The sequence below is a fragment of the Agelaius phoeniceus genome, chromosome 18, assembly GCF_051311805.1.
Source record: "Agelaius phoeniceus isolate bAgePho1 chromosome 18, bAgePho1.hap1, whole genome shotgun sequence".
NCBI classification, from domain to species: domain Eukaryota; kingdom Metazoa; phylum Chordata; class Aves; order Passeriformes; family Icteridae; genus Agelaius; species Agelaius phoeniceus.
In genome coordinates this window covers 746,670-963,383 of record NC_135282.1, presented here as the reverse complement: position 1 = coordinate 963,383, position 216,714 = coordinate 746,670, and the positions used below count along the sequence as shown (strand labels likewise).

Genomic DNA, 216,714 nt, shown 5'->3' with positions numbered 1-216,714 from the left:
CTTAACAGACACTTCCTCTTCAAATACTAAAGAGATCGATAAGGACTCAGAGGAATGTCACTTGCATATCTCACACCACCCCTTAGGTCCTAAAGTCCCCCTCGCCTCCGTTACTCCTAAAGCAGAGGTTACGCTGCCCACCCTAGTTCCCCCCCCCACATACTCCACCCCTGCGGGACCTGCGCTGCCCAACTCCGCGAATCCTATCTTATCTGTAACTCCACACATCCCCCCTACCCCTGGCTCGGCTTCCTCCTTGCTTCCGGTCCCGGGGGTCCCTTTTCCTGCCTCTGCCGCCCCCTCCACCCCTGCGTCGGCTCTGCCCCCCTCCGCTGCGTACCCCCCCATCCCCGCGCTGGTGTCCCCCACCGTCCCTCCCGCTGCCGCGCCCGCCGCCCCCGCTCCCCTCGCCCCGGCTCTGACCGGCCCGGCCCCTCCCGACGGCTGCCCGAGCCACACCCCTGCCGCTCCTGAGCCCGTGTCCATCCCCGCTGCCTCCCCCTGCTCCCTGCCTGCCACAGCAGAGACACCTCACACAAGCACAGTGCCACCACACCACCCCGTAACTGCGGCACCTCAGACCGGTACCACTGCCGGCTCACCCTCACTCCCCCCATGCCCGCACCCCCACCCCGCCCAGCCCCCCTGCCCCCACCATGCGTGCCCCCAACCCCCCACCCACCCTCAATGCCACCCCAATGGAATCCCAGACACCCCCCACGGTGCTACCACCCCCACCCGGTCCTGTGCGTGCTGTGCTGCCATCCCAGCTCCACTGGCGCCTCCCCCTACCCAGGTCATGCCATGTCTCCCCCCCCAGCCATTGAAACCTTTGAAAAACGCTTCTAAACGAAAAAAGCATAAGTCACGGATAGCAACCCCCCCTCAGTCCTCCTCAGAGGACCAGAGCTCTTGCAGTGAATCTGATTCTGATACGATCCACACGGATCCATGGGCTCTTATTAAAGTAGAAGCCACAAAGGCTGGGGACTGGGAGCTGGCACAGAAAATTAATGCTTTCCCAGTAGAATATAAGCAAGGACGGAATGGTGGCGAGTCCGCTATAAAGACGTGGAAAGCTAACTCGAACAAGGAACTAGTGCAATTAAGAAATATAGCCAAAGAACATGGGCGAAGCTCACATATTTTTAGAAATTTCTTAGAAGCCATGTTCTCAGCACATGTCTTACTTCCCCACGATGTAAAAAATATTTCACACTGCCTCCTGTCCCCAGCAGAATATTTGTTATGGGACAGGCATTGGAAAAGACATTTAAAAACATTATCAGATTCATATTCTGCGGATGCTACTAAGACGAATTTTACAGTAGCCCAACTAGCTGGTGAAGGTGACTTACAGAAACCAGCAGACCAATTGGAAACCTTGAATAAAGAGGCACTGCAGGACATTGCTCTCGCAGCAAAAACCTCTTTACTTCTCGTGCATGATGAGTCGACGCCAACAATGCATTTTTCTACTATTAAACAAGGGACAGATGAAAGTTTTATCAAATTTGTGGACAGACTTAGAGATGCTCTGGAGAAACAGATAGAGAGCACAGAGGCAAAGAAGGAACTCTTATGTAAACTTGCCTTGTGTAACTCTAATGAAAAATGCAAAGCCATTTTGAGGTCTCTACCCATGGATACAGACCCCACCATAGAGCAAATGCTAGAATGCTGTACACGCCACATGTCCACTGAAAATACAGTGGCCCAAGCAGTTGCTAAAGGTATTGCTGAAGGAGTTTCTGGTGCATATGCAGTAATAGCTTCTAAAGACCAAGCTAAATGCTATCACTGTGGAGATCCTGGACATTATATAAAGGACTGCCCAGAGAGATCACACCCCCGATACCACCGCAACAATTACCAAAGACCCCAGAATCAGCAGCGCTACCAGCAGCATTCGGGAAACTTCTTGCGCCGCCCGGTCGAGCCCCGGGCGCTGACAACAAATCAAAGGCCACCCAGACCCAACCACGCACCAACCCAGGAGGTTCCGGACCACAAGAAGAGGATCCAACCCACGGGGCAACCCAGATGGGAACCCGCCGTCAACTGGTAACTGCTTTGTCCATTGACTTTAATAATGAGAATGTTCACCATGTTCCCACAGGCAAATATGGGCCAAAAGGTGGTCCTTCGCACATTTTAATTATAGGTGACTCTCTTAATAGCCCAAAGGAGATCTTCGTTGTTCCAAAAGTGCTGACAGTGCAGCCAGGACAAGAGATTCTCGTCCAGGTATACTGCATAGACTCACCATTTTTTCTTTCAAAGGGAACTCCAATAGCACAAGCCTTTTTACTCCCAAAGGATCACAGGGAACAGATTCCTCTCAACCCTACAGCTATGTGGGCACAAGTTGTGGGACCATCCAAGCCTACCATCGAGTGCGGCCTCACCTGCAAAGGCGAGAAGACCCACCTACCAGGGATGCTGGACACCGGTGCTGATGTAACCATCATCGCCCGCTCAGAATGGCCAGCACACTGGGATCTACAACCTGTTGCAGGCATGATTTCAGGGATTGGTGGAGCCACAGTGTCCATGAGAAGCAAGAACAACATCCTTGTGGAAGGGCCTGAAGGCAAGCTGGCAACCATTCGTCCATTCGTGGTAAGGGCCCCCATCACCCTTTGGGGCAGAGACGTTCTATCCCAGTGGGGAGCTTCCCTCCGTATTCCCACTCAGGATTTCTAATCGGGGCCACTGAGGTAAGCGCGCTGCCAGAAACACCTCGTCTCACCTGGAAAAGTCACAAGCCACTCTGGATTGAACAGTGGCCCCTCAATAAAGCCAAACTGCGCGCCCTAAACACCCTCGTGGAAGAACAGCTCGCAAAAGGCCACATAGTAGAGTCCAATAGCCCTTGGAACTCTCCAGTCTTCGTTCTACCAAAGCCTGGGACAAACAGGTGGAGGCTCCTCCACGACCTTCGCAGAATCAACGAGGTCATCGAGGACATGGGCCCCCTCCAGCCTGGCCTACCCTCCCCATCGATGCTGCCTAGAGACTGGACACTTGCTATCATAGACATTAAGGACTGTTTCTTCAGCATTCCTCTGCACCCTGAGGATGCTCCACGGTTTGCTTTTTCCGTTCCCTCTCTTAACAAGGAGGCCCCGCTCAAAAGATATCATTGGCGTTACCTTCCTCAAGGACTAAAAAACAGCCCAACTATTTGCCAGTGGTATGTGGCTCACATTCTGTCTCCCATTCGGAAATCATTCCCCGATGCTATCATCCATCACTACATGGATGACATCCTGGTGTGTGCTTCAGACAAAGCTTACTTGGACAATACAGTTAAAAAGACTATTGAAACCATAGAAAAGGCAGGAATGGAGATTCGTGAGGACAAAATCCAGTACACCAAGCCATGGACTTACCTTGGAGTCCAGATCCGGGAAAGAACCATCGTACCTCAGCAGCTCACCATAAATGACGACCCAAAAACCCTCAGGGACTTACACAGCCTTTGCGGATCCATCAACTGGGTACGTCCACTGCTAGGAATTACAACAGAGGACCTTGCTCCATTGTTCAACCTTCTTTGTGGACCTAAGGACCTGGACTCTCCCTGCACTCTCACAGAAGAAGCCAGAAGTGCCATCACCAAAGTCCAGGAAGCCTTGTCTTCACGCAAAGCCCATCGCTTCGAGCCCAGTCTGCCTTTCAAGTTCATCATCCTGGGAAAAGCACCTCGATTCCATGGACTGATTTTCCAATGGGACTCACAGCTTCGAGACCCTTTGTTGATACTGGAATGGGTCTTTACAAATAGCCAGCCCACAAAGACACTTACCACCTACCAGGAGGTCATAGCACATTTAATAAAAAAGGCAAGGACTCGCCTTCACTCTCTTTCAGGTTGTGAGTTCGAATGCATATACTTACCAATAACTCTTACAGACTTTGAGGATTTGATCCAGACCAATGAAAGCCTCCAGTTTGCCCTGGATAGCTACACGGGCCAAATTTCAGTTAGGATCCCAAAACACAAACTTTTTAACCCTGATGTAACCTTCCATTTGATTCCAAAACAAATCCAAAGTAGAAAACCTCTCAAGGCTCTAACCCTCTTTACAGATGGCTCAGGGTCTTCCCACAAGTCGGTGGTTACATGGAGAGACCCCCAAACACAAGATTGGCACTCTGACATACAAATAGTGGAGGGATCTCCACAGATCGCAGAATTAGCAGCTGTTGTCAGAGCCTTTGAAAAGTTTAAAAACGAGCCTTTCAATCTGGTTACAGATTCAGCGTATGTCGCTGGGATAGCGATGAGAGCAGAACATGCTCTTCTCAAAGAGGTCTCTAATCCAAAGTTGTACCAACTGCTCTCTAAATTAATATACCTAATCTCCCACAGAAAGCAACCTTACCATATAATGCATGTGAGGTCACACACAGACCTCCCAGGTTTTGTTGCAGAAGGCAACAGGAAAGCGGATGCATTAGCAATGGCAGCAGAAACTGCTAATGTTCCTAACATCTTTGCCCAGGCAAAGTTGTCACACGCGTTTTTTCATCAAAATATACCTGCCCTTATGAGAATGTTTAAGCTCTCAAAGGATCAGGCAAAGGCTATCGTGGCTACATGTCCGAACTGTCAGAACTATCAGATACCATCCATGGGGTTGGGAGTCAATCCCCGAGGTCTGAATAGCTGCCAGCTGTGGCAGACAGATGTAACTCACTTCGCACCTTTTGGAAGGTCAAAATACGTGCATGTATCGGTCGACACATTTTCAGGAGCAGTATTTGCATCATCACATGCAGGAGAAAATACCATGCACACAATAAAACACTTTCTCCTCGCTTTTGCCACCCTGGGTGTACCAAAAGAGATTAAAACAGATAATGGACCAGCCTACACTTCCCGCAAGTTAAAGGAGTTCTTCAATGAATGGGGAATAGCACACAAGACCGGCATACCTGTAAACCCCACAGGACAATCCATCGTGGAAAGGACACATCAAACCCTCAAAAGAGTCCTCGATCGACAGAACAGAGACACGAGAATCACATCTCCAGTGGAAAGACTTTGCAAGGCTCTCTACGTCATCAACTTCCTGAACTGTACAGCATCAGAGCCTGACCCACCAATACTTCGCCACTTTGCAAATACCACCCAAGCAAAGCTCACTGAGAAACCACCTGTGCTCGTGAAGGACCCTGAAACACACCAAATTTCTGGGCCTCACCAGTTGATTACCTGGGGTAGAGGGTATGTGTGCGTGCTACTACCATCTGGTCCAAGGTGGTACCCAGGAAAAAACATAAAGCCATACCTAGACACTGAGAACACTACTTCTGTAAACGGGGACAAGAACGCTCCTGAGGCAAACACAAGACCACCTCAAAACCAAACCAGCTCTGCCTGGAGACGAAGACGTCGCCGAATACCCACAAACACAAGAACAGACCGCCCCATTACAAGACAGCAGACAAAACTGAAAAGCTAAGCAACAGTCTGCTGCATCAGACCATAGATAGCCTTAACACAAAAGTGTTCTCTGAACTATATGTTGTTACACTGGATTTTTTTTGTATTTAAAGAAAGAAAAGAAAAAAAAAAAAAAACAAAAAAAAAAAAAAACAACACTGTTATTCCCTCTCCCTAACTTTTAAAACCCCTTAACCCTCTACCCACTCCTCCTCCCATAGTGTAGCTTAGAAATGAAAAGAAAAAGGGGGGGAGGAGGGGAACAAGAAAAGAACAAGGCAGAAAACCCTCTCATCATAAAGATAACAAATTCTGCTTATATTCCCTATCAGAAGCCCTATTCCTGCCCAAAGATGAAAAATATCTCCGTTGCTGCTGTCCTCACTGCTGCCTGGATGTTCTTCACCGTACCGCGTGCCTTCGGCTGGATTAGCCCACAGCCCAGCCATAATGTTTGGGTAACCTTAGCAAAAACATTAAAACAGGACAACATGTGCTTGTCCATGGGAAGTATTGATAACCCACTTTCCACATGTCTAGTAGGAATTCCCTTTGTAGCAGATGACTGGCCTGTCTATAACTCAGAGATCCTCCGCACCACAGGTAAGAGACCCAATGTGGTTGATACTTGGGACGAGTGGACAAAAATTCTGCCAGATGCTCGAGAGGAACCCCAAGAATTAGATCTGTTGGGGTCCTCCAAGGCCACATACTGCGTCAAATTTTACTTTAGACGTCCAAAAAACAATTGGCCAGAAATTGACCAGAACAAAAACACATATCGAAAAGAGATATCACCAATTAACAAAGCCTATAACTCTCACGATTGGTGCAATTACACGGCTCGTGTGATTTCTGTGTCCTCTCTCCATCCCAAAGTATTACCCAAGGGAATGTTTCTCATCTGTGGTGACAGAGTATGGGCTGGGATCCCCTCCCGACTCCAGGGAGGTCCCTGTACCCTTGGAAAACTTTCTACCCTTACCCCAAACATCACCCTGTTACATAATTGGAAAAAAGAAAGCGAATCAAAACGACAAAAAAGGTCCTACACTGAATTTGATGAAAATTGCGATCCTAAATTATACGATTGGAACAAACCAAAAAAGATTGCTGTCTCCCTGTTTTTACCCTGGGTAGCTGCAGCTAAAGCCCTCGGTGAAATCAATCACCTTGGGTGCTGGCTCAGTAAACAAGCTAACGCTACATCTGCAGCCTTGAGTGATCTCTTAAAGGAAGAAGAAACCACAAGACAGGCTTCTCTCCAAAATCGAGCAGCAATCGACTTCCTGCTGCTTGCCCATGGACACGGCTGTGAAGACTTCGAAGGGATGTGCTGCTTCAACCTCTCTTCACGCTCGGAATCCATCCATGCGAACATCCAGAAACTGAAAGATCTCGTGAAGGACTTGAAAGTAGAAAGAATCCCAGACTGGGTCAATGAACTTTTCGGGCAATGGGGATTAACAGGATGGGCTGCATCCTTGGTTAAGGGAATGTTGTTGATTCTCCTTGTAGTTGTTATTGTGTTAGCTATGTTCTCGTGCCTTGTTCACTGTTTCAAGAGAACTATAACGAACGCCTTTTTTGTAAAAACAGAAAGTGGAGTTGTAGTAAACCCCATAGATTTAGGAAAAGCACCATGGAGGATATGAACAATAGGAATGCTGAAACAGCAAAAGAAAATTCCTGTTTTTCTGTCCTCCACCCCCTAACCTACCTCTGTAACCCTATAAGGCAATGTCATGTTAACCCCTTACCCATTGGTCAAGCTTGGATCCTTTCCAACCCTATAAAAGAAGCGTACTGTACCCCATTAGGGGAGAAAGAAGAAGAGCAGAGACCCTTCACGGACCTCCCCAAATAAAGCCATCTCCGTGGAACAGCCTGCGCCTTCTCCTTCTCCTCTCTCTCCGTCTGCTGCAGCCTCAAGCCCAGGGCACCACTACCTAGCAAGCAGAGCTGAAATCCTGAGAGCTTGCAATCACTGTAGAGCTGATAATCACCATGCTTGCTAGATGGTAGCCCTGCGGCCTTGGCATGAGCGAGCTAGCTTCGGGCACCCGGTCCCTACCCAGGGACTGAGCTCCTGAGCCCTAGTGCTCTGCTTTATGATAAGGCCAAATAAGAGGCTTTATTAAAACACCTCTGGGGCCTCTCTCTGCATGGGGAACACTCACAAAGGTGTGAAACACCTCTGGATTCCTCTCTCTGCACGGGGAACACTCACAAAGGTGGGGAACACTCACAAAGGTGTAAAACACCTCTGGAATCCTCTCTCTGCATGAGGAGTAAAACACCTCTGGATTCCTCTCTTCATGAAGAACAGTGATAAAGGTGTGAAACACCTCTGGATTCCTCTCTCTGCATGGGGAACCCTCACAAAGGTGTAGAACACCTCTGGATTCCTCTCTTCATGAAGAACAGTGATAAAGGTGTAGAACACCTCTGGATTCCTGTCTCTGCATGAGGAACCCTCACCCAGGAGTGGCACTGCCTTTGGGGACAGCACTGAGCACTCAGCTCATGCTGCTCCAGCTGTGCCAGGGACAGTGCCAGCACAAACCCAGGTGGGGACCAGCAGCAGGAACCTTCAGAGCTCTTACCTTGCCTGTACACACCCTGTGTGCCTCTGCTCTCATTCTGTCTGATTCTCAGCCCCCCAGGTCTGGCAGGGAGAAATCAAATGGTTGGCACTGACCCAGCCCCTCCAGCTGTGCCACCCCCAGCTCCAGGGCATCCTCCCCTCCCTGGGGACAGTCCTGACCCATCCTGCTCCATCCAGGCTCTCCCAATCCAGCTGCAATTCCCTGCCAGCTTTACTTGCAAATTCCCTCTGTGCCCAGCTCATGCTAAGAACCTTAATATTCCTGCAGATTCAGAAAGGGGATTTCCAACAAGCATTAGGAAAATTAAACTTCTCAAGAGCTGTCTCAATCTGACAAGCTATTTCTGGTCTTTAAAGGACAGTAAGTGAAAATATTAAAGTGGGGGTGGGGAAGCTGTAGTAAGCAAAGGATGAATTAGAGGCAGAAACGAGGGCAGGCAGTGCTGGATGTACCTGAGGCACCCAGATGTGAATTCAGAGCCACAGAAATACAGGAGTGTGAGTTGTTTAAGGCCTCCTGCTGCCTTGGAACAGAAAATCACCATCTCCCAGCCCTTGCTGCATCCAAAGCCAGAGCAGCTGATAGGACTGAGTGTGAGAGGCACGAATGGGTGTGAGAGGCACGAATGGGTGTGAGAGGCACGAATGGGTGTGAGAGGAGAGCATCTCCCTTGGGGACAGGGGCATCTCCCTTGGGGACAGGGGCATCTCCCTCAGGGACTGGGGCATCTCCCTTGGGGACTGGGGCATCTCCCTTGGGGACAGGGGCATCTCCCTTGGGGACTGGGGCATCTCCCTCGGGGACAGGGGCATCTCCCTTGGGGATTGGGGCATCTCCCTCAGGGACTGGGGCATCTCCCTCAGGGACTGGGGCATCTCCCTTGGGGACAGGGGCATCTCCCTCAGGGACTGGGGCATCTCCCTCAGGGACAGGGGCATCTCCCTCAGGGACAGGGGCATCTCCCTCAGGGACAGGGGCATCTCCCTTGGGGACAGGGGCATCTCCCCTGGGGATTGGGGCATCTCCCTCAGGGATTGGGGCATCTCCCTCAGGGACTGGGGCATCTCCCTTGGGGACAGGGGCATCTCCCCTGGGGATTGGGGCATCTCCTTGGGGACAGGGGCATCTCCCTCAGGGACTGGGGCATCTCCCTCGGGGACTGGGGCATCTCCCCTGGGGACTGGGGCATCTCCCTCGGGGACTGGGGCTTTGCATTCACCCAGGGCCCCTTGGGCAGCAGGCTGGGAGCTCCTGGCTAACCCAGCACCCTCCCACCAGGCCATGGGCTCTGGGCAAGGGGGACAGGGAGGGCACAGCCCAGACCTGCCAGGCTGGCCTGGGGGCTCTGGGCTCACCAGAGCTCCTGCTGGAGGTGGCACCAGTGCCCCCGGTTTGGGCTGGTCCCAGGGCTGGGCTGGGCTCACCTTCCCAGTCCCAGGGATTTCTGTGTGTCCTGCTGCTCCCTTCCCAACAGGGAGGCTACAAAATGCCCTCGGGTCCCAGCTGAGCCATCCCTGTCCCCTTTGGCTCCTTTCTGCCCCTCTCTGCTGCTCTCCCTTTGTGCCTCCCCTCCGGAGTTCCACAGCCAGGGGAGGAGAGGCTGTTTATAGCCCAGGGCACTGCAGGGGAGGCTGAGAAGCTGAGCCAGCCTCCCAAGATGTAACGCTGTGACTCTGAAGGAGGAGATGATGTTATTTTCTTTAGGAGCATCACAGTGGCAAAATGTAGCTGTTTGCACATTTCTCAGTAGCGTGGCCTGACTCTTGCTCTAAACCTGGAACTTTCCCCTGGTTTGAGGCTGATTTGTGTGGTGATGCTCAGCCTGTCTGTCTGTCCTCCCTCTTCCTTGCAGCAATCATTCCCAGCAGTCCCACAGATGATATTACAGCTGGGGTAAAGAGCAGCCCTGCAAGCAAAGCCCCTCCTCACACGTGGGAGGGGGGACACCGGCTCTGCAGAGGATGAGGGGACAAAACCATGAGAAGAGATGATTAAAATGCTATGGTTCTTCAGGGGCTGGGGTGATTGTGCAAGGACTGTGCAGTGCAATGGAAAAATCCTCCTGAGCCTGCACTTGCAGCCTGCCAAAAATGCCCCTCCAGCTGCATCAGCTGCTCTTGCAAAGACAATTCCTGAGTGCTGTGTTAAAGTCAAGGCTGTGTGGAGAGCTTGGCACAGACCTGATCGATAGACAGGATTTTCCACTGTTGCAGAATACTTTGCAGGCTGGCAGCACTTATTTAAGGCAGGAACACAAGAGGGACTGGTTTGACCTTGGTGTCCTGCTGGGCAGCACAGGAGGGAATGCCAAACTCTAAAAGCAGAGCTATTGATTAGGCCTGGGAGAGGGGAGTGATGCAAGAAAGTTGTAAAAAGTTATTCATGGCCAAGAGGAGCACAGTGATTCAGGGTTTGGCTCGATGGTAGCAGGATGGAAAATGTGTGTCCACAGCCACCAGAGAAAGATTTGCTGAGGAAATAGGGAGGCATGAGGTACAACTGAACAGGGGAGTGAGCATGGATACAGAGGAGGCTGGGCTGGACCCAGGCAGAGTGTGCTGACCCAGGCAGGGCTCAGGGAGGGTGCAAGCACAGCCCCCTTCCTTCTGTCCCTATTTCTGCTCCACTCTGCCCTTACTGAGCTCAGGGAAATGCTGCCAATGGGACTCAGTCATCTCTGCCCTCTCATATTACCAGGGCTGAGCAGTGAAGCTCCTTGGATTGCTTCTTCTGCCATTAGTGCATTAACTGACCGTAGGAAGCTCTAATTGAATTCCCAGGAACACAGGCCTGAACATGAACAAGCACGGTCCTGTTACACTTCAGAGCTGTTACACTTCAGCCTCCTGCTGCTGGAGACACTGACCTGGGCTCTGCCAGCTGCCACAGGGAGATGGAGGCACCCAGGCAGGGCCAGGCAGCGAGGACAGGCTGGGGAATCCAGGCACAGGGAGCTGGGGAATCCAGGCACAGAGAGCTGGGGAATCCAGGCACGGGGAGCTGGGGAATCCAGGCACAGAGAGCTGGGGAATCCAGGCACAGGGAGCTGGAACCCAGCATGGACAGGGCTGGGGAATCCAGGCACAGGGAGCTGGGGAATCCAGGCACGGGGAGCTGGGGAATCCAGGCACAGGGAGCTGGGGAATCCAGGCAGAGCTGGAGCAGGGTCTGTGGCTGCACAGGAGCCTGGCAGGAGCCCCCATGAGCACCCAGAGCAGTTCAGCAGGGAGCCATGGGGCTGTGCAGGCCAACGTGACACTGGTGTCCCTGCAGGCTCCCAGGGCAGGACCTGTCCTGTGCAATCCAGCAGCCACCTTGGCCATGTGGTGGGCATCTCCTAATGAGCACTGGCAGTACACACAGGCACAGGAGCACTGCTGCTTCTCCAGCCATTAATATTACATCCATGGGCTGCTTAATTTGCTGCTCCTCACGGAGCTGGAGCAGGGAGCCTGCATAATGAAGCATTTGTTGACAGAGGTCTTCATATCACATCAGCAAGAAGGGAGCAAATGATCCTGTTGCAGGCACACGTGCTTGACTCGAGTGACCTTGGCCCTTGTGATGCTGCTGAGGATGAGCAGGGCCCGGGTGCTCTGCTCTTCTCAGGCCATTAGTGCTGCCAGCCTGGAACTTCACCTGTTTCAGCTTCCAAAGAGCACATCCCTGATTGCACTGGCAGGAGCATTATTGCTGCATGAGGAAGGTGATGGGTGTTGGCAGCCAAACGCTGCTCAGAAAGGTGCTTAAGCAGATGGCTGGGTAAGGGCACAGGCAGGGCCCACCTGGGAGCTCTCAAACAGAAATGAACTGGAAGCAGAACACAAATCCTGTCCCCTCAGCACTTTACAGTGATAGCCAACCTTGGTTTAGAGCTCTCCTGTGCTCAGGGGACAGCTCAAGCTGCAGCCAGACAGGGCAGGGAGGGATGGCTGGTGCTGCATGGGGAGCTTGGGCTGGCACCTTGTACCTGTCCTGCAGGACACACCTGTGCTCAGGACACCCCTGTGCTCACACCTGTGCTCAGGACATCCCTGTGCTCACCCCTGTGCTCAGGACACACCTGTGTGCAGGACACACCTGTGCTCAGGACATCCCTGTGTGCAGGACACCCCTGTGCTCAGGACACACCTGTGTGCAGGACACCCCTGTGCTCAGGACATCCCTGTGCTCAGGGCACACCTGTGCTCACCCCTGTGCTCAGGACACACCTGTGTGCAGGACACACCTGTGCTCAGGACATCCCTGTGCTCAGGACATCCCTGTGTGCAGGACACCCCTGTGCTCAGGACATCCCTGTGCTCAGGGCACACCTGTGCTCACCCCTGTGCTCAGGACACACCTGTCCCCCCTGCCAGCCCCTGAGCTGAGCCCCTGTGCTGGGGAGGGCTGCCAGCAGGACACAGGACAGCAGGACACAGGACAGCAGGACACAGGACAGCAGGACAGCAGGACACAGGACAGCAGGACACAGGACAGCAGGACAGCTCCGAGTGCTGCTGGCACTGCTCTGCTGGCACTGATGTGCGGCTGCAGGGCTCAGGGATGGGCTCTGGCACCACAATGAACATGTAGAAATGTGTGACAGAGGTCCTGGGCTTTCAGGACTAAATAAATTCATCTCTGGGAGTTTTTTTAATGCTGGAGGCAGTTTCTAAACGCACCATTTGGCAGCGGCAGCTCCTTCCCCGAGCGAACTCCTCAGTGATGCTGGCTGGACTCTGATCAATACAGGGAGCCCAGCCAGCCTCTCTCTGTCACTCAGTGCCACGGGTGAGAGGCGCTGCCAGGCTGCGCTGCCCGGGTCCCTCAGCCCTCACCGCAGCACAACTGAGAGCTGCCAGTCCTGGAGAAACCCAGCACACACTGAGCTGAGCCAGAGCCTCTCCAGGGGGCTCGTTTCATTTACATCCCATTCATTACCGAAACGAGGTGTGAAAGTGGCTTCTAGAGCTACTTGGTGCAGGCTGCACAGAGATTTAATTCCTATTCTGGTTTTTAAAGGCAACTCCAGAGAAGTCTTGTTTCAAACCAATTATTTAGCTGCATTGCTCAGACTTTGAACTCTCTGGTGTTTAATGCAGCTGGGTCTAAACCACCATATATTTAAGACTGCTGAAGGGGAAGCTTTTAAAATGAAAGAAGAGAGTAAAGAACCAGCTTACCTGATTTATAGGACCATTGAGTTTCTGCTCCTGATTGTATTCATGCATAAAGTCTCTAAAAAGAACCAAACTGTATCAGATAAATCTTCTTTTTTTTTAAAAAAAAAACATGCCTCAATCAGTCTACTCACAGGAAGAGAGACTCAAACATGAAAATAAGAGGCAACTGCACAGAAGAAAACAATAAGGTAATTAATAACTCTCACAGGAGAGTGCTTGCTGTCAGCAGGGCTCTTTATCAGGTTCAAGAGATTGCCAGTGGGAGCCACAGCTGCAGAACGTTGTGTGTGTGCAGCACATCAACAGCAGCACTGCTGTAGTGATGGGGAATAGGATTCAGGCCCCCTGTTTGCCAGCTGGGGTCTCAGCTGATTGCCTGAAACACGGAATTCCTCCTGGGATGCTCAGGGGGCTTTGCTCGGCAGTGTGGGCTCTGTGCAGTACAGAAAGGGAATGTACACAACACCCCCTCCCAAAGATACACACATGCAGAATCCCTACAGGAACTTGATGTATTCTGCTAATTAGCAGATTAATTAGGGTGTTTGCTTGCATACAGGTGACCACAGGTCACCCTCAGATCCTGCACGGGGGGGTTTTGCCACGGATTTGCAGTGACTCTGGGCACATCACCTCACCCTGGGCTCCCCAGCTCAGTAAGGAACACACCTTGCTCAGAGCACGGCGAGGTCCATGGAAAGAGCACTATAAATAAACTGCATTATTTATAGCATTGCCCTGTGACAGTGGCCAGTTCCAGCTGCTGCACACACAGGCAGCTCTGAGCAAGCAGACAGGCACAGATCTGCTGCCAGGATCCCCAGTGCTGCAGCTGGAGGCTGTTTGTGCTCAGAGAACATCTCTGTGGTTTGTGCTACCAGAGGAACTTGCTGCGAGTGGCTCCTGTTCCCCAGAGGCAGCTGAGGCAGCAATCTGACAGAGCAGCAGTGTGATGGGGCAGGAATCTGATGGGGAAGGAATCTGATGGAGCAGCAATCTGATGGAGCAGCAGGAATCTGATGGAGCAGGGCAGCTCTGGGCAGAGCAGGGTGTCAGGCTGCTCCCAGCACTGTCTGTACCTGCTCCTCCCAGGGGAAGGCAAACCTGCACTCACACCTGGGCTCTGCTGGGCTCCAGAGACACCTGGGCACTGTCAGCCTGCCTGCCTCCCTGCAGACACCACGTCCTGATGTGCAAAAAGCACCAAGAACAGCCCCAGAGCTGGGGGCAAGGCTGGGCTGGACCCGCGGGGAGGCTGCCAGGCCGTGCTGCAGCAGCAAGGCTGCTCACCTCACCTGGGAGCTCAGCCAGGCCTTGTCTGGAGCCTGCACTGTCCTGTCCTCACACCTCACCTGCTCCTGCACTGCTGCACCTGCTCCTGCACTGCTGCACCTGGTCCTGCACTGCTGCACCCGTCCTGCCCTGGGTCATCCAAGCCTTGAGCAGAGGTGCTGTAAGAAAGCAAAGACCATCTGATCTCCAAAGTTTTGGGCACATTTGCTCTGTTTACTCACCTACTCCCTTAGAAGGTGTATAGCCAAAGGTGGATCTACCCAGAGGAGAAAAGCAGACCCTAAGCCCACAAACTCACATATTGGGCTTTCAGGCTAGAAATAAAGCACGTGGATTTATTTGCAAATAGTTCCAAATCTTGTTAGGGTGACTTGGTGCACATACATTTGTAGCATGACAGGTTGTTGGGGCTGCACGTTGTCCCCCAGCACTGCCAGTGCAATTCTGTGAGTGGATTGTGCCTCCTGCATCCATCCAAGCCCTCCTGCCTGTACTGCTGCCAGGCTTCTCAGGGCGAACCTCCTGACAGCCAAAGGAAAGAGGCGTGCCGAGTAGGGAAAAAAGATGAAGCCACTAAAATGCAAATTTTATTCACAGTTGGCATGTTTATAAATATATATATTACATTCTTACAATCTACAGTACATTCTAAATATAGAGGGATTCAATCTAAGTGTTTGTGGGAGGGCGGGTGTGTATTAAACTGAGCAACCTAGATTCAATCTTGGAAGACTTAACAAAAAGGGGGCAAGGACTGGCTCCAGAAAATAAAGGGGAGCTTGAAATATTTTTCTATATCAAATCCATTACCTGGATTTTAGTTAGTGCTTTGGCACTTTGCCACTGGCCATTGGAGGCTGCTGTTGGACCTCACAAGAAATGTCCTGGTTTGAGGCTGGAGGGCACGTCGGGTCGGAAGGGTAATCACTGAAATCCTACTGTATGTACATCCTTATCAAGAAAACAGAAGATAATCATCACCCCTGGGAGAAACAAATGTTATCTGCTGAGTTTAGCTGTGCAGGGTTCAATGTTGAGCGTGCAGCTCTCCCCTGCGACCTCCCAGCGCCCTCTAAACGTGCTGGGCTAAGGAGAGGGGGGCACAAGGAACTGAAGACCCCCAGCTCCCCCAGGGCAGGGGATGGACCCAGAGGCAGCTGCTGGCGGTGGTGGCCAGTTCAGCACACGGGGCATTGAGCCCAGGGACAGGGCCAGCTTGGGAAGGGACAGCAGGGAAGGCCAGGACAGCGTGGGACCAGCAGGGCCATGCTCGGCAGGAGCAGCCTTGGAGTGACGGGCTCAGGAGGGAAGGGAAGGGAAGGGAAGGGAAGGGAAGGGAAGGGAAGGGAAGGGAAGGGAAGGGAAGGGAAGGGAAGGGAAGGGAAGGGAAGGGAAGGGAAGGGAAGGGAAGGGAAGGGAAGGGAAGGGAAGGGAAGGGAAGGGAAGGGAAGGGAAGGGAAGGGAAGGGAAGGGAAGGGACCACAGCTCCAAGGCTGACTGATCTGGGAAGTGCCCTCAGGATACCAGATGGGGAGCTCCAGGGAAAGGGCTGAGAATACAAATCCAAAACAGGACAATCAAACAAAGCGGGCTTTTAAAAATAGCTCATTCTCTCAAACTTTCCAAAAGACCTTCCTTAGGATGAGTGATAGTCTGAGTATAGATCATATCTTCTCCTATTTTACAAATTAAGAAATACCCAAAATTGGCTGGCAAAGTTTATTACCTTGGCATCTACTTAAAAAGAGAGCTTCAGTTTGAACTGTATCTGTGTATCCATTGTCAGTGCTTGGGAGGCAAACATGCTGGTTTGTAAACAGCCCAGTTACGCCTTTATCCCCTCCAGACTCTTTGGAACTCATGACTCCTCAGCTCTGGGAGCTGCTTCGTTCACTGTTGGTTTTTGTCAGCTTTAAATGAATGTTCCTGGATGGATATTCTCTGCACGTGGCCTGAACGACATGCTCTTCTCATGGATCTATTTATTCTGAGACCAATCTTTTGCTTTTAACCAAAGCTTGCAATATCGAACAGCAGAGCTGTGTGAGCTTTGTAATATCCAAACTGCACTGGAGTTTGTTATATTTATTGATTTCCTGGGAAAGCACAGAGAATGAGACTGCATTATTTTTCTAAGTTTTTTTTTCATGTTATCGTGTATCAAAAAAACCACACACATCTCTCACTTCCATCTCTGAGCACAGAGAAGACTTGAATTTTAACAGCTGTCCAGGATCTCTGCTCTCCCAGCTGCTTTTGGGTGGCTTCTTGGGGCTCCAGTGAGTAATTATCCACCAGCTGATTCCTGCTAGAATACAACATTTTGCCCCACTACCCAAAATTAAAGGCAGAAGGTGAGTGAAAAACAAACAAACGAACAAACCAAACCAAAAGAGTCTTTTGTGTCTCATTACGCATTTTCGTGTAACCTCTCCATGTAGTTTTTAAGCTCTTTGCACTCCCCCAGGTCCATGTCCTGGCAGACCCATTTAATGTCATCCTCATTACTCATCAAGATTGAGTTGACAGTTGGGCAGCCATCGTCAGAGGAGATGGTGGTGAAGGTGGTGAATTTCACCCGTTTCCTCTTGGAGGTAGGAGAAGTGGCTGGCTCACTTTTCTGTTCTTTCCCTTCACTGAATGTGGACTCAGGAGACCTGAAGGACTGTCCATTGATGTTTTTGGTGGCAGTTGTGCTGAGGAGGTATTTGCTCTCCTCGTAGTCCGCTCCCCTGTCGATGGCTGTGATTCTCTCATCCTGCTGGGATGAGAAGTTGATGTGATTCTCCAGCAGCTCTGTCCTGTTGCTCAGCCCAACCCAGTCATGAGAGTGGCTCATGCCCTCCTGCTCCTCAAAGGGCACCTGCTTGTTCCTGTACTTGAGAGCGAAGGTGATGCAGTTGATGAGGAACACCAGGATGGCCAGGCAGAAGACGCCCAGCAGGGCGTACATGCCGATCTCCAGGTCGCTGAGGCCGCGGGGGGACGGCACCAGCTCGCTGTCCTCCGCGTCCCCAGCAGCCCTGGGCAGATCCACCTGGGCAGGGAAGCTAGTGAAGTCCAGGGGCACGTTCTGGCTGGCGTCGTCCAGGAGGCTCTCTCTGTCCTCCTTCCTGCTCAGAACGGACCTGTGGGTGGTGGTGGCCCTGCCCTGCTCGTGGCCCATGGAGGAGCTGTAGTAGTGCCCGTCCCCTCTCTCCTGCCAGGGGCTTTTCTGGCGCCGCTCGCTGCCGTGGTTCTCCAGCTGGACACCCCTGTGCTTGCTGTCACTGGCGTTGGGGTTGGCATCACCCTGCCCAAACTTGACCTTAATGCTGCCGCTTCCGACGGCCAGGATGCTCTTCCTTTTGGATTTCTGGCAGGACTCGCTGATCACCATCTCCACCTTGACCAGCGTGCCCTGGCCCTCGGTCTCAGCAGCAATCACAGGCCACTTGAATTTGGGGTCGTGGTGGATGGACACCACCTTCTCATCCAGAGAGGTGGCTGACAAGGAGAAGTCTTTGGAGTCATAAATATCCAGGGGCATGACAGATCCATCACTGAACTGGATCCAGCAGCTGATGGCTGCTTCCTGTAATACATAAAACAAACACAGACCCACTCAGAGTGATCCTCGAGGGAAATGAGCTCTGTTCTGGTCTGCTCCCACCTCCTCACAGGATCCACACACCATTAGGGATCAGAACAGAAATAAATAGGGAGAGCAGTGAAATTAATATCTTGCCAAGGCGTGAAGAGAAATACTGGGCTCAAACACTCGTTGATAATAAGATTGGTTTCCACAAAGGTGCTTAAAGGAGCTGTATCCCCTGGGCTCTGCAGAATCTACTTCAGCACCATAATAAATTGCATGTCAGGAAGCATTACCAGTGACTGAGATCATTTACTGTTGTGTATTTACATTAAAAAACCCCAACATTATTTCTAAACTGCTTAAAATACAAAGTCTCCTCTTATTACACAAAGCACATGTTAAAAGATGGCTAATACAGCAAACAGGTCCACACGTGACTCCACACCTTCACTCCTTGAATTCCTGTCTCTCAAATTAAATTAGCAGATTGTATAAGCAGAGGAAACCAATCAATTGCTTCTTTAGAAAACGGCCAGGGCAATTTTTCTGCTTGTTAGCAATTAAAAGCAAGACAATAATAAAGTTTAATCTTGTGTCACAGCAATGCAGATTGTGTACTCCAGTGTGCACGGAGGCTTTCACTGAATGCCAATGAGTCTGACCTGGGTACTAAGAACAAGCCTCATGCTGCAGCTTTCCTGGGATCCTTGACTTTTGGCTTCTAACTTGAAACATTTGAAAGTATTTTTGAATTTCAGAAAACATGTGCTCACCCATTTCTGAAAATCTGGTCCTCTAAGGACTCTCAAATGGCTATTGAAAATTGTTGTGCCACCTGAAAAACATCTTTGTATTCCTACATTGATCATTTACAGATAAAATTCTCCTGGAATCTCATTCCTGCTTCTGATGGTGTGAGCTGCCCTGGTTGGGGTATCTGCACTGGAGAATCCCCACCAGACAGACCTGGCTCCATCAGTGATTCTCCACTCTCTAAAATGAGCTTTTCTATGGCCAGAGTTGGGATCACCCTGCTGTGAGAGTCAGACTGACAGACAGACACCCAACCAACAAATCAACTTGTGAAAACCGTGAATATCAAAGTCCTGTTTCTTTAAATAAGCAGATTTTCATACAAGACAGCATTTACATTCTAACTCCACACATGTACAGAGAACAAACACATCATCCTTTAAACTGCTCACAGCACAAAGTCATTCACCTGTTCAGAGCATGGAGAACAAGCTTCCAGTCCTTTGGGATTGTAGGGTGCTGATTCTACTGGCCTGATTCTGAAATCCTCAGAGCCACAAAGCTCCCCTGCTTCAATGGGAGATTTGCTTCTGTCTCTATTTCAGGCCAGAGCCCTAAGACTTTGCTGACACTGTCATAAATCCCAGCTTTGTGTTTATTAATCTTTGGCTGTTTCTTGAAGGCTGCATAGAATTTATGACATCAACTCTCATCCTCCCACTGTGTTGCTTAAACCTGCATAATCATTTAATAATTTTGCATTGCTTTGCTTATAGGGACTGCTCTGAAAATCCTGTCCTGAGCATTGGAGGGACTCAGCTGCCTTTGAAAGCAGAGCCAGCCCTGCCAGACTGGAGGCACACAGTTTCCTCTCTGGTTTTTGTGGATCCCTGACTGCAGCCCTGCATGCAGAGAAGGATCTGTCCAGACTCCATTTCTGGGGGCTGAAATGCCTGAGCTGGGCACAGTGGGGCTGACTGGCACCAACCCTGCCCCTGGGCTGGGCACACATTGGGGCTGACTGGCACCAACCCTGCCCTGAGCTGGGCACACAGTGGGGCTGACTGGCACCAACCCCTGCCCTGGGCTGGGCACACATTGGGGCTGACTGGCACCAACCCTGCCCCTGGGCTGGGCACACAGTGGGGCTGACTGGCACCAACCCCTGCCCTGAGCTGGGCACACAGTGGGGCTGACTGGCACCAAGCCCTGGGCTGGGCACACATTGGGGCTGACTGGCACTAACCCTGTCCCTGAGCTGGGCACACAGTGGGGCTGAGTGGCACCAACCCTGCCCCTGGGCTGGGCACACATTGGGGCTGACTGGCACCAAGCCCTGTCCCTGAGCTGGGCACACATTGGGGCTGACTGGCACCAAGCCCTGCCCTGGGCTGGCCTCAGGGCACTTTGTCCAGCCCCCTGTGCCATGGATGAGCTCACTGGCCTTCCCTCCACCTGCCTGCCATCGATTCCTTCACTCCTGGAACACCACACAACTTTATCACCCTATACAGACAGCAGCTCTGCATTATTTCTCATCCTGCATCCCAAGGAAAATGAGGATTTTAATTCACTCCATGATGAATTAAAGCACCCCAGCAGTTGGCCAAACTTCAAATGGGGATGCCATTTGCCTTTAAAGCTCAGAACATGCTTAAGTGTTAAGAGCCCAGTGCATCCTTGATGAAAGTCCCAGACTGATGGATTTGGTTTGGAAAAACAAGTTTACATTTCAAATGCGTGCAGAAGCACAAGGACAAATGCCAAGCAGGGACTGATGAGGACATGGCAAAGTCCAAAAGCCCTTGGTAACTGTTGGTTCCCTAATAAAGGAACTAAGAGTAATAAGGGAAAAAATGGTTTATGAAATCATGAATCAGGAAATGAGTCAGTGATGCTGATTCATATTCTAGTAATGGATCAGAATGAAAGGGATGCTCCCTGACTTCTTAAAGTGCTCCCAGGAAGTGACTAAAGGAGGAAGAGTCTGGCACAACACGAGCACTTTCCTGTGTACAGGTGGAATGAAAGGGATGATTTGGATACCTGTGGTGGGAGGCTGAACATGGCAGGATATGCTGGGATCCAGAGGGTGCTGGATGGGACAGAAAAGGCACACATGTGTGTGTGTGTGTGTGTGTGTGTGTGTGCAAGGGCACTGTGGTGCTCAATTCTGACACATCACTGCCCGTTATTTATGGATCAGCCATGGCAGGAGGGGCTGTTAAAACACAGTGCCCTTTTTGTGCCCTCTTTGTGCTGCTGTTCAGGACCCTTGGTGGCCTTCAGGAAAGTCCCATGCACAGAATGCTTCATTAGCACACTGTGAGTACAGCCCTGCTCAGTTCCAGCAGGTGTCAGAGGCAGGGCCTCAGAGCAGCCCAGCTGGGCACAGACCTGCTTTGGGGACTGCAGCAGCTCCTGTGCCACTGCCGTGGCAAAGATGGCCCTGTTGCTGCCCGGGCTGAGCTGCAGAGAGAGGGACAGTCCTGTCACCAGCTGCACTCCCAGGTCAGTTATTGTCACCTTCTCGTCCAGGACTGTCACTGTCTTCTCAGCCAAGATGGCATCTGAAAGGGGGGACAGGATCTGGAAAGGAGAACTGCAGTTACCAACAGCCATTTTGTACAGCACCACGTGAAATAACTGCACAGGATTCATGTGACACACATCAGGGATGTTTATGGGAATGGGATTTCTCTCAGCAGACACTATTAAAATATGATTCAAAAGGGCTACTCACATTTTGTAACTCTTCTGCAATAACAGGGGCCTTCTAACACCTTTTACCTGTGCAACTGTGATCAGCTGTGCCTCTCCCCTCTGCAATGTGCCAACATCTGCTTCAGATGTGCTGTCTGTAAATGTAATTACCACATCTGCCTCACATGTAGTAACTAGCTGTAAATGTAACCTTCATGTAAAATTTAAGTATTTGATTAATCCTCATGTTTTGAGGTGGCATAAATATAATGTAGGCTGTAGATTTTTATAAAATCCACTGAATAAATGGTATTTATTTCTGTCCTGTGGAAAGGAAGGGTAATGTATTGCTACAACAACCTCTCATGGTACTGAATGCAAAATTGACAGAGAGAATTTGTTTTGGTTAAGAAAATACACAGAGAGGTCAGTGCAGTGATACATGACATCCACGGTGCTCATTAGCAGAGAGCTGGATTTAATGATCCATACAGAGCATTTCTGAAGCAGCTCACAAGAGGTATTCTTTAAATATAACTTGCTCTCAGATTTTACCCTTGGATTTTTCTTTCCACAGTTTTATGTACATTGGCTAGAGCACTGTAAATTCCAGAGCTTTAGAAATGCAGTCAGAAAATCTCTGCAGATTTTGCACAAAGTCAAAAACCTCAAATCCCATTTCTCCAGCCTTGACAACCTCGTTATCGACAGGTGTGCTGCTTGTTTTCTGCTTTGACAGCATGGGATGATAAGCATGTTTGGAGAGAGATTTTCTTCCTGTTCTAGTGTTTGTTAACACGTATTCTACTTCAGTATCACTGAAATAATCTCTCTCCCCATCTCCTTTTCCTTTTATTTTAATTAATATTTGGATTAGTATTCCAGTCTTAGTTCCTTAACCTGGATAATTTTCACTTTACCCTTTGCTCTGCAGGGCAGGCTGGGAGAACACTGAGCTGTTCCAGCAGCTCATGCCTTGTGATCAAATCTGGCTCCACGTTCAGAAGCAGCCTTAGACAAAAATAATCAGAAAAAGCCTCCCAATAGACAACCTGGATTAAATTAAATGAAACTGTGATCTACTACACTTTGGGACAGCAGATAAGGAGAGAAAACCATCTCTGCCATGTCTTCTAGTTCTTGCTCCAATTCTGTTCCATTCAGAAGCTCATGGCTCCAGTTTCTGTTGTTAATGCTGGACCACCCATGGGCAGGGAGGGGAGTTGAGGGAGGGACAGAACACACCAGTGATCTCCCTATCTGGAATGTTTAGGGGAATTAGGGCACAAACAGAGCACATCAGTGATCTCCCTACCTGGATTGTTTAGGGGAATTAAGGCAGGAACAGAGCACATCAGTGATCTCCCTACCTGGATTGTGCAGGGGAATTAAAGCATGAACAGAGCACATCAGTGATCTCCCTACCTGAATTGTGTAGGGGAATTAAGGCACAGAGCACATCAGTGATCTCCCTACCTGGATTGTGCAGGGGAATTAAAGCATGAACAGAACACACCAGTGATCTCCCTACCTGGATTGTGCAGGGGAATTAAGGCACAAACAGAGCACATCAGTGATCTCCCTACCTGGATGGTTTAGGGGAATTAAGGCAGGAACAGAGCACATCAGTGATCTCCCTACCTGGATTGTGCAGAGGAATTAAGGCACAGAACACATCAGTGATCTCCCTACCTGGATGGTTTAGGGGAATTAAGGCACAGAGCACATCAGTGATCTCCCTACCTGGATGGTTTAGGGGAATTAAGGCACAGAGCACATCAGTGATCTCCCTACCTGGATGGTTTAGGGGAATTAAGGCACAGAGCACATCAGTGATCTCCCTACCTGGATGGTTTAGGGGAATTAAGGCACAGAGCACATCAGTGATCTCCCTACCTGGATGGTTTAGGGGAATTAAGGCACAAACAGAACACATCAGTGATCTCCCTACCTGGATGGTTTAGGGGAATTAAGGCACAGAACACATCAGTGATCTCCCTACCTGGATGGTTTAGGGGAATTAAGGCACAGAACACATCAGTGATCTCCCTACCTGGATGGTTTAGGGGAATTAAGGCACAGAACACATCAGTGATCTCCCTACCTGGATGGTTTAGGGGAATTAAGGCACAAACAGAGCACATCAGTGATCTCCCTACCTGGATGGTTTAGGGGAATTAAGGCACAGAACACATCAGTGATCTCCCTACCTGGATGGTGTAGGGGAATTAAGGCACAAACAGAGCACATGAGTGATCTCCCTACCTGGATGGTTTAGGGGAATTAAGGCACAAACAGAGCACATCAGTGATCTCCCTACCTGGATGGTTTAGGGGAATTAAGGCACAGAACACACCAGTGATCTCCCTACCTGGATGGTGGTCATGCCCAGCTCCAGCCCCACCAGGACCTGTCCCTCGTGCAGCTGGGCGATCCTGGGCTCCTCCACCTGCATGAAGTCCCTGACCAGGTGGGTGATGTCCAGCTGCCAGTCTGAGCCCAGCAGGAAGCTGAGCTGGGCCCCGGGCTCGGGGGGCTCGGCCACGAACTGGGTGAGCACCCTGACCATGGCGTGCTGGTACTGCAGGGTGCAGCCCCTGCCCCTGCGCTCGTCCTCGTCCTCGTCATCGCTGTCCCGCGTGGGCCTGGGGGCAGCAAGGGGACAGGGTCAGCTGTGCTGAGAGCTGCTGCTGACCCCAGCCTGCAGCCTGCTCCTGCAGCTGCTTCCTTCAGCTTCTCCACTTTTATCCTGTTTCCCGTGTTCATAACTCAGAAACAGCACTTGAGACCATCTCTGCCTCCCAGCTTTGCCACCACACTGTCCTCCCCAAGCATCTTCCATTGTTTTCCATGTCAAGTCCTTGCTTTCAGGACCTTCACACTTCTTTTCTCTCTGGATCTTCCCATAAACATCTTGGTGTTGCCATGGAAATCTCCTCTGCACCTACACACGCGTCCCTCTCTGTACAGCACAATTTGAAATCGCATCTCCACCAAAATGTCTTTGCTCTGATGCTAACAGAAACCTGTAATAAATGGCTTCATTTGCAGGTGGGAATACCAAGCACCTCCTTTATCAACTTGTTCCTCTTGCTCTTAATAACACTGACAAGAGATGCAGCCGGTTCTGACCTGCTTCATCCACGCTGTGTCCTGTGGGCACTGACAGTGTCTGGGAGCTCTGTGTCCTGACTGTGGGGCACTGATCAGTGCCACTGCACCCCACGGGGCTGTGAAGCAGCTCTGTGCTAACTGTGACACTGGCAGTGGATCCTGTGAACAGGCTGGAGACCGGCCAGCCCTGCCAGAGCTGCCTCCTGCTGATGTCTCCTTGCTGCCTCGTGCCTGATCCTGCCTAACCTGACCAATTGGCTCTTCCTATCTCAGTCATTAGTGCTACAAAAGGTAATTGATTTCCAATCCAGGTTCATGCATCTGCAGCTTCCATTTCCCTTACAAGTCCAGAGCAGGAACCTATTGAATAAATGTCTGGTGACCTTCAAATTTACAGCAGAATTGCATTAAGGCCAAATGAGCATGTTCAGATCCAGAGGCCCTGACAGGTCCCTGGCAAGTGAACATCCTGTAATGAAACTTACCTCTTATTAGAGATGATGGGGACTCTCCAGCCCTTGATCTGATTGAGTTCTGTGTCAGAGACCTCTATCTGCAGCGGGAGACGAGGAATCCACACTGTCATCTCCAAAGGGGCACTCAGGTGCTGGTAAGTGAAATTAACCACGACATTCACTTTGCCTTTCATTTCCTTCCCGTTGACAAAGACATAGTCACACCTGTCAGAAACCTGAAAATAAAAAGGAGAAGGAAAAAAAAAATTAATGAGTCTCTTCACTAATTATAAAGTTCACCACATGCTGGGTAAGTGAGTGGGAGGAAGAGAAGGGATCTAGGTTTAAACTAGCTCCAGGTTCAGAGGACAACATGGAATAATGAGAAAGGTGCCTGGTGTGCCCTTAATAGCCTGTGTAATTCAGCATCACTTTAAGAGGCTGATTTTTCCTGCTGTAAACATTCTGGTATAATCTAAGATAAAGGAACAGCTTTTTCTTGGTCCTTAATTCCCACTCCAGAGAAGGCTCCTCTCCTCTCCCCACAGCCCAGACTGCCCAGCCCTCCTGCTCTCCCTGAGAGCCCACAGAGCCCCCTCAGCTGGGGAGGAGCAGGTGAGGGCTGCACTCAGCCCTGAGAAGGGACAATCTCTCTAATCCACCCCAGAACGGGACAGAGCTCTTCAGGAGTCCTGCCACAGGACTGAGGCCATGAGGGGGTGCTCCCAACCACAGCTCCTCCCAGGAAGGGCTCCGGGGTGCCCAGGGCACAGCTCCAGCCCTGCTGCCAGCCTGGCAGGGCTCTGCAACAGGAGCCAGCCCCGCTGTCCCTGCATTTATCACCTGCAGCTCGGGACATCAATATTGCAGAGACTTCCTAAATCTCACTCAAGCAATTTAGCAGTAACTGCGAGGATCTAGGTGAGCTGACAGGACCTGTTCATTACAGTTAGTTAAAATATATGAGTGAATGTACACGTCAAATAATTTATTAACTACCACTTTACCGTGCTGATGATCTGAAGGAATGATCTATTAGAACCCTGAGCTCTTTTCACAATCCATTACCAGCCAGACCTTCTATTCCATTCCATCAATGTATTTCATACTTCTCACTCTGCAATCTATAGTCTCGTCCTTGTCTGAGTTTAATGCCATTTTCTACTTTTCTGTTTAAATGCTGAATGAATTTAAATCACATTTAAATATCACCAGCTTTTGTAGGATAATTGTGGGATAACATTATTATCTTTAAATAACAACAACCCCCTCACAGACAGACCCATAGCACATGCATTTCCATCCTGGCCTGTCTGAGCCCAGGTGACACACCAAGAAAAGGTTATCATGGCTCTTGCAGTGCCTCCCTTCCAAGCCACCTCTGCTTTAAGGTCAAACTCTTGAGTTGCTCTTGGTTTCAGCAGCAGAGTAAGGAGTTTGTTTACAGGCAGATTTATGGGGTTTGTGTCTCAGGTGAGCCTGCTTTCAAGCTGAGCTCCTGCACTGCCATGGCAGCTGCTGGGTCCTGCACGTCCCCTGGGTGTGCCCTGCGTGTCCCCTGAGTCCCCTGCTTGTCCCCTGGTGTCCCCATGTATCCCCTGGGTGCCCTGCATGTCCCCTGGTGTCCCCTGCCCTACACTTCACCAGGGCAGCTGGGCCAGGTGTCACTGCCTGAACAGTGACTTTTGGTGGGATTTTGCTGCTGGTTTTACTGGTCTGTGAGCTTGTGAAGAGCAGCTCAGCCACAGGGGCTGGAACTCAGCACAGACTCTCCCAGGCCACAGAGACAAATGCTGAACTGTGCTGGGCAGAGATGGCAATCAGACTCTCAGGTTCTAAACTCATTAATGCTCGAGCAATAACAAGAGAGAGAAAATTTGGCAGGCAAACAGACCTGGATTCCAACTTTATGAGGGTTCACTGCACAAAGAGAGCTATAAAAAGAATCCATCCCTAAAAGACTACTGTATGAATGATTAAATAAATACCATGACCTTGTGCCTTCAAGATTATGATTTACAGAACAAACTGATGGTCAGGAAGAAGTGCCTGCACTGGGATTCCTGCTGGTGCCCGTTTCCCTGGCTGTGGGTGAAGCCAGCAGCACAATGAGCTCACTGAGGCAGCCCTCCCTGCCCAGACCAATGGGCAGCACTGCCCTGCTGCAGCTCGCATGCAGACCCAGCAGAGCAACAGCAAAACACGGGGCAAGGTCCAGAACATGCTCATAAATCAGCCAGCACAGGCAGAAGCAGGTCCCAGTGGGCAGAGAGATCAGCCAGGCCCTGCTCCTGCAGCCACATCTGAGCCTTCATCTCCAGCACGAGGGAAGGGCCAAAAACACACAGGGGGAGCAGAGAACCAAAATATCTCCTGAGATTGTGTTCTCAGAGCTGTGAACAGGGCAAGAGGGCTCTGGCCTGGCCCAGCTCAGCTCCTGGGCACATCAGGGGCGGCCTGCAGCAGCCTGGGCACACACAGCCACTCCAGAAAGCCACTGAGCACCTTGGAAATGCAGCAGAGCTCAAAGGGCCTGGGGACAGGTGGGTGATCTGTGGGGAAAGCCAATCTGTTTCCTTCCCAAAACCCAGGGACTGCCCCATCTCTCATGTCCCCTCCTCCTGCCTTTGGGTTCTGCTATCCCAGAGATGCCAACTCCAGCTTTCAGCAAAGGTGACAAGGCATCAAGAGACAAAGAGCAGATTTTCTTTTCCTGCTAATGTACTGCTGGAATAAAACTCTGTGTTGTGGCCACTGCAATCCAAGGACATTATAATGCCATTAAACCCTTCTGGTGCTGTGCTCCCTCGCTGAAGCTTTTCCAGGCTTTGTGTCACTGGAGCTTTTCACACACCTGCACTGAGCTGGCTCCATTCATTAGGGGAGACTGCACTTAGTGTTCACAAGATGCCCAGAAATTCTCTCAGTACAGGGGGCTTTCATCTCTTGAGGGACGGAGCTTTGAATGGCTTTTTGGGGCATGGACTTGGCAGGTTATAGAAGTGCTGTGGGCTTCTTTGGGCTCCTGAAGGTCCCCCTCTTGTTCTTGCACCTCAGAAGAGCTGAGGCAGCTTCCTGTGAGTGACACAGAGACCTGAGCACGAGTGCTGGCTCTGGGGGCAGAGCTCTGTCTGTCCCACACTGCCAGCACAGCACAGCCCCAGAAATGACATTTCCACGTGCCCACAGCTCAGAGTTAGCGAGGACAGCCCCATGTGCCCAGGGGCACTGGGCTCAGGGCAGTGCTGGGCACACCTGGAATATCGACTCTGCACATTTTGTGGCAGTGACTGAACTCACACCCAGTGCCAGCAGGGGATGCAGGGGCTGCTGCTGTGCCCCTCCTGCACACACAAACACAACCAGGGGCACTGCTGCTCCAAGGCAGTTCTACATTCACCTGAAAGGCCTGATTGTGCTGTTTGACAAGGGCTCACCTCTGTCCTCTGAAACTCCTCCCTTCTGAATGCTCTTGGGGTGTGATCACAAACAGAGCAATTGGTTTTTATTAATTTCCCCCCTTTTGGTTCACATTATCTGTGGCTTCCCCAGCCTGGGGAATGTGGGGAGCAGCACTGAGGCCCTGCACAAGCCCCACACAGTCCCTGCCACACCAACCTCCTGCCTCTCCCGTGAGCACTGTTCCCAGCCCTCTCCTAAAAGCATTTCCCTGCTTTTCCCTCTCCCCTGTGTGCAGGCTGTCTGTGGGACACCTGAATTTGGGCTGAGATTCCTTTGCTCCCATAAACCCAGTGGCAGCTTCTGGCTGAACAGGATGCAAAGCCCTAAAGGGAGGGAGGAAAGGGGAATGCACATCCTAACTCCCAGAGGAGGCACCCAGAACCTCACTGCCAGCTCTCAGAAATAACTGGAACAGGCTTTCCCCACCTCCTTATCATTATTAAATTCCCATGGGATAACAGCAAAGCCCTCACAGGAAACTGCTTTCCTGCTACAGTAATTCTGTTGGAACTCTTAGGAAGTCACAGCTAATAAGTCTTTTGAAAATAAAATATATCTTTGAAAATAAAATATATCTTGAGCAGTTTGGGTCAGTGCATCTCAAGGGTGGCCAGGTGGGAAGGTAAGCCTCTGGTATTTCCCATAAAAATCAGTATTTGGGAATGACTCTGTCCCATCCCTGGCCCTGTAAATGATCTTCCCCCTCGAAGGGCTCCCTGGGTATGATACACACTTCAAACACGGCCCTGCCACCCAGGCAAGCTCATGGGACCTCTTGTGATTTAGCACTGCACACATTTCCTTGGCCTAGCAGCACAAATGGGGATATTTAGTAAGGTAAGTTATGATAATGAGCCCTGCCTAAATCACTGCTGCCAGGAGAAGAATGGGGGAGGCTCTGCTAACCATTAAAAATGAATGAGCGGGGAAATAAATAAGCAAAAGCAGCTCATTTGAGCTATAAAAGACTCCAGAACACAAGCTGTGTACCAAGGTACAAAAGGATGAGGCCATTATTAGCTCTATAAGTCACTAATGAACGACTCGGGAGAGGCGGAGTCACCTTTACTGAGCCGCGCTTAACCCGGGCATGGCTGAGCCCAGCCTAAAGCAGGAGCCCCGGGGATGCTGAGCCCAGCCTAAAGCAGCAGGGCAGGAATAGCTGAGCCCAGCCTAAAGCAGGAACTCCGGGCATGGCTGAGCCCAGCCTAAAGCAGGAGCCCCGGGGATGCTGAGCCCAGCCTAAAGCGGCAGGGCAGGGATCAGAACTACGGGTATGGCTGAGCCCAGCCTAAAGCAGGAGCCCCGGGGATGCTGAGCCCAGCCCAAAGCTGCAGGGCAGGGATCAGAACTCCGGGCATGGCTGAGCCCAGCCCCAGGGATCAGGAACTCCAGGATTTTGTACCCAAACACCTCCCTCAGTTTCTAAGGGCCTTGCTTGCTGCCAGCCTTTGCACAGGGACACGATGCAAGCCCGCCCAGCCCTGCTATAAACAGATATTAGCAGAGACCCGTGCACATGAAAAATGGTTTTTACTGCCCTAATCCACCTGAAGCGTCTCGTAGAGCATATTGATTAGGAGAACTCTGATACCAAATTATTTCTAGGAAGTATTTTGGTTGCTCTGCAGCTTTGTGACAAACATCAATATATTATCCTCAGTGAACATACCCGGGTGAAGCACGCCATGGGACATGTCAGAGGACTCACAATGCTGGGCACACACCCAGCTGGAGCTGCACGTGGAACAGCTCCTTTGTGGTCTGACACAGCCTCTGCTGGGCCACTGCACCCACCTGAAAAATCCCCTCGCTAACAGCCTCTCCTCAGGAATCACCTTCTGCTTTGTAAAACCCAGACTTGGCAGATAAAGCTTCAGTGGGTTTTTCCCTTCCATGTTTCTTTTGCCTCCGTTTCCACTACTACGAACAGTCAGTTTCTGTAGCCATGGTATTTTCTGAAAAAGCCTTTGCTTTGGATTTTTCCTCCTGAGAAGCCGAGAGGCCTCAGGAACAAAATGCAAACAATGGTTATCTGCTGCTGTGGAATGCAACAGGTGCATCTGGGATTGGGCTCATGTGGTTGTTTCTGATTAATGGCCAATCACAGCCCAGCTGGCTCCGACTGTCTGTACGAGCCACAAGCCTTTGTGATCATTCTTTCTTTTTCTATTCTTAGCCAGCCTTCTGATGAAATCCTTTCTTCTATTCTTTTACTATAGTTTTAATGTAATATATATCATAAAATAATGAATCAGCCTTCTGAACCATGGAGTCAGATCCTCATCTCTCCCCTCATCCTGGGACCCCTGTGAACCACAAGTTTCTCTGTGCAGTGGATTTGCCCAGATTTCACAATTTTTTGGGGTGAGCAGAGCAGCTTCTGCCCAGCCCCTCGTGAGCACATTTTGGAGTCTGTGCACGCTCTGTGCTCAGCTGTGATTTATTCCTGCCCATGGGCTGCCTGTTGGGAGCCTGTCCCCTCTGAGCCCAGAGCATCCCCTGGTGTGTCCCTGCTGCTGTGTCCCCTCTCCCATGGCACTGCCACTCCAGATGATGAATGCTGCATTCACCAGGGCTTGCAAGACACCTACATTTGCTTTCATTTTTGGGTCACGAAATTCAGTTTCATTTCAATTTCAAATGATTAAAATTATGTAAAAATACCACAATGTCAAGGAAAAAGTTATTTTAAAATGAAAAAAATCAAAACATTTCATTTTGGAAATGTCAAAACAAGTTGTTTCCTTGACACAACAAGAACCTGGTAACATCCTTTTCTTCTTTTTTTCTTCTGTCAGAGATGAAATTCCAAGGAAATTAGCATCATTTCACGAAGCTGCTTTACAGGAGTACAAATTCTGACTGAATAAACCCTGCCAAATTTTCCCCAATAAGCCTTAATCAACTGGGGCCACAAATCAAAACAAAATCATCACGATGAAACCTGCTCAATTAAAATGCAATCTCATGGAACCCGTGCTGCCTTTGGCACAGTGAATGTGCTATTCCCATGGGCAGGAGGGGACAGAAAGGCACAGAAGCACTTTGCACAAGCCTGGCTTTAATTCCCTGCTCCCTCACACCCCTCCTAGCTGGCTGTGTGTAATTTATTGAGATCAATTCTCTGAAGGATGCTAAAGTGTTAAACTCCCGCTGAACTCCAGGGGAGTTTGGTGTTAAAGCTCTCTGAGAATCCGGCCTTTAATCTCCTTTTGATGTATGTGTACAGTCAGGCTCCTCTCCCTTGTTTTACAGGGGTTCTGCAGAGCCTGATCCGTCAGGAACAAGAAGAGCTCAGGTGCTGGAGTCACCCAGCTGCACCTTCCTGCTGATAACATTTCTGATAACATTTCTGATAACATTTCTGATAACATTTCTGGGCAGTTCTGGGCCAGCCCTTCACCTCCTGGGCTCCCGGGGCAGGGGCAGCTCTGGGGGTGCAGCTCTGTCCAGGGCACACACACACACACAGACACAATCCAGTCCTTCCCTCCTGCTGCTCCCCACTGCCCTTGCTGCCACAGCTCCCCTGATTTGCTGTTGGCTGCTCCAACTCCTGCTCCCAGCTGGCCCAGGAGGCTCCCTGGCCACCTGCTGCCCGGGATGCTCAGTGGCACTGGCACAGCTCAGTGTCTGCTCCTGGCAGTCAGGGACAGGATGGCAGCACAGGCTGGCACTGCCAGCAGCCTGCTGGGCTCAGCCCACCTCGCCCTTCACATTTGAGGAGCCACGATTGTTTGTAATGAACGTGACAACGCTTTCCTGCTCCTGTTAATGAAGTTCCATCTCCCTCTCTCTCCCTGCATCACCCACTGCAGCCATCCCAGCACAGCCAGCACCCCGAGCCTCTCATCTCTGAACTGAGAATGGCATTTCTGCAAAGCTAAAAGAGCAGGAATGACAACAGAACAAACTTTGCTTCTCACTCCTGAAAGGAAGGCTGCTCACTTGTCTCTGGGCAATAAATACCTGATGTCCAAGGAAGCAGAGCTGATGAACAGTGTGACAAACCCAATGGGCTGAACACCAAAGCCAGGCTCCAAAGGGGCCACTCAGGGTCCCAGACTGGTAAGATGCAGCCAGTGAGGCACCATGAGGACAGGAAGGTAATTAATACACAGAGCCTGGAACAGCCAGCTCCAGGGGCTGCCACCCTGTGTGTGAGCTCCTCTGCTCCTCCCCATGGACTGCAGCTCCTCCACACACCCTCTGCTCATTCTCAGTGAAATTTATGTTTGCTCTGTTAGAAAAAAATAAGATCCTCCTTTAAAGGGTTTTCATAACTTTACGGAAAATTGCTTCAAACCAAGTAAAATATAAAAATTCTTCTGCATCAACTGATGAAAAAAGAAATTACCACTCTTATTGTAGTTTTATGCATGACTGCTATTAAACTTTGGTCTGACAAACCAACAGCTGTTGGATTTCTTTGTAAAGAAAAAGAAATACAGAAACTGGCTTAAAATGCTTTTTCTTTAAGGCTGTAAGAGAAATGTAAATTCTTCCAGACCATTCTGGACTCCTAAATTAGTCAGAAAAAAGCACTGGGCTGATATATTCCCTGCCTCCTTGCATTCACTCATCTTTCATCTCCATCACTGCATTGCAGACTGGAAGCGTTGGTATTTTTTTGACAACATTCTCATTTTTCCAGCTTCCAAGAAATCTCTAGACAGGGACTGTCAGTTCTGATTATGCAGCCCGTGCTGCAGCAACAGGTGGTTAGGCAGGGCTCAGAGCAGCATTCACCCTTTGCAGAGGGATGGCAGAGCCTGGCCCAGGCCCTGCAGGGCTGCACACCTGGGCAGGCAGCAGGGGAGGGCAGGCACAGGTGGGACAGGGGGACAGGGAGACGTGACCCCTGGGCAAGGGGGCCCCCTGGCTCCCAACACACCAGCGAGGACAGGAAGGTAATTCATACACAGGGCTGTGGGCACAGGGATGCTCAGGCTGAGACATCTGGGGAGATTTACAGCTGAGCACTGAGAGCTCAGAGCTGGGGGCTGTGGAGCTGTGCCCACATAACTCAGCTGCACATCTCCCTGCAGACACCACAGCACGGGCAGAATCACCAGCCTGGGCACCTCTGTGCCATGGCAGACACAAAGCACAGCAGGGCACGGCCCCAGCCCTGCACCAATAACTGGAGTGGAGGCTCCAGGATCCAGCCTTTAGGAGAGCCAAATCCCACCCAGCAGGGGCAATGTCCCTTTGGCTCTGGAAAGCTTTGATCCTACCCCAAACAGCCTCAAACAGGAATGTCCTGAGATTTTAACTTCTGTCCAAACGGTACTGGGTCATTAATCAGTTTTAATTAGGGACAGCACTGGGGACCGATGTGGCCCAAGCCAAGCACGAGACCAGACCTCCACAGGCTTAAAGCAGATGAGAGCTGCACAGAAGTGACTGAAAAGCCCCTGCAGAGAGAAGAGAATGCCAGGATGAAAGGAGAGGAGGAGTCTGAACTGTAGTGCCCAGAGCTGCAGGCACCAACCTGAGCTGGGGAACTCTGAGCTGGCACGGAACAGAACAATGGCCAAACACTGCTGGCATCACCTGTGGAACAGAACAATGGCCAAACACTGCTGGCATCACCTGTGGAACAGAACAATGGCCAAACACTGCTGGCATCAGCTGTGGAACAGAACAATGGCCAAACACTGCTGGCATCACCTGTGGAACAGAACAATGGCCAAACACTGCTGGCATCAGCTGTGGAACAGAACAATGGCCAAACACTGCTGGCATCACCTGTGGAACTCAGACACCATCCCAGCAAGGGCACTGCCCTTCAGCCACTTCAGCACAGCCTAAAGGAGATGAAATGTCTCAGCAATGGCAGACTTCAGAGCTGCAAGGACAAAGAGATTTCCATCTTGGTAACAGGAGGACTTCAAAGAGTTAAGGATCCAGTTCTCTTTCTGCCACAGAGTTTGCCCAGGAAAAGTCTGGTTCTACTCCTCTGGCAAGTGTTCAGATATCCAACATCACAACTTAGGAAAAAAAGGAAAAATCTGTTGCAATATACATATACTCATGCACACACGGCAGGCTCTGGAAAGTTGGCCAACACTTTGAAGTGACAGGGGGAAAATAACGCAACAGCAAAGCATGAAAAATTTCTGAGAGCCCTACGCCTTTTTAAGCCAAGAATCACTTGCAGAGAAGCATAAATAAGCAGGGCTGTGCTCCAACAGCAGCCACAACACACAAGTGCCAGATGAAAGCTGCCAGCACGGACAGGCTGCAGAGCCAGAGGATGCTCCCAAGCCTCCCCTGCTGTGGAAGGGACTCCAGAGTCTGCAATGGAGTGAGAGAGAGAGAGACCCTGCACCACAGTGAGCAGGGAGGGGACACCGGGCACAGAGGGGACACCGGGCACAGAGGGGACACTGAGCAGGGAAAGGACACCCAGCAGGGAAAGGACACCGAGCAGGGAGGGGACACCGAGCACAGAGGGGACACTGAGCACAGAGGGGACACTGAGCAGGGAGGGGACACTGAGCACAGAGGGGACACTGAGCACAGAGGGGACACCGAGCACAGAGGGGACACCGGGCACAGAGGGGACACCGAGCAGGGAGAGGAGGGGACACCGGGCACAGAGGGGACACTGAGCAGGGAGAGGAGGGGACACTAAGCAGGGAGGGGACACCGAGCAGGGAGGGGACACCGAGCACAGAGGGGACACTGAGCACAGAGGGGACACCGAGCAGGGAGGGGACACCGAGCAGGGAAAGGAGGGGACACCGAGCACAGAGGGGACACCGAGAACAGAGGGGACACCGGGCACAGAGGGGACACTGAGCACAGAGGGGACACCGAGCAGGGAGGGGACACCGAGCAGGGAAAGGAGGGGACACCGAGCACAGAGGGGACACCGAGCACAGAGGGGACACCGAGCACAGAGGGGACACCGAGCAGGGAAAGGAGGGGACACCGAGCACAAAGGGGACACCGAGCACAGAGGGGACACTGAGCATGGAAAGGACACTGAGCAGGGAAAGGAGGGGACACCGAGCAGGGAGGGCATTCCTGCGCTCCCCTGAGCCACCACAGCAGCTCCCCTCCCTCTGTGCCATGTGTGGGTGCCCTGAGGGCAGGGAGGGCTCTGAGCTGTGCCACAGGGTCCCATGGCACCCCTGGGGCTCAGTGCCACCCCGTGTGCAGCCTGCCCGCCCTGGCAGCAGCTCCTCTGCCTGCCCTGCCCGTCCCTTCCCTTGGGATCCCCCGATCCCGAGGGGCTGAGCTGAGCCAGGCTGCTCCAGCCCCTCTCTGGGCACAGCAGCATCCAAAGGCCTTGCTCCCTGCCGTGAACAGGGGTCATTATTTTGACAAATTAGTTAAATCTCTCTCAGTCAGCAACGAGGACCCTGAATTATTCAACATGCATCCGTCTTCCTCCCTTACAGAAACGGCCTGTGAAGCAATAAGTGTATTTCACTTGAACCACTTGTGAAAGATGTAAGACAGGTTGGGTTCACTCCAGTGCCCCTTGAAGTCAATGCGAGCCTTTCATTTAATTTTCATTTAATTAATTTCATTAAATTTGCAGATGATGCCAAGCTGGGAGGGGTTAGAAGTTCTCTGGAGAACAAGCTTAGAATTCAAAACGATCTTTGTAGTGTGGAAAACTATCTGAAATAAATAGATGAGATTGAAGAAAGGTAAGGGCGAAGTACAAAGCTGGATAGAAACAATTAAGTGCAGGATGGGGAAGATTGGCCTGGTGACATCAGTGCAGAAAAGAATTTGAACTAGACAGGATCTGACTAAAGACTCCAGGGACCACTGAGGGCTGAGATGATAATTAACAACTGCAGTAACATTTCTAACTGCTCACACAAATGACTTTCGAGAATGTTTTCCATAGCTGGAAGTTGTCAGGATGTCGCTCTTTTAATCTCTTTTTCATGCTCTTTCAGTTGGAAAATTGCAGTGATTTTTATACCTTATAGTGAGATAAGGGATGCACAACTTTTCCTGTCTGTAGTCCATGCATGCCATCTACGAGAAATGCAGTTTTCCTGGGTAAAAAAGGACACAAGTATTTCATCTTTGTTCCTCAGATTCAATATTGATCACAGAAGCACAAGGCCCTGCTGCATGCAGTGGGAGATGTGCTTTGCACAGTACCAGAGGCAGCAGAGCACAGCCCTGTGGCATCCTCCCCTCCCAGCTGGCTGAACTTCCAGGGAGGGCAGAGCAGAGTGTGCTCAGCACCCTCCTGATCACACCAGGGCACTGGAGTTTGCCAATTTATGGGGCTGGCATGCAGGTAAACAAGTTTGCAGTGCACCAAGTAAATATTACTTCAAACTTCCTTCTTCCCTCCTTAGATGTGAGAAATTGCTAAAGATATCGTTCCCACCTGTATTTATAGCATTAGTTGTGAAGCATCCTGACGTGCAAGACAAACCACTGCCTGAAAATTTATCACACTGCATTAAATCAAGAAGATTCAAGGAAAGAACATATTAAGAAGATGGAAGAAAAGGCATCCTGTTTTCCTCAGACAGCTAAACAAAAGCCTGGTTTAGGACAGTGCAATTACTATGGATCAATAGTTTCATTTCTGTGTCTCTTTTGCAGAGTCAAGTAAAATAATAACAACAATGGTGCTGCTGATGAACATTTTATATTTGAACTACTCCCATTATCTAACAGCATTTCAGCATTTTGCAAAAAAACCTCCTGACAACACTTTGTAAAGCACATCAGAGTGAGGGCTCAGTGCTCATGACATAAATGTGTGTCCCTGTGTGCATTTTTCACAGAAACACCTATTTCTATAGCACAGACAGCATTATCCTCATTGTGGGAGTGAAGGAATTAACTGTTTACAAAGCTCTCCCATGGCCACAGAGTGCTGGGCAATGTTATCTGCAAGTGCTATCTGGGATGAGAAATGAAGTCTCATTACTGTGATGTTGGAGAATAATCAAACAAACAATGAAAACAGCTACATTTAGCATAAATAGGAAAGCCAGGCCAGAAACATCTCCTCTCACACAGTCCAGAAAAACTTATCAGCAACCCACACTTGTGGAATGGGTAGAAGTCCAGGCGAGGACTGCAGAGATGCAGTTTCTATTTCATCTCTGCCATTTGACCTCAGAGAAGGAGTTTTGTGCTCTGTTTATTCATCAGTGTTTTATTCATGGCTGCTCATGTCACAGGGCGGCTCTGACAGGCCCTGCAGCTCCTGCACCGAGGCTCAGGGCTGCTGGGAGATGCTGCAGGAGCTCCCCCAATTCAAATGTGCCCAAAGGGGCAGTGCCAGGCCTGGCCAGGGCACAGAACAGCTCAGACACAGCCCTGGGGCTCAGGGCTTGCTCTGGCACCCCAGAGCACATAGAACATGCCCAAGGCCCCTGCTCAGACACAGTCCTGGGGCTCAGGGCTTGCTCTGGCACCCCAGAGCTCTCAGAACACGCCCAAGGCCCCTGCTCAGACACAGCCCTGGGGCTCAGGGCTTGGCCTGGCACCCCAGAGCACAGAGAGCTCTCAGAATATGCCCAAGGTCCCTGCTCAGACACAGCCCTGGGGCTCAGGGCTTGGTCCGGCACCCCAGAGCTCTCAGAACACTCCCAAGGCCCCTGCTCAGACACAGCCCTGGGGCTCAGGGCTTGCTCTGGCACCCCAGAGCTCTCAGAACATGCCCAAGGCCCCTGCAGAGGACAGGAACATCAGCTTTTCTCCCAAACCAGGTAACAGAGCCCAGCTGTGCCCCAGCTGCCAGAGCAGCCCAGGGTGGCACAGCAGGGCAGGCAGAGGATCTCTGCCAACCTGAGCCCACAGCTCCTCCAAGCCTCCTTTTATTGCAAAGAAATGACAAGAGAGCACATTCAATAAAAGATTTCAGGAGCTGGTTTCAGGGAGGCTAGGGAATTGAAGGTGGAGGATAATTTGAAAGCATTTTGTAAGATTTTAGCTGCTTGTTCCCATTGACTCTGATGGGAGTCGTGCTGCTTTGATCTTTCAAATGCTTTCACACTCCTTCCATCCTGACAAGCACTCATAGCACGGATCTATTTACTGGGAAATTGAGCTGAGTCCTGAAGCTTGGTATCTGAACTATCTGCAAACAAGCAGGAGGAAAGAACAGCCAGCCTCTAAAAGAGGCTCCATCTGAACACAAAGTGCATGTTGTGCTGACACACCCTGCACATTCTGGCCTTGGCAACTGATGATGGCAATGACAAAGTCTCATGGCTGATCAATCCCCAGGGGTGGACGAGGGCTGTCTGCCTCAGGAGGATGCTCTGGACTCCCTAAGATTGTTCAGATGTTTTTTTTCAGAAGCAGGGGTGATCCCCAGCATGGAAAGCAGAGAAAAGCTGATTACAGGATGTGCAGAGCTCTTCCCCAGACTCCTCTCTGCTGTCCCACCCAACCTCTCTGTGTGGATGTGCAAAATCCAAAATCCAGTGGACTGAGGTACAGAGGGCAAGAACAGGGTCCTTCATCCTTTTCTTGCCATTGGTTTGGAAGGCAGGATTCCATACAAAGGAAGGAGAAGGAAATGGAGATGTGATATTTGCAAGAGAACTACGACTGCTGCAAATCTCAGTGTGGAGATATTCATCCCTTCAGGACAAAGCTGCAGTTCCAACTTGCTGGCTTCCAAACCCCAAAAGAGTTGTTCTATCCCCTCAGATGTGGAGAGGAGGTTCCAGAGGAGGATCCCCCTGGATCTCTGAGCCTTTCCCTCAGCCAGGGGCAGGCAGGGGGGTTTCCATCCCTCTGCAGGTGGAGCTGGGTGGGTTTCACTCCTCAAGGCTTTCACCAGCTGAGCACAGACCCTCGGGGGAGCCACCACACACAGGATCTGAGGTTCTCCTTCCTCCTGCCAGGCCACAAAGCCACCAGAGAACAGCCTGGACACCCACCCACCACCAGGGCTCCCTGCAGGCCCCACTGCTGCCTGCCAAGGAATGTCCCTGTGGAGGCTCCTTGGAAACAGCAATTCCCATTCCCAGAACTCCTTGTAAAATTTCTGACTAAATTGATGAGAAAAGGTAATTTCCTTAATACAGCAGCTGTGCCCTGCAGAAGCAAGCTCCCTGGCAATACATTATTCCTCACACAATTTCAAAGTTTATCTACCTTAAGCAAATCTGGCTGTTTCAGCTAAAAGTTGTGCAGCCTTAGGCATTCTTTACCACATGAGCAGATGATCTTTTTAACACCTCGAGTTCCTGAGTTTCATCATTCACTAAATCAATCTCCCTTTCATGATTTGTATTTATACCAATGCCCAATTCTATTACAACTCCCTCTTATGCTTTCTCAATTTCCTCTATTATTCTTTTTTAGGTCTATAATATAATTTCAGTGCCTTACTCAGATGCTGTCACTTCGTATTTACGAACTGAAACTTGGATGTGCATTATTACTTTATTTTTATGAAAATCCATGATAACTAATGCAGTGATTCAATTTCTACTGAGAGGCTTAATGTTTGGTTTCCTATCTGGCCTCCAACCTTCATTCCTCCAAACAAACTTTTACATCTCTATTTACATATTGGGATCATTAAGGTTCTTTTCATCTCCCTGTCTCAATGGCTTCCGAAGCTACAATGGATTTAGGCAGGAGTTTAATTAGGAACTGCTCTTTTCTGTATTTCAGGCTACATTGCACGTGAAAGGGTAAAATATGCCTCTAACAAATGGAAAGCCCCAGGAGCCCCAGGCTAGGTAGGTTTCAGTGGAGCAGAGCATTCCTAAGTGGGAGATCCTGGAGCTGGGTCTGTTCCACGGGAGGCTGGCACTCATTTGATACCTGTGCAAGAAAATCCTGCCCCTGCAGTTGGCCTCTGTTCTGCCCTGACACCCATGGACACAGTCAGGTTCCTTTCAGCAAGGCTTTTCCTTGTTTTCTTCCTTCAGCACATGGAATATGTCAGAGCTCCACCTCAGAGACTCTGCTCGGGCTGGCCCTGCTCTGCCCACCCCATCCTGCTCTGAAGGCCCAGGAGCCACAGGAGCTGCTCCAGGTCCCTGCCCTGGTCACTGCAGGGGCAGCTCCTGAGCACAGGGCCAGGCTGGGCTCAGGGAAACCCAGCTCCAGGGAAGCCTGGCTCAGGGGTGGCCTCATTCTGCTGCTGGGGCTAAGAGCACCAGAACCCAGGGCAGCTGCAGTGCCCTCAGGTCTGCCAGCACACACTGGCCAGACTGGGACTGGCTGCAGGACACGCTGGCCCCACCAGCCTGGACCAGGCTCTTCCCTCACTGCTGCCTGTGCTGCTCAGGGAAGGAATCCTCCCTCAGACAATGACACACCAGGACCACCCCATTCCTTTCCCTTTTCAGAAATGTCTTTCCTGCAGTTTTCGTGTGTTGAGCACACCTTATGATATTCAGTGTCTCGTTTTATCCACTCAACAGCAACAAAACAACCAAGCAGCCTGTGAAGGAAATCCTGTCAGCACTGAGCCTTGCTGGAGATCAGATGATAGCTGTGAGCTCAGGAGCTGCAGAGTCCAGGAGGAGGTTGTTAACCACACTGCACCCAGCTCAGAGAAAGGATCGGGGAATGTGCCCAGCCCAGTCTGCTCAGGGAGCTCCAGGTGAGATCAGGCACACACATTGTTCAACCTGGGAACAAAGGGCACCATTTGCAGCAGAGCCACTTGTCAAGGTGTCTTCAGAAATCAGCAGAGTGCAGGCACTGCCCTGCCAGAGAGGCTGTGCTGCTCCTCTGCAGCCCCTGTGAACTCCTGGGATGGGATTCTGAGCCCTGGGGAAACGCTGCCTTTCAAGATCTGGTACAGGCCTGAAGCTCAGCTCAGCATCACCAGAGAGTGTGGAGAGCTCTCAAGGAACACGGGCAGACACGGTGGGGGCACTGAACGAGTGCAATTGGCTGTGGCTGCTGCTGGCTCCCAGCTGAGCAGAGCCAGCAGAGCCCTGCTTAGACACAAACAGTCCAGGCAGGAACTCCTCTCCTCATCCCATAAGGGCACAGCAATCCCATTAACCACACCGGGTTACACTGGGATTTGCAGTGGCAGCAATGAGATCCAGTCATTAACACAAGTTGTATGTGTGGGTGCATGTGAGACTGACTTCTTTTACTGACAGCCAAGTGCAATTAGTATAATGCTCACAGACAATGCATAAAATATCATTTAGTACCATCCGCTGTGCCTCTAGAAGGCTCCTCACCAGGGCCAAGGATACTTCCCTTCATCACTGAAGTTTCACTTCTCCCTCTCTGCCTCTCAGTGGAATGAAATGGAGCATGTAATGGAACGTCACATTCACAGATTCCATTCTGCTAGCAGCTCCAGGTCTCACAAAGTCTCAAACACTGCAGCAGCTTTTCACACGCTCACAAATGCTCCAAGAAATTGCTGAGAGCACTCAAATCCCCAAGTCTAAAGAAGATGCCCTAAATTTACTCAAACAAAACCCCTTTACAGCTACAAAACAATTACCTGCTTGCAAATAATCACATTATTTTAATAGTTATTATAAGGAACAGATTATTTAAGTTGGGAGAAAATATCAGCTTTGTATAATACCCACCTGCTCTAAATACACAGTTACACTTTTAGTTAAAATTGAAGAGCCATTAAAGCCACTTTTTGTAGGTGCTTAGGTTTCTAATTTGCAATTAAATTAATTGGATTTGAATGCCTAAATTGATTCAGAAATCAGGCTTGTCATCCAACGACCAGTTCAACAGGATGCTGCAAACCAAGGCTGAAACAGGAGAGCTGTCCAGCGTTTCTGTGGGCAGCTGATGGGGAAACCAAGGGCTCTGGAGTGTCCCACAAAGAAATCCAGCCCCAGGTCACACAGGTAAAGCACAGGGAGAAGTGCTACACACAATCATCTCTGCTAACAAACTGCACCCAGGGAGCTCCTGGCACCTCCAGCACTTCTCAGATGTGTTTGACTGGTTTACTTCCTTTTCTCTTGAAATCCTTAAGTACTGCATAATTGTTTATATAACTGCAAAGAGAAAAAGTGCATGGGTAACCAAAAGTCACCATCCTAAAAGAAATGCAAAATGGTCCAGACAGTGAATAAAAGAGAAGAAACCTTCAGTCAACTGACCTGCACAGAGTCTGTTACATAAGAAATCTGAAAATATTTCTAAATCCTTCCTTACTCAGCCACTGATGTTTTATCATGACAGAATTTGTGATGGGCTGTGATTAAGTGAAATCGAACAGGAGATTTCTAGAGAGCCTGTGCTCTGTCCTAGTTAGGGTTATGGATGTTATTAACAGCCCTAATGAGGATGCTCATACGTTACATTTTACATCCCAAAGCACTCTTGGGGGATTTAGCATTAATGCTCCTTGTCTGCCAGGGTAATTCAGCCCCATGACACCTTTTGTGTGTCTGCTGAGACAGCTCAGATCAACCAGGCCCACAATGGCCCAGCTGAATGCCAGAGCCCACACTGTCACCCTTCAGTGCAGCACCTCAGAAACCACCCAGGACATCCAATTGTTGTGCACTCTTATTAAGGAGAAATGAAAATCAAGTGTCACAGGCTGTGTGCAGGCTGAGCCCTTATTAGAACTGCAACGCCTAAAATCCCATCCCAGCTTGAACCATTAGAGCATGATTCCTTCCTTCCTTCATTAGAGCAAAGGCAGGGCAGGACAGCATGAAAAATTCAGGTTCATTACAGCCTATCAACCCCAGCCTCCCCTTCTCCTGCCCAGATAAATGTCCAGAATCACCCAGCTGCCTTGGGGAGCCCTGGGAACCCTGCAAGGATCCCATAGCCGATCTTCAGGGCACCCCAGCTCTGACCAGCATTTCTCTCTAACTCCAGAAGATGAGCCTCACCCTCAGCAAACACTGACACAGTCCTTGGAATTGAGCACATCTGAATCAGCTGAAAAGATGTCACGTGTGTTTCTAGTTGTAAAGATGTCACATGTGTTTCTAGTTGTAAAGATGTCACATGTATTTTTATTTTAGCAACACCAACCCCTTCCACTCGTATTTTTTCCCATGAAGCACAAAACCCCAGATTCCTGGGTATCTTCTGGAGAATTCTGAAGAAGCCTCAACTCAGAAATTATTTGTGTTTTTTTTTTCTCCATTACAGAGAAGTTTTTTTATCTTATAAGCTCATAGCCTTTCAAAAACATAAAGGAGGTGCAGGCAACAGTGACTGTGGCAGCCCCACTGGGGTTTTCAGCACGGATGATTATGATTACAAAAAGGCAAACAACACCACAGAAACCTCGTTCCTTCCCAAGGCTCACATCAGAATGATGAATTGGCAGAATATGAAAGAGACAAATCCAGTAACTCCAACAGCTTTAGGTGAGTTCCAGACAATTCCTGGGAGGTGCAAGGCTGTTGTATTGGTTCCACATTCAGAATTCATCTTTGCCACGTCTGTTTTTCATACCAGGGAGAGATTAAAATTGTGCCTTCTCCCTTCATAAGCAACACCAGCAGCACATGAACTGAACTCTACAGTTCTTATTACAACTCTTCGTTTTGACAGTGCATTTTTCTGTGTCCTGTATTCCTAGAGCAGGGCACAAAAAGCATTTTCATTTTTAAAGCTGCTCCATCCTAAGGTGAAAAGGTCAGATGGATTCTGATGTCAGGAATATTGAAACTGAGTTGAAATGACAGGACATGATTTCATCATTTTCTATCAAAATGAAATGTTTAGACATTGCAGAAAATAAAAACATACATTTGCTGACTTAAATCAAGGTTGTTTCCAAGATGGATCAAAGTTTTTTGGGGCTGGAATAAGGCAGTTCAGCTGGCGAGAGAAATCCCTTTCTATTATGGAAAATCATGGCACAACCTGGATCTTCACTGCAGATCTCTCAAGGCACAGGGAGCCCTGGGGTGACTCGTGCAGCCCTGCCTGGAGGGTTCTGTGTGTCAGTGCCCCCATGGGAGCCTGCCCTGGCCCTTTCCAGCTGGACACTGAGACCTCAGTGACCCAGCACCATCCAGAGCTCTGAGAGCTGCAGCACTGCAGCTGCCAGGTGAGCCAGGAGCACAGAGCATCCCGACTCCATTCTCTGCTCCCTTTGATCTTTTACTCTGTCACACCAGTGACTTTAGAAGAGCTCAACTTCTCCCTGAAGTGCACCAGAGTCAGGGAGAAAAGGAACAGCTGTTAAAAGTTTCATGCTTTAAAACACTGTCTGCTTCAGGCTACTTCACAGGCTCTGACACTTCAGCTTCTGTAAAGTCTGTCACATGGTTAAAAGATGTTATTTTGCCACTGATAAAGCCACACTAAGTGTTAGTGAAAGATTTATTAGCCTGCAGTAATATTTTACAAATTGCCAAGTGTGCTGCTCTCCCCTCTAATACGCTCCAAAGTGTCAGAGCAGAGCAGCTGCCAACCCTTCCCTGGACCAGAGATGAGTGCCCACGATGGAGCTGTGGCTGCAGCAGCGTCCTGGGGAGCAGGGGGGACCAGCATCCCTGCACAGCACAGCCAGGGACAGCCAGGGACACCAGAGCCTGCAGAGGGCCAGCACAGAGCCAGGCCAGCCCCACACAGGCTGCACAGCGCTGGGGAAGCTGGCCCAGGGAGAGAAATACAGCTTGGGTACAGGAAAAGGTGATTTAAAGGGTGAAAAGAACTGGAATGGTGGAGTCCCCATCCCTGGGGGTGTTTAACAAAGCCTGGATGTGGCACTGGGGGCCAGGGTTTGGCTGAGGTGCTGGGGCTGGGCTGGACTCAATGGTCTTGAAAGGTCTCTTCCAACCTGGGGATTCTGTGATTCTGTGAATTCTGATTGTGTGATTGTGTGATTGTGTGTGATTGTGTGTGATTGTGTGTGATTGTGTGTGATTCAGTGTGATTCAGTGTGATTCAGTGTGATTCAGTGTGATTCTGTGATTGTGTGTGATTGTGTGTGACTGTGTGTGATTGCGTGTGATTGCGTGTGATTGCGTGTGATTGTGTGATTGATTGTGTGTGATTGCGTGTGATTCTGTGATTGTGTGTGATTCTGTGATTGTGTGTGATTGTGTGTGATTCAGTGTGATTGCATGTGATTGTGATTGTGTGTGATTGTGTGTGATTGTGTGTGATTCAGTGTGATTCTGTGATTGTGTGTGATTGCGTGTGATTGCGTGTGATTGCATGCGATTATGTGTGATTCTGTGATTGTGTGTGATTGTGATTGCGTGTGATTCTGTGATTGCGTGTGATTGTGCGTGATTCAGTGTTTCAGTGATTCTGGGAGAGGGAAATCCCAGGGAAGGCCGCTCTGGGCACCCTGCAGGGCTCTGGGGTAGTGCCCAGGCTGTGCCAAGGATCCCAGCAGCCACACCGAGCCCTTCCAGCCCCTGGGCCCAGCAGCTCCCTGCCCCAGGCAAAGCCCAGCCTGCAGGGGGAAATCAAATCCATCAGTGCAGGGGGAAATCAAATCCATCAGTGCAGGGGGAAATCCATCAGCTGCAGGGCTTCTGCACGCAGCGTTGGGTGACGCCGATTTCAAAAGGAGCCCTCTAGGAAATGCACAGCACAGCCCAAAAAAGGGGCACAGCAGCTGAATCCTGCTCCCAGGGCTGCCTCCAGCACTGGGTGACTTCTGGCAACTTTCAGGTGTCTGATCAAACAAAATGAACAAAAAGCAGTTTTCGTTTCAGGGTAACCAAATGCAGATTTTCCGTTAACTCGTCGAACTGAAAAGCCAGAGCACTGGAAAGTGTTGCTTTGGAAACTTCCAGGCTTTGTTGAGCCTTCAAGAAAATGGGCATTTGGAAACAAAAATGTCTTTTCAAAATGAAAGATTAAAAGAAGCTGATATTTCTTCTCTCCTTATTCTTGATTAAAATCATCTTGAGAGTTTATTCTTTACTAAAAACTCAGCAAAAATAAAAGTCTGCTCAAAAATCTCTCTTTTTTCCCATTAGTTCAGTAGGAGTTTTACTATCCACAAATGGTCAGTACTTGACAGCACTCTGAAATTCACACCTTAGCTTTTCTGTGTCTCAGTCCTCATTAGTGAAACACAGTCTATAACACACCTCCATTTTTGATTATTCTGTCAGGCTGGACCAAGTAATTTCTGACAATCATTTGTCAACAAAAATATTGTTTCAGTGGACTAAATTCTGCTCTGACATATTCAACCAGGTTCAGGTCGGTGCAGTTTGGCACAAAAAGAGTCAGTGCAGAGTTTGGACAGCTCTTTAAAGTTCTTTGAAGTTTCAGATGAAAGAAGTGAGTAATAAATGTGGACCCTGAAACGAAAAGAAGAATGAGGTACCCTCGTTCTGCAAGGAAAATGAGCTTAACCTCATCATTAATCAACACCAAAAAACCAGGAATAAAAGCTAAGCCACGAAGACATAATCAATCTGTTAGATGCTACTTGACAGCTGCATTGAAAAACAGCAACAGTAAAGACCCAAAGAAATGTAATCTTAATCTTTATATTTCAATGGGCATCTTAAGCAGGTTTTTCTTCCATTTTCTATTCCCCACTCTGCTGCCCAGAGAACAGGAACTCTAATTACTGCTGCATGCTGAAGGCTGGCCAGTAATTATATATCTTTATCTTCATTAGGTGCCTGGGAACAAGGCTCGCTCTGAACCCGAGCAGGTAAACTGCAAACTCCAGACACATTTTCAATGAAGACTCCCTTTGAACTGGGGCCTCATTTCAGCAGTGCAGAATGCTCTGTGCTGCTGAGGAGGGGTGCACAGTGCCCTGATCCCTGCTGTGGGCCAGGCTGGCACTGACACACTGCTCACGGGCTGGGGACGGGAATGCACCGCACACCAGCACTGCCTGGGACACTCAGGTGCCTACGGCAACCGCTCAAACACCACAAAGCAACACTGGTGGTTTACCTCCTCCAAATTATGTGTTTGCTTTAAAATCTGCTTTTTCCAATTCACTAAGAAAATGAAATAGAAGATGAGTGAGTTAGTAAGGACTTGGTCCATTAACTCCCACAACATAAGGACAAATAATTTCCTTCTGTTTCCAAATCTAAATTAAGTCCAACAATTTGCTATATTTGGCAGATTTACCAGATCCAAAAAGGCTTCACAGAAGAGGAAAAAACCCCAAACCCCAAAGGTTCCTAATAATACAGCCAGAAAGACACATTTAATCAGAAAATACCAACATGGTGGCTAATCAGGTAAACAGGAACACTGAGAAGATTCTAAAAGGGAAGCATAACAAATACTAAACTTTGAAATTGCTGGGGTTCATCTCATGTATAAGAAATTACCATGACAAAATTATTTAAAACAAGTCCAATGCACATAGAAATTGCAATTTTTTTTTTGTCAGAAGAGATAGCTCAGGACAAACCATGTACACCACTGGGAATTCCATTTCCTCCATTAGGAGGGGGCCTGGAGGGTTTGTGATTGCTTTGGGACATGCTGGTTATAAAAATAATATAAAATAATTCAATATTAACTTTCCTTAGCAGCTGCAACTCTTGTTTCCTCTTTCTGAGTGACAGCCACAGAGAGTTTGTGAGAAGATCAAAGCTGCTGCAGACAGGGCACCTTTTGTGTCACCTCTGGAACCCTCTGTGCCTTATCTGCCCCCATCACTGCCCCTGCTCCTTCCTCTTCACCACTCGCCAAGCAGACAGAGGAGTGCAGGACTGATTCTTCACAGGATTCCAGTGGCAATGCTGGCACTTGCTGCAAGCCTCCAAGAAGCTGGGATTGCCCCGAGGCTCCAGTGTGACCCCCCCAGTTCAGCCCAAAAGGAGCCCCAGGGGCTCCTGTGAGCTCTGCCCTGGCTCTGGCCATAAAGCAGCCCTGAGGCACCCCAAGGAGCAGCAGCACTGCCAGGGCTCTGCACCCACAGCCCACGGCTGCAGAGGCACGGGGACAGTCAGCCCTGGAAATGCTCCCCAGGCGGGGGTGTCACACATGGAAAATTGGGATTTGGTGTTGGGTTTGTTGCTTCACTGGAGCGAGCCACACAGCAATAACAGCGATAATAAATCTTGGTGTTCCAGCAGCAGAGCAGTCAGAAAATGAAAGGACTTGTTCCATTAGAGAACAGCACTGCTCTGCAGGGCCTCTGCCTCCCTGGAAGGAGCAGCCTGATCCTACCTTAATGACGTCTTCATCTGATGAGCTGCACTCCACAGAGTCCACAAGATCTGTCACAGTCCCATCATCTTCCACAGAAACCACCTTGACAGGGACAGCCACTGTTTTCCCAGTGAGAATGGCTGTGTTCAGGATCTCTGCTTCCTGAGAGAAAAGAAAACAAAAGGCCACTTAGTATATTTTATATATATATAGTGCTATGAATTGATTAGCAGCACCTGCATTCAGCCTCAATTCCTCATGGCCATGGCAAGGACTGTTCCCAGGGCAGCCAGCAGGACAGGCAGATTTCCTCCCTGCAGCCCTGACCACGGCTCCAGCTGTGACTCAGGGCTGCTGAGATGTCTGTGGCGCCCTAATTTCTGTCCTGCCCTAACTTCTGTCTCATCAATGTTCCCTGAGGGCCAGAGCAGCCAGCACCTGGAGTAACCCTGCCCCAAAGGGACAAACACACCTGGATGTGGCAGCAGGGACACCTCCAGCCTGAGCTCATCTTGATTATCACTTAAAAATGTCTCAAGCCTTGCTGCTTTTCCCCTTTTCTGGAAGGTTTCCCACAAACACGGGCACTCTGTGCTGGGAGTGCCCCTCTCTCTGCCTGCACACCCAGGCTGGCACATGGGCACAGCTCAGGGCAGGGCTGAGCTGCCCTTGGGGATGGAATCGTGGCCAGGCCAGAACCCAGAGCCTGTGGAGCCACTGCCTCTTCTGGCAGGCACCCTGGCATCCCTGCCCTGCCTCCAGGGGAACCAGAGGCAGACTCAGGTCCTGGGTGACTGTGCCCCACAGGACAGTGTGGGATCACACCCTCCTCAGCTTTCTGGGGTGTACCCTGGCTCCTGCTGGGCAAGCACCTCCCCACAGCTCTTCCTTTACCTGTTAGAGAGGTTTGTGCAAACCCAGCCCCTTCAGACAGAGGGGAGATGCTGGGAGGGTCTGGGCTCACCAAACAAAACCAGCTCAGTGGTGACCAGTGCCTGTTGCAAAGCACATTCCTCCCGTTTGATTTACAGTTCTTATTTAAAAGTGCTGAGTTCTGGTTACCTGAGGAGCATCAGACCAACCAGCTCTCTGTCACCTGGGTGTCACCTGTGTCACAGACTGGCTGATCTGTGCCAGGGCACTCTGAGCACAAACTGCTGCCCAAGTCCTCCCACCCCTAACTGCAGCATCCTGCTCATTTCTGGAAGGGTCTCTGGGCCTTTCAGAGCTGTGCCTGTGAAACTGGGACCATCCTGTAGAACAAGAGGCTCTTGATTTCAGCTGGCTCTTGTGCAATAAAGGCTCCCAAAGCCCCCCAGGTGCTAAATTCTCATTATCTAAATAGCTCCCACTCTGAGCTCTGAGACTGACCTGATTTTACTCCTGGAAGACAAGAGTGGGGATTGGAACCCAGCTACCAGAAGATGATGACTGCTCCTACTGCCTCTTGGGCTAAAGGGGAGAAGCTGGGATTTTTCTCCTCTAAAGTATTCACATCAAAAAGACCTTTTCCTCTTACTTAAAGAAACAGACACACTTTATTCACACTCAAAGCAATATTTAAAGAAAGAAAAACCCCTCCTGGTCACTTGATAGCTGCTTTGCTAAGGTTGCCCCATCCTCACTGTGATCTTTAGGGAAGGGAGAAAGAGGATTTCACAAAAAGAGAACTTGAGAAGAAAATCCTCCCCCTCCCTCAGCACAAAAGCCCTTCAGATATTTTTAAATTGCAATCCATCCAAGGGTGAGAATTTCTGCCTGCACACTCAGGTCTGTGGCTCTCAGTGCAGATTGCACTGCTCAGGCACTGAGTTCTCAGGTCTGCAATGAACTTTCCAGGTTCTGTGGCTTTTCCCATGTCTGGGCTCTGCACCCAGGTTCCCCAGCACCTTCTGCTGCTGCCATGGGCTCTGCAGAGCTGCAGGCAGGGGCAGCTGGCAGCACAAGCACCGTTAGCAGGTGCTGGGTCACAGCAGCAGGGGCAGGCCCTGCTCTCAGCACTGGGGCACCAACCTCATTTCTCTGGGGCTGCTGGAGGCCACAGCACCTGAGAGCTGCTGCTCACACCTTGTGCTGAGCTGCCAGCAGCTGCTCCCCCGGGCAGCCACAGCTCCTGCCTCCCCTGCATCCATTAGTGTGACCCTCACAATTATTTCATAAAGCACAGGGAGCTCTAATAACCGAGCCTTTGAAGCAGCGTGATTAATGAGCTCTGCTTACCAAGGGCAAATGGAATTTCCCCTGGTAGGAGCCACTAACTGAGAACGAGCCTCAGAAGCTCCATGAATTTCTTCTGAGTCTCTGAGTTTTGCAGGGCTGCCTTTGGATGCTCTGAACACAGAGAGCATCCCAGGGGCAGGGATGGCTGCTGCTACTGCCCTGCCCTGCTCACTGCCCTGCCCTGCCCTGCTCACTGCCCTGCTCACTGCCCTGCCCTGGCTGGCACCTGCTGCTACTGCCCTGCCCTGCTCACTGCCCTGCTCACTGCCCTGCCCTGGCTGGCACCTGCTGCTACTGCCCTGCCCTGCTCACTGCCCTGCTCACTGCCCTGCCCACTGCCCTGCTCACTGCCCTGCTCACTGCCCTGCAGCACCTCTGAGCCAGGAGCTGCTGCCCAGAGCCCCTGGGGAGGCTGCACCTGGCAGCGCTGTGCCAGCCCAGCTGGCACTAGATGGCATTGGGTGACACTAGAGCGGCATTGGGTGACACTAGAGCAGCACTGGGTGGCTCTGGGCTGGCACTGGGTGACACTGGGCTGGCACTGACACTAGTCTGACTCTGGGCTGTCCTGCCCTGCAGTCACTGAGCTGGCACTGAGTGGCTCTGGGTGACACTGGGTGGCTCTGGGTGACACTGGGTGGCTCTGGGTGACACTGGGCTGTCCTGCCCTGCAGTCACTGAGCTGGGTGCTCTGCCTGCAGACATTTCTCTCCTCCCCAGGGAAGGACTCGAGGATGGCTTCTCCAGGCACTGCTTTGCATCCCCCAGGCACAGCAACACCAGCACTGACCCCAGCTCACCATGGAGGGCACAGGGAAATACCAACATTTACCCAGCTCACCATGGAGGGCACAGGGAAATACCAACATTTACCCAGCTCACCATGGAGGGCACAGAGCAACACCAACACCAGCACTGACCCCAGCTCACCATGGAGGGCACAGGGAAATACCAACATTTACCCAGCTCACCCTGCAGGGTACAGGGAAATAAATGCCCCTGCAGGCCCCTGTTGAACAGCCAGGAAGGGCTGGACATCCCCTGCTGAAGGCTTGTGAAAACTGCTTCATTCTGAGGAAACAAACACGATACTTACTCAGCCACACTGAGATTTATAGTTCAGAGCCTCAGCATGTAAAAGCTATAAATCTAAATAGTTACTAATTTATAACTGTTGCTTTTTGCTGCTTGAGTGGAAAAGGAATCTCCTGAAGAAATATGATGTTCTTTATCTATAACTAACCCAGATTACAGGAGATAAGGTGTCAGGGCACCTCGGGATGGGAATAGTTACACCTTTGCAAAGCTACAGCCACAGCCTCACTGGTAAAAGTTGATTCCCTCAGCAGCTATTAAAAAGGTGCTGAACTTTCTCTAACTATTAACACAGCATAGCTCTATAATTCACTTACACCGAGCCCCTCCAATAATAAAATGAAATAATCAGAGAAAAACATGTCTCTGCATGTAATAGAAATGGAAGACCAGGTAATCTTTATTCTGAAATTGCTACCACGGTAAATAAACAGTAATACTTTAAAGAAGATGCCAGAGTGAGTGTTCTTTGCTTACTGAAGAGATTCATATTAAATAACTGAGCATATTAAGCCCTCCAGCAGAAACATATTCAGAAGATGTACACAGTGAGCATCAATTTAAGTTGAAATGCAGAAGTGAATACCTATTAGGTTTTTTCAATTTTAATAGGTAGCTTGCCTGAAATTTAATTTCCCTTCAGACATCTTTTGCCTTATCTTTCCTGGGGTGAAAAAAAGGACTTTACAATATCTTTATAAATCTTTCCCAGTGTCTGTTTCTGTTGTCTGTGTATACAGTTTGTGTGTGTATGTATATATATATATATATATATATATATATAACTTTTGAAAGAAATCAGTGCACGACTGGCTCATGCTTAGCTTTGGTCCAGCTGCACCTGAGCTCCCCTCCCAGCCTGGGACTCGAGGGGCTCCTTTCTGCCTCTCCCTGGCAGTTTGCTCTGGGCTGGCTGGAAATGCTCATCAGCCCCTGCACTGCATCCTGGCCAGCCACACTGAGCCCTGGGCTTACCCCACTGCCTTCATCACCCATACATGCACTGCTGCCTCTCTCTTGCAGTGAAGTGCATCCTGCCACCACCACACTCACAGCCTCCAGCAGGAGAAGGGCTTGTCCTGCTGCCAGCCACAGGGAAAAGGAGCTTAAAAACTGCCCAGGACACTGTGACTCCTGCTCTGGAGGCACAGCAGCTCTCCAGAGACATTCCTCATTAGAGCAGTGCAATGTATCTGCAGGCTAAAAATCTCATTTCCAAACTCAAGGATGCTCCTCTCGGGTTCCAGTATGTACTTTGGCCCCTGGGTTATGTACAGAGTGCAATCAGGGAGAGAATAACCTGACCCCTGAAACCTCCTGCAGTCCAGAGCAGGCACAGACGAGACTGAATAGCTGCCTGAAAATCCCTCCCCTCTGACATTCCTTAAGTTCTCCACTTTCAATGTATTTTCTATTCATCAGCATGTAGAGCACTAATCCAGGGTCCCACCTTGAATCTTTTCACTATTTAGGTACAAAGACCTGGATTTGCCTCCTGCTCAACCAGCAGCCATCTTGCCCATATCAGAGGATCCATGCTTCAGTCGTGCATAACTAATTTCAAATCTTATTTAGCATCAAGTCTCAGAATTAAGCAGCTAAGTGACAGCTGTTTAATTAACTCCTTAAGCTGATTAGAAAGCATTACAGAAATCCCCCCAAGGAAGAGTTTATAACTGTCAAGAGAGCCTAAGGCCATGTTAATGCTTCTGTTTAAATTTAGTAAGCTTCTAAACCAATAAAGTCTAAATGCTTGACATTCTCATGGATGTGGTCAAACTCAGCTTTTTCCCCCTGTTCCACTGCAAGGGTAGGAAACAAAACCAGCGAGAGAGAAGGGATTTGAGGAGTCAGGAGGCAGCAGCTGAAGAGAAAAGCAGGAGCTGCTGAGGGTGGTGGCACCAACCCTCCCTGAGCCAGGATTAGCCCTGAGCTGGAGCAGAGCTGAGCTTGCACCTGAAATGCAGAGTCATCTCCCAGCCCCTGGCTGCAAGGAAAAAGGGTTTCTTCATCGCCTCTTAAACCCTAAATCCACCTTTAATGATGAGATTATGGCAGCTGAAGTGCAAGTTTTAGAAGCAGCTGGTGGGGCTAGATACAAGGTGGTGCAGAGAAACCAAAATTGCTCCAAAGCAGATTTCCTCGCCTGTAGTGCATTATTGTCAGCTCTGAGCTGGCAAACAGCTTGAAATATAGAAAATATAATTCTGATTTCCTTATTTCCCCTGTTGTTTCCAGATTCTTTAGGATGCCCTGGTAAAATTATTGAAAAATCAGCTGCAGTTCTTCTGTGTCCCAGGGAATAAAGGAGCAGTGGCCAGAAATAACCCAAATTAATTTGTGAGACCGTTAATATAAACAGAAGAGTTCAAAGTACAAGCTGAAATACTGCAAGTATGAGAAATCATGGTGAAAGCTGAATGAGAAAATGTGAAAAGACTGACATGAACTCCAAGGTTAAATGTTTGGTTTAATGTGGGCACCTTTCATCATGCAGAATGAAATCTGAACTCCCTGGGAATGCGAGAGAGGAGGGGAATATAAGCAAATTAATCACATTTCATTCAAGCACTTGCTGCTTAATCAGTTCCCCTTTTTCCTGCTGCAGGCAGGAGAGCTCCAGGGGCAGATGTGCTGACACAGGGCAGAAAGGAGCAGCCCAGGAGCCCAAATGCAGCTTTGGACAGATCTGCCTGCTGCTCCCACACAGCTGCTAGAGAGGGCAAAAGGGATTCTTTGAATGGCAGAATGTGATTGCAAACCATTGCTTAGAAAGGAGTGGGTGGCAGAATCAATACTAGGATGTATTTTTCACTCTTTCTCCCTCAGCCTGTGATTCCTGGGATAATTTTGACTCCATGTGATGGGGGTGGCACCTTCAGCCACGCTGTCACTCCTCCTCACTGGGGCAGAATCACTGGAGGGAGCAGATGGGGAAAGGACGAGTGGTGAAACAAAAGCCCAGACACACACCAAGCCCAGCAACCACAATTTTCCAGTTAAAAAACAGAGAACAGCCAATGGCTGGATTGTGCTGTAGGGAAAAAGCAACATGGCACAATCACAGAGCCTGTCTGCCCCTCCTACTGTCACACACAAGGCACCAGGAAAAATACCTAATTATATTTAATCTCAGACTTAACTTTTGCAAAGCCTTCCAGCTATTCTATATTCTTATTAAGGAACTTTCATCTGGCTGTAGATGGAATCTATCCCTGAGGCTGGAGGAGGGGTGGGGAAGAAAAGCTCAAGATGTCCCACAGTGCTGAGAGCAGCAAAGAGGGACAAGGAGCAAAAGGAGAGGCAGGGGGGACAAGGGAACAGGGGGATCAGTAGAAGATGACCAGCAGTGAGGGGTTTGTCATTCCACAGCCTGTGATGCTCAGGAAAAAGCTCAAGAAGGCCAGAAATGCATCGCAGCAGGCAGAGGCAGGTGCTGCTGTAGTGCCCCATGGAGCAGGCTGGTAATTCCCTTGTTTCCCAGGGTGTGCAGCAAAGACAGGCAATGTGGACACTGCCTGTGATTGCAGGATGCAATTCCACAGCTCTGAGTGATGAAAAGAGCCAGGAAATAAATCATCTCACTCCCAGGGAGAGAAAACCACATCTGCCTGGTGTGTCCCTTCTCCTTACCTCTGCCTGCCTCGCTGGCCCAGCTGCAGTGGTTCTAAACAGGGATTTTGGGTTTGGTTTGTGTCTGTGCAGCGTCCAGCCCCGCTCAGACCCAGGTCTGGAGCAGCCAAGAGCAGGAACAGCTCCCTGGCAGGTCCAACAAGGCAAACACAACAAATGCAGAGTGCTGGGGGCTCCCTGCTCCTGCCAGCTCTGCTGCTGGGACAGAGGCACCCCAGGGCTCCCACAGGGACTGAGCAGAAGGGAATGTTCAGCCTGGGCTTTCTGTGTCTCTGGGGGCAGACTGGGGAGGGCATGAGCTGCTGGGACAGGCTGGGACAGCCCAGCAAAGGCACCAGGCTGCACTGGGTCTGAGTCTGTCACCCTGACAGCTGGGGAGCCAAACCCTCCATGGAGGTCACTTCTCCTGGCTCTAGAGGCAGGGTCGATTCAATTGCCTCAGGTTTAAGAGGACAAAGTCCCTTTGATGTGTAGCACTCAGGAGCTGTGCTAGCATCCTCCTGGGGAGCTGTCCTTTGCTGTTTGGGTGGTTTGCAGTGCTAACTAGGCTGCCACCATCCCAGGGAGCTGTCATGCACCTTCCCTGCTTATCAAAGTCTCACCCAGGCAGCCTCAGAGCTGTCAGGCTGTGGTTCTTCAGAGGAATTGCTAATTAATTCACAGGCCCCAAAGTGTAACTCCACAAAGCTGTGTGTGCATACTTGATTTCAGTCTCTAGACAGGCTGCTGTAGCTGCTCATCAGCACAGCTTGCTCTTGAAAGGAAAAACAAACAAACAAACAAACAAACGTGTTTGTTTGGGGAGGATTTCTTCTTGGCTCTGCCCCAGCAGGCGGCCAGGCATCCCCAGAGCAGGGACAGGCTTGGGGACCCTCAGAGCAGCAGAGCTGGGAACCTGCCCCAGGGGACAGGAGATCCCTGAGCCTGCTGCCACTCAGGGCTGGGGACCCTGGCAGGGCCACGCTGTGCCCAATGAGCCAAAGGGAATCAGAGTTTCACACATGGGGTCACTGTCCCTGTGCCAGCAGGAGGGGTCAGTGTCCCTGTGCCAGCAGGGTCAGTGTCCCTGTGCCAGCAGGGTCAGTGTCCCTGTGGCAGCAGGAGGGGTCAGTGTCCCTGTGCCAGTGGTGTCACTGTCCCTGTGCCAGCAGTGTCCCTGTGCCAGCAGGGTCAGTGTCCCTGTGCCAGCAGCAAGGGTCACTGTCCCTGTGCCAGTGGTGTCACTGTCCCTGTGCCAGCAGTGTCCCTGTCCCTGTGCCAGCAGGAAGGGTCACTGTCCCTGTGCCAGCGGTGTCAGTGTCCCTGTGCCAGCAGCAAGGGTCACTGTCCCTGTGCCAGCAGCAAGGGTCAGTGTCCCTGTGCCAGCAGGGTCAGTGGTCAGTGTCCCTGTGCCAGCAGGGTCAGTGGTCACTGTCCCAGTGCCAGCAGCAAGGGTCACTGTCCCAGTGCCAGCAGGAAGGATCAGTGTCCCTGTGCCAGCAGCAAGGGTCAGTGTCCCTGTGCCAGCAGGAAGGGTCACTGTCCCAGTGCCAGCAGGGTCAGTGTCCCTGTGCCAGCAGCAAGGGTCACTGTCCCTGTGCCAGCAGGGTCACTGTCCCAGTGCCAGCAGGAGGCTCCTGCAGAGGCTCGGTGCTGCAGGGGTTTTGGAGCTGCAGAGGGTGGACTATAGGACAGGATGTTGGGATTTCCAGCACCCATCATTACAGGATGCTCCACATCTCCAGCAGACCCGTTTTTCTCCCCTCCCATCTCCCACAGCTTTGCTTTAACTCTCTGGGGTTAAGCAAGACCCATTGGTAAAGCTGGCAAATGAAGGTGCACCCAGAACCAGAGAGGTGAAAGAGCCCTCTCAGATCAAGAAATGGATTTATCAGCACATTTATCCACTCTGAGCTGATTCTCCCAGGCTTTTAGCAGTTCTGCTGCTGCTTTTGCAGCTTTCCAGAGGGGAAGCTGAGAGGCAGGGAGGTCAGGAGCTGCCCAAGCTCCAGTGGCAAAGCCAGGGGCCGTGCCTGCAGCTCTGCCATCCCCTGCTGCACGGGGAAATCCTGACAGCAGCAGTGACCAGGGACCAAATGGGGTGGAGAGACAGGAGAAAATGATGCAGTGACCAGAGGAAACAGAAGCTTTGCAGGGATGGAATCTGCCCCAGTGTGGCAATCACTGTAAACTCCCTTGGCAGAGCCACAGAGCAAGGACCAAAGCAGTTTTTCACTTTTCTAAAGAGAAGAAGAAGGTTATAAGGAGCAGAGAACTCGTGTTCTGCAGGTCACTGTGCAGAGGAGAAGTGACCAAACTGCCTGCTCCAAAACTCCCTTCCAGACTGGCCTGGCAGTTTGAGTAGCACATTCACATTTAGGAATGTCAGGCAAGAAGCAGCCTGAGCTAAATTGGGACCATCACAGGGCCTTGGAAAGCCGCCTGCAACCCAACAATTCATTCATGAGCAGGCTCAGGGCAGAGCAGGGGGCAGCCTGCAGCCAGCGGGCTCTGCTGCCTTCCTAATTAGCTCCTCAGCTGAGCTTTAAACAGAAACACAAAAATAAACAAAGGGGACATTCAGAAAAAGATGCTGTTCCAGCTCCCATATGGCAAATGGGGCCAAAGTCTGCTCTGAGACATGTGACCATGCCCTTGGTGAGGACACCACGGTGGCCAGCACAGAATCTGGGTCACAGCACGTCCTCAGCACAAGCCCATGGCACTGAGGGGACAAGGACACCGACCCTGCCTGCAGCCTGGTGCTGAGAGGGGCACTCACACCCTGTTTCTAGGCACAAACCCCATTTACCCCCGTGCACTTTGTTTCTAACACTGCCAGCCCTGCAGCTGAGGAGCCAAACCTTCAGCTCTTTGCACTTGGTCTTGGGAAGAAAATGATTATTCTTATGTTTTTTTAATAGAACACAACAACCAAAGATTTACTTCCAACAATCTCCCTCGTTACAAATTCTGTGCCCACAGTGGTGGTTTTGTGACCTTAGTGGCACTACTCACTTAGAACTCCTCTGTGATCAGGCAGTGACAACTGCCAGGATGTGAATGGGAGCAACTCTGCTGATTTCACACCCATGCCAAGGAGGTGACCTGGACATTTACCTCCTGCCACAGATAAAGGCCGTGGTAAAGGGCAGTATCAGAATCTGAATGAAGATAAAACATTTCTAGGTCTAGAAGTAGGCTGAGAAAGAAAGCAGTGAGCCTGCAAGCTCTGCTTTGATCATTTAGCCCTTACAGATTTGTGACAAATTGCTTTTTCTGCATGAATCTGAACTGATACAGATTTACATGAGTAGTTAAAAAGTAATACCAATTGGGAAATAACATCCCTAACAGCACCACAGAAAAGCAATAAACTTAAGCAGCAGTTAGACAGACAGAAGAATGCTTTACAATAGGAAAAAAACATTAATAACAGAGAAAAAGAGAGGTCAGACACTTGTAAAGCTGGTTGTGGCAGGCTGAAAGCAGGGAATCCAAAAAGCCATTAGAAAAAAGACATGAAGAATCATGTAATAATATCCTGGGGAACATGCCTGCTTCAGATTCACTGCCTTTAAGACCATATTGCATATCCTGTGACTCTTGTTTAACATCTAATCCTTCCAGAAGGATTGGTAGAGACCTTGTGTTGGTATCAGCCCAATGTCCTCAAGGAAATAAATCTGGACCTGACGTCAAATTACATATTTTGTACCCAGGACATCTGAAGAACTTTCCTAATCTGGTGTACACAGAGATCTGCACCTGACAATTCTTTTGGGGTTAGTGCAGGAGTAACAGCTTCATTTTTCAGCAGTTTTCAGGCTCAAAACAAAGACTGTGCTTTTGCAAATAATGCAGCTGCATCAGGAAATCCATGGCTGCAGAAAGCAGGGATGTTCCTATGCAATTTGAAGGGAAATCAAACTAATTACTGGAAGAAAACTGGATCAACCCCTGGATCACAACCATGCTGAGCTGCACAGCTCCCTTTGCTCTCACACCATTCCTTTGCTCCCAGCCACTGCTGCAGAAATGGAGCAGAGCAAGCCCTGGCCTCAGCCGAGGGATTCTCAACAGTACACCTCTCTATTTACTGGAACTGCACTGTAAAAGAAGAATTAAAGCTTCTTCCCATTGGATTGCTCCTCTCCTGTCCTGCTTTGGGGACCCTGTTTGCAGAGAGACTTGAAGAATTGTGCTGGTTAATGGAATGGATTTTGGCATTAGTGGAAAATATAAGCCCTCAATATCAAATATTAAATTATTCCTGATTAATTCTTTTATGGGCTCAGACTTGCAACTGATTTAATACTCCTGGATAATTACTTCTGTTATAACTGTGCCTTTGATTTTTAATTAACCATACAAAGTTTCTCATTCAAATCTAATATTACCTTTGTTAACAATGTCAAGTCTCTGTTTAGAGATTCTGCTCACATTAAACTGTATGCTGAGAAATTAAAATCTGCTTTTCCTCAACTGTGTGAACAGATTCCGTGCCAGGCTTATTTATCCTACATAATTATCTAGGAAAATGTTGTTTCTGGTATCCTGAGCACTGCTGTCTGCCTTTCTGTGAGCAGCACTGCTCTGTGCCCCTCATGCCAGCTCACACAGGAGCCCAGACTGGAGGGGATCTGAAGGGGCCTCAGACCAGCCCCTGCCATGGCCAGGGACACCTTCCACAGTCCCAGCTTGCACAGAAAGTCAGAGCACAGCATTTTCAAACCTGTGTGCCTTTACTCACCTAAATTCCTCTTTACAGGTGTAATTAAGTGAATTTAGTCCATTAAAGTTCAATAAAAGTGAGCTGCCTGGGAACTGCCTGCTGAGCAACCTCAGTGATCGGGCTCCTTGAAATTCAGAGTCTGGATCTGAGTTTGGGTGTCACACTTGAACCATTCACATCAGAACCTGGTCCTTGCTTTGAAAATGCCAGGGTTTCTGCTTTAACTCCCTGGAATTAGATTCACATTTACCCATGGAGAGAGGTCTGTGTCAGCCTCTCAAAGGTGCTGGCAGGTCCCACACCTGCTTGGACTCAGAGACACAGCCCCTGGTCGTGTATGGCTTAATGGAAATGACTGGTAAAGCTCCCTATAATCAAATTAAATGCTTTGCTTTTTCACTATCTAACATTTGTACAAAGGGTATTCTTAGAATATTGGGCACTCTCCTGTTTGACCTGCTAGCAAAATGCAACTGTGCAGAGCAAATCACCCGAGTGCAGCCTCATCCCTGTGTGTGCTGGAGCAGCTCTCCTTCATTTGGAGCTTTTCCATCCTGATTGTTCAGCCCTGCAGAGGAGCAGCCTTACACTGAAGGCTTTTTGCCCTTCTTATGTTAAATAACTTTGCTTTTCGGGAGGACAAATTCAGACTGTTGTAACCCAAGTCATGTCCTGGCATTTTTCAGTCTATTTTGCTGTTTGTGACCCCTGCCCTCGCAGAGATGAGGTTCAGAACAAGTTTAAGGAATTGGGCAGCAATTACCAAGTGTGGGACCAAAGGACTCAGAGGAAGGAGAGCTGACCTCAACACTGACTCCTCTCCAGCCACAAACACCCTGAAAGGGCTGGAGAACACTTCTGAGCTCTGACTAAGCTCCTCTGGGCTTAGGAAGGATCATAATCCCCCAGCCTGCAGGGCATGGGGCAACTGTAATGCAACTCACTCACCACTGTGATGGGCACATAGAAAAAATATAAATATATATATATCATGTATTAAAAACTCGGTATGGGAGTGCTGCTGATTGTCAATTCTCACAAATGCTAAAGGATTTCTGAGAACCTACAAAGATCTGGCAAAATTTTTAGATCTTTTAAAGCTTTCAACTATTTTCCATTAGGATTCTCAGAGGAGTTCAACTGAGGATCAGAAGCTTTGCAGAGAAACATGAAAAATGCAAACACAGGAATGATGTGCTGCTGCTCCACCTCCCCTGGCTGGCACCCCAAGGACTGAGATCAGGAACATCAGGGCTCAGGCTGTGCCCTGACTCTGCCCAGCCACTGAGTTACACCTGCCTGCATGCCAGACCAAAGGCTGCTATAGCTCATTCCATGGGTAAAACCAAGAAAATGGAGTCTAAGAAAATAATTATGTTGTGCTTGAGGAAATATGGAAATGACCACGAGCTGCTGCATTTAACAGACTTCTTGAAATTAAATTATTTGTATTCAAATATGTGCAAAACCAATGATCATTTTTGGTTTTGATCAGCTCAAACTGTTCTTTGGGGAAATTAATTTGATGCTCTGGATATAAACTCTTTTTCAAAATGCTCACCATGAAGCCATGTTTTCCTCCTTAGCACCAAAGCAATTTTCAAAGCATTCCCATTGATAACACAAACCAACCAGAGGAACCATTTCAGGAGGAGGACCAGAAATTGCAATCGGAGAAGTAACACTTAAAGCACAGTTTAATCCATATTCATCCCAGGCCACAGGTGGTGGTGAGCAGCAGCAATAAGAACAGGTGAGCAGCAAGAACAGGAACAGGCAGTTCTGGCTGCTGAGGCTGCAGGTGGGTACAGCACAGCTTCACCCCAGGGTCTGCTCAGGAACCCACCCTGGCCACAGCAATGCAGAGAGAGGTGTCAGCATCTGCCATCAACTGACACCATCCACCCCTAATTAAACAGCAGAGCTCCCCTGAGGAACCAGCCAGGCTGCCACGTGCTGCCCTTGTGCTGCTGCCCTGCAGCCCTGGGCTCTGCTCTGAGGGAACAGCACTGGGCAGTCTGTGCTGGGGCAGGTGAGATGGATCAGCCTGAACTCTGCTCTGAGGGAACAGCACTGGGCAGTCTGTGCTGGGGCAGCTGGGATGGATCAGCCTGAACTCTGCTCTGAGGGAACAGCACTCCTGGGCAGTCTATGTTGGGGCAGGTGAGATGGATCAGCCTGAACTCTGCTCTGAGGGAACAGCACTCCTGGACAGTCTATGTTGGGGCAGGTGAGATGGATCAGCCTGAACTCTGCTCTGAGGGAACAGCACTCCTGGACAGTCTCTGCTGGGGCAGGTGAGATGGATCAGCCTGAACTCTGCTCTGAGTGAGGAGCACTCCTGGGCAGTCCCTGCCAGGGCAGCTGAGCTGGTTTCTCTCAGAGGGAAGGGCACTCCTGGGCAGTCCCTGCCGGGGCAGCTGAGCTGGTTTCTCTCAGAGGGAAGGGCACTCCTGGGCAGTCCCTGCCAGGGCAGCTGAGCTGGTTTCTCTCAGAGGGAAGGGCACTCCTGGGCAGTCTGTGCCAGGGCAGCTGAGCTGGTTTCTCTCAGAGTGAGGAGCACTCCTGAGCAGTCCCTGCCGGGGCAGCTGAGCTGGTTTCTCTCAGAGTGAGGAGCACTCCTGGGCAGTCCCTGCCAGGGCAGCTGAGCTGTTTCTCTCAGAGTGAGGAGCACTCCTGGGCAGTCCCTGCCAGGGCAGCTGAGCTGGTTTCTCTCAGAGTGAGGAGCACTCCTGGGCAGTCTGTGCTGGGATGGCTGAGCTGGTTTCTCTCAGAGTGAGGAGCACTCCTGGGCAGTCCCTGCCGGGGCAGCTGAGCTGGTTTCTCTCAGAGGGAAGGGCACTCCTGGGCAGTCTGTGCCAGGGCAGCTGAGCTGGTTTCTCTCAGAGTGAGGAGCACTCCTGAGCAGTCCCTGCCGGGGCAGCTGAGCTGTTTCTCTCAGAGTGAGGAGCACTCCTGGGCAGTCCCTGCCGGGGCAGCTGAGCTGGTTTCTCTGAGGGAAGGGCACTCCTGGGCAGTCCCTGCCGGGGCAGCTGAGCTGAGCTGAGCTCTGAGCCCCAGGCAGATGGGATGGAGGGAGGCTCCTGCCCAGGCTGCTCTGAACCCTCAGCTCTGGGAGCTGAGCTGCTCTCAGGTGCCAGCAGCTCGTGGCTCCTCCACAGAGGCTCCAGCCGAGGGCTCTCAGGGGCTGATCCAGGGCCCTGCAGGGAAAAGGGGCCAGGCCACGTCCTGTCCCTGTCTGATCTTCAGAAAAGCACAGAGTGGAACCTGAGCTTCTGCTTTCCCCACCTAGCACAGAACTTCATTTCCTTCCCAGCTGGTCTCTAATGTCCAGAATTATCAGTATGAATATCCTCATTCATTTTCTTTCAATTCCTTCTGTAATTGCTTGGGGATATTAACTGCTGCCAATATTGGGGTCATTATTAACCCCAGGCAAAATATGCATTGGAAGCCCACAAACCTTGCTTCTTGCCTTGTTACCATAGTTACACCTGACCAAGAGGTGACACCTGAACTCTGTCTTCAGGCTCTAAGTAAGTGAGGAAGAACCAAAGAATCTCAGAAAATGAACTGACAGTGTTTGAAGAAGAAAAGGTCAAGCACACTCATGGGAAAATCTTAAAAATTTAAGCTCACACTATTAATTTCTATAAACAACTTGTTATCACCCTGCCTACACGGATCTGATGAGATTATTCTTGCCAGCTCTTGATCATGATACTGTGCAACTGCATATTGAAAAGCTCTGCCTTTGATCACAGGGAGCACAGCCATTACAGAGAATGTACACACTGCACGCCTACTAATCTTATTCTGATTTTTCCTGGGAAATGAGCAGCTCTGAAACATGCATCTCAAATCAGGAAACTTCCATGATCACAGAACAAGCAGAAAGCAGGCATTAATTGATTTTAAATCTGACAAAATGATTAATACCAATGCTTCCTCCCCCAGATTTCTCCATCTGTCAAAATCTTACAGCAATTCCAGCAGGTACAGAGGTGTAACTGCTGGGCCTGAGCACAAAGTTCCTGCTCAGAGTTCCATGAGCACTGCAGTGAGCAGTGCTGTGCTAATGCCCACCAGGGGTGTTTGACTCGTGTGCCCAAACCTCCTCCTCCTCTGTGAGGGAAGGGACTGATGGGCACAGCTTGCTCTGCCAACCCACGGCTCCTGAAGAACAAACAATGGGATTTTCACTGCAATGACACTGAGCCCCGGGGATGTGTTTTGGTGACAGAACACACCGCAGCCGTGTTGGGAGTTTTTACAGCTGCTGGAGAAGGTGCTGAGCCTGGCAGAGGCTTTTCCCCCGTGTTGCACAGCTGAGTTAAAGCAGTGTCAAGTGCAGCACGTCAAAGGCAGGGCTTAGATCAGCCTGAGCCCAGCAGTGTCTGTCACACAGCCTGCACTCTCCTTGAGGTGTGACATATGTCACTTCACCATTGTCACAGAGTGTTTCATGCTAGGCTAGACGTGAAGTTTTGGAAAATAATAAAAGCAACTTTGCAATCATACATGCCATGTCAGATTTATTCCTGGCATGCAGGAGATGGCCAGCCTCTGAAAGAAAGACTCAAAAAGCCATTGTGCAGGAGATGGACACACCTGGCTTATTCTGTGCTTGAAGGGAAGTTTGTTGTTCTTTGGGGGGTTTGTTTTAATTAAAGCTAAATAAAACCAAATAATGTACCAGAAAGTCATCAATCTTTTCACCTAATGTCACCCTTCCTTTTGATGCTCAAAATTTCTTTGACTTCTTTCCTCCACACAAACCACGCTCCCGGGTGTCTGAGTGTATCTCAGCCTCTTGGTTTAGAATTTTAGCATTCAAAAAGCTGAGCAGGAGGAAGTTTCTCCAGTCCCAGATAAATCAGGCTGGCAGCCATATGGCCCCAGTAATTTCAGAGTTCTCCCTGTGCACTGCAGGATGTCAGACCTGCACCCTACAAAGTTTGTAAATCCTACAAAGTTTGCATTCTGCACAGATCCATGTTCCAGATCTTTTACAACATCCTGTGGGGCAAACGTGGGTGCCATGAATCTGAGAAGGCAACCTGTCAATCCAGAGCCAGCGTGCTCATTTTCCTGAACAGCTTTCAAGGACATTTACCATAAATCTGTGGAAGGAGAGCTACTTACAGGTCTGGGATTTATAGAAAGTGCTGCCTCTTTGTGCTCTGTCTTCTGTCAATAGCATTAAGATTTGCAGTTTGCACTGAATTATCCAATGACCTAAATCCTAGCAAGCTATCAAAATCTGTTTCCCAGATAAAGTCGTGCTGGAGTTTGATACATTTATCAGTGCCAGACACACAGCACCGCTTACAAGCACGGCAATTTCTCAAGTCTTCTTCAGCAGCACACAAAAGGGAGGTACAAATGAATTACAACCTCATCACTCCGAGAGTTTAAAACAATTATCACCCATTGGAAACAAAGTAATACAATTCCTGCCTCCTGATTTCACACAGGCTCCTGCTCTAATGAGGCACTGTTTATTTACCTCATGTAAAGCATCCAAGTCTTCTGCTGACAGCTCCAGAATGCTTTATTGTTCTTCCATTATGCTAAACACTTGGGCTGGATCGTGCCTCGTTATACAGAATAAAATCCAGCCGCAGGCAGCTGAGCAGGACCCGGCGTGGGAGAGGCGGGGGCTTTGCTGGGTGTCAGCACAGCCCTGGGGGGACAGGGACCCGCAGCTCCAGGGTGTGACACGGACATTGCCTGGCTGCACTCCCTCCCCTCCAGCACCACAGCGATCTGCTGGAGCGGCAGCAAGCAGCACGACGAATTTCAAATGTGCACCAGTTCTGAGATGTACACCAGTTTAGAAATGTGCACCGATTTAGAAATGTACACCAATTCTGAGATGTACACCAATTTTGGGATGTACACCAATTTAGAAATGCACACCAGTTTAGAAATGTACACCAATTTTGAGATGTACACCAGTTTAGAAATGTACACCAATTTAGAAATGTGCACCAGTTTTGAGATGTACACCAATTTTGGGATGTACACCAATTTAGAAATGTACACCAATTTAGAAATGTACACCAGTTTTGAGATGCACACCAATTTTGGGATGTACACCAGTTTTGAGATGCACACCAATTTTGGGATGCACACCAGTTTTGGGATGTACACCAGTTTTGGGATGTACACCAGTTTTGAGATGCACACCAATTTTGGGATGTACACCAATTTAGAAATGTACACCAGTTTAGAAATGTACACCAATTTTGAGATGTACACCAGTTTAGAAATGTACACCAATTTAGAAATGTACACCAGTTTTGGGATGTACACCAGTTTTGGGATGTACACCAGTTTTGAGATGCACACCAGTTTTGAGATGCACACCAATTTTGGGATGTACACCAATTTTGGGATGTACACCAATTTTGAGATGCACACCAGTTTTGGGATGCACACCAATTTTGAGATGCACACCAATTTTGGGATGTACACCAGTTTTGAGATGCACACCAATTTTGGGATGCACACCAGTTTTGAGATGCACACCAATTTTGGGATGTACACAGCTCCTTTCAAACCTCAAGTGTTCCCAGATTGCAGTGCAGGTCTCAGAGGGCATTTCCAGGGGAGGTCCCACCAGCCAGGAGTTCCTGGCCAGGCTGCCTTGCCAGAACAAGGACCATAAATACAAGTGTCATAAGTACAACAAATGGCTGGTGCACAGAGAATTTCCCATCCCCTCCTCTCCCATGGGATCAGCTTTGCTGTCAGTTGTTCCCCAAACTGGCAGAGGAGCAGTGAGGGTCACTGCAGGGACAAAGAGCAGCTGCCACCCTGCAGAATGGGCTCCCCCAAACCCACACCCATGTCCTGTGAGAGCAGGCACAGCCACTGCTGCCAGCCAGGACAGTGACAGGGCCCTGTTGGCAGCCATGGGAGCACACAAACACAAATGGCTCAGCACACAGGAAGAAGGAGAACCCAAAACGAGAAGGACACATCCCTACGGGGATAGCAGGGGCCCCTGGGGTGTTTCTGTCCTCCTGGCCAAACGCAGTGTGGATTATCAGGGGCTCACAGAGCACAGCCAGAGCCCTCAGCAGACACAGCCTGAGAGAGCCAGCCCAGCCCAGCCCAGCCCAGCCCAGCCCAGCCCAGCCCAGCTCCTCTCAGGGGCTCTGAGACCTGCACTGAGGCTCTGGGCACTCCTAAGGCTTTCACACAGATCAAAGAGCAAAGCTCCAGGACATAAAAATATCCCTCTCATCCAATACCAACAGATCTGCTTTCACCGAGGGAAGGACTGTCCTCGGGAGCAAAAGGAACAGCTTTCAGTGGAAAAATCCTACACTGAGAATTTAAGTTTTTTAAGAGCCTGTGAGAGATTTTGAACAGCTTTTGGAGCTTTCTAAACTCTGCAGTCTGCCTTAAGCTAGGTTTATGTTGCATAAACACTTGCTTTCAGATTTATTATTATTATGAAAGATACAACAGGAGCATAATAAATGATTGTGGTATTAAAGCACATTTTACAGCATCATCTTGAGTGCTGTTTGCTTTAATGCTCTGCTTACATGACATGGAGGGATTTACTCTGAAACTGCATTAGGGTGGAAGGATAGAACTCCATAGTACAGCCCTTACATTTCTTTCTCTTTTCTCTGAACAATTCTTAATTATCCCCAGCCCTGTAAAGAAGGAGAACCCTCCCAGCTCCTGTGGCAGCACACCTCAAACAGTGCTGAGATGGATCCCTCCTGGCTCTGGCTGCCAGGTAATGCAGGAATTGGGTTTTGCATTCAAGCTGCAGATTAAATGAGCTGTCTAAAACCACTGTGACCCTGCATGTTTACTGGAAAAAAAAATTTAAAACTTCAGCTTGAAGGACTGCTTGAAAATAATTAATCTTCTCAAAAGTACTAGGCAGAATTTTGGTGTCCAAAGGTAATACATTTCTTTGGATTCCTATTCTCTCCTGGATTTTGTTTTTTGTTCTTTCCTACTAGGAAAGTAAAATGCCATTTTCTAGGAATACTATTCTGAAATTATGCAAGATACCCATGATGTACACGAATAATTCACACCATCAGATAACACAAAGACTGAGGCTATGCAGCTTTTGTAACAAATGAGTTTTGGCTCCCAGTTAGTAAATGTTGCTACAGACTCCCTGTTTCCCTCTGCTCCTCCCCATAGTTAATCTACCCCTGATTGCTGTAATGGTCCCTATAGACAGACAAATTGTTTGGGTTAACTTAAAGCATTTACATTAGTTTTTCGTTTGTGACTGTTTCAATTAGCAACGTCATCTATTTCTGAAAGCTTTTTACTTTTAAATAATTAGGGTTTACCCAAGAGGTTAGCACAAAAGAAATATTTGAAATGCTAATCCACCACCTCAGACAAAACTGCTCCAGCAAATTTAAAATCCTGTTGCTTCTTAAATATATTGTAAAATACAATAGTGTCCACAGCATACTGATAACCCCTGAGCAGCACAAAGGAAGGGGCCAGTGCATTCCATGAGCTGGGTACGAAATGGAAATGCTGACAGACCTGAAACGAGCTGAGATGGGGCTCAGGGATTTAATGAGCACAATAAGGGGCAGGTGGGCTGAGGGCTCCTGCCAGGATCAGATCCTGGCACAAAACCTGCCCTTTGAAGCTGCTTCTTAACATAATCTGTACACAGGACCAGGCTGGGAATTACAACAGAAAGTGTCTTTTCATGTTCCCTTTGTCAGCCAGGCCTTTTACAGCCTTGTCACTAACACACACACACGGATATATATTTATATTTAATGCCAGAGCAATTGGATTTCTTCTGGAACATATTCCTTTTCTAACTACATTCAAATCCAGAAAAGAGGAAGAAATCTGTTGCTTTGGTGCAAACCACGTCTGATCTCTGGATTTAGTGCTTATGCTCTTTCTCTTCCTATATTTGATGCACTTGGACCCAAATCATTAAAACACATGCTCAGCCTAAAGAGCTAAAAATGCTGCAAATGTGCAGAAATGAGGCAGCTGTGCTAAAGCTTCATCCTGTGCCATGTACCTGGTGGCTCCCGTGCCCTTTGCCAAAATGCAATTAACAGGTTCCAGTTCCTGGCTCACTGACTGGGATGGCAGCAAGGCTCTGGGTTCCTCCCCACAGCTCCCAAAAAGCCACCAGGACGTGCAGGTGCCACTTGGAGAGGCTGGGCAGGGAGGCAGGTGCAGGCACAGCAGTGCCTGGGAAGCTTTCCTGGCACACACTGAGAGCAGCCAGGGAGATTTCATCTCCTGCACTGCCCTGGCCCTGCAGAGCACAGGGCTGGGGCCCTGTCCTGCACCTGGGAACAGGCAGAGAAGGAAAAGTGTATCAATCATGGCTAGTTTTTGCATCCAGGATGTATTTGTGATTGTTACTGGTTTTCTTGCCCTAGAGACAGGTGATGGATGGAGAACTACTCCTGAACTCAAAGACATGCTGGGAGTTCACTCTGAATACTGCTATTGCCCTTATCCTGCACAATCTGATGCAACCTCTGCTCCTGGGTACCTAAAAGATGGCAAAGCCCCAAAATGCCTTTTCTGCATGGGGCAAGAGTCACTGCTTTGGGGGTGCTCTGTGCAGAGCCAGCCCTGGGCAAGGTGAGCTCTCAGGACACTGCCTGCCCTCCTCCCAGGTAGAACTGCTGAGCTTTCCACTGTGGAAATGTCCAGCCCCTTCTAAGGACATGTTTTGCTCCAACAGTCTGTTCTGTCACAACACAGAGCTGTGTGAGTTTATCTCCCTCTGCACCCCTGGCCTGCCTTCATCACATCCCTCTTATTTCACAGTGCTCCACACAGAGGCTGCTGCTGTAAAAAGGTGCTCCCAATAGAGAGCAAAGCAAAACTATAATCACAACACAGTCTCTCCTCACCACTGGGGTTATTATTGTTTCAATTTTGCAGGTGCTGAATGCCTGTCCGTGGGGGATGCATAAGCACTGGAAAACAAGAGCAGCACACTTGACTTCCACACACATTTGAGAGTCAGGTTGCTGCTTTTGCAACCAGAACAAAACATCAGCCATCGAGGAGCCACTTTGGGAGAGAGGGAGATTTCAGGGGTCTGCTGGGCCCCTCTGGTTTGGGAGAGGGCTCTTGGGCTGGGTTCACCGAGGGAAGGAGAGGCTCCAGCTCTCCCTGTGCAGCACTGGTGGTGATGAACAGCCCAGCACCGGCTCAGGGGAGCTGCACTGGGCAGCAGCAGCAGCAGCAGCAGCAGCAGCAGAGCAATTGCCAGGAGGAGTCTGGGGCAGTGATTCAGGAGAGAGGAGCTCTGCATTTACAGCATCCCCCAGAGCAGGGAATGAGGCTCAGCCAAACAAAAGCAGGAACGGGGGTGGTGTTGAGGGGCTCAGAGAGGACCACAAGCAGGAGCTTTGGGATTCAAGTGGGCAAAGGAAAATACAAACTAAACATGGAGAAATGTCTCCTAACAAAGAGCTGACTGTAAAATGCCAGTGAGAGCGCAAACCTCCCCATGGTCTCACTCATGTCAGCATGGAGCAGATGTTTAAAAACACACAGAATACAAAAAATCACTGGAGGCTCTGACCACAGCCTGCTTTTCTGAAGTGGTTTTCCTTACAGGCTTCTAAGACACTGAAATATGCCCCAAAATGTATTGTTAAACATTCTGCATTGTGCTACAGGGATGCAACACGTGTCAGCAATATTCCTCAGGCCTGGAAACTGAACCACAACCACACAGCTTCAGCCCTTGAAGACAAGCTGATGGGAAGAAATCCCACCCAAAGAAGGTTTTCTGGCTGTTCAGGTGTGCAAATCGTGGTGGGCTCAGAGCAGCAGCTGGCTGGGAGCTGCTCCTGCACCCTGCCCTTCCCACCAGGGGCACCCCATGTACCAGGCACCCCACTGCAGGACTTCCTAAAGGCATGTCAGAGTTATCTGCTGCCCTCAGATCGTTTCACTGGATTTCAAGTTAAGTATTTTAATCTATCTGGAATTAATTTTCTTGGTGTTAAAGTGCAAACTGGGCTAATAAAAGTGACACATTGACTTTTTCCAGAGAATGATGTTCAGCTTACGCAGAATGGCAGCATAAATGAAAATTAGCCCCAAGACAATGTTAATTACATTTTATCCATTAGTAGGAGGGTAATTGAGCCACTCATTTGCACTGCAAAGAAAACCCTTCTGGCTTCATAAAGGGAAACTATGTGTTTAATGTGCAAATTAAAGTCTAACAATGGAAAAATCCGCAATAGAAAGAGAACCCAAATGCAGGTAATGTATATCTATATTATATTGCAGTGACCATCTTGGACATAATCTGTGTTATTGCCCTCTTGCTGAGCTGAGAGAGACTTCAAAGTGCACAACAGAACCCAGTTATCTGAAGAATCAGCCAGGAGCTACTGACATGAACATGAAACATCCTGAAAGTCTTGACTGAACCCAGCAAACTCCCTGCATGCTGCTGACAGTGCTATTAGAACTAATACTACTCATAAATAACAGCTGCAGAAAATGGTTCTTGCTGATCTAAAATCTTCCCACTCATTTCTATTAGATCTGTACATGGCTGAAGAAATGGCATTTGGTTATCTTAGACAGAAAATCCCCCCAGAAGGCGTCTGGGTAGGTCTGAGCAATCCCTGGAAACCAGGGAGCACATTGTTCTTCAGGACCTCTATCATCATGTGCTCTGACATCTGTGGCAGTTGCATTCATAATTTGAGCTTTGGGAAACAGAGGATACAATAACAGAAGTGTATTTTGCTCTCTGGACTGCTGGAAACACCTTGCTGTTTATCTGTATTCCATGATATCCTATTGCCTTTGGACCTTCCATGGCTAAATGGCAAGATTTTCAGTTCTGGATATTAAACTGCTATAGAAAATTCTTATTCCTGTTACCTACAGGCTCTAGCTCCTTTTCTGCATGCCTGCTATCTACCTTGGACCTCACTCCATTGAGAGGAACCATTTCTGCCTAGGATTCTCTAAGAGAAGAGCTTTGGAGCTGCTGGAGTTGGGCAAGATGCAGGAAAGTTGGAGTAACTGTGGAGGAGAGGTGCAGATGGAGCTGTCACAGGCTGGTGCAGGCACTGCAGTTTATCCAGCTGCAATCACTGGAGGTGCAGATGAAGCTGTCACAGGCTGGTGAAGTCTATCCAGCTGTCACAAGCACTGCAGTTTATCCAGCTGCAGTCACTGGGGGTGCAGATGGAGCTATCACAGACTGGTGGAGTCTATCCAGCTATCACAGGCTCTGCAGTTTATCCAGCTGCAATCACTGGAGGTGCAGATGGAGCTGTCACAGGCTGGTGAAGTCTATCCAGCTATCACAGGCTCTGCAGTTTATCCAGCTGCAGTCACTGGGGGTGCAGATGAAGCTATCACAGGCTCTGCAGTTTATCCAGCTGCAATCTCTCCCTCTCAGGGAACACAGAACTCACCAGCCACAGGGTTTCAGTGCCACCAAGCACAGCACACCACGATATTCTCTGACCCACCCCCTTGGCACAGTCTGGGCCTTGCTGGGAGATGCTGGGCACAGTGTGTGACAAACCAGCTGCTCAAGGGGCCCACAGTCACTTTGTCACCTCCCTGTCCTGTCCCCAGGGTCAGTAAATGAGGGAGTGCCCCAGACCGGGGCTGCTGAAAGCTGCTTGTGCAAAACCAGCACAAGGAAACCCCACCAGAACCAAACCATCATTTTCATCAGCAAATCAAGTGCAGGTGGAACAAGATTTAGTTGCAGATAATATTATGGATTATCTGCCCACTGGGCTCAGTGGAATCCAGATCAGACCCTTGAACTTCCTGACCCCAGGAGCAGCATCTGGGCAGTTACAGTGAATTCAGAATTCCTGCTTCTACTAAAGCCAAAAATACATTCCCTTACTCAAAAATATTAATTTAAAAATCAACCTTTATCATAATATTACCATGAGCATTGAAAAGGATTATCTTATTACAAAAATGAAATTACTTAAATTTACCCTCATTATTGTTTCCCAGGGAAAAAAGGCTTTTTTTATTTCATTGTGGATGAAGCTGCTATTTGCATTTAAATGAAGACATCTGAAGAAGAGGAGCTAGAAAGTTAGGGTTTTTTTTTTTCTTTGAGAATGGGATTTCATGTCAGTATTCTATAATGCAAACCCAACTCCACTTTCTGCTTCATTAAATAGTCTGTCACAAGCTGCTTTCCAAAAAACTGTCATGGAGAGTGAGATACTCTGATTATTCCCAGCAGAGGCTTTGTAATGATGGCAGTGTTGGTATCCCCTGAATACCTGACTTCAGCAAACAAATGAGCTGTTTCCATACTGGCTGTACAGCATGGATTTTTTTAATTGACTCATCATAATTGACACACTTAAACAATCTTCTTTCTCAATGCTCTGATAGAAAGAGCCTGTATCAATGGGACTTGGCTTCCATTGCAACATGAACACTCTGCAAAGCAGGTGGACACAGAAATACTCATTCCATGCCAAAGGTATTGCTCAGGAAAGCAGGCAGAACACCCAGCTCTGCATCACCCCTAAGGCTGAGCACAGAAATCACACCTGCACTGCATCTGCTTGGTAACTGGAAACACACCTGAAAATCCACAGTTTTAGGAAAATGAGGAGATAGTCTACAAATCAATAGCAATATCCACAAGCTGAGGTGTTCAGCTTGCCCCTTTGCTGAGGCAGGAGCAGTAAAACCCCATCTCCTGAGGCTGTATCAAAGCCTGCCCTGTGAGCAGAGAATCTGCATTAACAACAAAGCCCCAGCCCTGCTCTGCTGAGCAGTTACACACACAGCCACCAAGGCAGAGCTCATATGTGCACATGGATGAGGTTCTCTTCATTCCCTTTTCTCTAAATAAACCTGCATTTAACTAATAGCTGACAAATGCCTTTTTTTCCCTGGCCCTCCCTTTCCCCTCCTCACGCTCCCTTTCCCCTTTAGATGTGATTCAGAAGGAAATCTTTCACAAACCAAGGCTGCATTAAAGGTTTTTTACTTTGCAGACATCCAGGAAAATATTAAATCCTACTGGTTTTAGGCCTAGAAATAGTAAATAAACCAGCAAATATCCAGACACCTTTGAAACTCAGTTCATGTTTTCCTATGGAAAGCCTCCAGCCAGAAACAATACAAATGACACTCCCACATGAACAACAATAACAACTTCAATCCTTTAAAATCACCTTGCTATCACCTGATGATCTTTTCATACACTTCTGCACTGATATCCAGGGCAGAAGTAGGGCATCAACCTCTCCACATGAACACTTGTGGAACAGGAGTGATTCTGTCTCGAGTGCCTCCAAAAGGGAGCTGCTGGTGTGCTGGGAGCCTGCTCAGGAAGAACAAGCAATGAGCCTGTGACTCAGGGCTCTTGCACTCTTACCTTTATTAATAAGCTTATTTTCCTTTCTTTCCAGTGGATTCTGAAAATCAATCCTTTTGTCAACTGCCCTGTAACCAGTGTACATGAGGGCAGCTGCAGGTAATTTCTGCAGCCATAAAGAAGTGTGGTCACATATTCCTGTGCTCCTCTTCTGCCAGAAATAATTCCATGGACTTCTCCAACAAATATGAACTGTTTATGCAAGCAAGGTGGGAAAGGTTCACTTTGCCTTTCCCTCCTGAGTTCCAGCCAAAAGGCAGAGAATGGATGTGGAAAGAGAATCAGACAGACCTAAAAGAAACAACAAACCCAAAGCTGCTCCTTGGCCACAGAGAGATCAGTCTTTCTCTAAATCAAACCAATCAGAGCCCATTAACAGAGCGTTCTCTCACTGCCTTCATGCCTCACTGACAGGTAAAATGCTCCCTTCAGGAGCAGCTGGACTAACTCTTGTTTCCCACAGGGGTTTTCACAGGTTGACATTTGAAGTTATTTGTCAAATGCCTGCAGTGAAACATCAAACTGCAGCCCAGAGCAAAACTGCTGCTGTGACCCCTCCCGTGGCTTTGGGGGTCACCAGCCTGGTCCAACCAAGGCCCAGATGTTCCCCAGAATCACAGAAAACTCCTTCCATCCACCAACAGAGCAAGCAGACATTCTGGAAGTGATGTTTGGCCCTGATAGGAAAGGGGAATGTGGAACTCACTGCAGGCCCTCCCGCAGTGGGGTTTGGAGGGAGGGGGACCAGTCCCAGGCTGGGCTCTTGCATGGCTAGGAAATAAATTTCCCATTAGTCTGTAAGTACTCTCAGCACTTACACACTGCTCTCCAGTGCTTCTTAGCGTAAAGACTTTTAAAACCAGGAAATAAGTTGAATGTTTTCTTCCAGCTATTTGTCCATGAAGCAACTCTTGATTGGATCCATTTAAGATAAAAAAGAAAGACTGAGAGGAGATAAGAGTCCAGTGGCAGGTATTTCTAAATGTCACCCTGCTAGCAGAACACACTGCAGCTGCTGCTGCACTCCCAGCCTCCTTTTCCCTCCTCCCACCCCACGTCCTCCCTGTGCACCAATCAGCACTGCTAAAGCCTGTTACAAATGCACATTTTCCAGTGCAAATAGTGACTCTTGGAAGGGCATGGCTGGGCATCCTCTCCTGTGCCAGGGATGTGCAAAGCACAGAAGGGTTGCCAGGAAGATGTTCACAGGTGGAGGCACAGCCTGAAGCGTGATCCAGTTCCAGCCAGGGGAAGGCTGGGTGAACTTCCCAGCAGAGGGCACTGGGAAGACAGGTATGAAGGTGAGATAATCGGTGGCTTCCGTTCATCAGAGCATCCAAATTCTCCTTCCATTCTCAGCCTTTGGGAAATCTCTGCTGGAGGGGCTCAAACCGTTTGACAAAGGTTATTTGAGTAAAGCCTGTGCTGCTCCAGAAGAGAGGAGCCAGCTCCCAGAGTGCCCTGGCACACTCAGGATGTGTGTACAGGGGGTGGATGTACAGGGATGGATGTACAGGGGGTCAGCTGGGCTTGGAAATCCCTGTGCTGGGCCAGAACCACTCAGGCACATGCAGAGAGGCAGCAGAGAGCAGGAATACAAGAACCTTCTTCTGAGTCTGTACCTAATGTTCCCAAGATGTGCTTCCCTATCAGTGCCTTTCTCTGCCTTGGTTTCAGTTATGTAATTGGTCTGTCCAGAACCTGTGACAACCAAAGTGTCAGGTGGTTTCTCAGAGGCAGCAAATGCTTCTTTGACACCATTAAATCCCCACTTGCAACCTGGGTTTGAAATGCCACAGCATTGCTGTGACTACATATCAATACCCTGGGAGTTCTAAGAATAAATTTGTTGTTACTCCAAGACTGCCCAGAGTGGGGGTGAGGATGTGGAGACCTGCACAAGAGCCTTCAGCCACACACCCTGCTCAGCAGCATGAAAAGCTACAGAGAGACCCCAGCAGAGCTCTGTGTTTGTACAGCCCAGCTGCCTCCTCAGCTGGGGAACAGCACAAGCAGCTTCACCTGGGTAATCTACAGCCTACAGGCACCAGCAGCCCCACACATGTACCACAATGTGCATTACTGATAGCTTGGATGGTTGCTAAGTCCTTTTTTCCCCACAAGATTCATGTTTGCTAACTGCTTGCAGGCAGCAGCAATTCTTGCAATTAAGATGTGGATAACAAAGTTCTTTCAGGAAGGAGAACCAAACCATTATTAAAAGGTCACTGAAGTTTAAAGTGCCTCCTTGCTGGCCACTCCAGAAAGCAACAAGAAATTGTGTGAATCTGGAAAGGACAGCAAGAGAAACCAAGCACAGGAGCAGAGCTCTGCCAAGGGGGGGACCTGGTTCTTGAGGCCCCTGGCTCCCAGCAGGGACAGGTGGCCAGCCCAGGTGCAGGGGTGGCACTGCCAGCTGTGGAGGGCACACAGGACCCTGGGGCAGAGAACACAGGACCCTGGGGCAGAGAACACCACGGGGTGCAGAACACACTGAGAACACAGAGAGAACACAGAGAACACAGAGAACACAGAGAGAACACTGAGAGAACATAGAGAGAACACACAGAGAACATAGAGAGAACACAGAGAGAACATAGAGAACACAGAGAGAACACAGAGAGAACATAGAGAGAACACAGAGAGAACACAGAGAGAACACAGAGAGAACACAGAGAACACAGAGAGAACACAGAGAACACTGAGAGAACACAGAGAACACAGAGAGAACATAGAGAACACAGGACCCTGGGGCAGAGAACACCACGGGGTGCAGAACACACTGAGAACACAGAGAACACAGAGAGAACACAGAGAGAACACAGAGAACACACTGAGAACACAGAGAACACAGAGAACACACAGAGAACACAGAGAGAACACAGAACACAGGACCCTGGGGCAGAGAGCACCACAGGGTGCAGAACAGAGAGAGAACACAGAGAGAACACAGAGAGAACACAGGACCCTGGTGCAGAGCACACCATGGGGTGCAGAACAGAGAGAGAACACAGAGACAACACAGAGAACACAGAGAACACAGAGAGAACACACAGAGCACACAGGACTCTGGGGCAGAGCACACCACGGGGTGCAGAACACCGAGAGAACACACAGAGAACACAGAGAACACAGAGAGAACACACAGAGAACACACTGAGAGAACACAGAACACAGGACCCTGGGGCAGAGCACACCACGGGGTGCAGAAGGACCTGGCTGTGAGGCTGGGCAGTGCCCAGAGGGGATGGCCAGGGATGCAATCAGCTCAGCTCCCAAGGTCAGATGCTGCCTTCTGCTTCATTCAGCCTCTGCCTGGGACAGGGCAGGGAAGGTGAGAGAGCTCCAGAGAGGAAGCTCAGCCCCCCTGATAAATGGCAAAGGCAGCAAAACCAATTGCTGTTCTTCCTTTACTAGAGAATTTTCTGAGTTTCTCCACAGACTGTGTTCTTCACTGATATCCCCAGGCAATGTTATCAGGAGAAACAGAAAAGCACATCCTCTCACCTCAATTTCTGTAGTCTCTTGGACTATGAGAAACCATTAGAAACAAGGACAAGGCAGTAAAACCTTCCTCCTCAATCTCCTAAGAGATCCCTGACAATGCTTCCTCCTAGACTGTTAATCTGGATTATTGGGATGTGTGGAAATCAAAGGAAAATATTTTGAGCAGGAAGTTCCCAATCTTTTCTAGTCATTAACCAAGTTCTTTATGATTTTCAGTCCCAAATATGCACAAACCCTCCCTATCCCTGAGATTGAACCTTATTCTCAGCTCTGGGATGCCTGAAATGAGAATTCTGATCCAGAACCACTGCCTTCCTCTGCTTCAGGTAATTAACTGGGCTGAGTTTACCCTGGAAGAAGAATCGCTTCCTCCACCTGGAATCCCTTTCTCTTTCCACCTCTTTCTCTTTTGAAGCAGAAATGCCACCAGAAGAGGCGAGGGTGGCAGATGCTCCCCTGAAGAGTGAGGTCCCTGTCCCTGTCCCTGTCCCTGTCCCTGTCCCTGTCCCTGTCCCTGCCCAGCCAGGCCAGCAGCAGGGCACAGAGCAGCTCTGGGGCTGCCAGCCCCTCTGAGCACAGGCATTTCCAACAGCAGGCACAGAAAGCTGCCATGGCAGACACTGAGGGGCAGCTGAACTACTGCCAGCTACTGAAGGCTTTGGCTTTTGCCCCCCTCGTGTGAGTTATTGCCCAGAATCCTGTCCAGCAGTCTCATAATCACAGAGCCCTGGCTGCTGCTTCCAGCCCCTTGCAAACTGAGCATCTCCCATGCCTGCTCCTGTCTGACTGTCAGCATCACTGTGCAGCCCAAAGCAGACCCTGCTGCTGTGGCCACTGCACACCAGCCACATCTAAAGCAGCCTCTCCTCACAGGGTCTAACAGGGCTCTGGACACAGAGGGAAGGGAAAGCACAGCAAGGCAAGGACCCATCTTCAAACCCACAGAACAGTCCACTCCTGTTTGTTCTGGCCAAACACCAACACCCCTCTCTCATTCTTTATATCCTTCCCACTTCAATATGGAAAAGGGAAACCTGAAATGAAGATAACTGGAACTGGACTTTGCCTGCTCCTGAAGACTTTCCCCCCATGCTGTAAAAGCTGAGAGACACAGCTCAGAATCACTTCAGAAAGCCAAGTCTGAAACATTTAAGTTTTTCACAATAAGAAATTCATAACTCATTTGACAGAGCACAGAACAGAAAACACATCCTATAAATAAACCTATAAACCTAACCTTATAACCTAAACATAACCTGTAAAATCTGACTCTGGCTGTTCCAGCATCTGCCCAACCAAGCCCCCAGAGCAGGAGAGCTGTGGTTCCTTGGATGCCAGCTGCAGCACAGATCTGTTCTTTTCTGCTCCTCTTTAGGACTAAATTAGATGTATACTTTTACATATTTTTACATATGTTCAGCTTTTTTCCTCTCTGTTTTAAATGTTGAAATGCTTTGTTTTCCCCTCATGTCTAAGCTTTTCACTTTTTTTAGTGGTTCCTGTTATCACCTTATCAGCAAAGAGCTATATACATATATTAGATTGCACCCACTTCTGACAAGGAAACTTAATTCCATTTTCTGACATGTTTTTAAGATCAAAGAGAAAATACACATGTGAAAACAACACACCTTCATTTCACTGAAACAGGGAGAATTATTTTTAAATTCAAAGCTGGTTTGCCTCACAAATACTACAACCAGAATTTGGAATTTTTACCCTGAATTACAATGGAAAGTCTCATTACTATAGTGCATAGTCTTTCTTTATCGAACTATTAGGTTTCATATTTCTATATAACATAACAATTACTGGGTTTTACAGCCAGTTGGAACATTTGGAAGTCCAGCAAGTTATTTTGAAACTTTCAGGACTGATTTTCAGGCCAGGTGTGGAGTGGTTTCAATATTGATGTTCCCTCTGTTTGGAGCTGATGGGTGGAGGAAATAGAAGTTTAGCATTGCAGGCAAAGTCACTTTGAACTGTAACTGCTGTGTCTCCAGGGGAGTAATTTTGCAGAATCCCACTCCAGGGTAGTGATTCTGTTATTTTATGATAGAACTACTAGTAAGTGGTATGAAAAAGAACCAGACTTTTTAAATTTAACATTTACATTTCTTATATGCCTATAATTTAGTCTCTTTAAATGTCAAGCTTTTCTAAATGAGCACTTCCCACATTTTGAGGTTGTTGGGTTTTTTGGTATTCTCCTCACAATTAGAAATGACATCAGGGATTATAAAACAACATTAGGTATTCCAAAATCTCAGCTGCACAGATTTCCTGTTTCACTCTTTCCTCCTCCCTTCTCTGAAGGTCACAATGGAAGTGAAACAGATGTGCTGTTACAAAATCTATCTTCTCTGCATTCAGGAAACGTTAAATTCTGAGATCTTCACCCTGGGTGCTTCGGGTCCACGTCCTCTCCCTCTGGGCACATCTCTGTCATTTCTACTGCTCCTTCTGCAAGGGGAGCAGCACCAGGCTCTGGAGGGCCTGTGCTTGTGCTGCTGCTCTGAGAACACCTCTGAGAACACCTGGGAGCACCTAAAACACCCTGTGCACACCCTCAATTCCTGTGCTTGTGCTGCTGCTCCTGAACTCACCTGGGAGCCCCTAAAACACCCTGTGCACACCCTCAATTCCTGTGCTCAGCCTGAACTCCTGTGCTCTGTGCACACTCTGAATTCCTGTGCTTGTGCTGCTGCTCCTGAACACACCTGGGAGCCCTGAAAACACCCTGTGCTCAGTGCTCAGCCTGAATTCCTGTGCTCTGTGCACACCCTGAACTCCTGCTCAGTCCACTGGCCCTTGTCCTCTGACTGCCATCCTGCCTCTGAGAACACCTCACAAAGGAAAAGGAACTCTTAAAACCGCTGGCTTGAAGAAGGATGGAAAAGTCAGGGAATAATTCTCTTAATTGACCACTCTTCTTACTACTTGTAATCTAGAGGAAATCTAATTAATTCTACATGAAGAACCACTATTCTGTGGTGAAGTGTAATTCCTGATCTCTGGGGCTTCAGCTTACCAGTTGTCAAATTATCCAATTACACACTTGTTAAAATCCATTTTGGGGAGATTTTCATGGCTCATAAATAAATAATTTCAAAACCTTAAAACCCCAGGAGGAAAAAAAAAAAGAAAAGAAAGAGAGGAAAAAAAAAAAAAAAAGAGAGAGAAGCCCCCAGCCCCCAAATTAGGAAGAACATCTAAAAATGATGTCAAGAAAGATCCCAGCCTGGTCTGGTCTGCTCCAGCAGCACCACAGAGGTGATGATGTATTTCAGCAGGGAAAAATGCTCTGCTTCTCCTCAGCAATGCTGAGTTCAAATCACTAATCTGGAGGGAAGCAATTAAGGCAGCATCCCCTCATTGTGCCAAAAGGGAACAATCTGTCCATAAGCACGCAGTGAAGGGCTGGGGGCCAAGGGAGAGCAGAGCCCAGCCAAGGACAGCGCAGCTCTGCAGCCAGCCCAGGGCCACCAGGCTGGGGACAAATGGCCTGAGAGACAGGTGGGCTGGGGCTGAGCCCCACAGCTGGAGCCCACAGCTGGAATCCCACAGCTGGAATCCACAGCAGCTCCCACAGCTGGAACCCAAAGCTGGAACCCACAGCTGGATCCCTGCTGCTCCCCACAGCTGGAACCCACAGCTGGAACCCACAGCTGGATCCCTGCTGCTCCCCACAGCTGGAACCCACAGCTGGAACCCACAGCTGGATCCCTGCTGCTCCCCACAGCTGCCCCCCACAGCTGGAGCACTTTTCTACTCAAAATGAGGTCCCGTTCAGCTGGCTGAAATTGGCTCCACAAAAAATTATCAAATTACAAAATAATTACAAGACCATCGTTCTGAAAACTCAATTCACCACCAAATTATTTCTGTTTTAAACTCAGAACATTTGTAATAACAGTGGTTTTACAGCAGTGTGAAAACAGGCCAGCACTTCTACATCTTGTGTCCAAAGGAGGGACAGGCTCTGGTGAAACCTGCTCTAAATTCACATCTCTGTCTTTTCCTGGTCCTTCTACATTTCACAGCTCCAGAGCAACACAGAGATTGTCAGGGTGAAGGATTGGGCTTGTCTCAAACCCTGTTCAGTCTAATCAAGGAAAACACATGTAACTCACACTTCAGAAAGAGCAGCTCTTATGCAAAGCTATTTTTCTTAGGCTGTAATTCCTAAGGAAAATACCCTTGTGCTTGTTCCTGCCTCTCTGGGAGCCCCATTCCCAGGGCCCACATCAAAGTGGGGCTGTCAGCAGCTGTGCCAGCAGCAGCCCCAGCCCTCATCACTCACTGCCCTCTGACAGGGCCAGGCTGCTGCTGTTCCAGGTGATCACAGCATTACTCAGCCCCACTGCAGCTCCAGGGACAAACCTGACATTTCCAACCTCCTGTCCTCAGCAACAACTTCATCAGGATCCCTTTCCATCACCTGTGCTGAGGGTGGCAGAGGAAGGACTGGGCTGAAGGAGATGTGCCCCATGGCTGTCACTGCCTGAGGGTGTGGGGAGCCTGAGGGAGTGTGGGGCTGCAGGAGCAGTGATTCCTCCAGTGCACGCTCCACACATCAGCACCAGGCCTGGCTGTGCAGGGAGAGAGCTGCTGCCTGATCTTTCAGATGCTGAGGAGCCCAGGGTGGTCATTAATCTGCAGGGAGACACCCAAAGAAGGTGGCATTTGTTGGACTGGAGATGGGTGTGCTCCACTGCCAAGTGCCTGCATTCCTCATTCCACCCTGCACACCAACCAAAGCCAGGGCTGGTGGGCACAGCTGGCCCTGCCACAGCAAGGCCAGGCTTTGGGGAACAGCAGCCAGAGCAGGAGCTGAACCCCAAACCAAGCCTCATTTCAGATAGCTCCACCTGGAAATGAGCCCTGAGATCAGCCCCACTGCAGGGAAAATGAGCCCTGAAATCAGCCCCATTGCAGGGAAAGGAGCCCTGAAATCAGCCCCATTGCAGGGAAAATGAGCCCTGAAATCAGCCCCATTGCAAAGAAAAGGAGCCCTGAAATCAGCCCCACTGCAGGAAAATGAACCCTGAAATCAGCCCCACTGCAGGGAAAATGAACCCTGAAATCAGCCCCACTGCAGGAAAATGAACCCTGAAATCAGCCCCATTGCAGGGAAATGAACCCTGAGATCAGCCCCACTGCAGGGAAATGAGCCCTGAAATCAGCCCCACTGCAGGAAAATGAACCCTGAAATCAGCCCCACTGCAGGGAAAATGAACCCTGAAATCAGCCCCACTGCAGGGAAAATGAACCCTGAAATCAGCCCCATTGCAGGGAAAGGAGCCCTGAAATCAGCCCCATTGCAGGGAAAGGAACCCTGAAATCAGCCCCATTGCAGGGAAAGGAGCCCTGAAATCAGCTCCATTGCAGGGAAAGGAACCCTGAAATCAGCCCCACTGCAGGAAAATGAGCCCTGAAATCAGCCCCACTGCAGGGATGCTCATTGTTGAACACAGTCTGCAGAGCTGCCACACCCCAGGGCACTGCCCAGGGCCTGGCCCATCACTGGGGCACAGAGAGGTGCCAGGGCCACAAGCTCAAAAAGCCTGAATATTTAACATCTACATACAGGAAAAATGTCCTGTGGTTTCAGATCTGTGGTTCAGTTAATTCCTGAAGCACCACAGACTGTCCCATGTTAATGAAACACTTTCCCCCATCAGCTGCACGGGCTGACTGCAGTTACCAGGATGTGAAACAGAACCTGATCTGCCTCCCACACTGCACAGAGGTTGATGAACAAGCCCTGCAGTACAAAGTCCTTGCAGGGGAAGGTGCCTGAGCATGAGAACCAATCCATTAGGGAGGTTTCTGGATCAGGCAAAGCTGGGAGGGCCACAGCCAGTGAGACAATCTGTTCCTCTGGACTGCCACAGAAATATTCCAGAGCTGGACTGATCCAATAGCCCAGAAATAACCCAGGAAAATCTGTGGTTTTACTGCTGTCAGTAATGACCCTGGAACAGACCACTGCTCAAATTTGCAGGCAGTATCAGTTGGGAGGGCATTGTCAGTACACAAGCTTGAACTATTAAACAGAAGCTAGAGATGAACCCAAGGATTCAGAAAACAGAAATGGAATGAAATGCTGCCACAGTGAGAAGTTCCATCATGGGGACTGACAGGCAGAATTTCAGCCATCAGGGGAGAGCTCTCCAGTCTGGAAGAAGAGAGCAGCAGAAAGATCTGGATGTGACTGAGCCACAGGACAACCATTGCAGAGAAGAGCCATGACCAACCCTCCAAAACCCCAGGAAACAGAACCAAACCCTGGCATGCATCTTCTGAGACAGAACAAAACATTTCCAGGACACAAACACTTGGACAACAACGGCAGGAGACACTGTCTGGTATTCTGACATCATCTGGGATGCCTGTTTCCAAGAAAGGCGACTCTAAACCAGAACTGGTGGTGCTGAGCTGGTCTGGGAGAATTGCAAGTCTTGCATTACTGGGAGAATGGCAAGTCTGGTTTATGGGGTGAAATCTGAAGTCCTTGACCTGTCTTATTTCAGGAAGCAATAGAATATATCTCTGAAAAGAAAATGGTTGCTGGCAATATCACAGTGATCCAACGGTTCCTCCCTTTCTTAGGAGTAGATTTCATCTGTGATTCACTAATCATTTTGATTTAAAAAGGCTCCTTTTCAGCACTGGGTAACATTTTAATTAAATATTTGAAAACTTGCCGAATACTGTAATTGCAATTTAAAAGCTATGAATTAGGAAGGTAAAAGCTTTTATCTACTCTCTAGACATCTCTTTCTTTTTCATAAAGCTGTCAGTGAAGTCTTTAGGAATACTCCCTCATTGAATTTGAGTAGGACAGAGGGTTTGGCTGACAGATCCTGCACTGCTCAGCTGCCAGGCAGAGCTCAGGCTGCTCCCAGCCCAGCAGATCCCCCAAATCAATCTGTTCCTCCACATCCCTGCCAAGGGGAGACTCAGCTTCCAGAAGAGCTCAGATTTCACCCCAAAGCACCCTGACTGTCAGCTCTGAGGGTGGGAGGAGGAGGAGGCTGAGCAGCCCCAGAATCCCACTGCAGCAGCCCACTGGGAGCTGGGGTGGCCAAGCCTGAGTGCAGCCCCAGTGTCCAGCAGAACGTGAGCAGCACTAGTGACCAATGAGATGGGTCAGGTACATGCATTTATAGGGGCATGAATACCCTGGCTATTTATGGAATCCATCAGAGCCAGCACTGCCATGACAGCTGATCCCTGCAATTATTAGAAATAACTGTAGTACAAATAAAGTTTCCTTTATAATTAATAGTCTCTTTACTGCCACCACTGATTTTATTTATTTACCTGGTCTGCTTATCCAACTTCTCAAGCTGATGGTAAGTAGAACAGTTTACTTGCTGTTAACATATTCATTAAAGGTTTAAAAAGAACATCAGGAGCAGGTTGAAACAATGGCATACATGAAATTACATGTTCTGCTATAAAGACCAGTAAAAAAACAACTCAAATTATTCCTGTCTCCAAAAGCAGCGAAATAACATAATACATTATTTTCATTGTGCTTCTTTATAAATGGAAGAGGAGAAATTATTTTTAAATTTCACTTTAATTTGCAAATGCCAAGCCGGCTTTGCAAGGAGCACAGGGAAAACTGAAGTATCAAACTAATCAAAGTTGGACACCCAAAGGGCTGCACATGAATCACCATTTCCTCAGCACAAAGAGAAGCAGGACAAAGATCTGGAGGTTGGAATCCCCTGAGCTCCTTCCCTGGCACTCCAGTGCAGAGCAGGTTTTCCATTCCCAGCCTGTCAGGGATCCAGGCACTGCTGCCATTTGTCTTTGCCCCTCTCCTCCCCACCATGCCCACACCTGGTGCCTTGCAAATGCCACCTCCCGACAGCTTTACAGGCTGCGTGTGACCTTTGAGCACACGGCTCTGGGCTGCTGCAAAATGGGCTTTTCTTCATCCTTAATGGAAATTAGGAGACTGAGCTGATTTGTAGCAGCTGCCAGCAGCAGCTATTTTTGTTCTCAGAGCTATATTTTGCCACTATATCACCTGACAATAAAGCACTCACGGCTCGTGGGCACACCTGAGGAGAACTCTGCTTTCCTGCCACCACTGGGACCACTGGGGAGCAAACCTTTTATCTTTTCAATTATGTATGGAGAGAACAGAAACCCCAGCATCTCCCATGACGTCAGTGATGGTTCCACAGCCCTAAGCTCACCCAGAACTGGTGTGGCTGCACGGCAGGGCCCAGCTCACAGCAGAGCTGCCCAGGGTGTTCTGTGGGAGCCCCTTCCCTCAGCACAGCAGCAGAGGCTCCCAGGGCCCAGCAGGAAGATGCAGCCGTGCAAAGGGTGACACAGCTCTCATCTGGGAGCCAGCCCCAGCCAGCAGGGAGAAAATGTGGGCTTGGTATATAAAGAACCCCAGCACCTGAGTGGTTCAGAAGTTGGTAAATACAAATAACAAGAGCAGCCAGTTCTGGGAGTCTCAAAGTGCAGAGAACACCTCCAGTCTTCAGTAATGGCACAATTAACTTGCTATCACCAGGCAAATATCCAGGTTACATTTTTTTAAATGCTTTGAGATTGATTTTTGTTTTTCTTTCAGCACTAAATAATAATGTGTCAATATTTTCTAACAGGTTGCCTAAGAACAGAAATGAGGCACAGCCAGAGCTTACACAAGTGTGCTTCATCTCCAACAACACAGAAATGTGAGAGGGACAGAAGAGGAAATGCACAAATTTCAGACTGTACTTGAAACTTGGGTACCTAACAGGCATTTTTTAGGTAAAAACAAGGCTGAAGGATCAGGCCATTTTCAAGTCCTCTGGTTTGGACTGTGACCATGGGGTACCTGCTTGATTGCACCTCTGTAGAACAGACAGCTGGCTACATGCTGTATTTTGTGCTCCCCACTAATTCAAATTAATCAGAGCTCATGCCACTCCTTTGATTTCTTTTCTCACTCTCAAACGGACATGGAGTCAGTTCTCAGGATGTGGCAATCCTGTCTCTCAGGATTACTGTGTCCCAGGCCAAGGTAAGAGCACTCTTGGCTCAGAGATGCCCCACGATGGAGGAGTGCCTGAGCACACCTTGTGCTGCACCCACAGCAGCTCTGAGCAGGGCAATGCCATCAGCTCACTCAGCTCCTGCCCTCCAAAATCCTTCTGAGCAGGGCAATGCCATCATCAGCTCAGCTCCTGCCCCCCAAAACCTTCTGAGCAGGGCAATGCCATCATCAGCTCAGCTCCTGCCCCCCAAATCCTTCTGAACAGGGCAATGCCATCATCAGCTCAGCTCCTGCCCCCTAAAACCTTCTGAGCAGGGCAATGCCATCATCAGCTCAGCTCCTGCCCCCCAAAATCCTTCTGAGCAGGGCAATGCCATCATCAGCTCAGCCTCTGCCCCCCAAAATCCTTCTGAGCAGGGCAATGCCATCATCAGCTCAGCTCCTGCCCCCCAAAATCCTTCTGAGCAGGGCAATGCCATCATCAGCTCAGCTCCTGCACCCCAAAATCCTTCTGAGCAGGGCAATGCCATCATCAGCTCAGCCTCTGCCCCCCAAATCCTTCTGAGCAGGGCAATGCCATCATCAGCTCAGCTCCTGCCCCCCAAATCCTTCTGAGCAGGGCAATGCCATCATCAGCTCAGCCTCTGCCCCCCAAATCCTTCTGAGCAGGGCAATGCCATCATCAGCTCAGCCTCTGCCCCCCAAATCCTTCTGAGCAGGGCAATGCCATCATCAGCTCAGCCTCTGCCCCCCAAAATCCTTCTGAGCAGGGCAATGCCATCATCAGCTCAGCCTCTGCCCCCCAAATCCTTCTGAGCAGGGCAATGCCATCAGCTCAGCTCCTGCCCCCAAAACCTTCTGAGCAGGGCAATGCCATCAGCTCAGCCTCTGCCCCCAGACCCACAGCACCAGCCCAGGCAGGAGCTGCCTCCCAAGGGAGCTGTGCTGTCCCCTCCCAAGGCAGATCTGGCTCCCCAGGTGCTCCCCCTGTCCCTCCCTGGGTGCTGAAGCCCTGCAGAAGCCAAACAGTTCCTTACCATAGCCAAAGGGAGAACTCCTACCAGGTCCTTCTGGCTCACGTAGATCTTGGAGATGCCCAGGTCTGATGTGGTGTCTCCAGGATATTCCACCTGCCAGGTGATGAGCTGGGTCTCAGGCAGGTCAGTCAGCTCTTCAATTTCAAAATCAATCTGCATGATTTCAGAGGCAGGGCCCTCCGCACTGCAGGAAAAAGGAATGAAATGTTCACTCACATCACTGATAAGCCAGGAATATAATTGCTTTTATATTAATAATACCTTGGATTAAGGCTCCTTCAAAGAGAGGATTTGGTGGGATGATGGATTTAACAATGAATTAATAATTTGCACTTGTCTTAAGATTTCAGGTTATTTCCCAGCAATTCAAGTGGCTCAGTAACACTTTGTGGCTGGATCACTGTGCACTGCTCCATTCCACAGGGGGAGAAACACAACCAGATCAGAGGCAAACAGAGGCTGGAAGAACAGCCCAAAGTGATCCCAGACCCCCCTTCAGTGAGCACATTGCACTTCCTCCCTGCTAAAGCAGCACGTGAACAAACATAAAGGGAATCCTTCCTCAAAGGGGAAACCACTGCACCAAAAGTATTTTCTGTTTATTGAAAATACAGTCATAGAAGAAAGGTCAAAGCTCGGGATGGGGTCCATGAACAAGGGCAGCAGGGAGCAGAGGGCTGCAAAACTCTGAATTAATTTCTGGCTATACTGCTGCCTTGCTGTGAGTGTCAGTGGGAAGCTCCTTTTGTCCTTTGCTAAACCAGGAATTACAGATAATGGAGCTTGTTGTGAGAGAGTTACAGAACTGGGTTGTTTAACATCAGCCAGTCCTGCCAGGATCCCTGAGTGCAAAGCCCCAGAGAAGAGCAAAGCCCTGCTGGGTGTGGCATGGTGGGGGCACGGGGGGCTTTGGGAGCTGCCCTTCCCTGGGTTCCACGTTTGTCTCAGAGGATTCCATACTCTGGGAGCTGCCCTTCCTTGGGTTCCAGGTTTGTCTCAGAGGATTCCATACTTTGGGAGCTGCCCTTCCTTGGGTTCCAGGTTTGTCTCAGAGGATTCCATACTCTGGGAGCTGCCCTTCCTTGGGTTCCAGGTTTGTCTCAGAGGATTCCATACTTTGGGAGCTCTCCCTCCTTGGGTTCCAGGTTTGTCTCAGAGGATTCCATACTCTGGGAGCTCTCCTTCCTTGGGTTCCAGGTTTGTCTCAGAGGATTCCATACTTTGGGAGCTGCCCTTCCTTGGGTTCCAGGTTTGTCTCAGAGGATTCCATACTTTGCTCTCCTTCCCTGGGTACCAGGTTTGTCTCAGAGGATTCCATACTTTGGGAGCTGCCCTTCCTTGGGTTCCAGGTTTGTCTCAGAGGATTCCATACTTTGGGAGCTGCCCTTCCTTGGGTTCCAGGTTTGTCTCAGAGGATTCCATACTTTGCTCTCCTTCCCTGGGTTCCAGGTTTGTCTCAGAGGATTCCATACTCTGGGAGCTCTCCCTCCCTGGGTTCCAGGATTGTCTCAGAGGATTCCATACTCTGGGAGCTCTCCTTCCTTGGGTTCCAGGTTTGTCTCAGAGGATTCCATACTTTGGGAGCTCTCCTTCCCTGGGTTCCAGGTTTGTCTCAGAGGACTCCATACAGCAGAAATGCAAAGAGGGAAGATTGGAAAGGGAATTGATGCAATTCCTGTAAAGTTTGTTATAAAACCAGCTACTGCATGGAAAGGCAGTGAAGATTGCATTGTTGAGGCGAGCTCCTTAGGCCAGTGGCATTGAGAGAGACAAGAAAAAACTCAATTTCCTGTAAAGCTGCAGAGCAATGTGGGATTTCTTAGCAGTGCACAAATCCAGGGGACACTGAGAATGGTTTTACTCCTGAAGTACTGAATGCTGAATGCTTCAGTGTCTGTGTGGAGGGGAAAGAGCAGAATTTCCTTCTGTGGGATAATCCTCAAGGAGAGGCAGACTGGCACAGCACTGAGGTGTCACAAGGCATTTCTGCTGGAGAGTGAGTGCAACCAGGACAAAAGGAACATTTCAGCAACTGATTAGAGAATCCCAAAATGCACCCAAACCCCAGCAGGCCTCCCAGCTGATGTGGGAAAAGAGCAGAAAATAAGGATACACTTTTATGAAAACCATTTATGACAACAGCCCCAGATTGGGACTATTCCCAAGATCCTCAGAGATTTCCACTGTGCTGACTGAATTCAGAGCTCCATGCAATGCCTCTTGAAGAGGCTGCTCTGATCATCTTTAAGGTTTGTATTTCAGTGGATGCACTGTGTCCTTTCTCTCCTGGATGGAATTTAAAGTGAGCCAAAATGGAACACATTGTGTTCAATTTCTCATTTCTTCATGTCATGGAAAAAAGAGCAGGATTTCTAAACTAGCCCTGAATGCAGTCTCATTTCATGCTGCTCTAGGTGGGATCAGAAGATGCTTTCTGCAGCTGTGACCACTGAATCTCAGTTACCTGAACTGTGTGAGCAGGGATGGGCAGTGCATGGCAGTCCCTGGCAAAGAGCCTGGTTTGTGCAGGGTGTCCCACCCAGTTCTGTGCCTGAGGAGCTCATGGAGTGCTCAATGTCCTCTGCTGCCTCTGGCTCTGAGAGGGGCTGTGCCCGAGCCCCTTGGCTGTGGCCGTGCCCACAGGGGTCCCAGGGTAAGGGGAGAGACGAGGAGCTGACTCCATGGTTCACAAGGCTGATTGATTATTTCATGATATGTATTATATTAAAACTATAGTAAAGAATAGAAGAAAGGATTTCATCAGAAGGCTGGCTAAGAATAGAAAAACAAGAATGATAACAAAGGTTTGTGTGTTGGACAGAGTGTCCGAGCCAGCTGGGCTGTGATTGATTGGTCATTAATTAGAAACAACCACATGAGCCCAATCCCAGATGCACCTGTTGCATTACACAGCAGCAGAGAACCATTGGTTGCATTTTGTTCCTGAGGCCTCTCAGCTTCTCAGGAGGAAAGATCCTAAGGAAAGGATTGTTCAGAAAATATCATGGCTACACCTGGCCACAGCTCTCAGGTCAAGGATGCCACGCTGCCCTCACCAGCTGTGCTCCCTGTGCTCCTTGTGCTCCCTGTGCTTCCTGCACTCCCTGTGCTCCCTGTGCTCCCTGTGCTCCTTGTGCTCCCTGTGCTCCCTGTGCACCTCCCAGCACAACCCTGCCATGTTCCCACCACAAACTGAACCCAGCTCCAGCCCTGGCTGCAGCAGGCTGGGAGGGACAGGAGCAGCCTGAGGCCATGGATATGCAAACCAGGATGTGCCACAGCAAAGTGAACACAGAGCCTGGGGCAGAGCAGAGCAGAGCAAAGGGAATTGTATTCTCCTCCAGCCCCACAAACGTGCACAGCACATCTCCTGCAGGGCACCACAGCAGTCTGTGGCCTGAAACACTGCACAGCCAGGGCAAGGGGCCACAGCAGAGCTCAGCACAGGGAGAAATGTTCCCTGGGATAACTGGGAAAACTTCCAGCAGAGAGAAGGGTGGCAGCAGCACAGCTGACCCCAGCAGGCCTGAAGGGGTTTGTGAAAACCATTACAGGGGAGAGAAAATTAAACTGAAAATTATTTTCTCATAGAAAGAGGGGATGAGATGATTTATGCACCACAAAGTGGAAAAAAGGTGACATTTCAGACAGAAGTTAATTTTTTGGGTAAAAGTAAGGTCATGTGCTGTGTTGGAATTCAGGCAAAACCCCCAAGTTTCCATCCCTGTGTGGGAGGAAACAACATCAACCCACAGCAGATGCAGGAGAAATGCCTAAAAAGCCAAAGCACTGCCACGCTGGAACAAAGCTCTGTATTTTTTAAAAAACATTTCATTTCTGATACAGATTCTGTTAAAATGAAAAAAGAAACCTTTTCCTGTGGCATTTCCCCCAGAATGTAAACAATTTCACTAAAAGGATTTCACAAACCTTCTCTGCTCCTCTCTGCTGGAATTTTAAGCCATTACTCCTGATACCATCACTGAACAGGACTTGTTTCCTAACTAAGAATGAGGAGGTGGAAAGGAAATCAAAGGATCAGTACAGAATCAGCCCTTGCTTCAGAATATTTGCTTTTTGGTACCTCCTTCTCTTCTCTCCCCAGCCCTGGAGCTCCCCTGGAGCTCCTGGGCATTGCATTTCCCCTCCCTAGAGCAGCAGATCCCCAGTGCCAAAGTCTTTAAATAAAGTGGATTTTATCCATATTTTTGCAGTGCTCCTGGGAACATGCAGCCCAGTAACAAACTGTCTTCACACCTAAACAGATTTTGGGTGGGGGAAAAAAGGAGGAGAAAACCAGAAGATATTAAGAGAAAAGAAATCACTGAGTGAAAAATCTCCTGTACCAGAAGGAATACATTTTTATATATATATCCCATCTATATTTAAAGTAGCCAGGAGAGAATCCCGATAATCTTATAGTTTATTTTCACCAAGAAAAGATTGTCTGTCTAGTCTTTGCTGAATTCTTAAAAAATATCCCCAGCTCTGGTCTCAGGAGAGAGAATCCTTTTATTTGTGAGGGTTTTTTGTTTGTTTTAAGAAGCCTCTGCATCTGAGTCAAACTGTTGTGGCAGGAGGGACATTTGCATTCGTGTCCACATTTGCTGGGGAGCCAGAGATCACATCTCTGCTGAATAAACAGGCACTCGTGCTGCACTGAACCCTCTGCTGTCCTGACAGCCCCTGTGCTGCGGCTCCTGCGGGCACCAGCGGCGAGGGCTGGGACAGGAACCCACAGACCCTGGAACAGGAACCCACAGACACCGGAACAGGAACCCCCAGACCCTGGAACAGGAACCCACAGACCCTGGAACAGGAACCCACAGACCCTGGAACAGGAACCCACAGACCCTGGAACAGGAACCCACAGACCCTGGAACAGGAACCCGCAGACCCTGGAACAGGAACCCACCCGGGGCTGCTGTGCAAACAGGAGTCAGGGCAGCCCTGCGACCCTGCCTGAGCACAGGGAGAGCCCTCGGGGCATCTCCCACGGGCCTCTCCAAATTTTGGGGGACGGAGCCTCCTTCTTATCCCAATTTTATCCCAGCCACATTTCCCTCTCTCTTTCCCCACTGCCTGAGGTGCTTGAGAGGTGCAGACCTCCCAAAACTCCTAATGCCCCTTTTCATGCATGACCCCCTTTTCCTCTCCTTGTGCCAGTCAGTGATTTTCCTATGGAATCTGTGCTTCTTCCAGTGTTTCTCATCTCTGTGTATCCAACTTCCCCTCTCAGCAGACCCAGAGCTGTTTGTAAAGACAAACCTCTCTCATTCCCTTCACCCATCAGGGAATCCTTCCCCTGTCTCTTGTGTCTCTCAGTGCCAGTTCTGTCAACCAGCAGACCCAGATTTGTTTGCAAGGACAAATCCCTGACTCCTCCAGGACCCCTCTGGGGCAGCTTCTCTGGGTCCTTCTGCCTCTCCCAGGTACCACAAGGTAAAACCCCCACAATACTCTTACAGACAGACATTCCTTATTTAATGAATCCAATCCAATCGACTTCTCCCTCTGCTTTCCAAGCTGCAGTGCAATCATGAATATTTTTCAGCTTGTTTTTGGAGAAAGCTTTTAAGCCTGCAATAACAACTGCAGGTTTTCCGTGGACTATTTGGTCCCTAGAACTGGTACTTAAGGTAAAAAACCAAATGCTGCAGGAAGTGCCCCAAAGCAGGAGTTAAAACAAGCAAGGCAGCACCTGCCAGCACTGAGGGGCTGGCTCAGCTCCAGAATGGGAGCTCAGCTCACCCAGCCAGGGCTGGGATCTGCCTGGCCAGGCCAGCAGGGCCCCCAGCCCTCCCTGGCACTCACAAGGAACACGTCAGAGCTCACCCAAAAAGCTGGAATTCCATTAACCCAAGCCCAGAGCGTGGAGCAGCACTGCCCCACGTGCTGTCAGCACACTGACAGCTCATCCTCCATACATCCACAAATAACACAAACTAAAATATCTCAGACAAGAAGGTGAGACCTGGGGCTCAGCCCATCCCAAGGTCAGAGAGGGCACTCTAAACCCAAGGTCTGTAGAACCTGGAGCACTGTGCTACAGCAAAGATCATTACTCACCACTGAGGTATCAGGAGAAGGTGGTACAGACAGCACTACATTAAAATTTAACTTTACTCAGTGTCATCTTACTATTAAAAATTCAGCATAGGTAGACTGAAAAGTCATTTTTCTGTGGGAATCACCATATGAAGTGAACCAACTAGCAAGAAAAATCACCAAAAAATGAGTCTGCTAATCATGTAATGGAGTGATTTTTAAAAATCGATCCATCTCTCTGGAGCTTGACATCAGTAGTGTTGGTTGAGAAATATTTGCTGAATTATTTATTTGACTTTTATTTTTTTGCTATTGTCAAATAAATTATTCACTACATGATTTTCCAGCTGTTGATAGCACTTTTCCCAAATAACTCAATTCAGAAGTGAGCAAAAATTAGCAAAGCTCTTAATATAATATCAATTTAAAACATAATTACCCAGCGAGCCAGCAGTTCAGTTCAGAACCAGGGTTCTGAGCATCCCCTGGCGTGGCAAACACAGAGCTCATTTCCCACATGGTGCCAAGGAAGGGTAAATCATGCTGACTTTATTCCATCTGATACTCACTCAATAAATGATCCCCAGCAGTCAGGGACTCCAGGTCCCTCTGCAGCAGCCCCACACGAGCAGCACAGCCCCAGCTCCTGTGCAGGAGGCAGAGCTGAAGGCTACAAACATGGTTTTACTGACAGTGCAAAGTCCAGTAAAACCCTGCAAATACCCTCAATCCAGCTCTCTCCACCTGCTGCTTTACTGTCCTCGTACAAAAATAACAATAAATGGGGGATAACTCACTTGCAAGTGTGGTAGAACTGCAGAGGAGGGGAGCACGGAGCCGCGAGTGCTCCCAGTTCCCTGGGGAAGGGTCTGCAGGAGCCAGCCCAGGCTCACATGCTCCAGGTAACCAGGGAATGGGGTCATGGCTGGCTGAACCAGGGGGACATTGGAAAAAGGAACCACAGCTGCCGTGCTTTGGGCAGGAAAGCCAGGTATGAAGGCTGCAGCCAGGAACAGCTCAGCACAGGGGCAGGGAGGTGTCTGCCAGTGAGAATCCACAGCACACCCCAGACCCGAGCCTCTGATCAGTGACACTCCTGAGCATTCCTAAATAGAGCAGGAAAAGCCAGGTATGAAGGCTGCAGCCAGGACCAGCTCAGCACAGGGGCAGGGAGCTGTCTGCCAGTGAGAATCATCCACAGCACACCCCAGACCTGAGCCTCTGATCAGTGACACTCCTGAGCATTCCTAAATAGAGCTTTCCATCTTGCATTCACGTGCAATTTGGCAGCCTGCTAACACCCTCACAGCCTCCTGGAAATGAAGGAACCTTTTCTGAATGGCAGGAGTTGCACAAACCCTGCACTGCTCGGGGGAACCAGACCCAGGATCTTCATGCCAAAACCCTCCAGAGGCAGCACTGCCATTATTTACTGTTGGATTTACTGTTGAGTAACCCCAGCACACCAAACTGGGATCAAGCACTGTGCTCAGCACAATTCACTCCTCATCCTACAAACATTTATCCACCTAAAAGCCCCTCTCACACAGGACCAGCAAATTTACACTTGTGCATTAATATGTGTGGGGTTAGACTTTGGAATTCAGAATGGTTTTGAAACTATGCCCCCCACTAATTTTTAAAAAATCTAATTGTGGCATTGAATCCAGAGGGGCAGATCTGGTGCTTTAGCATTTAGCTGCAGCTCTCCATGGTGAGATCTGTAACACATTTTTTTATGCTTTGTTTATTAGTGTCCACACTGGTTCCACAAATGCAATTATATATAAAAGCAGCATTACATTCCACAAGACTCAAGCTTTCAATATATTTCAAAATTAGTGACTTATTTGGAGATACCTGCCAAGGCACATCCAATATATGAGATTAGTACCCTCAGCTACAGGAATTTCCTCTGCTGTGAACTATTCAGCAAGTATTTCTGCTGAACTCATACATCTTCCAGAACTGCAAAGTCCTTTTCAATTAAAATAAAAATTTCTAGAAAGACTTTTCTTTACACAATTGTTCAGTGTTTGCCAAGCCTAGAATTAAAAGAGGAAATACTTTCCACCTTTCTCAATATTAAAACAGAAGTTTCCAGAATCCTGTTTTTTATTTTTAAGCAATAATATGAAAAATAAACTGAAGAGAGAAGATACACCTTGCCTCCCTCCAAACCCAGCTTTCTGGAAGAGCTTTAGGCTGAAATAGATTTTAAATCGCAGAATTACAGGGCAATCGTGGTTGGGAGAGATCTTTGAAATCCACCTGGTCTAGCACCTTTCTCAAGGTAGATTATTTCTCAGTAAATTGTTCTGTCTGTACCAATCAGGACAAGACCCTGTCCCTGCTCCAGCTGTGGTACATTTTCTAGAGCAGATGTTTCCCCTCCACACACCTTGGGATGATGTGACAGCCACGAGGAAATCATTCAGACAGGATGGTGGGACAGGTCTGCAGCCAGTCCCAGGGCCTGTCAAACCCAATCCCTGCTTTTGATCTACTGGTGACATTACAGACTGGGTGAGTTCCAAAGCTCCAGAAGCCCTGTTGTTATCAGCATGAGCTGCTGCAGTCAATCCCTTGGGGCTTTGCTGGTGCACCTGCAGCTCCCTGGAGCCCGAGGCTGTGCAGGGCCTGAGCTCAGGTGCATTGGACACAAGGGTCTGGGAATCCTTGGGTGCGCTCTCAGGAGCGATGGGAAGAATAAAAACAATAAAAATATAACACAATAATAGCAGTGGCAGGTGATGATTGCAGTTACACCGCAGGGAATTACCCCGGGGGAGGTGCCCAGAGACAGCAAAGCCCCCAGGGCAGGGAGCAGTGCAGGAATCGGTGCAGGAATCAGTGCAGGAATCAGCAGCACTGGTTTGTGTCCCTGGCTGTCCCTGCTGGGGTCTGTGCCCCTGGGGGTCCCAGTCCCACTCTCGGGTGGCTCTGTGTCCCCCAGCAGCAGCAGCAGCAGCAGCCCAGTGTCACTGCAGCCAGCGGTGCAGGAGCTGCAGCAGCAAACCCCAAGGGCAGAGACCCCTGTGGCAGGCAGATCCTCCCCTGCAGAAGGAATCCAAGGCTGCAGAAAGCAGAGCTGCACCCTGAGCTGGGCTGCTCCCTGCCAGGACACCACCACACCAAATCATCTCTCCATAAACTCACCCAGCTCCATCTAACAGCACTTAGGGATTTGAAATGCCTATTCCCTGAAAGGCTTCAGCAGAAGCTGATTATTCTAATGGCTGAAGCAGCCAGAGGAGCCACCCTGGCTGGAGCTGAAGTCAGAATTCCAGGAGCCCATCCCACTCCAGACATGCCAGGGATAATGGCCAGTGCAGCTCCTCCTCCTGCCAGGGCTCTCAGTGAAACACGGAGCTTCTGGAACGTGCCATGGCTGGTAACAGCTCCCTCCTCCAGAGTTATTCCTTCCCAGTTTCTGTGTCCTCAAATCACCTGCAGCCAAACAGCTGTAAACAAACCCATTACTGCAGATAGACTTAAATGGACTTTGAATATTCCCTGATCTAAGGAGGCAGATGAGAATGGTGGGCTCCCACCACCTCACCTCAATGCACTCTGGCAGAACGGGGCTGCACTTGTTTGTCATTTCCAAAAGGAAATCACTCTTTCAGTAAAAATAACAACATGATCAGACTAATAACTAGAGAAGTGGAGGAGACGGGAAAACAGCCATGGCATGAAATGCTCCCTGGAATCCCCAGGAATGTGCCCCTGAGAATAGGAAATGTCCCCTAGCCGGGGAGAGGAGCCTGTGCTGTCAGCTGAGGAGGCCAGAACACATCACCCAACCTTCCTTGCATGGCACAGTTCAGCTGCTGGAATTGGGGCTGCACTCTCAGCTCAGCCTGCAGGGACTCACCTGGAGCTCAACAGCAGATTCACTGCTGAGCTTCAGCACAGCCCTGCTCCCACCTGGGGAACCTCAGCCTGAACTCAGAAACCTTTGCCACTGACTGTGGAAAGACGCACATCCAGCCCTTGAAAAAGACACATTGATTTTATTGAGCTGGAGGCAGGGGAAGAGACACCCTAATTGTTATAATTATGAATTCAGTAATGTTAGTAATCATTAACAGCTTCAACAGGTTCATCAATCATTCATGTAAGGGGGAGAAGCAGTAAGTGAAGATCAATGTCTGCTCCAGTAACATGTCACAGCACACACCTAAACACTGCACTGCTTCAACTACTCTTATTTAGTTTTCACTCTTACTGCTACTGCCCCAGACTTTCTTAGGCCAATTATGAGTCTTTAATGACTTAATTGAATGTAAACTCTCTTTCTTTGCAAGGCTAACATGTAACCTTTGCAAATATAGACACTGCTCTTCCTTCCCTGCAATGAAAATCCTCGAGGGGGTATGAGCTGGGACACAAAATCACCAAAAATGTGGGCTTAGAGTATCTGCTCCAAGCGAGCAACATGGAAAATTTGGATGGGGAACTTACTCCAAACCTCCACACTACCAAGGTTCTTGGAATTTGTGTGGAGAAATCCAATGGGCAGCTGTTATGGGTATTAAAAGCAGCCAAACGATGTGAGGAATTAAAACACAGCCCTGCCAGAATTATCACTACAGTCTGTGAATATAAATGGGTTTTTGGGCATGGTTTTCCATTTGCTTTGCTCAAGCTGCTTGACTTTAGTTCTGCTGTCATTGCACAGCAGGATAAGGTACAAACAAGAGCCATGAGGACTGCAGGAAATGGGCAGGGTTTTTAGAAAAACGGTAGAAGAAATAATCTGCCAGATTTCCAGAGGGCCTGAATGAGCAGTACTTAAAGGAACATCAAGTAGAGCAGGAGGTAGGTTGGAGATTTTTCTAAAAAAAATCAGTAGGTGAGGCTTAAAAGGCACAAGAAGCAGAAAGTGCTCACTTTCCACAAATATTTCAAGGATTTATCTGTCAAGGGGAGAAAATTGCTAGAGCAGATAGGCAGGAGAGTATAATTAGAAACAACAGGAAACATGGAGCAAATTCAAAGCAAAAGGACAGTGGAAGAGCCTCAGAAAGAACTGGAAAACACAATATCTGGGAAGGTTTAAAAGTAGAGAGGATAAAATGCTTAGAAAGAAATCATTTCTGCAGTGGCATAGATGGCTATAACAAGCTGGTTGGGGAGTTGTTTTTCTTCTTCCAAGCTCCTTAATAAAGAGAGGATTATGCAATCAGTCCATCTGAGTCCTTGTCATTCCCCCCAGTACATTAGACCCATTTCAACAAAATTAGAGAGAAGAGCAGAGGTGAAGAATGATGAAATCTTGGAAGCAGAAGGGAGGGAGCGCTGCCTGTGTGAGGAGGGATGCAGGGCACACCCTGAGTGCCCCATTCCTGAGCAGCACAGGCAGAGGGGCCCCACTGCTCCCATCTCACGGCTCGCTGCCCTTCCTCGGATCCCAGCTCCTCACTGGCCCTGCTCAGAGCAGCTCTGCCACTCCCTGGGACTCATCTCCTCAGCCAGGCTCATGGGGAGTGCTCTGCCAAACAGCCACGAACCTCAATGGCCTGCTGAGCTGGGCTCTCGTTTATCAGCAAAATCTGCACTTCAGCTCAGTAAATTCACCCATTTTATACTGACAGAATGACTCCTGCCCCTTGCCCAGCGCTGCATGGAAATGACCCTGCAGTCTCAGAATGGAGAGCACGGCCTGGCTCCTGCTCCCAGACAGGCTGGCAGCACCAGGGGCACAGCAAAGGCACCACCAGCACCACGCTGCACTCAGCAACAAATGGCATCTGTGCTCACTGCTCACTGCTCACACAGAGCACACCCCGTGTCTGGAGGGCTGCCTCTGACTGAGCACAGCTAATGGAAATTTAAAATGCAATACGGGTGTTTTCTGTATCAGAGCATCCTAGGACACACAATGAACAGCAGAAACTCCAAAACTGAAGCAAGGTGAAGGAATAACTCTTTTTTCATGGTAAAAACATGCAGTAACATGAATGAATCAAACTTCTCTTGGACAATTCCAAAAGAAAAGCGCTACAAAATATGTCTCTATCTCTTATTTCTGTGCTTAATAATTTACAACTCTCACTCTTTGTTCATAAAAGAAACATTGTGTTCTGCAGAATTTGCGGAGATGTAAAACAAGAGGCAACAAAATCATTTGAATTACTGTTGCAGACTTTTCCAGTGCTTAGGAGCAAAATAATCTAAAACATGAAACAGCCAAGGATTGGTGCCAGAGTTTTTACATGAATGTGAGAAGTGGGCAGATGAATTGTGTGGAGAAAAGATGAGGTAGAAACAACTTGGAAGCTGTTTGTGTAAGAAAGAGAAATGTAGAGCATTGGAGCAGGGAGTGGCTCCAGAGCAGACTTTTCTCCCGTAGGTACAAAGAAAGTGACACCTCCATCAGTCCTGATGAGGGTAAATCATAAATTACAGGGGGCTCCTACTTCCAGAAGGTCCCATGCTGCAAGCATGATCATCCTTTGCTCTTCTCATCTCTCTCATAAAATGCAATCACAGGTGGCAGAAACTTGCACTGCTCTGACAGCACTGTGGGAGCTGCAGGTGAAATCCAGGGGCAGAACTGGACTGAATTCAGGGACACCCTGGCACTGGGTCCACTTCCAAGCAGGAATACAACAGGAGCAGCCACACAGCCATGACAAATTGCAGCTGACGTGGAACACTGAGCTGGGAGCACAGGAGACGTCTGCCTGTGTCACTGCTCTGCTGAGTGACCCCGTGCCAGCCACGTCCCCACTCACCCCTGCACATCTCTGACATCCTCAATATGATTCAGGGCTCCACATCTGTCACTGGAGGCCAAAAGGAAGAGTTCAGGGCTAAATTAAGATTTTCAAAGGAACAGATCCTGACCACTGAGATCCTCCAAGACCAGAACCGCCTCCTTTGACACGGAGGGATCAGCCAGGTGTGCAGCACACCCAGCAGGAATGCCCTGAGCAATGGCCAGGGACCTGTACCCCACCTTCAGGTACCTGTACCCCACCTTCCTGACCTCCAGGGCTGCTCATGGCAGTGCCCAGTCCAAGGGTCAGACTGCAGAGCTCTTTTCCAGCTGGATCACTCCACTCCACTGCATTTAAATCTGCACTAGGCCACTGCAACCTTTGCCTCCTTGACACTCTAAACTACAGATATGAACTCCTCCATCAGTTTGTTTTGAAGCCCCTCAGCTCTGGGGACTCTTGGGGTGGTAGTGCTGGTCTGCACCAGGGCACTGACATTCCACAAGGTCCAGAGGGAAAGAGAAGTGAAGAAAAACAAAAGCAGTAGCTGATAATGCAGTTTTTTATATGAGCAGAGATCCAAGTCCTGGTTAAATTAGGAAAAGCTCAGTGGTGCATGTATTACAACTGGATTAGGTGAGAAGCAGGAACTGGGAGCATCAGCCACACCAGCTCCCCCTGAAACTCCAACAGAGTGAATTTTTAGCTGTGCTTTGCACTCCTGGACAACACAAAGCCCCAGAGCTGTGAATGCTGCTGGTTTTTATGAATGTATATATATCTATCATTTTGATGTGACTGGAGCAACCCAGTGAGGAGTGTGAGGCAAGTGGACGTCCTTGCCCTGTTCAGCAAGCCCCCATCAGTCAGGGAGCTGCTGCTAATGCACAGTGACACCCACAGAGCAGCAGAGAGCTTCCAGAGCAGCAGCTCTGCTCTGCCAGCACAGCCCAGGACACTGCGTTCAGGCACAGCACAGCTCTCAGGCTGACAATGCAACCCCTCTTTGCAACTGAAATATTTATTCAGGCACAATTACCATCAAAGATTCATATTTAAATAAAGGGTAATTTGTTTTTGTTATTACTTCTATTTCTTTTTAAACAACAGTTAGGATTATGAACTGAATTAGATTATTTATTCCTGAAGTGGCTCTTTAACATTCTGCATTTATTAATACCAGTGTGAAATGCTCAGCCATTGATCAAACTCTTTTCCAGAGGGATGGTTTGGGAGGAAAAAAAAACCAAAAACCAAAAAAAACCCAACAAACCAGCCCCTGAGCTCTGGATTTTACAGCCATTACTGTCAATTATCCACTCCACTGTGGGAGCAGAGATTTCATCCATGCCAGCTGCAGCCTCATCCCTGAATGCTGCAGAGGCAGTTCTGCTTTCAAACACTGAAGGGGGCACAGAGACAGAGGGGGGAAAACCAAGCTAGCCATAGAGCAGAGATGCTACCCACACGTCTGGAGACCTTGGCACAGGAGGAGAACTCTTTACTTGAATATATTTTGGTAGTTGTAATAATATAACCCTGACACTGGGGTGGCTCTGGATCTCCTCAGAGATCCTCAGCCCTTTCTGGAGATGCAGCTCCAGGCATTGCACCCACCAAAGGCTGAGAACACACACACACACACAGAGACACACACACACACACACAGACACAGACACACACACAGACACACACACAGACACACACACACACAGACACACACAGATACACACACACACACACACACAGACACACACACACACACACACACACCAGTGCAGGGCCTGGAGCAGGGGATTTCAGGGCCCTGCAGCAGAGCAGGTGCTGCCCCTGCCCTGGGACTGCAGCCCAGCTCTGCACCCTCTGACCCCAGGTCCTTGGGCTCCCAGACACAAAACTCAGCATCACAGCTGCAATTACTCCCCTCTCTGTCCTCTGTCCTTATCCTCCTGTGGTCATTAACTATTTAATTATACAGCACTTCAAACAGGCAAAGCCATGGCTGCAGCTTGCCTGAAGTCAGGAGGGGCCATGGAGATGAGCAGAGACATTCTGGCAAAAAGCTGAATAAAACTGAGGTGACTTAGGTCTAACATTATCCTTTCCCCTGCCACTAACTCTTCTCTCCTTTCCAGATGTCTTTTCTATCAGCAAGAGTTCTAAGTTTTTCTCCAAGAGGAAGAATGGATAATCAGAAACCCCCTTGGAGCCCCTGACCTCTGGTAAATCCAGTCAGCACTGGATAATCTTGATTTTAAATGAACATAAATAAATTACTTGGTAAATAAATATTGCTTTGATATGTTGACAAAGTGGATTATTAAAAGAAGGAAAAAGAAACATGGGATGATGCAAAGCCCACAATGCAGCTGGAAGTGTTGGTGTTTGGGCACAGATTTTAGGCAATGGCAACACCAGCTCCAGCAGGTTCCCCTGCTGCTGTGTTCAGCAGGAGCACAGAAAAAGGAGGTTAAGATACACAACCTGAGCTGAGTGCCTGCCTGACCTCCAGAGGGCAATTCCACAACCTTTCACACTTCCAATTTTAAAGAGTAACTTGCTTTAATTTGAGTCTGGTACAGTGAGAGATGAAACTGTTGAACAAGTGTCAGACAACTATCACTTTTCTATGGGGAAAAAGGAAATAAAACAGCATTAGGGAGCCAAACATTTAGAACAAGATACTGTTTTTAAATGTTTGGGTGAAATATTGCAAGGGTCAGCATGATTATTACAGGATTTTCAGTTTGCATCTGTGTCTTTTGGGTTCTGAACATCAGCCCTGGCCATGTTTTCAGCCTGGTCACCAGGGGCAGCTCCTGCCCCAGGCCTTCCAGCTGCTGGCCCTCCTCAGAGCTGATCTGGAGTAGCATTGCTGAGTTTCTGTTCTTTGCTCATTTTACAGAAAGCAGCAACCATTGCTCAAAAGCCAAAAAATGCCCTGGATTTTTCTGGAATGGTAAAAGGTCAGCCCTAGCCTGAGATGCCAGAAGAAACAACCCATTCAGAGGTGCAGATGAGAAGGAAATTGATCTAAAAGAGGGATAAATGGTGTCTCAGAACTGCGATAGCTGTGGTGGAGCTGAGCCAGCAGTCCTGGCCGATGAGGGTCCGAGATGCTGAGCAGGGCAGGAGGGCACCAGGGGGTTCCCTGGCCCTGGAGTGCAGCAGCACAGAGTGCCCGTGGTGGAAAAGCTGCTCAGGGACACACACACTGTCACTGTGTGAGCATTGCCAGTGCCACATGTGCCATGGCACTGAGAGCAGGGCACGCAGCTTTCATCAATCTCCTGGTGCCCTGCGCACCCCAAATATTTATCCTGACAAAACACAACCCATCTCCAAGTCATTTGTGCTGCAGGGCCTGGTGGAGCTACAGCACAAAGCAGGCTGATCCCAGAGCTCTAATCTGTACTGACCTTCTCTGTCTGCAGGGAAACCTTCTCAGAAACCTTCTCCCATTAGGACTTGCCTTGTATAAATAAAATCTGTACCAGTCCTGCCCTTTCCCACTGTTCAGCTGTCTGTCTAAATTTCACTCTGTGACATTCTTATGCAATATTTTTAAATCACCTAAGATATTACAGGTACCTCAAGAAGGAAATAATAATATCTGGAGTTTATTGTAAAGTATGACCTTAAGGTGAAACGTCATCATCTCATTATGCAGCTGCTGAAAGCACCAGAGGCACACTGAAGTTTAAATAAATTATGGCTTTCACATATGAACACACACACATCCTTGACTTCACTTTTTGATATAATTCAATGCTAAGGACTACTGTGGAATTTATTAACATTCTTGCCTTTACTTTTCTATTTTTCTCTTGTAAATGACACCAATCCTAAACTCATTCAAGTGTAAGAAATGTTATTTTGCTTCGGTTGAGTTTTGTGTGCTCTCAGCTTCTCAAGAGCTATTGCAAAATTCTTGGAGGTTTTTTATCTCCTTCTGAGCTGCTGGAACAGCTGAGAGTTAAATCCGAATGCCCTGAAAACATTGCCTGTGGGTTCTGCTGCAGGCCTTGGAGACCCCCTTGGTGTTTGTGTGGTCTCTCCCTGTACCCAATACTTTGCTGTCGACTCACAAAAAATTGGAGAAGGAAAAAAAAAAAGCCTTACAAATTATAGGAAATGTATATCCTACGTGTTGCTAGGAGGGAATGTCAAGGGAGAAAAATAAACGCTTGCTGACAATTGCCAGTCACTTTGTGGCAGCAGCTAAACAACACAAGAGCTCTGAGCCTTCCCTCCCTGAGCAGCAGGAGGGGATCAGGGCACAGCAGCCACGCTCTGACACTGGGACCCTGCTGGGCTCTGCAGCAGGAGCTGCCCCATCCCAGGGCTGGCCAGGCCTAAACCCAGCTCCCTGTGCCCCTTCAGGGCTGGCCAGGCCTAAACCCAGCTCCCTGTGCCCCTTCAGGGCTGGCCAGGCCTGAACCCAGCTCCCTGTGCCCCTTCAGGGCTGGCCAGGCCTGAACCCAGCTCCCTGTGCCCCTTCAGGGCTGGCCAGGCCTAAACCCAGCTCCCTGTGCCCCTTCAGGGCTGGCCAGGCCTAAACCCAGCTCCCTGTGCCCCTTCAGGGCTGGCCAGGCCTAAACCCAGCTCCCTGTGCCCCTTCAGCCTGGCCAGGCCTAAACCCAGCTCCCTGTGCCCATCCCAGGGCTGGCCAGGCCTAAACCCAGCTCCCTGTGCCCCTTCAGGGCTGGCCAGGCCTAAACCCAGCTCCCTGTGCCCCTCCCAGGGCTGGCCAGGCCTAAACCCAGCTCCCTGTGCCCCTTCAGGGCTGGCCAGGCCTAAACCCAGCTCCCTGTGCCCCTTCAGGGCTGGCCAGGCCTAAACCCAGCTCCCTGTGCCCCTTCAGGGCTGGCCAGGCCTAAACCCAGCTCCCTGTGCCCCTCCCAGGGCTGGCCAGGCCTAAACCCAGCTCCCTGTGCCCCTTCAGGGCTGGCCAGGCCTAAACCCAGCTCCCTGTGCCCCTTCAGGGCTGGCCAGGCCTAAACCCAGCTCCCTGTGCCCCATCCCAGGGCTGGCCAGGCCTAAACCCAGCTCCCTGTGCCCCATCCCAGGGCTGGCCAGGCCTAAACCCAGCTCCCTGTGCCCCTTCAGGGCTGGCCAGGCCTAAACCCAGCTCCCTGTGCCCCATCCCAGGGCTGGCCAGGCCTAAACCCAGCTCCCTGTGCCCCATCCCAGGGCTGGCCAGGCCTAAACCCAGCTCCCTGTGCCCCTTCAGGGCTGGCCAGGCCTAAACCCAGCTGCCTGCCCATGCCAGGGGCATTCTGAGCACACGGGGCTGCCCTGCAGCTCGAATCAATGACATGATTTCAGCTCAGATCACTGAAATTTCCACTGAAATGATTTCAGCTCAGATCACTGAAATTTCCACTGAAATGATTTCAGCTCAGATCACTGAAATTACCACTGAAATGATTTCAGCCCAGATCACTGACATGATCCCCACCAGCCCCTTTTCTCCCTTTTCCTGAGAGTTCCTGTGATTCTTCAGAGCTGTGCCAGCCCTACTGAGAGCACCACAACTGCAGGCTGGGAATAAACACTGGGGAGAGGGAGAATACTGACAACTTCTAGAAATGGTTATCTCATCAACTAAATGAGATTCATATTTGGTTGCTAAAAGCCAAGTTATATCTTTTTCTTCTTTAAGTATTTGCACATACAGAAAAAATTCACTGATAAGTACAATTGTTTAAAAGAAATGGTTTGTTTTTCTTGAACTGATTGAAAACATATTCTTAAATATTGCTTAATACTTCAGCACAGCAGATAGAAATGAGCATGCCTGCAGGATGCCACGGAATAAAAATGCACAGATGAGGCTGCAAAAATAGCAAATAGCCATGAAATGCATGAATCAGTGATGACTTTGTGAAATTCCACCATCTGAGGTGAATATTTTGCTCTGCAGACAAGGATTGCAAACTGCTGCAAAAAGTCTTTGAAAGCACTGCAATATATATGTCAAAAAATAAATTACCCTGAAGTTTGCTGCCCTGCCCTCTTTTAAAGAATTACATAAATCAGCAAATTCCTCACTTCCACTGAAATGCTAATTAAAATAAAGGAAGGAGAACATTATCATTTTCAGTGGAAAACTTGCCCTGGCCTTGGAGAGTTGCAATATTTCAGAGAACACAGCGGCAGTGCATGCTGGAATCCACCAAGGCAGTAAAACAGGGAGTGAGAGCTGTCCCTAACAGGAAGGCTCTGCAGCCTCAGCACTGTCCCCACCAGGGAGCTCCCTCCTGTGCCCTGGGCAGGATCTGCTTTCAGCACTGGAAGGGTTCTGGCAGCCCTTTCCAGGTTTTACAGCCATTCCTGTGCAGATGCCAGGGTGATGCCCCAAGAGCCAGGACAGCAATGCCCAGGGCAGAGCCTGGTCCCCTCCCTGCTGAGCCCACTCCAGCTTTGAGGCAAAGCCTGGCTCTGAGCAAAGACACCAGTGCACTTGGCTTAGGGCTGGGAAGGCTGATGAGCAATGAAGGGCTGGAAATGCCTCGGGACTGCTCTGGAGGACTGAAATCTCTCCCTGGGTTATCTGGCAGAGATGTCCCTTATGTCACTGCCAGAATGCCCCCATCACCTTTCCCTTCCCCGACCCACTTTGCATTCCTCTGGTTCATCTTTGACTCTCACAATTCAGTTTATTCCTGTCTATCACCACATTCATTTGCAAAAATCTGCAAGATGTCAGAAGTCAAGGAAATGTAAAAACGTGAACTCAAAGGACAGGGAGGAAATCGATGCCTCTGTGTCAAAAGTCAACTTGCCTATTTCAGAAAGCACTCTGCTGGATTTTATACTTGAAAGAAGCCGTGGCTCTTGCTCAGATCTGGACTCAGATCTCCTGATATCTCGAGTGCTGAAACAGCACAAAATTGACAGTGTGGAACATGAGCAGCAGCACTCCTGCTCCAGGCTCAGGCACCTGTTGGGAGCACGGCAGAGCCCCAGCCTGGAGAGCCCTCAGCTCCTGCTACAGAAAAGCTGCTTCTCTGAAATCCCTCTTTAGAGCAAGGCCAAGTGCTGAACATGAAAGGGTAGGGAAAATCAGCCCAGACATATATATATATTTTTTTTTTATATATATTTTTTTTTTTTCTTTTTTCCAAGGCTGTATTTCCATAGAATGCTTGCAGCCACAGCAGCTGCACGGGCTGTGTTTGCTCACACAGCACCCACTGGGTGACCAAAGGGGTATTTTATATTCCACAGACCAGGGACAGGTTGTAAATCACAGGTGTGCTGCAGCAGCTGGCGTGTATTTGAACTCACAGCCAGAAGATGGTTGATCAAACATAAAGGCAATGTGTAAAGCCTAAAATCAGTTTGAGGATGTGCCATAACAACTGCTGGAAAAGCAGAATCAGGCATTCTGGCAAACTAGGAATAAATAACTGCTGAACACCATTAGCTCAATACCATGGGCACTTGTAAGGAGCTTCAGCCCCAGCTGGCTAAAAAAGCTAAACAGAAGAAGCAGTTGTGCTTCTACCAAGACTTCTTTAAGTTGTACTGTACCCATTTAATGAAGCATGAATTTTAATTTAGTCTGACACTTGCATGTAGTTTTAGATGAGATTTTTGCATCTTTTTTGCACACCCATTTTCCAAGCTAGGAACGTGTTGGAGGGTGCTAAACTGCACATTAAAGATGCCTTTTCCATGTAAACTGTCACAGCACGTGTGCAGAAGTTCCTGTGAAGGAAGATAACATTAGCACAGAAAACATCTCCTCAGGGATGCAAAGATAATTTAAATAAAAGATTTTCCAGTTCTTTAAGGTTTACTGATACAGGCATTTGCCACAAAGTTCATATCTGAGTGGTAAGATTTACACGGTTACTTCTGTCTGCTGCACACAGGTGAGGCAGATAAATCTTGGTGCAGGACAGAGTATTTGGACAATACAAGTGTGTTATGGAGCTATCCAGAATGACTGAAGTGTTCTTTGATCACAAATATACAGCAGCAGTGGCAGCCAGGGGCTAGCCTGAAAGCAGCAAGTGTCATGTGGGAGACAGACTTGTGGAGAATTCAAAGCTATTTTCCACATTCCCTGGCTTCCTTCAGAGGAGAGGAAGATGGACACACGGGATGGAAAACATTGCTATCCTTTACAACCCTCCTTCATCCTTTTTTCTGTCATACCTATTTTAAGGTGAGTAATGGCCTGGCAAGGGATGGATAAATGCGATGAAGTGAGAGATACAGATGATAAAACCAAAGCTAAATTTACCAGCAAATCCTGCCATTCACCACCGAGGGGTCAGAAGCAGAGCACAGCATCTGCTGAACAGTGCTCTGGCTTTTTCCTCAGCAGGACCTGCTCCCAGGAGAGTGCCCAGGTGGCAGGGGCAGCTCAGCCCTGCCTGCTGCAGCCACACATCACCCATGGCTCGTGCAGAACACACCACAGGCACCCAGGCTGGCAAACACGGCCCACAGACAGCTCCTGACCCCCCAGCACACTGCACACACACGGGCAGGGCAGCACAGGGCAGGAAACCCAGCTCTGGACACATCCACCAGTTACAGCACTGCTGGGGAGCCTGGGGGGCTCAAAATCAGGCTGCAAGTATGACTTCATGATATTCCCTGGAATCTGTTTAAAATCTGAAGAACAATCTAAGAGAAACCCAAAATAAGCAGTTCTTAAGTGTGTAAGTGGTCCCCCTGAGATGACCTCATTAGCCAAATAAACAGAGCAATGGTTATCCCAAAGTACAAGGGGGCAGACACAGGTGTGGGAATGCATTTTCAAACTCTCATTTACTCTTACCATTATTACTCCATTACTGTTGCTGTGCAATTAACAATCTAGTTTGTATTGCAATATGATAAGGATTAACTGAACCATCCCCAGTGTCTGATTAGCCTGAAGGCATGGACACAAAGTACCCTTTCCCTTTGGTTTGTGGGCTGTTAAAATCAGCTCCAGGGCTCACATCCTGCCTCTGCATTGGCCCTGATGGACCCTGGCAGGGCAGGGACTGTTTTGGGAGCCAGCCTGGATTAGGCTGTGCTCAGTCCCACTGAGGAGGGCTCACAGAGGGAGCACACACCAAGCACCCCAAGGATGAAGCTCTCCCTGGGAAATCTGCAGGGTGAATAAAAGTGGCAGATGCAAGCCAGTGAGCTCATGAGCAGCTCCAGAACAAATGTGGCACAGGGTGATTTTATTGTGGCTGGGGCATGGCCTCTCCACAGACTCTCCATGTTCTTCTTTCCCCCTGTGAGTCAGCCCCTGCACACTCCTAATTCCCAGGCACTCCAGAGGACGGTGAGTAATGAATATATTGCAGTATTGCTGTTTTATGGGTTCTAGTGGTGGCAAAAGTTGAGCACTTGTGATTAAATGGAGGAAGTTAAAAGGTGCTGTCAACAGCGTCTTTCTCTCAAAAGGTTTTATTTCTTCACCATTCTTGCTCTTGTTGCTTTAAGTAGAGAAAAATGCTGTGGTAGTGATTTCTTTATTAGAAATGTCAATAGGGTCTGCCAAACTTTAATCGGCTCACTCTGCTGTCAAACCAGACTGGCATCAACCTCCTTTATGAAATAAATGCCTACTCTAAGGAGCTTCCTATTAAAATACTGCAAACCCCCAGAAGGTTGAATGGAGCATTATCCAGCTATCAGTCTGCATGTCAAGTGTGTAAATCCCAGGGAGGGAGAGCCACGCTGCCAAAGCCTCTGCCCCATCCCAGCTCTTTCTGCCCGAGTTTGAAGGAATTGTGGGCAGGTTTCTCTGGGCACAGCTGAGGGACTGGCTCAGCTCTGCAGTGACTGATCCTGCTCTGCCTCTGATGCCACAGGCACTCATTCCTCCCAGGGAAACTCTGCCACAAGAGTCTGGCCTAGGACTCCACAGGTTTATCTCCTGTTGGTCACCAAGGAGCCAGATAAGGAACAGTGAGAACTTCCTTCTCTTTGTTCTGTGTCACCACTGATGGGCAGCAGGGAAAGAGGAGCTGAAGCAAGCAGGGATAAAAGGAGAAGGATTTCAATTGCACCTGGTCAGATTGTTAATGAAACCAGGGATGTGCCTGCCTGCCTGCCTGGGGACACAGGACTGAGCTTTCCACTCCTCCCCTCGCCATCACCCCAACAGCACTCCAGCATTCCTGAAAATCCGATCTCAGTTCAGTTTGTAATTTGAAAAACTCAAATTCGATGCATCCAAAATCCTCTACTTGCCCTAGAATATCTTTCTCATGTTTACTGTAAGAGCCCACATTATCCCCATGCTCCAAGGCTGCCCAGCCAATTAATTCATTTCCAATAAATGCTTCAAGAAAATATAATTGCTGAAATTCAAGCAAGTGTCCAAATCCTACTGATGCCAGCAAGATTTCAGGTTAAACTAAAATACTTCAGGGACTCAGGAGCAAGGGAAGGACAGAGCTTGTGCTCCAGGGCAGCCTTACAGAGGAAGGCTGCCAAGAAAACACTGCAGGATAGTCATTGTGCAAAACCCACCCTTCTAAAGGCAGGTATGAGGTGTCTCAGAATGGTCCCTCTCCTTGGCTAAGCACCCCAGTCTGGGATGCTCTGTGAAGAGCAATCACTCCTGGTTTTAGCTTTCCCGTGGTTTTATCTATTGCCAAAAGCTGGATATTGGTTCCACTGGCTGATCCCCCACCTCTGGTGTGGCAGCAAGAGCAATCAAGAGCAGGCTAAGTATGTGCATCTTAATGAAGTGCAACTGAACAGTTGTGCCAGTGCTCACTGAAGGGATGTGTTTTTCCAGCCAAAGATCCAATAAGCATTTAGAAAAAAAAAAGAACAGAAACCTCAAAAGCTTGTGAGGCTTTTAGTTTCTTCAAAACAACAGGGCCAGGGAGAAGTAAGTTGAGAATTTCATATAAACTCCACTGTTTGAGGCGGGGTTCCTCGAGGTTTAGCTAAAAGAAGGAAATGCCATCTTTCAGCCTTGGTAGATTCTTCCTGGCTGCTCATTTCCTGCAAGACACTAAGGAGGAATCATGACAGATGACTCCTCTGCACGATCCGTTTACCCCAGTTTTACAGCAGAGATCAGAAAATTTATTGGATTTTGCCTGAAAAAGAGACAGCATGTAATAACCCTTGTCTGGGAAGGATAAATAACATGCTGAGTGGAGGGAGAAAAGCACCTTATCTGTTAATTGTAAGGAAAACTGTAAAATCAATAGGAATATAAGAAACCAGTCAAAGCAAGTTTCAAATTCCCCTCAGGTGTGAGCAGTGCACGAGTGCCCATTTCCAAGAAGGAGGTCACTGCTGTCATTGTGCAGGTCACCAGTGCACTGCTGGTGGCTCCTCTCCCCATCTCCATCGGGGCTCTTTGGTTTGTGTGATGGCAGCTCCTCCCTGCTGTCACTGGAGCACCCCACAGCCCCAGCTGAGGACTCTGCAGGCCCAGCCAGGGCACTGGGGGTGTGTGTGTGCTCAGCTTTCACTGAGACACTCCTGATGCAGGCAGCAAGGGGCAGGCACAGTGGGGGCACAAGGAATAAAGGAGCAGCACCCCAGCTCTATGGAACCTTGCTCTTTGTTCCAGGAGTGAAACAGCAGCACCCCAACTCTATGGAACCTTGCTCCTTGTTCCAGGAGTGAAAGAGCAGCACCCCAACTCTATGGAACCTTGCTCCTTGTTCCAGGAGTGAAAGGGCAGCACCCCAACTGCTATGGAACCTTGCTCCTTGTTCCAGGAATGAAAGGGCAGCACCCCAGCTCTATGGAACCTTGCTCTTTGTTCCAGGAATAAAGGAGCAGCACCCCAACTCTATGGAACCTTGCTCCTTGTTCCAGGAGTGAAAGAGCAGCACCCCAACTCTATGGAACCTTGCTCCTTGTTCCAGGAGTGAAATAGCAGCACCCCAACTCTATGGAACCTTGCTCCTTGTTCCAGGAATGAGAGAGCAGCACCCCAGCTCCTATGGAACCTTGCTCCTTGTTCCAGGAGTGAAAGAGCAGCACCCCAACTCTATGGAACCTTGCTCCTTGTTCCAGGAATGAGAGAGCAGCACCCCAGCTCCTATGGAACCTTGCTCCTTGTTCCAGGAATGAAAGAGCAGCACCCCAGCTCTATGGAACCTTGCTCTTTGTTCCAGGAATGAGAGAGCAGCACCCCAACTGCTATAACCTTGCTCTTTGTTCCAGGAGTGAAACAGCAGCACCCCAACTCTATGGAACCTTGCTCTTTGTTCCAGGAGTGAAACAGCAGCACCCCAACTCTATGGAACCTTGCTCTTTGTTCCAGGAGTGAAACAGCAGCACCCCAGCTCCTATGGAACCTTGCTCTTTGTTCCAGGAATAAAGGAGCAGCACCCCAACTGCTATAACCTTGCTCTTTGTTCCAGGAATGAAAGGGCAGCACCCCAGCTCTATGGAACCTTGCTCTTTGTTCCAGGAATGAGAGAGCAGCACCCCAACTCTATGGAACCTTGCTCCTTGTTCCAGGAGTGAAACAGCAGCACCCCAGCTCTATGGAACCTTGCTCTTTGTTCCAGGAATGAGAGAGCAGCACCCCAGCTCTATGGAACCTTGCTCCTTGTTCCAGGAATGAGAGAGCAGCACCCCAACTCTATGGAACCTTGCTCTTTGTTCCAGGAATGAAAGGGCAGCACCCCAGCTCTATGGAACCTTGCTCCTTGTTCCAGGAGTGAAAGGGCAGCACCCCAACTCTATGGAACCTTGCTCCTTGTTCCAGGAATGAAACAGCAGCACCCCAACTCTATGGAACCTTGCTCCTTGTTCCAGGAGTGAAAGGGCAGCACCCCAACTCTATGGAACCTTGCTCCTTGTTCCAGGCAGCCAGGGCAGGGACAGCTCCACTGCTCCCCTCTCCCTGTGCCCCACAGAGCCAGTGCAGCTGCAGGAGGTGTTCCCAGCCTCAAAGGGAAGAGCTCTCCTGGCTGTGCTGCCTGAGATGGAGGCACATTGTGCAGGCAGGTGAAGTCCATGGAGCCCTGGCAGCCCTGGGCAGGGAGATGCTGCTGGGGGCAGGACAGGAGGGCTGGGCTGGGGGTGCCCAGGGCATGGAGCAGCACACCCCAGCACAAGGTGCTGCCATGTCCTTCCCAAAATGACATTTACTGAGGCTCATTTGGTGCTGAGCTCTCCAGCCCAGAGCATGAGCAGGAAAAGGTTCAGAATTTACCATCAGAGCCCCTGAAGAGCTGCAGCACACAGAGGGACCTGCCCACTCAAGTGCCCACTCCAGTTCCATTAAGACAAAAAGCTCCTGCAATTTTGGGCAGGCAGGAAAAGAGCACAAAGCTCCCACTGAGAACATGTACACAGCATTAATTCATTAAATGTTGTTTCTCTGACCAAAAAATGTTCAAATGTTTTCATCTAATGCATCTAATGTAGTTAATGACTGACAAGGAATTCAGATACTGCCCCAAGAGAAGAGGAAATAGAATGGTCTAAATAAAACATGACTTTAAATGGGGTGGAAATCACAACTTTCCTTACATATGAAAGATGTTTCCTTCACTAGGATTTATCTAAGAGAAGTGGGAAATTGTATAAATTCTAAATTAAGCCCCAGAGGCTATTCACACTGTCCTTTAGATAAAATTAAACACCCACTCAGAGCCTTGGCAAACAAATGCATGTTACAAGTGAGCAGAGTGATTTTTAAGGGCTTTGTGTCTGAACTACACAGACAAAAGGGGTTTAGTTGGGTTTTGGGGGGAGAGGTAAAACATCTTCCTATTCTGAAATCAGAACTCTAAAGAACTGAACTAGCAGAGATTTTCAGCTGTAAGGGTACCTCTCAATTTGCCCCATGTGCACCAACACTTCACATTTAAATGGAGCCAGCAGAAGTTGGCTGTGTGCTGAAAGCCTCCCCAGGAGCTGGGCACACTCATTCTCCAGGTGCATGCCAGAAGCAGCTCCCCTTTCCCAGTTAGGCCAGGCACAGAAACCAAAGTGACTGCACTAGCACTGATCCAGGACATTGCAGGGGCCATGCCAGAACTGAGCAGCAGAGAAAACATTTCAGCTGTTCTGCTCTTCAGTCATTCTGGAATGCAAAGCTGACCAAAGATAAACCCAGTTCACTTAACAATACTGCTAATTATTCTTTTTGAAATGGAAAATTTCTGCATACACAATAGCCTTCAGAATAAAATATCTTCATTCCTATTAACTGAGAGGTGGCATGAAATAATTCCCTTGACCCAGGTGCTATTATTAAATTAATTACATGTCTAATTTCTATTAGAGGGAGTTAGGGAAGAATAAACAGATTCAATATAAATGTACTAACAAATCAAAGCTATTAAAAAATTGGTGTAGTTTCCCAGCCTCTGAGAAATAAAGAATTACTGTCCAAAGTGCTGCTTGCAAAACCTGGTACCTAAATTTAAGCCATAATTTGATGTCAGTCTATTACAGGGTCAAAAAAATACAGAATGGGATCCTTGACAGACAAAAATTCTTGTTAGTGAATTATTCCTGCAAATGGAGAAACCCAGGGAATCACCTGGTGGTTTGGCTCCAGGAACAAAAGGACCAGGCAGGGCAAAGCAGGCACTGATTGAGTTTCCCACACAGAACAGCATGAGAAAAACACTGCACTGACTGCTGAGAAAGTTCACAGCTACCAAAGCCATTTCTATTTTTGATGGTGCCAGCACCTACAGCATAAAATGCCTGTTCCTTTCAAGATTACCACATTTCCTAAAACAAAACTCAACAGCCATGATTTGTAAAACCTCATTTTTCCTTCTGCTGCAAGCCAACCCTCATCTATTTGCCTTCACTCGAGCACTCTCTCCAGGTAACAAGCACCAAGCATTTTTGTTAGGTAATGTTTTCCCTTTGTTTCAGACCTTTTCCATCTGTTCAGTTGTTTACTGACAGAGGAAGCCAATTCCAAGGCAGACAGTGGTACAGAACTGAATACATTTTTGCATTTCATGTGTGGTTTTTTCCTTCCTGTCTTCTCCAAATTATGTATTTGTTCTGCTCTGATCTAAAGGGAGAAAGAGTGCAGGGCCTTTTAATTTTTCTTTTAATAATGCTTAAAAAGTATTTTAATAAAGAAATCTTGTGGTGGTTATATCACAGGCAAAACTTCATCCCAAAACAATAGGATCCACTCATAATCCTTGTTCAAGCAATGCACATTCAGCCCCCAGGAGCCAAGAGAAGCTCCAGCCTTCATCTCCAGCTGCCCTGGGTGAGTTCAGTGAACTCCAGAGGGCTCCAGAGGCAGCAGGGGAGCCAGCACCAGAGGAATGGGCTGCACAGACCCTCACCCACCTTCCCTCCCATTCTGCTCCTCTGCCCCCTCAGGCTGCTAAATCCATTGACATCCCTGGCTTTTAGCACCAGATCCATACCTGTAAAATATTTAAATAAACAAGTACCATCCACCATCCATCAATAAACCTTCCTCAGCTGGAGCACCAAGAGCAGCCAGAATTGCCAGTTCTGCTGTTTTAAACTGTCCTCCCCATGGAAATCATCCTAAGAGGCAAACTGTCTGTCCCTGTACCTGTCAGTCCCACCCTGCCCACGGCCATTTCAGATGCAAACCATTGAATTAGTGATTTTTCAATCCCAGCTCACAAACCCTGTGTTTTGGATGTCAGCAAAGCTGTTCCTATGGTCACCTGGGAACAGAAAGTTGCAGAATGCATCCTTTGCTGCTGTCCACTTTGCATTCAGCCAGTAAGGTGATTTTCCCCCAGGAACACTTTCCCAGCAATGCTCTCCGAGTGCCTGAGGAACAGCACTGAACCAAATTCACCAGCTACCAACAAACAGGATTATTGCTCCTTGCTGAATACTTCTCATGTGGTTTTCTGGCTCTTTCTTCCCCAAAGCAAGCTTGGGAAAGCTTTTTTTTTTTTTGGCTTCTTTGACATCCAGACATCTTAATCACATGGAATGTCTCCATTTCTGCTAGGCCTCCTTTCATTTACTTTTTACGATCCTCGAAAAGAATTGGGATGCTGCCTTGTAAAGCAAGGATTCCTTGTTGCCAGGATGGGTATTTTACCTTCCCTGCTCATGCACTCTGCTAGGAATTTGACAAAGGCACAGACAGTACACATCCAGCTCTATTCCAGAAACCCATTAAAAATACTACAGGAAACCTGCTTTAAAATCTCATTTTCAAAACATTTTGCAAAGCATTTGTGCAAAATTCCTTATCATTCAACTGGGCATGTTGACACCCACCAGCATTTTAACCAGAACAACTTTTGATCTCTGCCTTTCAACCGAAAATTGAAAATATTTTATACTCCCTCCTCTTCCAGCATGCTCAGTCTCCATGGAGACTACAGGACCATCACTTTATTTTTTAAATTAACACCATGGCCATATGTCACTTGAGTGCAAATGCAGGGAGATTTTGATGGGCTTTCCACTCCATTTCAGTGGGATTCCAGGGCAGTGAACCTTGGACAGGGGGAGCTCCAGAGGGCCTCCTGGTAAGCCCCTGAAAGCAAAGGTACAAACTCAAGAGAAGATCCAGTGGAACCCAGCACTTAAGCAAGAGCAGGACTTGCCCCAGAATGATGGCCACTCTCAAATCTCTAGATTTGTTTGTGTAAGCCTCCTGTCCAAAACTGCCAACAGCTTTTACAGACACAAAGCATCAATGTTTGTATCATCCCCCAGTGTCAGTGCCAGGCATTGATGGCCCCACTCCTCATGTGAAACCCAAACCAGGCGTGGGTCACCCCTGGGTGAGGGCACACCAACCGTGCTGCTCTGGATTCACAGGGGCCTGTGCCACGTCCTGCAGCTGCCTCCCTGCCCTGGCACCCCGGGACGGGCACTGAGCCCTGCTGGGGACACACCACGATATCTGGCAGGGCTGTGTTCTGGCACTCTGACGCCACAGCAGCTCCCTGCCAGACAAAGCACAGGCAGGAGGGCAAGGAAGGTGCTCCCCCTCCTGTTCCATGTGTGCCCTCGGTGATAAAGGGCAGGCACAGCCCCTTACCATTGAGGGCACACATGGAACAGGAAAAACCTCACAGCTGCTACAAACCTGCAGCTGGGAATGTGAATCCTGAACAAACCTGAACAAACCTGCAGCTGGGAATGCAATTCCTGAACAAACCTGCAGCTGGGGATGTGAATCCTGAACAAACCTGCAGCTGGGGATGTGAATCCTGAACAAACCTGAACAAACCTGCAGCTGGGAATGTGAATCCTGAACAAACCTGCAGCTGGGAATGTGAATCCTGAACAAACCTGAACAAACCTGCAGCTGGGAATGCAATTCCTGAACAAACCTGAACAAACCTGCAGCTGGGAATGCAATTCCTGAACAAACCTGCAGCTGGGAATGTGAATCCTGAACAAACCTGCAGCTGGGGATGTGAATCCTGAACAAACCTGCAGCTGGGAATGTGAATCCTGAACAAACCTGCAGCTGGGAATGTGAATCCTGAACAAACCTGCAGCTGGGGATGTGAATCCTGAACAAACCTGCAGCTGGGAATGTGAATCCTGAACAAACCTGCAGCTGGGAATGCAATTCCTGAACAAACCTGCAGCTGGGGATGTGAATCCTGAACAAACCTGCAGCTGGGGATGTGAATCCTGACTTACCTGTGGTCTAACAAAGGTCCAGCTTGTGGGCACTGCACAACCTGCACCATGCACAAGTCTGTTAAGTCACCTGTGCAACACTTACAGCAACACTTCTTATGGTAAATGAATACAGACATGAAAATACCTCAGCCAACACTCCCTTTTTTCCCACTGGAAATAAATATATTCAGCAAACCTGAGAGCAGCAGGCTGCATTTCCCTCTGGAGCAGGGTGTGACACTGCAGAGCCTCAGTGCCCCTCCAGACCCAGCAGCTCACTGTTCTCATCTTGCACTCTTCACTCAAAAAGCAGTAACACAGACATGGAGCAGTGCAAGCAAACAGTCTTGGCTCAGTAACTTCTCCAAAATGAACCAAGAAAAGTCTGGAATTAAAATCACATTTTCCTATGAGGGAGAGACCCCCCAACACCACAATACCTCTGTTCCTCCTCTGTGCCCCTCTTCAGCCATGAAGTGGGGCTGTACTTTGAGGAGCTGGCAGAGGAGCACAGAGGGAAAGCTATTGACTGTGATTCTGAAGAGGGATGAGGGGATGGTGCTCTGCTTTGTACTCTGGATGGGAATCAGCCAGGATCTATACAGGAGCAGCAACAGGGCTGATCAATCTTTATTCCTACACAATCAAGCAAAGCTGCATCTTCAAGTCCCTTTCCTGACAGCTCATAAAACGATGGTATCGATCACAATGCCCGAATTTGTAGCTTTGACAATAAAAGCAATTTGTTTGGGGAGGGAAATAGCCATATGAGGTGAATGCACGTGGTTTATTAACTTCAAAAAAATAATTCTTCTGAGCAATAATATGAAAGGTTAGACAGAACTTTTTAACCTTGAAGATTCTGACTTCCATTTTCCCTGCTAAGCCCCATCCCTCTTGAGAGAGCTTGTGTTTTGTGTTTTGGGTTTGGGAGAGGAGCAGAGGTGGCAGGGTGTGCCTCCCTGCTGGGCTGGTGTCTGTGAGCACTGCTCTGTTCATCCAGCTCAGGGGGAGCTGCAGAGCTCCCACACAATTCACCTCTCGGGGCTCCTGCTGCCCCACCAAACCCTTCCTGCTGCTGGGGGGCAGAACCCAGCCCAGCTGTCAGACCCCAGCAGCATCTAATGCACCGTCCATGCACCCCAGCAGCATCTAATGCACTGTGCATCCACCCAGCAGCATCTAATGCACTGTCCATGCACCCCAGCAGCATCTAATGCACTGTGCAAAACCCCAGCAGCATCTAATGCACTGTGCATCCACCCAGCAGCATCTAATGCACTGTGCATCCACCCCAGCAGCATCTAATGCACTGCCCAAAACCCCAGCAGCATCTAATGCACTGTGCATCCACCCAGCAGCACCTAATGCACCATCCATCCACCCCAGCAGCATCTAATGCACCGTGCATCCACCCCAGCAGCATCTAATGCACTGTCCATCCACCCAGCAGCATCTAATGCACTGTCCATGCACCCAGCAGCATCTAATGCACTGTGCATCCACCCAGCAGCATCTAATGCACTGTGCATCCACCCAGCAGCATCTAATGCACTGTGCATCCACCCAGCAGCATCTAATGCACTGTGCATCCACCCAGCAGCATCTAATGCACTGTGCATCCACCCAGCAGCATCTAATGCACTGTCCATCCACCCCAGCAGCATCTAATGCACTGTGCATCCACCCAGCAGCATCTAATGCACTGTGCATCCACCCCAGCAGCATCTAATGCACTGTGCATCCTCCAGGGGAACGGAGGGGAGAGCAGAGATTCCCTGATGGGAAGAGCAGAGATTCCCTGATGGGAAGAAGTGAGATTCCCTGATTGCAAGAGCAGAGATTCCCTGATGGAGGGCCAGGCAAGGATGTTCCTTGCCCCAGGGAGGGACTGGAATCACCACTGCCTGTCCTAGCCCTGCCCAGCCCCTCAGGCTGAAGCTCTGCCTGCAGGGCTCTCTGGAGGGACCTGTTCCCACCAGCAGAACTGGGCTGTGTCCTGTCCCAGCCCCACTGAACTGGAGGGAGCTCTGCCAGCTCCAGTGCTGGGGGTGCCACAAGGAGCCATCCCCTGAGGGATCAGCTCTGGGAAAGAGGAGAGGGGGTAAGAGGGCAGCTGCACAGAGCAGTGGCTCCGGTGAGCAGATGTTCCTCATTCAGGAGGCAGCTCCTGGCTAAGCTCAGGTAGGGCCAGCCCTGGGACTGGCAGCATCAACCACAGCACTGGTGCTCTCCTCAGGGGCACCCAGCCCTGCAAACACACCTGGACTGGTACTGAGCTGGAGACAAGAGCACTGAGAGTGCCCTTCCTGCACCCATCCCAGCGGAAGGGAATTCCTACCCCTGCCTCCCAGAGCTCACCTGTGAGCTCCTCCTGCCTCCCAGAGCTCACCTGTGAGCTCCTCCTGCCTCCCAGAGCTCACCTGTCAGCTCCTCCTGCCTTCCAGAGCTCACCTCAGCTCCTCCTGCCTTCCAGAGCTCACCTGTCAGCTCCTCCTGCCTCCCAGAGCTCAGAGCTCACCTCAGCTCCTCCTGCCTTCCAGAGCTCACCTTCCAGCTCCTCCTGCCTCCCAGAGCTCACCTTTCAGCTCCTCCCAGTGGAAGGGAATTCCTACCCCTGCCTTCCAGAGCTCACCTGTCAGCTCCTCCCCAGTCCCACATGTTGATAAGTTAAGCCCCAAAGCCAGGTGTGCACTCCAGAGCCAAGATTTTCTGGCAATTATTTAAGCATAGAAAAGAAGAGGCTCCACGAGGATGGAGCAAGAAAAAGCCACTTTCCTACAGAACTCTGTCTCAAGCTTGATTGGCTCTTGTGTCCAAGCAACTCCAAGCTCTTATTTAAGATTTTTCCATAATTGCCTATTGATAAGAATTCAGCTGCCTGGAGACTCTCTATTCTGTTTTTCCTCTACTCTGTGTATTTTCCTGACACAGATAAGAAATGCCCATCTCTGAGTCAGCTTTGTGCTGTCAAATCTAAGGCACACATGCACAGGCAGCATGAGACTCGTTTGCTCTCAAAACCTGACTAAAATCCCCTTTTTTTCTTCAAAGGAAAAAAACTTAATGAAATTAATGAAAAACTGACCTAGCTGTAGTTACGTGCTTTATTTCCTTCATTAAAAATGACAAATGTATTCTGGAGCTAGCACATGTGTACTACTGCAGGCTGTATTTATGACAGAAATAAGCATAAGTTCTCTCCTTTGAAATAAACCATCCTACACCTATTATTAGTGAGAGATCTGCACAACACACCACAGCACTTGAATATATCCACTCGCCTGTTGACACCTCCCTGAAATAGGGGGAATATTATAATGTTAAAAATAGAAAGCATGAATATTGTTGATGTATAAACAAAAAGGAAAGCAATATCCACAGAGCGCAGAAACAATATGTAAATTAAGAGCTAATGGAAAAAAAATCTCATATTGTGGGAGAAAAAAGCTTGAGAAATTGACTTGACATCTTTATGCACATTCTCTGAGATGTGGCCCGCACAGCACAAATATTAGGTGAATTTAATCTGCAACATATTGAAATTGCAATCGCCTAATATCACATACATGTATGTAACTTAATTTGAATTATTAGGCATGGAAATCATTCTCAAGGCCTGAAATGCTGCTGCACAAATTTCTTTCATATTTCCACCCAGGCCTCTGGGGGGGAAGCAGCAAAAGCTGTGTGCACTGCTTTGCACTCCACCTCACTTTTTCCTTGAAAGCTTCTGGAGTTTTCCAGGTCCTTGTGCCTCTCCAGGCTGAGGTTCTGTAGAATTTGTGGGGATGGAAGCTGTTTATGGTCAGTGCCTCTCAGCTGCCCAACAGCTGGCAGAGCCTTTGCAATGATAAAACTTCACTGTGACTGGACAGACACAGATTCTTGCACACCTACAACAATGGTCAATCCTTTCCCAGTACTATCTGTAGAAAATCAAATGCATTCAAATTGTTGCTTTATTTCCTTTTTTCTCCCAGCTCTGTACTACATGAAAGACCTCCCTCTGCATTTCTCCTCCCCAGTAACACCTTTCTCTAAAGCAGCAGCACCTTTTAGCAGAGCACATGACTCTGTTACCTTTAATGTCTTCGTTTTGTGACAATTAAGGAAGAGACACTCAGCAGAATAAATTGACACACCAGGCTGTTTGAAGTGTCCTTTAATCTTCTGGATGATTTTAAAAGTTCAGCTGGTTATTTCACTTAGAGATCAGACTGAAGCAACTCCCTGCTCCCCCTCCTCCTTTCCTTGTCAAATGGCTGTGACAGCCTGGGGAAATATTGTCAGTCTTGGATGCAGCCACTGCCCTGCAGTGTAAGGCTGCAGATGAGTTCAATACAGCTTGTTCCACTGCTAATTTCAGAGGGCATGCAGAGCTGCTTCTTCCCCTGGCTTAACAGACAAATTGACTTTCTAATTTTAGAACAGGAGACTTCTGCACAGGCACAGATCAAAAATGCTCCTTTTCTGATGGATCTAAATACGCATTTATGCTCTGAAAAGCCCCAGCACCTGAGGGCCTGCGAGCTTGCCATGCAAACTGGTATTTAGGAATGGTGCCCACAGCCAGATGTGTAAGCACAGTGCTGATGGTGCTTGTTCCTGGCATGGGCAGTTCACAGCAGCCCTGTTACCCTAAATACAGCATTCACACGAGGCTGGGGGACAAATCAAGGGCTGTAATTTACTCCTTCCTGTGTGTGCATTGCATCTCCATCAATGTACATCCTGCTTTTCCTTCTAGACCACATCCAAATATTTGCCTTCTTTGCTCTGCCCCTGGCACAACTCTTCCTTTTCCACTAAAAGTTAAAAAGTTCCATTTACCACATCTTTTTTGTAATGGAAAATGAAATATTCAGCTTCTGAAGTGACAGGTGAGAGCATCATCTCCATCCCAGCAGGTCTGTGGTACAGGGCTGTGCCTGACAGCAATTCTCCTACCTGAGAGCCTTCACCTGCCTGCTAATTGAGTATTTCCATCCAATTAAACTCTGCAGTTTCTGATGGAAGCACCTCAGTGATCATTAGCAGTTCATCAGGACTTTTGGGTGTGTTTACAAGTCCTGATTACAACTGAAGAGTAAAATCTTTATTTGTGGTTTATCCAAGAAGCAGAAGAAGCATTTCTTTTCATAAACAAGATTAATCCCTTAAACCACTGCACAAGAGATATTTTCCTAGATAATTACATAAGAAAGATGAGAGTGCCAAATGCACACACCTAAAGCGAAGAGCAAAAATACAGCTTTTACAAAACAGCTGCTGATTGCCACCATCTCAGAGATTTGATCATAAGGCTGCATTTCTAAAACTGTCATTTATCCCAAAACTCTGGAGACAGCTAAATTCCTGATCCTTTGCTGCTGAGAGCCACTGCAAACAAGATTTATTTTCATGTCCTTTATGAGAACAAAGTCTTGATTTTTGAACAAATAGTAATTTTTCATCAAGACATTGTAATTCTCTTTGAGACTCTTATGGACTAAGTCAGAGGTTTATCTTACTCAAATATAGAAAACAAATGCAGAATAAACCCACAACCCCCCTCTCTTCCTTCAGCCTTCTTGGTATTGAATGTGCATAAAATCAAACCTGATTCAATCTATCAGAACCTAAAAAGAATTGCAATATAGACAATAGGTATGCACTGAACGTGTAAATGCATCTCTAACATAAATAGATATTGGTAAGATCACGGGAATATAACATGTGGATTTGAAAGCTACAAAAATAATTAGGACAATTCAAAATTATTTGTTGCACCATCCTCCATTCAGTAGTTGACAACTTGGCAAAGAAATGAAGCTATAAAATGAAGATATAAATTTCCATCTAAGAGGTGTATCTAGCTTTTGGGAAAACCAAGTTAAATTGCAGCCATTTTGCCATGTGCAGTGGAATTTAGGAGAACAGCCTTGTCTGTTTATATTAACAGACGTTTAGAATTGGAAATCAACACTCAAAAATAGAAGAACGTGATGAAGTTTCTTATGCTTCCAAGCAAAGACTCAAAGACTGGCAAGGGACGCAGTTTGGATAAATTCTGGGTTTGGCATCCAAGATGCAAAACAGAACTTTGTTTTCCCTATAAAAATCCACCCAAATTTCTCCAAAGTGTGGATCCCAGGACAGGAGGGAGATGTTATTCTGAAACACGTGTCACACCCAGACTTGTCAGAGCCTGTCTGCCAAACTCCTCTGTGCCCATGGTCCTGTGGAACAAGTCCCACGTGTTCCTGTGAGACTGTTCCTCATGAATATGCATCAGATTCACTCCAGCATCTCCTGATTCCTGCAGCTGCTAAAGCTCCTCCGCTATGGATGCTGACAAGTGCACAATGTATGGACAACACAGAGAATGTACTCCACATACATTCCATTTATTCATTCTGTGCTCGTTTTTTACAGGCAGCTTTTGTTCTCTTCCAGGCCTGCTGTTCTCCTTGCCTTCACTACTCCACACAAAGACCTGCAAGTGTCTGTAAGGAAATTAATTGCTTCAACAATTAACAGGAAAATGCATCTCAGAGGAAACACTTCATAATGGATCTGTTTTCAGGTACAATATTTGCCACTCAGGAATAGATTATTTGGATTGAAAATTATTCAAGTTAATTATTTTCTCCCTAGTATGGGATTAAATGAGGAGTGTAATAATAAACTGAAAATGAAGAAGTTCCACCCAGCACTTCACAAGGTCACAGTGAAAGGCCCTGTTCCAGTGCCAATTTCAAGGATTCTGCTCATCCTGTGACCAAAGATTTGCTGAAGGAGCTCAGGGCCACAGGTAAGGCTTCTAGAAAAGATAGTATCTTGTCAACACTGAAGGGATTTTCAAGTATTTCAGCTAAAGCTGAGAAAAAGGCAGGCAGACATTCCTGCAACATGCCAGGGAAAATTTATCTCAAGAATCACTGCAGATAGCAGCCATCCATTCAGCTAATTGCACATTTGAATATTAGCTTCAGGTAACCCCTGGAACTAAGAATAACACGAGCACATTTGCGTAAGTGCAGGTGATCCCTCAGTGCCACCCTGGCACAGAACCCCAGGCCCAGCCTTGGATCTGCTCTGGATCCTTCTGGAAACGGAGCCAGCAGCAGATGCACCCTGCCAGGGCCACATTGCCATGGACTGGGGACTTCTCATCATTGAATGAGAGAATGGCAGAATTAACCAGGGTGGAAAAGAGCTTTGAGATCATCAGCCCAGCCCATGACCTCACAGCACCTGATCAACCAAGCCATGGCTCTGAGTGCCATGTCCAGGGATGGTGACTCCACCTGGGCAGACAATTCAGTCACTCTTTCAGTGAAGCATTTTTCCCTGTCTGTCTAAATGCCCAGCCTAGGCCACTCTTGCATCACAGGCAGAGCAGCAGAGCTGCAAATGCTCCCATTTCCAAGTATACCTGACACAAAGCCACATTTCTACTTCTGACACAAAGAACTCTGAGGGCTCCTGAGTAACAAAGGGAACACACACTGCAGCAACTCCTGCACTTCTCCAAAGAATCATGCACAAGCCACTGGCCCCTTCCCAGCTCACTCACTGCCATGGATGCACAGCCTGAATCCCCACTCCCACACAGGAAAATCCTCCTGCCTAACTTCTGGTGGAATGTTTTCCCTGAGCATCCTTCCACTCACACTCAGTGACAAACTATCATCCACAGAGCAGGATTCACCATTCACACAACAAGCATGGGTTGCAAACAGAGCCAGCCTGTGGCAGAGACACACAGTGAGCTGCACACTGCACCAGCTCCAGCCCACAGCACAGAACCCAGCTCCAGACTGTGCTTTGGGCTGCAAACAGCAGCCAGGCTGGATGGAGTGTGCTGCTGCAGGTGCAGATTGCAGGGGGAGGAAGGGGGCACGTGGCACTCCTTGATGGCACCCAGAATATCCAGGGAGCACACCCTGCTCTGCATGGAATCCCACAGGATTTACACACTTGTCCATGTCAGAGACACCACAAAGACAAGGCATCCAAACACCCAAATTCTTTTACTGGCACGGAAGCCAACAGAAACTCCAAAGAGAGAAACTCCAAAAAGAGAAACTCCAAAAAGAAATCTAAGACACACCAGCAATAATTCCAGAGAACTGTGCCATTGATGCACCTGCACAGCAAGGGCTGAAGCCATAAAATCATGCAAATGCCCAGTGAACTCAGCCTTGTACTAGCAGCTGGAATTTATTTAGGACTGGTTTTGTGATTTAGAAGGATGCCAGGCTGTGTTACATAATTCCCTTAACCTTCTGGCCCACACTTAGTTGTGTGTTGATTTAGATGTGACAGATTGATTTTTTTCACCCAAAACATGGGAATTCCCATGTCTCAAGAGCAACAGGCATATTTTTAGCCTCAGCTCATATTTTAAGTCATCCACTCAACTTTCCAACCCTCTCAGTAATTAGTATTACTTCTTACAAGATTTCCTCCAAGGGGAAAAAAAATCAACAGCAGCATTAGAGATATTTTCACAAGACACACTTTTGCATTTAATATTAGATTTTTAATAGACAGGAGATTACTCACTTGCTGTCTCTTCTGTAATAGAAAGCAAACTGGCTTTGTCCTACTGGAATTGTTATTTTTAGCCTCTGGGCTACCAAAGGTTTAGGAACTACAGTGCTAAGTACCACAAACACAGAGCAAGCATAACAATGATGAATCCTGAAGGTTCTTAAGGGAAATAATTCTTTCTCAAGCTTAAAATTATATTTATTACACTGAGTAATACCAGGGTAAAAATACAGGCACTAAATATGAATGAGGTTATCCAAAGTACTGAAAAGATCCTTTAGCTACTTCAACACAAGACAGAAAGAAGGACCTGTGCTCAGCAAGGGAGGTGAACACAAACACCTGCACATCACCCAGGAGGAGAGGTCAGAATTCCCAGCATATCCATGAATTACCTGCCTTTTCTGTAACTGACTTCTGTCAGCAAACTCCTTCACCTTCGATTGTTTCCCTCCAATTATCTGATTCCCAGTTCGTCATGCCAAGAACTCTCAATGAAAGGGGATTAAGCCCCAACATTATTTATTGTTTGCAGATCAGTTGTGTGCAGAGCTGCAGGACCTTCAGAAGAGTCCCTGAGAGCTCCCTGCAGCTGCTGATGCTGAACATGGAGCTGCAGAACCTCATTTTACCCCGAGCACTGCGGGGGTAACTCACAGAGAACAATCCTGATTGCCACACAGCACTGACAGCTCTGTGTCTGTGTCTGGAGAACCTCGTGAAATGCCAGAAGTGACTCTGACTCCTCCCGTGAGAGCATCAGAAAAGGATCCCTCATTGTGTGAGCACAGGAATCATCAGAACCTCCCAGGACTCCTCAGGTCCATCCACAGCCCCACCCCTGAGCCATCACAGGCACTGCTGCAGAAGCCAGCCCAGCTTTTCTGTATTCCAGCTGAGTTCATGAACAGGGAATACTGACTATCTGCTCTAGGTTCCATTTTGGTGTCATCTGGGAGCCCCATACATGAAGTACCTACAGATCCCTGCCTTCCATGACTGTTTTTATAGGTGAAGTAAAACCCAGTAAGATTTAATCCAATATACAAAGGGGTAACATGTTTTCAGATGGACTAGGCCAGGAAATGAAATGCATCCTCCTTCCAAGCAGCCAGAACTCCTCTGTTCCAAGCTGTGCCCTGAGGCCACAGCTGGCTGAGCTGGGGTAGGTTACCCTGATGCTGCCATATGGGAACATGGAACTGCTCCAGCTCAAATTAGGGAACACTCTTCCAGGTTGTGCTCAGCTGTGACAGTGCAGAGAACACAGAATTTCCTCCCAGGGCTTCTGGATATCCAGAGGAGGGCTGCAGAGCTGTGCTGCAGGTGTGGGCAGCCTGGCCCTGAGGACACCAGCCTGCAGTCCCCCTGTCTGTCACTGTTCCCTGGGACACACGGTCTCTAAAGCAGAGCCAAACATGAGAATGGCCAAGATAAGTGAGGCCTCCTGCAAAGCCCTCTGAAGGGAACACAACATCTTTATCAGTTTTTGTATTTACTCATGAATGATATCATTGTTCCCATGCATGCAATGAGAGCTGGAGTTGGGAGCCCCAGCTCTCCCCAGGGTGTGGGGAGCCAGCACAGCTCCCACAGTGATCCCTGGACATTTGAATATTAGCTGCTCTGCTAATATTCTGCTCCAAGAACTCCAGTCCCAGGAGATCTGCAGATCTGGGGCACCACAGAAGTCATACATTGGTATTTCAAAAGGATAATCCCTGAATGAGGGAATTTATTTTCTTTAACAGCTTCAAAAGACGGTGCTGGTTCTCACCTTTCCCACTTCCAGCTGCATCTTGCTCCACACCAAAGGAGCAGGAACAGCCGTGCTCCCCAAGGAGAGCCCGAGACTGAGCTGAGATTAAAGGGAATCAATCATCTGTGCCCTTTGACTGCAATTCCCTGGGTTACCTGCTCCACGGGAATGCCAGAGCCAGCAGTGCCCCTCAGCTGCCAAAGGCCATCCCCACCCCTTTGAAGTGCTTTCTTTAAATGAATGGCTCAAACCAACAGGTGGAAAAGTTGGCTAATAATGCCTTTATCGAATAACTGGTTATTATTTCATCTCTTTCCCTTTGCTTGATCCCAGATGATAACCATAAACATCTTTTCTAGGGTATTAGCATTGCGTAGAATGATTTCAAGAAAGACTCTGCATTTCTTGCTAAATGAAACCGTTTTCTTTTTTAAAAAATGGAAAAAGTGGGTCAGCATGTAAAATAATAATGCACTGAGGCTTGGTTCAGACAAATTTATTTTGCCTCAACATCTCAAGGGGTTCTCTCTCTGAGGGCACATTTAAGCTTTAAAATGAGAAATGGAGGTTTGTGACTAATTGCCTTCAAACAGAGGAATGTAAACATGACTTCTGAGATGTTCAGTACTTGCACATGATCACAACAGACAAACTCCTGGAAGCCTGGAGGTTTCTAATAACACAGGAAGGAGACAGAAAAACCTAAAGTGTACACAGCATGAAATTCTAAAAGTACCCAGGGTAAATATGTTTGCAGCTGATCATTACCCACATGTCTCAGAAGCAGAAACGGAGCTCAACCCTGCTGTTTCAGAATTAAATGAACGTATTCCACCTGCCCAACAAGAGATATCCTAATGTACTACATCAGCACCAACAATCCTGAGTGAACAGACAATTTTTAGGGCTGAGTAATTATTCTCAGAAAGCAATTTTGGAACCACATAAAAGCATCACCTTTCTCCCTTCCCTCCTGTTTCCCTCAATAATAAAACCAGGATTAAAAAATGAATAGGAGAAATCTTTTTTTGCTTAGAATTCACATAAACAAATAATGCATTGGGTGGCCACTAAAATCCCCAACATCCAGCCTAGCCCAGCTCTTCCCCCACTGGGCCTGTCCAGCTCTGAAAACATCACCCTTGAGTATATTCCATTCTGAAAGTCTGATTTCTGCAATCTCTTTCTTGCTTTTATTTCATAGTGACAAAGTGAAGTTCACGTGATTCCCACAGGATGGGATGTGACAAAATATAAAGGGATTTTTTTACTACATCACATGTCCTTTTCTCTTATTTTAGAGCAGAAATTTCTCTTTCCAAGCAATAATCCATTTCTAGGTGACAAAGTCACGTGAGCACATGGGAGCAAGGAAAAAAATTAATGGTGATCTAAAACATTAAACTGCTTTTATGAAGCATTTTGATGAACACCAGCAAGAGACAGAGTGTAATTATTGTGGCCATTAGGCCGTTATTTATGTTAAATTTGTTGCTCTTGTTGGCTTCAGAAGTGTTTTAGGACTACAGCACTCTTGGGAGTCCATCAAATGTGCTGGCATGGGCAACAAGTGAGAGAGCGAGGCAATAGCTCACTGCATTTACAACATGAAAATATGTAATAATTGCATGGGAAAATGAGAGAAACAGGGCACTAAGGACAATGGCATAAATGCAATACAAAGAAAATATTGTGTAGAAAATCAAAGGCAGTGTTGGCATACGTTTTCCAGACCCCTGTTGTTATTTAATATCGAGTTAATTTCTTCAGTTATAAAAGTGTTAAGAAAATGAAGCCCTGAAATACAGTAGCATGAACAAATGAGACTTGCAGGAATAAATGAAGAATACAGCCCAGAAGATCCTGTTACTGTCTCTCACTGTGCTCATGTTCTCACAAACTGATTTAGTCGCTTGTAGTTCAAACTGAGAATCCGTTTCTGTGACAGCAGCATCTGGTTTCAGGCAGCACAAACCAGCAACTCCTTCAGTGCTACAGAACTGAGGAGGAAAAGTATCAAAACAAATGCTGTCCTTGTCACATTTCCAGAAAAAGGGAAAGGAAATTGCCAAGCAAATTATCCATTACATAACTGAAACACTTTTGGTGATAAGGCAGGAAATGTTCATTAAGGTTCTACTCAGAGATGGCCAAGCTTTGTCTGTAATTATTTTGTATTTCACTGAATCAGTGGCTCCATTCCTGCCAAAGGCACAGAGCACAGTAATGGAATGGGAATAACAAACATTTCTACCCCAAAATATAAATAGATAGATAAATACAAATGGGATACTGTAAGAGGACCAGGACACCCATTACTACCACACCAGACCACCTTGCCTGGTGTGGCACGTGGATGTGGATGGAGCTGTGGATGGAGGGAGTGCTGCCAGTGGTGCTCTGCAGAGGAGGAAAGCCCAGGTGGATGTGGATGGAGCTGTGGATGGAGGGAGGTGCTGCTCTGCTGCCAGTGGTGCTCTGCAGAGGAGGAAAGCCCAGGTGGATGTGGATGGAGCTGTGGATGGAGGGAGTGCTGCCAGTGGTGCTCTGCAGAGGAGGAAAGCCCAGGTGGATGTGGATGGAGCTGTGGATGGAGGGAGTGCTGCCAGTGGTGCTCTGCAGAGGAGGAAAGCCCAGCCATTCCCCATCTCCAGCCCCAGGGTTCCCCCAGGCCCAGCCCGGCGGGCACAGCGCCCGCCCAACAGCAGCACTGGGGAACAACAACAACAGGCAGCAATCCAGGCCTTGGACCTACCTGGGGCTGCTCCTCCTCCCCACCACCACTGCACAGCACAGAGGCCATTTCGGGTAAGTGAGAAACAGCCCCAAGCCAAGGAAACACTCAGGAAAGGCAGGACTCCTGAATGTCACCCTCCTGTTCCATTCACCTCAGTACACGGGGAACGCACAAAAATAAAATCAGCCACTCCCAGGGCAGAAGTAAAGGATGGCTTTACAGATTGGATGCATCTCCCAGACTCAGTCAGTGCTGGAGGGGTTTCCCCAGTCCATTTCTGATCACTGCTCGATTCCCAGAGCATTTTCTCTTTGCCTGTTTGGTCACCTGCTTGCCAGGAGAGGGGTGGGGGATTGGTGCTTCACGGGAACAGCAGCAGTGCTGTGCAGGTGCTACAGGCAGTAAACACATCTGATCATCTCCTGGGTCAGGGTTTGCAGTGGTACAGAGTTATTACTGCCTGAGAAGGAAATCAGCAGAACTGGGCAGAACTTTCTAATTGCTTCACCGTTAATCTGGAACGCTGTCGCCAGCCCGTAATAAGCAAGGCACAAGAACTTCAAATCATATTTGACAGATGGGCTTAATTAGTTATTCCCAGACAGAATCATAATATTTGCTGTTAATATTCATCTGAAAACACCCTGCTGGCTGTGATAATATTTATATGTTAATCCTGTTACGATAAGCTGCCGGTGCCAGAACCTCTCCAAACAAAATGACGGATATATTTCAAACCCGAGCTGGGAAGGCTCTGGCATCCTGCTCTGGTTTGTCACTTGCACAAGTGCCTCCTTAAGCCGTGAAATTACACTTGTCACACTGAGTTAGCTTTATTAACACTATTTTCTGATCCATGTAAAACTATCAGGAACACAAAGGTACTGAATCTGCAGTTAATTAACATTGCCACCTTTGCATCCATGTGATCAGACCTCTGCTTTTTAGGAGAAATTAAAGAATATGCAAATAGAGTTTCTGTAATTTCTAAATGAACTACGGAGGCCAACAATTTGGTAAAGGACATCAATATTTAACTGTGACCCAGTGTGCCTATTTGGTGACATCAAACATTTCTAGATAAGGATAAAATTATTTCCCAAAAGCTGTAGAGCACATGTAATGTGCTCTTTCCCCATGAAATGCTTGATCTTGCTTCTTCAAATGCAGAGCTAAACAGAGCCAACTACATTTAATGAGGAAAACAATACACTGGGAAATGCACTGCAAATACTTTGCACTCCTTGCAAAGAGGGAGGAAGTTCTCAAAAGTGAGAAAAGCAGAAAATCTCAGCTGGGAGCTCGATGGAGCAAATCAAACCAGGAGTCACAGGAGAGGTACACATGCACCTTCCCCTGCCTGGGTTTTCTTTCCAGTAACATCTGTGTACAACCCCAGATTTCTTTCAATAAACGTCCAGCAATGTTTATACCCAGCATGTGCAAGCACACAGAATCCACAAGCACTGCATGAAAGATGACATAGTAATTTATTTTTTGTGTACCAGGGGTCATTTTAAAGGATTGCCACCGGATGATGAATGGTGAAGGGAAGTTAAGTTGCCAAGATTCAATTTCCCCATGAGGCTGCTTTACATTTTCCTGCTGAGGAACAGAAATCAGGCAAATGCACTCTATGGGCCCAGCAAGATAAAGTGTGATGGAAAACTCATTGCTGAAATAATCTCTGATTTTGATCCAATGCCCATTTCTGTCAATGAAAATATTCATCCTTTCCTCCAGTAGCTTTGAAGGGGATTTTAAGGAATCTGACAGACTGTGCCTGGCACAGGAAGCTCCCACCTTGGCCTATACACACATTTCTGCTTTGCCCAATGCCATTCAGCCAGATACATGACAATATATGCTTTAGATGAGGAAAATTCAGCATCTACAGCAAAGGAACTGTGTAGAATCTGAGCTATTAGAAGCAGAAAGTGATTACCAAGGGAAGTTCTTCCCTTCCTCTTTTTTTTATACACGCAGATTGCAAGGAGATGAAACTTCTTAATCATTATGTTCAGAAGGTATTTACTTATATATCATAAACCATGTAACAAATCCCCAAACTCTATTAGATTCTGTAACATTTCACGTGTGAATCACACACATAAAGTGGGAATTTTTCTATCAGCAATGCCAGCCCCAAACAAAGGCAGTCTGGTCATTACAAATGTGTACTTGACTTGCAGTTCCAAAAACGATGAACAAGAAGCAGCACATTATATAAAAATGTATTCATTAAACCAAAGAGTTGTGATTAAAAAAGGAACATCCACCTGCCAGATGAAGGCATTTTAAGACACCTCAATGTTGCAGAATGGGAATGGAAAACAGAAAATCTATTTCTTCTGGAGATCAAAAATTCATATAAATCTCACCCTCAACATCATTTTCATATGGTCAAAAAAGACCAAAACAGAAACAAGGAAAAAACCCAACAAAGAAAGGAAAGGGACACAATCCACCAAGAAAACCTCAAGCAAAATTAATAAACCAAACCAAAAAAATCCACCACAAACAGCCATATGAAAATAATTTTTAAAAAATTAAACTATTCACAATCAAGCTCGACAATATGAAACAAGTTCTTCCAAATAATTTGTGACAACAGCATTTTCTGTTAGTTTTCACTTCCTTTGAGCACTAGGGCTGAGTAACATTTGTGTGGTGGATTGAGCAACGAGTACAAAACAACGACAGTCCCAGCTTTTCCAAACGCATTTCCTCATGCACTGTAGGAAAATGTATTAAAATCATTAAAATGTACTGAAAGCAGCCACGACCTACCTGTTCTCAGCAGCAGATTTCCTCTGGCACACCACCACAGCTGGTGCATATTTGCCAGAGTAATCCACGCTCTCCCTGATGTCCCACAGGTAGGGGCTGCTGGCTCTCACACTGAAAACGTTCACACCCCTCTTCACCTTGGCCCTGGGAAAACAAGAATATATGGCACCAATCAGACAGGAAATATCAGCTCAATCTACTCCTTATTTCATCATTGTGTTCTCATTACTGCCCCACAGAAAATGCCACCACTCATTAAGAGTTCAACAGCAGGACAAGGAAAGGAGATGAGAGATTAATTAAGACATTCACATTTTGAAGAAATTGTATCAAGGCAGAAATCTGAGTGAACTAATGGTAATTGAGCTTTAGTCATAGCTGGATTGAAGGGTGGGTGTGCTCTGGAGCAGGCTCCTCACTCCTGCTCCTCCTTACCCACACTCTGGGCACCCCTGGGCACCCCGAGGCTCTCTCCTGGCTGCAAGGTGTTGCATTGGCACAGAAAGTAACATTTTTGGTGTCAGAAGAAAGGAGGTGGGTGCTGGAGTGAAGAGCCATTGCTAAGCCTCCCTACAAACAAAATCTACCCTTTCTCTCCTCCCTGTCTGGATTGCTCTAAGATGGCAATCCTTATCTTTGCTCTTATTTTCATCATCTTTTTGAGTTCACAACATTTTCTTTTAATACTGTTGTGTTTCATTGTCCCGTCAGCTCTGAACTTAAAAATACTTATTCTAAAAATATTCTTATTTTTCCTAAAGCACCTGATTTCTCTGGAGCTCTGGTTCCATGTAAGAGAGGTCCAACAACAGGAAAAGCCATGTGGCAAACTGGCCTGGCTGCTCTGCAGAGGTGCTTTCTAGTTCTCATGGGCTGGCATAATACTTCTGGGGTTGCATGGTGAAAGAACAACCAGAATAAAAGTTATTAACTGCCAGTGGAGAAGAGGGACTTTATATGGAGAGAGATGCACTTTCAAATATCCATTTCAATTCCTCTCATCAGGTGTGGCATTCTTTAATTCTGCCTCTCTCTTCTCCAAAATTTGTGCCTCAGGGCACTACAGGATTGCCCCACAGGTAGAAATGTAATGTTGGCCAAATTACTGAACAAGGAGTCCCTGGTGCTGGTAACTTCTGGTTCCTGAATGTGTTTACAAGGAGTCCATTGTGATCAAGCCTCATGAGGTGTCAGGAAATGACAGTTTAATTATATTTGCTAAAAATCTCATACACAAAATGCACTCAGTGCCATGGCAAGTTCTCAGTTCTGGGCAGAAACCCCAAAAGGTAGGGGAGGTTTTTGTCTGAGCAGCTGCTGCCAGCAGAGCAGCAAACAGCAGCAAAACAGCACTGTCAGCTCTGCCCCCGCATGAAATTGCTCAGGAAATCTTTGAAGGACAAGATCCACACAGATGTTTTCAGAATAAAAAGCCAAAGGATTCTTTCAACTGTCTTGAACAAAAAGGATTAAATCTCCTTTCTCCCAGCACTAACTCAATAGCAGTGGCTGCAATTTCCTTAGCACACCTGGAAGAATAAATACATGGAGGCTGGCAATTTTTGTGCAAGTTCTCCTATGCTAATTTGACAAAATGAATTTTAAGCAGGTGCAGTCACTGCTGCTAGAGCAGACATCCCTCAGGACAAGAGATCAGCGGTCAAAGCAGAGTGGAAATTAAACTCCATCCCTGATGTCTCAGAGAGGGAGGTACAAAGAGGCCACACAGCCTGGGTGAAACATTTCTCAGCACGTGTCTTCAGCACTCCTAGGGACTGGCAGCTGGTCCTGCCTTCCTGCTGCACCTCGAGGAAGGAAAACTGCTGGGCACCATCCCAGAGCAGTGACATGATGAGAAACGATCCCCATCCCCAGGGAGACTGGGGTGGCCCAGGGGCTGTGCAGGTGTGGGCTGTGACCGAGGAGCTCATCCCCACCCGGAGCTCTGTGACACAGCAGCTGTGGCTCCGGTGTCCCGTGGGGTGTGGGTGACCCAGCTGAGCTGATGGGGGCAGAGCCCCAGCCCTGACAGCTGGGAGTGAGGGGCTGCTCACTCACACAGCCTGCAGCTCCTGCTGCCAGCACCCTGGAACTTTGCCCACAACACCTATGTCACAGACATCTTTTATGGAAAAGCCTTCCTTAGGATCTTTCCTCCTGAGAAGCTGAGAGGCCTCAGGAACACCATGCAAACAGTGGTTATCTGCTGCTGTGGAATGCAACAGATGCATCTGGGATTGGGCTCATGTGGTTGTTTCTAATTAATGGCCAATCACAGCCCAGCTGGCTTGGACTCTCCATCTGAGCCACAAACCTTTGGTATCATTCTTTGCTATTCTATTCTTAGCCAGCCTTCTGATGAAATCCTTTCTTCTATTCTTTTAGTATAGTTTTAATGTAATATATACCTTAAATTAATAAATCAGCCTTGTGAACCATGGAGTCAGCTCCTCACCCTGGGACCCCTGTGAGCACGGTCACACACTGGGGCTGGGCTGCAGCAGGAGTGCTTGGAGTGCTTGGAGTGTTTTGTGCCCATCACTTCCTTTGGGCAGACTCTGCTCGGGGCAGAGGAGGAAGGGAAGGCCATAAACATTTGAGTTGTGGCTGGTTTGGTGTTGTTTCTTTTCAAACAAGGAGCCCATCCAGCTAACCACCTTCCTGGCTGTTATTTACCTCTGGATCACTGCTCACATCAGTTTCCCAGGCTCCTGAGAAGCTCACCCCTCGCACCAAATCAATCATGGCAAACAAAGCTCCTGGGAGTCCACATCCCTAAAAACTCGTCAATGCTGACAGGGTACAAATCAAGGGAAGGGAGAAGCAAAGAAAAGCACAGAAGGAACTCCCAGAATCAATACATCACAACTGAAATCAAGGAAATGCATTACCTAAGTGCATAAAGATAGCGATTCCCAATTCTATCCCTGACCCACTGAACACTCTGTTTACTCTAGAGATGGAAGAGGCTGCAACTGCAATTAAAATGCAGGCAGCATCCTCTCTCATTTATCACAGGAGCTGCTTTAGCACCTCCAGTCTCTGCAGTTTACAACCATTAGGGCTCAGCTTTCAGCCCATGTCATTCCTGCACGTGGACACCGCACCCAGGCCAGGCTGGGCACAGACACACTGCAAAGGATGGGCACAGATCCCAGGCTGGGATGGGATGGGCACAGACACACTGCAAAGCATGGGATAGGATGGGCACAGACACCATGGAAAGGATGGGATGGGCACAGACACCCTGCCCAGGATGGGATAGGATGGGCACAGATGCCCTGCCCAGGATGGGATGGGATGGGCACACACACCCTGCCCAGGATGGGATGGGATGGGCACAGACACCCTGCCCAGGATGGGATGGGATGAGCACAGACACCCTGCCCTGCCCAGGATGGGATGGGCACACACACCCTGCCCTGCCCAGGATGGGCACAGATACTCTGCCCTGCCCAGGCTGGGATGGGCACAGACACCCTGCCCAGGATGGGATAGGATGGGCACAGATACCCTGCCCAGGATGGGATGGGATGGGCACACACACCCTGCCCAGGATGGGCACAGATACCCTGCCCTGCCCAGGCTGGGATGGGCATACACACCCTGCCCAGGATGGGATGGGATGGGCACACACACCCTGCCCAGGATGGGATGGGATGGGCACACACACCCTGCCCAGGCTGGGCACAGCCACCCTGCCCTGCCCAGGATGGGCACACACACCCTGCCCAGGCCAGGTTGCCCTCCCCATCTCACCCTGGCAGTGCCCTGCTCACAGCACACGAGTATCACCCCCCTTTCCACCACAGCACAAACAAACAGGCAATCCGAGCCCTAAACAGCTCTAAATAAAGATGCTTCAGACCCGTGACATTGAAGTTAGCTTTTCATTACTGTAAGTGCTCGGGGCAAAGATCTGTGGGAACCTTTCATGGTCCTTCTGAGAAAGAGAGCTACTTTCTACATCAAAGGAGAAAAAGAAAAGGGAGCCTGTTAACACCCTGGTGCCGCTGGTTGTCATCTTGTCACCAGCAGCGAGGAGAAGGTGCAGATAAATTGTGTGCAGAGGGGGCATTTTTGAGAGCTCCTGGGCACCTACCAGACATCACAGTGGCCTCTGAGATTGCCTTGTCACTGCATCTCCCCAAAGCATTTCAGAAATAACTAGAAGGGGCTTCTATTTCTGTTTATCTTCAGTGTTTCTTCCTGCCCAGAGCCTGACCCTAACCCAGCCATGGAGAAGGAGCAGAGCAGTGAGGGTGGCAGCCTTCCCTCTGCCAATATCCACCTCCTTCAGCAGCAGGGATGGCAGCAGGAGGGGTGGGACAGGCTCTCCCCCACTGCCCACTTCAGACCAGAGACAAGCAAACTGTGAGCAGAAATGAGCACAGCTCCTCGTGGCCTGAAACAAAGGAATCAGGTCTGTTTTCACTCCCTGCAAAGTCAAAGGCACTGGTGTAAGTCAGCAGCAGAACAGCCCCTGCACAACCCTGCAGGCATTCCCAGCCCTCATCTCTCACTGCCCAGAGCCCATTTCTGCTGGGGACAGTGCCAGGGGTGGCTCCTTCTGGTGCCATCCCCTCTGCATCCAAGAACAAATTCCTGGAGCTGGAAGGAAACACCTTATCTTGTCTGCACTCCCCGAGCCTGCAAGGGGCTGAAGGGCAAACCCAGCCACCCTCCAGCCACCAAGCAGGAGCTGCAGACTCCTCAGGGCCTTCCTGAAGACCAGAATTAAATGTCAGGCTTGGAATCAGGTAGTGGGGGCCAGGTGCTACCATGGGATCTAAAATCCAGCCAGCAGCTGTGGCATGACTAAGCTGTGGATGCACTCAGAGTTCCCTGGGAGCTGTCTCTTGCTGGCAATAAGTGCAGAATGATCCTGTTAATGCTGTGCTACATTAAATGCAGACATCTCTGCAGGATCTGAGGTCAGGCTGGAGCTCTATGTTGCTTAAATGAGGCTGTTTTGATACCAGAACACTTCTACTGACATTTACATCCTGATGTCTCACTGCCTGCACACAACCTCCTCCCCTCCCTGAGGCTTCTGTGCCCAAACAATCAAATTCAAATGCACAAAACAACGGAAAACAGCAACAAATGTTCTGGCTTTACTTCAGGACAGAGTTTCTTTTAAACCCTGGAGTACCAGAATCGAAGGCACTATGGGATAGCAGGTTTGTGAATGCCAGGGAAGCTGGTAAACTCATGAACAGCACTGGAATGGGAATGAGAATGTACAGAGCCCACCAGACTGAACAACGGTGAGAGGGCAAAGCATGGGGCCAAGATTCACACTGAAAACAAAACCCAGAGGTAATCCAGCCCTTTGTCTGTCCAGTCTCCCTCAAAAACCACCCTTTGGCCAAAATCTGTTCCCATTTGAGAAGCCCTCGGTAGATGAGACCAAATTAACCATTCTACAGCACAGGGAGGGATGGCTGGAATTTGTGTTCCCAGCATTTCCAATTTTATGTACAGCACTGGGGTGATGCTAAATTTATGCACTTTGAGGTCATACTCTTCTTTTGTCTCCCTCTGCAGTTTCTTTGCTTTTTATGGCTGAAGCTAATATAGGACAGGATTTGAGCCTGAAAGAGGCTCTTTGAACATCAGTCAAAAATAAAACATGTCTGTCATGGAGAAAACAGGCACAACTCAGCCATCTTTGTCAGACCTAAGGCATATTTGCTGTGAGCACACGAAAACCAAGCATAAAAAGGCTCTCTGGATCTGTATCTACCACAAACCCCTGAAGAAATTTAGACCATTAAACCCAAAAATTATTTCCCCATCAGGAACAAACCTTTAAAGCTGAGACTCTTTCAGTGGATTAAACTGTATTTGAGAAGGGCCCATGTAAACCAACTGTTCTAGGACTGGCTGAAGTGAATTGCACTTTTCTCAGTTCACCAGGAAAGGGAGATCACAAAAACCAGGTCATGTAGTAAGACACTTCATACCAACCATCTGAATGTGTGGCTTTAATTCCATAATTAATTTTGGCATGGCTTATAAAAGGCAGGATTTGGATGCTGTGATTTGATCTGCAGAGCTGGCTTCTGCAAGGCTTTTTTGGTTCTGCTCTCCCCATTGAATACTTGATGTACAAACCAGTGTTGGCAGCTGTTTTCAGAGCAGATACCTCCAAGTTTCTTCAGATTACACTAAGAGTTGCACTGATTGAAAATCCACAGCAGAAGAGAATGGGGAGTCCCTGAGATGCTGATGGAGTTGGAATAATTTATGGAGAGCGGTCTAGCACAACAGAAGCTATTTAAAGCTGTATAATATACCCACAAACTCTTATTAAGGTCTGTGGTTTTCAGCCCTGTGAGACAGAAACCAGTTATCATTATGCATCACCATGAAAGCAGATTAAAATTAAATCAATCTGTTTATCTATGGGTTTGCAATGCAGCTTTTCCAAAGCATAACACATTCTCCACCTAATTAACATTTCAGGAGGAAAACCCATTCCACACAGCCACCAAGCCACTGCCATTCAAAGGGAGATATTACAAAAACATAGCCCAGGTGGATTTATAATGAAATTTAATTAGTGAAAGGCCACAAGACTGTTTAGGCTTCAGAAGCTGAATTGTGCACACCAGGAGTTAAATAAAATAGATTTGTCTGTAATGTGCATCTCATGGGCTGCCAAAAATCACCTATTGTGGCTGAAGTTTGTGTCCTGCACAAAGGTGCAGATACCTGCATACATGCACGCATGACACACACTCTGATTTTATTCCTGTGCCTTTCAAACAAGGTCCTTGTTAAAACATGTTTTGCAAGATGTAAAACACACAAGTCTCTGGAGAGCCAAAAGGAAAGGATGCATACAAATCAATTTAAAGCAGAAACAAATACCGAGTCTGCAGCTCTGACCTCTATTTACTCACCAAACAAGGCATCAGAGGGCCCCATCCTCAGTGGGAAGCAACACTGGGGCTTTTTTCAGAAGATCCTGAGTTAGGTGAGGCTCAGCAAGCAGAGCCCCAGTGACACTCCAGCTGAGAATGGCACCCTGTGCCCCCAGCAGGAGCCATCCTGGGGCTCCCAACAGGACACAAAGGTCTGGAACGGGTTTGCCACAGCCCTGGTGCCCCCTCCTGCTCCCTGCATCTCTGGGCTGGTCGGGATGCTGCAGGCAGGAGGAGGAAGAGGAGGAGGAGGAGGAGGAGGAGATCCCTCCCCAGCACCTTCCCCTGCAGGACAGAGCCCTGGGCACCCACGAGCAGCCAGAGCACAGCAAATCCTTTCTGTATGCAAGGCTGTGCAGGAAGGTGTTTGCTTACAAAAATGAAAGGCAAAGATAAACAGTGCTGCCTGCTGATTTAAAGTGGTTGGGAGCCCCGTGGACTGCTTCAAAGTACTGTTTCCAAAATAAATGCAAAAAATAACGTGTAGGGTCTGAAATCTTTCTAAATTGCTTGTAAGAAAGCAAACAATGCAGCACATCCCTTTTATTTCTGGCCAAACAGCAGCAAAGCTGCTAACAGCACAGCTTGTGCAACCAGCAATTTTTTAAAATTAGACTTAGATTTAAGGAAAGACAGGAAAAAACAAAGCACAGTACTGGGCACTCTGTGCAGGGAAAACAAAGTGCCCTCTGCCCCATTTCACAGGTGAAAAACATGTCCTGGAACAGCCAGCAGAGCACAAGCAGCATGGGACTGGGGCTGCTGCTGGACAGGGAAGCCTGCAGCCCATGGGATGTTTGATCACCCAGCCTCCACTGCAGGTGGATGCAGGAGGAAAGAGAACAGAACAGCACAACATTTCCAAAGAGCTGTAAGACCCTTCTCTCTGTGTTTCTGTGTACATACACACATGTGTATACCTGTATATACCTGTGTACACATATACAGTTCTGCTGAGTGGGAAAGCAACAAGTGGGGGAATTCTTACGGTTCATTTGAATTGGCTGACAACATTGAGCACAGGAAAAGGAAGAAAAAACTGGTAAATTGTGCACCATGAGTCTTCCAAAAAGTTGCAGAAATAGGAACAGAGTTTATATTCTCTGTATAGACCAGGAAGCTATGGGGCTGGCACACCAGCTCTTTGGTTTGATCTGGAGAGCAGTGCCTGGTGCAGGGCTTCTTTGAGGTCACACCACACAGAAAGGCAATTTTTGAGGGATGCAGATACTCCTTCAGGGCATGGCCTGGCCAGTGACCTTCCACAAGACTTGAAAGGAGGGATGTTGCTAGCAATCAAAACTTCAGCAATTTGGACTCCTCAAGCAGCCACCACCCCAACTCCCCCAGCTGCCTGATGCTCAGTGACAAGGAGTGTGCATCTTAAAGAAAGTGCTTCTAGCTGAGCCTAAAACCTATCAGCAACCACAGAGAACATCAAGAGCCTCCCCAAACGTTCCTGTGCTCTGCTGAAGGGACTGAACCCCACAAAGGCTCTGTGAGCCCAGTGCTCCTCGCAGGGCCCCACGCTGACCCTGCCCTTCCAGGCCTCCATGGTGACACCTGGGGACTGCCAGCACTCCTGCTGAACGGGCTGCTGCTGGAAGTGACCTGGAAAATGCTCCTTACTAAAGAGTTCCTGTCAGACTCCAGCAGCAGGACAGTTCTGAGGCATTCCCAAGTCACATCCTCCTGCAGAACGAGGCGCAGCAGCGCCGGGAGCGGAAGGAACATCGCTCCACAGCACTAACGAAGAGCCATCAGCAAAAATGAGTTAGCCCTGTTCCCTAGCAACTTCTCACAGCTGCAGATAAAATCATCTTCTGGACATCACAGAAACTGTGGATGCTTAGTTCTCTCTCCCAGGCATTCTCTCATCCATTGCTTGTGCAGCTCCTGGCAGGAGGTGACACAGGAGCAGCAGCTGGGCCGTTACATTAGCTTGGCCAAAACTGAACCCACGGATCCATGTGTCCTTCACTCAATGACATGCGTGTCAGATGTTCAGAGAGCAGCATCTGAGGGACAGAAATCCACGGAGCAGCAACTGCTGCAAAAACCCTGAGCCTGAAAAGCCTTTTCTGCACAGACCTTTCCTCCCTCCTCCTGGGAGCAACACCCCTGATTCCTGATGACATCACTTAAGGTTTACAGCACCAGGGCTACAGCAAAGAGAAAGGAAAGGAACTGCATGAATAAAGGGTGCAGATTCTTCAATGGAGGAAAAAAGCCTGCATTGCTCCAAAGAGTTGCTGTTGGCATAAAATAGATATTTCACTGAGTAATTCAAATAGGAATTTTTGTTATACACATAAAATCCAGGCTGAACACTACAGCTCTTATAGTGCCACATGTAACCACCTTTCTGTCATCTGCACGAGTGGCCACCAAAGCAACATTTGCTAAATAACAGCAAGGAGTTCTGCTGCAGGCAAAGCCTGACAGCTCAGTGAAGCCACTGATGCAGAAGGGAGTTCAATTAATACCAAAATGACACTGCTCAAAATTATCCCGTGCCCTTAACGCAGGGTACACGCAGTGTTGTCAGCATCCAGCTGCAGCAGTTAACTCCAGTGCATGCCAGGGCACAGCCATGGTTCTGACTTTCATCTTGAGAGCCACAGGACCAGGCTTGGCTGATCCAAACAAGCACAAGAGATCCCTTGGAGTAACACAAACCCCCCCTGTTGATTGCTCTCCAAGACAGAGCTACTGTGCAGGAGCACAAAGGCAGCTGGCAATCCTCTCCACATATAAATCCTGGAAAAATGGTAACTACATCTCTCAGCCTCACTTCATGCGTATCCTTGCACTGCTTTATTCTATTTGTGCATCTCAGTGTAAGATGAGAAGGAGTGAGAGGTTTCTTGTCCCAGCACAGTTGTTCTAAGGACCCTCAGTGGGATTCAAATGGGTGAGAATCCCCACTGTCCTTCACAGTGCTCCAAGTTAAACACCATGAAACAGAACAAGGGAACTTAAAACATGGACTGAGCAAGAATTCAAGAATTCATATGAATTTTTCTGCTCTTTTGTATTAAAACCTTGTAGCCTTGGACACCAGATTTAGGGCATCAAAATTTTAGGTACCAATTTGCTCTATGGAAAAGAGGGTTTTAAAAGTTTTAATGAGCAGACATGCAGGATGTTACTTGTGGCAAGGACTGACATTTTTTACTCCTGCAGCAAGAGCCCAGTAGCCAAAAACATTAACACTCTTCATTTAATTTGCTACTTTTTAAAATTCTCCAGGAAGAAGTGACCACTGGACAGCTGCCTTTGACAGGAAAAAGGTTGTGTCCCTGGCTGCCAGCTCGTGGGACAGAAACCACGAGAGGATAAAAGCTGTGTTAGCAGGCAACTGGAACATCCCCACAGTGCTGGGTGATGAAGGGATGAGAGTGATGGAACACGAGGCTGAAGGAACCACAACAAAGAGAGGAAAACTGCAGAAAAGGAGCCAGGAAGGAAACTTAAATTGTAAATTTATCAAACACTGCCTCTCCCCTTGTTGTTTCAAACTCCAGGGAACATGAGCCAGTTTCAGGTGTCACCCATTCAACCCCCACTTCCCAAATGAGATGAGACACCAGTAGCAGCAGAGGCCTCTGAATTCTCCTTTCTGAGCCATGGTCTGGCTGGGCATTTCTATTCACAGCCCCAGCTCTGGGGCTTTAATGTTTTAGACTGTTGGAGTGGGTTTGGGGTTTTTAATGAGTTGAAGACAGGGGAAAGGCAGACACCTGCTTCACAAAGAACGTTCTCCCAGCTGGAGCTGGAATTTCTCCTGCACAAAACGTGCACACAGGGCTATTGCTCTGAAAATCACTGTTTTATTCCCACATTGCAGAGAGGCAAACAATGAATCAACAAGCAGGGCAATGAAGAATTCAGCCCACAGGTCACAGAAATGAGCACTTTGGAGTGTTTTGCACACTGATTCTTTCCAAGGGGCTCCCTTTGAAGCCCCGTTCCAAGCCCACACCAGAGGTGGCTCTCTGAGGCCTTTGAAGAGCAGCCCCAGCTCCAGGCACTTCAGAGAGACACTAATTAAACATCAGCCCTGTCATCACAGCCCCAGCACCAGCAAACTGCTGGTGACACCACACACGTGCTCCCAGCAAAGAGCAAAACCAGCCACAAACACAAGCGGCCCTGGAAGGGGCTGGGGGAGGCACCGACAACCCAGGGGAGTGTTTAAATCTGGATTTAAATCTATTCCTCATCAGCGCGCTGGGCTGGGGACCCCGAGGTGCCCATGCAGAGCTGCAGAAGGTGAAATGTGGGCAGTGTGGGCTGGGGGAACAAAGGTGTTGGAGCACAGGCTGCTCCAAGCTGGAAAAGCAAGATCAGTCTGCTCTGTGTGGCTACAAAGGCTCTCTTGGAACTTGGTCAGGAAATACAGAAAACACAGTGTAATAAATGCTATCCAAAACCCCCAACCCTTCTGGCTGGCTTTAGTGCTGGCTGCTGATAAGAGACTGATGAAATACCTCTAGTTTGCTGTCAATGTATTGCTTTCACTTAAGAGAGAGAAAACAAATGTATTAAAAAGGAAAGATGCCAGGGATAAATATTTTAGTAATCTCCATCACAAACCTGTCGTATTACAAGGATTACAGTCCATTAGGATTGTATAAAATCCATAGCAAAGCCTGTAATTCAGCCCTATCTCAGTGACAAAACCCCCCTAATGTGTTTTAGGAATCCCTATTTGCTCATATTGAAAACCTCTTTGAGAGCTACTTGTTCTAACAGGGCTAATTTGGGGAAAACCAGCTTAAATCCAGCAGCCACTGAAGTGCACCCTACTCTGTTCAGTCTGTGGGGATGGGAGTGTGTGAGCAGCTTCCTCTGGGGAGGCTGTTCTGCCACCGTGTGATGCCATGGGCACACTGGCACCCCTGTGCCACGCCAGTGCCATCCCCTGCACGGGGCAGGGCCACCAAGGGGGATCTGCAGCAGCACCAGGGCTGGAGGCACACGGGGCAATAAATCAGCCCCGAGGTTTTCTGCTAAATAAAGAAAATTTTCCTCTTCCAAAAATATCCGCCGGGTAGTCTGGGAGTGACTGCTAGAGGAGAATTACTAAAATGATACACACTGAAAAGGAAAAGTAGAAAAAAATAAATCTGACAGGCCCTCCTGAAGGCTAATTTGAAGACCTTCCCTCCAGGAAGCTGAGTTTCTGACAGAGCCATCACTGCTCATGTGTACATTCTGCAGCAGCACAGGGGCTGCACTAATTAACTTCCATTCCACCTGCCTGGGAAATCCACTCTGAAGGGAGGAGAAGCCAGGGGCAGCACTGGAGAACCCAGCAGCAGGCAGGGCTGCCAGGAGGGGCTGCTGGGGGCAGCTGGAGGGAAGCAGCTGCTGTCAGACGTTCACTGGGTTTGTCCTTGCAGCAGAGTTGGACTGACATGTGCAAAGTGGGTCACTAGGTGTGCTGCTCCTCATCAGAGCCGTTATCATATCTGGTTATGCACTGACTGATCAGTGCCACGGCACTGCCTTGGGATGTGCTCAGAACAGGGAATTAATTAAAACTGAAGCTGCTGCTGATAGTGGTGATGGAGCAAGAGACTATTACCTGCTGAAAATCAAAGCTGGCTAAATGCAATATTAGACAAAACTGAAATTTATAGCAAAATAGCATTTAAAGTAACAGAATGCAATTTAAAATAAGATTTTAGCTCATTATTTCAATAATTCATATGTCTCTTTCAAAGTCAAAAGGAAACCTGGTCTTCAAAATGTTATTTGCAGCACATACTCAAACTAATGATAATACAGCAATATGAGAGAGTGACATTTTCAAATGTTCATTCATTTCCCAACACAGCTGCAAAGTGTGCCTGTTTAGTCCATGATATAATAGGATATTTTGGTTCTGAATAATTGGACTTGAGCAAACAAGAGAGTCAGAGGGGAAAAAAATTACTTAGAATTCAGAATTTCCTCAATTTTACCCATGCTCAGAGACTGAGGACACAAACTTCATGTGGATTTTAAAAAGCTCTTCTGCACGCCCTCTCCAAATTACTGTGTCTATGCAAATTGCCAGCTCTCATCTGCACTGTCTGATTTGAATGAAATTGGGTATAAGTCAGATCAGAATTAATTCCAGCAAGAGACTTTGAATGTTCTTCTTACAAGTTTCATGTTCTGTGAAGTCACTCTGGAAGCAGAGAAGCTGCAAGTCCCATCGGGCTCCCGCACTCCCAAAGGTCGCAGATGAGGTTTCACCAAGGCAGCAGTGAAGGGAGAGCTCCTCAGCCTGGGCAGGGTGTTTGGGAGTTCCTGCACTCACACCCTGCCTCTGCCCCAGAACCTCACCCTGCTCTCCTGACACTGCTGGGCTTTGATGGCATCACGGCAGAGAGCTGCCCCTCAGCTGGAACAGAGGGACACAAAACGAGCTCTGCTCTCCTCAGTCTGCCCCGTTCCTGTAACAATTCCATCGCTCACTCTTGGGAGAGAGAGAGAGAACTGGGATCATATCCCATGCCATGCCAAGCAAGTGACAGGGACACCAAAAAAGCAGGGTGCCAGCAAGGCTCTGAGGAAAAGGGCACTTCTGTGCTGTTCTTGAAAAGAAAGGTTTACTGAGAGAAGAAATGCTCGGTACCATGCTGGAAAAACAATGGCAGAAAGCTCTGGCTGAGGCCATGCCCAGAAACAGAGACTGGCGCCCTGCAGGGCTCTTGTCCTGGCACACACAAGCCATGGATTAGATGGGAGCCCTGCTCCCATGAGGTTTATTCAGTTTTATACCAATCCTCACGTCCTGTAAGGCATTCCTTTGTAGTTTTTCAGGGACTATCCAAATCCCATTTCCCTAAACACAGAAAACTCCCACTTTTGCATGCTCGTCCCTGCCCAGCAATTAGCAAGCCTCATTCTCATTTCTGTCCCTGAAGAGCTCCCCATGCTGTCTCCAGTCCTTGATCATCATTTGTCTCCTTCCTAGTCTTTTCCTCTCAGCATTCACCCAATAAAGACATATTTATTTATGATTGATTAACTTCTCAGTCCATTAATTTCTTTCTGGCTAACTTAGAATTCCTATCAGAAATTTTGGCTGTTGCCATTGACACAAATGGGAGCTTCTTCAAATGTCCATGAGCTGATGTGAAAGCAGCTCCTCCCAAAATCAGCTCCAGGACTGGCAGAACAGAGCAGGAGAGTGCTGGATTGGAAAGCTGCCACTGCTGCTGCTGGGAACTGCCCCTGGATTTCACTCAGGATAGCTCAGGTTCATCGCACACAAGTTGATTTTGAGACACTGGGGAATATTGCAAAGCTGTTTTAAACCAAGTGCCTTTGCTCAGCAAGATGTGTTTGGAAATCAAAGGGTGTAACAAACATATTTGCTCCTGGTCTGCACAATAAATTATTTATTATGTCTATTTCTCAGTTCAGAATTCCTAGACAGGTAGTTAAAAATATGTGATATGATTTATTCAAGGTTGGGAACACTTTCAGCATCCATAATAGATCTCAAAATAAGCCATATTACTTCCAGAACACACTTTGTTTCCATAAAACTTCTGAACAATTTAATATATTTTCTCAAAACTAAAAGTTTATAATTAATCTTATAAATTTCCCATGGAAACAGGAGGCACCCTGTATTTTTAAAACCTGAGAGGCATCACATCTGTTTGCTTTCTTAAGGGACTACAGCTCCCCAAAATCCTCTCAACAGAACAAAACCTGTGCTGGGATTTGCTTTGCCTGAGCTCAGCTGTCCCAGAGCCCTGTCCCTGCTGCAGTTCCTTGTGCCAGGCAGGTCTGTCTGTCTGTCTGTCCCGAGCCACAGGAGCTCCTGGGGCTCTGCATTCACTGCAGGATTCCCTGGGCTGCCTGCAGCTGGCACAGCAGGGAAAAGGACCTGTTCCAACACTATTGTCCAACCCCACCTGCATTTTTTCCAGATCATTAAAAATGGGACTCTGCCATGTAGTTACTAATTAGTGCTTAGTAAAGATAAGTGCAACTCCTGACAGTGCAAGGTAGTTCATCATTTGCATAAGATAAAAAGCAGGGCGTACACAAAGGAACAGAGAGGAGATGGCACTATCTATTATGGATAAGCATTTTGTTATTCTGAAATTATTGTCACTTCACCAAATTAATCTTTCCCTTTATAAACCTATTTTTAAATTCCCTATCACTAAGCAGAACTCCTCTAGAATTGGGTTGTGCTTCAAAGCCACCATGTATTAATGTCAGAACACAACAGCTACGTGACTAATTTAATTCTGACGCAGAAGTAGAAGGTTTTGGGGATTCCAAGGATCTCTGGTATGCTATTTATTTGTGCTGCTGTGCTGTATTTGATGAACTCAGGCTCCACTTAGCCTGATTTGCTGTTGAGGTTTATATTGCAGACTAATGCTGAAGAAGAGTGCTATAGTCAGTAACATTTTCCAAGCTGTGTCTGTCAAACAGCAGGGTACACATTCATGCATTTTCCTAAATGATGTTGAAATATTTGAAAATATTTCTCATTTTAAAAGATCTATTGACGTACTGAGAAGAAAAGCCTGCATATCCAGCTCCTCACTGCCTACAAAGGCTGGCTGTGCCAAGCAGAGCAATCAGCTTGTGGCCCTTTCCCCCAGTGAATCCCATCCCAGCTCTGCAGTCTCCACCTCAGATTTACCTTCTCTGTTATCATCTTATTGCAGGGGCTCCATGCTGTTGTCTCCTATCACAAAAGTTTCACACCTTCTGGGTGTTTCTGGTGGGCAGCTCTCAGAGCACTGACTCTGTTCCTCACAAAGCAGCCAACTGACCCCAGCTCCCTTCTCACCCCACTCTTTTATAGCAATCTCCTTCTCATTGGGTACAGCTGTGGCCTGGGAAAGTCAGGCCTGTTCCTAATCTTTGCTAATTGGCCCAGCTGCAGCTCCTTAGGGGTGAGATTGCTTTCTACCCTATCTCTGTTTTCTTATATTCTATCCCTCTACACTCCTCCATAACCCAATTCCAGCAGCCCCTCAACGCCGAGAGAACACAGCACCACAATCAGCTGGGTCAGGCTGCAAAGTCAGGAGGTGCAGGAACACACTCTGAAAGCATCAGCCATGAACTAGAGAGAAAAACTCAAAGCCCCCAGCCCCAGTCCAAAGCAAATGCAGTGGGATGCCAAGCCCATCAGCTCGGGCTGGGCTCAGCTGCTCTCCCCTAATGGCTCCATCTGCAAGGTGTGCGTGGGTGACTGGCACACCACGAGGTGTCATTTTCTACCTGGCTGCAGCATCATTTCCCTCTCCCCAGTCTATATTAGGATTTCAGGCAATCGCTTCTTTTGGCTTAATAGCTGCAGTTTTCAGCTCCAGAGGAATACAGAGCAATTCTGACATGTACCAAAGTCCAATTTACTGGGATTGAAATATATACATTTGTCTTCTCTCTCTGTTTATGTCTGGGTTTTGACTTCAAGCCCACCTTTCCCTAGGAACCAAAGATTTACTGGTCACTTGCTGAGCTCTGTAGGGCAGCTGGCCAGGTTTTGATTCCCCCAATCAGCTGATAACATTCTCCACAGATTGAACCATTGTGGCACAGGGACACAGCCTGTTTTTATGCTGGCCAAACCAAAGAGAAGCCCAACATCTGAACAACTTGCTTCTGATACATCCTGTAAGAAATATTGATTGTCAATAAGAGAGGGAAAAAAGAGACAGGTACATCAAACAATTTTCTCTAAATCTCAACCCTTTAAGCAATGATTGTTGTGAAGGAAGGGCAATGCACCTCTCAAGGATTTTGAATGCTGCCTCCTCTGCAGCATCATTGGACAAATCTGACTGAATGCCTGTTCTCTGAATACCCACGGGGCATGAATGGCCCAGCTGAGTTTACAACAGCAATAAAGAACAGACTTTCAAACCGAGTGTGGACTGATGTATACAGCAGAGTGAAAAATAAACACACTAAAGCTGCTACATAATTCTGTCAAGCATATGGTTAAGTTGTGATTTTATTTAGAAAACAGATTGTGAGAGTGAAGTGATGACAGCTGAGTCTATATTGGTCAGTCATAAATAAGAGTATTCTAATAGAGCTGGGCTGCTTACTGATCACATGCTGCCACACAGATTTAGTGAGAGCTAATCACTTAGAAAATAGAGCTTTTTAAACACATTTTGCAGCTCATTTTCAACTTTACATTGCTCAGTTGAAAAATCCATGATTACTGCACCTAACTTTTAAGAGTGATGGGGGAGTTACATTTACGGGCTCAATTAGACTTTGTAGCTCCTGTTAGAGGAAATGACTCCCTCTTGCAGGCAGAGCAGCCCAGGCAGCCTCCCCCGCAGCACCGAGGGCTGCCAGAGCTGCCCCTGCCCGGGCTGGCACTGACCCTGCTGCCCCTGCCCGGGCTGTGACAGAGCCGCTCCTGCCCGGGCTGGCACTGACACCGACACCGCTGCCCCTGCCCCGGGCTGGCACCGACACCGACACCGCTGCCCCTGCCCGGGCTGGCACCGACACCGACACCGCTGCCCCTGCCCCGGGCTGGCACCGACACCGACACCGCTGCCTCTGCCCGGGCTGTGACAGAGCCGCCCCTGCCCCGGGCTGGCACCGACACCGCTGCCCCTGCCTGTGACACCGCCGCTCCTGCCCCGGGCTGGCACTGACCCTGCTGTCCCTGCCCAGGCTGTGACAGAGCCGCTTCTGCCCAGGCTGGCACTGACACTCCTGCCCAGGCTGTGACACCGCCGCCCCTGCTCAGGCTGGCACTGACACCGCCGTCCCTGCCCGGCCACCCGTCCCTCTGGTGCCAAGGCTCCAGGCCAACGCACGGCTCAGCCTTTGCTTTCCCATTATCAAAGCCAGGCAGGGATGTCACAGCTCTCAGGCTGTCGCTCGGCCCCAGGCAGAGCCCTGCAGTGCCCAGAAATGGCTACGGAACCGAAATGCATCCTCCCATCCCATGGAGCAGAGCGGCAGGCCTGGCTCTGGTGAAGGAGCAGCACCGGAGCTGTCCGGGCAGGCAGTGCTGCCGGTCGGGCCCGGTGAGTGCTCCGGGAATGTGCCCAGCATTGGCACAACAGTGGCACTCAGTGACAACATGAATTATGAAATACAACACCAACTGCTGTGTCTATTCCCAGCCCAGCTCAGGCCACTAGAGTCTATTGTTCCCAATGGCTTTAAGGTGCTGCAGGCAGGGAGCAAGATGGACCAACTTCTACTTAGTCTGCAGTGTTTCCATTAGAGTTTTTATCTTTTATCATTCTTGTCAAATTTGAGAGTAATGAACCTTGAGCTGCGTGTCTTGTTTGCTTCTTTTCCATACAAGAGGGGGCTTGGGAGGGTCAGGACCTGCAGGTTGAATCCTTTCTCTGTCAGCCACAAAGCCCCAAAGTCTGCTCTGTCAACATCCCTGCCTGTGTGGCACATACAGGACAAAAACTGTCACTGTTACCACATGTGTTGGATCAAAGGTCGATGAAATGCTAAATTTGGATTATTAACCTACTATTCCAACTGGTACTCACAGGGTACTGAAAATGGAACAATTACAATGAGGACATTGTATTTCTTTGTTGTTGCTGTTTCCACTGGAAGAGCAGAGAAGCTGCACTGGAATCTGGCCCTGGCCCACACCAAGATCTCAGTGTGTGGTGCTGCCTATTACTGAAACCATTACACAAGAGGAGATGAACAACTGGTAATTACCAGGCTTTACATGCCCATTAGGTTAAGCATTCTTGAAAGTATATTCATGTGCCATCACATTTGCATTCTGATAGCAGATGAGAGAAATTGGGTATTAAATCTATTGGCTCCCTCAGAGGGCAAACAGAGCAGAAGAGTCTATTAAATCACAAAAGGAGAAAAATTCCTTGCTGTTCCCCTCTATTGTCTGATCTATCTTCACAGCCTGGCAGTGTGGTTGATACAGCAAGGACATGAGGCACCCTGGTAGCACTGAAGGGAAATTATCAACGCTCCTGGACACTGGGCAATTCAGCCTCACCTCTGCTTCAGCTCACCTGACTACAAAATGCAGTCAGATTTTTTGTAAAACACTATGAAACCTAAAGATAAAATCAATCTGATAAGTGCAAAAGTCCTTTTTATCTACTTTTTCCGCCTTAGCATTTACTCAATTTAAGAAATATAAATCATCAGGTAACCACATATTAATAATTTCTAGTTTTTCTAAAGTTTCCTGGCACATTTAGCAGGATGTTCTACAGTCCCCCAAAGAACATCTCTGACTCCTGAGATTTCTTGTCAGCATCTCTATGAATGAATTCTGCACTTCACACATGCAGTTTGCTTGGTCTGGGTGACACCCAGAGCCATCAGGAGATGTCCCTGGCAGGGTTTCAGTTCCTGTCCCTGCCTGTGGTGTGGAGCTGCAGCCAGCCATGGAGACAAGCTCCCATCAGTGAGGAGCTGTGATCTGAACGGCTTCCTGAGCCCTGGCCAGGGAGATGGCAGTCACCCCCAGGCAGGGCCAGTGATGGATGAATGACTCACATCCCCCTGGAGATGTTCCTTCCAGCCTGGGATAAATGCCTCACAGAGCAGAGAGCTTTGGTTCAGCTGAGCCATCTCTCCAGGCTCCAGCACATCCAGCTCAGCTTCTAGAAAAAGCCACATCTGCCACCCTGTGAAGATGAGAAGTCTGCCATAATTGAAAAAGATTTTACCAACACTGTCTCAAGTAACAAATGCACAGTCAATCTCTCGGTGCCTCTCAGAGAAACGAAAAAAGCACATTACAGCCAGTCACTTTCTGTCTGACAAGGCCAGAGCAATCTCTGCCAAGTGCCCTCCTTACAGGCTTTTCCTAAGACAATGGAGGAAGAAAAACAAACAAACATTGAATCTATTCAGAGCAGTTATTGCAATAGTGCCTGCCTGGTCTGAAAACACAGACAGAAACCTGAACACAACCAGAGGGGGCACAGAGCATCAAGGATTATTATCATGCTCAAATGCACTCGTCCAAATTCAGAGGCTGAAGTGAAAGACTGTCAGCTAGACAATAACTTAATAAATTGCTGTGGCTTTGAGCAGGCACTGGAAGCATCCTGCACTACATCTACATCAATTCTGAAAGGATGCAATTCCAGAGGGATTGAGCCCCTTGTTCAGAAGCGGCCATGGAATATTCAGGCTGCTCACAGGGGACAAGCAGCCCACAGCCAGTGCTCCCCATCAGGCATCAACACCTGTAAATCCACATCTGTAAGCACTGTACCAGAGCCTGTCAGTGTTGAACCGGGCTGATACTTTAAATCAAAGTGATAAATAAACACACTGCAAGAAAGAAACGGGAAATGCATTGCAGGTGGGGCCCAGAGGAGGAGGATGAGACAGCTGCAAGCAGGCTGCTGTCCTGTGAGAACTTGCATGTGATGATTGTTTACAGAGAACTGCCCCTGGTCCTGTGCTCAGAGTGCCTGAGAACACTCAGTACAAAGGCTTTGGTAACTCATTCCTCTCAAAATGATCCTGAGCCACTGGAGCCATAATTACACTGTCATAATGAAGAGGGAAAAACTCTTCTAACAAGTAAATTCTTGTTGTAAATTGCATTATGAAAGCAGTAATTCCCTCTGAAGTAGGCATTATCATGTCTTACTGCCCACACCAGTTCATTATGGAGCCTCTGCTGTCCCAGCAGAGCCTTCTCTCAGTAAATGAATGTTTGGGGAGGATATTGCCAACTCGGGACTTATTACTTAATTGAATATGGAAACATTTAGGCCATTAGCATACATTTACAAGTGTCTTATTTCACAGATGTTAATGTATCTTGGGGAATGCCCTTCTTTCTTCCCTCCTCCTTTCCCTCTTTCAGTTCTTTCCCTGCAGCCACCTGATTTATTCAGTTAGGTCCTAGTTCAGCCATTTGCAAGCCTGTGGTGAGCAGCTTCCTGTTTTACAACCTTCCCAAACTGAGACTTGAAGTCTGTTTCCAAAAAGTGCACAGCCAAGCACTTCCTATCCTCCCTCACAGCTGAAAAGTATCACCACCTCTGGGTGGTTAAAAAGCCTAAACATCTCTAGCTAAATAATGAGATTTCTCAGGCATTCCAAATTGTTTTAGCCACCTAATTATTACAAGACCTCACAGCCATGCACAGAGCTTTTCTCTGCAGGTATCTCACTTTGGGAGTTTTTAGCTAATAATATATTCCCTCCAACAAATGGGTCAGGAAGCTAGAATAATACAATAAAGGAAATTCCCACCATTCCTTCATTATTAAGAGATCTTGAGAAACTTGCAGTAAATTCCTGGAACTTGCCACCCTGGACAGGACCCTGCATGTCCCAAAGTAAGGCCCCAGTCACTGCAGAGGTGTCAGGTCATAGAACTTCGTTTCTTTATCAAGTTTCAGTGAGGGTTGAACATCCGTATGGTCACAAAAAATTGTTTTTTGAAAACTTTTTGAACATTTTGAAAATTAATCAAAAATAGTGCCAGAACTCGCACTGGTGCCGCAGCCCAGCCCCTTCAGGCCCTCCCTGTTTATTTGAACACCCAAAATTGCCTTTCCCCTCCTGGGTTCAAATTTGTCCACCAGCTGGTGATGAGTGACATTTTTCTTTCACTGTTTACAGATTGCTCCAATTGACAGATTGGCAAAGCAGTTACTGTCTGCTAAATCTGGAGCACAGACGTGGTTTAGAAAGGGTCTCTCAACACAGAATTAATTTATTTTTATTTGATAAATCAAAGTCAATTAGCATTTCTAGCTGCAGATGAAAAAAGCCTTCATAGATCAACTGTAAAAGTTCAGGACCTATATGCAGGAAATCCTATCCCTGAAATAAAATAACATACAAAGCAAAAAAAGCAAGGAAAACCCAGCAGGTGATTTAAAGGCATTTTCAGTATCTGTTAGCTTGAGTAATGAATACTTGCAATAGGCAATTCCTCAAAAAAATGACAATCCTTAAACCCAAACCCTTCAGAGCTGTTAGGCATTAGATCTGAGGATTTATGAGGAGATATCTTTTGTTGATGAGCCTTTACAAAGCACAGTGCACCCGAGTTCAGCAGGCACAGCTGAGGAAGGAACGGGTAGACCAACCACAGTTAAAAATGAATAGGAAAATGAAGGGTCCCTGCATTACTTCAGAGCAGATGTCTGTCCTGCTTACTCCAGCCAATCGCTAGAGAGGTCAGAGAGCCACTGAAGTGGCCACATCAGATTTTGTGAGCTCAATTCTCTGATTTCAGCACTGCCAAACACAGGCACTGCACAGGCTGAGGCTCCTGCCCAGCACAGCCTGCCTGGCACCAAACCCACAGTGTGTCCTCCCTAGGACATGGGAGAATTGTCCCTTGCATGTCAACACCTTTACTCCAAGAGCCCTCAAACAAACCAGCACTCAGGGGTGGATACCGGCTCCCAATGCGCCACCTTCCCCCAAACACTGGGCACGAGCTCTGCCTGCCCTCAGTGCTATTGACTGTATTCCACATTGTGTATGATGTATCACCCACAGACATGAGCTCTGCCTGCCCTCAGTGCTATTGACTGTATTCCACATTGTGTATGATGTATCACCCACAGAAATGCACCACTAACCCTGTGCCTCAGAGGTGAAGCTCCTAGAGATCCCCCAAACACTGGCACGAGCTCTGCCTGCCCTCAGTGCTATTGACTGTATTCCACATTGTGTATGATGTATCACACACAGAAATGCACCACGAACCCTGTGCCTCAGAGCTGAAGCTCCTAGAGACATCCCCAGTGTGCACTCAGTGTCCAAGGGCCCCAGCAGGTTGGCCAGGATGCCCAGCACCTCCAGGCTGTGCAGCTCCAACATCCCAAAGGCAAAACTCCTGCCCTGACAGCCAGGGCTTGGTTTCACCAGTTAAAGTTGCTATAGATTTACATCAGAGTCTATCCACCATAATACCCATCAATTATTTTGTGCAATGAACTACCCACCCCAGGCTATTACCATTGGTATTCTTTGTGCTGGGGTTGAGGAGATGAAGCAGCACAAACTCTGATTCTGTACCAGCAGCTCCCTTCAGTCCATTGCCAGGGGAATTCCATGCCATGGCAAGGGGGGAGGATGCAGCAGCCTGGAAAAAGAGCCACAAACACGGTGCAGAGCAGAGGGGAATGCCATGCAGCACCACCATGCAGAGGGTGCAGAGCCAGGACAGACAGACACAGCTGATCAGAGCCAGGGCTCACAGCAGCTTTGGACAATGCTGTGTGTGAAACCTGCCCAGGGCTGCAGGAGGGACCAGCAGCAGAGAGGAAACCGCTGCAAAGTGACTGATGCTGACATCTGATAAAGTGACAGGACAATTCATTACCACGGCTTTACAAGATGTTACAAGGATCTGACAGACCTGTTTGAGTAATAACCTTAAAATCTGAAAGGGCTCAGATTTGCCATTAGGAGTAGAAAACTCATGTTCCAATTTTTTTGTGATCAAAAATGCACCTTGAGATTGCCTGATGCATTTCACATGAGTGTGCTCATCCTGGATTCATGTTACCCTTAAAAATGGGAAAGCAACATTTGAAAAGTCAAACATTTCCAATAATTTTAAATCAAACATTACTTTGCCTCCCATGAAATATCTTATTCTCAATGTACTTAGCCTTTATTTTTAGAGGTACTTTGGAAATAGGAAAAAATCCTTACCTGGATGAGATTTCATGTTTTACCAGAATATTAGAGGAAGAGCTCCAAAGTTTTACAAAAATGTCAGACACCAAAATACAGATAAAAAGAGAGCTCCTAAACTTTTCAGCAGTACCTAGGGAAGTGCAAGGGGCTGGAAAGGACACGTTCATCACATCCTGGGTGTGCAATGCCTGGGGCTGATGAACAAAGGAATCCCTGCACAGATCACACGTGTGTGCCCTGCAGAGCCCTCAGTGCCCCTCACACCTGCAGAGCCCTCAGTGCCCCTCACCTGGGCTCACTCACACCTGCAGAGCCCTGGGTGCCCCTCACCTGGGCTCACTCACACCTGCAGAGCCCTGGGTGCCCCTTACCTGGGCTCACTCACTCACCTGCAGAGCCCTGGGTGCCCCTCACCTGGGCTCACTCACACCTGCAGAGCCCTCAGTGCCCCTCACCTGGGCTCAGTGACCTGCAGAGCCCTGGGTGCCCCTCACCTGGGCTCACTCACTGACCTGCAGAGCCCTCAGTGCCCTCAGTGCCCCTCACCTGGGCTCAGTGACCTGCAGAGCCCTCAGTGTCCCTCACCTGGGCTCACTCACACCTGCAGAGCCCTCAGTGCCCTCACCTGGGCTCACTCACACCTGCAGAGCCCTCAGTGCCCCTCACCTGGGCTCACTCACACCTGCAGAGCCCTCAGTGCCCCTCACCTGGGCTCACTCACACCTGCAGAGCACTCAGTGCCCCTTACCTGGGCTCAGTGACCTGCAGAGCCCTCAGTGTCCCTCACCTGGGCTCACTCACACCTGCAGAGCCCTCAGTGCCCTCACCTGGGCTCACCCACACCTGCAGAGCCCTCAGTGCCCCTCACCTGGGCTCACTCACTGACCTGCAGAGCCCTCAGTGCCCCTCACCTGGGCTCACTGACACCTGCAGAGCCCTCAGTGCCCCTCACCTGGGCTCAGTGCCCCTCACCTGGGCTCACTCACTCACCTGCAGTCCCTGCCCTTGAGCAGTGGCCCTGAGCACATGCAAGGTGTGACACGTCCCTGGGTGTGATGGATGGCAGGAGCAGCAGCTGCACCCTGGCAGCTCACACCCTGTCACTGCCAATCACCCTCTCCATCTGTCTTGCCTTTACCAGCACAGCCCTGACAGCCCCTCTCATATTGGCTCATTTCTGATACAAAGGAGCTGCTAACATGCTCTGCACTGAGAACTGAGCAGTTCTGGGGGAATAAAACAACACTTCTGACATCCATTCCATGAACTGGGGGATGTGTAGTACTCCAAACCTCCCCTTTTTTAAACAAACCACCAACAAACCACCCCAGACTTGTATTTCCCAGATATAACCATGTTCAGTTGATTTCTGCTGATGTTCTTCAGCTCCCCAGATTAATTGGACAGCTCGTTTTCCCCAGCCAAATCTCACAGAGTGCAGCAGAACAAGAGCTCTGAGGTGCCCAATGAGCAAGGCAGCAGTGCCATCCCAGAGTGCAGCTGCAGTGCCAGAGCTCCCTGATGCTTGCAGCCTCCAGGTGATGAGGAGAGGAGGCAGAGCCCTCCCAGCAGGGCAGGCAGAGCACAGCAGTGCAGCCTGCCTGGACAGGGACCCCGGGGCTGCCCCAGTGCCCCCACACGCTGCTCACACAGCTCCAAGGCGCTGCTGCTCCAGCCACACCTGGGCCAGGCTCTGCGATGGCTCTGACAGGAGGATAACAGGCCTTGAGTGCATCAAACCTGAAATAACAGATGGCTGCAAAGGCCACTCGTGTGGGTAATGCTTTGCTGGATCTGTCTCTCAGTTCCCTGACACCTGCTCAGGCAATGTGAGTTGATTCTCAAGGCAGAGGATGTTAACTGGAATAATTTTAACAGAAGGAACTATTTTCTTCTTAATATAATCTGCAAGTCCAACAGGAGGTAATAGAGTGCCCTGGAAGTCAATAGTTCTGAAGCACTTGTCTCCACAGTGCCACTGACAATTTTGGGCCATTAGCAAGTCACTTAGCAGTGCAGGAAAGCTATTTTGCCATGCAGAAGATGGAAAAAATTATATTTGCTTGAGTAGCTGATAAACAGGCTATGAAAGTTAATTCCTACTGGCATAGCATGCTGAACACAGCAGAAAGCCCAGGGTCTGCTGGAGCAGCCTCTCCCCAGGCAGCAGCACAGGGGGGATCCCACCCAGCCCTGCTGCACAAGCACCTCTGACCAGCTCCTGCTGGGAAAGAACAGCTATTGCCATAAAACAATAAAGAAATTACCACTTATTACCACAAAACAAAGACACAGGACTCTCATCTTCTCAGGTCACAGCGTCCAACTGCTGCCTACCTTAATCTTATTTTTACATCAGGACTGAGCAGTGAAAAAGCTGAAATGCAGAGGTTGGATTTCAAAAGAAGAGGTAATTTAGGTTTTGTTTGGTTTTTTTAATTCCTTTTCTCTCATAGTTAGAAGAGAGGGAAAATCAGTTATGAGAAGATTTTAGAAGCTGTTTAAACCAGAATGTGGACAAGGATGTTTTAACTGACAGAACCAGCTATGGAAGGAGGGGTAAAAATGGTAAAAATGCACAATAGGATTCTTTTCAATCTGGCAGAGGAGGTACAAGCTCAGGGCTGGGTACCATGAAATAGCCACATAATCTAAGGCCTAGAGAAAAGCCCATCTCAGAGTTTTATGTGGCTGGTAACCTTCCTGATCACCACCTGTTTCTGCTATTTAAATGTGATTCAGCTCAGCACGAAGAATAAGATTTGATTTAGCCCAGCACTAGACGAACACACAAGCAATCTGATAAAATGCCAGTCTTGTTCAAATGTTCTTGCTGTGTAAATTGAGTGCTAATGATCTGGACTCTGCACCCCTCATGTATTTATGCAGCCCTTTTCATGTTTGCTGGATTATTGTCCATTGATTGGTAGATAAAACTGAGAATAAGAAGCTCATGTAACAAACTCTTGGGCCTTTTGGGGAAAATCTTCCCAATTATCAATAAGCACTGCTTATTCACCACCACAATTCCACACCAGTCCCTGTATTCCCACAATTATCATCATTAAAAATACCAGAGGGAAGCCACAAAGCTTCCCAAGACTTTATAAAACTGGTGCCTACAGATGTCCAACCCCAATTTGGGTTTACAAATGCAGAAATAGCATTGATAGTTTATAAAAAAACCCTCACTTTTCTCTAGTATGGGAGGTTTACAAGTTTCTATTTCAACCTTCAATCATTCTCTCACACAGGACTCAGGAAGCATAATTAGAAATTGAATAACTGTAAAAAGAAAAAAAGCTGCTGGTTTTTTCCACTCATGAATGCATCCAGGCCTAGCACTCAGTAGCTTAAGGCAATTCCAACTCTCTAATTTCTTTGCTGATTCATCTCCAGAAACAGGAAAACAAATTTAAAAGGCTGCAAGCAGAAAGTATCAATCCTGTTGACTTTAAAACAAATCAGAAGGTGATGTTTATTAGGCCCAGCAAAACAAAACAAAAGCTAACAAGCAAAGAACCATATTTGCAGGTGCACTCAGCCAAGTCCCGTTCCTAGCATTGGGAACCGTGGATGCTGCACACACTTCACAGATTGCCCCGAGCTCACCCCAGCAGGAGCTGGAATCGGGTTACACCGCAGCTCTGAGGCTTCACTTGCTGAAAGCCTTTGGAAGGACTGACATGGAATTATACTCCAGGTTTTCCTTTCTCAGCAAAAACACCACCAATAAAGGTCTCGCTTCAGTTTCCAATACATGCACCACGCAACTGCAGAAAACCAGCAAAACAAGACAGACTGGAATGTTTTCTTTGAACACCAGGAAGCTTTCAGCACCCATGATGGGGAGGAAGAGGAGCCTTCAGCCTGCCCTGGCCAGCAGCACCGGAAAAGAAGGGGAAAAGGGGAAGCAAGTGTTGAATGAAGCTGAGAAATCCCTAAGGCCCAGCTGAGGCTTTCAAGCTACAGCAATATTCCATATTTACCCATCATCTATATTTTATCTCCTTCCTTTCCTCCATCTCACACATCTCACACTCATACGGAGTCAAGACAAATATTTTTAATTTCCCGAGCTCATTAAAAAACAAAACCTAGGCCTTGGCTCTTACGGGCCAACCATTTTCCAAAATTAAAAACAGTCCATCAGTTCCACATTCACACCTCTAAATCTTCCCTTTGCAGAACAGCACAAGATAAAAACCAAGGGTACCTTTCCCTAAATCTTTTAGTATTCAGAAGTTTCTAGAAGGCTGCCCTTGAAGACAGTTTCCTATTAGAAAGGGGATAGGGTTTACTCTAGGCACAATAGTTCTGAACCAGAAAAGACTCAGTAGTGATGAGTAATTTTTTACTTTTGGCTGTTTTGCATGTCTGGTTCCTCATTTTTGACCTGTATATCCTATATTTTCCATCTGTTCAAGCCATAGTTTCCAGTCCACTGGAGCAAAAGCAATGGTAAAAGCATTTTGCCAGCAGCCCTTGGCCTCACTTCATGAATACAGTTCCAAATCTTGCTGCCACTCAAGGCGGAACTTCAAAAAATAATGGACTGGTTTGAAATAAAAATTAATAGAATTTTTCTCATAAAGCAATTACATTGGGGGAGGGGGGAAGAGACCTTTTCCTCTATCAGAGAGAAGATCAGAATGAGACCAGACAGATGGAGAACATGCCATGAACACAGAAATCACAATTCTGACCAGAAAACCCAACCCAAAACCCCTCAGAGATGCTGTGAGCAGATCCAAGGGAGGAGAGGCTCCCTAGAAGCACAATTAAATAACATTATACCTACTCTGACACTGCAGCAGGTTCCAGTCTGAAAGCCAGGTGCTCTCAGAAAAGGAGGTCAAGAGAAATCAAAACTCAAGAAAGCAACAGCAAGTTGTTACAAAAGTCTGCTTTTAAAAGGTAACACCAAAGTGCTGTCTTTAAGACAAGAATGCCACACTTTTCATTTTGAACTGATATTCACTCCCTATTTTTAGCTTATTTTTTGTTTTATGCTACCTTAGATCTCTGAATAAAAAGTACAATTCAAACACATCTTCTCCTTTTTGTTCCAGAAAATTCATTTTAGAAGTAATCCTTAAAAAGTTCAGGTGCTGCATTTTCATCCTAATTTAAACAAAGCAAGGTTTTTGAAAATTTTATAAACCCATATGTAACAATTATCATGGTTGTAACCAGCTCCACTTTTAATAGATTACAGCTCATGGAAACAAAGATGCTTTGAAGTGAGATCTCTAAGGCTCTACATTTACAGAGTAAAAACAATAAACATTTTTTACCTTAATTGCTTTTAATGTTTATATTTAAACCTATTTTCAAATGTAGCAGAAGCTGCCATGTCTGCTGCTCTGATTAAGCCATTAGTACAGAGAATAAAGACAAAGCCATCCCTGAACATTTGCTATGAGGAGCTTTGATTGGCTGCTTGAAATCAGTACTTGGGACACAATTTAAATCTTAGTAACTGATATGGTGAGGAGATGTGCTTCTTCTCCCCCCGATGAAAAAGAAATAATTGCCCTTGAGTCAGCAACCAGGTGCTGTGGTTATTCCGTTTGTACATCACACACCTTCACAGGGAAAAGGTCCTGATTTTAGGGCAAACCATTTCCCCACAAATTCCCCACAAATCTCCCTGGGGGAAGGGGAAAAGTTACTGGGTTGAGCTCTGAGTACTGAGGCCAGTGGTGCCCAATCTGAGCTCCTCCTTACTCCAGCCAAGGCAGACATGAGATCCGTGAATGTTCCCTTTCCAACCTGGCCCCATTTTCTGCTGGAAGGGGAGATGTGTAACTACCAGAGAAAGGAGTTTCCTCTCGGGATTTCTTAGGTGGCAGCTCCAAAGTGTCCCTGGTGCTCAGCACAGCTGGGTGTGAATGCAGTTCCCAGTCTGTGGCATTTGCACAAGTGGGGAGGTCACTGCTCCCTCCTAGGATGCACCTGCTGTTTTAGGAACATTCTGGGAGCTTTGGCACACCCACCACTTCTGGGACAAACACCTGAGACAAGTCAGTCTCACTCCAGAAGCCAGAGTGTGACAGTGACCTTCAGCTCAGGAGGAGGTGGCACGAGTCATTGGTAAGAGATCAAACATGGAATAATCTCTGCAGACACGGATTTCCCACATCAGCCCCACAGCCCTTGCTTACAGTGCTGAACACAGGGGCAAGCTTGGAAAGCAAAGACCCTGGACAGTCTCCCTTGCAGGCACACACACCTGCTCCATGCCCCAGCCCAGTCCTCACTGGTCTGGCTTGGATTGTACTGGTGCTTCCAGGGAGCTGCCCCTGGAACAGCTCAGTGCTTGGACAGAATGAGGTGAACCAATGTGGCACCTAATGTCACATCCAAACACCAACCACCACCCCCTGGGGCACTTTCTCACTTTCAGAAATTGTTTTGGCAGATCAATAATCTTCAGGCACCTCAAACATCCCGCAATACAGAACAGAGCTCACGACAAGCTGGGGAGAGATGCTGAAACATGTGAATCCTACATAAATGCCCAATTCTTGCTCATTTCCTGTAAATAAATCTGTGGATTTAAGCTTCATTAATCTCAACATGAGTCCAGTGAGAGATAGGGGAACTGCAAACTCCAGTTCTCAAGAATTTAGATGTTATCACCTCTTAGTACATAGATATGTCCCAGCTCTACCATTTCAATTTTTGTGAGCATTCCTCAAAGGAGAACTTCAGGAAGAGGCCTCTCACTCCATGAGATACATCTCAGACAATTCATACAGTATCAGACTGAGCAACACGAGAACTGCAGAGCAGCAACTGATGGACTGTTAGGCCATTTACACAGAGAAAGTGACTTCCAAGAGCAGAGAAACAAAATGTAAGGTACCAAAGAAACACAAAGCAGCCTTACCTCAGTGTGAACTGATCTTCTGTCGAGTTTTTAGCAACAGATACAAGGAAAGTCAGAATGTCCCCTTGCTTGACAGTCTTTGGTGCATACTGGATGACAATATTATTATCCAATCTCATTTCAGTTAAAGAAGGGGCAGCATGTGTCTGGTAAAGGAAAACACTTCCAATCCTCTGCAGGGGAGGTCCCGACTCATCGATGTCGTTGCGCCCCGAGCGGATCCCGTTGCTTTTCCTGACGTCCTCCTTGGCGCACTCCCCTCTCTCATCCCCTGCTTGGATGGAGTAGTAGAGCTCCACGGGGCTGCCCTCAGACCTCTCCAGCTGCTTCTTGCGGCCAGCCACCACGGTGGGGGGGTTGAACCAGCTGGGCAGCAGCTCCAGCTGCGCCACGCAGAGCCCCAGGTCCCCCCGCAGGCGGCAGCTGCCGCGCACCTCGCGCGTCTCGCGGAAGGCGAACACGCGCAGGCAGGGCAGCCGCTCCGCGGGGCTGTACTCGTCCCAGTCCCTGCCCACGATGTAGAACAGCACCTGCACCCGCGGCTTGCTCAGGTAGATCTTGCTGCTCAGGATGTAGGCCTGCAGCTTCCAGTTGTAGGTGAACTTGTTGGTAGATCCAAAGGGATTTGAAGACAGCATTAAGTCCTGGGGCACCGGCTGTTCAATGGAAAAGGGCCCATAGCTGGCGTTTAACACGGGTGGGCTCTTGGATTTGTAGATCAGAAAGGATTCCACCCGGGACTGCAGGCTGGAGTTCCTCATAATATCCTGGTTGGCTTCCTTAAGGAAGAAGGAAACGTCGGCATTGTGGATGCGGTAGGTCACCGGCAAGTAAGTGGGCAGCAAAGAAAACCTCTGGATGCTCTCCAGGATCCCTCGACTCTCAGTCACTGTTGGAAGGAAAGCAGAGTTTAAGAGATCAGATCTCCAAGTCATCCTGTGACATAACCTGGCTGACTTTACTGAGGGGCTGGACAGTGCTGCAGCTGGGATTAGTGGCAATAAACTCCATCAGTCCATGCAGAGGTGGCCTAGGCTGACAATGATTTATCCAATCAGCTTGGAAAACAATGCTTTATGATACATTCTGCATGACAGCCAGATTAAAAGAAGTAGCTTGTGGAGGTTTACATGTGCCAAAGGTCACATCTGCACTGCAATGAACATTTATCATCAGAGACAAAGTGACCCAGTCAGCACCTGCAACCCCAGATCACTGCACAGGCACATCTGAAAAATCTGATCATTACAGCCAGCTCCACCTGTGCAGGAATCCAATGCAATGATTTTACATCAAATGCTGCAAATGGACTGCCCAGAGTTCACTTCAACCTTCACAGCATTCTCAAGCAATACATGGACTCTAAATGGTTGCCTCCACAAGGCTGAATTTCACTTTAAAAATATTTGGCACAATAGCCATTTACACAACAGCTCCTTTAATAACTCTGGGAGGATTTCAAAAGGAGTTGTATTTGCATCCAATTCACAGTCCCTTCTATTCACTTTATACATGAATAAAGGGTTTTTCTGTACATCACCATCAGGATTTGTTGTTGCCTAACCCAGCTGCATTATCTGGAGGCTGTACCTCACTGCACACAAAGAACATTTCCAGTGGCCCTGAGCCTCTCCCACTGCAGGGCACCTATTTTAACTCTGCCAGCCAGCAATTACCTGAGGCAGGCAAGCTCTGCATCCTTTCTAGGAAATGCAGTCCCAAAGAATACAGAAACTTTAAAAATACAGATGCAAATACAGTGTCACCTTTCCCACTTGAACAGCTGACCTTTGTGCTCACATTCTCTACCCTAATTATGAAATAAATTGCCTTTTTATTTTCCCCACAGCAAATTCAAGTCCTTTCCCTTATTCAGAAAGGGGACAAAGGCATCCAAAGACAACCCAGTTTCTCAAGCTCTAATTCACAAATGCTTTAGTAGTCTTTATTTCTTTGTTCAGCATTTGACCTAAATATTTATCTGCTCATGAGTACTGTGGTGGCCTAAACTGATGCCACTTACTGCTAACCATGACTCTTCCATTTAGGTGCTGCAGCCAACCTCAGACAAGCCATTTTTCCTGTGCTGCTGTCCAAAAATTAAAGTGTTTCTTTCCCCTTACCCTTTGTCTGTCTGTAGACCACAAACATAATCAACTTATTTATGTAGGAGCAGCACCTCAAATGCCAAAGCTGTGATTTTGGTTAGGGTCTCCAGGCCTCACACAATGCAAAACAGAGTGAAGTTTTAAAAAGAGAAGGGCAAAAGACTCTCTAGATGTAAAAGCAAAACTATCTGGCTTCTTAAAAGAAGATAATCCACAAAATCCCCTAAAAAATCAGCAGCAAACCAAAACAAACTAACCCTAGATAAGGGTGGGCATCGCTCAGAAGGAACCAATCTCAGAATGGAAGAGGCCAGGAAGAAAGGATTACACAGGAGTTTCAGAGCCTCACAAAATCCCCCTCTACATCTTGAAAATGAGGAATTCCTCTTCCAATAAACAACTGCAATAAAACCTTACATTACAAAGTTTAATTAAGGTCCCCTCAAACCCCAAAGACCTGAAAATAAATTCTATCAGAAGGACCAGGAAAATGGCCCCAGCACACAGGAGCATCTGAGACTGTAAACGGCAAGAGCACTGAAAACCTGAAATCCTGTGACCCCCAGAGGGGGCAAATTCATCTGAGATCTGCTACAAAGACCATTTTTCATAAAGACTGAACTGCAGAGCTTTCTTCCACACAAAACCACCTTCGTTTTAGCCTTAGAGTGGGAGCTGAATGCTCTAAGGACTTTCTCTAGACACTGATGGAGAGCAAGCGCAGTTTTTCAAGCCCTTTTCCTGGCCAATGCTCCAGCAAAGATTCCTGCCAGCCCTGCTGGCTTTGGGCTGGAGCTCTGCTCTGGTGCACTCCTCAGCTCACCCAGCCCACAGCACCCTTCCCCATCCAATGCCCCATTTATGAATTCCACACTCATTTCATCCTCCCAACATCTTGGCAAAGCACAGCAAGGCATCAAAGAAGCAACTTGAAGGGGAAGAAACTCTGAGTATTCAATTTTTTATTCCCCTTATTTTGATTGCAGCTCCCTCCCTTGTGTTCCACAGGGAAAAGTACATTATTTTTATATTAAAATTAACAGAGTGTTTCGCCTCATAATTTTTTAATCATTTATTTTAGTGCTTAATTATCTGAGGGATTAAAAACTTTTCCTCTGCATTCCCCATCCCCACAGGACAATGTTCCTCAGATTCTGTAAATCAGTGACTCTTGAGAACAGGAGAGCAACACCAACAGGGAAAAATAAAGGAGGAGAAGGTGAATTGAAAGCCTATGAAAAGCAGAACCAACCTCACAGCTGGAATAAATGCACTGGCTTTACATTTCTGGTCCCCTGAAAGTGCCCTTCCCCCAGCACCAGCTGGGAATGCACACTGGATTTGAACTGGTTTGTGCTGGAAGCTGACAGCAGCTTTCCAAACAGCCAAAGGCCAAAAATCCAAACCATTTCAAACTTTTATCTGGGGAGAGTTATAATCAGCACAAACAAAAAAAAAAGTCTCAAAAACAACACTGAGCTCTGCTGTACCATCTGGATTTTGACCGTGAAAGTTTATTAAGGATTCAGAAGGATAGGAAATTAAAAACAAAAACAACTATCAGCGTCCTTAATTACAACCATGACTATTTTTGTAAAAATTATGCATGTTTTTACAAAGGCAGAATTGCAGAAGATTACCATTTTGTTTGTTATTGAGTGAGACTCAGCAGAAAAGCAATGTTTTAAAGATTTAAATTATATAATCTATCCTAAATATTACATTCCATCTATACCATCACAACCCAAGTTCCACTGGAATAACCCTCCTGAATGTTAAGTCAAGGGTGACACAGCGACTCTCTCACTGTAAGTACATCAAACAAAACAAAGGACGGGGAACTGAAGCGCTCCTAAGGAAACAGCATCAAGACAAAAGATAAACTCAAGAGCTGCAATTGACCTTTCCTGTCCTCCTGTGTCTGGAAACATCTCCACACACAGACCCTGGCTGCAGAAGGAGCAGCGCTCTGCTTCCAGGAGAGGATCCCCAGCAGGGTAAGGAGCCCAGCCAGCCCTGGTGCTGATGCCCTGCTCAGGCCAGGAGTGACCATTCTCAGTGTCACAGGGACCATCTGACCCCTCCTGCTCTGGAGTCTGCTGAGCATTGCAGGCTGTGGCCACCTGAGACGTTACCACAGGAGGGTTTTCTGTCCTCTCTTCTCAGTAAACCTTCCTCTGGCTGAGACAGTTTAAAAAATCCTCGCCATTGATGGAAGAAGCAACTGATTTGTAGGTCAGTGAGTCTGAAAGCCTCTGAGGCAAAGGCAGCACGTTCAGTTGGCTCCTGCACAAACCCCTCAATGCCCCTGCTGCACTCACCTTTCAGTCACGCTGCCTTCCCCATGAAGGCACTCATTCTGTGCTGCTCCCTGGCTAAAATCCTCCCCTCTTTACTCCTCGAGTGTCATGGAACAGCAGCTCCCAGCCAGGGACAAACCACTCCTCACAGCTCAGTTCTACTGCAGCTATTGACCATGGCTTCAGAAAATTGAAGGGCTCTGCCAGCCCACTAACTCCATTCTCTATTGCCAGATCCTTGGGATTTCAGCCCTCACAGTTACTTTATTTTTAAAACAGTTCAATCCACAATCATCCAGCATTCATGAGATATAAAACTCTTCCAATCAATTATATAATGCTACTATTAAAAAAAAGTAAATTGTCTTTTTCTGGTAGATTGAAGGGAACAACTTCTTAGGGAAATTGCCTTCCCAGCTGCAGGCTCAGGCTGGTAATGCAATAGATGGAATTTGTTGCTGTATCTTGGGGATTGAGATAAGTGGTTCTTTTCAGCAAGGCCAGAAATTTTACCTTTTTAGTTCATTTCAGCTGCTCTCCTTGAATCTTCTCAACACTTCTGCTCTTCAAGGTTTGCTATGAGTTGAAATAATTTCAGCAAAAGTATCTAGAAAAAAAAATTCTGCTAGCATGATATATTTTCAGCTCTGGAAAGTAATGCTGTGGGAGATGTCTGCTCCAATGAAACTTCAGGCTCACTTCTGAAAAATTAAGATATTTCAGCCTTAACCCAGTTAAGTGGCTGAATCTGCTAATGCTCAAAAGGGAGGCATTTTAAAGCCAAGCTATGACAGAGTGAGCCCCTTCCCCAGGTGCAGCTCAGACAGTTTTCACCAGGGGATGATCTGCTCTGCCCCTTGGAGGCACGACACAGAGGGTTCAGACTGTGAAGATCTGAGCAGGATCATTTCCATCCTGAAGGGTTTGTAGGCTGCTTGTCCTGTTCCTTCCTCAGGTTCCAGCATCCTCCACAGCCAAACCGGAGCTTACCAAGGATGATTCCCCATCTTCCTTCTTTTGCCAGCCTTGTGGCAGCTTCAGCTTCCTCAGCACCATTAGCAGTGCACTTTTCACTTCTGGATTAAGGCTTGCTTTGCTTTACTGCCAGCAGCTTTGTGACACAGAGGCAAGAAGTAAGGGGAGGCTGAGGACTAAACCAGTCAGATTTTCCTGTAGACTTCCCCTACTTTACCATATGAAATGAAGAAAACCCCAAGCCCACAATAAATACACAAAACCAACCTCCACCCAAGCACCCACCCTCCTGTTGAAGAGCTGGCACAGGCAGGTGAGGAGGCTGAGCCATCCCTCCTCCAGCACAGACACAGAGTGAGGGTCACCCTGCCCCAGCTCCAGCCAAGGGCGTTTCTGCTCTGCAGGTGAACTTGTCCAAAGGAGCTCTTCCTTATGGATGCACAATTGTATTTAAAAGTCTCCAGTGATCCCAATAGTCCCCACACAGCTGTGCAACACAAGCTTGAAACAGCAATTGATCACTATCCAGGAATTCACTATTCACACTGATTTCCCATTATTCTTCACCTCCTTGCTTGGAAGAGGAAAAGCAGCACAATCAGCACTCAAAGAACCCAGCCTATCTGCAGCAAGAACCCTGATCTCTCCTCCCTGTGCTGTGGCACCACTGAAGAACAGTTCCCAGAAAAACCTCCTGCTTTTGGGAACCAGCAGCATTCTAAAGGGCAAGTACCCAGAGAGCAGTGATAAGGCCAAATCGATGTGTCACAAAGAGGGAGGCAAAAATAGAACCCTGCAACCCAAGAGTCGTGCATTTATCTGTAACAAATTAAAAAGAAAAATGGCTTCAAGGCCCAAAATCACCAGTTTCTTTTTAAGTCCTCTCCTTATTAGCATTTCAGACTGCTCTGCCTGCTTCACTTTATAATGTTCCCTGTGACTGTTTCATCCTTGGGAAATTATCATTCTTCTCCAAGAGCAACGCTGTTCCTAACCTGCCAACTTCTCCCTCTTCCCCCAGTTACTCCAGCTCTCATCCCAGTTCTGCATCTCTCTGCAGACCTTTTTAGAAAGTCAGGGAAAGATGATTTAGACATCAAGGCTGCAGACCACACTGAAAAGCTTCTTGGTGAAAAGGTGACTCCTCACTTCTTGTAAGATAATGTCAAACAAGTTAGAGTATTTTAAAGAGTAAAATATACACTTAACAACAGCAGGTGCTGAATAAAGCAAATTGAACTTCACAAAGGTGCAGACAAATCACCTGTACCATCACTTCTAAAAGGACTGCACATTTTCAAACCATTCTTTTTGTGAAAACTACCAAGCATCACTACTGCAGTGAGAAACCAAGAATTTGTCAGTGTTGACTCAGACAAAGAAGGAAGTGCTCTGAGCCAAGACGCTTAAACTTCAGGAGGATCTCCCTGACCAGAAAGACACGTCAGTTATTGATGTGTTTAACCAGAGGCCTTTGCAAGGGGAAACATCACAGCCCGCCCAGCAAAGGACATTTGAGCTTTGTTATGCTACATTCAGAGGGTTTGCTGCAAAGGGAGCTCTTGCTCCACCAGAGAAGAGCCAGCAGCACAGAAACAATCTCAGGCCCTTGCATGAGCCACTCTCCGATGCTTCCAAAGCAGGGCAATAAAGCAAAGCCACATGAATGCATCATTTTCACAAGCCTGACCATCAGGAGCTCCTGGGGGCTGCCCTGAAGGACAATTCTGAGCTCAGTCTCGGCACCAAAGGGTTCCCAGCCTGGCCAGGTGCAGTGAGAGCAGGCAGTGACCCCAGGGTGCAGCGAGAGCAGGCAGTGACCGCAGGGTGCAGCGAGAGCAGGCAGTGACCCCAGGGTGCAGTGAGAGCAGGCAGTGCCCCCAGGGTGCAGTGAGAGCAGGCAGTGACCCCAGGGTGCAGCGAGAGCAGGCAGTGACCGCATGCAGTGCCCCCAGGGTGCAGTGAGAGCAGGCAGTGCCCCCAGGGTGCAGTGACCCCAGGGTGCAGTGACCCCAGGGTGCAGTGACCCCAGGGTGCAGTGAGAGCAGGCAGTGCCCCCAGGGTGCAGCGACCCCAGGGTGCAGCGAGAGCAGGCAGTGCCCCCAGGGTGCAGCGACCCCAGGGTGCAGCGAGAGCAGGCAGTGACCGCATGCAGTGCCCCCAGGGTGCAGTGAGAGCAGGCAGTGACCCCAGGGCGCAGCGACCCCAGGGCGCAGCGACCCCAGGGCGCAGCGACCCCAGGGCGCAGCGACCCCAGGGCGCAGCGACCCCAGGGCGCAGCGACCCCAGGGCGCAGCGACCCCAGGGCGCAGCGACCCCAGGGCGCAGCGACCCCAGGGGGCAGCAGCTGCTGGCACAGCCCCAGGAGCCCTGGGCTCACCCACTGCTGCTGCTGCCCCTCTCGGGGCTGGGCAGGGCTCCTGGCACACACACACACTCTGCAAACCCAGCTGCCTTCATGGGCCAACACGCACACCAAGGCCTTGTGACAACAGCACTGAGCTCTGATGACACAATATTTGCTTTGAATATCGCATTTTACTGAAGCTTATTCAAACTTTTGTAAATTAATCATTGATATTAGAACACATGACACCTCATCATTCACTAGGAGAGAGAGATGAGCAATCCTGAAGGTGTTTTATTATTCACACTGACAGACAGATAAAGAAATAATTTAAATAAAAAGGCCTCTGAGGAACACATACACCTTTATATTATCAAGTGATACAAAAATGATCAGAGAAAGATCATATAACAAAGGCAAGCTCCCACCTGAAAAGGCAGCAAAATAATAATTACAGAGAAAAGTATTTAGATAAAAGGATATGACACTGTTTCACAAAATGATGTCAGCCTGAACATGAAAGGGCAAAGCAGTGATGGGCACCACAAAGTTTACAGTGAGAAAAATCAGGAAAAAAAAAAAGAGCAAACAATAAATAAACCAAACTCACAGCCACACTGACCACTGGGGAATAGGGAAAGAGGGGCAGAGGAGGATTAGTGTGAGAGTCCAGGCACAGGGCACCAGTGAGCACAGAGGGCTGGCCCAGGCCATCAGCTGCAGGTGACTGGGGAGGTACCAGACAGGGGAGAGGCACCACAGCCACAGGTACCAGACTGGTGAGAGGCTGCAGGTACCAGACTGGGGAGAGGCACCACGGCCGCCGTGTGTCACTGCTCCAGCAGGCACAGAGCCCTGCTCCCTGCCTCACCCTCCTGACACACACCAGCCCTGCTCCCTGCCTCACCCTCCTGACACACACCAGCCCTGCTCCTGCACTCCTGGGGCAGGTGTTCAATGAGCCAGGAGAGGAGAATGCCATGAAGAAGCATCAGGATAGGCGAGAGCCACTTCCAGCTGAAGATCTCCAACAGCAGAAGGACAGAGACCAGAGCTGCTGTGTCCAACAGACTGAGATGTCTGAGGCTTTCAACAGCAACACTCCGTGTGTCTCCATTTCTGCCCTGCCCCCTCCTCACTTATGGCTCTGCTTCCAGAGAAAGCAATAAATGAAGATCTCCAAGATGTAAAGAACAAAACATAGTCAAACATATGAGCAAAAGAACACCCACAAGATTAGAAAGCTGAAATACTTGCCAAGAATATCTTGACTTAAACACAGTTTCTTCATGTGCTTATGTCTGGGAACCAAGAGAAAGAAAAGCAAGGCTGAGTAACAGGGAATGCAGAGTGCCAGGAATCCAACATCAACTGAACAACTCCTCACGACAGACACAAGTACAGGACTGGCAGGAACAGCCTTGCACTGCTCACCAGCCTCTCCAGACAATCAGAATTCTGCCTCATGCATCTGCAGAATCCCCTCTCCATTCTCTGCAGGGACCCCAGGGCTGTGCAGAGGCTGCAGTTCTCTACCAGGCCATTACTGATGGGAGGAAACAAGAATTCCAAGCATTCCACGAAGACCTGAGGCAGCAGAAGGAGCAGAGCAGGTCCTGAGCTGCCCTGTCCTAAGACACCCATGTCTGTGCACCCTGAGCCAAGGCCCCTGCTCTGGGAACTGCAGCACAGAGTGTTTGTGGCTGCTGCCTGAGCCTTCTTCCTCTGCAGAGTATGGGGGGTTCTAAATTCATTTTAATTTTATTAATCCATATCAAGACTCTACATCTTGCTGCAGGCTCTGTGCCTAATACTGAATTTGTACAACCAACAATTACAATATTGATCTTCAATGGCTACAGTCACTAACAAGACCAAAAAAATTAAGAAAATCTTGAAGTCTTATTTAAATAACACCATAGTGCTGGTATATGCAGTAAATTTCCAGGAATTTCAATACACCCAGCAATATTTCATTAAATACATTGCTGTCACACATTTTACATTCAATAAAGAAAGTGCAGCTTAAAAATACTTGGGTGTGCTCTCAGAAAGAGCTGAAGATAGAAATGGGTCCCTGTTCAGGCACCTTTTGTACCTGAGGAGTGTGGAAATTGGGGGGCACCAGAGAAGACACATCCACCCATCCCAACAGGCACAAGGCTGATCTGTTCTGGCAGCAGGGACACAGGCAGAGCTCACTGACACCTGGGCATTTGTGTCTTCTCTGAGATCTCTGGGACAGACACTGCACACAGCTGGGAACGTCCTCAGCCTGCAGGCCCCTCCTGCTCAGGAAACAAAGCCTTCATTCCTGGCCTGGAAAGCTGTTCTGAAACAACTCCTGCAGCTCCAAACCTGGCAGCAGCCATGGAGAGGCCTCAGCACCTCCCAAACACAAAGGCTGCGCTCATCCATTCATGGAGAGGAGTGAGAGCCTTCCTGACACGTTCCTGCAGCCCCTGCTGCTCTCCATCCTTCCACAAGTGTTCCTGTGCTGCAAGGTAACCTGACACACTCCCCAGCCTTCTCAGCTTCTTGTCAGCTAAGGGGGGAGCTGAGGTCCCTCAGAAATTGAATTTGCCAGAAAAAAGGGCACCCAAACACCAGAATAATTAATCAGGCAGTTTTCAGTCTTATTCTGGCACGTTCCTCTATCTTTAAAATCTCTCTTCTTGCTCTGGAAATAAAGCAGCGTGCTCCTCTCTCAATGGTCTCAGAGTGTAACAGAAAGGAGAGCCAAGAGGATTAAATTATCATTTTACAGTCCCATAATGTTTTGTTTCACTATCCCAGCAAACTCCAAAGGGCACGAACCCCCAAACTCATCCACTACTCATTTAACTCAGTCTAGGGAAAGTTCTTTGCTCATGCAAATCTGCAAAAACCCACTCCAGAATTTACTGTACCTTTTCAAACCACCTCCATTCTCTCAGAGCTATTTCAAAGTGCTCTCTAGATGAGCTGGTACTGATGGATTTGCTGCAGCATTCAACACTCCATAAACACCAAAGAAGAGATTCTGCCTGAAAAAGGCTCCAGTGTTTTCCTCAGCACTTCTCTGGGAGTTTGTTCTGCCAGTTCTGAGCCAGTCTCACATCTCCTCACCGATCCCAAAGGTCCCATGAAAACCCACCTCAGCTGAATACCTTGTTTTCTCAAAGTCTGACCAGAAACTGGGATGTTGAGCTGGGTGCCACAGTCAGAACCCAGCCAGGAGGATGCCATTGCATGGAGCTGCCTGCTCTGGTGCTTTAAGTGCACTCCTGGAGAGTGTGGAGGATGTCTGACACTCAGCAGCAATAGGGACTGCAGGGCAGCTGCACAAGAACCACTGGGAGCTCAGGTTATTTTCCCCTACCCTGCAATTAGCTTGGATACTTAAAATCCCTGCTCCTTGGACGTGAATAGTTTTGCATTCTAGTCCCACTGAGCAGCTTTCAACAGGAGATTTCAGAGGCAGTGGTGGAAAACACACCCTGGAAAGCCCAGAAACAATTACAGCACATTTAAAACAAATTACAGATACACCTTCTGCCAAGCAGGTCTTCACACTTACAGAAGCCCCTGCCACAGCCAGCTCTTAAAGGCTGGTTCTTCTCCACACATTCCAACCAATTATCCTCACCAGGGTCTGGGAGTGTTTGCATGTGTGAATCCATGTGCACACTGAAACCCTTCAATTCAGATTTCGTGTCACTGTTTGTGTGTAGTTGAGTGCAAACCCTGCTGCAAGCAAACATATTAAGTTGTGTGGATCAAGTCTGCACCAAATTGATTCTACAATTGTGTAATTGACTGATGCTTCACATCACTGCTTGTAAATAAGAGATGAAAAGCTGAGGTTCTCTAATTGAATGTCTCCCGAATAAAGAGCAGTGGCTGCCAGGTGGAGCAGGACAGATGGTGGGATCTGTGTGCAAGAGCAGCCCAGCAGAAAGGCATTGCCCCATTTCAGCTCCACTTGGAGCCCGCCCTGGCCACGGCACTTGGTTCAGCAGGGCTCATGTACAGAACTGCTGCTGCACTTCCATATCTCCTACTCTGAGTCTCTGAATAACTGATTGTTCAGCTGCCAAGCCAAACTAATCAAAACCTGAAAACAATTCTGTCACTTCAATCCAAAGTGAAATACACTTCAGCACCCCAGCACTACAAAAGGGAAGGAAAACCCCTAATAAAGACATAGCAAGGAATAATGTTACCATTTAAAAATTGAAAAGAATAAATTTAAAGCCTCCAACCTGTCTTCTCAAGTTCCATCTTACATTTTGAATATTCCTTTCTCAGAAAAGCTATTCTGCATCTCCATTTTAATCCACAGCCTTTCTACTACACTGGCACGTGTAGGAGCTGGAACTTTTTTAATTTGGTGCATTCATAATAAAGGCAGCTCCTTTAAAGCTTGACATTGCTTCCCTGTGAGTGGCTGTTCCTGAACATAGCAGCTACCTCTCATTCTCCTAGCTGGATAAAATCAAATCATTGGATAAATGGAATAAACAGTTGAGCAAATATTTCTATGCTTATATCATAATCCACAAATCACTACCAACTGTTGTTTTATTACATAACAAAAAGAAGGATTAAACCTGTATTTGGAAGACAAATATATAATTAAGACCAAACAGAAAGTACTGATTACTTAATCTAATTTACATTGCTATCTCTTGTTTTACAAATTAAGATAAGCTTCTTTACATATCCATGCACACAGTCTGCAAGTACTTCAGACCCCTTTCCCTGAGAAATGGTTTGACTTGATGGAACAAATCACACAATGTACAGACATTTACTGCCTGGCACTTTAGGAAATATCCAGGAATAAATCAACCAAGACAAACCACTGAAAGTGAAGGAAATCAGAAGCATTAAGATGACATATTAAAAGTGTTCTGCCAAATTACATATGGTTCACAGAGGTGCCACATATAAAATTTAAGACTTGAGCGCTTTAAATTGTACAAATAGCAAGGAGCATTAGTGATCCCACAGTCCCTGAAAGTGAGGAACTCCACACATGGGAAGGAATTTCAGTACCCAACTACTCCCCCTGGAGAAGGAGGCCAGGGCAGATTCACTGGCAATACCTTGGGAGGAAACACTCTGGATAGGTGAAGAGTTTCATCATAGCACAGAAATAGGAGGAGCTCTGTGCTCAGAACATGGAATTCTACAGGCTGGCCCCAAGGCACAGGACATCAACACCCTCAGAGCTGTATGAGAGGAGCAGGTGGGGCTCTGTGGAACATGATGGGCTCTGTTCCTGGAGCAGGGCATTCCCAGGCTGGCCCAAAGGAATCACTGCTCTCAGAGCTGTATGAGAGGAGCAGGTGGGGCTCTGTGGAACATGATGGGCTCTGTTCCTGGAGCAGGGCATTCCCAGGCTGGCCCCAAGGCACAGGGCATCAGCACCCTCAGAGCTGTATGAGAGGAGCAGGTGGGGCTCTGTGGGGCACCAGGGGCTCTGTTCCTGGAGCAGGGCATTCCCAGGCTGGCCAAAGGCACCATACATTTCCTCTCAGAGCCAAGCCAGCCAGCTCCCCTCTGTTTGGGCAGTGCACCCTTAGGGCTTGTGCCCTCCAGCCCCTTTGAAGGTCACAGGCTGGCATTTCCCGAGTGTCAGGAGTCACTGGCTTCCCCTCTATGTGCCATCCCTGCTTAAGCAGTGCTCCCTTCACACACCAGGCTCAAGGCAACAAATTGCTCCTTTGTGAGCAGGCTGGAGCTGGGAACTGCTCCTGAGATGGAAGATAAGGCAAGGCAGTTCAGTAGAAATAATGCAGGACAGAAAGGAGGAACACAACACCAGCAACCCACAGGAAATACAAAAGTAAAAGAGAAGATGCACCTTTTTCCCCTGCTTGGGTCAAAAATCAAACAAAAGATGCCATCAGCTTCATTTATAAACCAAAGGAGCTCAGCCTTTTTTGTAATAGCAAATGAGATAGCATCAGTTATTAATAATGTCTTAATTTGCATAGATGGAATTCTCCTCCACTGAAACACAACCAAAGGTAAAAAGCCACCCAAAGAACCTCAAACCACTCACTTTGTTTAAAAACAGGATGCACAGGCTTTGTGTATCACACTGTCCTTTCAAAGCTGCAGTACACAGGAAGGTGAGCAGGAGCTGCTCTGTAAATGAAGGGGACTGAGGGAGAACTCTGCATTTAATCAGAAGGCACACCTGGGGATGGTTTGGCTGATTGCATGACTTAGCAAAACCCCACAGCTGCTCCTAGTTAAATTCGTTTGTGAGAGCCTTCTACAGCTTTGATGGTGTTCAGCACTCAGATTGGCACCAGCTGTCTCCAGCAGTGCTTTTCCTGATCCCCTGCCTGCACAGAGGCACTCACAGGGAAATTTCCTGTGAGAGAATTCACTGGGAGCCCCCACCTCCTCATGGCACCTCCACCAGCCACACAGTCCAGGGGTCACTGGACCAAGTTCTTCTGGAAGTATTTCAAGAGTCTCATCAGGGAAGAGTTAAGAGCTGCAGGGGGTTTACTGCTTTTTATATTTTGATTGAAGGAAAAACTGCAGAAAGGTTGTTCTCTGAAAATTTCTGCAGCTGTAATTAGGGAGTGTTTCAAATGTGTTGCAAATTAGCTTAATTGGTGTGCAGGTTGATTGAGACCTGAGCAGGAAAGGTTTCTTATTACTTAAGGGAAGGAAGGAAAGAAGCAAAGACCAAAAATTCTCATAAACTTGCTAAGAGGACGAGGACCAGAGGAAGTATTTGACTTCATGAGCAGTAGCTCATGATGAAGTAACAACTCTCCGAGCATTTGAGAAGAATAAACTCTTTGAAGATTGGTTTCAGCTGTAGCTCGCTGAGTCCCAGACCAAGTGCTAGACTAATCACAATTTTCAGCTGTCTACGATTTCATTAGATCAGTCTGAAAATAGAATGTGGTACATTTGGTGTTGGCTGGAGCTCTGCTGTGAACTGTAAAGGTGTTCAGCTCCATCAGGACAGGTGTAGGAGCTGCAGCACCAGGTGCTGTTTGCCTTCCAGCACCAGCTGTCCAGACCCTGATATTGGACCTCAGGTGTTCCAATACTGCCCCGTGCCTGCTCATGCTGCAGTGACAGGCAATTCAAAGGCTCTGGTGAGGTAGTGGAGAGCATTTATGTTGCCTTTAATTCCATAGGTTCACCACCAAGGCAGACATCTGACCATTCCTCTCTGCAGTGTGGATGTGCTGAGCCCCTGCTCCTGGGCTGTGCACGGACACAAACCCACACGGACACTCCTGTCCCACCCCTGCTAACCCACAGAATTCAATCACTACCCTCACCACCCCAGAATTCTGCTCAAGAAAAGAAATCCAAGCCTGTGGCCATAATTGCCTTACCTACATGAACAGCAAATCTGCTTTTTGTTAGAATAGTGTTGAAAGTAAAGCACAGCACAAGTCCTTTAATTATGCAGCTTTTGAGGCTCTGTGTCCTGCCTGGGACTTCAGTAACAAGAGATTTCAGTGCCGTGCAGCTTGGCTGTGGTTAAATTATTCTAAGAAAGCCCAGAGTAATCCACTAAGCTAGGTTTAGTTGGTGTAAGGGAAGCTCAAAATCAGACAAGCAGAACGTTAGAGCTGACAGGGCTCCATGGTTGAACTCAGAGTCCATTTCTCCGCATCTTAAACTACTTTTTAATTTGTTCTAAGTGCAGCACCAAACAAAAGAATTCTTCTAGGATTGCCCATGTTTGATTTTCGCATCTCAAGAGAATCTAAGAAATTTAATCTCAAACCTTGAGCAATGGGCAAGCACAGTCAAGATCCAGAAACAAACAACCCCCCCTCTCTGCTTCAGCCATAACTGGGATGGTCTCCTGGCATTGGTGTTTTGCATTCATATGAAGCCAGTGAACTAAAAGAAACAATGTCTGAAGACCAAGAACCAAATCCAACTACAAACCATAAGGACTTTGTCTCATGGATAGTGTCTGTTGACAGAAATCGGGCTGAGTTCACATCACTGCCTTAAGTACCAGAGATTTGCAGTCTTTATAGCGCAGCTCAAGCAGCTCAGCGCGGGTCCGTGCTGAGGTCAGGTTTAAGTAAAGCTGTTATCCTGTGTTCATCAGCCTGTGTGAGGGCTAGGCCAGTCCAGAGGTCACACACACCCCACTCCAACACTGGACACGGGTGTGAAATGATCCTGTCAGAGGCAGAGCAGCACTTACTGGTGCAGAGCACACCCTTCTGTCTGCCAGTAACACTGAAATGAGAAGGGCTAAAGGAGGTGAATGTATTACAGTTCGGCAAAAGAATAATCAATGGCCTCCTAATATTATTTTAATACTTTTCTCAAAACTTTGCATCACTCAATTCAGGCAGAAATTTCAGGAGGCTGCTGGAATTTTGACTTTTCTCGCAGATCTCCTTTCCTGATCAAGGTGTGAGCATTAACTGGTAACTACTCCCATTCATATGAATAATGTCCATTTTACGTTTTCAGCTGCAGTGCAACACCCAGTTTGAACTGCTGCCTGTGAAAAGAGTAGATTCAGCACATCTCATTTATGTGCTTATCTAAACTGGAGGCAGCCACACAATTTAATTTAGTGTATACAGCACTTTGCTAATGGAGAAACTGTGCACTGAGTAGCTTTTACTCAGAAGGTTTCTTTAACTTGGAATCCAAGCATTTAATACAGCAGAAGAATTTCATTTTTTGGGGCATGGTTTCTCACTGACACAGGTGCTCATATAGCAGAATTTACAGAGTCCATTATCTTCTCAAATAGGAAGCACAAGAAGTGATCATGCAAGAAAAGACGTTATAAAAGACTTCACTTAATCTGAGATTTGTGGGACATGGGCTCCAGTTTAAACATCAAAAGCTAAGTCTGAACTCCTGCTGCAGGAGGATCTGCAGACAATGGTGGGTAACTCCAGGAGCTGCCCAAACCCTGAGTGGAATTCCTACACACTCATTACACAGCACCTTTTCTCTTGCTTTGTGTCTCTGAGTGGGGGACAGGACACTGACATTGCCAGAGAACGGAGAGAGGGAAGAACAAACACCACACTCCTCATCTGGGGCTGGCAGTGTGCAGGGGAGGGAGCAGCCCTGACATGAGCAAAGCCTGGACATGAGCAAACCCTGGCATGAGCAAACCCTGGCAATGAGCAAACCCTGACATGAGCAAACCCTGACATGAGCAAACCCTGGCAATGAGCAAAGCCTGGACATGAGCAAACCCTGGCATGAGCAAAGCCTGGACATGAGCAAAGCCTGGACATGAGCAAACCCTGACATGAGCAAACCCTGACATGAGCAAACCCTGGCATGAGCAAAGCCTGGACATGAGCAAACCCTGGACATGAGCAAACCCTGACATGAACAAACCCTGACATGAACAAACCCTGGCAATGAGCAAACCCTGGACATGAGCAAACCCTGACATGAGCAAACCCTGGACATGAGCAAAGCCTGGACATGAGCAAAGCCTGGACATGAGCAAACCCTGACATGAGCAAACCCTGGACATGAACAAACCCTGGACATGAGCAAACCCTGGACATGAGCAAAGCCTGACATGAGCAAACCCTGGACATGAGCAAAGCCTGGACATGAGCAAACCCTGGCAATGAACAAACCCTGACATGAGCAAACCCTGACATGAGCAAACCCTGGACATGAGCAAAGCCTGGACATGAGCAAACCCTGGCAATGAACAAACCCTGGACATGAGCAAACCCTGACATGAGCAAAGCCTGGACATGAGCAAACCCTGGACATGAGCAAACCCTGACATGAGCAAACCCTGGACATGAGCAAACCCTGGACATGAGCAAACCCTGGACATGAGCAAACCCTGACATGAGCAACCCCTGGACATGAACAAACCCTGACATGAGCAAACCCTGACATGAGCAAAGCCTGGACATGAGCAAACCCTGGCAATGAACAAACCCTGGACATGAGCAAAGCCTGCACATGAGCAAACCCTGGACATGAGCAAACCCTGACATGAGCAAACCCTGGACATGAGCAAAGCCTGGACATGAGCAAACCCTGGACATGAGCAAAGCCTGGACATGAGCAACCCCTGGACATGAGCAAACCCTGACATGAGCAAACCCTGGACATGAGCAAACCCTGGACATGAGCAAACCCTGGACATGAGCAAAGCCTGGACATGAGCAACCCCTGGACATGAGCAAACCCTGGCAGTGCCCAGCTGTGCTGTGCTGTGCTGGGAGGTGAACACACACTTCCCTGAGCCTTGAAGGGAGGCTTGAACTGGAATCAGATTGTGACCACTGTACTGGAAGAGGGAGGTCCCAGAGCAGGGGGTCTGGGAGCAGATGCTGCTTGAGAAGGAAGGGAGCAGTCTCTTCTGATTTCCTCACAGCTCAGTGGCGTTTTTCTCTCCTGTGGGCACTGGGAACCTTTCCACTCTGAGTGTGGGGACGAAGTGTGCAGGCTGACACAGCCTTTGTTTCATCCCAGGAGCACAAATGTCATGGGCAATCAACGTCCAGCGCTCCGTGACAATCTCAGCTTTGGGTTTCACCTTTGGAACAGGAGCATGAGTCAGGGCTCCCTGTGATACATTTCTCAGGAGGCCTTCAACCATCAATGGGGATGTGCCTGTTCCTGAACGGCTCAAAGCTGTCACTTCCCATCTGTTGTTTTAGGATAGGATGGCTCATCAAAATACAAACAACACAAACTCAGACACAGTCTCGGTGTAAAGGAGGTTCAACCTAAGGGAGTTCCAACTTCATGATGTTGGGACTCAATAAATGACAGCAAGGTATAAGATGGCTGAATTTCATTGGATTAAAAGATGGGATTCAGGACAAACTGACTCAAGAAACAACAGGATAAGGAAAAAGCTTTAACAGTTTCTTCTGTTAACAAAGGGACACCAAGACCAGGTTGGATGGGGCTCTGAGCAGCCTGGGATAGTGAAAGGCTCCCTGCCCATGGAACTGGACGATCTTCAAGCTCCCTTCCACCCCAAAGCATTCACTGTGACAGCACCATGAAATGGCATCTCAGGGTAGCCATGGTCCGTGTCAGCTGCACAGATCTGCACACAGGGGTGCCACACACCACATTTACAGGCACAGGTACCCCCAGAGCCAAGAGGAACACCCAGTTCCAGGCAGAACACTTCAGTCCAGACTCTAACCCAGCTGTCAAAGCTCACACTTGGGAGCATCCGTGCAGCAGAGTCAGTGCTGAGAACGATCAGCAGCCACTGGCCTTAACGAGCCCCTAAGTAAAGCAATTCCTGGATGCTGGAAATGCCAGCCTGGCTGGGGACACTGTCCCTGGCTGCTTGAAACAGGACAAATTACTCTGCTGGCTCTGTGCAGTGCTTAGGAAGTTTGAGTCCCTGTCACAGATTCTGCTGTTGCTAGCACTCTGCCGAGGAAACCAGGGCTAATTAACACAGAAAGCAAGAGCTGGATCATATTTAAAGATGTGCAGGTAGATAAATATACTTTCTACCTGCTGGATGGATTCAGGAGATGAAAAGGATACGGCCCAGCAGCAGCCAGCAGGCAGTGGCACTCTGTCAAAGGTGCTCTGAGTTCATTACCACCTCCAAAGGACAGTTCTGCCTGTGCTCCAGCCATGAACGCAGCACTGGGAGATTTCAAAGCAGGTTACATAAAACCTGTTCTTGGCAAAGATCCACGGTTTTATGTTCTGAACCATCTTCCATGTTATGTTTGGTTTCATTGTTCCATTCTGATTCTAACAATACCATGGATAATAAATGAATATGTTTCACAACTTGGTAAGATAGCCAAAATGCCACTACCTACCTAATGAGCCTCATAATTGAGTTGTAATGAATTTTATGTAGTGCTGTGTAACTTGAATGATGCAAGAGACACTGGGAAGATATTTAAGAGGGAAGAATTCTAATACAGTTTTCAAAAGAAAGGATAAAAATAATCACTAGTTTACTCAGCCAGTTGTTGCTCCTGCCAGGATTCAATTTAAGCCCATGAGATTACTCATGTGAGTAAATCTGTCAGAGGAGTAAGGCTGCAGAAATGAGCCCTGGGACATTGTCCCAGCATCACACAGCACCATAAGCATACAAACATCCAGCATACGAGCATCACAAAGTCACCCCAGGACATTGCTAAGGTGATAATGTTTAGAAAGCTTTTCTTTGTGCAGTATCCAGCTCAAACTGTGCTCTGCATCCCTGTGAAGAGATGGTTTGACTGACATGAAAGCCTGGGAGTTCTGAAGAAATTAATATCCACTTTCAAAAATATTTTATACTGATCACGATTTGAGTATAAAAGCCAAAAAGTAAAGTCTCTATTCTTTTGCTTGTTTTGTCTCTCTATTTGATGAATATTACCTCATTTTGATGTCAACTGAAAAAGCAATTAAAAATGAAATTAGGTCAATAAAATGAAAGAAATACTTTCAGATCTCCTAACTTGCTGACAAACTTTTTGTGGAATAGATGACAACTAACAAATAACATGCTTTCACACAAAACAGTCCTTGAAGCAAAACAAGGGAATTCAAACACCTGACAGCACTTGTGTGAGTTTCCAGAATATTCTGAAATACATGGAAGATTAAATACAAATAGAAAGAAACAAAAACCTTCCTGTTTTTCACCATGTTTTGCCCAAGAAGTACACAAAGCCATTTTCCAAAACAAATGGTCTGAAGCCAAGATTTTCAGTGTCTAAACCCCCATAGCCACAGACACTGTGGAACACAGTTTGTATCTGAAACATTTCAAAACCGTTTGAAAGCTTGGAGCTTCCTGTGTAATTTTCTTGCATTAAAAGGTTGGTACAAGACCTGAACAGAACCCATTTCACTTCACAGGCATTTGCATCAATATCTTATCTGGGTTTACACTTCCATGGGAATTTCATATTATCAAGTGATTTCAAAGAAAAACTGGGTGTAACTTCCTTTATCCAACCATATGTGGTTTTGATACATGCAATCAAAAAAAACACACTCTGATCCAAATCTCCACCCAGCCAATTACACAGGGCTCCAAAGGCCTCCATCACCTCCAGATCAGCTCATTTGTCCAGCTTTTGGGCCATGACAGCAGCCCAGGAGTGCTCTGGATGTTCTCTGCTTTCCCCAGGCGTTCCATGGTGCCCAGCTGTGGCATCCATGAGTCCAAAGCTCTGCTGGCCCAGGAACCAGAGAGGCAGAGCCAGCTCTGAGCTCTGCTGGGATTCCATCTCAAATAAAGGTTTTGTGTGGCTTTGTCTAAGGAATGACTCGGACCTTACTACCAGGAGCCTCATTTTCTAAAAGCAGAATATTCCAATACTGGGATCAGGTGCTCAAGTGACTTTCACACCCGCTGAGTTTCCCAGCACACCTGCCCAATGAAACCCCACATGCTCCCAGTGCCACTATCTGTTCTGTTATCAGGAAGTTCCACTCCTGCAGTTTATGAACAGAACACCACTGCCTTTACTCAGCTCTCCTATTTTTTATGAGCCCAATGCTTGTAGAACCTGGCAGCTTTTTAGCTCAATCATATAAATGTCTTAATACCCTGCATTGATCTGGAATCAACACAGTTGCCAACACATGGATAAAAAGCATCTGGAGAATTTGTTGGTTGTTATTTCAAGCTGTTTATTATTCCTGGAGGACTCATATGAACACTCAGAACTATCATGCCTGCATTAATACTGCTCCCCTGCACCTCTGGGTACAGTAACACTGTACATTAAAGATGCTTTAGAAAATTGTTTGCGAGTTGATATTGCACTGGGATTACTCTGTACTGTAGAGAGGCTGCAGCTCTCACTAAATAAATACTGGGGAAGGGCTGCCTGTGAAGGCAGGCAGTTTGAACTCCTCAGCTGGCCTTTGCAAGGAACACAGGAACAAAAACAAAGCACTGATATTTACCAAGTTGATTTCAAACCTTGGATTTGGCAGAGCCGAGATGAACACAGACTCAGGGTACGTTTGTAATGCTGTGCTTGCAGACTGGCACTGGAAAATAATCCTTCACAGCAAGGGGGGAGCATTTTGTGAGCTGCTCTTGTTGCCCACATGGAAGCAGAGATCCCCATTTTATCACAAGGGCGCAGTTTGACAAAAAGTATGAAAAAAGCTACCATGAAGAAAGAGAGGAAAATGAGATGCAAACATCAGAGGACAGTGGGAGAGAGAGCATCTGTCTAGGGACAAACCATCAGCCACTACTACACAAGTAGGTTCAAGTCATCCAATCATGCACTAAGAAAAATCCTATTAAGTGAAACAGGTTCTGTTTCCATTAGGAAAAACAGGAGCAAAGGTGGGAACAGGAATGAATCAAAAGGTCCGTATCCAGACATACAAATCTGTAATAATTCCATTATTACCACTGAAAATCATTCCATGCTGAAACACAGCTGCAAGGCAAATCTATTGAAGGAGATTTTCGAGACAATCAGCACCATCATAAAACAGGCTGCATTCTGTGCAGCAGGGGTGAGTACTACACCAACCTGAATAACCACAGCTGTACAGCTCTGCCCATGGGTATTTCTGTGATGGCTGTAAACGTCCACGAGTCCTGACTGAGCACAGACATCGGCTCCCTTGGCCAAGTGAGTGTTCCTGACCCCTTGTAAGCCCCAGCCCAGTGTCTCAAACGACTCACACTCCTTCAGGGTGGTCATCAGGAGGAATTTCTGCAGTGAAAAGGCTGCCAAGGACTGGAGTCGAGTCCCAGTCCCTCAGGAAAGCCCTGGACAGGGCACTGGGAGCTGGATGTGCAGGTGTGATTAACTGGAACTGCAACATTCAGAACTGATCTCACATTCCAATCCCAGAATATTTCATTCAAAGTTTTTTAACTGCCCAGATTAGAGTTTTTGACTATAACCCATTATACTGTTGCTTATTTTCTCTATCCATGCCATCTCCATATTATACATCATATATGCATGAACCCAAATAGTAAGTAAAGAGTAGATCTACATATCTATCTAGACCATTATTAATCATATAAGGGGGAAAATGAAAATGATTTGCCAGATGTTATTAAAATGTCCAAGTCATTTTATCCCCTAGCACAGAATAAAAATGTTTCTATATGGCTGTTAATATACAGTAGAAGGGAAATTGCTGCTTCAAGTATAGAAAATATTGTAGCTCTGAGCCTTTAGAAATTCAGTTTGCCAATAAAAACATTAGAGAACTGAATATTAAGGGTCACATCCAGCATTTCTTCCATATTTCACCTGACCAGAATTATTAACAAGAAAACTCAGTGCCTTAAGGAAGCAATGGAGCAAAGAACATCGAAATGATCTGGTACAACGGTGTAACTCTGCAGAATTACAACACTTAACATCAAGCATTTGAAAGGCTGTGGCAGGAGCAGTTTCCTCTGAAACCACCAGGTTTTCAATCCAGTTCTGAGAGCAGGAGGCAGAGCAGGCACCTGTGTTATAAAGCAGGTGTAGAGTGAGGTAATTCCTGGGGCTTAGAGCAGATCTCTGTCTAATGCAAGGGTCACATCTTACTTGGCTTTCGTGACCTGGGGCTGTTCCCAAGGAGAGTTTCCTGTGCCCATCAGTGCCCCTGCCCCGGAGGCGAGCCAAGACCAGGGAGAAGTTTTCCATGGAGGTGTCTGAGGAGTGATTCTGTGTTAGCTGCCACTTCCTGGCCAGGAATTACAGTTTAAAAATCTTTAATGTGTCTGTTTCATAACAGCTTTGCCATTCCCTATTCACAGCTGGATGTTTTACACCCCTAATACAGATGACATTTGTATCTTTTACGTTTCTGTCTGCCGTTGGAGAGAGTTCTCAGCAAGACACAATCAAATTAGCTTCAACCGTCTGCAGGACCTACTGCAGAGAAGCTGGAAAAGAAATCAATAATTTCAGCCTCAGTACAGACATGTACATAATCACTGTGCTCCAGAAACCCAGAGAACTGAGACATACCAAAAAATGAATGAAAAGTAGGCATGTAAATGAAAAGCACCTTCTGTTCTCCCCCTCCAGAAAGGATGATATTTTTGCATTTATTTATAGCACTTAAAGAGCTGAAGTCACAACTGGATTAGTAATAAATTGAATGAAATAATTCTGGAAAGCCAAGGTATGGCCTCCAGGAAGCATGAGGGAAAACAGGCTGCAAAATGCCACTGAAGTTTCCTGTGTATTCACACAGACAGCAACAGCAAAAACCAAATACCTGAAGTGTTCCTCCCACACCCCCAGTGAGGATTTGCACAGAGCACATCCCTCTTTGTCTCTGACACCCAGAAGCACCATCACTCTTCTGCACCCCTGTAATTTCTCCTTTTTTTCCAAAAGCTTCTCCCCTAATGTTCTGTAGCTGCCGAGAGCGCGGAGGGCGAATCCGGCTGTTCCCAGCTCTGCACACAAATCTGAGCTGACAAGCTGCTAGCCAGAACTCCCACTCTTCTTCTAATTCCTCCTCATCATCTCCCTTTCCTTTTGCTAATACTGCTGGAACTTCTGCAGGCATTTCTAGCTGTGCATGTTTCATTCCAACTGCCACTTCCTAAAGTTTGAGCCAATGCCTTGTCTGTGTTTGCAAAGCACAGCCTGAATTGACAGTATTTTATATGTATATACAGCTAATGAAGTTAATATTTACCAGGTGAGCACAAGCTCAAGACAGCATTCAATTCTGGACAAGTTCTGCTGTTTTAGCAGAATCCCATGGCCTTGCTCAAGGGCCCCTGTGCCAGCAGATGAGCTCAGGACCCTGACTCGAGCAGCCTTTGGTGCAGATGCAGTCCCAGCTCTAGCAGGATGGCAATCTCCCCCAGATCCAAAACAGCCTGGCAGGACTGTGGTGGGCTGACCACAACAGGCTGCCAGACACCCACCCAGCCACTCTCTCACCTCCCCTCCTCAACAGGATGGGGGAAAAAATAAGATGAAAATCTCATGGATTGATAAAGACAGAGAGGTCATTCACTCATTAGCATCTCCAGCAAAACAGACTTGAATTGGGGGAAAATAATTTAATTTCTGGATAATTTAAATAGATTTGGACTATTAGAGAAAATTAGAACAGCACCTTCCCTCCCTGCCTGTTTTCCAGGCACAATGTCACAGCTTTGTTCAACAACCAAGTTTCTGTGTTTCTACTTTTCCCCTTCACCACTCCTCACACCACACAGGTGGATATTGGAGCACTCAGTCGTGGTGACCAAGGGAAACATTTTCAGTCACAGTCACTATAATGAACTTGTGCCTCCCCTAGTTCTCCCAAAAGGTGATCATACTGCCATTAAGAGTGGAGGACAATTTCTAACTGTTCAAGGAAAAAGAAAGAAAAAAAAGACAGGCTTTCAGTAGTGAGAGGTATCTAGCAAAGAAAACAATAGAAAAATTACTTTTGTGCTGGGCTTCTCAATACAGCCCTTCATACCTCTTCAATACAGCATTTTCCAGCTCAGCTTTATAAAGGAGAACAGAGATTTGTGGTGAGCTTTACTCCACAGAAACATGGACTATAACAACATGCATTGAAGGAGGCTGGGTAAATTGCCTCAGTGCTTCAGATGAAGTAAGGAAAAACACAGCAGGACTGGAACAGCTTTCCTGTCCCAGAGATCACTGCTCCAAACCTGCCTTGCTATGGAGAAAGATGTCTTCCAGACAAAGTTACTCAAAAGCAAAATCTGTTCCTTGCAAAAATGGTGAAGAGCTCATCTCCAGCCAGCCATCCATCAGCCCTGCTGCAGGAGCTCCTTTCTCAGCAGGGAAAAATTGGAGCTGCAGTTAGAGCAAAACTCCAGTTTTATCATTTTTTCACCACCTTGGAAGAAACAGGCATCAAGAGAATAAATTTTCCCCATTCTGTCATAAAATGTTTTTGCATTGTTAGAAAGGCCAAAGAATACTACTGGAATTAAGAAATGAGCCTGAATGAAAACGTCAGTGAGCAACTGTTAGCCACTGCACCTGGAGCTGTGTATAAAATCCATTTATCCAGTGGGACTGGGGGATTCCAGTGCCTGTTCCTCAGTGACACACTGGCCTCCCACTGCAGCTCTGTGGAGGAAGGAGGGATCCATATTTCTGCCAGGCCTGTAGGAAATACGGGGTCTGTGGGTCCCCATTCTCCCCCAGCTCCCTTGGGGTCACCCAGCTTTATTCTGATCTGCAGCAGAGATGGAAGAACGAGCCAAATGCAGCTAAAGCCCCAGCTGAGGGAAGCAGCAGAAGGGAAGATATTAGGGTCAAGTCCCCAGCAGGACTCCAGAGATTTTGTTGACTTTACCAGCAGCAGAGCATTCTAAAAATACTGGGAAGCTTTATTAGTTGAGCCTGAGATGGAAATGCATACATGTCTGTCATTTCAAGTTTGCAGCTATATTTCACCTGTTTTCTTGTCTACACAGACCAGAAATAAAGTCAGCAACTAACCAATATAACCTGACTTCCCATTCTTGTAACAATCCTTATTTAAGGATGCTGAAGGCATTATAATAAATATTATCATTCCAATAAACTTTGCAAAAATATATATAACAAGGATTTAAACAACTATTTTCCTTGCCCTGCTTGAATTTCTCCTTCCACTCAAATCACCAAAGAAAAACACAACACACAAAACAATTACAGTTCTAATCTTTCAGCCTGCACTTACAGGATTAAGAGTTAATACTTCTCATAACTGTAGTCTCAGTCTGTTCTTCTGGTGTCTCAGAAAGAAGCAATTGCAATAACTTCCACAGAAATTTATTGGATTTCTTTTTATTTGTCTTTAGATATAAACCTTAAAGACTCAAATGTGTTCAAGGGTTCCTCCAAAACCACAGAAATGTGAAGTTTTTGTAATAAATGAGAGGTTTACAGCTAAATCCTCAAAACTTCTCAAAAGCACTGACATGGGAGTGATAAATCTCTTTTTTGATACAACAAAAAGCTAAATCATAAAACAAGGAACCCGAATGCAAAGTTTTCTTAAGGTAATTTAAAAACAAAACAGATATCAATTTTTCAAGATCCCAAAAAGGCTTGCCATATTAGTGAATAAGATCAGGGAAAGCACATGTATCAAATATATGTACTGGGAAAGCAGAAATTCCTCTAATTAGAAAGTTTCTCCTCCTGCTGGAATCTAAAGAGATAAATTCTGTCCCCTGTTAAAGCAAAGTAAATCCAGAGTAATCCCCCAGAAAGTGCTCCACCGTTATATCAAGGTAACAAGTAGCTGAATTTAGTCAGGGTTCTTGAAAATCAGATTAGAATGAAGCCCTGCAGTGGTACCTGCACACAGAAAGCATCCCCCTTGTGTAACAGGTTTGTCTGCTTTATCAGCAGAGGACGATGATGGGCTGAGATGAAGGCTGGGCACAGTTAATGAACCTTTCCCAGGGTCTGGGCCATTAAACACCCCAGCGTGCCCTGGTGCTCCCAGGGCTGTGGCACACGCTGGGACATTCACCTGGACACTGCTCTGTTTCTGCATTTGGGAAAATCAAGAGCATATGCAGCATTTATTCTTAAGGGCTCTTCCCTTTCAACCTCTCTCATTACAGTCTGAGGCACGAACCCCAGAGAATTTGTCTTTTACCCACATGGACGGGGCTGTGACTCCACAGCAAAGCCTGGATATTTTGTCCTATCAGAGAAAAAGGAAACATGCACAGAATGTTCCCATGCCACCTGCAGGGAGAAAGTCCAGTAAAATTCACAGTTCAGAGAGGCAAACACCAAAAGCTTTGGGAAAGGCTAATTTATTACATCTGTCACACTCAATTACAGAGTCTGCAGTAATCCAACACATCCATTGTTTTTCCCTCTTCAGACAGAAAAGAGCCAATTGCCCAGGCTCGGAATTAAACATCTGTTTCACAAAACAAAGATATTAACCTCTGAGTTTGGTTATGAACCAATAAAATCCAGTCATTCACCACTGCTCAGTAACAGGTGTTTTCTCTATTACACAAATTGCTGCAGCCAAATCCTCAACTTAAGCCACTGAAGTGATTGAATTTTGGAGATACTACGTGGGCTGTTATTAATGCAGGGATACAGATGCTTCTTTTACTAAAACATATTTATTTTAGAATGTTCTGCTGTGGTTTCTGTCACTGTTACATAGATGTAACTAAATATTTAGACAAACAGAATCAAGTATTGTAGAATAAACAAACACAACTGGTGGCTTTCCATGCTGGAAAACATCAAATCATGTCTCCCTATCAGTCACAAAGCTTTTGAACAGTATAACAATTATTTCATTGTTTAAATTGTCATTGTTCATTGTGTTAATTGTACATACAAGCCTATCACAAATAAAATAGGAAGCAGTCCCAATCACAAATTTTGCTTTCAAGGAAACCTTCACAATTTTGGAAATAAAACAATCCATACTGAATGGAGTTTAATCAGGCTCCTCAGGAGCTAAAGGAATGGTGAAATTCCTCAGGGAGAGGCCAATTCTGCCCCCAGCGCAGCGATGTGAATCCAAAGTGACTGCACATCGTCTGGAGCACGAGTCACTCTGCATGAGCTGAGCACTGGCTTCTCCTCCTTCCAAATTCTCCCAGACACCAAACTAATGAGGTACAAAGAGTGTGATGTGCTCTGCAACAGCTCAGCTCAGCACGAGCAGCGAGCAAAGGGAGCGTTAATGGAACAACAGGAAACGTGAGACCAGCAAAGAGCTTTAACACAAGCTGCAACCATCATAAATCAAACTCTGCTTTGAACATTTGTCATAGGCTGCACTTCTGAAATCGTCACAATATTAGACATAAAATGCTGTGAAAAGGAAGCAGAACTCACCCTTGTTTAACCTTGTGACACAGCATGGCACCAGGAATTCCTTGCCTAAGCAATGTTTTAGAGAATGCTTTCCCTGCAGGCTTTACCTGCAATGTGGACAGCACCTTAGTTGGTATTTTCACTGATTGCCAAGCTGTCCATACAAACTGAAATGTGGTACTAAAAGCACATCTTTGGCTTCTCAGCCCTTCAGGGATTACATGAACATAGATTTACACTGAAAGGGTAAAGAACACCAGCATTGGAAACCGTTCTGCAATGTCACTGGGTCACTCCAAATGGAAACCGTTCTGCAATGTCACTGGGTCACTCCAAATGGAATCTGTTCTCTAATGTCAATGGGTCACTCCAAATGGAATCTGTTCTGCAATGTCACTGGGTCACTCCAAATGGAATCTGTTCTGCAATGTCACTGGGTCACTCCAAATGGAATCTGTTCTGCAATGCCAATGGGTCACTCCAAATGGAATCTGTTCTGCAGTGCCAATGGGTCACTCCAAATGGAATCTGTTCTGCAATGCCAATGGGTCACTCCAAATGGAATCTGTTCTGCAGTGCCAATGGGTCACTCCAAATGGAATCTGTTCTGCAATTCTAATGGGTCACTCCAAATGGAATCTGTTCTCTAATGTCAATGGGTCACTCCAAATGGAAACTGTTCTGCAATGTCACTGGGTCACTCCAAATGGAATCTGTTCTGCAATGCCAATGGGTCACTCCAAATGGAATCTGTTCTGCAATGCCAATGGGTCACTCCAAATGGAATCTGTTCTGCAATGCCAATGGGTCACTCCAAATGGAATCTGTTCTCTAATGTCACTGGGTCACTCCAAATGGAATCTGTTCTGCAATGTCACTGGGTCACTCCAAATGGAATCTGTTCTGCAATGCCAATGGGTCACTCCAAAACCTCCCCCTGGGAACAGTATTTCCCCAGCCTAGGTCTGTTTATCACAGAGTCCAGGGGGAATTTTGAAGCCTGATAACTTGAAGTAAATGAGAAGATGGAAAGACCGGTAAATGATCAAAATTAATCTGTGTCAGTCTCTAAGCACAAATAGCATTTTGCTTCTCTGAAGGGTCAAGGATTAATTCCATTTCAAAGCACATAATTGCAACCTCTTCTGTTTCTTGAGGACATTCACAATGTAGTAGAGGTTTTCCAAAAATATTAGCTAGCATTTCTAAAATTGTGCCTATAATGTATTTTAAAAAGCATTATGTTAGCTGTCTCTAAACATATCTCTGCATCTTTTTATACTCATGCCTTAATAGGCAACTGCCAAGTGAGTACCAATTAGCTGCTCAAAAGTATATAAGGATTAACAGTCCTTAAACTAGATGCATATTCCAGAAATCAAAACTGCAGGAAAGCCATTTAATCCAACAGAAATTGTACAGAGGCGCAGGATCTGGCCAAAATATGAACCTTCATCAGGAAAAACAACGGACCAGGCCTCCTGAAAGTCTGTATATATTAACAGGACCATGAGAAGGTTTTCTCCTAAGATTTTCCTAAGCGAAGTTATCAAAAGGTTACAGTTTGAGGCCAAATTCCCTTGAGAAGAAAAATAAATCTACCAAAATAGCTGCAAACACATCCCATGGATTAAAGGTTATATAAAAAGCCAACAGGTCAGAAATACCTCTCTTCCTCCTCTCCTTCCACAATTCCATCTAATTAGATTGAATGCCTTTTTATTTTGTTCAGTGCAGAGAATTTCTGAAATCCCAGTTTAATCAAGCCTGAGTCCTACCACTCCTCTGAGGCACCATTTCCTTCAAAGCCATAAACTTCAGCTGAGGTTGTGTTCATTTTACAGTATTTTTCCCCCTTTGAATTAATAATAACAACAAAAATCGAATCATATCCCAGCATCTCACCTACGCTTTATTAAAGCACTTAATTTCTGATCCTTTAAATATTCTCCTTTATGCCCAGGCCTCTCTCATTTGTTACTGACAGAGACATTTGGAGCAGGTGAGCAGCAGGAGGATGCTGAGGCTGTGATACCATTCCCAAGGATCCCAGGAACCACACAAAAGCAAACTTGCTGTTCCCTCAAAGCGAGGGCCAAGTTTTGACTTTGATTGTGGCGGCACAACCCCAAAGACAGGGGCTGAAGTCTGGCTTTTTGTATTTGATTGCAATGCTAGCAGTGTTACAGCTGTTTCCATCAGAGCTGCCTCTGGCCAGAAGAGGCACTGGGCTGTACAAAGTTATAAAGTCCTTTTTCAGTGTCACAGGAGGGCTCAGACAGGAGCTGATTTTGGTTCATTAAAAAGGCCCCAATACTGGGCACTAAAGATGTCCCTAACCTAAGCAGACAGGGACCCTTATCAAGGTAAAACAGGACCTGCTTAACAGAAAACCAGAAAATTCAAACTGGAAAGCAGCAGCTTTTAATTACCAAGGTGACAGTCAACAAAAACAAGCTTTGCCCTTTTAAAGGTGATGAAAAGAAGGAGAATGTGCAGCACCGGACTCAGTACAAAGGTGAAACAATGGATAAAGGTCTAAATGCATGTTTACATGATAAATAGAGAGACTAGAGGGCTTACAGGCTGTTACAACAGTAAATTTGGTTAGTGGCTTAAAGACCTGAATTCTGGACAGCAGCGTCACCTCCCTGTGTGTCCAGGGCCGGGAAACAAAGGCAGGGCCCAGCAAAGCCTCAGCCAGCTCCATGCACTCCTGCCAGGGTGTCCTGTTGGCTTCCAAAAGCAATGGCCAGGTTCACCTCTCTGGGGATTGCTTTCTTCTCCCACTCTTCTGCTGCTCCTGCCTTCCCCTCCCAGAGAAATAAATAAGAGAGGTCTTTGTCATGGAAACTGTGCAGCTCCTCACACAGGCAGCCTCCCAGGGAGAACTGCCTCTGAACAAGATGCCCACCAGATACTCCCAGGAAAGTCCCAAGGGAAATAAATATTGAATTACTTGGATGCTTTAACTCAAGTCTCAGTAGCCAGTGTGTCAAAATGATATCCAATCAGCTCAGCTCCCAAAGCTTGCAAGAGCATGTGAAAAAAAACAGCTGTGTGAAAAGGGACTGTTTTCCAAAAAATGGAAGTTTGGCCTGCTTGGAATATGTCTGATTTAACAGAATGCCCTGCACATCATCTTCTGGGGCCACCAGCTGTGGAGAGTGGATATGGTGATATTATCCAGCTCTGAAACAATGTAAGAGGAATTTAATTTTAGAAGGCATATATGGACTGTTCTGTGTATACAGAAGCATGAAAGCATTATTTGGGAATGATAAAAACTGTCTTTCAAGAGAGCACTCTGTGCAGTCCTGGGGAAGGGAGAATGCAGCTCAGTGCTGTGATCAATGAAAATCTTAACAGCAATCCAATCAATGGGAATCTCTTTGGAAAGGACATCAGGACATGCTTGTTTGTCTCAGGGAAAGGCTGGGCTGATTTGGCTGCTTCTCCACAAAGCCCTGACATTTCTGATGCCCTAACTCAATCTTAGCCTTCTGACACGAAATTCCTGCTGCACTCAGGACTGCCACCCTATTTCCTAGGGCTTTATGGGGTTTCTTTGCTCTTTCAACAAAATTCAGGCTGGGCTCTAATGTACAAAAATGTGAAAGAACCTGATATCTGTAGAACTGTTTCAGGATAGTTTTAAAGCAATCTTAAGTTCTGCATCGTGGACATGGGTTTGGAGTGAATGATGAACTTCCAGATGTTCACAACTGATCTGAAAGTGACTTTGAATTTCAACCCAAAGCAGTTCTGCCACCAGAAGATAACACAGAGAAATGGAATATATACAGGGGAACAGAAATTCTGAATTCATCAATTTCACCCACTTCTGTTGTAATAGTAACATCAGCATCCCTGAACTCCAGACAAGATCTTATCCACTGGGCTGGGAGCATTTTGGTTCTTAAATTGAAAACCAGATGCTTCCAAAAACCCAGCCTTCATCTAAAGAGGGAAGAAATGTGTTGCTAAACAGATGTATTAATGCAATGTTATCTTAAAAGCAGGAAAATAATCAGCCAAGATAAGGACGTTCCTACATCACATATTCACTAATTATGACATGCTTCCATGTTTTATTTTAACTACGTGGAAACAAAAGCTATTTTAATTAAAGAGAAGACAGCTACACAAGCTAGAACTGGAAAGTGAAATGCCTTAAGCAGTTCTTTGGAGGACTTCACAATGTCTGACAATTGCAATCTATTAGCTACCCCTCTCTCCACAGAGATCATGATTAGCCAGCAAACTTGCCCTTTCAATTCACTCAAAGCTTCAATCTATTCCATCTGTGCTCTCTGAACCTCTCATTTCCAATAGGTTCAGGGTAATTCAGAGCAGCCAGGGAGGCTGACAAGCTCTGCCTTTCTTTCACATCCTCAGGGCTACATGCTGACACCTTCGAATGAATTTAGGAATAAATACAATATCACTGCTTTCACACAACATCATCATTGCTTTGAATTCCATTAAGGAAGCACACAGGTGTAATTAGGAATTGGGCAGTGACTCGAACAGCCCTTGCCCTCATGCTGGTCTCACCATTCCACTGTAATGGAATAAAACCCTCCTGTGAGCTCGCAGCTGGACCCAAAGGCTGAGTGCCTCAAGAATCCAGATGGACAGAAAAGGCAACTGTGATGCAGATCAGGGGGCGTTGTAAGGGTCCTTGCACCTCACCACACTCTGAGCAGCAGTGGCACCTGTGGCACAGCTACAGCTCCCACAGGGAATTTGTCTGCTGGGAGGGATTCTGGGGGTGGCAGAGAGGCAGGAAGCCCACACGGGATCTGATGAGCATTAGGACTTAACCAGCTCAGTTCAGGAGGGAGGGAACACCCAAGTGCTGAAGAGCTGGAAGTGTCTGGGTGACAGGCAGGTGTGAGGGGTCCCATCCAAGAGCAGTCTGTAGTGCTGAACACTGCACTGGGAGCCAGTGTCTCTGCTCTGTAGCTGCAGTGGGATGTTGGCTTGCTGGGGACTATCAGCTGCAAAGGCAATTAGAAATACACCAAGTGATCACTGCCAAGCTTCTTTCCATTTGGCCTGGTGTCTATGCTTGAACAACAGCTAAGGTTGAACATCACCTGGCTCCATAATCATGCTGTCTGCAAGGGAGTGAGAATGAAAAGGCCTGGGAACAGATTACTGGATGTACAGTTTGGTGCTACAAACAGAAAGCATTCACTGCAGCCCCGATGAAGGCACTCAGCCCTTTTTCATCTGAGATCTGGTGAGCGTGTGGCCTCGGGGTGAGATTGTTCACAGTCCCATCTCTGTTGGAAAGCTTTTCTTTTTGCTCCGTTAGTTTTCCATCAGATCAAGGAGCTCAACCACCTCAGTAGGCAACTGCAGTATTACTGGAGCTGGTGCCTGCAAAGAAAACCCCAACCTCTATAAATGAGGAAAAAATATTAGTTTTCAGCTGTCTCTGTGAGCTCCCTGCATGGCTCATTACTCAACTGCAGAAATGCCAATGCCACACAGGAAAGAGAGATTGCAGAAGCCCCAGCTGAGGCTGACTGCTGTGAGCAGCTCTACCATCCATGCTCCTTTTCAGAGCAGATTCAGCCCAGTAAAGAATTATTATAATTTTTTTTTCCTGTTTCCAGCTTACAGTCTAGGTTTAAGTGAACAAAATCCGACCCACAAAATACAGGAAAGCACCACTGGTCAACTGCTGCACCTGCACTATCCCTGTAAAGTGGGTTTTTTTAATTTCCAGGAGAAGGTCTGTCAGAACCATTTTCTACAGCCAAATTACAAAAATCCTGAACATTGTATCTGTGAAGTTAGACCTTGACTCCTGAAGGCTTATTGTTCCCAGCTGTGTTTTCACAGCACTTAGCAGAGTTTTCCCAGCAATGCTGTGTGGTTTCATTATCTCCTCTGGAGCTGCCTGGCATCTCCAGGAGCACACAATGCAGCGTTTCTCTGGCCCAGCTGATGCCTACTCGTGCAGGGCAGAAGGCAAGTTCTACTGGGAGAGCTGAGAACAAAACTAAACCCTTCCCAGTATCACCCTCGGCCAGCAGGTCAAGGGAACACACTCAGAGGATCTGAAAGTGTGAGAGCTTCCATTATGCAAAGGCCAGAATGTGCAGAGAGACGTTTTACTACTGCAAAGAAGAGGTGAGAATGACGAAGCTTGCATGCATGTGAGAATATCTTACTGCAAAGACAAAAGGAGTTATTTTCAACGACTGAATGCAGAGGAGTACCTGAGCATCAGCTGTTCTGGTTTTCCTTTCCAGGGGGTGAAATAAAGTACAAACCATTTCACATGAGATTATTGAGAAAAAAAGCAAAGCTATCTTAGCTGCTGCAACTTGCAGTCAGCATAAGCAAAATTAAGATTTATTTATTCCATGAAAATTTATGGTAGTTTAATATTTGTCTTAGTCTGAAACTTAAGCGTAAAGAAGGGATTGTGTCTTCTTAATTTAAATTCCTTTAATGAATGTGAGGGCAACTCTGCAGTTTATTAGAATACAAGTTTCATTGGATAAGATCAAGTATTTGTTTAACTGAACCCATCAGACCTCCTGGGATGGCTCTGGTGAGGGGCTGTGCACACCCTGGGTGCCTGGAGCAGCTCACAGAGCACAGCTATTCTGATTTTCTCTATCCCATCTTCACTATCAGTTCTTACTCTGCAGAGTACCACCACAACACAGAGCTCAATCTTTATTTCTTCTTCTTGTCTTCCAACTTCCATAAATTTCTTCTGGCTTGCCCTCAATCTTAATTTTCTGGGCTCCCAGCCTAGAGTTTCAATTATTTTCTGATAACTTGTATAGGTCAGTACTAAAGTTCAATGTCATCTCTAAATCTAAGATTATATATGGTCTGTTTTCTTCCATGATTCCTTCTGTTCATCCCATTGCTGAAAACAAGGCTTGGTATTGGAAAGAGAACAGCAGCAGCACTGACCTATAAATAAGGGGGCAGGAGAAAGTGCAGGAATTATGGAGGGATTCACTTGTTGAGTGTCTGAGAGAAACATTGATTCAGAAATTGGAGAAGAAAATGACGAGGTACTGGAAGTGCCATTTGCTGAGGCCCAGTCAGATTTAGACTGAAGGAATATAATGATCAGCCCTTCCTAAGACAGATGTCAGAGAAGGACAAAAGATAACTGAGACTGCCACAACAATTCCACAGAGGAGATTTTGATCGTTTCCTGTTTGTAGGAAGAAGATAGAACAAGGGAGAGAATGTGTAGTGCTTGTGACAAATTGATCAAAGTGGCAGCAAACATCTGCAACAAGTCAGAGGGAGGCCCAAAAGGGAACGCTGCAGAGTCAGCACAGATGTGAGGATTAGAGGGCTGCTCTTCTCAGGCGGAAAGCAAACGAGAATGCACTTGTTAGGAAAAAAGGATGGCTTTGGCACTTCACAGCATGAACTGAGACACTGGAAAAGCCCTCTGACACCAAGTAACATCCTGCAGGACTCTTTCAGCATTTGGGGGGGACTTTTCTTCATCCCTTGATCTTCACTGTCTCCCAGGAACTTTCCAGACAAGTTGGAGGCCATAAGTACCTAAGGGCTGGGAGAGATAACTGCCTGAGAAATGATCATCTGACCCACTGCAACTGCTGGCATCCTGCAAGCTCTGGGAATGCTCCCCTCTGCACCTAAACCCGAATTCACTGCTCCTCACTTGGGCTGCCAAAGCCCAAAGCTGGCAGCACTGCAGATCAGATTGCTGCCAAAGTCATCCTTCTCTTCTGGAGCTGCTGAAAGGAGAACAGTTGAAGAGAATTTCCTCATGAACCATCATTTTATTATTATTGATGCAATTTGACTATTTGATGAGAACCTATAATGCACACGCAGACATTCTAAGCACCAAACTATAAATACAGGAACAGAGGTCTGCTATATTTAGTATTCTCCACTTACAAGCATTTCTCTTTCTTCAGGGTGTGATCCAAACCAAACTCATAATTCTGACAGGAATAGATGAAAGGATGAAAGGAGCACATGACTGCATAGAAATAGAACAAAACCAAACAAATACATGCTTCACCAGTGATTATTGTACCATTACTCTGATCTACTGCTGCTCAGATAAAGAGGCTAAATAAAAAGGCAGGCAAAGCCCCAGTTGATGCTGATACTTGTATTGTAAACTGCTGCAGCTGAAACAGCAGGGAGCATCTTCAGCAATATCCAAAGTTATGACAGGACAAATGGGGAAAAAAGGTAACAGCAGCAGCAAACACCTGTGGAAGATCACAGATCTTAAGTATTTACCTTAGTTAGCTTTACACAAATGAATAATTAAGAACAATAAAGGAGCACTGAGATACCACTCAAAACATCAGCCTGGTGGACAGCATTGACAAGGAAATGCCACCTTCTTTGTCAGGGGAATTCAGAGTGATATTTTCTTTGTATTTTTTTATCAGATGAAATTGGTTCCAAGTCAGACTCCACCTAATTTGGAATGAAAGAACCTAAAGGCTAATGAACAGGATTTTGTCTGATTCTCTGTGTGTTCATACAGGTTAGCTCAGAAGTCAGAAGAATCCATTTCTTTTGACTCCTTCAACTTCCATGTCCCATCAATAACACAGGGACCAGCCAAGAGTCCTTTTCACCATCTCATTACCACCACTGCCCACCATGTTCACAACTTAACAGACTGAAGGAGCCTAAAATAAACCCCAAAGACTTGAAGGGGCAAAGAAGGAATGAAATATTTCTAAGATCTGTACCATCTGCCAAAAAAACTACTTTTTCATAAGTGGTTTGTTGCATTGTTAATACAGACACTGAAAGTATTTTATTTAATAGTTTATTAACACAGAATACAACAGAAATAAATACAAAACCATCTTTATGACATCTTCTTATAAAAAGTGTTTTATGCTCCCTTTACCATGCTGCTGTTTGAAAAGGCTTAGATAGCATATTCATTGTAACATCAGGGGATGGCATCTACTCCATCCCTTGGAATATTTTAATCACACACATGCTTTCATCATATCTTTATTCTTTTCCTTACCCCACTCTTCTTTTCTATTCTTACAGGCCTCTGAGCAGCTCATGTTGTCCAGCAATCAGAATGTCACGTTCCAATTTTTAACACAGATGCTAGAAATTAATTATTTTCATGTGGTAAAATGTACAGCAGATGCTGTATAGCTGCAAGTAAACCAAATTCTGTTCTGAACACCTTGTATGTTGAGCAGACAAGACAGTTCAAAAAAAGGGAAAGCAGGGAACTGGAGTGGTTTTTCAAAGGTTACAGAAAGCCAATGGATACCCTCACTCCTAAATCACCATCATGAACCACTACATTCCCCTGGTCTCATAAAGAGAACTCTAACAAGGTAAAATGACTGCATTTTTGTAAAAGGATAATAATGCCTGACTTAAAAAAACAGGATGGAAAATAATGCCTTATAAGGTCGTTGACAGTAATAAACCAGTACTATTAGAAGGCCACTCCAAGCTATCAGTCATTTTTCCACTTTAGAGCCTATCAAACTGAGATATTTCTGCTCCACAAAATATCAAACAGTATGAAATCCTCAATTTTGCTGGAGATGCCAATGTTCGTGTGTGGCTTGTCTGAAGAGATTTTGTTTATTTTTAAAAACACGGAGCGTGCTGCCAGGGCTGTAGTACAGCCTGGCTCAGTGGAAACCCATTAAAACCACTTTGCTGGGCAGATGGTGTCAGAGAGTCAGGAGCACAGAACAGAATCCCACTGTGCACAAGTGTTCAGTATGCAAGAAATCATCTCCTATCAGACAGTGCTGCAGGGGACACAGGCAGCCACAGAGGAGAGCAGAGCACAGCAAAGGCAGGGTAGGCTCACAACCCAGAAATGTGGAAAAGGATACGGAACAAGGGAGCACGAACTGCAGAACCTTCTTGGCCCCTTTTGCATGTGCTCCTTCCAGAGAAGGAAGGACAAGTGTGTTCAGTGTTTTCAGTGGCCAGTTCTGTAGGTGAGCACAGCACCTAACAAACTCTGAGTTAAACAGATCCTAGACAGAACACACACAGGGAAAATGAGTGTAAAAGGATTCCCTGTACTCTGCACCACACGTGGCAGTGAACTTGCAGTGTGTGGGCACTCTTTCCTCTGCTGGGCACAATCAGCTGCTCGGTTCTGCCCCAAGTCCTGTATTGAGAAGCACATCAAGAGATCCTTCTTCATCTGCAGAGCTACAGACTTGTGACCCTGAGCAAACTGGATCCTATTCTTATTTCTGAGAACAAGGTAAGGATGACAGCAGCGTGACTGCAGGTACATGGTGTATTTACAGATTTATCACACTGCAAAGTTTTGCAGAGCTGAATGGTTCTTTCAACAGTAGCTCAAAACACAGTCTACAGAAACAACATCAAGCAGGAAAACCTGACAATATACCCACTGCTGGCAGCAAAGTAGGAAGTTAAATGTAGGAATCTGACACACACAGACAAGAAAGATAACTACCCCATGTGTAGCAGCAAATCAGAATTAACCAAGCAAGGCTGATTACATTAGGACAGAGATGCAACACTAAAGGATAAATACAGATATTGCAAATGTAAGCAGATGCAAATCACCATTATTTTCATGAAGACAAGTAGAATGAGTCACCATGGCTCAGCAGAAAATGGAGGATACAATTATGTGCTAATCCAGAATCTTTAGTACAGGAGCGGTTTGAACACTAAATGGGATTGCTTCTTCCCTCTATTGTGGATTAGGTCAATATTCAGAGACAGTACTAGTTACCTCTGCCAGCTTTGGGTTCCTCCTCTTGCACAATGAATTTACATAATGTTTACTGAAGACATAAAACTACACTGTTAAAAATATAAATAAAAAGCAAGTGATGTTGAAGGCCCACAAAATTCAAAGTTTTGAGACCACTCAGCATTAGATGAGACTGCACTCTGTGACTTGGATGATTTTTTTAGCGTGCAGGACATGCAGAGTCATCTGTGTGATTATCTGGACATCTGCCTTGCTCCTCAGCAAGAGATCTGCAGACTGTCTGCTCAACAGTCTGCCTCTCTGAAAGCAAACACTTCAAAGGACACGATGTGGAGCATCCTGGTGCAGCTGGAGAGGAGCTCCTGTTGCTCCTCAGTCCATCTCAAAGCTGTGTCCCCCAAGGGTAAAGAGTGTGTTGACATCTTTCCACACCTCTGCTTGTGGCGCTTGTTATTATTACCCCTGCTGCTTTTTTATACATACCCAGCTAACTGATTTCCTCTGTTGTTTTTGTAAGAGCTACCTTATTCACTATCCTTCCCACAGTTTAGAATCTACACGGTCATTTTCAGATGTGGGTCTGTTTTGCTTATGAACCATTACCACAGTAAATTTCTGAGACACTTCTACCAAAACATCCTTGTAGCAAAGTCTTTATTTGCAAATAAAACCCCAAATAACTAGACAAACCAAACCAACTCAAAGTAACTTTAAAAACAGAGCCAGATGGGCCTGAGAGAAGGTGAAGTGACTACAGGAGGAGGAAAGAAGCCTTCTGATTCATAAATCTGGGAAAATATGGCAACATTGATGACTCTCCTACCAACCTTTTATACACTGCTTGTACAAGAAACCCAAGTGCATTTTGCTGAGCCACTTCCAGGGAGACAATTGTCTGCAGCACAGAAAACTCTCTCAAGGATTCCTTCTTGATGCAAAACCCCCATCAGTAGGGGTGTGAGAACAAGCAAGCGTTCTCTGTGTGCAGAGGGAAGCTCCGAGGCAGTTATTGACCCCAGAGTGCAGATCCATAAGTCAGTGGCAGGGTTGTCCTGCTGTGCTGCTGAACCACTGCTCAGGGTGATTCCAACAGCCTCTGCTGCCCTGGATCACAAACACACCAGCAGGGCCTGGAGCACAGGGCAGCACCCAACAGCCCACAGCAGCACTTCAACTACCACAGCTAGTGCCACTACACTGGTTTTCTCTTTCAGGAAAAAAGCCATCTGACCTCCCAAAAGAAATCCAGAGCATCTTACACAGTGCCCTGGTTTTGGTATTGTCACAAAGGTCTTTGTTTACAAGCAGGCACAAATTGGGATGCAGTCTGAAAGCAGCCTTGTTACTTCCATTTCCTCCCCTCGTTTTTTTCTCCCTTGCACGCAGAAGGTTTCTGGCACTGGTTTCACAACACTGCTCAGATGTTCTATGAATCACCACCGGTGTGTGGGCTACAGGCTGAAAAATACCACTCCAGAAAACGCTGTCTAGTCTGAATTGAGGCCTGCTGAAAGCACTGACATGCCCTGACTGACTGCAGTGGGCTCAATAGCAGGGTGCAACTCCTTCCACCACAGAGCTGTGAGTTCCACCCTCCCCTGGGTCCCGTTTAAGGCACAGGACCAAAGCAGGAAATGGGAGTTTGCATGGGTACCACACAGGCTGTGCCCTGCAAGATGAACAGTTTCAATCCCTTGGCTCTGTGGGGCCATCTGACCAACACCTTACATCGGAATTAAGTCTATTCAATAAAAGAAGAAATCAGGGACATGAAGAGGCCAATTCTCGTTCTGCAGTGAACTGTGCCCACATTTCAACCCCAGGGCAAAGTAGCCTAAGATCCTCAAACATGCACTTTAAACTGCTCATGATAATTAGTGTTATCTACATGTCTCGGACCTACTTAAAATCCACTTCATTTGGAGCTGCCATTAATAATGCAGCAGGCAATACTACAAAGACTGGTGAAAACCAAGTAATTTAATGTACCACTTTATAAACCAAACTTGTGATGAATCTCAGCTGCCTCTTCAGCTTCCCTGCAATCAATCTGTCTGCAGTCATGTTTATGTATCCCAGGACCCGTGACAGACTGCCACTAGACTTGGCATCCACAACCACCTCAGGAGCTTGATTTAATGTGAATGCAGCATGAAAAATCAGATTATCTTTTGATTCTCTCCTTTATTAAATAAAACTGATCTTTATTGAATAAAGCTGCTTTTATTAATACCTAAAACATTGGTTGGTGTCACAAAGCCTGCCTGTCCTAAGGAACTAATAAAAGGAAAGACAGAAGTAAAAAATGAGAACATTACAGGGAAATATTAGAAACCAAATCACATTAAGCCAGTATTGCAGCTGACAAATAAAACACAGGTCTAGCTGTGGAATTTTTTGTTCAGTCTGAATTTATTATTTTTACTGAAAGAAAAGGAATCAGAATGGGGTTTTTCCCACAAATACTTTTTGGCAAGAAACACAGCAAGAGTGAAAAAGTGGAAGTGGTGTACCCCTTCCCTTTTGGTGTATCAAACAACTTCAATGCAGCTGGGACAAAGCACAGAAACTCTGGGTTTAAGGAAACTTCTTGAACTTAAAGCTGGAAATTTATGTAATTTAATTTAATAAATTTATTTATTTAATTTATTTTGGGGGTTTTACGGAAAACTTTTGGGGTTTTTGGCCAGAAGCAGAGCTCACAGGAAAAGCTCCTACTGACCCCACGTGTACTTTATGCTCACGTGAAAGCAGCAAGCACCACATTTTCCATCCAGACCAGCTGCACAGCTGGAGCTGATGCCAGAAATGGGTCTGTCCACAAGGAACACCAGCACCGTTACTGTGAGGAGGAGAATGTGTCCCTCATCATCACGATCACAATCAGTCAACATGAACTGTCATTCAACCCTGAACTCTTGTCTAGCCACCACCAACAAGGAGTGGAAGGAAAATACATCTCACAAATTGCATAATCATTGATTTTAATCCCATATACAGAATTATAACCCATTACTAATTTACTACCACTTTTCTAGAGGAATGAACCAAAACTAGACATTTGGGGGTTTGGTTTCCTTGTTTTCCCACACTCACTTTGCCTTAACAGGAGATTTGCATCACTGCACATGTGCTCTGCACATCTCTAGCTATGGGGAACACCCTGAGGGGATACAAGGAAATCCTGCCTAATACACTTGCCAAGCCTCCATTTCAATTAAATTGAGAGAAAAAGAAAATCAAACCAGCAGCTCTATGGCCTGAAATATCATTAGAGAGCAACTTGCAGGAAGATTTCTGCCCAGGATGACACAGAAGAACACAAAATGCTCAGCAGAAGACAAGCAGAACAAGTCACTAAAATATTCACTTGGTTTTTACTGTCAACTTAAACTTGAAATTTGAAATCAATGAAATCCGGTTTTATATGGAGACATTCATAATGAAAAAGGCTCCTCAATCTTTAGTTTCATAGTATAAATCCCAAAAGTGTTTGGCATCTTATGGGAGATGCTGTTTTTATTCTAGACTTAAGCCAGGCATGGAACCTGGAGCTCAAATAAAATATTGAAGTTCCTATTATACTCCAGTGGAGCTGATGAATTTCCATTTAAACAAGAGAACAAAACACCCACATTATTGTGCCTCTTGCATATAGTTTGTTTTCATTAACAGCTGGACCTGGTTATTTTTTGACTGAAGACTTCCCAAGAACTTCTTCCCACCTTTGATAGCAAACAGCAAAACACTGAACTGACTGAGGGCCAGCATTGGCCTCCTAGGACTGACTCAGGAAAGCTGTGCTGAGGACAAAGCTGTGAAGTGCAGTTACAGAGCATAATCACCCCTGCCCTGACACATGCATCTGCTGTGAGACCGAGAGTGCATTAACACACGTGGATTCTGTCAGCACTGACAAGCTGGCCTGGTAGGATCTTTAGCTCATTATTGAAAACATTTCATTTCTCAGGCCGGAGCTCTGCATTTTACAAGATAAAAGCACAGCAAAATCACAATAGTATTCTCAAGTCTTCAACATTATTACCTGAAAGATTTGGAAACGGTGCAGTACAAGGTGTGTTGCCATGGTTCTGAGTAATAAGCAGCAGCCCTATCCACAATAGACAGCTGATTGCTGTTGCATGTTAAAAGCTTTTGTATCTCCTTAGGAAAACTTTGTCATCGTGTATAAATGCGAGAGTTTTTCTATTAGCAACAGAAAAGCATCAAAGAAACATGCCCTGTAGTAGTAATCATGCCTGATGTATTTTTTGTCTGCTCATCTTACTGCGTGGAGGGGGTGGGAATCAACCTTTTACACTGTGAAGTTCATACCATAAATCTCTGGAACACTCTGGTTTTTCCAGTGTGTCAAGGCATAGCAGTGCAGATGGAGTCTGTCACCAAAGAGAAAATAAACAATTGCACTAAGGGCAGATATGTGTGTCACTGAACAGCAGAGTCCTGGCACTCCCACAGCAGTGGTGTCTTGGACACCCAATGTGCATGATCCATAGCACAGCTAACAGCAGTGCTTCTGCTGGGATCTCCTGATCTCAGCTGTCATGGAATCACACATTCTTTAGGCTGGAAGGACCCCAAGACCATTGAATGCCACTGTTAAGCTAGCACTGCTCCGTTCACCCCTGACCCTATCTACAGTCCCTTAAATCCCTCCAGGGATGGGGACTCCACCACTTCCCTGGGCACCTGTGCCAGGGCTTGACAACCCCTTTGGAGAAGCAATTTTTCCTAATACATCTTTCAAAAGAGATGTAAGTAACATTTCAGAATGAAATCACATATGAATGCTATAATTGCTGAGTTGGCAATAAAGAAATGCTGTAAAACTGAAATGCCATTTATTCCAGTCCTGGAATAAACTGCATTCTCAGTCCAACACTATGTGAATACAGTGTTAGGGCAGCAAACTCAAACACAGCAAAAACCAGGGAATGAAATGAAGTTCATACTCTTACTGCACTGTGAGCCTATCCAAAGTACTGATGATATTGCTTATAACAAAATACATCATTTACAGCCTAGCTGGGCAATCACAAGCTACTGGTGTGCAATGTGAATGAAGCAATCTCTTGAAAAGACTCTGAATTCTAATCCCTGCTGCTAATGCATTTCCAATTGCAACTTTAGAACAGGACTTACGTAGGCAGCGCATTTAGGAACATTTGAGAAGACTTATAATTTTGTTCCTTTCTTTCTTTACCTGTTCTAAGGAAAAAAGGAGGAGAATGGAATTTGATACAGGGAAGCATCACAGAAATACAGAGCTATGTATTCTGCCTTCTGTCATAAATTCAGTTGTGGATACAAACTAATTAGTAAAAATAACTCACTTAATGAAAAAGAAAAGTGCTGATCTCTGGAAGTGTAAAAGGGCATTAAGAATAAGTAATATATTTTTTTAATAGGGATATTTATAAGCAGGACTCTTTACCAGCATGTTTGCAGAATCACAGATTAATGCATATGCTTTGATTCCCCTCTGAAGACTAAACCACATGAAAACTTTGTTTTCCTGCCAAAATATAACTGCTGATGCACAGTATCTGCTCGGTAGATATGTATACTTCTCCTAATTTATATTTCACAGGAATGCTCAGAATCATCTAAATTAAGTATTGCAAAAAGTGCATTCACCTTTTGGCTGAGGCCATTGAAGGAAACTTTGAAGTTCCGAGGAAGCTTTAAATGCACACAAAGATATGTGCACTGCCTGTGTGCTGGTTTTCTGATTGCTACTGTAAACAAGCTCGAGGGCTCCAAGAAGGAATCACTGAGTTGGGTGAAGTCATGCCATCAGGACATTCCAATTCTATTCAGCATGCAGGATATCAGACACCTGCTACAGCATCTCATCAAAGCTTTGAAATGTTTCACTGTGTACCTGTTTCTTTGGTCCAGTAAAACACTGCCAGTCAGTCTGAGATACAGAAATTTTAATCTGAAAAATGGCACAGAAGATAACAGTGGGGCAACCAAGTCCAACAGCTTGTACCTCCGGGGATTTCAGACTGCCATACCACAAACCCTTCGTAATCCAAAGCAGAGCTAAGCTCAGCAGCAGCATCTTCTACCCCACCTAAAGTACAGTAAGGAGGTACCAGATGCCTCAGGAAACTGCCAGACTGTTTGTCATGGTCAGCCAAGGAAAGATCCTTCCACTCAGGCTTTCCCATCGCATCCTCTGTGGTTTTGACTAGCACATGGCTTCCCCCAAGTCTTTCCGTCTTGAATCGTATCAGCACTCAAGGCACTACAGAGAGAGGGGAGAAGGGCTGGCTGTGCAAAATAAGAAACAAGATGCAGTGAAACAGAAGAGATTAAGACTTACCTTTGGAAAAAACTGCTGCCAGGCTCAAGAGGAGAGGCGACAACAGATGCCCCATATTGCTAATCCCGGAAGCACACATCCTACGGTTTGTGGAGCACTTAGGGATCAGTTTCACACACTTGGTAGTCAAAATCAAAACCGTTCAGCTGGAGAAGCTACATTTTCAGAAAAGGTCATCTGGAAAGCGCAAAAGGGATTTCCTTCGCAGAGAAGACTTACTTCTTTAGCGTTAACCCTCCCCCTTCCTCCCTCCTTTCTTCAAAACAGATGATGCCGTGAGAAAGCACCGCTCTCCCGCAATGAATAGAAAGCAGTCCGTTTGGGTTCAGATGCCGGCGGGAGCCGCAGCCGCCCGAGGCGGGCGAGCAGCGCGGTGCCCCGCGGCCCCGTGGCCGTGCCGGGCGCTGGCGGGGCCGGGCTCGGGGCAGCGCCCGCCGCGGGATGCGCTTCACACGCCCGGCGCCCGCATCGCTGCGAGCAGCGCGGCGGCGCCCGGGCGGCACCAAAGTTTTCCTTTAGGCGATGATGATCCGCCCTGGAATCGTCCACACTCGCAGGGCTTGGCGGTGCGCGCTCTCTTTTCCTCTCGCTCTTTTTCAAGTTCCCGATTTCCTCATTGACCTGTCTGACTCTCTGCGCGGGAGGGAGATCACGGGGAGGAGGTGACGGCGCTCGGGGCTGCCGGGGCCGGCGGCGGCGGCCGGCGCGCACCTCCCGCCCCCGCGGCCCGGCCCGCCCGCCCGCGCCGGCCCCGCCGCATCCCGCGGGCTGCTCGGGTACCGGGCTGAGCCGCCGCCGAGAACAACAACACGGCACGGCCAAACAAATAAATAAATAACGCCGAGCCAAGCCCCGCCTCACCCCCGGCGGCCCGGCAGCCCCAATCCCCGGGCAGCGGGGCGCGGAGCGGGGCGGAGCGGGGCGGGCCGGGGATGCGCGGACCGGCCCCTGCCCGGTTCCTGCCCGGTTCCTGCCCCCTCGGCCCGAGCGCGGCGGGAGATAGCAGCAGCACCGATCCCGGGGCTGGAACCCGCCTCATCCTCGGCGGGCAGGGCCGGGCACAGCGCCGGGCACAGCGCCGGGCACAGCGCCGGGCACAGAGCCGGGCACAGAGCCGGGCACAGGGCCGGGCACAGCGCCGGGCACAGACCCGGGCACAGATCCGGGCACAGCGCCGGGCACAGCGCCGGGCACAGCGCCGGGCACAGAGCCGGGCACAGAGCCGGGCAGCGGCCGCTCCGGAGCACGGGCAGGCAGAGCATCCCGAGCATCCCCGAGCGGCCGCCCGGACGGACACGCACCCAAACACCCGCGGCATCCCTGCGCTGCCAGCAGCGACATGAGCGTGCTGCTGCACGTGGCGAGGCTTCGGCTCCTTCCCTCGTCCCACTTTGCCGTGTTTTCAGCTCTCCCCAAGCCACTGCAACAGTCGTGAGCCAAATCAAGTGCGGTGCAGGCGGAATAGGGAAATAATGTGAGGAGCATGTAATGGAATATTTCGTAGATGTTGCAAAAACATCGGCAAAAATACCGACATTTGGTCTAAAATAGTCTCCAAAAGCGCTGGGGGAAAATAACTGACCTCAGGTTTTCCATTACAGAGGGTGTCAATACTAACCCAAGCATTTGGTCAAACTTAAAAATAAGATCTATATTACTCTTGGCAGATAGAAATGAAGCAAAATGCAATTTACCACAGCCAAAGCAAAACAAAGCAAAACAAAACAAAACAAGAAGTAGCTACAAGAATTTATAGTCATTTTCTTCCTTCGTGGAGTACATGTTTGGGAGCAATAAAAACATTTGTCTGTATATCAACATCCACAACACTGGAGCTGTAAATAGTTAATCAAAATAAACTTTGCACACTGTTTGCCAACACTGAGAAGTACACGATTAGCCATGCAGTGAGAAAAGGCTGCATTTTGTGTGGTGGTGTGAATTCATTTTAGAGGTTCATGTCAGCTTTGGAAGGATTCCCAGCTCCTGAGAGGCTCCCCAGAGCAGGAATGAAGCACATCCCTAGAACTGGCATTGCACTGAAATGTACCAGCTCAGAATATCCCCACCTGACAGAGGATAAATAACTGTTATTGACAGATGTTGTGGCCAAATTGCAGTGTCGTACAACATAGGAGAATTATTGTTAAACAACACTCTGTCCCAGATACAGCAGCCATGCTCTGCAGGAGGAAGTCAGTGTCCAGCTTCCTTCAGAGTGGAATGTGCCAGGATAACAAACCAGTTAATCTGGGTTCTGCTGAAGAAGCTTCAAAAAGAAGCCTTTGCAAAGTAGGAAAAGTGCAAAGGAAGAGCTTTCTCTCCAGATACAGGTGTGGGCAGTTTAGTCACCAAGTAATTTAAGAAAAAAAGATACTGGAATAATAAGAGAACCAAACCAAGATTCTCTTCTTTTACTTCTACAGTTTCTGCCCCTATGCTTTTACATTCAGTTCTTTTGTGCACCATTTGGAGATGTTTTATGCATTGGCTTTTGTAAGGCCTTGCAGTCATTCAATGAAGGAAGGGCAAAAGTTGTTACAGGAATGCAGAGTGAGAGAGAGTTTTAATGCCAGCCATATTATGTTTGCAAAATTAGCTTATTTCCCTTCTCTTCATATTTTGCAACATCGTTGTTGAAACAATAGGCTTGGAAGCACTTACTTCATTTTTCAGCCCAAATATGGAAACTGTGGAACCTAGGATCCTTCATCTGGGATGCTGCTACTCACTGAACAGACTAATTTTTTAATTTGATCTTGTGAGAGGGAAAAAAATTAATCCAAGCTATTACTTTTTCCTTAAGGTTTTTGAAAGTAATTCTGAAAGGTCACTAACTAATTATTAAATTTTATGCATCAATACTCTTCCCCTCCAGAGCACTCCGCAGACCTTTTACTTCTAGTAGGTAGTAATGGACACTTAATATTTCGTCACCATCCTCCTCCTCATCTTCCACTGTCCTGTTGTCCCCACAAACCAGATTTGGGTCTCGAGTCTCTCTCAAAGCCAAGTGAGTTTTGAATAAACTGTTGTCTTCAGTCCCTTCAGAGATGAACAAGTGCACCCATTTCTTGCCCTGCCCAGAAATAATCTCGGTTTTGGTTTAGTGGGCATTTTACTGAAGTGCCAGCTGAAGGTCAGGCCACTGGAATTTGCCCCTGCAGCGTGGGTGTCCCAGTTGCAGTTGGTGCCCACGAGTGCAGGTGGCAGCACATCAGCTGTGCAAACTCTGTCCTGGCCAACGCTTCTGGGATGAAAACCTCTCCTGTGCTCTGCTCATGGAAATCACAGCAATTCACACAACTCATCATGAGAAAACATCTTCCTGTTTCATTAGCAATATGTTATTTTGGCAAGAACGCCTCATCTCTTCTGGGTGATTAACACAACTAATTGTGAAGGAAGAACTGGCATTAGGAAAACATGAGAGACTGGGGAGACCTGAAAACCCACAACCTAATGGAAAAGGTAGAAAACTGATTAATCCACACCCAACAAGGTAATGAGAAGGTCCATCCTCACCCTGAGACTCCTTGGTTCATCTGCAGTGTGTTACATCAACTTTATGTCATTAAAATTGCTAATTGTTCTGATCAGTTTATCAATTCCCATTCTTGTCTGAGGTTGGTTTTTGTTAAGCAGCAATGTCCCCTCTTTAACAGGCTAAAAGCACAAGGCTGGGGGAATCCCCACTGATAAGGCCAAGAGCTGCACAAGGGAAAACTGGAGCCAGGCACATGAGCTGAAATGTTCCTCTGCCCAGTATTTCACATCTAGATAGAGAAACAGATAGATATAGATATAGATATAGATATCTCAATAGATAAATCCATAGAGACAGATAAAAAGACATGGAAATACAGAATATGTCTAGTGATCTGAAAGCAAACAATTCATTCCAAAAGCCAGTTGCATTTAAAAATTGTCTCTCAGTGCCCATGGACTGGATGAACTGGACATGTTATTGAGCCTTTTAACCTGAGCTGTTAGACATTTTTCTCCAAAAATATTTTTCACTTTCAATTAAACTCTGAGGGAAAAATCCTGGTTGTGCTGAAGTCAGTGCATGCCTTGCCACTGATTTTTACAGAGACAGATTTTTACTCCTATTTTTTTTTCTCCTTTGCTTGGGATTGCACAAAGGGCATTGAAATGGTTTATCTGGGTTTGCAACTGCACAACATTCAAAGAGAGGAGCAATTAGAGTCAGAGATTCAGAAGATGAAAAGGCATCAGCATGATCAGCTTGACCTCCCAGCAATTTTGTACAATTTCACGTGTTGTCTCCAGAACACTGAGCAGCGATGAGGCAGCAGGTGTACTGTGACTGTCAGCAGAATGCACAGTGCAAGTTCTTCCATGACTATTTCATGTTTCTGTCCCTGGCTTCCTCAGCACATCTATTGTGGTCTGTTCTGTGTTTGTGCAATGCAGAGTTTTGGGGGAAGGGACTTCCTTCGGGTGCTTGTGTACCCCACATCTTGGCCAGCTGTGCCACAGCCACAGCTGTGATGCTCCCCCAGAAATGCTCTGAAAATCAGAACAGCTTAATGGGAGATGCCACAAAGACCACACTGAGTCACACGCTTCAGTTGCCTCTTAATTTCTGCATCTTACGCTTTTTTGACATTAACCAGCACTTAGATTTTTGTTTCAGTGACAGCAGGATGAAGCATTAAATCTTTGTTAATTTGACAAAAACTAATTCTCATCTGTTCACTCAAACTACATCGGTAAATAAAAAATGAAATCACTTGATTTCCTTATAATGCTTCTGTTCTATGACAGAAGCAGAGTCACTGAAAAATCTTGGCCAGGCTGAAAGCCAGATCTGTTTGACAGCCTGTATTTCTGCTGGCTGTGGCAGTGCCCCTTGAGTGCCATCTCCTTAATGATCAAACACCAGCCTCGGTGGGGAACAGCGTTCCTGCAGCTCTGCTCTGTGGTGCTGGCCTTGCTGTCAGTTCACAACCGCTGGAAAAGGAGATGATGTCAGGATCTCCACTCTCCTTCACTTGTTTCCAATGAAAACTCAGAAATATTTCAGTTCCAAATGATTTCCTTTGTCATTCTAAAAGTGACAAAGGACTTATCACAACACAGCTAGGCTCTTATCAGCCAAATCAACAGCATTCTAATAGGCAAAGGTGTATCTAAGAGGGCTTTTTGATTTGAATTAATGAACTAATATATTAACCTGCTTCATCTGACAGTAGGATTTTAAAAGCTGCTGTGGCTGCAAGTTACTGCACTCATATCACAATAAAGCACAATGATTTATAAGGACCAAATCACACAAGATGCAGAGGCCAGCTCAGAGAAAACTCAATAAATAAACAAACCAGTATGTGTGCACCTCAGGGAAAAGTCAGTATGAGAAGCAATATCTGTATATTGTGAGAAAATGAACAGGTACCAATGCCTGCCAAGTTAGCACAGGCAGAGCGATCCAAGTGGCTGGAATGCTCACAGGCAGTGTCCAACTGGAAATCTGATAGCGTTCCCAGGGGAGCAGCTGAAACTCGCTGGTTTGTAGGAGCAGATAACGTGAAACAGCAGAACAGATGTTACCCTGCCTGACCTGAGATGTAACTAAAGACAAGTGGATGTGATGCAATCAAGGAAGGCAAAGCCCATTTAAAATTACTCTGGAGATAGGAAAACCTTGTCTGCATGTACTGCCAGCTTCCTTTTCTGGAAAACCGAGACAGAGATTCCTTAATTCATCATTTAGATCTTCATTTTCAATATGAAAAAATACTGAAATTACAGCAATTCTATTAACAGGATTAAAAATGCAACTTTTATGCCTAATCAATTGACATGTTTTAGTAGAAGGGTCATTAAATACACTAATTATAATCTGTAACACAGTATTGTGAGTAGAGGTCCAATCTTCTGCGATTAGAATTGTTTTTTTCTGAGAACCAGTTGATGTTCTGTGCTCAACATCTCTTGTAAAGAAGGAGCCCAGTGCTGCACAAACCTCGCAGGGAGAGCATTTTAGTGCCCCAGGCTGATTCCTGTGACCTGGATCCAAAGGTCTGGAGTTTCCCAGCCCCCATGGAACACGAGTTCACAGCTGACTGGAGGTTAGGCTGAAACACATAAACAGCACAGCCCAGGAATTTGGGAGGAACGAGAAACCCAAAAACCCCAGGAATAACACATATGGTGCCCACTCGTGCGCACACGCTAGACCTTAGAGCACCGATATTCCTGAAATTCC

The 216,714-nt window shown here is 47.6% G+C and overlaps 1 protein-coding gene across 2 annotated transcripts; it reads right to left on the bottom strand.

The window, feature by feature from the left end:
* Window positions 1–15,087: 15,087 nt before the first annotated feature.
* Window positions 15,088–211,297, bottom strand: TMEM132D (transmembrane protein 132D). Of its 2 annotated transcripts, XM_054645765.2 has the most exons (9): window positions 210,483–211,295; window positions 164,907–165,795; window positions 134,433–134,576; window positions 88,256–88,439; window positions 48,651–48,794; window positions 25,155–25,360; window positions 23,927–24,200; window positions 21,250–21,441; window positions 15,088–18,096 (listed from the first exon to the last, which is right to left on the bottom strand). In XM_054645765.2, the coding sequence occupies exons 1-9, from the start codon at window positions 210,559–210,561 to the stop codon at window positions 16,933–16,935; spliced, it is 3,276 nt and encodes a 1,091-aa protein (XP_054501740.1). In that variant the 5' UTR covers window positions 210,562–211,295; the 3' UTR covers window positions 15,088–16,932. The 2 variants fall into 2 exon arrangements, with proteins under 2 accessions (XP_054501740.1, XP_077043889.1); XM_077187774.1 differs by lacking the exon at window positions 134,433–134,576 and having other exon boundaries at window positions 210,483–211,297.
* Between the last annotated feature and the right edge of the window lie 5,417 nt (window positions 211,298–216,714).

Excerpts from the sequence above, each read along its gene's own strand:
- TMEM132D (XM_054645765.2), bottom strand. The coding sequence starts at position 210,561 with ATGTGTGCTTCCGGGATTAGCAATATGGGGCATCTGTTGTCGCCTCTC. Across the intron at positions 165,796-210,482 it reads GGCAGCAGTTTTTTCCAAAG|TGACTGAGAGTCGAGGGATC; the intron begins GTAAGTCTTAAT and ends TCCTTCCAACAG. Across the intron at positions 48,795-88,255 it reads GAGTTCTCCCTTTGGCTATG|GAAGCAGAGATCCTGAACAC; the intron begins GTAAGGAACTGT and ends CTTTTCTCTCAG.